Source organism: Ranitomeya variabilis, chromosome 3 (assembly GCF_051348905.1).
Source record: "Ranitomeya variabilis isolate aRanVar5 chromosome 3, aRanVar5.hap1, whole genome shotgun sequence".
In the NCBI taxonomy this organism is placed as follows: Eukaryota; Metazoa; Chordata; class Amphibia; order Anura; family Dendrobatidae; genus Ranitomeya; species Ranitomeya variabilis.
In genome coordinates this window covers 708,650,823-708,939,180 of record NC_135234.1, presented here as the reverse complement: position 1 = coordinate 708,939,180, position 288,358 = coordinate 708,650,823, and the positions used below count along the sequence as shown (strand labels likewise).

The 288,358-nt window shown below is 45.4% G+C and overlaps 1 long non-coding RNA gene across 1 annotated transcript; it reads right to left on the bottom strand.

Moving 5' to 3' along the window:
• Positions 1–90,082: 90,082 nt before the first annotated feature.
• Positions 90,083–202,452, bottom strand: LOC143818545 (uncharacterized). The gene is made up of 5 exons (XR_013224598.1): positions 202,037–202,452; positions 200,573–200,696; positions 166,263–166,326; positions 151,155–151,278; positions 90,083–90,520 (listed from the first exon to the last, which is right to left on the bottom strand). It is a non-coding gene; the product is annotated as an uncharacterized LOC143818545 (long non-coding RNA).
• Positions 202,453–288,358: the final 85,906 nt, after the last annotated feature.

Below are 288,358 nucleotides of genomic sequence, written 5' to 3'. Positions count from 1 at the left end.
CTGCAGGCTCATAATCCAGTTTTAGATTGGAAAGCTATGTCTGTGTCTAGTTGGGGTTGTCAGGGAATTCATGGCGATACTCCATTGGTGTCTATTGCTTCTTCCACTCCTTCTGTGGTCCCTGAGTTTTTGTCTGACTACCAGGATGTATTTGATGAGCCCAGGTCCAGTGTCCTGCCCCCTCATAGGGATTGTGACTGTGCTATAAATTTATTTCCTGGTAGTAAATTCCCTAAGGGACAACTTTTTAATTTGTCTATACCAGAGCATGCCGCGATGCGGAGTTATATAAAGGAGTCTTTGGAGAAGGGACATATTCGCCCATCCTCTTCCCCTCTTGGTGCAGGATTCTTTTTTGTGGCCAAGAAGGACGGTTCTTTGAGACCGTGTATAGATTATCGCCTTCTGAATAAAATCACAGTCAAATTTCAGTATCCTTTGCCACTATTGTCTGATTTGTTTGCTCGGATTAAGGGTGCTAGTTGGTTCACCAAGATAGATCTCCGTGGTGCGTATAATCTTGTGCGCATTAAGCAGGGAGATGAATGGAAAACAGCATTTAATACGCCCGAAGGCCATTTTGAGTACTTGGTGATGCCTTTTGGACTCTCTAATGCTCCTTCTGTGTTTCAGTCCTTCATGCATGACATTTTCCGAGAATATCTGGATAAATTTATGATTGTTTATCTGCATGACATTTTGTTTTTTTCTGATGATTGGGAGTCCCATGTGAAGCAGGTCAGGATGGTGTTTCAGGTCCTGCGTGCTAATGCTTTATTTGTGAAGGGCTCAAAATGCCTCTTCGGAGTACAGAAGGTCTCCTTTTTGGGTTTTATTTTTTCTCCTTCTACTGTGGAGATGGACCCAGTCAAGGTCCAGGCTATTCATGACTGGACTCAGCCCACGTCTGTTAAGAGTCTTCAGAAGTTCTTGGGTTTTGCTAATTTTTACCGTCGTTTCATCGCTAATTTTTCTGGTGTGGTTAAACCTTTGACGGATTTGACCAAGAAGGGCTCTGATGTGACTAATTGGTCTCCTGCGGCCGTGGAGGCCTTTCGGGAGCTTAAGCACCGGTTTTCTTCAGCTCCAGTGTTATGTCAGCCAGATGTCTCTCTCCCCTTCCAGGTCGAGGTTGATGCTTCCGAGATTGGAGCAGGGGCTGTTTTGTCGCAGAGAAGCTCTGAGGGCTCTGTGATGAAGCCGTGTGCTTTCTTTTCAAGAAAGTTTTCACCTGCCGAGCGAAATTATGATGTTGGTAATCGGGAGTTGTTGGCTATGAAGTGGGCATTTGAGGAGTGGCGACATTGGCTCGAAGGAGCTAAACATCGTGTGGTGGTCCTGACTGATCACAAAAATCTGATTTACCTCGAGTCTGCCAAGCGCCTGAGTCCTAGACAGGCTCGTTGGTCGTTGTTTTTCTCCCGTTTCAACTTCGTGGTCTCATACCTGCCTGGTTCGAAGAATGTGAAAGCTGATGCACTTTCTAGGAGTTTTGTGCCTGACTCTCCGGGAGTTTCTGAGCCGGCTGGTATTCTCAGAGAGGGAGTGATTTTGTCTGCCATTTCTCCAGATTTGCGACGAGTGTTGCAGAAATTTCAGGCGGATAGACCTGACCGTTGTCCACCAGAGAGACTGTTTGTCCCGGATAGATGGACCAGCAGAGTAATTTCCGAGGTTCATTCTTCGGTGTTGGCGGGTCATCCTGGGATTTTTGGTACCAGAGATTTGGTGGCTAGGTCCTTCTGGTGGCCTTCCTTGTCGCGGGATGTGCGTTCCTTTGTGCAGTCTTGTGGGATTTGTGCTCGGGCTAAGCCTTGCTGTTCTCGTGCCAGCGGTTTGCTTTTGCCTTTGCCTGTCCCGAAAAGGCCTTGGACGCACATTTCCATGGATTTTATTTCGGATCTGCCAGTATCTCAGAAAATGTCTGTCATCTGGGTGGTGTGTGATCATTTTTCCAAGATGGTCCATTTGGTGCCCTTGCCTAAGCTGCCTTCCTCCTCCGATTTGGTTCCTCTATTTTTTCAGAATGTGGTTTGCTTGCACGGCATTCCTGAAAATATTGTGTCTGATAGAGGATCCCAGTTTGTGTCCAGGTTTTAGCGAACTTTTTGTGCTAAGATGGGCATTGATTTGTCTTTTTCGTCGGCCTTCCATCCTCAGACTAATTGCCAAACCGAGCGAACTAATCAGACGTTGGAGACTTATTTGAGATGTTTTGTTTCTGCTGATCAGGATGATTGGGTGACTTTTTTGCCATTGGCCGAGTTTGCCCTTAATAATCGGGCTAGTTCTACTACCTTGGTTTCGCCTTTTTTCTGCAATTCTGGTTTCCATCCTCGTTTTTCCTCGGGTCAGGTTGAGTCTTCTGACTGTCCTGGGGTGGATTCTGTGGTGGATAGGTTGCAGCAGATTTGGAGCCATGTGGTGGACAATCTGAAATTGTCACAGGAGAGGGCTCAGCGCTTTGCCAACCGCCGTGGTGTGGGTCCCCGACTTCGTGTTGGGGATTTGGTGTGGCTGTCTTCTCGGTATGTTCCTATGAAGGTTTCATCTCCTAAGTTTAAGCCTCGCTTCATCGGTCCTTATAAGATCTTGGAAATCCTTAACCCGGTGTCTTTTCGTTTGGATCTCCCGGCATCGTTTGCCATCCATAATGTGTTCCATAGGTCTTTGTTGCGGAGGTATGTGGTACCTGTGGTTCCTTCTGTTGAGCCTCCTGCTCCGGTGCTGGTCGAGGGCGAATTAGAGTACGTGGTGGAGAAGATTTTGGATTCTCGTATCTCTAGACGGAGACTTCAGTATCTGGTTAGGTGGAAGGGCTATGGTCAGGAGGATAATTCCTGGGTTGTCGCCTCTGATGTTCATGCGGCCGATTTGGTTCGTGCCTTCCACGCAGCTCGTCCTGATCGCCCTGGGGGTCTTGATGAGGGTTCGGTGACCCCTCCTCAAGGGGGGGTACTGTTGTGAACTCTATTTTTGGGCTCCCTCTAGTGGTCACAAGCGGTACTGTGTAGTGTTGTCTTTCTGCAGGTTGGCTTCATCACCTGGTTCATTATCCTTGGTTGGTTTCCTATTTAGCTCACCTGGATACTCAGTTCCTTGCCTGCTATCAATGTATTCAGTGCTCTTCAGATTCCTGGTGACTACCTTGCTCCCAGTCTCTCCAAGACAAGCTAAGTTTTTGTTTGTTCAGTTTCTGATTATCAGCGTTCATCATGTTTTTTGTCCAGCTTGTTAAAATGTGATTTCTTACTTGCTGGTTGCTCTAGGGGACTGAGTTTCTCCCCTCACACCGTTAGTTGGTGTGGGGGTTCTTGAAATCTCAGTGTGGATATTTTGTAAGGGTTTTTTACTGACCGCATAGACCCCTTTTCTATTTTCTGCTATCTAGAATTAGTGGGCCTCTTTTGCTGAATCTGCTTTCACCCCTGTGTATGTGCCTTCCTCTTACCTCACCGTTATTATCTGTTGGGGGCTTCTATATCTTTTGGGGATTATTTCTCTGGAGGCAAGAGAGGTCTTTCTTTCTCTCTAGGGGTAGTTAGTTCCTCAGGCTGGCTCGAGACGTCTAGGATTTTAGACACGTTCACCGGCTGCCTCTAGTGTGGTTGGATAGGTTCAGTTTTGCGGTCAGTCCAGTTTTCCACCTCCCTAGAGCTTGTCCTATGTTTAGTCACCTTGCTGGAGTAATTTGTGATCCTCAACCACTAAGGATCATAACAGTGGTGTACTTAATTATTACTACTAAATGTCCAACTGGGGGTCTGTATGTGGGGGAGACAGGGCAGAAACTGAGGACAAGGATGAATTCTCACCACCATACAATAAGAGAAAAAAGAATGGATCTACCTGTGGCAATACATTTCTGTCTCCCTGATAATAGCATTATGGACATGAAATTACTTGTGTTAAAAGGTAACTTCAAATCTCAGAGAGACAGAAGAGTCTGGGAATATAAGCTGATGATGACCTTTGACACTCTCAGTGCAGGAATGAATATGTCGCATGGATTTATGTCTTTTTACATCAATTAAGGAATTTGCTCCTCAGATTGTGTGGGGGCATCATAACAGAGAACCAGACCCCAATCAGATGACAACAAAACATTCACACTCCTTATCTATGAACTGTTCCAATATTTATGGACATAAATGTGTTTATCACTCACATCATGGTAATTCCGCTTCATGTCACCTGTCTTGTCTATGGCATTTTTCTGTGCTGTGTTGTGCATAAATATGTGATTCTTCAGAATTTCTATTAGTCTATGCCTGATGAAGAGACCAGAGTAGTCTCGAAAGCTTGCAATTTGTTACCATCTTTTCAGTTAGCCATTAAAAGGTATCAACCACTGAGGACTCTCAATTCTACATATTTTTGTACCGATCACAGTTACCCAGCAGAGGGAGCACAGACATGATTCAATAGCAATAACACAGAAACACAACAATCTTGCAACTTTGAGATAATAGTTATACAATTCAATTAATGTTACGTACAAATATAGTATGTACCACAAAGATTCATATATGTTCTACTATTAAAATCCTGTTATATAAAAATATACTAGAAAAATATAAAAATGTTTGAATAATGCATCTATCATTGAAATGCATATTCTTTAAATGACAAGTCTGCACTGAGTTATCTTACTAGGTCACTTATCTCTGGCATCTTGCTCCATGTGTTTTTCAGCCCTCATCTTACATCCATTGCCTGTGACCCTGAAGATGACAGTTCCTGACTAATTTCCTGTGTTTGCTATTTGACACATTACTCAGATTCTTTGTCTTCAGTCTTCTGACCTTGACTTGTTCTTCTTCACTTCTCTGTACTTCACATTTGCTGCTATCACCAGCAGTTTCCCCAGGGAACAGTCTCACGGGCAGCAACCTGCGGACTTAATGCAGTAAAGCCAAACATTTTCATTGCTGAGGTCTCATATATGCTGGGAGGGAATATTGGACTCCGTATCTCAATATAGCCAGAGGTCACATAACATTTCCAATAAATCACAGTCCTCCCTCTATCCTCGCCCTATTCCCCCCACTGGCTGTCCAGTTTATCTCCTTTCATCCTCAGGTTTTAATCTGGTGCTATTTCTATTGTTTTTGCTGTGGTCCTTCTGGGTTTCCCACGGATGCGGGATCTCATCTTTTTTTCCTCATTCTGAATACCATTGTACTTTGCACTGAGGTTGGTGCCATTTTCATTGGGGTAGCAGCGGCTCATATGCATGTCTATGTATCCCAGGGGGATCGTTTCAGTGTTTCATCATCTGCTGGGATTGATTCCACGTTAAAAATCTTTTTTGCTTACCATAGTACTTGTGTTCAGTACCTTACCCAGCAGTAAACTACGGTATTTTCTTTGTGCCATGTGGGGTTATTTTGGGAATTGCTTTGTGATACATGTATATTATATAGGAATGGGCCTCATGAGGGAGTGTCTTTTGTATTGCTTTTAAGTGTTTTTAGTATTGTTACCAATAAAGCTTGTTCCTTTTTCACACATTTAACTGGTGATGCGCAGATTATTTAGTGGCTCCTTTTTTCTCTTTTGTTTCTTTTACGGTAGAACAACTGCAACATTTTTGCAGTTTGGGATGTTCCTTGTGGTAATCAAATATTCAAACTTAAGCCTTGAAATATATTCAAGCAATATTTATTTAGCACATGAGTAATTAAAGTGAGCTGAGATGGATCATATATTGCTTTGCTGAGAGGCATACAACTATAGAGTTGTATAAATTACTACATTTTATTACAAATTATCTAAAAAAAGTTTTTCTACTACTGTATGTTAAGACAATATTAGAAACATTTACATAATTCTGTGCTCATGAAAAAGTATTGAGTATAAAACTGAAAACATCAAAGGATCCAAAATAATACTGATTCACTCAGCACCACCCTAGTCACCGTAGTCACTGGCATCTTCTCCTCACGTCATGCCGACTCACTGAGTTTTGACTCTTGCAACACTCCTGCATCTGTGTGTGCTTTCAATTTAGGCCTATCCTGTGCCTGCAGGCTCTATTTTAGGCAGCTCGTCCCACCACTCTTTGCCCAAACATTGATTCCTAGCTTGCTAGCACCTAGTTTATGCATTTCACCATATTCTGTTTCAAGTTAACAACCCAGCTTGTTCACCTGACCTGTCTGGCCTCTTTGCTTCTAACCTGTGCTGCCTGCCTTGACCTAGAATTGTCTGACTACATCTTTGTCTTTGCCCTCCTGTACTGCATACCCGCACCTCTGGCTCTCTGGTCAGCTGCTGCAGACCCAGGGACTGGCCTGGAGTGTTACCTGGTGTTTACTGGCAGCCCAGCCTATCCTCACCATCAGAGGCCCTAGTGGACCCGGCATAGAGTCATATAGTCATGCCCCACCAGCATTACACACAGTCCATCTTTAGCTTTTAGCTGCACTTTTAGATCTCTTTTGTGACCCTTTGATGCAGCACCAGCAGCCAAAGACATTGTTAGGGTCCTTTTCCAACACAAGCCCCAAGATATTCCCCCTACTCTAAAAACTATATTTGTACAGTTTATTTAGAGATGTAGCTAGAGGTTCCGCTCAGGACAGGCAAAATATTTGAGTGGGGCCCTAACCAAGTAACCCTGTTTACAACTACAGTGGCACACCCTAATCGTGGGTATAGGAGAACCTCATCAGATGACCATGTGGTTTCTGAAATAAATCTCTATAGAAAGACTAATAAAAAAGGATCACAATATGGTGACAATATAGTGGTAGATACCAATTCCGCAAAACATATTAAGATTACAAACAAGATCCAGGCACCAGCACTATAGCTTTGCAATGTCTATTAGATAGACACCTCCTATTCTTCTTTAGGACCTCTTCTGGGTGGTGCATTCACGTAGTGTATTTATAAAAGTGAATACAAAAGTTAATAAAAGAATTGGAGCACTCACCTGATCCTTGTTGACGCGTTACTTTGTTTTGTGATTAGGGAAATATCAAATAACATTAAAGTGCGGTGTGCAGGTGGCAGGTGACAGGGAAGACCGTCAGGCTCTACCATCTGTACAAAAGGGGCCTTTTATAACTAATAACTGTGCCACAGCTGTCACCTGTCCTACTGTTTCTTCCGATCTCTCCCCCTCAGTAACCAGTAGTGATGATCGAGCACTAAAATGCTTGAGTGCTCAGTACTCGAACCTAGCAGGTTGGGCACTAGGACAGGCTCAACTCGAGTAGCGAGTACAATGGAAGTCAATGGGAAATTCGAACATTTTCCAGAAGACCCTAACAGGCGGGCTTGGGGGGGGGGGGGGGGGGAAAGAAAATTGCTAAAATTAATTTGAACAGATCTCAAATGGAATGGGAACAGCATTTTACGGACTGACAATAAAACATACAAAACTGAAAATATATTGAATTTTACATTGTCCCTGGGAGAGGCTATGGCACTGGCAGTGAGTTTAGACTGTTGTCTTAACCCCTTAATGACAGCCAATACGTCTTTTAACTGACCTAAGATATAGGAGACTAGCCTCCCCATACAGGTGACAATCCAGCAGCTGTCGGCTGTACACTATAGCTGACAACTTGCTGCATCAGCCACGATCAGTGTTTGCACCGTCCATATCTGTTTAACCCCTTAGATGCTGCTGTCAATAGTGACTAAATCAATATAAATGTTTAACAGAGTGTGGGGGCTTCCTATTTAACCAAATTGGTGCCCTCAGGTCTTGATTTTGTGGTCCTGATGTTTGCCATGGCAATTCATGATCAAATAGCGGCCTTAGAGTCTGATGGCTGTAGTAATCTGTTCAGAAGTTAGAGAAATTTAGGTGGTAAAAATGCACATTTTCATTCCTATCATGCCACTTTGCATTCATTCCTGTAAAGCACCTGACGGGTTAATAAACTACCTGACTGCAGTTTTCAATATGTCAGGGGGTGCTGTTTTTAAAATGGTACCAAGGTCAGAGAGGCCCGGCGCCTGCGCACTGCAGTACTTTGCTCTGCCCTCAACAGGGCAGACAAAGTACGCCTGCGCCAGAGCCACTGCAAGAAGACAAGAAGAGGACGTCATCCTATGAAGATGGGAGGCCTCGGACCAGACCGCGACATCCATCGGACCGGACCGCAGCTGGGACCGCCCCTGGGTGAGTATGATCTGACCTCTTTTTCTCATCTTTCAGGATACATCAGGGGCTTATCTACAGCATTACAGAATGCTGTAGATAAGCCCCTGATGCCAGTGGGCTTAGCTCACCTTCCATTTTGGGGGTGACAGGTTCCCTTTAAGGTAGAGGCCATCATTGATTGGGTGCAATCTACTATTCTTAAAGCCTTACAGAAATTCTTAGGTTTTGCAAATTATTATCATAAGGTCATTAAGAACTTCTCAGTCAGAGTCAATCCTCTTTCTGATATGACCAAGAAGGATACTGACTTTTCATCTTGGTCTACTCTTTGCCTTTTGTGGTTGTCCTCTTCTATAGGGATGGATGCTGACCTTTCACAGAAGAAAAAGTGTTACTTTTATCCTTATGCTTTTTTTCTCAAATTCTCACAAGCACAATCCAACTATGATATAGGCGATCGGGAACTCTTGGCTGGTAAGTTAGCGTTTGAGAAATGGGGGCATTGGTTGGAGGGGGCTAAGCATAGAGTAACAGTCATTACTGATCACAAAATTTACTTTGAATACTACACAGGCCCGGTAGGACCTCTTTTTTGCTTGGTATGATTTCTCTGTGACATATCTCTCTGGTACTAAGAATGTAGTTTGCACCTGTTCTGCCCCTTGCCTTTATCAGTGGAGGTCTGCTGCATCCTGCTAAATGTGCATTTGTCATCAGACAGGGTTTTGGGAAGGCTGTATCTTATGGTATGTGTTTTTTTGAGTTTTTTGCTATGTTAGCTGTTTTTTGATATTAGTGGTAGGACTCACAAGTAATGAGGACCCTTGGCGTTGGGTTGTGAGCTTATCTATTTTGGCCAAAATATTAACCAATACCTCATTTAATGTATTTAACATATACATTAATTTTTTGCACTTTTTATCATATCATTTTTTTGCAGGATGTGGCCAAGCCTCTTTTTGTTGGCTTGGTTTATTGGGGCAGCTGTCCCTGTGTGTTACATACTATAGTACTGGGCAGCCCACCTGTTAATACAAGGTCGTCATTAATAGGCTGCAAACCAGACACTGTTCATCATACTTACCTGTGGGACTGGTGTCCTATGCAAGCTACACCAAAGTGCATTTTTTCTGCTAGGCAGCCAACCCCTCCAATGTCTGGCTAGTGTGGGGGTGGCTGTTTTTATCAGTAGTGTGCACCTGTGCTGCCCCTTGCCTTTATCAGCGGAGGCCTGCTGCATCCTGCTAAATGTGTATTTGTCATCAGACAGAGTTTTTGAAAGGCTGTATCTTATGGTATGTGTTTTTTTTTTAGTTTTTTCTATGTTAGCTGTACTAAGAATGTTAAGGCTGATGCTTTATCACATAGCTTTCCCTTGGAGTTGATGGACAAAAATCCCGTCAAAATTTTTAGTGAAGGAGTGGTGGGTGCTCTGGGGACTGATCTCAGACAGTGCATTCCAAGTGTTATGATCCTTAGTGGCTGAGGATCGCTGAATGGACTAGCTAAGTTACTGAACATAGAACAAGCTCTAGGGAGGTGGTAACTGGACTGACCACAACCTGATCCTAACAAACACACTAAAGGTAGCCGGTGAACGTGCCTAAATTCCTGGACGTCTCGACGCAGCCTGAGAAACTTGCTACCCCTATAGAGAAAATAAGACCTCACTTGCCTCAGAGAAATGACCCCAAAGATATAGGAAGCCCCCAACAAATAATAACGGTGAGGTAAGGGGAAAATACAAAACGTAGAAATGAAAACAGATTCAGCAAATGAGGCCCACTAATACTAGATAGCAGAAGACAGGCAGGGAACTGTGCGGTCAGTAAAAAACCCTATACAAAATATCCACGCTGAGAATTCAAGAACCCCCACACCAACTAATGGTGTGAGGGGAGAAACTCAGCCCCCTAGAGCTACCAGCAAGCAAGGAAATCACATATTAGCAAGCTGGACAAGGACAAGTAAATAACCAAAAAAAACATATTGAACACTGATGAGCAAAAAATAACCAAACAGAAAACTTAGCTTCTCTTGGAGAGACTGATAGCGAAGGAATTCAGGAGAGATCAAAATAGCACTGAATACATCGACAGCAGGCAAACACTGAAAGTCCAGGTGAGCTAAATAGGAAACCAGCTAACAGATAACGAGACAGCTGATCCAGCCTCAGACCTGCAGAATGACACAAAGAGCCACCAGAGGGAGCCCAAAGACAGCACTCACACAGTACCACTTGTGAACACAAGAGGGAGCCCAAAAACAGAGTTCACAACAGGGAAGCTCAGGTTGGTGCACTGAGGGCTTGCCATCTGGCAAGCTTTTTGTGCTGCCCTCGCTTTGCAGGGATCTTCTTATAGAACTGCATGACTCTGTTTTGGCCAGACATTCTGGTTCTTCTGCTACCTGGAGAGTTATTTCCAGGTCCTTTTGCTGGCAGAGTGCTTGAAAGGATGTTGATGAGTATGTCCGTAAGTGCACAATTTGTACCAGGTCTAAAGCTTCTCGCCAGGTCCCGGCAGGGTTTCTTTTGCCTAACGAGGTTCCGTCTGAACCTTAGATTCATTTGTCCATGGATTTCGTCAACGATTTGCCTAGTCCTGGTGGTAATATTGTAGTATGGGTGGTGGTGGACCATTTCAGCAAGTTGGTTCATTTGGTTCTTCTACAAAAATTGTCTATGGCTAAGAGTTTAGCTAGATAGTTAATCTCTCACGTTGTTAAGTTGCATTGTCTTCCTAAAATTGGTGGATGAAATGTGGATGTGAAATCCAAGAGAGCACAAACGATTGCAGTGTAAGGAGTGGATATGCTGGACATAGGTGGCTACAGAATTGCAGATGCAGTCTGAAAGTATGAAGGAGCTGTCCTGTTGGAAGGTGTCATTGCTGCAGTGTCATGGCATTGCTGGTGCAACTCAGAGGTGCACTGAGAGCTGAGAGTCTTCTCTTTAAGTGGAGTTGTGTCAAGGAGAATAGGGGTCCACATTGCCGGCAGCCAATGGACTGCAGCATTGGCCAACGCAACTCATACTTTGTCTGCAGTGCTATATCTCATTCTGGAGAGTGACCTCAGGAATGCCAGGTGACTTTGGAAGGGGTCCAACTGACAAGACTTCAGGACTCAGGGAGTTTGGTGACCCTGAAAAGGGCAACACTTCCGCATGTGCTAGTCCCTGTTGTGGGGGTAATATGTATTGATGGCGATGCCAAGAACTATACCATGGCCAGTTGTGTAACTAAAGTCTGATGGGCACCAGTGCAAGATTTGTGCTCCATTCCGAATAATGAACCCCATATAATGTTCCATACAGAATAATGGACCTCATAATGCTCCATACAGAATAATGGACCCTATATAACGCTCCATACAGTATAATGGGCCCCATATAATGCTCCACATAGAATAATGGACTCCATATAATTCTCCATACAGAATAATGGACCCCAAATAATGCTCCATGCAGAATAATGGACCCCAGATCATGCTCAAAAACAGAATAACGGACCTCATATAATGCTCCACATAGAATAATGGACTCCATATAATGCTCCATACAGAATAATTGACCCCCAAATAATGCTCCATACAGAATAATGGACCCCAGATCATGCTCCAAACAGAATAATGGACCTCATATAATGCTCCATACAGAATAATGTACCCTATTTAATGCTCCATGCAGAATAAAGGACCCATGTAATGCTCCATACAGAACAATGGGCCCCATCCACACAGAATGGGCCCTATATAATGTTCCATACACAATAATGGACCCAATATAACGCTCCATATAGAATAATGGGCCCCATATAATACTCCTCATAGAATAACGGACCCCATCTAATGCTCCATACAGAATAATGGACCCCAAATAATGTTCCATACAGAATAATGGACCGCATATAATGCTCCATACAGAATAATTTACCCATATAATGTTCCATGCAGAATAATGGATCCATATAATGCTCCATATAGAATGAGCCCCATATATTGCTCCATAGAGAATGGGCACCATATAATGCTCCATACAGAATAATGGAACCCATAAAATGCTCCATACAGCATGGGCCCCATATAATGCTCCATACAGTATGGGCCCCATATATTCCTCCATATATAAAAAATCAATTACTCACCTCTCCTCGCTGGCTGCAGGTCCAGATTCCTCAGTGTCACCGTCTTCCGACTCTTTGCCCTCAGAGTAGAGGGCGCTCAGTAGTGACGTCATCGCATCCTCTTCCCTGAGATGTAGAGGAATCAGAAAACGCGGAAGACACTGGAGCTGCGGAGGAACAGAGAGGTAAGTATTGCAGATGCTGGAACCCTGAGCAAGCGGGGGACCCACTCGCAGGCACTGGCACCAGGTTCCCGATTTATGGGCCACATAGCACGCCGGTGTCCCCGACAGCGAGTGGACTTGCTCAGGTCCCAAGCACTTGGATGGTAGTGATGCCGGCCCTGATTTTAGCCACCCCTTCCATACACAGGAGTACTCACTTTGCCAAGTGCTCCTCTGTTTCCTATGAGAGAGCCACTGCCAAACTTGTCTGGCACCAGCCTAAATATTACAGAAACTCTGTTTGCACGGTATGACTGTTCAAACCAAGTACAGGCGCTTGGTGCATCACGACGGGGCCTATCATTTATGTATATAGTTTATGTTTATTACAGTGGTACCTAGGATAAAAAATACAGACCTCTCCATTCTTTGTAAGTGAGAAAACTTCCAAAATTACCAGTGTATCAAATACTTATTTTACTCACTGTATGTTTAGGGTCATTGTCCTGCTGGAAGGTGAACCTACACCTCAGTCTCAAGTCTCTTACAGCCTCTAACAGCCTCTAACAGGTTTTCCTCCAGGATTACCCTGTATTTAGCTCCATCCATCTTTCCATTGAGTCTGACCAGCTTCCCTGTCCCTGCTGAAGAAAAGCATCCACACAGCATTACGCTGGCACGTTTGACAGTGAGAGTGGTGTTTTCAGGGTGATGTGCACTATTAGTGTTCGGCCACATATAGCATTTTCTTCTACTTTGGTTTCAACTAGAATACAGAAGAAGGTGCTCTGGCCAGATGAGGCCAAAGTAGAACTTTTTGGGCTACATGCAATATTTATAACCCACAATAACATTTTGTCATGGGTTTACTGTGACATAGAGGAGCCAGAATACCACACAGTCTGATTTCTTGTGTTACTGCACTGATTAGAAGCACTTCACCTTCATATAAAATGGTGCAGGTGTCTGCTAGCAGTGAAGGGGGTTCATCTGTTCAATTGAGAGCTCCTAGGAGCTTTACTGCTTTGAGACTCTCAGCTGTTCAGTGTTGGCCACTCCTCTCTGTTATATATACGTGCCTCTGGCAAGCAGGCATTGCCAGAGTTAGTTTTATACTGACTGCTTTGGGAGCTGGATGTGTTGGCTGTTTGAGGAGGGGTTTTGGAGTCTTGTACAGGAAACTGTTGCATGGTGATTTGTCTGTGTGCATATCCTCATCCTCTCCTATTTTGTTTTTACTTCCTTTACTTCCAAGTGTTCTACTGTGTTGTTTGTGAGTGCATATTTGTATGATTGGTATTTTCATTTATCCCTGTATGTCTTCCCATGTTAGTCTGGTTTGTGTATTCATATACACAACAACTCTGCACTTCCCAGGGTGGGGGAGGGGACAGATAAGGGCTGATTCAGGAGCTGAGTAAGGCACATGGCACTGGCATCTTCATCATCAGAAGTAATCCGGTGGCAGGGATAGCTGGCACGCCCCTTAGCTTTAGGGATAGGGAAGGAGTCCCTTTAAAAACAAGCCTCATAATGCTATGTCAGCGGAAAAAAAAAATGTATGGCTCTTGGAAGAAGGGAGCCTAAAAAGCACAAAAAACAAAATTAATCAAAGTAGGAAAGGGTTTACTTGCATTTGACTCAAGTCAGCATTTGGTAGAAAAAATTGGTCCAAAATGGTTCTCATAATATAATCAAGTGGTGGTGGGACCCAAAATTGCATTGAAGTCACCATTACTATACAACATGATTTTGTTTAATTTTTGATAATTGTTGGATGTAGACACCTGAAAAATATAGGTTGAACATTGTTATAAATGTCCAAAAACCTCAGTCACCAAAATATCTAGTGTGCAAAAGTAAATACTAGTTTGGAGGGAAGGGGAGGAGGGAGGTGCAGATGCAGTACCTGTGTGATTTGTTCAGTGTGCGAGGAACATGATAGTGTAATAGGATATCCTCACACAGAGGTTTTTTTAAGTGAATTTTGAAGTGGATCTTCTACAAGATCAATGTAAAATACTATTTAAAATTCTCTTTAAATACGCTACCTATTAATTTCAGTGAAAATCCTTATTGCTGTTCATTCAGCAAGTTATTTGAGATTAAGTTTTGATACACTCAATGAAGAATAAAAAAGAAGTGATGTTACTTTTTTATGTGGATTCCTTGTGGAATCTGCTCTATATTTACACTGTGAAAAAGCTTCCAAAAAGCTTTTTGAGGAAAAAAAATGCTTAAATAAACTCTTTAAAATTACTTAAAATCCGCAACTGACCTGGATTCCTAACATGGATTTATCTTGAAAACCACATCACTTAATAAAAACTCCATGTAATCATGCCTTTATAAGTTCTGTTGATAAAAAACATTTTTGCAGCAAGTTTCAAGAATGGTATCATTCAATGAAGGTAAGTAGATATCTTGGAAAATAAGAAAACAAAATGATGAAAAAAATATGTTAGAAAAGGAAATGGCAGAACATTTCTACAATAATTTATCTGCAATTACATAAAAGAGAAAAACCATTGATGACCAGGAACATTCAGAAATATCTCTAAATAAAGACCAGTTAAAAGAAAGTTAATAGTGATGCAAAGTCTTGAAATGTCCAAGTGGTGCAATTCCACCACTCAATGCAGATTGCATCCAAATTCAAAATATTAGTAGATTTTCAATCTAAAATCCATAATGTAATGTACATTCACTTTCCACGATGTCATAAATTGAATGGATGACAAAACACTCAGCACTTGTCAGCATGGCAAACAGTTTGTGTTCCCTGCACAAACTCCTAATTCAGTGAAGAAAAGCTGTTGAAGCAAGAGCGGCAGTCAAAACAACTCTCCTATTCAAGAGTCCTTATAATCATTATTTGTGCCTTATATGCATGGCTGGTCTGCCTCCTGGAGACGAACAGTAGGTGGACAACCTCTTTAAGCCTGATTGCCACATCTTTGATTCACAATCCAAATACAGACCATGATGCATGGACTGGCAGAGGGTCTACTGACCCGAACTTCATACCCGTATATATGCCTATGAGGCTGCCAGGTTTGGATCAGCAGACCTGTAGCCGGTTCGTGCACCATGATCTGTATTTAGACCGGAAAACACGAATGTCTGAATCTGGCATTAAAGGGAATCTGTCAGAAGGATTTTACCACCAAACTAATTTTATGCCCATGTAGCTCTTTCAAAGACAAGTCCAGCCATAACTTTACATGGCTAGTCTGTTCCTCCATTACTGAGAAGTCAGAGTCTGAAATGATATACAAATGAGGCAGAAGAACTGTTTGTAGATCTGAAGTCTTAGTCACTCCAGCTCTATTCTCTTCAAAAAGTCACCTTCTCCTGCCGAGCGAGGCCTCATATAAATGGGAAAGTTGGCCAAAATGGCTGCCGGCTGAACAATTGCCCAAAGGCCCCCCATACAAAGCCATCTTATGTGTATGGGGCCTTTAGTCATTCCATGTTTCCAAATGGTGACTGCATGTCTATGGGGACAGCTTGCATTTCAGACTCTTGATCCAATTGTTTTTTAAGGTTAATCGTTCCTAGGTAAGAGATCTATCTTATAAGTCGCATAGATTTCATAGATGAAGCATACTTGCTAAAGAATGGTCATAACGGAAAGATAATTTTAAAGTATTTAAAAAAAAGTGTCAGCATTGTCCATAACAAAATTTTTTTTGACATAAGAGCACGTAGTTACCGTATTTTCGGATTATAAGACGCACCTGATTATAAGACGCACCCCCAAATTTGGTGAAGAAAAAGAGAAAAAAATATGTTTTTATGTTAAATGGGGGTCTGTCTTATAATGCCAGTGTTCGTCTTACAAATCACATATCCCTCATCCTGTTATCTATATAACCCCCATCCTTGTGCTGGCACATGCCCCCCTGTGCTGCTGTCAGGCACATGCCCCCCTGGTCACTATATGCCCCCCTGTACTGCTGGCAGACACATGCCCCCCTTGGGTCACTATATGCCTCACTTTGCTTCTGGCAGGCACATGCCCCCCTGGGTCACTATATGCCCCCCTGTGCTGGCAGGCACATGCCCCCTGGTCACAATATGCCCCCTTGTGCTGGCAGGGACATGCCCCCTGTGCTTCTGGCAGGCACATGCCGCCCCAGTCACAATATGCCCCCTGTGCTGCTGACAGGTACAGCCCCCCTGGTCACTATATGCCCCCCAGTGCTGCCAGCAGGTACAGGCCACCGGTCACTATTTGACCCCTGTGCTGCTGGCAGACACATGCCCCCCTGTGCTGCTGGCAGACACATGCACCCCTGTGCTGCTGGCAGACACATGCCTCCTGTGCTGCTGGCAGACACCTGCCCCCCTGTGCTGCTGGCAGACACCTGCCCCCCTGTGCTGATGGCAGACACATGCCCCCCTGTGCTGATGGCAGACACATGCCCCCAATGTGCTGCTGGCAGACACATGCCCCCTGTGCTGCTGGCAGGCACATGCCCCCCTGTGCTGCTGGCAGGCACATGCCCCCCTGTACTGCTGGCAGGCACATGCCCCCCTGTACTGCTGGCAGACACATGCCCCCTGTGCTGCTGGCAGACACATGTTCCCCTGTGCTGCTGGCAGACACATGCCCCCCTGTGCTGCTGGCAGACACCTGCCCCCCTGTGCTGCTGGCAGACACCTGCCCCCCTGTGCTGCTGGCAGACACATGCCCCCCTGTGCTGCTGGCAGACACATGCCCCCCTGTGCTGCTGGCAGACACATGCTCCCCTGTGCTGCTGGCAGACACATGCCCCCCTGTGCTGCTGGCAGACACATGCCCCCCTGTGCTGCTGGCAGGCACATTCCACCCCCCCTGCTGCTGGCAGACACATGCTTCCCCCCCTCTGCTGCTGGCAGGCACATGCCACCCCCTGTTGCTGGCAGACACATGCCCCCCTGTGCTGCTGGCAGGCACATGCCCCCCTGTACTGCTGGCAGGCACATGCCCCCCTGCTGCTGGCAGACACATGCCCCCCCTTGTTCTGCTGGCAGGCATATGCACCCCCTGTGCTGCTGGCAGACACATGCTCCCCCCTGTGCTGCTGGCAGACACATGATAAAATAACAAACACTTAACTCACCTTTCCCTGATGGCTCCGTGCTCACAGCTCCTCGGTTGCGCTTCCTGTTTCCCAGGCATCGGATCATGTGACCTGGGCACACAGTGATGCCATCACTGTGCTGTGCCGATCACATGATCGGATGTCAGCACAGACACAGGAAGCAACCGAGGAGCTGTGAGCACAGAGCCATCATCAGAAGGTGAGTTAAATGTTTATTATTTTATCATGTGTCTGCCAGCAGCATGGGGGGAGCATGTGTCTGCCAGCAGCACAGGAAGGGGGAAGCATGTGCCTGCCAGCAGCACTGGGGGGCATATAAGAGTGACTGGGGGCCATATCCATGATGGGAGTGGGGAGGAGAGTGCAGGCACATGTAATATTCGCTGCTCCCCTGTGAATCAACTCGGCACAGGTTCAGCACCGAGGTGATGGACAGCAGGTGCAGTGAATATTACATGAGGCTAATGAGCGGGAGCACGGAACCTCCTGCTGTCTCAGCAGCCCGCAGGCAGCCCACCCCAGCCCCCTGACACCACTCCAGAGCCGCCCCCCACCTCTACAGCACAGCACAGCACACAGATTCGGATTATAAGACGCACCCCCCACTTTCCCCCAAAATTTTGTGGAACAAAAGTGCGTCTTATAGTCCGAAAAATACGGTAAGTTGTGAAGATCAATGAGAGAGTATGTTGATGAATAATCTCCACATTTAAAGAAGACCTGTGAATTGCTCAAGAAAATTTACTTAAATAGCTTGTAAAAATTCCTGATCTCCCCTGATTGCGCTGTGTCGCTCCATTGCAGAGAAATTCACATTTGTTGTGTTTGGACCACAGTATGTGAAATCTCTGCTTGTACTTGATGTCCAGCCTTTTCCCCTGATAATCTATGGGTCACCATGATATGTTATTTTTAATTTTTTAAAGTGAAGGTAAAATCTGAGAAGTGAAAATGCAATGCTATATTTGTCATCCAAATACAGGCTTGACTCTGACATGAAAACTATTCACACTGCCTGATGGATTTCTGCATCAATCATTGTAAGCCACTAAGGCACACATTCCTTACTTTTTCTAGGAACAATCAAAATAACCTTCTATTTCTTGCGCATTTTACTACATTGATAATGGAAAGTTAATTAAAAGTGAAAGTTAATTTGCCACATCAAGCAAGCCATGGATCTGTCCTGTAAAACACAACAAACACTGTGAATAATAGGAGTAGACATTCCTTAGCCATCCATTCATATGGAGTTCCTGTCTTTTAATGTTCCCTACTTGAATGTTTTCAGCCGAGCAGGTTCTATTGTATGGTTCTGTCTCTTTTTGTCTTGTGGTAAAATCCTATGTGAGATCACTTGCTGCAAGAAAAGCTAAAGGAATATGGGGGCAGAAGTTTATAGCCTGGGATGGCGGTAATAACCATGGAGCTTCCCAGGCTATTAATAGCATCTTACAGCTGTATACCTAGCCTTTACTGGTTACTAAAATAGGGGACACAAAAAAAGTGGGCCCCCCTATAATTAATAACGAGCAAAGGCTAGGAAGACAGCTGCAGGCTGATGTTAATAGTCTAAGAAGGGGGTCATAGAAATTGTCCCCCTCCCAGACTAAAACATCAGCTCTCTGGCGCCCCAGAAATGGCACATCCATAAGATGCACCAATTCTGGTGCTTAGCCTCCACTCTTCCCACTTGCCCTGGTGAGGTGGCAACTGTGGTAATAGTATTGGGATTGATGTCAGCTTTGTATTGGCAACTGACATCAAGCCCAGAGGTTAGTAATGGAGAGGAGTCTATAAGACCCCCCAATTCTAACCCCATAGTGAAATTGTAAAAAAAAATACAGCCTGAATAAAGTCCTTTTTTTAAATAAACACTCCCCCCTCTTTTACCAATTTATTTAAGAAAATTAAAAATAAAAATGCAAAGTTATACTCACCTGTCCAACGAGAAGGTAATACACTGATGCCCATGTCCCCTGTAAAAGACAAAAAATATTAACCCCTTTCTGACATTGGACATACTATCCCGTCCAGGTGGGGTGGGCCCATATGACCACCGACGGGATAGTACGTCATATGCGATCGGCCGCGCTCAAGGGGGAAGCGCGGCCGATAGCGGCCGGGTGTCAGCTGACTATAGCAGCTGACATCCGGCACTATGTGCCAGGAGCAGTCACGGACCGCCCCCGGCACATTAACCCCCGGCACACTGCGATCAAACACCCCCTGCAGCAGGCCCAGATCCAAGATGGCCGTGGCATCCGGGTCCTGCAGGGAGGTGGCTTCACTGCGCCTGCTCAGAGCAGGCGCCGGGAAGCCTGGAGGAGCTGTGCACGTCAGATCGCGGAGCTGTGCACGTCAGATCGCCGATCTGACACAGTGCACAGCAAAGTGTCAGATCGGCGATCTTACACTATAACATGATGCCCCCCCCGGGGCAATCTTATAGTGTAAAAAAAAATATTCACATGTGTAAAAAAAATTTTAAAAAAATCCCCCCCAATTTTTTTTAAAAAAAATATATATATTGTTCCTATAAATACATTTCTTTATCTAAATAAAAAAAAACAATAAAAGTACACATATTTATTATACCCGACCTATAAAAGTGTCCCACTAGTTAACCCCTTCATTGAACACCGTAAAAAAAAAAAAGAGGCAAAAAACAACGCTTTACCATCATACCGCCAAACAATAAGTGGAATAACACGCGATCAAAAAGACGGATATAAATAACCATGGTACCGCTGAAAATGTCATCTTGTCCCGCAAAAAACAAACCACCATACAACGTCATCAAAGAAAAAATTAAAAAGTTATAGTCCTCAGAATAAAGCGATGCAAAAATAATTTTTTTTCTATAAAATAGTTTTTATTGTATAAAAGCGCCAAAACATAAAAAAAGATATAAATGAGGTATCGCTGTAATCATACTGACCCGCAGAATAAAACTGCTTTATCCATTTTACCAAACGCGGAATGGTATAAACGCCTCCCCCAAAAGAAATTCATGAATAGCTGGTTTTTGGTCATTCTGCCTCACAAAAATCAGAATAAAAAGCGATCAAAAAATGTCACACGCCCGACAAAGGTACCAATAAAAACGTCAACTCGTCCCGTAAAAAACAAGATCTCACATGACTCTGTGGACCAAAATATGGAAAAATTATAGCTCTCAAAATGTGGTAATGCAAAAAATATTTTTTTGCAATAAAAAGCGTCTTTCAGTGTGTGACGGCTGCCAATCATAAAAATCCGCTAAAAAACCCGATATAGAAGTAAATCAAACCCCCCTTCATCACCCCCTTAGTTAGCGAAAAATTAAAAAATGTAAAAAATTTATTTATTTCCATTTTCCCACTAGGGTTAGGGTTAAGGCTACTGTTAGGGTTAGGGCTAGGGTTAGGGTTAGGGCAAGGGTTAGGGCTAGGGTTAGGGTTAGGGTAAGGGCTAGGGTTAGGGTTAGGGTTGGGGCTAGGTTTAAGGCTACAGTTAGGGTTGGGGCTAAAGTTAGGGTTAGGGTTTGGATTACATTTACGGTTGGGAATAGGGTTGGGATTAGAGTTAGACGTGTGTCAGGGTTAGGGGTGTGGTTAGGGTTACTGTTGGGATTAGGGTTAGGGATGTGTTTGGATTAGGGTTTAAGTTATAAGTGGGGGGTTTCTACTGTTTAGGCACATCAGGGGCTCTCCAAACACGACATGGCGTCCGATCTCAATTCCAGCCAATTCTGCGTTGAAAAAGTAAAACAGTGCTCCTTCCCTTCCGAGCTCTCCCGTGCCCCCAAACAGGGGTTTATCCCAACATATGGAGTATCAGCGTACTCAGGACTAATCGGACAACAACTTTTGGGGTCCAATTTCTCCTGTTACCCTGGGGAAAATACAAAACTGGGGGCTAAAAAATAATTTTTGTGGAAAAAAAGGATTTTTTATTTTCACGGATCTGCGTTATAAACTGTAGTGAAACACTTGGGGGTTCAAAGTTCTCACAACACATCTAGATAAGTTCCTTGGGGGGTCTAGTTTCCAAAATGGGGTCACTTGTGGGGGGTTTCTACTGTTTAGGTACATTAGGGGCTCTGCAAACGCAATGTGACCTCTGCAGACCAATCCATCTAAGTCTGCATTCCAAATGACGCTCCTTCCCTTCCGAGCTTTGCCATGTGCTCAAACGGTGGTTCCCCCCCACATATGGGGTATCAGCATACTCAGGAAAAATTGGACAACAACTTTTGGGGTCCAATTTCAACTGTTACCCTTGGGAAAATAAAAAATTGGGGCAAAAAGATCATTTTTGTGAAAAAATATGATTTTTTATTTTTATGGCTCTGCATTATAAACTTCTGTGAATCATTTAATGGGTCAAAGTGCTCACCACACATCTAGATAAGTTCCTTAGGGGGTTGTCTTTCCAAAATGGTGTCACTTGTGGGGGGTTTCAATGTTTAGGCACATCAGTGGCTCTCCAAATGCAACATGGCATCTCATCTCAATTCCTGTCAATTTTGCATTGAAAAATCAAATGGCGCTCCTTCGCTTCCGAGCTCTGCCATGCGCCCAAACAGTGGTTTACCCCCACATATGGGGTATCGGCGTACTCAGGACAATTTGTACAACAACTTTTGGGGTCAACTTTCTCCTGTTACCCTTGGTAAAATAAAACAAATTGGAGCTGAACTAAATTTTTTGTGAAAAAAAGTTAAATGTACATTTTTATTTAAACATTCCAAAAATTCCTGTGAAACACCTGAAGGGTTAATAAACTTCTTGAATGTGGTTTTGAGCACCTTGAGGGGTGCAGTTTTTAGAATGGTGTCAGACTTGGTTATTTTCTGTCATATAGACCCCTCAAAATGACTTCAAATGAGATGTGGACCCTAAAAAAAATGGTGTTGTAAAAATGAGAAATTGCTGGTAAACTTTTAACCCTTATAACTCCCTAACAAAAAAAAATGTTGGTTCCAAAATTGTGCTGATGTAAAGTAGACATGTGGGAAATGTTACTTATTAAGTATTTTGTGTGACATATCTCTGTGATTTCATTGCATAAAAATTCAAAGTTGGAAAATTGCGAAATTTTCAAAATTTTTGCCAAATTTCTGTTTTTTTTTCACAAATAAATGCAGGTAATATCAAAGAATTTTTACCACTATCATGAAGTACAATATGTCATGAGAAAACAGTGTCAGAATCACCGGGATCCGTTGAAGTATTCCAGAGTTATAACCTCATAAAGGGACAGTGGTCAGAATTGTAAAAATTGGCCTGGTCATTAACGTGCAAACCACCCTTGGGGGTAAAGGGGTTAAACAACCATATCCCTCATCTGTCCAAAGAGAAGATAATCCATTTGCCCTATGATGAGTCTAGCTCTGCTACATCTAGATGTGTGTAAACCAAAAAAGGGAGGAAAAATACCGAGGATCAACTCAGTACAAAAATGGATGACTCATGTAACTAAATCTTAAAGGTATATATAAATAGTACAATTGTACATGAAATCCATATCAGACAAGGGTAAATATGAATATAAATTTATTGAAAAAGACAAAATATAAGTATATAAATATGTCATACAAAAGGACAAAAAGTGAGCAGACAAGAAAACAGCTAAGAAAAACAGCACATGGGATGTAAAAAGGCTGCGCAAAAGACGACACAGAAATAACACTAGTCGCTGCTGCACAACCCGCTGAAAAAAACAGTAAATGCCATAAATAACAACAGCCAGTGATAAATAATCACATATGAAATAGTTAATAACCACACTAGCTGAAAGTATAGGTGCTGGGGCCACAAGATACTGGGCTAAAATGCTCTGGCATCAGGTGAAATACATAGAATGGTCAGACTGAATGCTACTACCTTGAGACATCACAGCGGCAGAATGCGGGCGTGCAGACAGTGAACGTGGAGCCTCGACGCACGTTTCACCGCCTTGGCTTCATCAGGAGGCAAGATGCCATCTAGATGCCATGCTGAACTTTGGCTTGATACAAGCGTATAGCCTGGCATCCAGCAGAGGCACTGAGCTGCACATGATAGTGCAGAATCAGTGTCTCGTGGTGACATGAATAAGGTGAGCAGAGTTCATAGCCAATGAACTCTGTTCACCTCACTGACCTCACCAGTAGGGCCGAGATTTTTTAAAAATATAAAAAAATGAAATTTTTTTTTTCTTTTTACATTGTCTCAGGAAGGGACATCAACTTTACACTGACTGATCATTGATCTAATACTCTGCAATGCTTTTGCATTGTAGGACATTAGATCTGTGCATCGCAGGTAGGGAGGTGACAAGTCAGCTCCTGCTCTGAGCAGCAGCTTACAGGCCACCCTCTGTGGATGACCCCATAGCCATCTTTTGCCCTGGGGTCAGCATGTACACCGTCAACACAACGCAATTGCAATTGCATTTTGCCTATGGGAGAAGATAGGGAGCACCTTCCCTCTGCGATTCCCATCAATGTTGCTGTCACTATTGACAGAAGCATCACATAGGTTAAATGCCCACAATCAGTGCCAGCACCAATTGTGGGAATTGTTGCAGAGTGTCAGCTCTCATATATCTCTCATATAGCTCTCATGTAGAGCTGACACCCACACTTTATTGTAACAGCATATCGGGAAGGGTTAAAGGGGTTTTCCCATGAACAAAGTTAATTTTAATCAACAGATCTTGGAATATAAATAAATTCCACAATTGGATGTGATAAAAAATTGTTCTTGTGCTGAAATAATCTTATAAATGTGCTACATACTGCGTAATTGCTGTGTCTAACCATACAGCAACATGGTCTGATCATACCACATCTCCTGGGCATTTGTTCTCTCCTCCACTCTTCCTCCCTCTTCCTCTCTTTTGCAGTAGGACAAGAGTTTACAATCTAAGCTGCCTTTAAATAGATTGCCCAGTTGATATAGAGGAAATTACGTGTAGTTGGGAAGTGACAATCCTAATTAAAATGCAAGCAGCTGCAATTGAACCAAAGGACCCCTGCAGTGCCAAAGATTATGTCTATTGTGAGACGGAAATTTATAGATTGGACAGGTAATTAGACAGGAGAGACCTTTTACAGTTTGAAAGGAAAGGAAGCAAATATCTAACATGTTTTAGAGATAGCTACTCTTCTTCCAGGATGAGCTTCTTTTGATCAAAATATGTACAATAGACAGTTGGGCACCTGTGGAAAATTATGAATACTGGGGCTTGTATAGATCCGAATGCGATGGGACATACTGTTTCAGCTTCAGGGCTAATCAGGGAAGAATATGCAGGTTTTTTATAACTGTAACATCTGCCTATAATCCCCAAATCAATAGTGACCAGAAAACTGACTCCAGTCAGTACTATTACTATTTATGGAAAGGTAAAATCCTGTAAAACAAATGTGGTGATCTCAAATTTCTGTGATCATCAGAATATTGTTAATATTGGGAATTTCATAAACTCCTGAAGGGCTGAGAACATCCTACAACCCGGCCCACGCGATGTCATCAAGGGGGGTGTCTGGATGTAACTCAGATGCTGATAAAAGATCAAGCCCAATTATGATCTGTGTTCCTGTAGAGAGATTCACATCAGTGTATGCATGAATCCCGTTCACTGAATGTCTCCATTCAAAGTGCTCTATTTCACTAAGCTGATTCATCTGTGATCGGCTTAGTAAGTTATTTTGATAATCCTGTTTTATTTTATGTAACTACATGTTGTATTGTTTGGTCCCCTTTGTAAAATCTTTTGTATATTTCTTTACAAACACTGCTTATTGTTTTGGATGAAATATAAAATGTAATAGTTCTGTTCCTTTTGTTCTGTAAACCGCACCCGAAGCCATATGCTACCACAACAAAAAAGCGATTGGTGGTGGCAGCGAGTAGTTCTTGGGCTATCATGGAGCTAGCTGTGACCATACCGGAGGTATATACACATATCCCATGCCTGGGAATCGGAGTTCTATATGCCATACACTCATTGTTCGTTTCCGTCCTTTAATCATCGGTCAATGGCGTAGCTGTCCACACGAAAGAAGGCAGCAGAGGGCTTTTCTGTTGCACCCCCACCTATCAGACATTAATGACCTATCCTAAGCATATTCTGTCATTGTTAAAGTACCAGGCAACCTATTTCACACTACAAAGAGTAAAGATGTAAACATCTACAGTTTACCACATCATGTGTATTTGGTCTAAGGGGTAATGTTTTTCCTTGTGGAGAGAGACATGCCTGACATGCCAGTGTAAGGAGACTTATAGGCCATGCAATACAACTCTGGCAAATGATTTATGCAAATTGCCTTTTCAGAGAGGAAGAGGACTAGAACTCTAGTTACACCTACTGGAAGTAGCAATCCTAAAAGACATAACTGACCCACTAACGAGCCTTGCTACATGACTTAGGATAAAAGCCAATCCAACAATTGAGATTCTGGTTTGGCTTTTATCATAAGTGATATGGCAGGTCTTGTTAATGGGACAATATTGACTTTTAGGCTACGTTCCCAAGATGAGCGTTCGGTGAGTTTTTTATGTTGTTCTTTTTTTTCACCATTTCTGCAGCTATTAAGTAAAATAGGTTAATTGCATTTTTTTTTTAAATGTGCAGCGTAAAAGAAACCGCCAAGACCTCATCGTGGGAACATAGCCTTCGGATTGCTACTTCCAGTAGATGCCACTAGAGTTGTAGTTCTCTCTGAAGAGGCAATTTGCACATCTGTATTTGTCACAGACATTTACTGTTGTATGGAACCCTGACAGACAGACAATTTACCCTGGATGATGGATTTGTGCATCGATCATTGTAAGCTGCTCAGGCAGACATTTCTTTCTTTTTCCTAGGTAGAAAGAAAATACGCTTCTATTTGTTGAGCAGAATATGCATTTTATTACATTGATAAGGGAAATTTAATTAACTTTGCCACATCAAGCATGCGAGCCGCGCATCTGTCTCAGACAACACACGCGGCGCACAACTGTGGTAGAAATGCCTTAGCCGTGATTTCCTATAGAGCTCCGGTCTCTTCACATTTCCTGGTTGAACTTTATCTGCCGAGTGGGTTCCCTTGTACAGTTCTGTCTTTTTTGTCTTTTGTATTGTGGTATTATCCTCTGTGAGGTCGTTCATGCCAAGAAAACCCTGAGGAAGATTCTCCGCCTGAGTCTTCCTTCTGATTATTCCATCCAGTGATTTAACTGCGTGTGACATCAAATTAATAAGAAACACTTGGCTAAGGAGCAAATATATGTCGGACGGAGAAGCTAGACAGGATTTTTTTTTTTACATTTTACTTTAATGCTAAATGACAAATGCAATATTAATACTCAGATTTTCTGCTGCCTTGTTCACCTTTTAATTTTTAGATAAAAATATTACCTCTCATTAGATTGATTTATTCTTCATTTTCATATTATCCTCATACAGCCAGGATGTTTCAGATGGTTTTATGGTATCACAGTGCAAAATCAATGCCTTACTTTTAAATGTCAAGCATTATTTTAGCATTTATGTTGCCTCAGATATTATAATTTAGCATCGGTTTCAATTAAAGAGGTATTTTGATTTTAGAAAATAAATGATTTTATTTGAATAATGAAAAGTTATGTATTATATTATAATTTTTTTAAAGTTATTGAGATCTTTGCTGTCTGTGATTTATAAATAAAGCAAGCAGGAGGGCGGTATCCCTAGAAGATGGGAAGCGCCGGACCAAGAAGAGCGATACTCCTTGGACCGGACCGCCCCGCAGGTGAGTATAATGAAAGTAATTTTTCTTCTCTTACAGGTCGTGTTGGGGGCAGATATACAACATTGTAGCTGTATATCAGCCCCAAAAGGAGATGGCTGTATCTTATATCGGTCAAAACTGGTGACAGGTTCCTTTTAAGAACAAAGAATGGTAGAGCAGAGAGACCATGGCTCCCAGCTCTACCACGGACTATACACTGTGTTCCAAATTATTATGCACAAAGAGTTTAGGAGTGATAAGGTTAGAATTTTTTTGTTTGTCATTTACACTCATTGATGGTGATGTGTGTCCGGGCTCTTTATATCACTGAAAGCAATTGCAGATACCTGTGCAAATTAGTTTGGCAGGTGTGTCCAAATAAAGGCAAGACTACTTAAGAAGGCTGTTCCACATTATTAAGCAGCCTACATTTTTTGCCAGAATGGGAAAGAAAAAGGATGTGTCGGCTGCTGAGAAGCAACAAATTGTGGAGTATTTAGGTCAAGGCATGACTACAATCAACATTGCCAAGACACTTCATCATGATCATCGCACAATCAAGAAGTATGTAGCTGATTCCCAGCACACACGTGTGCGTGCTGATAAGGAAAAATTGAGGACTCTTTCCAACAGGCAATTGCGTAAGGTTAAAAGAGCAGCTGCAAAAATGCCTTGTCATAGCAGCAGACAAGTTTTTGAAGCTGCTGGTGCCTCCAACATCCCCAGAACAACAAGATGCAGGGTCCCTCAGAGGTGCGTAAGCCATCCTGTCGACCACCTCTATCCACTGCACACAAGCAGAAACGGCTCCAGGGGCCAAACGATACATGAAGACTGACTTCCAAACTGTTTTGTTCACCGATGAGTGCCGTGCAACGCTTGATGGTCCAGATGGATGGAGTAGAGGATGGCTGGTTGATGGACACCCCATGAAAACACGGCTAAGGCGCCAACAAGGAGGAGGTGGAGTATTGTTTTGGGCTGGAATCATGGGGAGAGAGATTGTAGACCCCTTTATGATCCCTGATGGGGTAAAGATGAACTCCATAATCTATGTGGAGTATCTAAAACAACACTTCCTGCCATGGTTCAAGAGGAAGAACCGTGCTTTCCGCAGCAAGATCGTTTTCATGCATGATAATGCACCGTCTCATGCTGCAAAAAACACATCTGCATCTCTGGCTGCTATGGGCATAAAAGAGGACAAACTTATGGCGTGGCCACCATCTTCCCCTGACCTCAACCCCATTGAGAACCTCTGGAGCATCATCAAAAGGAGTGTCTATGATGGCGGGAGGCAGTTCACATCTAAGCAACAGCTCTGGGAGGGTATTCTGTCCACATGCAAAACAATTGATGCAGAAACCATCCAAAAACTGACAAATTCAATGGACGAGAGAGTTCAGAAGCTTCATTCGAACAAGGGGTCCTATGTGCAAATGTAACATCACCTAGGATAAAGTTTCACTTGAAAACTGTTTGATTTCATTTTGTAATAAGCTGATAATGCTTATAACTTCACAATTGACCATTTTTTTGTTCAAAATTTAAAAAAAAGGTTGAAAACTCTGCTGTGCATAATAATTTGGAACATGCATTTTGAGTGTTTATTTTTTAAAAAAAAGATACTGGTTTCATAGTCAGTTTGTTCCAAAACATTGCAATTATACTAGAATAGGAGATGACTGCAAAATAACAATGACTGCAATTCAGATCGGTAATTTAGAGAAAATATGAGGAAATATTATTTGCATAATAATTTGGAACACAGTGTAAGTGTATCAGCATGCAAAGCTATAAGTGACGATCGCTCCATGTGAGTGGAACAGGGGTGGTAGGTACGCTACTTCGGTGGTCCCATTTAAGGAAAGGGGCCATGGGCAATTGCCCAGATTTTCCCACCAATTCAGTTGACAGGAGCAGACTTTTCTGGAGCAGGAGGGAAAGTCCACTATGACAGAGTGTATTAAAAGTTACGGAGTGCAAAAATCGGAAACAGTCCTGGAGATACAAGACTGGCGCTTGCACCAAAGGAGGATGGGGGCAGCAAGACTCTGTGTTTTTACAGTTTTCTTGTGAAATTACATGAACAGTTAGTCCTCGGGTTACAACGGTCTCGAGTTACATCGTTTCATGGTTACGACGCTTTATACGACGCCTCATTCCGACTTACGCGGTTTTGCATCGTAAGTCAAACTACGTGCAACTACGTGCAGCGGCGGAAGAATAGAGTCCAGTACTGTACACTGTACCCGGCTACACAAGGAAAACGAGTCTCCTGCACGCCATAACACCCTAATTATGTAGGGTACTCTGTTAGGATAGGTGTTTGGGTAGGCTAAGTGTTTGCAGTACTGTACTTTTATTATGGTACTGTATGAATGTATGGTCCGACTTACATCGAAATTCGGTTTACTATGCCGCGTAAGAACGGATCAACGTCGTAAGTCGAGGACTACCTGTACTCTTTAAACGTATGTGTTTTTCGGGAATTTGGAACTTACAGAAGGCAAGCAAAGCTACGACTGCTGTAAAAATATATTAAGAAATTAATCTGCACTGTACGTTGAGCCTAAAATTGACATGATGATAAAAGCAGATTCACTTAGCTGTTTCACTTAGCAACATCTTGGAACACAGTTTAATAACACAGACGAAGAAAGAAAAGTAACAAAACCATACACAAATCACTTATATGGAGGCTTTTATGCGTGTCTGAATGGTTACCAAGCTGTAGCTGTGAGTGGAACAGGAGACTTCCACCTACACATAATCCTTTGGCGGTGATGAATGGCTCTGGCTTACTAGATAGCAGCCGTTACTTGTAGCATATGGAATACAGTGTATTAGGCACTTACTGTTGTAACATTGATATGCCCCCTGTGTTTTGTGTGTAAGCGACTATTGATCATGCATCTCATCAGATAGCAGACCTCCTCCTACATGCAAGCTGTCTTTTTAATAATGATTTCTCAGGACTCCTTCTTACACACAGCTACATGGCTGCTATTTATGACCGCCTGGGAGTTTGTGCATGAATTAACGCTAACTGCATTAATAGGAAAAACAAAAGTGAAATATAAACTGTAAATTATGTGACAAATAGCGTAATCCTTTGTCAAAATGACAATATTGTTTATATAGTGGAAGTGAAGAGAAGATGTCTGATTTATTGAGATGAATGCCTTTCAGCAATGGGACCACTGAAGGTTGCATCATTTTGACAGTCTTTATATTTGGCACCGTATTTCCTTATTTGAGCCATTTAAAGAGTTTGGCGAGATTATTTGTAATGTATTCTGTTATAAGAAATATATAGTGTTATTAAGTTAAATTGAATGGCAAAATTATTTTATATTTTATGGTGATGTAGTTTAATGAGTATAGAGAATTCCCGACTCTTCCTTTGTTGACAAATGTTGGGGATGAAGGGTCCAACATGTTGGATATTGACTTGCTAAATCCTTTTGTTCCCATGGGAGATAGGCCTCCTTTTCTTCTCTTAGTAATTGAGAACACATGGAAACACAGCTGAGCCGAGCGTGCATGTGTACGGAGGTGTCAGGAGGCAAAGCAGACAGCTCAATACTAAAGTGTATGATTTTGAAAAAAAAAGTAGTATTGTAAGTAATGCTTAAGAACAACAAAATAAGCATTACTCGATCATTGCAGCTTTTGCCGTTCCAGTGCCAACTTTAGCATGACTGCTGTGGCATGTAGTGATAAGTGAATGTGCTCGGATAATGTCTACTCAGAGCATGCTCGGGTGTTCTCCGAGCATCTTGGGCGTGCGCGTATATTATGTTCGAGTCCCTGTGGCTGCATGATCCTCACAGCCTCAAAACATGTAGAGATTCCCTAACAAACAGGCAATCCCTGCATGTGTTCAGGCTGTCTAACAGCTGCAAATCATGCTGTCACTCAAACATAATATACGAGCATGCCCAAGACACTCGGAAAATACCAGAGCATGCACAGATAAGATGTTATCCGAGCATGTTCGCTCATCACTAGTGGCAGGCAATAGGCAGTACTGAAGTGGTATAGGCTAAATAGGGGTTGTCCAGGACTTGTATATTAATGGCTTATCTTTAACCCCTTTGTTACATTGTGATTTTCGGAGAGGAAGTGTTTCCTTTTTTGCTCCCCTGGATAAATCAAAATCTGATGATATGTCATCGATGTATCAGTCCTGTAACAACCTCTATAAGTCTAAAGTTGAATTCAGCTCACCAAAAACTTCATAAACAATGTTTTTCGGCCACCGAATAAGACATCACTAAGTATATGAACCTTTCAAGGCAAAAATTGTAGTCCAGCATATATCCTACATTTGTAATTATCTTCTCTAAAAATTCATAATGCCCGCTATGCATACCACACTGTGCAAAAGTTGCATTACATGAATCTGTCCAAAATATCTGGATAATAAAAGTTGTCGAGGATAAATTACCTGAAAAGACAAAGAGAAGGACAACTTAATAAGTGGCTTAAAATATATAGAGAATATGGTACAAATACTGAGGCTATTAATAAAGAGTAAATACTCCAGAAAAGTGAAGAAATAGCAGTGCTGAGTCATTGCCTAAGACTTCTACTTCTCTTGAATCCACTTTTAGGATATACAAAACAGGGATTTCAGGACTATAAATATCAGACGGAGAAAACTCCATATGAATATCCTACCAAAGATAAAGAAGTCAATAAATCTCCAAAAAGAATTAAATAAAAATATTACATTTTATTATTCAACAATTATGAACAATAGTAAAAACAGTCATGCTGTTTAGCAATGGCATATGAAAAAACTTTTTTCAATATATGTTAATCAAATGAGGTTCACAGATGGGGCACATAAAGTTTAGTAATCAAATAGTGGATAAATCGCATGGTCTTGCAGCATAGGAGTGTACATAAAAAAGTGGAATATGTTTCATCATAGAAAAATGTATGTAATTGTGTGCAGCCAACATACTATGAAGATATCAAAATGATGATAAATGTAGTAATATCAGTGTGGCTGTCATTGAAACACATGTAAAAATTACATGAAAAAAAGGGGAATCTCAGTGTCTCCTGGATGCTAGGCTGAATGGTCGCATCACGCCACCGTTCAGCAAGGCATCCAGATGAAGCAGAGATGGATTACGCTGTGTGACAAATGGATTATTGTCGAACAGGTGGAGAATATTGTGTTTTTTAAATTTTACATTAATAAATTGGTAAAAGAGGGTGGGCCTGGGAGGTTGGTCAATATCCTTGGCCCCTTCCCTGGCTATTAATATCAGCCCACAGCTGTCTGTTCAGCCTTTGCTGGTTAGAATTTATACAGGGACCCTACCTCATTTTTTTCTGCTGTCCCACTGTAAACTAGCCAGTAAAGGCTAAGCAAACAGTTGTAAGCTGTTAATAATAGCCTGGGAACATTTAGGGATAATGGCCACTTTTTCAGATTATTAATATCAGCCCCCAATGATCATCTTTCCCTCTGCTGGTTATGAAAAATACGTGGGAGCACAAACTGTTTTTTGTTTTATTATTATTTATTTAATACATGCCAGACACAAGCCGGCCGCTGACTATAGCAATCATCAGCGTCGCCTGCTCTCGCTGGTCGCAGAGAGAGCAGGCGACAAGGATAACTGTTGTAGTTAGCCATATACACACACAACGGTTGCTGACTACAACTATCAACAGAGTCACCTGCTCTTGCTGAGCACAGGGAGAGCAGGCAAAAATGATGATCGCTGTCTTCAGCACCCGGTGCCTTGGAACAGAGCAAACTGTACGACTTTTCCAAGGCACCAGTATGTGTCACATTGATGACATATGGATGTAATCTGTTGTCATCAGTGTGCATGTGTGCAGCACGCATTTCATCTGTGGTGCTGGTTAAAAACAAACATGTCTGTGGGTTTATCACACGGACACACTGTCCGTGTGAAAAACCTGATATGTGTGCGCCACCATTATATACAATGGGCATGCCTGTTTCCATATTTGCGGTCCTCAGAAAATGCACCGCATACGGACATGAAAAACGGATGTGAAGGGGGCCTAACAGTTGAACACAGGTGTCACACTCACGGTTCTGTATTGCTTAGAAGAAAGTCTTATAGCTTCTGCTTGGTCCCGATGTATTGAAGCTGAGTTTGTTTTATTGAGCTCTTCCTTCAAGTTAACGGACTTCCCTTCTTTCGGGTCTAGGCAAGTCTCATTCACACTTTCAATGCTGAGTGATTACTGGTACCAATGCATTATTTTCTCTGTCAGGTTACAGGTGCTCGGGGAGAACTATCTTGGCTGTGTGATGCGTCTCTTACCTTATGGTACTGGTGATTGATCCTGTGGTAACCAGGTGCTATCTTCTCCCTTAAAGCCAATAGTTATCTACCAGTTTCTCAGTCTTAGGACACACTTATTGTCCTGTCTCCCTAAGGCTACTTTCACACTAGCGTCGGTTTGCATACATCACAATGCGTCGTTTAGGAGAAAAAAGCGCATCCTGCAAAGTTGTCTGCAGGATGCGTTTTTTCCCCATAGATTTACATTAGTGATGCATTGCAACGCATGGCCACACGTCGCATCCGTCGTGCGATGGATGCGTCGTGTTTTGGCGGACCGTTGGCACAAAAAAAGTTACATGTAACTTTTTTTTGTGCATCGAGTCCACCATTTTCGACGGCGCATGCACGGCCGAAACTCCGCCCCCTCCTCCCCGCTCATCACACTGGGCAGCGGATGCGTCGTAAGACTGCATCCACTGCCCACGTTGTGATTAATTAGCACACTGTACGTTGGGCCAACGGTTTACGACAGCCTGTACCGACGGACTAGTGTGAAAGTAGCCTAACACAAGCACAAGTCTCTCTTCACTTCCTGAACAGAACAGACACTTCCTGCTTCTTGCTCAAACCAACACACAGCAAGCTGCAGGGGAAAAAAGGACTAGTCCAAGTGCACAGAAATCAGAGGGGCTCATGGTCTCTTAAAGTCACAGTGTATTTCTGTTCCTGACAGGAGCTGACCCCCACAGGTGAATGCCAGCTTTTCTTCTTTTTTTATGGAATAATTCTGGGTGACAACTCGGTTCCTGTTGTTTGGTGATTAGATCCATATTCAGCAAACACAGAACCATACAAAATCAAGGTGCAAGTTTTTCCTCCTCGTTTTCCCTCAGTAATAGATCATTCTGCCTTTGGTCTCGGCATAAAATGTCCTTTTTACACAGGACAAAGCACTACCAAGAATAATGATCTTTTAAGCAAATGCTTTTATTGATTTACTTGATTGTTGAGTGATCGGCAACCGGTTTAGACTGCACAATTTTTGTGAAATGAGCATTCCTAGTAGTGCACTTTACAAGCTTGTGATCAACATATATGTTGTAAGACAAACATAATGATCAAAAATAAATATAAGGAAGGACTATACTAGACTTCATCTGCTGTGTTTCCAAATTGAAATTCAGAGAAGATCAAATACGTATTTCATGATATCAAGGATACGTTTTTCAGCCACTTGTTGGTTTCCTAATGCATCAATAGTTATTTTTTATGTCCTCCTAATGCTTTTTATTCTTCTTTGCAGGATCTGGCCTATAAAGTCCAATGAGGCATTGCCGTCTCTATATGCTGCCTAACATGACTTATCACATAATCCCCTGGAGGTCCAACCTGTCTAGGATAGTTAGCGGTACATTTGCTGTATATAGATGAATGTAATCTTCATGACGTGCTGCCTGATGTCACACTAAGAAATGCGGAAAATTTAGTGCACATTTTAATGAATGCTTCAATATTTTCAAATGTTAATCTTTATAATTTACATTTTCATCCTATAACTAGTGATTTAATCAAAAGGTATTGTTTCCTGGATAGGTAACAATGCAGCAAACAGAAAGGGCTCCATCGATGTAGGATGGATGTCTTCAGAAGAGGACAAATTAATGTTACACTGTAATTGTATTTCATCTGGAGGGTTGCTCCACATAATATACTTTGTGTTGCCCTATTCCTTACAGAAAAAGTCGATTCAGCATTATTCAAATAATATGTCTGTACGCCGTCCATATCCTTTCATCTAAAAATGATTCTGCTTATTTCTGCAGAACTGTAATGACAGATGGCCAGAAAAAGAGAACATATTGTTCCACACAGTGTCTTGTATCTAAATTATTTTTATTTTTTACAGAATTAATTGCATGCTTTATTATAGACAAACATGCAAATAAAAAAACACATGTCTATCTGACCTCCTTTGCCTCTTATTTCTGTATCGGATCACTGTGAATTAGCAAAGAACTCTAGGACAAGTTTGATCAAAGTAAGCTTTATTTTTAATACCATTAGTTTATTAAAGGAAACGTGTCATCTCCCAGTGCTGCTAGAGGTGATCGACAAATCTCTTGCTATGGGAAAGGCCTGTCAATCACTTGGAGAAGCCCTAGGAAAAGCCGGCTGGGGACAGATGAAGTGAAGTCTTGTGCCTGGCTATACTCACTTGTTAGTTCTTCAAACTATATTTTCTCTGACACGCTCAAACGCTTAACAGTGGATTACATTTTTTAAAATATTCTTTATTGGGTATTTTAAAATGTGTAACTACAATACCACCATGATTAGTGCTGATCTACTTAGGAATTACAGTATATACACAATATAATGTTCGATTCAGGGCCAGCTCCAGGTTTTTGTGGGCTCCGAGCGAAAGATGGTCAATATAGCATAGCACAATTCACGATGCACAGACATGGCAGAGAAATATAGGTATAGTACAATGCCAAAGATTTCACTTACTTCTTACATTATATGATTGATATCTATTGTAAATTCTACAATAGTTCAGAAACCGGACAGTATAGTCCTCCATACAGTATTATGGGCACCACATAGTGTTCCACACAGAATAATGAGTCCATATATTGCTCCATACAGCATTATAGACACCACATAGTGCACCATACAGTATAATGAGACCCATATATTGCTTCATACAGAATATTGAACTCCATATAATGCTCCATACAGAATAATGAGCACCACATAGTGTACCATACAGTATAATGAGCCCCATATATTGCTCATACAGAATATTGAACTCCATATAATGCTCCATACAGAATAATGAGCACCACATAGTGTACCATACAGTATAATGAGACCCATATATTGCTTCATACAGAATATTGAACTCCATATAGTGCTCCATACAGAATAATGAGCAGCACATAGTGCTCCATACAGTATAATGAACCCTATATAATTCTCCATACAGAATAATGGACCCCAATATATAATGCTCCATACAGAATAATGAGCCCCATATAAGTCTCCATACATAATGAGACCTATATAAGGGTCCATACATAATGGGTCCCATATAATGCTCCATACATAATGGGCCCCATATAATTCTCCATATAGTATATGATGGGCTCCATCTATTGCAACATACAGTATATGATGGGCCCCATAAAATGCTCCATATATAATGGGCCCCATATAATGCTCCATATATAATGGGCCCCATATAATGCTCCATATATAATGGGCCCCATATAATGCTCCATACATAATGGGTCCCATATGATGCTCCAGCATAATGGGCCCCATGTAATGCTCCATACAGAATGTGCCCCATATGATGCTCCAGTATATAATGGGCCCCATATGATGCTCCATTATATAATAGGCCCCATATGATGCTCCATATATAATGAGCTCAATATGATGCTACAGTATATATTTGACCCAATATATTGTTTCAAACATTTAAAAAAATTAAATACTCACCTCTCCTTGCTGGCCTCTGCTGTTCCAGACTCCTCAGCGTCGCCGTCTTCTGGCTCTCTGCACTGACTGTTCAGACAGAAGGCACACAGACGTGACGTCATCGTGCCCTCTGACCTGAAATGTCACAGTCAGAAGATGCGGAAGACGCTGCAGTGGAGGTAAGTATTGCAAGTACTGGGGTCCTAAGCAAGCAAGGGGCCCACTCACTGTCGGGGACACCGGCATGCTATGGGAGCCCGGTGCCAGCTCGGGGCCCCTGCATATTATAATTAGGTTATTCCTAAGCATTACAGCTAGGTTTCTTATCCCTTATTAGGCATTTTTCAATCCTTATGTTAGCAATGGGATTTTTTTAAAAAACAGTATGTCATTAGTTAGATAATCCCTAACATGTTATGTTTATCCCCCGTATTAGGCATTTATCAATCCTTATGTTGACATTGGAATATAATGTCGGTTGCGCGACGAACTGCAGTCAGGTGGAGACCCCGATAAGGACGACTAGCATGCGGATGAGCTTTTCTGAGACCGTTTCTGACAGTTTGTGCAGAAATTCTTAGATTATGCAAACCAATTGTTGCAGCAGCTGTCCAGGTGGCTGGTCTCAGACAATCTTGAAGGTGAAGATACTAGATGTTGAAGTCCTGGGCTGGTGTGGTTACATGTGGTCTGCGGTTGTGAGGGCGGTTGGATATACTGCCAATTTTCGGAAACGCCTATTGAGATGACTTATGGTAGGGAAATGAACATTCAGTTCTCGGGCAACAGCTCTGGTGGACATTTCTGCAGTCAGCATGCCAATTACACGCTCCCTCAAAACTTGTGACATTTGTGGCATTGTGCTGTGTTGATAAAGCTGCACATTTTAAAGTGACCTTTTATTGTGGCCAGCTTAAGGCACTCCTGTGCAATATTCATGTGTCTAATCCCTTATCTTTCTATCTATCATAATTAAAGAAAATTTGGCAGCACTACCAAAAAAAACGGGTGCAATAAAACCTGTAAAGGTGATGTCCAAACCTCTCAAGCTTGAGAAAGGCAGAGAAATCTACTGAAACGTTGCTGCTAATGGATCTGTAAAACCACTGTTTTTCATTTTGATTTTTTGAGTGCTGGCTGTTTTTTTCTGATTATCTATCTATCTATCTATCTATCTATCTATCTATCTATCTATCTATCTATCTATCTATATCTCTGCACATATTTAGCACCTAAAAATCTGTAATTTCTATTCTGTATTCTATTCTGGTACGTGTCACACTGATGGCACACGGATGACGCACAGCACACAGATAACACCGGTACTGTGTTTTCCAGTACCGGAAACATCAGGACATGTCAAGGGGGCCTTACTAAGTGTCTGATAAAGATAATTGTCACACAATGAGGAACATGTTTTCTTTGTCACCGATATCGCCCAATATCAGCAAAAAAAAAAAATATAACAGTGACAGAAAAATGAAGCCCCATATATCAGAAAAAAAACCAGATGCAAGAATTACTTCAATATCCAATCAAGAACATTTTTTACAGCATGTACAAAAAACCCTAAAAAAGGTGCTTGGTCAGGAACAGGGGTAAATGGATTTGCCTAGAACTGGTTAGGTACTGATGTTTATGACGAAGGAAACACTCTCTTTTTTCCTTATAGGTGTTGCAGTCATTACTGACTGTGACAAGTAATAGATTAATTACTCAGGAACTGTCACGGGTGTGTCGGGTCCTCCTAGGAGATCTGGGGTTAGGCGATCATTGTGCATTGGAAATTGCAGGTCTTCCATTTAGCCTCTGTTTTGTTCCTCATATTAAATGGACTGTATTTCCTTTGGCACTGAAGAGGTTAATAACTTTGTATGCTGGTTGGAGATATGCAGCTCTACCTCACAGCTGCTCCAGACCTGCTCGTTTTCTCCCTCTATAAAACCTGGCCAGACCTTCTTATCCCCACCTGTAAAACTTTACTTCCTGGCTTGCTGGAGTTTGTGTGCTGACGTTGGAGTTCGTAGTTGCTGTTGGAGATTGTTGCGTGCTGTTTTTGGGTGCATGCTTTCTCCATTATCCTATTCCCATTTGGTTTGTATCTTCCTATCCTTCTCTTTATTCTTCTTTACCCCGGTGAGTGTTTATCTGTGTAAGTTCCTTTTTGTTAATCCTGTTTGTCTTACTTGTTTATAGACTTACATATCTGTCCCAGGCCTAGTAAGGTTGGAGACTCGGGCCTCTCTATCATGAAGAGTACCACCGGGACAGTGATAGTTGGGGTCCCAGTTCCAGGGAGAGTTTGAGGCCCCCTTCTTTACTGAAGACCGTCTTAGCATGACAGGAACAGACTATTTTACTATTCCAGCTACTGCCTCACGAGTGCTGCTTTCAATCCAATACATCCAAATGCTCTAAAAAGTTAATTTAACAATTGAAAATATTTATTTATTTTCAAAGAGACATTGGCATTACATTTATATATCCATAGGTAAACCGTAACAAACATATAAACTTTTATTGTTTGGATGCTGCATTCATAGCACTTGAAAATGTATGTATTTTGTCAACCTAGTTTAATATATTAAAAAAAATCTCCCTTTCAGTGTGAAATCAACCTCTTGTTGCTGAGTGATTCATCTAATGGATGAACCATTTCTAGGGCAGTTGAGGACTGGTATTATTTGGCTGGGGAGGGATGAATATCCATGGCCCTTCCCAGCCTATTAATATCAGCCCCCAGCTGTCTTCTTTGCCTTAGATGGTTATTAAAAATAGGGTGTGACCTCGCTTTATTTTTTTATGGTCCCCCCCTTTCTTAATAACTAGCAAAGGCAAAGCATATTAATCAGCTGGGAAGGACCTTGGATATTGACCCCTTCCCAGCATAATAAGACGAGCTCACAGCTGTCTACTTTCCCTTGGCTGGATATTAAAAATAGGGAGGACCGTTTATTTAACTTATTTATTTATTTTACACTGTCAGGCTGGGTCATATATCGTGCCTACCAATCACAGCCATATCATTACTGGGCATGGCTGTGATGAGGCCTGAAGTGCCCACAGCCTTAAACCTTGTTGATTGGCTGTGCTACAGCTTTTCAACAAGCTTTATTAGGCTGTCAAACCTGTACGGTAACACGGACGTACAGTAAGAAGTCCTTGTTCAGTGTCCAGCACTGGACACTAGGTGTCCGGTATGAACCCTGAACTTTACCCTCCACCCTTAGTAGTTACAGCCCTGTTCTTTTCTCTCTTCCACTGCCATCAATTTGCCATTATTCTGGAGCTCATATACAGTGGGGAAAAAAAGATTTTAGTCAGCCACCAATTGTTCTCCCACTTAAAAAGATGATAGAGGCCTGTAATTGACATCATAGGTAGACCACAACTATGAGAGTCAAAATGAGAAAACAAATCCAGAAAATCACCTTGTCTGATTTCGCAAGATTTATTTTGCAAATTATGGTGGAAAATAAGTATTTGGTCACATAAAAACATGCAAGATTTCTGGCTCTCACAGACCTGTAACTTCTTCTTTAACCCCTTCCTGACCTGTGACACAGCATCATGAAAGTCGATGCCAATCCGACCTGTGACGCATATGCTGTGTCACAGAATGATCGCGTTCTTGCAGGCTGGGTGAAAGGGTTAACTCCAATTTCACCCGACCTACAGGAACAGGGGGAGTGGCACTTCAACCCGGGGGGGGTGGCTTTGCCCCCCCGTGGCTACGATCACTCTGATTGGCTGTTGAAAGTGAAACAGCCAATCAGAGCAATTTGTAATATTTCACCAATGAAACTTGGTGAAAAATTACAATCCAGCCATGGCCGATGCTGCAATACCATCGGCCATGGCTGGAGACCCCGATCTGACCCTGCCATCGACTGACAGCGGTGATCTGCCGCTGCCATCAGTCTTCCCTACCCCTTTGTTATGTCTTCTGTGCCATCTTCTCCACTCCGCCCCCCATCCTGTCTGGCACCCCCCCGCTGTCCGATCCCACCACCCCATACCTCCGGAGTCCCTCCCGGTGTCCGTACGGGTTGTAGCATTGGCTGTTATGATCCGGTGACCTAGCAGCCGCATGAGAGACTTTCTCAGGAGTAATTGGTATCTGTACTGACCGCAAACCCTAAACTGACACCGCAACTAGAAGTAGCCGTGGGGTGTGCCTAACCCGTCCTAGACACCTCGACACAGCCGGAGGACTAAATACCCCTGTATAGGTGGAAATGGGAATTCTATCTTGCCTCAGAGCAGAGCCCCAAAGGATAGGCAGCCCCCCACAAATATTGACTGTGAGTATAAGAGGAAAGACACACGCAGGCAGAAAAACAGAGTTTAGCAAAAGAGGCACTTCTAGCTAAATAGAAAAGGATAGGACAGAATTCTAAGCGGTCAGTATTAAAATCTTAAAAATATCCACAGCAGAAAATACAAATGTACTACATCTATCTAAAGACATAGCAAGTATATCTGCAACTCCTGAGAATCCAGCATGACTGAAAAATCCAAACAAAGTCTAAGCTGGACAAAAACACAAATGAATTGCACTGAATTACAAGCACACTGCATGTGTGCACAGAGACAAAAAACCAGACACTTGTCTTAGATGAATTGGCAGCAGAGCATGAGGAACCAGAGAGAGAAGCAATCCCTCCAAGAACAATGGACAACTGGCACTGACTAATGAATCCAGCAGCCCTAAATACCCCAGTCAGGCCTGCAATCAGCAGGAACACCTGACCATGATTGCAAGCCAGGGACAGCTGCAATACCACCAACAACCACCGGAGGGAACCCAAGAACAGAATTCACAACAATTGGCGCTGCCATCTTCCAAAATGGCGGGTGCATGCGCAGTGCGCCTGCCGAATCTGCCAGCCGGCAGATTCGCTCATTCGTTTTGATCACTGTGATAGGTTTTATCACAATTATCAAAATTAAAAAAAAATAGTAAATAGCCCTTTATCACCCCCATAGGTAGAGAGCAGCATAAAATAAAGAGAATATTTTTATTTTTCCACTAGGGTTAGGGTTAGAACTAGGGTTAGGGCTAGGGTTAGGGTTAGAACTAGGGTTAGGGTTAGAACTACGGTTAGGGTTGCAATTAGGGTTAGGGTTAGAATTAGGGTTAGGGTTGGAATTAGTCTATGTGCACACAGTGCGGATTTGGCCGCGGATCTGCAGCGGATTGGCCGCTGTGGATTCGCAGCAGTTTTCCATTCGTTGTACAGTACCATGTAAACCTATGGAAAACCAAATCTGCTGTGCCCATGGTGCGGAAAATACAGTGCGGAAGCGCTGAGTTGTATTTTCCGCAGCATGTCAATTCTTTTACGGATTCAGCAGCGTTTTACACCTGCTCCTCAATAGGAATCCGCAAGTGTAAAACTGCAGGAAATCCGCAGGTAAAATGCAGTGTGTTGTACCTGCGGATTTTTCAAAAACGGTGTGGAAAAATCTGCACACAAATCCGCAACATGGGCACATAGCCTTAGGGTTAGGGTTGGAATTAGAGTTAGGGTTGGGATTAGAGTTGGGGTTGGAATTAGGGTTAAGATTAGAGTTAGGGGTGTGTTGAGTTTAGGGTTAGGCTTGTGGTTAGGGTTATGTTTAGGGTTGGGATTAGGGTTAGGGGTGTGTTGGGGTTAGGGTTATGCTTAGGGTTGGGATTAGGGTTAGGGGTGTGTTGGAGTTAGGGTTGTGATTAGGGTTATGGTTAGGGTTGGGGTTAGTGTTGGAGTTAGAATTGAGGGGTTTCCACTGTTTAGGCACATCAGGGGGTCCCAAACGTGACATGGTGCAACCACTGATTCCAGTTCAAAAAGTCAAATGGTGCTCCCTCCCTTCTGAGCCCCGACTTGTGCCCAAACAGTGGTTTACCCAAACATATGGGGCATAGGCGTACTCAGAAAAAATTGCAGAAGAACGTAGGGGGTCTAATTTCTCTTGTTACCCTTGGGAAAATAAAACATTGGGGGCTAAAAATTTATTTTTGTGGGGAAAAAAATGATTTTTTATTTTCACTGCTCTACGTTATAAAATTCTGTGAAGCACTTGGGGCTTCAAAGTGCTCACCACACATCTAGATAAGTTCCTAGGGGGGTCTAGTTTCCAAAATGGGGTCACTTGTGGGGGTTTCTACTGTTTAGGCACATCAGGGGCTCTGCAAACACAACGTGACACCCGCAGACCATTCTATCAAAGTCTGCATTTCAAAACGTCACTACTTCCCTTCCGAGCCCCGACGTGTGCCCAAACAGTGGTTTACCCCCACATATGGGGTATCAGCGTACTCAGGACAAACTGGACAACAACTTTTGTGTTCCAATTTCTCTTGTTACCCTTGAGAAAATAAAAAATTGCGGACTAAAAATCATTTTTGAGGAAAAAAGATTTTTTATTTTCACGGCTCTGCGTTATAAACTTCTGTGAAGTACTTGGGGTAAAAAGTGCTCACCACACATCTTGATTACTTCCTTGGGAGGTCTAGTTTCCAAAATGGGGTCACTTGTGGGGGAGCTCCAATGGTTAGGCACACAGGGGCTTTCCAAATGCGACATGGTGTCCGCTAACAATTGGAGCTAGTTTTTCATTCAAAAAGTCAAATGGCGCTCCTTCCCTTCCGAGCTTTGTCGCGAGTCCAAACAGTGGTTTACCCCCACATATGAACATTTGTGTAAAAAAGAGTACTTTTTCATTTTTACGGTTCAATTTGTGAAGCACCTTGGGACTCAAAGTGCTCACTATGCATCTAGATAAGTTCCTTGGTGGGTCTAGTTTCCAAAATGGGGTCACTTGTTGGGGAGCTCCAATGTTTAGGCACACAGGGGCTCTCCAAACGCGACATGGTGTCCACTAACGATGGCAGCTAATTTTTCATTCAAAAAGTCAAATGGCATTCCTTCCCTTCTGAGCCTTGCCGTGCACCCAAACAGTGGTTTACCTCCACATATGAGGTATCGGTGTACTCAGAAGAAATTGCCCAGCAAATTTTAGAATTCATTTTATCCTGTTGCCTATGTGAAAATGAAAAAATTGAGGCTAAAGAAATTTTTTGTAAAAAAAAAGTACTTTTTCATTTTTACGGATCAATTTGTGAAGTCCCTGGGGGTTCAAAGTGCTCACTATGCTTCTAGATAAGTTCCTTGGGGGGTCTAGTTTCCAAAATGGGGTCACTTGTGAGGGAGCTCTAATGTTTAGGCACACAGGGGCTCTCCAAACGCGACATGGTGTCCGCTAAAGATTGGAGCCAATTTTTCATCCAAAAAATCAAATGGCGCTCCTTCCCTTCCAAACCATGCCGTGCGCCCAAACAGTGATTCTCCCCCACATATAGAATATCAGCGTACTCAGGACAAATTGGACAACAACTTTCGTGGTCCACTTTCTCCTTTTACCTTTGGGAAAATAAAAAAATTTTGTTGCTGAAAGATCATTTTTGTGACTAAAAAGTTAAATGTTCATTTTTTCTTTCCATGTTGCTTCTGCTGCTGTGAAACACCTGAAGGGTTAATAAACTTCTTGAATGTGGTTTTGAGCACCTTGAGGGGTGCAGTTTTTAGAATGGTGTCACTTTTGGGCATTTTCAGCCATACAGACCCATCAAACTGACTTCAAATGTGAAGTGGTCCCTAAAAAAAATGGTTTTGTAAATTTTGTTGTAAAAATGAGAAATCGCTGGTCAAATTTTAACCCTTATAACTTCCTAGCAAAAAAAAAAAATTGTTTCTAAAATTGTGCTGATGTAAAGTAGACATGTGGGAAATTTAATTTATTAACTATATTGTGTCACATAACTCTCTGGTTTAACAGAATAAAAATTCAAAATTTGAAAATTGCGAAATTTTCAAAATTTTCACTAAATTTCTGATTTTTTCACAAATAAATGCAAAAATTATCGACCTAAATTTACTACTAACATGAAGCCCACTATGTCATGAAAAAACGTTCTCAGAATCACTAGGATCCGTTGAAGCGTTCATGAGTTATTACCTCATAAAGGGACAGTGGTCAGAATTGCAAAAAACGGCCAGGTCATTAAGGTCAAAATAGGCTGGGTCATGAAGGGGTTAAGAGGCTCCTCTGTCCTACACTCATTACCTGTAGTAATGGCACCTGTTTGAACTTGTTATCAGTATAAAAGACACCTGTCCACAACCTGAAACAGTCACAGTCCAAACTCCATTATGGTGAAGAGCAAAGAGCTGTCGAAGGACACCAGAAACAAAATTGTAGACCTGCACCAGGCTGGGAAGACTGAATCTGCATTAGGCAAGCAGCTTGGTGTGATGAAATCCACTGTGGGAGCAATAATAATAAAATGGAAGACATGCAAGACCACTGATAATCTCCCTCGATCTGGGGCTCCATGCAAGATATCACCCCGCGGGTCAAAACAATCACAAGAACGGTGAGCAAAAATCCCAGAACCACACGGGGGAACCTAGTGAATGACCTGCATAGAGCTGGAACTACCATAACACAGGCTACCATCAGTGACACACTACGCCGCCAGAGACTCAGATCCTGCAGTGCCAGACGTGTCCCCTGCTTAAGCCAGTACATGTCCGGACCCGTCTGAAGTTTGAAAGCAATTGGATTATCCGGAAGAGTATTTGGAGAATGTCATATGGTCTGATGCAACCAAAGTAGGACTGTTTGGTAGAAACAAAACTCGTCGTGTTTGGAGGAGACAGAATGCTGAGTTGCATCCAAAGAACATACCTACTGTGAAGCCTTGTTGCAACATCATGCTTTGGGGCTGTTTCTCTGCAAAGGGACCAGGATGACTGATTCATGTACATGAAAGAATAAATGGGGCCATCTATCGTGAGATTTTGAGTGCAAACCTCCTTCCATCAGCAAGGGAATTGAAGATGAAACGTGGATGAGTCTTTAGACAGTAAAAAAAGGCGAAGAAGACATGCACAAACGCAGGGATCAACAAGAAAAATTATCAAATTTTATTTATCCAATGTCATTAAACCACACACCACACACAAAATTTTAAAAACATTTAAAACCACAAATCACAAAATATACCCAAGAAAAGAGTAGGGGGGAAAAAAGGAATAGGGAGCATAGGTCCGGTCCATCATCATATTACAACATAGGCAATATAGTATCTTACTGGTTAATTTCCATTCACACTCTAAAGAAAAAAAGAATAACAATCCTATTATAACAGATTGGTACCCAATATAAATAGAAAGTGCAGAGTGCAATCTCTATAGCAGCCTATGTAGACAAATTAAATATCCTAAATGCACAGAGAATAATCAATGCTCAAAAAAGTAGAGACATTTTAGCCATAGTATTTGCAATTGGTGAGTGAGCCAAATAGTTCTCAAGAAAAAGATTATCACAATAAATACCTATTAGACAAGCTCACAACGTGCATTTTTGCTAAAGAGAAATAAGAAGACAGGTCAGGAACCAGCTCCCATATCACCCACCCAACGCGTATCGTCACATTAGTGACTTCATCAGGGGCAGAGTAGTGTGGTTAGCTGACAAAACAATGAAGTATATATACACTTACAAATTCGGGGATTCAGTACAGCTGTAGCATGAGTCACGCCGAAGCACGGAGCACTAACACTAACACTAACACTAACACTGACAATAGTCAGTGCGCATGACTAGAGGTTACCATAGGAACAAGAACGGCATCAACCCCACTGCACAGGCACAATGGCCTGGGCACCGCAAGGAATGAGGCAGATAACAGATCGCTGAGCAATTGTACAATGCGCATGAGCACCAGTTACCAGGGCAATGAGTCGGCGTTCACTCCACTGCGCAGGTGCGGCAGAACGGCAAAGGCTAGAATAGCTGCTGATCGCTGCTGCAAGCGCGTATTAACTAAACGGTTATATAGAAACACAGCGATGTCCGCTGTTAATGGAAATTAACCAGTAAGATACTATATATTGCCTATGCTGTAATATGGTGATGGACTGGACCTATGCTCCCTATTCCTTTTTTCCCCCCTACTCTTTTCTTGGGTATATTTTGTGATTTGTGGTTTTAAATGTTTTTAAAATTTTGTGTGTGGTGTGTGGTTTAATGACATTGGATAAATAAAATTTGATAATTTTTCTTGTTGATCCCTGCGTTTGTGCATGTCTTCTTCGCCTTTTTGTACTGTCTAAAATTTGACATGCTGCAGGTTGAACACATTGAATTTTGTTGTTGATGGTGCCCTCTATCTACAGTGTTTTGCTTTGTGGATGGGTCTTTAAAACCCCTTAATGACCGCCAATACGTCTTTTAACTGACCTGAGGTATAAGAGAATAGCATCTCCTTACAGGTATCAATCCCGCAGCTGCCGGCTGTCAACTATAGCTGACAACTTGCTGCATCAGCCACCATCAGTGTTTGCACCATCCAAATCTGTTTAACCCCTTATATGCTGCTGTCAATAATGACTACATCATATAAATGGTTAACAGAGTGTGGGGGCTTCCTCTTTATCCCAATTGGTGCCCTCAGATCATGATTTTGTGGTCCTGATGCTTGCCGTGGCAATTGATAACCAAATAGCGGCCTTAGAGTCTGACGGCTGTTGTAACCTGTTCAGTAGTTTAGCGGCATTTAGTTGGTAAAAATACACATTTTCATTTCTGTCATGCCACTTTGTATTAATTCCTGAAAATTACCTGAAGGGTTCATAAATTACCTGACTGCAGTTTTCAATATGTCAGGGTGTGCTGTTTTTAAAATGGTATCACTTTTGGGGGTTTCCCAATATATAGGAGCCCTAAAGTCACTTCAAACATTGATAGGTCCCTAAAAAAATAAATTTTGTAAATTTCCTTGAAAAAATGAAAAATTACTGCTACATTTTGAAACCTCCTAAAATACTAACAAAATAAAATAACATTTTACAAATGGTGCTGATGTAAAGCTGACATGAGGGAAATGTTATTTATTAATGTTTTGCTGTGGTATGACTATCTGGATTAAAGGGATAATCATTCACAGTTTAAAAATTGCAAATTTTTTAACATTTTTCTCAAAGTTCTGATATTTTTTATAAATAAATGCAAAACATATTGACCTAAATTTACCATTATCATAAAGTATAATGTGTCACGAAAAAACAATGTCAAAATCACTAGGATATGTTGAAACGTTCCAGAGTTATTACCACAAAAAGTGACACTGGTCAGATTTTAAAAATTTGGCTCCGTCACTAAGGGGTTAAGCATGATCATGATCTCAAGCACACTGGCAGGGCAATGAAGGAGTGGCTTCGTAAGAAGCATATGAGGGTCCTGGAGTGGCCTAGCCAGTCTCCAGATCTCAACCCCATAAAAAACCTTTAGAGGGAGTTGAAAGTCCATGTTGCCCAGCGACAGGCCCAAAACATCACTTCTCTAGAGAAGATCTGTGTTGTGAATTCTGCTCTTGGGTTCCCTCCGGTGGTTGTTGGTGGTAATACAGTTGTCCCTGGGTTGCAATCCTGGGCAGGTGTCCCTGCTGATTGCAGTGCTGACTGGGGGATTTAAGGTTGCAGGATTCATTAGTCCTTGCCAGTTGTCCATTGTTCTTGGAAGGTTTGGATCTCAGTCTGGTTTCCTCCTGCCCTGCTGCCAATTCAGCAAAGATAAGGCTACTTTCACACTAGCGTTAACTGCAATACGTCGCAAATGCGTCGTTTTTGCGAAACGCCGCATCCAGCAAAAGTTTTTGCTGGATACGTTGTTTCGTCATAGAGTAACATTAGCGACGCATTTGCGACGCATTTGCGACGCATTTCCAAACGGTGAATCCGTTTTGCGACGCTTGGGCGTATGGTAGCGGACCGTCGGGAGAAAAAAACGCTACATGTAACGTTTTTTGCTCCCGACGGTCCGCTTTTTCCGACCGCGCATGCGCAGTCGGAACTCCGCCCCCACCTCCCCGCACTTCCCCGCACTTCCCCGCACATCACAATGGGGCAGCGGATGCGTGGGAAATATGCATCCGCTGCCCCCGTTGTGCGGCGGAGACCACACTAGCGTCGGGAACGTCGGCCCGACGCACAGCGACGGGTTGTTCCCGACGCTAGTGTGAAAGTAGCCTTAGTGTCTGGTTTTTGTTTCTGCAGCACACATGCTGTGTGCTTTACAGATCAGTGCTATTCATTGTTTTTTCTTGTCCAGCTTAGACTGTGCCAGGATTTTTCCAGTCAAGTTGGATTCTCAGGAGATGCAGATATACGTTCCATGTCTTTAGTTAGATGGTGGAATTTTTGTATTATCTGCTGTGGATATTTTCAGGGTTTTATTACTGACCACTTAGCATTCTGTCCTATCTTTCCTATTTAGCTAGAGTGGCCTCTTTTGCTAAACCCTGTTTTCTGCCTGTGTGTGTCTTTCCTCTAATACTCACAGTCAATATTTGTGGGGGGCTGTCTATCCTTTGGGGTTCTGCTCTGAGGCAAGATAGGATTCCCATTTCCATTTATAGGGGTATTTAGTACCCCGGCTGTATCGAGGTGTATAGGATTGTTAGGTACATCCCACGGCTACTTCTAGTTGCGGTGTCAGTTTAGGGATTGCGGTCAGTATAGGTTCCACCTACTCCTGAGAAACTCTCATGCGGCTCCTAGGTCACCGGATCATAGCAGTACAACTGGCCAACAATGAGTTAAATGCATCTCAGAAGAAGGGAAGAAAGGTGTTGAGCCATTTTTTTTTCTGTAGCCTGCTTTGTCTTTTCTTCCCTCTTTTTCTCTGGGTGGCTGAGGAGTCTGGTGCTAGCATGGATATTCAGGGATTAGCTTCTCGTGTAGACCAGCTTGCTGCTAGGGTACAGGGTATTTCTGATTATATTGTTCAGTCTCCGGTTTTAGAGCCTAAGATTCCTATTCCTGATTTGTTTTTTGGTGACAGGTCCAAATTTCTTAGTTTTAAAAATAACTGTAAACTGTTTTTTGCTCTGAGCCCTCGATCCTCTGGTGATTCCATTCAGCAGGTTAAAATAGTCATCTCCCTGCTGTGTGGTGATCCTCAGGATTGGGCATTTTCCCTGGAATCTGGGAATCCGGCCTTGCTTAATGTAGACGCCTTCTTTCAGGCTTTAGGATTATTATATGATGAACCAAACTCTGTGGATCAAGCAGAGAAGACCTTGTTGGCCCTGTCTCAGGGTCAAGAAGCGTCAGAAATTTAGAAAATGGTCTGTGTTGACTAAATGGAATGATGATGCTTTGGCGGCAATTTTCAGAAAGGGTCTTTCTGAATCCGTTAAAGATGTTATGGTGGGGTTTCCCACGCAATCTGGTCTGAGTGATTCTATGTCTCTGGCCATTCAGGTTGATCGGCGTATGCTGTCATGATTCTCAATGGCGAGAGAACATAGCCCAGCATATATGAGAACTAGCTCTTGGAAGATGGAAACTATACTGACCATGAACTAAACCTGCCGCACAACTAGAAGTGGCCGGGTAGCATGCCTACGTTTTTTAACCCTAGATGCCCAGCGCCAGCCGGAGAACTACCTAATCCTAGCAGAGGAAAAGACAGTCCTGGCTCACCTCTAGAGAAATTTTCCCAAAAGGCAGACAGAGGCCCCCACATATATTGGCGGTGATTTTAGATGAAATGACAAACGTAGTATGAAAATAGGTTTAGCAAAATCGAGGTCCGCTTTCTAGATAGCAGGAAGACAGAAAGGACACTTTCATGGTCAGCAGAAAACCCTATCAAAACACCATCCAGAAATTCCTTTAAGACTCTAGCATTAACTCATAACACCAGAGTGGCAATTTCCGATCACAAGAGCTTTCCAGACACAGTAACGAAACAGCAGCTGTGAACAGGAATAAAATGCAAAAACACACTAGGACAAAAGTCCAACTTAGCTGGGAGTTGTCTAGTAGCAGGAACAAGCACAGAAGGCTTCTGATTACATTGTTGACCGGCAAGAAACTGACAGAGGAGCAAGGTTATATAGCGACTCCCAATTCCTGATAGGAGCAGGTGAACAGAGGGGATGATGCACACAAGTTCAATTCCACAAGTGGCCACCGGGGGAGCCCAGAATCCAATTTCACAACAGTACCCCCCCCTCAAGGAGGGGGCACCGAACCCTCACCAGAACCACCAGGGCGATCAGGATGAGCCCTATGAAAGGCACGGACAAGATCGGAGGCATGAACATCAGAGGCAGTGACCCAAGAATTATCCTCCTGACCGTATCCCTTCCATTTGACCAGACACTGGAGTCTCCGTCTGGAAACACGAGAGTCTAAGATCTTTTCCACAACGTACTCCAACTCACCCTCAACCAACACCGGAGCAGGAGGCTCAACGGAAGGCACAACCGGTACCTCATACCTGCGCAACAATGACCGATGAAAAACATTATGAATCGAAAAGGATGCAGGGAGGTCCAAACGGAAGGACACAGGGTTAAGAATCTCCAATATCTTGTACGGGCCGATGAACCGAGGCTTAAACTTAGGAGAAGAAACCCTCATAGGGACAAAACGAGAAGACAACCACACCAAGTCCCCAACACAAAGCCGAGGACCAACACGACGACGGCGGTTGGCAAAAAGCTGAGTCTTCTCCTGGGACAACTTCAAATTGTCCACCACCTGCCCCCAAATCTGATGCAACCTCTCCACCACAGCATCCACTCCAGGACAATCCGAAGATTCCACTTGACCGGAGGAAAATCGAGGATGAAACCCCAAATTACAGAAAAACGGGGACACCAAGGTGGCAGAGCTGGCCCGATTATTGAGGGCGAACTCCGCCAAAGGCAAAAAAGCAACCCAATCATCCTGATCCGCAGACACAAAACACCTCAAATATGTCTCCAAGGTCTGATTAGTCCGCTCGGTCTGGCCATTAGTCTGAGGATGGAAAGCAGACGAAAAAGACAAATCTATGCCCATCCTAGCACAGAATGCCCGCCAAAATCTAGACACGAATTGGGTCCCTCTGTCAGAAACGATATTCTCAGGAATACCATGCAAACGAACAACATTTTGAAAAAACAGAGGAACCAACTCGGAAGAAGAAGGCAACTTAGGCAAGGGAACCAGATGGACCATCTTAGAGAAACGGTCACACACCACCCAGATGACAGACATCTTCTGAGAAACAGGCAGATCCGAAATAAAATCCATCGAGATGTGCGTCCAAGGCCTCTTCGGGATAGGCAAGGGCAACAACAATCCACTAGCCCGAGAACAACAAGGCTTGGCCCGAGCACAAACGTCACAAGACTGCACAAAGCCTCGCACATCTCGTGACAGGGAAGGCCACCAGAAGGACCTTGCCACCAAATCCCTGGTACCAAAGATTCCAGGATGACCTGCCAACGCAGAAGAATGAACCTCAGAGATGACTCTACTGGTCCAATCATCAGGAACAAACAGTCTACCAGGTGGGCAACGATCAGGTCTATCCGCCTGAAACTCCTGCAAGGCCCGCCGCAGGTCTGGAGAAACGGCAGACAATATCACTCCATCTTTAAGGATACCTGTGGGCTCAGAATTACCAGGGGAGTCAGGCTCAAAACTCCTAGAAAGGGCATCCGCCTTAACATTCTTAGAACCCGGTAGGTACGACACCACAAAATTAAACCGAGAGAAAAACAACGACCAGCGCGCCTGTCTAGGATTCAGGCGCCTGGCAGACTCAAGGTAAATTAAATTTTTGTGGTCAGTCAATACCACCACCTGATGTCTGGCCCCCTCAGGCCAGTGACGCCACTCCTCAAAAGCCCACTTCATGGCCAAAAGCTCCCGATTCCCAATATCATAATTCCGCTCGGCGGGCGAAAATTTACGGGAAAAAAAAGCACAAGGTCTCATCACGGAGCAGTCGGAACTTCTCTGCGACAACACCGCCCCAGCTCCGATTTCAGAAGCGTCGACCTCAACCTGAAAAGGAAGAGCAACATCAGGCTGACGCAACACTGGGGCGGAAGAAAAGCGGCGCTTGAGCTCCCGAAAGGCCTCCACAGCATCAGGGGACCAATCAGCAACATCAGCACCCTTCTTAGTCAAATCAGTCAATGGTTCTACAACATCAGAAAAACCAGCAATAAATCGACGATAAAAGTTAGCAAAGCCCAAAAATTTCCGAAGACTCTTAAGAGAAGAGGGTTGCGTCCAATCACCAATAGCCTGAACCTTGACAGGATCCATCTCGATGGAAGAGGGGGAAAAAATGTATCCCAAGAAAGAAATCTTTTGAACCCCAAAAACACACTTAGAACCCTTCACACACAAGGAATTAGACCGCAAAACCTGAAAAACCCTCCTGACCTGCTGGACATGAGAGTCCCAGTCATCCGAAAAAATCAGAATATCATCCAGATACACAATCATAAATTTATCCAAATAATCGCGGAAAATGTCATGCATAAAGGACTGGAAGACTGAAGGGGCATTTGAAAGACCAAAAGGCATCACCAAATACTCAAAATGGCCCTCGGGCGTATTAAATGCGGTTTTCCACTCATCCCCCTGCTTGATTCGCACCAAATTATACGCCCCACAGAGATCAATCTTAGAGAACCACTTGGCCCCCTTTATACGAGCAAACAAATCAGTAAGCAGTGGTAACGGATATTGATATTTAACCGTGATTTTATTCAAAAGTCGATAATCAATACACGGCCTCAAAGAGCCGTCTTTCTTAGACACAAAGAAAAAACCGGCTCCTAAGGGAGATGACGAAGGACGAATATGTCCCTTTTCCAAGGACTCCTTTATATATTCTCGCATAGCAGCGTGTTCAGGCACAGACAGATTAAATAAACGACCCTTAGGGTATTTACTACCCGGAATCAAGTCTATGGCACAATCGCACTCCCGGTGCGGAGGTAGTGAACCAACCTTGGGTTCTTCAAAAACGTCACGAAAGTCAGACAAGAATTCAGGAATCTCAGAGGGAATAGATGATGAAATGGAAACCAAAGGTACGTCCCCATGAGTTCCTTTACATCCCCAGCTTAACACAGACATAGCTCTCCAGTCGAGGACTGGGTTATGAGATTGCAGCCATGGCAATCCCAGCACCAAAACATCATGTAGATTATACAGCACCAGAAAGCGAATAACCTCCTGGTGATCCGGATTAACACGCATAGTCACTTGTGTCCAGTATTGTGGTTTATTACTAGCCAATGGGGTGGAGTCAATCCCTTTCAGAGGTATCGGAGCCTCCAGTGGCTCCAAATCATACCCACAGCGTTTGGCAAAGGACCAATCCATAAGACTCAAAGCAGCGCCAGAGTCGACATAGGCGTCCGCGGTAATAGATGACAAAGAACAAATCAGGGTCACAGATAGAATAAACTTAGACTGTAAAGTGCTAATTGAAACAGACTTGTCAGGCTTCTTAGTACGCTTAAAGCATGCTGATATAACATGAGTTGAATCACCACAATAGAAGCACAACCCATTTTTTCGTCTAAAATTCTGCCGCTCGCTTCTGGACAGAATTCTATCACATTGCATATTTTCTGGCGTTTTCTCAGTAGACACCGCCAAATGGTGCACAGGTTTGCGCTCCCGCAGACGCCTATCGATCTGAATAGCCATCGTCATGGACTCATTCAGACTCGCAGGCACAGGGAACCCCACCATAACATCCTTAATGGCATCAGAGAGACCTTCTCTGAAAATCGCTGCCAGGGCGCACTCATTCCACTGAGTAAGCACAGACCATTTGCGGAATTTTTGGCAGTATATTTCAGCTTCATCTTGCCCCTGAGACAAGGACATCAAGGCCTTTTTCGCCTGAAGCTCTAAATGAGGTTCCTCATAAAGCAACCCCAAGGCCAGAAAAAACGCATCCACATTGAGCAACGCAGGATCCCCTGGTGCCAATGCAAAAGCCCAGTCTTGAGGGTCGCCCCGGAGCAAGGAAATTACAATCCTGACCTGCTGTGCAGGGTCTCCGGCAGAGCGAGACTTCAGGGACAAAAACAATTTGCAATTATTTTTAAAATTTTGAAAGTGAGATCTATTCCCCGAGAAGAATTCAGGCAAAGGAATTCTAGGCTCAGACATAGGTGCATGAACAACAAAATCTTGCAAATTTTGTACCTTTGTGGCGAGATTATTCAAACCTGTAGCTACACTCTGAAGATCCATTTGAAACAGGTGAACACAGAGCCATCCAAGGATTAGAAGGAGAGAAAGAGAGGAAGGCTGCAGTATAGGCAGACTAGCAAGTGATTCAATTAAGAGCACACTCAGAACTAGAGGAAAAAAAAAAAAAATTGTAGCAGACTTCTTTTTTCTCTCCTTTCTCAGCCAGTAATTTAACCCTTTTTTGGTCCGGTCAAACTGTCATGATTCTCAATGGCGAGAGAACATAGCCCAGCATATATGAGAACTAGCTCTTGGAAGATGGAAACTATACTGACCATGAACTAAACCTGCCGCACAACTAGAAGTGGCCGGGTAGCATGCCTACGTTTTTTAACCCTAGATGCCCAGCGCCAGCCGGAGAACTACCTAATCCTAGCAGAGGAAAAGACAGTCCTGGCTCACCTCTAGAGAAATTTTCCCAAAAGGCAGACAGAGGCCCCCACATATATTGGCGGTGATTTTAGATGAAATGACAAACGTAGTATGAAAATAGGTTTAGCAAAATCGAGGTCCGCTTTCTAGATAGCAGGAAGACAGAAAGGACACTTTCATGGTCAGCAGAAAACCCTATCAAAACACCATCCAGAAATTCCTTTAAGACTCTAGCATTAACTCATAACACCAGAGTGGCAATTTCCGATCACAAGAGCTTTCCAGACACAGTAACGAAACAGCAGCTGTGAACAGGAACAAAATGCAAAAACACACTAGGACAAAAGTCCAACTTAGCTGGGAGTTGTCTAGTAGCAGGAACAAGCACAGAAGGCTTCTGATTACATTGTTGACCGGCAAGAAACTGACAGAGGAGCAAGGTTATATAGCGACTCCCAATTCCTGATAGGAGCAGGTGAACAGAGGGGATGATGCACACAAGTTCAATTCCACAAGTGGCCACCGGGGGAGCCCAGAATCCAATTTCACAACAGTATGCGAGAGCGCAGATCTGTGCGCGCTGTGGCGTTGTCCTCAGAGCAGATGCCTGAGCCAATGCAATGTGATAGGATTCTGTCTAGAACGGAACAACAAGGATTCAGACGTCAGAATAGGTTGTGTTTTTATTGTGGCGATGCTTCTCATGTCATTTTAGTCTGCCCTAGGTGTACAAGGAGGATCACTAGTTCATTTACCATCAGTACTGTACAACCTAAATTTCTGTTATTTGTGTCCTTGATCTGCTCATTGTCTTCATTTTCTGTCATGGCGTTAGTGGATTCAGGCGCCGCCTTGAACTTAATGGACCTTGAGTTTGCCAGGCGTTGTGGTTTTCCCTTGCAGCCTTTGCAGAGTCCTATTCCTTTAAGGGGGATTGATGCTACACCTTTGGCTAAAAATAAGCCTCAGTTTTGGACACAGGTGACCATGCACATGGCGCCAGCCCATCAGGAAGATTGTCGATTTCTGGTGTTGCATAATTTGCATGATGTTATCGTGCTGGGTTTTCCGTGGTTGCAGGTACATAATCCTGTGTTGGATTGGAAGTCTATGTCTGTGACTAGTTAGGGTTGTCAGGGGGTTCACAATGATGTTCCTTTGATGTCAATCTCCTCTTCTTCCTCTTCTGAAATTCCAGAGTTTTTGTCTGATTTTCAGGATGTATTCGATGAGCCCAAGTCCAGTTCCCTTCCACCGCATAGGGACTGTGATTGTGCTATTGACTTGATTCCAGGCTGTAAGTTTCCTAAGGGCCAACTTTTCAACCTGTCTGTGCCTGAACATACCGCTATGCGGAGTTATGTTAAGGAGTCTTTGGAGAAAGGGCATATTCGGCCATCTTCCTCACCGTTGGGAGCAGGATTTTTTTTTGTTGCTAAGAAGGATGGCTCCTTGAGACCCTGTATTGATTATCACATCTTGAATAAGATCACGGTCAAGTTTCAATACCCTTTACCTCTGCTTTCCGATTTGTTTGCTAGGATTAAGGGGGCTAGTGTTGTGAATTCTGTTCTTGGGTTCCCTCCGGTGGTTGTTGGTGGTATTGCAGCTGTCCCTTGCTTGCAATCATGGTCAGGTGTCCCTGCTGATTGCAGGCCTGACTGGGGTATTTAGGGCTGCTGGATTCATTAGTCAGTGCCAGTTGTCCATTGTTCTTGGAGGGATTGCTTCTCTCTCTGGTTCCTCATGCTCTGCTGCCAATTAAACTAAGATAAGTGTCTGTTTTTTTGTCTCTGTGCACACATGCAGTGTGCTTGTAATTCAGTGCAATTCATTTGTGTTTTTGTCCAGCTTAGACTTTGTTTGGATTTTTCAGCCATGCTGGATTCTCAGGAGTTGCAGGTATACTTGCTATGTCTTTAGTTAGATGTAGTATATTGGTATTTTCTGCTGTGGATATTTTTAGGATTTTAATACTGACTGCTTAGAATTCTGTCCTATCCTTTTCTAATTAGCTAGAAGTGCCTCTTTTGCTAAACTCTGTTTTTCTGCCTGTGTGTGTCTTTCCTCTTATACTCACAGTCAATATTTGTGGGGGGCTGCCTATCCTTTGGGGCTCTGCTCTGAGGTAAGATAGAATTCCCATTTCCACCTATAGGGGTATTTAGTCCTCCGGCTGTGTCGAGGTGTCTAGGACGGGTTAGGCACACCCCACGGCTACTTCTAGTTGCGGTGTCAGTTTAGGGTTTGCGGTCAGTACAGATACCACTTACTCCTGAGAAAGTCTCTCATGCAGCTCCTAGGTCACCGGATCATAACAGGCTAGTTGGTTTACTAAAATTGACCTTCGGGGGGCATATAATCTTGTTCGTATTAAGCAGGGTGATGAATGTAAAACCGCGTTTAATACGCCCGAAGGCCATTTTGAATACCTTGTTATGCCATTCGGGCTCTCTAATGCTCCATCTGTTTTTCAGTCCTTCATGCATGATATCTTCCGGACTTATCTTGATAAATTCTTGATTATATATTTGGATGACATTTTGATCTTTTCCGATGATTGGGAGTCTGATGTGAAGCAGGTCAGGATGGTATTTCAGATCCTTCGTGATAATGCTTTGTTTGTGAAGGGGTCTAAGTGTCTCTTTGGAGTGCAGAAGGTTTCTTTTTTGTGCTTCATTTTTTCTCCCTCATCTATCGAGATGGATCCGGTTAAGGTTCAGGCCATTCATGATTGGATTCAACCCACATCCGTGAAGAGCCTTCAGAAATTTTTGGGCTTTGCTAATTTTTATCACCGTTTCATTGCAAACTTCTCCAGCGTGGATAAACCCTTGACCGATTTGACGAAGAAAGGCGCTGATGTGTTGAATTGGGCCTCTGCAGCTGTCTCTGCCTTTCAGCAGCTTAAACGCCGATTTACTTCTGCCCCGGTGTTGCGTCAACTGGATGTTTCTCTTCCGTTTCAGGTTGAGGTTGACGCTTCTGAGATTGGCGCAGGGGCCGATTTGTCCCAGAGGGATCCTGTTGGTTCCTTGATGAAACCATGTGCCTTCTTTTCCCGTAAGTTTTCGCCTGCCGAACGCAATTATGATGTCGGCAACCGGGAATTGTTGGCTATGAAGTGGGCGTTTGAGGAGTGGCGACATTGGCTTGAGGGAGCCAAGCACCGTATTGAGGTCTTGACCGATCATAAGAATCTGATTTACCTCGAGTCTGCCAGACGGCTGAATCCTAGACAGGCTCGATGGTCCTTCTTTTTTTCCCGTTTTGATTTCGTGGTCTCGTATCTTCCGGGTTCTAAGAATATTAAGGCTGAAGCCCTCTCCCGGAGTTTTTTGCCTGATTCTCCTGAGGTCCTTGAACCGGTCGGCATTCTGAAAGAAGGGGTGGTCCTCTCTGCCATTTCCCCTGATTTATGATGGGTTCTTCAGGAATTTCAGGCTGACAAACCTGACCGCTGTCCGGTGGGGAAACTGTTTGTTCCTGACAGATAGTCTAGTGTTGTGAATTAGACTTTTTGGCTCCCTCTTGTGTTTACTAGTGATATTACTCTGGGAGTTTCTTCCCTCAGTTTGCACCCACCTGGGCCGTTAGTCCAGGGGTGTTGCTATATAAACTTCCTGGATCCTTAGTCCAGTGCCTGGCATCGTTGTAATCAGATCCTTTCTGTTTGCTCCTATCTGCTGGTCCCGGTTCGTGCTAAATTAAGCTAAGTCCTGCTTCTTTGTTTTTTGGGTTATTTGCTTGCTCTCATTTTTGTCCAGCTTGTACTAAATGTGATTCCTGACCTTGCTGGAAGCTCTAGGGGGCTGGTGTTCTCCCCCCGGGCCGTTAGACGGTTCGGGGGTTCTTGAATTTCCAGCGTGGATATTTTTGATAGGGTTTTTGCTGACCATATAAGTTATCTTACTATATTCTGCTATTAGCTAGTGGGCCTCTCTTTGCTAAATACCTAGCTCATTCTTACGTTTGTCTTTTCCTCTTACCTCACCGTTATTATTTGTTGGGGGCTTGTATCCAACTTTTGGGGTCTTTTCTCTTGAGGCAAGAAAGGTCTTTCTTTTCCCTTCTAGGGTTAGTTAGTTCTCCGGCTGGCGCGAGACGTCTAGAATCAACGTAGGCACGTTCCCCGGCTGCTGTTATTTGTGGTGCTAGGATTAGATATATGGTCAGCCCAGTTACCACTGCCCTATGAGCTGGTTTTTGTGTTTGCAGACTTAGTAAATATTTCTGAGACCCTCTGCCATTGGGGTCATAACAGTATGCCAGGCCAACATTGAATGTTTATGCATTGCAGAAGTGGGATAATAAGAAAGGAAATTCTGAGGTTTTTTTTTTTTTCCTCTCTTTCTCCCCTTTACCTTTGAGTGGCTTGTGCTTGCTGCAGACATGAATGTCCAGACCTTGATTACAAGTGTAGACCAGCTTGCTGCTCGTGTGCAGGGCATACAAGATTTTGTTACCAGTAGTCCTATGTCTGAACCTAAAATACCTATTCCTGAACTGTTTTCTGGAGACCGATTTAGGTTTAGGAATTTCTAGAATAATTGTAAATTGTTTCTTTCTCTGAGACCCCGTTCATCTGGAGATTCAGCTCAGCAAGTTAAAATTGTTATTTCTTTTTTACGGGGCGACCCTCAGGATTGGGCTTTCTCGCTAGCGCCAGGAGATCCGGCATTGGCAAATATTGATGCGTTTTTTCTGGCGCTCGGATTGCTTTACGAGGAACCCAATCTTGAAGTTCAGGCAGAAAAAGCCTTGCTGGCTATTTCTCAGGGCCAAGATGAAGCTGAAGTGTATTGCCAAAAATTTCGGAAATGGTCCGTGCTTACTCAGTGGAATGAGTGTGCTCTGGCCGCAAATTTCAGAAATGGCCTTTCTGAAGCCATTAAGAATGTGATGGTGGGTTTCCCCATTCCTACAAGTCTGAATGATTCCATGGCGCTGGCTATTCAAATTGACCGGCGTTTGCGGGAGCGCAAAACCGCTAATCCTCTGGTGGTGTTGTCTGAACAAACACCTGATTTAATGCAATGTGATAGAATTCAGACTAGAAATGAGCGGAAAAATCATAGACGTCAGAATGGGTTGTGTTTTTACTGTGGTGATTCTACACATGTTATATCAGCATGCTCTAAACGCCTAACAAGGGTTGTTAGTCCTGTCGCCATTGGTAATTTGCAACCTAAATTTATTTTGTCTGTGACTTTAATTTGCTCATTGTCTTCTTACCCTGTTATGGCGTTTGTGGATTCAGGTGCTGCCCTGAGTCTTATGGATCTGTCATTTGCCAAGCGCTGTGGTTTTGTTCTTGAACCGTTGGTAAATCCTATTCCTCTTAGAGGTATTGATGCTACGCAATTGGCGGAAAATAAACCGCAGTTTTGGACGCAGGTAACCATGTGCATGACTCCTGAACATCGGGAGGTGATTCGTTTTCTTGTTCTGCATAAAATGCATGATTTGGTCGTTTTGGGGCTGCCATGGTTACAGACCCACAATCCAGTCTTGGATTGGAAGGCAATGTCTGTGTCAAGTTGGGGCTGTCAGGGAATTCATGCTGATTCCTCGCCGGTGTCTATTGCTTCCTCTACTCCTTCGGAAGTTCCTGAGTATCTGTCTGATTATCAGGATGTGTTCAGCGAGTCCAGATCCGGTGCTCTGCCTCCTCATAGGGACTGTGACTGCGCCATAGATTTGATTCCAGGTAGTAAATTTCCTAAGGGAAGATTATTTAATCTGTCTGTACCTGAGCATGCCGCAATGCGTTCGTATATCAAGGAGTCTCTGGAGAAGGGGCATATCCGTCCATCCTCTTCCCCTCTTGGTGCGGGATTCTTTTTTGTGGCCAAGAAGGACGGATCTTTGAGACCTTGTATTGACTATCGGCTTCTGAATAAAATCACTGTTAAATTTCAGTATCCTTTGCCTCTGTTGTCGGACTTGTTTGCCCGGATTAAAGGTGCCAAGTGGTTCACCAAGATAGATCTTCGTGGTGCGTACAACCTTGTGCGCATTAAGCAAGGAGATGAATGGAAGACTGCATTTAATACGCCCGAAGGTCATTTTGAGTACTTGGTGATGCCTTTTGGGCTCTCTAATGCTCCCTCAGTGTTTCAGTCCTTTATGCATGATATTTTCCGGAAGTATCTGGATAAATTTATGATTGTTTATCTGGATGATATTCTGGTTTTCTCTGAAGATTGGGACTCACATGTGGAGCAGGTCAGGATGGTGTTTCAGGTTTTGCGTGAGAATGCTTTGTTTGTTAAGGGCTCAAAGTGTCTCTTTGGAGTACAGAAGGTTCCCTTTTTGGGGTTTATTTTTTCCCCTTCTGCTGTGGAGATGGACCCAGTCAAGGTCCGAGCTATTCATGAGTGGACTCAACCCACGTCAGTTAAGAGTCTTCAGAAGTTCTTGGGTTTTGCTAACTTCTACCGTCGTTTTATCGCTAATTTTTCTAGCGTTGTTAAACCTTTGACAGATATGACCAAGAAAGGTTCTGATGTTGCTAACTGGGCTCCTGCAGCCGTGGAGGCGTTCCAGGAGTTGAAACGCCGGTTTACTTCGGCGCCTGTTTTGTGCCAGCCTGATGTCTCACTTCCCTTTCAGGTCGAAGTGGATGCTTCTGAGATTGGGGCAGGGGCCGTTTTGTCACAGAGAGGCCCTGGTTGCTCGGTAATGAGACCATGTGCTTTCTTCTCTAGGAAGTTTTCGCCTGCTGAGTGGAATTATGATGTTGGCAATCGGGAGTTGCTGGCCATGAAGTGGGCATTTGAGGAGTGGCGTCATTGGCTCGAGGATGCTAAGCATCGTGTGGTGGTCTTGACTGATCACAAAAATTTGATGTATCTCGAGTCTGCTAAACGCCTGAATCCTAGACAGGCCCGCTGGTCATTGTTTTTCTCCCGTTTTGACTTTGTGGTCTCGTATTTACCAGGTTCAAAGAATGTGAAGGCTGATGCTCTTTCAAGGAGCTTTGTGCCTGACTCTCCTGGAGTCGCAGAACCAGTTGGTATTCTTAAAGAGGGAGTTATTTTGTCAGCCATTTCTCCTGATTTGCGACGCGTGTTGCAGAGATTTCAGGCTGGTAGACCTTACTCTTGTCCACCTGACAGACTGTTTGTTCCTGATAAGTGGACCAGCAGAGTCATTTCCGAGGTTCATTCCTCGGTGTTGGCAGGTCATCCGGGAATTTTTGGCACCAGAGATCTGGTGGCTAGGTCATTTTGGTGGCCTTCCTTGTCACGGGATGTGCGGTCATTTGTGCAGTCCTGTGGGACTTGTGCTCGAGCTAAGCCTTGCTGTTCTCGTGCCAGCGGGTTGCTCTTGCCCTTGCCTGTCCCGAAGAGGCCTTGGACACACATTTCCATGGATTTCATTTCTGATCTCCCGGTGTCTCAGGGAATGTCTGTCATCTGGGTGGTATGTGATCGCTTTTCGAAAATGGTCCATTTGGTGCCTTTGCCTAAGCTGCCTTCCTCTTCCGATCTGGTTCCTGTGTTCTTTCAGAATGTGGTTCGCTTACATGGCATTCCTGAGAATATTGTGTCTGACAGAGGATCCCAGTTTGTTTCCAGGTTCTGGCGATCCTTTTGTGCTAGGATGGGCATTGATTTGTCGTTCTCGTCTGCCTTTCATCCTCAGACTAATGGACAAACGGAGCGAACTAATCAGACTCTGGAGGCTTATTTGAGGTGTTTTGTTTCGGCAGATCAGGATGATTGGGTGACCTTCTTGCCGTTGGCTGAGTTTGCCCTTAATAATCGGGCTAGTTCCGCTACTTTGGTTTCGCCATTTTTCTGCAACTCTGGTTTCCATCCTCGTTTTTCCTCGGGACATGTGGAGCCTTCTGACTGTCCTGGGGTAGATTCTGTGGTGGATAGGTTGCAGCAGATCTGGAATCATGTGGTGGACAACTTAAAATTGTCACAGGAGAAGGCTCAGCGTTTTGCCAACCGCCGCCGCGGTGTGGGTCCCCGACTTCGTGTTGGGGATTTGGTGTGGCTGTCTTCTCGATTTGTTCCTATGAAGGTCTCCTCTCCTAAATTTAAGCCTCGCTTCATCGGTCCTTACAAGATATTGGAAATCCTTAATCCAGTGTCCTTTCGCTTGGATCTTCCGGTGTCGTTTGCCATTCACAACGTGTTCCATAGGTCCTTGTTGCGACGCTACGTTGTGCCTGTGGTTCCTTCTGCTGAGCCTCCTGCTCCGGTGTTGGTTGAGGGCGAGTTGGAGTACGTGGTGGAGAAGATCTTGGATTCTCATCTCTCCAGACGGAGACTTCAGTATCTGGTCAAGTGGAAGGGCTATGGTCAGGAGGATAATTCCTGGGTGGGTGCCTCTGACGTGCATGCGGCCGATTTAGTTCGTGCCTTTCACGCTGCTCATCCTGATCGCCCTGGTGGTCTTGGTGAGGGTTCGGTGACCCCTCCTTAAGGGGGGGGTACTGTTGTGAATTAGACTTTTTGGCTCCCTCTTGTGGTTACTAGTGATATTACTCTGGGAGTTTCTTCCCTCAGTTTGCACCCACCTGGGCCGTTAGTCCAGGGGTGTTGCTATATAAACTTCCTGGATCCTTAGTCCAGTGCCTGGCATCGTTGTAATCAGATCCTTTCTGTTTGCTCCTATCTGCTGGTCCCGGTTCGTGCTAAATTAAGCTAAGTCCTGCTTCTTTGTTTTTTGGGTTATTTGCTTGCTCTCATTTTTGTCCAGCTTGTACTAAATGTGATTCCTGACCTTGCTGGAAGCTCTAGGGGGCTGGTGTTCTCCCCCCGGGCCGTTAGACGGTTCGGGGGTTCTTGAATTTCCAGCGTGGATATTTTTGATAGGGTTTTTGCTGACCATATAAGTTATCTTACTATATTCTGCTATTAGCTAGTGGGCCTCTCTTTGCTAAATACCTAGCTCATTCTTACGTTTGTCTTTTCCTCTTACCTCACCATTATTATTTGTTGGGGGCTTGTATCCAACTTTTGGGGTCTTTTCTCTGGAGGCAAGAAAGGTCTTTCTTTTCCCTTCTAGGGTTAGTTAGTTCTCCGGCTGGCGCGAGACGTCTAGAATCAACGTAGGCATGTTCCCCGGCTGCTGTTATTTGTGGTGCTAGGATTAGATATATGGTCAGCCCAGTAACCACTGCCCTATGAGCTGGTTTTTGTGTTTGCAGACTTAGTAAATATTTCTGAGACCCTCTGCCATTGGGGTCATAACAGTCTAGTAGAGTGATTTCTGAGGTTCATTGTTCTGTGTTGGCTGGCCATCCTGGTATTTTTGGTACCAGAGATTTGGTTGGTAGGTCATTTTGGTGGCCTTCTTTGTCATGTGATGTGCGTTCTTTTGTGCAGTCCTGTGGGACGTGTGCACGGGCCAAGCCTTGTTGTTTCCGTGCTAGTGGGTTGCTTTTGCCATTGCCGGTCCCTGAGAGGCCCTGGACGCATATTTCTATGGATTTTTTTTCTGATGTTCCGGTTTCCCAGAGGATGTCGGTTATCTGGGTGGTTTGTGACCGGTTCTCTAAGATGGTTCATTTGGTGCCTTTGCCTAAATTGCCTTCCTCTTCAGATTTGGTTACGCTGTTTTTTCAGCATGTGGTTCGTTTGCATGGTATTTCAGAGAATATTGTGTCTGACAGAGGTTCCCAGTTTGTTTCTAGGTTTTGGCGGGCCTTTTGTGCTAGGCTGGGCATTGATTTGTCTTTTTCTTCCGCATTTCATCCTCAGACAAATGGCCAAACCGAGCGAACTAATCAGACCCTGGAGACTTATTTGAGATGCTTTGTGTCTGCTGATCAGGATGATTGGGTGGCTTTCTTGCCATTGGCCGAGTTTGCCCTTAATAATCGGGCTAGTTCGGCTACTTTGGTTTCGCCCTTCTTTTGTAATTTTGGTTTTCATCCTCGTTTTTCTTCAGGGCAGGTTGAGCCTTCTGACTGTCCCGGTGTGGATTCTGTGGTTGACAGGTTGCAGCAGATTTGGGCTCATGTGGTGGACAATTTGGTGTTGTCTCAGGAGGAGGCTCAACGTTTTGCTAACCGTCGTCGGTGTGTTGGTTCCCGGCTTCGGGTTGAGGATCTGGTTTGGTTGTCTTCCCGTCATGTTCCTATGAAGGTTTCTTCCCCTAAGTTTAAGCCTCGGTTTATTGGTCCTTATAGGATTTCTGAGATTATTAATCCGGTGTCTTTTCGATTGGCGCCTCCGGCCTCTTTTGCTATCCATAATGTCTTCCATAGATCTTTATTGCGGAAATATGTGGTGCCCGTTGTTCCCTCTGTTGATCCTCTGGCCCCGGTGTTGGTTGATGGGGAGTTGGAGTATGTGGTTGAGAAGATTTTGGATTCTCGTTTTTCGAGGCGGAGGCTTCAGTACCTTGTCAAATGGAAGGGTTATGGCCAGGAGGATAATTCTTGGGTTTTTGCCTCTGATGTCTATGCTGCTGATTTGGTTCGTGCCTTTCATCTGGCTCATCCTGATCGGCCTGGGGGCTCTGGTGAGGGTTCGGTGACCCCTCCTCAAGGGGGGGGTACTGTTGTGAATTCTGCTCTTGGGTTCCCTCCGGTGGTTGTTGGTGGTAATACAGTTGTCCCTGGGTTGCAATCCTGGGCAGGTGTCCCTGCTGATTGCAGTGCTGACTGGGGGATTTAAGGTTGCAGGATTTATTAGTCCTTGCCAGTTGTCCATTGTTCTTGGAAGGTTTGGATCTCAGTCTGGTTTCCTCCTGCCCTGCTGCCAATTCAGCAAAGATAAGTGTCTGGTTTTTGTTTCTGCAGCACACATGCTGTGTGCTTTACAGATCAGTGCTATTCATTGTTTTTTCTTGTCCAGCTTAGACTGTGCCAGGATTTTTCCAGTCAAGTTGGATTCTCAGGAGATGCAGATATACGTTCCATGTCTTTAGTTAGATGGTGGAATTTTTGTATTATCTGCTGTGGATATTTTCAGGGTTTTATTACTGACCGCTTAGCATTCTGTCCTATCCTTTCCTATTTAGCTAGAGTGGCCTCTTTTGCTAAACCCTGTTTTCTGCCTGTGTGTGTCTTTCCTCTAATACTCACAGTCAATATTTGTGGGGGGCTGTCTATCCTTTGGGGTTCTGCTCTGAGGCAAGATAGGATTCCCATTTCCATCTATAGGGGTATTTAGTCCTCCGGCTGTGTCGAGGTGTCTAGGATTGTTAGGTACGTCCCACGGCTACTTCTAGTTGCGGTGTCAGTTTAGGGATTGCGGTCAGTATAGGTTCCACCTACTCCTGAGAAAGTCTCATGCGGCTCCTAGGTCACCGGATCACAACAGATCTGCATGGAGGAATGGGCCAACATACCACCAACAGTGTGTGACAACCTTGTGAAGACTGACAGAAAACGTTTGACCTCTGTCATTGTCATCAAAGGATATATTTGAAGTGACATCTTTTAAGTGTAGCATCAGAAATATACCAGAAATCGGCCAGACGGTAAGACTAATCACTGTCTTCTAATTTTACTTGCCTTTCTTTTCTTCCCCTGCTCTTTAACCATGCTCATATTTGCCCCAACCGTTTTTGCTCCACTAATCCTCACTCTCCTTCGCTAACCCCAAACCCCTGCACCCTCAAACCACATAACTATCTCCCCCTCTCTCTTACGCCCACCTCGCTTCATCTGCAGACCTGCTCCTTAACCTCAGACCTCTCCTACTAAAATATAACATAAGACGATCACTCTCCTTCACCCACCTGCTTTCCCTCTCTCTGATCATTCTCACTGCTGGCGACATATCCCCCAATCCTGCCCCCCCGCCTCATACATCCCCTAATCCTCACCCCTATCCTTCTCACACTAAGAGAAACTACCGCAATCCCTCACTTAAAATCTGTGCCACTGACCCCCACCCCCATGCTTCCGCTCTCTGGGGCACTTTGGAATGCCTGCTCCATCGGCAACAAGCTCCACGTCATGCACAATCTGTTTACTTGCCGCAACCTTTCCTTTCTGGCCCTCACTGAGACCTGGCTGACACCCCCTGACATGGCCTTCCCTCCTTCACTGAGTTACGGTCGCCTCCAATTTACCCACACTCCTCACTCTGGCAAACGACATGGCGGAGGAGTGGATTTCCTTCTTTCGAAAAACTGCTCCTTCAACCCTATCCAACCCCCACCCTCCCTTATCCTCACTTCTTTCGAGGTTCACTCTGTCCGTATCTACTGTCCCTCTAATCTCCAAATGGCTGTCATATACCAACCACCAGGCTCAGCCACTGCCTTCATTGACCAATTCTCCACCTGGCTCCTTCACTTTCTCTGCTGACATTCGCACCATCATAATGGGTGACTTTAATTTCCCTACTGACACCCGCCAGTCAGCAGCCTCCTAGCTCCTGGACCTTACTTCATCCTTTGGACTTACTCAGTGGTCCTCCACAGCCACCCACACAGACGGACATACACTAGACCTCTTATTCACCCGCCTCTGTTCCTTATCTAATCTCACAACCTCTCCCTTTCTCCTATCTGACCACCATCTACTCACCTTGTCATCCTTGTCCTCCTCACCCGCCCTCCATGTCCAGCCACTACCACATCCTTGCAGAAACCTCGCACACCTAGACATTCTCAGACTCTCTTCTACCCCTGTCCTCCATATCTTCACTCCACGACATGGACAGCGCCACTGCTTTCTATAACTCCACCCTCACATCAGCCATAGACTCAGTTGCCCCTCTCATGTATGGCAAAGTGTGACAAATCAATAGGCAACCCTGGCATAACAATCTCACCAAAACACTTCAACAAGCATCCAGGGTTACGGAGTGGCGTTGGAAGTAAAGACGACTTCACTGCTTTCAAACAAGCTACCTTGCCTTCAAATCAGCCCTCACCTCTGCTAAACAGACCTATTTCACAAACCTTGTATCTTCATTATCCTATAACCCAAAACAACTGTTCAGCACATTTAACTCTCTCCGCCCATAACTGCCACTTCAACTCACCTCATCTCTTCCAAAGACATTGCCACCTACTTCAAAAACAAGATCGACCAAACAAGGCAAACCTTTACGGTTCCACCACCCCAACCACTCCATATATCAGACCTCTGCCCTTCCCTAATAACCTCCCTCTCCAACATCACTGAAGGAGAGCTTACTCATCTCCTTTCCAAATCACACCTCACCACCTGTGCATTTGACCCCATCCCTTCCCACCTGCTCCCCAACCTCACTAACATGCTCATTCCAGCCCTAACCCATCTCTTAAACCTAACCCTATCTTCTGGTACCTTCCCCTCTGCTTTCAAACATGCCACCATCACACCCATCCTCAAAAAAACTAACCTTGACTCAACTGCTATGCCCAGCTATCGCCCCATATCACTGCTCCCGTTTGCTTCAAAACTCCTTGAGCAGCATGTCCATGCTTAACTTTCCTCCCACCTCTCATCTAATTCTCTCCTTGACAACTTCCAATCTGGCTTCCGCCCCCACCACTCCACCGAAACTGCCCTGACCAAAATTACTAATGACTTACTCACAGGCAAAATTAACAGACAGTTCTCCATCCTCCTCCTTCTTGACCTGTCCTTTCGACACAGTCGACTGTTATGATCCGGTGACTTAGGAGCTGCATGAGACTTTCTCAGGAGTAGGTGGAACCTGTACTGACCGCAATCCCTAAACTGACACCGCAACTAGAAGTAGCCGTGGGGTGTACCTAACAATCCTAGACACCTCGACACAGCCGGAGGACTAAATACCCCTATAGATGGAAATGGGAATCCTATCGTGCCTCAGAGCAGAACCCCAAAGGATAGGCAGCCCCCCACGAATATTGACTGTGAGTATTAGAGGAAAGACATACGCAGGTAGGAAACAGGATTTAGCAAAAGAGGCCACTCTAGCTAAATAGGAAAGGATAGGACAGAATACTAAGCGGTCAGTATAAAACCCTAAAAATATCCACAGCAGAATAATACAAAAATTCAACCATCTAACTAAAGACATGGAGCGTATATCTGCATCTCCTGAGAATTCAACTTGACTGTAAAAATCCTGACACAGTCCAAGCTGAACAAGAAAAGACAAATGAATAGCACTAAATAGTAAACACACCGCATGTGTGCTGTAGAAACAAAAACCAGACACTTATCTTTGTAGATTTAGCAGCAGGGCAGGAAGACCAGAAAGAGATCCAAAACCTCCAAGAACAATGGACAACTGGCACTGACTAATGAATCCAGCAGCCCTAAATACCCCAGTCAGGCCTGCAATCAGCAGGAACACCTGACCAGGATTGCAAGCCAGGGACAACTGCAATACCACCAACAACCACCGGAGGGAACCCAAGAGCAGAATTCACAACAGTCGACCACTGCCTACTGCTACAGATTCTTTCTTCCCTTGGCATCAAAGACCTTGCCCTGTCCTGGATTGCCTCATACCTTTCTGACCGCACATTTAGCGCTTCCCACTCCCACACTACCTCCTCATCCCGCCCTCTCTCAGGCCCCTACTTTTTTCATCTATGCCCTTGGCCTAGGACAACTCATAAAGTCCCATGGCTTCCAGTACCACCTGTATGTGGACAACACTCAGATCTACCTCTCTGGCCCAGATGTCATCTCTCTGCTGTCCAGAATCCCGGAGTGTCCATCAGCCATATCCTCCTTCTTCACCTCTCGTTTCCTAAAACTCAATGTAGACAATATCAAACTCATCATCTTTCCCCATCTCGCGTATCCCCCCTACCTGATCTGTCTATTATGGTAAACGGCATCATGCTCTCTCCCGCACCTGAAAGCCGCTGCCTCAGGGTAACTCTCGTCTCTGACCTGTCCTTCAAACCGCACGTCCAAACTCTTGCCACCTCCTGTCGCCTCCAACTCAAAAATATTGCCAGAATCTGTCCCTTCCTCAGCCCACAATCTACTAAAACTCTTATGCATGCCCTCATCTTCTCCCGCCTCGATTACTGCAACACCCTCCTCTGTGGCCTCCCCGCTAACTCTCTTGCACCACTCCAGTCTGTCCTGAACTCTGCTGCCCAGCTAATTCACCTCTCAACTCGCTACCCCCCTGTTATTCCCCTCTGCAAATCCCTCCACTGGCTCCCAATTCCCCAATGAATCCAATTCAAACTACTAACTAACACTGATCTACAAAGCCAACCACAACCTGTCCCCTCCCTATATCTCTAAACTAATCTCCCAATATCTTCCCTCACGTAATCTTTGATCCTCCTAAGACCTCCTACTCTCCTCCACACTTATTTGTTCCTCACACACAACCACCTCCAAGATTTCTCCCGGATATCCCCCATCCTCTGGAATTCCATGCCTCAATACATCCGATTGAGGCGCAATGCATCCCTGGGAACGGAAGCCGCTGCGTGCACTGCTGAGAGCCGGTAGGTCTCCGGGGGCCATCAGAAGGTAAGTATATCCCTATTTTTTATTTTAATTCTTTTTTTTACCGGAATATGGTAGCCAGGGTCTGGAGGAGAGTGTCCTCTCCTCCAGGTCCTAGGTACCATCCACACATGAAGCGCTCACTTGACACATGGTGGGCATAGCCACATGCGTAAAGTGTGTGTTTCAATGCTATCTTATGGTGGCAGAATTGCCATGATTCCGCAGAAATAATGAACATGCTGCGGATTTTACCCCTATGCGATTCCACAGTGGAAAAATCCACAGCATAGGCATAGCAACTGCGGAATCCAATAGGATTGCATGGCAATGCATTTTTTAAGCATTTTTTAAGCATTTCCACTACAGCAAAAACGTGTCGGAAACGCATAAAAAACTCAACGTGGGCACCCCGCCTCATAGTTGTGGTCTACCTATGATGTCAATTACATGCCTCTCTCATCTTTTTATGTGGGAGAACTTGCACAGTTGGTGGCTGACTAAAAACTTTTTTCCCCAATGTATCCGTATTTCAGTTATGCTAATCTTCATTTTGAAGTTTTATACCGCCAATGCTTTCAAAATAGTCATTCAGTTCTTCGTTCCATCACGTATCATGCAGTCAGTATTATCTGTTTTGACAATGGTTGTGGGAATCCTCGCTGATTCCCTTACAAGCAGGATATCGTTCACAACATGAACACAGCTTGTTAAGAAATCTTCAATCAACTGTGTCTGTCTTTCACAGCTGTCACCTGAGATCCTGAAGATCAAACGCACTGTCACAGCTTGTGTATGGAATGTGATTTGTCCCACTTTCTATTTTTCACAGTTTGTATCCTCCATCATCATTGTCACTGAAATGTTTCTTTTTTTCCATGCACAATGATGCATTAATTTTATAACCATTTCCTGCCTAGCTATCACAGTATACATAACTGTGCATTATACGCTCCTCAACATTGAAATTGAAAGTCCAAGAAGGAAAAGTCATTGAATTATTGAAATCACAGGATTGCTAGACATGTTAATGATCTACAAATGATGACAAGCTGGAAACAATATTTTCCAAACATCTCGATTTATTCAGTATCGAGTATGAGAATAATGTGGAGATATTTCCGCACTTACACACCTTGGCTTCTTTCACTAAGGTTATTAATGGTTGTCTAAGGAATGTTTTACCACCCCGAATGCACTTTGGCACAAAATCATCAAGATCCGCTGCTGGCAGCTACCTTTGTAATTGCTGACCAATTATGTAAAAACCCTTTAAAATATAACTTTTAATATTCAGAGTAAAAATTACCCAAATTTATGGGTCAGGAGACAGTATCACCTTAATCTATACAATCTAAATTAAGAGGCAGCTAAAAACAAGGATAAGCGAACATGTAGGTGACATTAAACACAAGAGGGATACCCCTTTGGCACGGCATATGGTGGAGAATCACAAAGGTGACCTTGCATCCTTTTTCTTTCAAGTGATAGAGACCGTCCCCCAATCCGTTAGGCTAGGTGACTGGGACCGCAAAATACTGCAGCGTGAGACCCGGTGGATTTATCTTCTGGAGTCTATGTCCCCTTTAGGACTTAATGAGCAGCTTAGTTTTACTAGCTTTATCTAAATTGGTGTTCACTATGGTCTATATGACATTAACTGCTTTATGTATAGGTCTTTCAGATGACCACATATTTGTTTATCACTAAACAGTGTAAACAGCATTAATGGGTTCTTCGTAATGGAATTTCATTAACCTCACATGGCATTCTCATTCTATGTTGTGGCTGCACGGTCATTTACACTATTATTCTCTGCTTCTAAAAACTCCCCCGCAGCTTACGCCTCTGGTGCCCTTTTAGCCTTTTTCATTATACGATTACTTTGGCATTTAATTTGTGCACTCGGATGAGCGCTGTGCTTTTTTCAGCAAGTTAGTATGTTAATACTTGCTGGCACCGCCTCCATATGCTAGGTTTCATTACGTGGAGCGCTGTGCGTTCCACAAACCGGAAACTCTATGGCGCTATGCATTACGCGTCACTTCCGTTTTTTTTTTTTCGGCACTCCATGACGGCGGTGGGAGAAATAAGAAGCGGTATGTGGTGAGACACGTGCAGCCCTTCATTGTGAGCGGTCATTCCGAGACGCAGCGCATTATAGCTGCCTTGGATCTTGTACAGTGGTCATTCCGAGACGCAGCCTATTATAGCTTCCTCGGACTGTGCAAAGCCCCACTTCCTCCCCTGATGAACCCTGGCGTATTGTCCTAGGGGGAAACGCGTCGGGATGGGCGGCATCATATGGATGAGTACATCCTATATATATATATTTTCTTGACCATATTCTTTTTTTGCCATTTATGTCTGTGATTTAATCTTTTGAGATGCTGGTGTATGGCAGGGGGTTGTCAGTATGCTGATATATCTGACATAGTATTGTATCTTTGTATATCTCATCTCTGCCTACACGCATATACATTTTGCTAAATATCATATTTTGTGTATATAACTCAGGTATTAAATAATACCATAGGTGTCAGGCATGTCCTGAGACTGTAGGCAGGATTATTGTTGCCATATATTGCAGATGCTTTGACTTATCTTGTATTGTAGACACCTTGCACCTCCATATATATATGATTAATAGAAGGGAAACAAAACCATACTCCCTTCTCTTGTGGAAACTTATCCACAAAAAAGATTTCTACAGCTTTTATTGCACCTTTTAAAGCACTATTGCACTTTATATAAGGTTTTGGTGTGGTGGAAGTTTCATTTTTGTTAAGATCCTGTAGGGTCATAAGGGAGAGCCGTCGACGAGTGGGGGCGCCATGTCGAACTTAGGGTGCCAACTCCGCTGTGAGGTAGGGTGAGTAAGGGATCAGATCACGCCCCCCCACCATTTTAGTCTCTATCCTTTCATTAGATTGTATAGATTAAGGTGTTACTGTCTCCTCACCCATAAATTTGGGTAATTTTTACTCTGAATATTAAAAGTTATATTTTAAAGGGTTTTTTCAGTCCTTTTTGGTTATACCTAATTTATACCCTGAATATATTTTTTCTGGTGATTACTTGATTTGATATGGCCAGTTTTTTGTCTGGACCAGTGAACACTATTCAATGGCTAAGTGACGCTCAAGAGGTCTTTTCTGAAGTTCCCTCTGCTAATTTGATAACGGACAAACCAACAATTAAATCTGTGTTTTCTGACCTATCGCTAGTGCAGCGCCCCAGAGTCCTGGTCGTTGCAGTACTGTGGCTCCGCCACTATGGGGAGCTATGGTGCGTCCGATGGCACTGAAGGAGTTCATCTGATCAGGTATCACAGACACCAATACATTTCACAGCCGGGCCTCCGGGGGGAGCTAAGGGTGCTATTCATTAGGCCACTCCCCACCATAGTGGGTAAACTGGGGGTCAGGCAGGAAGTTAGATCAGAAAGCTGACTGGGTTGGAACCAGGCAACACCTTGTGGCAGAGGGTGTTGTAGGGGAAGATACAGTAGGGTCTCTGTCAGGGGTGGGATCCTGACAGAGGCTTGGCAACGAGAACGAACGTAACGGGACCGTGCCTGCTCCGGGTAGCGGCGGTGCCCAAGAAAGGATTAGAAGAGAGATAGATTGTGCTGAGTGAGAAACGGGATCACGCAAAGGAGAAATACCAGTAGGAGTCGTGCTGTAAGACCGAAGCAACATCCTACTGAGGCGCACTACCGGTGGCCGGAACGCCGAGGGAGTAGAATAACATTCAGCTTCAAGCAATACTCCAAACAGCGGCAGGACAGTCAGTCTCAGGCGGGCTGTCTAACTCAAATCACCTATGAAGTCTTGGGAGGCAATTGTGGGAGAGGGGCGTCTCTAGGGTCCCGGAAGAACTCCAGGCCTACCCGTCAAACGGGTGCCGTTCCTACCCGAACCTCAGGGAGGGACGGAGGATTAGCAGAACATCATCTAGTCGAGTTGTGAGGGAACTTCAGAAACAGACACAACAGTTGTGGGGTACTTTCCGTAAGCGCAGCAGGGAAGGACTACAACACATAGCGCTAGGGGGAAGGCACAGATTTCCTCCTGTGAAGAGAACTCTGGAAGTGTCATTGGACCGGCCGGACTTGCGCAGCCTGGTGAGCCGTATTCTGGACTGAGGACTCAGAAGAGATCTTCAGTAAAGAGGTAAAGAGACTGCAACCTGGTGTCCTCGTTATTTACCACGACCTGCACCCCACAACTGCACCGTTACAACACCACTTATTGTACTGGACGTCCCCCACTGACGGACAGGGCCACGGACCGGGTCTAGCCACCGTGACAACCCCAGAACTGGACAGAGACTCTCAGAGGCCCGGCTCCGGGTGCCCCTCGGCCCTGCGGCGGTGTGGGGGCGCTCCACTAGCATATAAAAACAACATTAAGTCGTGGTGGGAAGTGCAGTCTATAGAACATTATATTAAGCAGAATATTGTACCCAGGGGTCTTAGAATCCCATTAGTCCCTGCGATGAGATGTCAGACACCCGCATTACTAACTAAGTGGGAAAAAGAGTCCATTGCCTCTTCGATACGATTTATGAAATTACTACTAGAGGAGGAAAAAGTTACATTGGAACATACTACTAAGAGACTTGAAGAATTAATAGGGGAAGCCCTTAAGTTTAAAACGGATCCCGATTTTTCTAATAAGGAATCTACTTTAAAAACAACAGTGGAACGTTATCAAAACATTCTAAAAGAGAGGAAACACAAACGGTTTATAAGGGACCTTGCAGATTTTAAAGATAAGCAAGCTTATGCATTTTTAGGGGGTAGCTCCGCCCCCATTGAGGAGATCTCGTCATCAGATATCGATTTATCGGACACTGAGACGAGACAACAATATTATCAAGATAGTGGGAGGGGAAGGGGGCAGTTTAACAAGAAAGGAACATATAGAAAATGGCCAAAGGGTGGCCAAAAGGGGAAACAAGGACAGCGCCATCAGATGGCCCCTGGAGCTGGTCCATCAAACAGCTCAGCATCCTCTTCCTCCTCTTCCTCCTCCTCTTTTTTAGAGCAGAGAGAAATGCTTCCTTATGCCTTACGCACACGGTTCCCTCAGGGTCAGAGAAGATAATAACTAACTGTGAGGATGGAGGAGCTGAACGTGTCATCAATCTTTCCTCTCATTCTCTTTCTCCTTCAGAAACAAAGGTACTGAGCCATGGTTTATCATTTGTCCCTACGACAAAGTTTGATCCATTTTTATGGATCAAAGATATTAATCTGTTTATTAGAAAATTAAAGTGGAAGAAATTCTTTTCTCAAAAAGACAGAATACAATGCCAACAATTAGGCATATCATCTGATTCATTGGATGATGTCAGATTGCTGGCTGGTTTGGCTGATGAAGGGGGACGGCAGATTGGGGAGGGCCCATATTCGGAGCTCAAACCAAAGAGTAAAAAAGCACCTCCAATTGGCAATTATGGGAATATTGATATGTTTCTAACTCTGGTTACGGATGAAATTAAGAGAATTAAACCAAAATTTGGTGTATCGGAACCCAATTTAGAGAAGCGTGAATGGGAGGCCCTTAGCTCCCTAGAAAAGGATCACGAGATAGTGGTCAAACCGTCTGATAAGGGGGGCAATGTGGTGATCCTAGATAGATCACAATATTTGATTATGTGTAGAAATATTCTATCTGACTTAATAACTTATGAGATTTTAAAAAAGGACCCCACATTGCCCTACCAAGCAGAACTGAGAGTATTGCTGACAGAAGCCTTGGAGGACGGTCTCCTGTCCAAGGGTGAATTTGATTTCATGTACCCAAAATATCCTACATTGGCGACCTTTTATGCCCTACCCAAGACCCACAAGGGATTTGACCCACTGAAGGGGCGTCCGATTGTGGCGGGTATAGATGCTTTATGTCAAAATTCGAGCGTTTATCTTGACCAGGTTTTACGTCCCTTTGTGTATTCTCTACCATCATTTATCAGAGATACCTCTGACTTACTGACTAAGTTGGATGGTGTTTATCTCGACCCGGGCACTATCCTGGCATAAATAGATGTGGAAACCTTATACAGCAGTATACCACATGGCAGTGGTTTGGAGGCTGCCGAGTACTATCTTAGGGCAAGGGGAAACCATTGCCTCCGCCATAATAACTTTCTGCTGAGACTTCTTCATTATGTGTTAACACACAATTTTTTTCTCTTTGATGGGAAATTCTACCACCAGCTCAGGGGCACAGCAATGGGGAGCCCATGTGCCCCAACTTACGCTAATCTGCTCCTGGGCTGGTGGGAGGAAACGGTAGTGTTCAGGGATGATGATGAGAAATGGTGCCCCCATATTGTTTTTTGGGGGCGCTTTATCGATGATATTCTGATCATCTGGTCTGGGGATGACGGATCATTTAAGGAATTTGTGGAACATCTGAATATAAATGATGTGGGACTTAGGTTCACTCATGAAGTAGGGGGTGACAGCATCTCTTTTTTGGATGTACGGCTGTGGAGAGGAGAATCTGGGGTCATCAACAGTACCATCTACCGTAAAAAAAGGCAACTAATAGTCTCCTTCGATGGGAGAGTTACCATCCCACAAGCTTGAAGAGAGGGATCCCTAAGGGGCAGTTTTTTAGACTTCGCCGAAACTGTTCTTCATTACAGGATTTCGATCACCAAGCTCACATCTTAAAAAGACGGTTTAGGGACAGAGGATACCCTGAACATGTTATAGAGAAAGGATATGAGATTGCACGGAATTCAAACCGTATACAACTACTTACTCCTAAACCCAAGAAAGAAGGAGGGGATGTAACTAGATTGATTGGGACATATGATGACCAAAACTTCAAACTAATGGGTATTCTTAAACGATACTGGAGTATTTTGAGGGCAGATCCCGATATAGTGGATCACATACCAAAGACCCCGTCAGTGACTTATAGGAGGGGTAAGTCAATACGTGATCATGTGGTCCATAGTCACCTTTGCCCCCTTAAAAAGGGAGGAACATGGCTGGAACAGAGAGGTGTAGGCACCTTTAAATGTAGAGGATGTAATGTGTGTAAATTGGTGAAGCAGTCAACTACCTTTACTAGTGCGGCCACTGGACGGGTTTTTAAAAATAGGGATTTTGCCAGTTGTGGAACTGTAGGGGTAGTCTACTTGTGTACATGTAGCTGCCCCTTAAATTATGTCGGAAAAACTAAGAGGCAGCTAAAAACAAGGATAAGCGAACATGTAGGTGACATTAAACACAAGAGGGATACCCCTTTGGCACGGCATATGGTGGAGAATCACAAAGGTGACCTTGCATCCTTTTTCTTTCAAGTGATAGAGACCGTCCCCCAATCCGTTAGGCTAGGTGACTGGGACCGCAAAATACTGCAGCGTGAGACCCGGTGGATTTATCTTCTGGAGTCTATGTCCCCTTTAGGACTTAATGAGCAGCTTAGTTTTACTAGCTTTATCTAAATTGGTGTTCACTATGGTCTATATGACATTAACTGCTTTATGTATTGGTCTTTCAGATGACCACATATTTGTTTATCACTAAACAGTGTAAACAGCATTAATGGGTTCTTCGTAATAGAATTTCATTAACCTCACATGGCATTCTCATTCTATGTTGTGGCTGCACGGTCATTTACACTATTATTCTCTGCTTCTAAAAACTCCCCCGCAGCTTACGCCTCTGGTGCCCTTTTAGCCTTTTTCATTATACGATTACTTTGGCATTTAATTTGTGCACTCGGATGAGCGCTGTGCTTTTTTCAGCAAGTTAGTATGTTAATACTTGCTGGCACCGCCTCCATATGCTAGGTTTCATTACGTGGAGCGCTGTGCGTTCCACAAACCGGAAACTCTATGGCGCTATGCATTACGCGTCACTTCCGGGTTTTTTTTTCGGCACTCCATGACGGCGGCGGGAGAAATAAGAAGCGGTATGTGGTGAGACACGTGCAGCCCTTCATTGTGAGCGGTCATTCCGAGACGCAGCGCATTATAGCTGCCTTGGATCTTGTACAGTGGTCATTCCGAGACACAGCCTATTATAGCTTCCTCGGACTGTGCAAAGCCCCACTTCCTCCCCTGATGAACCCTGGCGTATTGTCCTAGGGGGAAACGCGTCGGGATGGGCGGCATCATATGGATGAGTACATCCTATATATATATTTTTTCTTGACCATATTCTTTTTTTGCCATTTATGTCTGTGATTTAATCTTTTGAGATGCTGGTGTATGGCAGGGGGTTGTCAGTATGCTGATATATCTGACATAGTATTGTTTCTTTGTATATCTCATCTCTGCCTACACGCATATACATTTTGCTAAATATCATATTTTGTGTATATAACTCAGGTATTAAATAATACCATAGGTGTCAGGCATGTCCTGAGACTGTAGGCAGGATTATTGTTGCCATATATTGCAGATGCTTTGACTTATCTTGTATTGTAGACACCTTGCACCTCCATATATATAAGATTAATAGAAGGGAAACAAAACCATACTCCCTTCTCTTGTGGAAACTTATCCACAAAAAAGATTTCTACAGCTTTTATTGCACCTTTTAAAGCACTATTGCACTTTATATAAGGTTTTGGTGTGGTGGAAGTTTCATTTTTGTTAAGATCCTGTAGGGTCATAAGGGAGAGCCGTCGACGAGTGGGGGCGCCATGTCGAACTTAGGGTGCCAACCTCCGCTGTGAGGTAGGGTGAGTAAGGGATCAGATCACGCCCCCCCACCATTTTAGTCTCTATCCTTTCATTAGATTGTATAGATTAAGGTGTTACTGTCTCCTGACCCATAAATTTGGGTAATTTTTACTCTGAATATTAAAAGTTATATTTTAAAGGGTTTTTTCAGTCCTTTTTGGTTATACCTAATTTATACCCTGAATATATATTTTTTCTGGTGATTACTTGACCAATGATGTACCAGATATGCTCGATGTGAAACAAGTCTGGAAACGCTGCATATGGCTGCCATAGTAGCAAGTTTGGGCCATGCAGGTTGCTCAAAATAGCATAAGCAACATGTGATCTAGTGTTGTCTTGTTGAAAAACACTTTTGGGATATTTTGGAGAAATGGCCAAACCACTTGTTCTATGATGGGATTAATGTAACACTAAGATGTTAGTGTATATCTAGAATAAAGACTACCGTATATTTTACCATAATCCCAGGAGTGGGATCACTGTAACATTCCCTCGTGAAGGCCTATTCATTGTGTTGCCCCTGTGGCCTCTAGGATCATTCTCTGGCTATCATTGAATTCCAGACAAAGGCGGGACACATCGTTGAAGAGGATAGACCTCCATTCTGCCTCCATCCAGCTTCAGGTCTTCAGCTAGAGACCACATGGTAAAAGCCACAAAGGGGCCTTCACTAGGAAACATCACATTGGTCCTACTGCAGGGATTATGGTGTTGGGTGGTATAATGTATGGTAGCCGGACCTCTCTAGTCTTCATTCTAGATACACTAACAGCTTGGTGTTATGTTAATTTGGTGATGAACCCACTACAGCAGGGTGGAGCCAACATTCCCTTAAACACCTTTTTTGCATGTTATTAAAGGTTGGTTCAACAGTCATCCTCACAGGACAGCTTGGAGGCCCTGATGATTACGATGCAGAGAATGCTCCTTCAGGGTTCTTTCTTTATAGATGGCATAGTCATTACTGCTTGTGACATCTAATAGGTTAAATTATGCAGTATGACAATTTTATTAATTAATTAATCCGGCTACTCCCCATCAAGATTGCTCCTGTCAAGAATCAATCACCTGTACATCCAAATGATCTGGAAAGTTAATTTGACAAATTACCATATTTATATATTTTCAAAGTTCAAAGTGATATTATTCATATCTCCATAGACAAAGCCATTGCAACCATACAAACTTCCTTTGTTTGCATCATTGGCTGCATTTGCAGCACCCCAGAGTCCTGGTTGTTGCAGTACTGTGGCTCCGCCACTATGGGGAGCTATGGTACGTCTGATTGCACTAAAGGAGTTTCTCTGACCAGGTAACACCTCACTACACTTCACACTCCGGCCACCAGGGGGGGTGGTCCTATCTAGTAGGCCACTCCTCACACTATGGTAAAACTGGGGGTTGGACAGGAAGACAGAGAGAAGTAGCTGGGAAGAGCTAGTGAGAGGACCTGTCAGGGATGGGATCCTGGCAGACTCCTCAGAGCAGAACTAACCAGTGCACAAAGGGAATACAGTAAAGAGGAATTGGGACCAGAAGGAGTCGTGCTGTTAGACCGAGGCAACATCCTTCTGAGGCGCAAACAATCGGTGGCCGGAACGCCGAGCAAGTAAGAGACTTTAAGTACACTGCAAACCACGGCCGGACAGCTAATAACAGGTTGGCTGTCTCACTTAACACCTAAGCAGACAACGGAGGCAGCTGTGGGAGAGGGGCGACTCTAGGGTCCCGGAAGAACTCCAGGCCTACCCCGTCATACGGGTGTGTCCTACCATATCACCTGGAGGACGGAGAGAACGAACAGTAGAGACAGACAGAAACAGTTGTGAGGACTATCCCGGGAGCTCAGCAGGGAAGAACTACAACACCCAGCGCTAGAAGGTAGACACTGATTCCCACCTGTAAAGAGAACTTCTGATGTGCCTTTGGACCGGCCGGTCTCTGACAACCCAGTTAACAGCGCTCTGGACTGAGGTCTCCAAATCCTTCAGTAAAGAGGTAAAGAGACTGCAACCTGGTGTCCTCGTTATTTACCGCGACCTGCACCTCACAACTGCACCGCTACAACACCACTTATTGCACCGGACGTCCCCCACTGACAGACAGGGCCACGGACCGGGTCTAGCCACCGTGACAACCCCAGGACTGAGACCCAGAGGCCCGGCTCCGGGTACCCCTAGGCCCTGCGGCGGTGTGGGGGCGCTCCACATTCATAGCCCTTGAATATGTATACTTTATGTTAACTCAGTTTAATATATTTAAAAAACTAGTTATTAAGCCAATTAAATCTTTTCCAAAAAATCCCACTGTATTGTCATATGCAGTGCCACTTCTGTTTATTACTTCAGACTATTAGATGATCCCAGTTTATGTTCGGTTTGGGACACTTTTGTGATGTGCTGTACAAACACATTACAGAATATTAGATTCTCATTTAATGAAATATTAATTTATCTCAAACTGGTCTGGCATTACTGATTCAAGTATTGTAATAGTAATTCAGTGGAGATCAATTATAATTTATAAAAGTGGAAAAGTATGCCTGTGGCAATGTAAATGTGATAGTATAAATTTGCTTCATGCAGTATTGGGTAAAATTGTACCAGATTTCAGCTTTCAGCTGAATCACTCGACACTGAGACATCGTCGGAGAATTGTTTTATTTAGGACAAACAGCAACCATCATCTTTATCATCGCAACATGGAGGATTACAGGAGAAACAAGACAAAACAAACAAGAGAGGTCATGTAATACTATCTAGAATACACCACCATCTGCTTTCTGCTAAACTTAAGGCCCCGTCTCACATAGCGAGATCGCTAGCGAGATCGCTGCTGAGTCACAAGTTTTGTGACGCAACAGCGACCTCCATAGCGATCTCGCTATGTGTGACACGTACCAGCGATCAGGCCCCTGCTGCGAGATCGCTGGTCGTGTCAGAATGGCCTGGACCTTTTTTTGGTCGTTGAGGCCCCGCTGACATCGCTGAATCGGTGTGTGTGACACCGATCCAGCGATGTCTTCACTGGTAACCAGGGTAAACATCGGGTTACTAAGCGCAGGGCCGCGCTTAGTAACCCGATGTTTACCCTGGTTACCAAAAAAAACAAACACTACATACTCGCCTTTCGGTGTCCCTTGCCGTCTGCTTCCTGCTCTCACTGACTCCCGGCCGTACAGTGAGAAGTGAGAGCGCAGCAGTGACGTCACCGCTGCGCTCTCAGTGTACGGCGGCTCAGTCAGACCAGGAAGCAGACGGCAAGGGACACCGAAAGGCGAGTATGTAGTGTTTGTTTTTTTTGGTAACCAGGGTAAACATCGGGTTACTAAGCGCGGCCCTGCGCTTAGTAACCCGATGTTTACCCTGGTTACCCGGGTGCTGCAGGGGGACTTCGGCATCGTTGAAGACAGTTTCAACGATGCCGAAGTCGTTCCCCTGATCGTTGGTCGCTGGGGAGAGCGGTCTGTGTGACAGCTCCCCAGCGACCACACAGCGACTTACCAACGATCACGGCCAGGTCATATCGCTGGTCGTGATCGTTGGTAAATCGCTTAGTGAGACGGGGCCTTAAGTCACTCCTTCGCATAAGCCTGGAATTGTTGAATACTAAAGAAAAAACACAAATACTGCAGTGATTTCGCAATCCCATCTCAAGACTGTGTTCCGGCTTCAGTCTGTCAAACACAGTCAACCTTCACAGATTCTGCACAGGTAGCTGCCTCACCAGGCTGGGGAATGGGTGGTCTTTGAAAGGACAGAGCCAGAGGTGATGGTTTCTTCACAAGCGTCACCCGACTGGTCTGCTCCTGGTAGCTGGGAAAGGAAGTTTTCTCTGAAGATTCTGGGTTCAGCTCATCAAAGTCCTTACAGAAGGCCACCAAAAAGGTCTGCAGGACTGAGGTGATAGGAGCCCCTTTTTCCCATAGAGGGTTGAGCCATGCCAGGGCATCTCCTGCTAGGTAGGACATCAGGAATCCACCTTGGCCTGATCAGAGGAAAATTGCTGACTGAATACTTCATGCTGCTGCACTCAGTACTCCAGGAACCCACGGCACTGCTTCAGATCCCCATAGTACCTAGTTGGATCCTATAGGACTGGTTCCATTCCGGGAGCACAAGTTTCAGGTTGTCTAGATGTCAGGGCGTCCAATTGGGCGTCTAGTGTCATCGATGAAACAAATTTTTTTCCTGGCTCTCTCACTGGTATTACAGCTGCCGACACAGCTCCGAGAACACAGAGGACTAGGGATCAGCATGGCTCATCGTAAAGCAAACTGTTACACCCAATGGTGGTGCAAGTGGATTTGTGGACACACTGTGCCACAGGGGTGGGTGTGCCTAGGAAGGGGCACAGCTAAGCGGCTACCAGGTGCACACTGAAGCTCCTGATGGTGGAGACATTCGGGGCTGCATCTAGATGCCCAATACCACTCCTGGGCAGATCTCAGTACTGCAGCTGCTGACCCCAGGGGTCAGGTTCGCTGACACTGATTACGGCTATGTTCAAACACACTGGTATAGGATACTGGATCAGGGAATGGCTGCACACTGACCTGGGGACAATGTTCAGACACTGGCCACACCGGGACCAGAGGATTTTGGGAACAGAACTGGCAGCACCGGGACCAGGACACATCGGATTGGCCACTCCAGGACCAGGGGACAACGTTCAGACACTGGCCGTACTGTGACGAAGGGATTTCGGGAACAGGACTGGCCGCACTGAGACCAGGGAACAACATTCAGGCACTGACCGCACCAGAACCAGGGATTCGGGTTCAGGACACTAGCTGCACCAGGATCAGGGGACCTCAACTGCATTGGTAGAGCACCAACTACATAATGATGCAAATCGTTGCTTGGCGACTCCCCAAGGGAGAGGGAGTCTTATATAGAGGATGACTCCCAGCAATTGGCTTGGAGCAATTTTGCAGGCATACACAATTATGCTAAATGCCTCACAGCAACAAGCTGAGGGCATTTACTATATTTGCGTGCTGCCCCTCTAAGAGCAGGGGAGTGCAAGTGCACTCGGCGCCCAAGCGGGAACTGCGGCACGCACACCAGGAAGAAGCAGGAGGATGCTGGGGTACCGCGGGATCGGGGAGTTGAGTGAGCCTCCGTCCCTGCATGGAAGGAGAAGGGGACACCATGCAGGGGCTGACCATTGCGCTACACATTAGAAGAGTGTGTCAATTAGTATTGTTTGTAAATCACAAGATTAAGCTAAACAGGCAGCGGTGTGTCTTGATTGACGACCCTCCCTCTATAATGAACTATACGCAGTACAACAGAAACAATGGTGATGCTTGCAAAAAGTTCTGCTCACAGCCTATTTGTCCTGTCACCTGGATTAAAGGACTTTTATACATCAGAATGTAGTGAGTGCTGCACTTCATGTACTACATGTCAGCAGTATTGTTTGTAGATAGTATGTGTCTGTATAATATCTGGCTTAGAGCAACGTGTGAATTTTGGCACCATATACTGTATAAGTGCATAGTTGACAATAACATTTCCATGAAACAATCCAGGTATGAAATTCAACTTGACTTTATTTTTAATCTGCAATAAAATAAATTGAAGTACTTAGAGCAGATGGGTCAGGATAGCTACAGGTGACTCCTGTATTACTTGGGGTCCCAATTTGTTTTATTTTGGTTCCACTCCTAAGAATGAACTTCCTGAAAGTTTAAGCCACTTTTTGCTATACCTGCAAAACAAGAAACTGTTAGTTGAGCTCTCCTCCCATCTGTCAAATGTTGTTTTTTCTTAGAGTTGACCCCAACCTACCCTATAAATTCATAGGCCTAAGCCCCGGAGAGGTTAGTCTGATAGTATAGGAACACATCTACAGTTTCACCTCTCTAAAAAGAAGCAAAATGCTCACTGGGTTGCTTCCTTGGTTATTCCCTCCACAGGACTCTGCCTTTCTTACTGTTTTGCATTTTGCATCTATCATTATTTCTTTAAGCGTCTGCCTTTTCTCAGTTGGATGGACTTATGTTACCATTATTCATACTTTGCTGCTAGTTATCAGTTTGCAACTATTGAAATTAGCCCATTTGGCAGTTTCCTGGTACCCTACTTGGGCTAGTATGCAATTTGGCACTCTTTTCGGTCTTTTTAATTACTAATATTGTTCTCTCCATCTGCTTGGCTGCACTTTGGATGAATAGCCACTGGGCATTTCTTTACGGACTTTATTTATCTTTTATTCTGATTTAATATTTTGTTTCCTTTGTTAAACCATTATACCCTGGTAGACTTTTGCTCACATTGGTGTTATATTTACTACAGCAACAGTACAACCCAAGTGATTTCTATGGTATTAATGTTTAGGCTTAACTGGTGGAATAACCTTTTGTGTTGACCTTCTTTTATCTGTTTTTATCGTGTTTGTTATTTTAAAAATAAAGATTTACCTTTTACTATTTGATCTGAAAACTCCTGTTACTATATGGGTTTTCCACATCTGAGTAGGTTGCCTTGTCACTGGCAGATGAGCACACACAATTTGATTAAACTGTGAGCTAATTATGACAACGCCAAACTTGTGTAGGTTTTTTATTATTATTTTGTTGATATAAAAAATTCTGAAGTTTGTAAATATAACAAAAAAATGGTGTCAACAGCTAGTGATGAGTGAACGTGCTCTGATAAGGTGTTTACCGAGCATGCTCGTGTGCTAACCGAGTGTCTTTGGCGTGCTCGAATATTATGTTTGAGTCCCTGTGGCTGCATGTCTCTTGACTGCTAGGTAATCCCTGCATGTGTTGCAGCCATTGAACAGCTGCGAGACATGCAGCTGCAGGAACTCAAACATATTTTTTGAGCACACCGAAGACGCTTGGTTAGCACATGAGCATGCTCGGATAATGCCTTATCCGGGTATGTTTGCTCATCACTAGTGTTCACCATTTTCCTAGACCCATAAAGTTTTTATTTTTCCATTAATGAAGTTGGATGTGGGCTTGTTTCTTGCATGGCGAACTGGTTGGTATTAATAAAACAATTAGGGGCACATACAACTTGTAGATTGCTTTTTAGGAAGTAAAGTTAACAAAAAAACACAATTCTGGTGTTTATAGATTTGTTTTCTTTTTACAGCAATTCTATATTGTGATATACAGTATATCTATCAAAACGTTGTTTATTTTTAACTTTATTTTCCTGTCACCTTAGGAAACTTGAACCTGTGATAGTCTGATAACTTGTTTTATATATATATTGCAGTAAAAAACTACAGGACAAATAAGTCTCACATGTGGCACAGGCAAGCCATAATGGCAGCAACAGTGCTTTCAACATACCCCCAGGTGCCATGGTAACCCATTGGTACTGCGCAACTGCTCCATTTAAATGTCGTCAGAAATTGACAGCAGCATCTAAATGAACAAAAGCAGCAATCAGAACTTTCTTCTTCAAAATCTCGAAATTTACAGCCTTCACTTCTCTAATCCACCATGGACAATCAATATAAGCTTCTGGGCCAAATCCTGACTGATGACAACCCAGTCTTGTCTAATCAGTGCTTGGAGTTTATCACCATTTCTATGTTTTTGTTTGTCCACCTGCTTTTTGAGGATTGACCACAGGCAGGTGTGTAACTATTACAATCTCAAAGTTCGCGACCAGGCTCGTGCGGGTCAGGGGCATGCTACCGCCAGTGCAAACTTCAACTGGATGTGCATCCTGGGATGCACATTCAGGTGAAGTATCTTGCAGTGCAGTGACCCACTGGGTCCATGCACTGCAGTACATACTGCTGGCCAATGCGAGGCCAGTAGGGGCTGTGACAATGATCATAGTTTCTGGCCCCTTATGATGCTTCGTTTGAATATCACAGCATACACTAGGGCAGCGTTTCCTAACTCCAGTCCTCAAGACCAACCCAACAGGTCATGTTTTCAGGATTTCCTTAGTATTGCACAGGAGATGGAATTATTGCTTGAGCAGGTGATGAAATTATCACCTGTGCAATACTAAGGATATCCTGAAAACATGACCTGTTGATGGGTCTTGAGGACTGGAGTTGGGAAACACTACGCTAGAGGATATTCTAACATATTGTCATCAGACAAAAAATAGAAAAAAATTGCTGTAGCAATATAATACTGCAATAGCAATTAGGATAAAAATACTTTGCCTTTAGAGCACCCCTTTAAGTATATTACATTTATCAGTAGTGTGTGGATCAGTAAAATGCATGGATAGTATAATATGTAGATCAGTGTATGAATGAACACAATTATAATTTACTTATTTAAGGGACTAGACAATTAAAACATGCTTTACAAGTGCACAGGATAAATTAAATCACATATTTCCGATTATGCCTCATATTTTGTTTTATGGCAAAGCAGCTTTCTAGAGCGCGCCATCCTTTATAGTCTCTCCATGGGCATTATTGAAAAGGCTCTTTTGTATTGTCAGGGAGACTGTGAGCTGCTGTTCACACCATTTATTTTATAAGTGCTTTTGTAGCAGCATTCTCCCCGTTCTCTTTTCTTGAAGCCTTTTCTTCTCTGCCTGCAATATTATTATATAAAAAATATGAGGCAGGATCAGAAAAATGGATGCTAATTCATTCTGTGCACTAGAAAATCATGTGAATCACACATATGTCTTTTAGCAAATAATAATAAAAGTTATTACATTTTAAAAACATATCCCTAAGTGGATCAATGAATAATAGGGACATAATATATGTGGCAAGCATTAAAGGGGTGTTCTCAAGTTTGGAACTTTTTCTCTAGTATAGGATAACGTCTAGTGATGAGCGAATATACTCGTTACTTGAGATTTCTCGAGCACGCTCGGGTGTCCTCCGGGTATTTTTTAGTGCTCGGAAATTTAGTTTTTCTTGCCGCAGCTGAATGATTTACATCCGTTAGTCAGTATAAGTACATGTGGGGGTTGCCTGGTTGCTAGGGGATCGTGCAGCGTTTGGATCTGTTTAATATCTGATCAAAACAATGTACAGACAGTAAGGTGTGACGTTATTTCATGAATGGGTCAGTGTAATGTGTGGATCAGTGTAATCTGTGGATCAGTGTAATGTGTGGATCAGTGTAATCTGTGGATCAGCGTAATGTGTGGATGAGTACAATGTGCGGATCAGTGTAATGTGTGGATCAGTGTATTGTGGATCGGTGTAATGTGTGCATTAGTTTAGTGTGTGGATCAGTACAATGTGTGGATCACTATAATGTATGGATCAGTAGAATGTGGCTCAGTGTAATGTGTAGATCAGTACAATGCGTGGATCAGTATAGGGCGTGGATCCATACAATGTGTGGATCCGTACAATGCAGTACAATGTGTGGATCATTGTAATGTGTGGATCAGTTAAATGCATGGATCAGTATGATGCGTGGATCAGTACAATGCATATATCACTACAAAGCGGGTGTGTCATGCCCGCAGCCACGGGTCAGGTCTACGCTGGGCCGGGAGACCGGCACCTATCAAGCAGCTCCACTAGTACTGCTCACCCTGTCCGTGGCTCCAGACAATCAGCGGCTCCTTTCTCTGCTAGGAATCTGCATCCTCTTGGCAGGTCTCCTGGAAATGCTCTTAGGAGGAGCGCCCCACTTCCTGCGCATACTTAAAGCAGCAGGGCACCTGTTCTCCATTAGGGCTGTCTGTGCTGTGATGCTCTGTGCATAAAAGGCATCCTCCCCCTAAGGGAGGTGCCTGGGCAACGTGTCCATTCTGTGGGATCGTTGCCTCCTGCTCAGGCCACACTCTGCTGTGTTCTGCTATGCAATCAGAAGTCTGTTGTTTTGATTTATACTGATATCTCTGTCTCCATAGAATCCTCTGCTGGCAGTTTCCTTTCCTGGATCCCTCAGAACCATCCGGATACCACTACCGGCTGGATCAGCCTTTCCAGGATTATACAGAGCTTCCAGGGTTCCCTCCATCAGCAGATCCAGTATTTCACAAGTCTCTTTATCTGGTCTCAACAGTTCGTCCCTCTGGTCCGGGATTCATGGCATTTAGGCCTCCTGGTGTTGTGACGGGGGAATCCCTGTATAGGGGTATACCTTTCCCGGTGCTCCACTACACGGTTCAGTGTCATGATCCAGAGGGTCCTCCTCTCAGACACCTTTTCCCTTTTGTTAAGTCTTCTTTAATAAATATCCTTGGTTTATGAAGCTCATTCTTTTGTCTCTTGAGTATACAGCTGTCAATGCACCATCACTGGTCTAGTGAGTCCACTGTACCTCATCACGCCCTGTGGGCGTAACCGTGTGGATATGTATAATGTTTGAATCAGTACAATGCATTGATCAGTATAATGTGTGGCTCAGTATAATGTGGGAATTGTATAATTTATGGATTAGTACAATGTTTGGATATTTTAATCCATATAGTGAGCAAGAAAATGTGGGATACATTTCTTAAACAGATTTTTATTTTTGGAAATATTCATTTACTCTCTACTCCAAAGCATGAACATTGCTATTTCAGACCTGAATACATTTGCACACTGTGGCATCGGGACAGTAATAGAGGAGTGCAGTCAGACCCCGCCTGAAATGTGCAGCAGCATGATGAGGTCAACACGCTGCTGACATCGCAATACTGCTGTCGGCTCTGGGGCCACACATGAAAAAGAGACATTGGGCACTGGTAAGCGCTCTATGGAGGAGATGAAGATTAAATTAAATCTGTCATCATGTTTTTGCTATATAATCTGTAGGCAGCAGGAGATATGAGTTAAAACACAGATTTCAGCAATGCCTCTGCTATTGTTCTGTCTTCTTACACGTTCCCATGATGTGCATTCTGACATACAGCATAAACCTTCTTTGTTTTCCAAAGTAAGCAGACCATTCTGTGTAGTCCAACTTGTTTATTGGTCAACAGATGGATGGATGTATAGAATCAAAATGTATGAATGTGGATGGTTAACCTACAAGAATACATATAACAGGTATAAGTATTCAGCTTAGAATATCACACAATTATGACATTTACATGTCAAAGCACACAGTAAGATGGAGATTGTACATGTGAACACATGACCTAGTAACAATCACCGCCTAATTTAACAACAGTTCTGAATACACAATACCACAGAACAGAGATAGTTCCCTTACCAGATATACTTTATCCAGGACAATGACGCTTTAATAACATAATGCAGGAGAAAGTTTTACACAACTGTTCTGCTAGACTGCTTCTTACAAAATGACTGCTTCACCAGGACCTTCTTACACAAAATGCATTGGATTCTCTGACAATGCAACTGACTGCTTTACAGAAAAATAATATGTAGTACAATTAAACGTCAGCAGATGGTGCTAATTCTACATTTTACGTCTCTAACAGAGTATTACATCTTATTAAAGTGACAACAGTAGCTTATCATTGCTGGGTCACAGCAGCACGTGCATGCTAGTGCAACACGTCATCTGTGAAAGACAGCTCTGGTGTATTGCCAAATCAAAAAATTCTGTGTCAGAACTGCTGCACCCAAACTAAGTGATACATGGTTGGATTCAGTTTCTCTTTGCTTACTTCACGCTACTCTTAGTTGAAGTAGCAAAAACCTGCTGACATATTCCCTTTAAGTGTCATGTTAGAATGGAGTGGCCGGGGGAAGGGAGGGTTGTTACTAAAAGGGAACATAATGTGGGATATTTGGGACATTATGGGGCAATTTTGGACATAATGGGGCAATTAGGAGGGATTGTGAAAAGGGGCATAATATAGCAAGCAGTGGGGGAAGTTGGATCGCCCCCAGGCCCAGTGCAGTGGGGTACTCGGTACCGGGTCCCTTCTGTCTCGGTTCTGGGGATGTCACGGTGGCCCGACCTGGTCCGTGGCCCTGCTATGGGGCGCCCAATTAAAGGTGTAGTTAGTTGTTTGTATGGTGTTCATGACACCACCTGTGGTATTTGGTCAGGATGACCGACGCTGGGGTGATGGAATGGCAGCTAGATGGCATACCTTCCCTCAGGTGAAGTATGTCCCCAGGGCTTCCCAGTAAGGTAGATGATGATGGTGTAGGTCGCAGTAAATAACGAGGACACAGGGTTGCAGTCTCTTTACATTTTACTGAAGACTTCAGCATCCACAATCCAAAGAACTGCTAACAGGGCTGGCTGAATCCGACCGGTCCGAAGGCACATCCAGAGTTCCCTTTGCAGGTGGTAATCAGTAGCCTTCCTACTTGCGCCTGTGTGTTGTAGTACCTCCCTGCTGAGCACCACGAGATAGTCCTCACAACTGTCGTGTATGTTTCTGATATTCTCTCTCTCCGTCCCCCAGATGGTATGGATAGGACGACCCGTATGACGGGGTAGGCCTGGAGTTATTTTATAGGGACCCTATAGACGCCCCTCTCCCACAATTTGCCTCCTTTGTCTTCATTAGGTTAAAGATTGGGCAGCCAACTTGGAATTAACTGTCCTGCCGTAGTTTGAAGTAATGCGTAGAGCCTATTACTCCCTCGGTGTTCCGGCCACCGGCTACGCGCCTCAGAAGGATGTTGCCGATCTTAAGGCAGAACTCCTCCCGGTATTATCTCCTTGTGCTGTGATCTCATTTCTCACTTTTCCACAATATACTCCGCTTCTTGTCCTTTCTTAGGATGCTGCCGCAATGAGGTGCAGGCGCAGCTCCGTAACGTTCTATCTCTTGCTAAGTCTCTGCCAGGATCCCACCCCTGACAGGGACCTCTGTCTGCAGCTCAGATGTTCCTCCTTCTACCCCTGTCTGCCTGACAGGTCTTTCCTGGGTCTCACCCAGTAGCGTTCTCCGACTAACTTCCTATCCAACCCCAGTTTTACCCGAGTGTGAGGAGTGGCCTAGTAGATAGAACCCTTTGCTCCCCCTGGTGGTTGGAGTGTGAAGTGTAGTGTGTGACTGTGATACCTGGTCAGGTGAACTCCTTTAGTGCCATCAGACGTACCATCACTCCCCCTAGTGGAAGAGTGACAATACTGCCAGGACCAGGACTCTGGGGCGCTGCAGACTTGGAAAGGGTCAGTTTAGGGGAGATATGGAAATGGGCAGTATGTGCCAATTATGGAGATGTATGGGAGATATGTGGGGCAGATATGGGAGATATGTGGGGCAATATTATACAGAGGAACAATGTCGGGTGATATTTTGGAGAAGGGTGATATGGGGGATAATTTGGAGAAGGACATTGTGGGGGAGTATTTTGGAGAGGGACAGTATAGAAGGGTCTTTTGGAAGGGGCAGTGTGGGGGTTATTCTAGAGAGGGGCAGTTTGGGGTGATCTTTGCAAGAAAGGCAGCGTGGGAGGGATTTTGTGCAGGTTTGTGCAGGAGTACAGTGAGGGGCAATAATTTATTCAGGGGCAGAACAAAGGAGATATTTCTATTTATGGGGCAGTGAAATTATACTTTTATTTTTAAGGGAACCTTGTCGGGATGTGCTGCTGAACATGGGGAAAAGGGAAGTCTGGAGAGATGAGCTTTGGGCATGAAATCTCATTATGGCGTCTGTATAGCATGAAAGAGAAGGCAGCGACTCCAGCCAGAGAATATGTTGTCTATAAGGTACCTGGATGTGAAGATTGTAAAGATTTACTTGTGATCCTGTATGTGTCTCATCATCATCAGTGTTGTGGTCCATGTATGGTCCACAGTCTAGTGATGGCTGGTAACAACTTGCTGCATCTGCTTACCACTGTTAAGGACATACTGGGAATTGTAGATTCATGTAATGCACATGTATATGGGGTTGACCTGACATTACAATTGATTTCTGTGCTAAGATTGGTTCTCTATACATGCAATGATGGTGTTTCTGGCACTGTACTCATATAGTGAAAATTTTTCTGACACTGCATTCAAGTACTAAATGCATTTATGATTTGCATTCAGGCACTGTCGATGGCTCTGGCTCTGCACCCATGTACTGACGGTGGTTCTGATGCTGCATTCATGTACTGATGGTAGTTTGGGCACTTCATTCAAGTACTAACGATGTTTCTGGTTCTCCATTCATGTACTGATGGTGGTTCTAGAGCTGCATTCATGTACTGACAGTGGTTCTGGTGCTGCATTCACATACTGACAGTGGTTCTGTTGCTGCAATCGTAAATTATGGTGGTTCTGATGCTGCATCAATGCACTGATGGTGGTTCTGGTGCTGCACTCATGTGCTCACAGTGGTAATGAAATTGTACACATGTAGCAATCCATAACGTGTTTAAACTCAGTTTAAGATAGTGTGTGTTCATGCTGATTTTTGAGGGGCCAAAACTGATCAGAAACTCTCCAAATCCTTCTTAAATACTCAAAATGTGGTTCTGTTGATGTATTAATCTACTGATCGTTGTTCTGGTGATGTATTCATGTAACTACCTCTGTAAAAAAAATTGTGGCTCTCGGGATTAGTTCAGTAGGGCAATATGGACTTTCTACCAAAAAATGTTGTGCACCCCTGCCATAAAGCATCTCAGTGCTATCAAGCAGAACATAACTGTTCATGCATTATGACCAGGATTACTACACATAATACAGATTGAGCATCGGGAACTTAGAGCAAAAAAAAGTATCCGTATTATTGAAATTCAATTTACAGATAAAAATAGACTCCAAATCTCAAATGCAATCCTTAAACCAAATCTAACAACCCACTTTAATCCAAGCCCTGAAGGTTGGTTTACTGGTTGGTGACACTTCTAGACCCACGCTACAAGGAGAACTTTCAATCTCTTCGGCATGAGGCAGAGAGTGTACTAAAATGTTGCAGTACCACAGGGCCCTTGTAGCGGAACTACTAAGAAAATTCCCATGTGGGCCGACTTCTTAACTCGGTCTCCTGCAATCTGTCCTGTACCTGCCAATAGATCACCAGGGTGAACGTGCTCTGTATGGTGCATGTTGGCCAAGGGGGCTGTGTTATGACCCCAATGGCGAGGGTCTCAGAGGAACGTGGAAGTCTGCAGAATACAAAAATCCAGCTCATAGGGCAGTGGTAACTGGGTTGACCATATATCTACTCCTAACGCCAACACTAGAAGTAGCCGGGGATCATTCCTACGTTGATTCTAGATGACACGCGCCAGCCGGAGAATCTAGCTACCCCTAGTAGAGGAAAACAAAGACCTTTCTTGCCTCCAGAGAAGGGGACCCCAAAGCTGGATAGAAGCCCCCCACAAATAATGACAGTGAGGTAAGAGGAAATGACAAACACAGAAATGAACCAGGTTTAGCACAGAGAGGCCCGCTTACTGATAGCAGAATAAAGAAAGGTAACTTATATGGTCAACAAAAACCCTATCAAAATCCACACTGGAAATTCAAGAACCCCCGAACCGTCTAACGGTCCGGGGGGAGAACACCAGCCCCCTAGAGCTTCCAGCAAAGGTCAGGATATAGATTTGGAACAAGCTGGACAAAAATACAAAACCAAAACAAATAGCAAAAAGCAAAAGGCAGACTTAGCTGATATAACTGGAACCAGGATCAGTAGACAAGAGCACAGCAGACTAGCTCTGATAACTACGTTGCCAGGCATTGAACTGAAGGTCCAGGGAGCTTATATAGCAACACCCCTAACTAACGACCCAGGTGCGGATAAAAGGAATGACAGAAAAACCAGAGTCAAAAAACTAGTAACCACTAGAGGGAGCAAAAAGCAAATTCACAACAGTACCCCCCCCTTAGTGAGGGGTCACCGAACCCTCACCACGACCACCAGGGCGATCAGGATGAGCGGCATGAAAGGCACGAACTAAATCGGCCGCATGAACATCAGAGGCGACCACCCAGGAATTATCCTCCTGACCATAGCCCTTCCACTTGACCAGGTACTGAAGCCTCCGCCTGGAGAGGCGAGAATCCAAGATCTTCTCCACCACGTACTCCAACTCGCCCTCAACCAACACCGGAGCAGGAGGCTCAGCAGAAGGAACTACAGGCACAATGTACCGCCGCAACAAGGACCTATGAAATACATTGTGAATAGCAAACGACACAGGAAGATCCAGACGAAAAGATACAGGATTAAGGATTTCCAATATCTTGTAAGGCCCAATAAAACGAGGTTTAAATTTGGGAGAGGAGACCTTCATAGGAACAAAGCGGGAAGAAAGCCACACCAAATCCCCAACGCGTAGTCGGGGACCCACACCGCGGCGGCGGTTGGCAAAGCGCTGAGCCTTCTCCTGTGACAACTTCAAGTTGTCCACCACATGATTCCAGATCTGCTGCAACCTATCCACCACAGAATCCACCCCAGGACAGTCAGAAGGCTCCACATGACCCGAAGAAAAGCGAGGATGGAAACCAGAGTTGCAGAAAAAAGGCGAAACCAAGGTGGCGGAACTAGCCCGATTATTAAGGGCAAACTCAGCCAACGGCAAGAATGTCACCCAATCGTCCTGATCAGCAGAGACAAAACACCTCAAATAAGCCTCCAAAGTCTGATTGGTTCGCTCCGTCTGTCCATTAGTCTGAGGATGGAAAGCAGACGAAAACGACAAATCAATGCCCATCCTACTACAAAAGGATCGCCAGAACCTGGAAACGAACTGGGATCCTCTGTCTGACACAATATTCTCAGGGATGCCGTGCAAACGAACCACGTTCTGGAAAAACACAGGAACCAGATCGGAAGAGGAAGGCAGCTTAGGCAAAGGAACCAAATGGACCATCTTGGAGAAGCGATCACATATCACCCAGATAACGGACATGCCCTGAGATAGCGGAAGATCAGAAATGAAATCCATGGAGATATGTGTCCAAGGTCTCTTCGGGACAGGCAAGGGCAAGAGCAAACCGCTGGCACGAGAACAGCAAGGCTTAGCTCGAGCACAAGTCCCACAGGACTGCACAAATGACCGCACATCCCTTGACAAGGAAGGCCACCAAAAGGACCTGGCCACCAGATCTCTGGTGCCAAAAATTCCCGGGTGACCTGCCAACACCGAGGAATGAACCTCGGAAATGACTCTGCTGGTCCACTTATCCGGGACAAACAGTCTGTCAGGTGGACAAGACTCAGGCCTATCAGCCTGAAATCTCTGCAACACACGTCGCAGATCCGGAGAAATAGCTGACAAGATAACTCCATCTTTAAGAATACCAACAGGATCAGCGACTCCAGGAGCATCAGGCACAAAGCTCCTAGAAAGAGCATCGGCCTTCACATTCTTTGAACCTGGTAAATACGAGACAACAAAATCAAAGCGGGAGAAAAACAATGACCAGCGGGCCTGTCTCGGATTAAGGCGTTTAGCAGACTCGAGATACATCAGATTTTTGTGATCAGTCAAGACCACCACACGATGCTTAGCACCCTCGAGCCAATGACGCCACTCCTCAAATGCCCATTTCATGGCCAACAACTCCCGATTGCCCACATCATAATTTCGCTCGGCAGGCGAAAATTTCCTAGAGAAAAAGGCACAAGGCTTCATAACAGAGCAACCAGGGCCTCTCTGCGACAAAACGGCCCCTGCCCCAATCTCCGAAGCATCCACCTCAACCTGAAAGGGAAGTGAGACGTCAGGCTGGCACAAAACAGGCGCCGAAGTAAACCGGCGTTTCAACTCCTGGAAAGCCTCCACGGCAGCAGGAGCCCAGTTAGCTACATCGGAGCCCTTCTTGGTCATATCCGTCAAAGGTTTCACAATGCTAGAAAAATTAGCGATAAAACGACGGTAGAAGTTAGCGAAGCCCAAGAACTTCTGAAGACTCTTAACTGACGAGGGCTGAGTCCAATCAAGAATAGCTCGGACCTTGACTGGGTCCATCTCCACAGCAGAAGGGGAAAAAATGAACCCCAAAAAGGGAACCTTCTGTACACCAAAGAGACACTTTGAGCCCTTGACAAACAAAGAATTTTCACGCAAAATTTTAAAGACCAACCTGACCTGCTCCACATGCGAATCCCAATTATCAGAAAAAACCAAAATATCATCCAGATAAACAATCAAAAATTTATCCAGATACTTCCGGAAAATGTCATGCATAAAGGACTGAAAAACTGAAGGCGCATTGGAGAGCCCAAAAGGCATCACCAAGTACTCAAAATGACCTTCGGGCGTATTGAATGCGGTTTTCCATTCATCACCTTGCTTAATGCGCACAAGGTTGTACGCACCACGAAGGTCTATCTTGGTGAACCACTTGGCACCCTTAATCCGGGCAAACAAGTCAGACAACAGCGGTAAAGGATACTGAAATTTGACAGTGATCTTATTTAAAAGCCGATAATCAATACAAGGTCTCAAAGATCCGTCCTTTTTTGCCACAAAAAAGAATCCCGCACCAAGAGGGGAAGAAGACGGACGAATATGTCCTTTTTCCAGAGACTCCTTGATATATGAACGCATAGCGGTATGTTCAGGTACCGACAGATTAAACAGTCTTCCCTTAGGAAATTTACTGCCTGGGATCAAATCTATAGCACAGTCACAGTCCCTATGAGGAGGCAGTGCACTGGACTCAGACTCACTGAAGACATCCTGATAATCAGACAAATACTCCGGAACTTCCGAAGGCGTAGAAGAAGCAATAGACACAGGCAGGGAATCCTCATGAATACCACGACAGCCCCAACTTGAGACTGACATAGCCTTCCAGTCCAGGACTGGATTATGGGTCTGTAACCATGGCAGCCCTAAAACGACCAAATCATGCATTTTATGTAAAACCAGGAAACGTATCACCTCGCGGTGTTCAGGAGTCATGCACATGGTAACCTGAGTCCAATACTGCGGTTTATTTGCTGCCAATGGTGTAGCATCAATACCCCTAAGAGGAATAGGATTTTCTAATGGTTCAAGAGTAAATCCACAGCGCTTAGCAAATGAGAGATCCATGAGACTCAGGGCAGCACCTGAATCTACAAACGCCATGACAGGATAAGATGACAGTGAGCAAATCAAAGTTACAGACAGAATAAATTTAGGTTGCAAATTACCAACGGTGACAGGACTAACAACCTTAGCTATACGTTTAGAGCATGCTGAGATAACATGTGTAGAATCACCACAGTAGTAGCACAAGCCATTCCGGCGTCTATGAATTTTCCGCTCATTTCTAGTCAGGATTCTATCACATTGCATTAAATCAGGTGTCTGTTCAGACAACACCATGAGGGAATTTGCGGTTTTTCTATCACATTGCACCGAATTAGGTGTCTGTTCAGACAACACCATGAGGGAATTTGCGGTTTTGCGCTCCCGCAACCGCCGGTCAATTTGAATAGCCAGTGCCATAGTATCATTCAGACCTGTGGGAATGGGAAAACCCACCATAACATTCTTAATGGCTTCAGAAAGGCCATTTCTAAAATTAGCGGCCAGTGCACACTCGTTCCAATGTGTCAGCACGGACCATTTCCGAAATTTTTGGCAATACACATCAGCCTCGTCCTGCCCCTGAGACATAGACAGCAAGGCCTTTTCTGCCTGAATCTCAAGATTGGGTTCCTCATAAAGTAAACCGAGCGCCAGAAAAAACGCATCAAGATCAGCCAATGCCGGATCTCCTGGCGCCAGCGAAAAAGCCCAATCCTGAGGGTCGCCCCGTAAGAACGAAATAACAATTTTTACTTGCTGAGCAGAATCTCCTGATGAACAGGGTCTCAGGGACAAAAACAATTTACAATTATTCACGAAATTCCTAAACTTAAACCTGTCTCCGGAAAACAGTTCAGGAATCGGTATTTTAGGTTCTGACCTAGGATTTCTGATAACATAGTCTTGTATGCCCTGCACACGAGTAGCCAGCTGGTCCACACTTGTAATCAAGGTCTGGACATTCATGTCTGCAGCAAGCATAGCCACTCTGAGGTAAAGGGGAAGGAGAAAAAAAAAACTCAGAATCTTCTTTCTTATAATCCCTCTTCTGCAATGCATTAAACATTTAATACTGGCCTGGCAAACTGTTATGACCCCAATGGCGAGGGTCTCAGAGGAACGTGGAAGTCTGCAGAATACAAAAATCCAGCTCATAGGGCAGTGGTAACTGGGTTGACCATATATCTACTCCTAACGCCAACACTAGAAGTAGCCGGGGATCATTCCTACGTTGATTCTAGATGACACGCGCCAGCCGGAGAATCTAGCTACCCCTAGTAGAGGAAAACAAAGACCTTTCTTGCCTCCAGAGAAGGGGACCCCAAAGCTGGATAGAAGCCCCCCACAAATAATGACGGTGAGGTAAGAGGAAATGACAAACACAGAAATGAACCAGGTTTAGCACAGAGAGGCCCGCTTACTGATAGCAGAATAAAGAAAGGTAACTTATATGGTCAACAAAAACCCTATCAAAATCCACACTGGAAATTCAAGAACCCCCGAACCGTCTAACGGTCCGGGGGGAGAACACCAGCCCCCTAGAGCTTCCAGCAAAGGTCAGGATATAGATTTGGAACAAGCTGGACAAAAATACAAAACCAAAACAAATAGCAAAAAGCAAAAGGCAGACTTAGCTGATATAACTGGAACCAGGATCAGTAGACAAGAGCACAGCAGACTAGCTCTGATAACTACGTTGCCAGGCATTGAACTGAAGGTCCAGGGAGCTTATATAGCAACACCCCTAACTAACGACCCAGGTGCGGATAAAAGGAATGACAGAAAAACCAGAGTCAAAAAACTAGTAACCACTAGAGGGAGCAAAAAGCAAATTCACAACAGGCTGTGATGGCACGCTTTTATTTTTAAAAAAAAGGGATTTTACATTGGGGAATTGGGCATGACATTACATTGGGCCTACTTCTTAACTCTGTCTCCTGCAGTCTGTCCTGTACCTGCCAGTAATCACCAGAGTGAACATGCTCTGTACTGTTATAGGCCAGTGAATTTTGGGCAAGGGGGCTGTGATGGCACTCTTATTTTTTTAAAAATGGACCCCACATTGGGGAATTGGGCATGACATTACTTTGGGCCTACTTCTTCATTCTGTTTCCTGCAATGTGTCCTTTAACTGCCACTAGATCACAAGGGTTAACGTGCTCTGTACGGTGCATTTTGGGCAAGGGGGCTGTGATGGCACTCTTTTATTTTTTTAAAAATGGACCCCACATTGGGGAATTGGGCATGACATTCCATTGGGCCGACTTCTTAACTCGGTCTCCTGCAATCTGTCCTGTACCTGCCAGTAGATCACCAGGGTGAATGTGCTCTGTACTGTTATAGTCCAGTGAATTTTGGTCAAGGGGGCTGTGATGGCACTATTTATTTAAGTCCAAAAAGGACAACACATTGAGGAATTGGGCATGACATTAATATGGGCCTACTTCTTAACTCGGTCGCCTGCAATCTGTCCTGTACCTACCAGTAGATCACCAGAGTGAACGTGCTCTGTACTGTTATAGGCCAGTGAATTTTGGGCAAGGGGGCTGTGATGGCACTCTTTTATTTTTTTTTAAATGGACCCCATATTGGGGAATTGGGTATGACATTACATTGGGCCTACTTCTTCATTCTGTCTCCTGCAATGTGTCCTTTAACTGCCACTAGATCACCAGGGTTAACGTGCTCTGTACGGTGCATTTTGGGCAAGGGGGCTGTGATGGCACTCTTTTATTTTTTAAAAAATGGACCCCACATTGGGGAATTGGGCATGACATTCCATTGGGCCGACTTCTTAACTCGGTCTCATGCAATCTGTCCTGTACCTGCCAGCAGATCACCAAGGTGAACGTGCTCTGTACTGTTATAGTCCAGTGAATTTTGGCAAGGGGGCTGTGATGGCACTATTTATTTAAGTCCAAAAAGGACCCCACATTGGGGAATTGGGCATGACATTACATTGGGCCTACTTCTTAACTCGGTCGCCTGCAATCTGTCCTCTACCTGCCAGTAGATCATCAGGGTGAACGTGCTCTGTACTGTTATAGGACAGTGAATTTTGGGCAAAGGGGCTGTGATGGCACTCTTTTATTTTTTTAAAAATGGACCCTACATTGGGGAATTGGGCATGACATTACATTGGGCCTACTTCTTAACTAGGCCGCCAGCAATCTGTCCTGTACCTGCCCGTAGATCACCAGGGTAAGCGTGCTCTGTACTGTTATAGGACAGTGAATTTTGGGCAAAGGGGCTGTGATGGCACTGTTTTATTTTTTTAAAAATGGACCCCACATTGGAGAACTGGGCATGACATTCCATTGGGCCGACTTCTTAACTCAGTCTCCTGCAATCTAAAATGTACCTGCCACTAGATCACCAGGGTGAACGTGCTCAGTACTGTTATAGGCTGTTGAAGTTTGGGCTAGAGGCATGCGATGGAACTAGTGTATTTTTAAAAAAGGTACCCTCATTGGGGAATTGTTTGACAGATCATGCACTGCATTACAAGTCTCAGAGACCCACACCACTACATTGGCCCCAATTCTTAACTCTGTCTTCTGCAATGTCTCTTCCTTATCTCCGACGACATGACCTGGGTGAACATGCTTTGTACTGTTATAGGCCCGTGAAGTTTGGGCAAGGGGGGCTGTGATGGCAATAGTATATTTTTAAAAAAGGTACCCCCCATTGGTGAAACCACATCCTTGATGGCAAACACTTCACATTTGTGTACCTTAAAGAGCTCACTTGAAAAGGTCCTTTTTGTGTTGCCTGGTTGGTCAAATTGGACACAATATACTTCATATAAATTTGATAAAGCAATGCTGTTAGTTTGGCTCAGTAGTTCATTAAAAATATAACTTTGTCCACTATATTAGTTACTCTCCTTGACAGCCATAACTTTGGCTGCCTCAAATGTTCAAATGGCGAATATACAAATGGCGATTTGTAAACAAGATTGAAATACTGTACACCAAATGCATTCAGACAATCACATAGCTGCATGTCTTGTAAAACATTTAGAGATTTGACAGACAAGGCTCATAGTGACACAATCTTGATAAATGTTTGTTTACTCACTTCACAAACAGTTCGAAGCCTCTATATGTTTGCTGTTTGTCATTGTAAAACATTAAGGTTTACTGAAACTCTGCCTGTGGTGGTTTGATCTAAATCCTTGTGGCTTTTATTTTCTAGGGGTTTATGGCCCCTCGTCTGATGAGTCCATGGTATCTCAGTTTCATCCAACCTTGAAAAGTGTCCACTTCAAAGGTCTGGGTGAAACTAGAGTTACTACATAGTGTAAATCACTATATAAGACCAGAGAGACTAAGACAGATGCCAAAACTGGGGTACCTGTACATGAACAGTGTGCTGATACCTACATAATTGGAGACGCCCATGCAGTGTAAGTAATCTCCCAGGGGTTCTCTGTCTTGGTGTTGCTTCTCGGATATTCCAGATGGATGATATTTAAAAGCCTCTTGGTGATGATCTAAGTAGACTGTATGAAGTTAATCTTCATATATACGTAATCAGTATATTTATGTAATCCTTATATGTACTTATTAACCTTTGTATGTTACTGTTAACATACACAAAAATATACGCATTCACACTATTCAATCTTAATATTCCTTGAATTTTGTAGTTTGCAATGAAATTGCTTTGTATTGCAAGGATTAGCCTTTTTTAAAGCCGTATCTGAACCTTAGTGTTAAAAAGATGGCAAACACAATTGCCAAATTCTCCTGTAAATAATTCTGCAAAGAGGGAACCATCATACCATTAAAAAATATGAGTGGATTTTCATGGGCCCATCCAGTATGTGGGTTCCAAGGCGTAATGGGGTGCATTTGACTGACTATGCAGCAGGGCTCGCCTTCCTGCCAATGTGTAAAACAAAGTAGTACGGGAGTACAAAATGCATATTGTGAAGTGGATTTTCATGGGCACATCCACTATGTGGGTTCCAAGGCCTAATGGGGTGCATAAGACTATGCAGCAGGGCTGGCCTTGCCGCCAATGTGTAAAACCAAGGAGTACGGGAGTACAAAATGCATATTTTGAAGTGGATTTTCATGGGCCCATCCAGTATGTGGGTTCCAAGGCCTAATGGGGTGCGTATGACTGACTATGCAGCAGGGCTCACCTTCCTGCCACTGTGTAAAACCAAGGAGTACGGGAGTACAAAATGCATATTGTGAAGTGGATTTTCATGGGCACATCCACTATGTGGGTTCAAAGGCTTATTGGGGTGCATATGAATTGGTAGCAGGGCAGGCCTTGAATTCAATGCAACACTTTTTCTGGAGTCCCCCCTGGACATCTTATGACAGGGGTATTGTGGTGCGTCGTAATTCTTGGCAGCCCATCCACTCACAGCATAGGCTACAACAGCTTAGGAGACCCACTGTTTCATAATGGCCCTTTAAGAAGATTAATGCCGCCTGATGCACCAGTAAAAATAGACTCTGTGACTTTAAGAGTCCCTCCTTCGTAAATGAAACAAGATGGGTCTGCTTATGTGTCGCCCACCACATGGCCAGCTAGGGGTGTTAAATGTTACAATGACATTTCCCAGTGAATGCATTTGTAGTGGTTGAAAGCAATGTTAAAGTTGAAAAATGCTTCAAAAATGCTGCGTCTGAACTAAGCCTAAGTGGGAGAGGAAATTTTCGGTCTGGGGTTAAATATTTGGCCTTACAGGCAAGTCATTAACCTGCAAAGGATGTACCTTGACATATTTCCAAGCAAAACCCGTTTTGGCTTCCTTTTCATGTGTTTTTTGTGGCACTGGGAAAAATGGCATGAATCTCGGAAAAAAAATGATTAAGGCTGTGAACTAGGAGTCAGGAATGCTTCTAGGGGCGATCCCCATGAGGTTCTTGTGTCATTTGAGCAGTACAGGTCCTTCTCAAAAAATTAGCATATAGTGTTAAATTTCATTATTTACCATAATGTAATGATTACAATTAAACTTTCATATATTATAGATTCATTATCCACCAACTGAAATTTGTCAGGTCTTTTATTGTTTTAATACTGATGATTTTGGCCTACAACTCCTGATAACCCAAAAACCTGTCTCAATAAATTAGCATATCAAGAAAAGGTTCTCTAAACGACCTATTACCCTAATCTTCTGAATCAACTAATTAACTCTAAACACATGCAAAAGATACCTGAGGCTTTTAAAAACTCCCTGCCTGGTTCATTACTCAAAACCCCCATCATGGGTAAGACTAGCGACCTGACAGATGTCAAGAAGGCCATCATTGACACCCTCAAGCAAGAGGGTAAGACCCAGAAAGAAATTTCTCAACAAATAGGCTGTTCCCAGAGTGCTGTATCAAGGCACCTCAATGGTAAGTCTGTTGGAAGGAAACAATGTGGCAGAAAACGCTGTACAACGAGAAGAGGTGACCGGACCCTGAGGAAGATTGTGGAGAAGGACCGATTCCAGACCTTGGGGAACCTGAGGAAGCAGTGGACTGAGTCTGGTGTGGAAACATCCAGAGCCACCGTGCACAGGCGTGTGCAGGAAATGGGCTACAGGTGCCGCATTCCCCAGGTAAAGCCACTTTTGAACCATAAACAGCGGCAGAAGCGCCTGACCTGGGCTACAGAGAAGCAGCACTGGACTGTTGCTAAGTGGTCCCAAGTACTTTTTTCTGATGAAAGCAAATTTTGCATGTCATTCGGAAATCAAGGTGCCAGAGTCTGGAGGAAGACTGGGGAGAAGGAAATGCCAAAATGCCTGAAGTCCAGTGTCAAGTACCCAGTCAGTGATGGTGTGGGGTGCCATGTCAGCTGCTGGTGTTGGTCCACTGTGTTTCATCAAGGGCAGGGTCAATGCAGCTAGCTATCAGGAGATTTTGGAGCACTTCATGCCTCCTGGCACCTGCTCACAGTGCCAAAACCACTGGTAAATGGTTTACTGACCATGGTATTACTGTGCTCAATTGGCCTGCCAACTCTCCTGACCTGAACCCCATAGAGAATCTGTGGGATATTGTGAAGAGAAAGTTGAGAGACGCAAGACCCAACACTCTGGATGAGCTTAAGGCCGCTATTGAAGCATCCTGGGCCTCCATAACATCTCAGCAGTGTCACAGGCTGATTGCCTCCATGCCACGCCGCATTGAAGCAGTCATTTCTGCCAAAGGATTCCCGACCAAGTATTGAGTGCATAACTGAACATTATTATTTGATGTTTTTTTTGTTTGTTATTAAAAAACACGTTTATTTGATTGGACGGGTGAAATATGCTAATTTATTGAGACAGGTTTTTTGGGTTATCAGGAGTTGTATGCCAAAATCATCAGTATTAAAACAATAAAAGACCTGACAAATTTCAGTTGGTGGATAATGAATCTATAATATATGAAAGTTTAATTGTAATCATTACATTATGGTAAATAATGAAATTTAACACTATATGCTAATTTTTTGAGAAGGACCTGTATTTCCATCATTTTCAGACGTTTTTAGACTTTAAAAGGGCCCCAGGGGGAAATTGCGGAAAAAATACTCGGGTCTCCCATAGACTTACATTGGGCTCGTTGTTCTGGCCAAGTACCCGAGTATTCCAATTTGCTCGAGCTGAGCAACGAGCACCCGAGCATTTAAGAGCTCGCCCATCACTAATGATAATGTGTGCAAACTGTAAAGGACTGAGGAATATGTTAGCGCTGTATAAAAATAAAGATTATTTATTTATTATGTGGTAGTCACACAGTCTACATTTCTTATTTATAAATAGCAAAAATAATTGGAGAACATAATATGCTAATTTGGGAAGATGACAGTTAACTTATTAAATCAAGCACAGTAAAAATAATACCCAAAGCACATTTATGGACGTATGCAGGACTAAGTGCATAATTCAATGAGAAAATAACTAAACAGACAAAGGCAGTCTTAAAGTCCAGATAAATAAGTGAAAAATCTTTATTTAAATAATGAACAGGTAAAAGCACAGCAGAAATAGGTTGTGCCAACAAAACAGCACACAGACGGGGGCCAGTGCAGACACATGAGGATTGGTGTTACATATTTCATAAAATAACCTACGAATAATGCCACAATCAGAATAGGATAAGAATAAGGCTACTTTCACACACAGCATATTTGCTGCGTATTTTTACGCGCGCGTATTTTGCTGCTGCTTTACCTGCGTTTTTTTACGCAGGCAAAAAACGCAGCTGCTTTCACACACTGCGTTTTTTGCTGCGTTTTTTGCAGCTGCGTTTTTTTCAGCATTGTGTACTGAAAATAAAGTTTGTTTGAAAAAAAAAAAAAGGGGAAAAAAAAAAGAGTCATTGAGGTCATTTCCTGTCTTTATGACTCGGAATACAATACACACTGGAGTTAACATCATGTCGATTCTGCCAGCTGCAATGGCCTTGAGCCAAAGACGCCTCAGCAAGCGGAACAGACATCAGCTGGGGTTTACTAACCCCACTGTCACTAACCCCAGGTTACTAGGGCAGGCGTCAGTCAGACGCCCCCCCTCGTAACCCTGTACGGTAAGGGTATGTTCACACGATCCTGATTTCAATCCTTTTTTTTCAGGACAAAAACCGCAGCTCTTGGCAGAAAACGCAGGTGCGTTTTTGGTGCGTTTTTGATGCGGTTTTTAGTGCGTTTTTTTATGCAGTTTTCTCTGCAGATTGTCTGTGTTTGACACAAATAAAGCTTTAACTGCAGTGGGGGAAAAAAAAAAAGAAATGATGTCATTTCCTTGTCCAACCCTTTTCTTCTTCCATCCTCCATTTTGGGACTAAACACCAAAATGAGTGGACGTGTTTTGAATGACAGCGCTCCGCAGAGTGCTGAGCGTAGGCCAGATCACAGCTCGCGGATCCAGCTCTATCCAGCTATTTAAGTCTACGTTCACATTTGCGGTCTGCGCCGCAGCGTCGGGCGCCGCATGCGTCATGCGCCCCTATATTTAACATGGGGGCGCATGGACATGCGTCGCACTTGCGTTTTGCGCCGCATGCGTCACTGCAGCGCACGCATCCGGCCGCAGAGGACGCAGCAAGTTGCATTTTTGCTGCGTCCAAAATCAATCAAAAAAAGGACGCATGCGGCGCACAACGCAAATGTGAACATAGCCTAAGTGCCACGTATTTAAGTGCCACGTATTTCTTTGCCACGTATCACGTATTTCAGTGCCACGTATTTCAGTGCCACATATTTCAGTGCCACGTATTTCAGTGCCACGTGCCACGTATTTCAGTGCCACGTGCCACGTATTTAAGTGCCACGTATCACGTATTTCAGTGCCACGTGCCACGTATTTCAGTGCCACGTATCACGTATTTCAGTGCCACGTATCAAAGTGCCATGTGCCACGTATCAAAGTGCCACGTGCCACATATTTCAGTGCCACGTGCCACGTATCAAAGTGCCACGTGCCACGTATCAAAGTGCCACGTGCCACATATTTCAGTGCCACGTATCTAAGTGACACGTGCCACGTATCAAAGTGCCACGTGCCACGTATTTCAGTGCCACGTGCCACGTATCTAAGTGACACGTGCCACGTATCAAAGTGCCACGTGCCACGTATTTAAGTGACACGTGCCACGTATTTCAGTGCCACGTATCACGTATTTCAGTGCCACGTATTTAAGTGACACGTATCACGTATAAGTGCCACGTGTCACGTATTTAATTGCCACATATTTAAGTGCCACGTATCAAGATTTTCCATGGAGAACAGACACATCCAGAGATATGTCTGCTCTCCACGGCTGCAGCAACACACTGACAGGAGCCATAGTTCCTGTCGGTGTGTCACTGCGCATGCGCGAGCGAGTTTACCGGCGGTCATTGACCCCGGCACTCTCGCTTAACGGCAGTGCTGCGTGGGAAAGTTCAACGCAGCTGTACTGCTGTTAACCGAGACGCCGGAGTCATTGAACTCCGGGACAGTACGCGATACACTGCTAGGAGCTTCGCTCCTGGCAGTGTATCGCCGGAGAGCAGCCGATCGGCGTGGGACACTCGTTTTATGGATTCTGCGGACAGGGAGTATGGATTTGGTTTATTATTTTTGGATTTTTTCCTGGAGGATCGAGGGCTTCGCCTACAAGTGTGCTGTTGGTGAGTATATACTCTATGTTATGTGTTTTATGTACTGTGTGTCATGTATGTGTATTGTGTGTAGGTGTTTTGTGTAACTTTACAATTGTGCTAAGTCGCCGGACACAGGGACAACTCTCCCATCCTAATGCCGGATGGGAGTAGTAGTCCCATACGGCGACTTAGCACAATGGTGGCACTAGCGTCGCATGGGGACACGCACACGCACACACACACACACACACACACACACATACACACATACCAAATCGATCAGCAGCCCCACGTTTAAGGACTCCATGCTGCTTCACTGGGGGGCGGGGGCTTCCCTCTTCCTGTCCGACGTCACGTCCGGTCCTGGGTGTCAACCCCTCCGTACAAAGACGCCGACACCCAGGACAAAGGCGCTGTGTGTGGAAGGTAATATGGGGCCCTAGGGGGATACGCAGACACGCCGCTGCGTAAAGAATTGACATGTCAATTCTTTTTACGCCGGCGTGTTTGCAGACAAAAGCGCCGCGTTTTTTTGCGGTGTGTCTGAACGGCAAAGTGACGGCAGACGAAAATGACATTGCGCATTTTTGAAAAGCGCCCGCAAAATAGCGCTCAAAAATGCGCTATGTCTGAAAGTAGCCTAAGTATCATAGCTACCAGTTTATGCACATAGTTAAATACACAAACCTAGTAGTACGATAAATCAAGATAGGCCAATAAACCATAGCTACCAGATTGAACACATAGTGAAATACACAGACCTAATATCAATATTACAATCAAGGGTGTTATGATCCTGGTGGTAGGATCTCAAACTGACCTGACACATATACCCTGAATATATAGGACAAGTTCTGGGGATGTGGAAGCTATACTGATCGCAATCCTGATCCTATCCAAACACACTAAAGGCAGCTGTGGAGCGTTACCTGAAAACCTAGACGCCTCGTCACAGCCTGAGAAACTGACTACCCCTAGAGAGAAAGCAAAGACCTCACTTGCCTCAGAGAAATATCCCCAAAGTTTTAGATAGCCCCCCACAAATAATAACGGTGAGTTAAAAGGAAAACACAAACGTAGAGATGAAACAGGTTTAGCAAATGAGGCCCGCTAATACTAGATAGGCAGATAAAGATAGGTGTCTGTGCGGTCAGTACAAAAACTATCAAAAGTAAACCACGCAGAGAATACAAGAACCCCCACACCGACTCACGATGTGAGGGGCGCACTCTGCACCCAAGAACTAACCAGCAAGCAAAAAATCACATGAAAGCAAGCTGGGCTGAACTCATCACATAATGAGAAACGTTTTCAAGGAAATAATGAGAAACTGAACAAGCAAACTTAGCTTCTCATAGCAGGAGACTGGTCACAAGGAATATTCAGGAGAGCACAGGATCAGGACTGAATACACCGACAGCAGGCGACAAGTAAAGGTCCAGGTGAGTTAAATAGGCCCAGCCTAGCAGGAGATGAAACAGCTGAGCCCAGCCATATCGCTAAAGGCCACCAGAGGGAGCCCAAGAACAAACTCACACAGTACCACTCATGACCACAGGAGGGAGCCCGAGAACGGAATTCACAACACAAGGGTAAGTGTTGGAGGTAAACATACCAGGTAGTCAGAGATACCAAGCCTCACGCGGTCATCAGCCCACCCTGACGTGCGTTTCGGAAAGATTCCTTCGGAAGGAAGCGAATAGCTTTGGATAAGTCCTTAGAGAGGTGTATCTAGGCATTCTGGCACCCGGGGCAAGAATTCAGTTTGGCGCCTCCCTTCCAAGCACATATGCGATTTGCACACTTAGTCATGTACCGACGAGCCGCTCTCCCTAATGCTATCAATGTTCAGTGAAAAACTGAGAGAAGCAGGAAGAGAAGCTGGTTGCCACAGGACCATAAGTATAAAAATTGCATGTGCGTGAAGTGTCAATGTGATGACTACTGTAACCTGCAGAGCTGAATCCTGACAGTGAGCTGAATCCTGATATTGCAGGCTTCTGAATTCTCACAATGAATGCACTGCACACTTTTAGGATTCTACCTTGCTGGTGGAAAGAGTGAACGGTCATTTCAGCACAAGCATGTGATTTGTATACTTCTGGCCACATTCTGACAAGACGTTCCCAGCCTTACTCATTTCATTTTCCATGAGTGAGGCCACTGCGTGTCTAGTCAGCACATGACTGCATGTATGTAAATCGCCGGTGCAAGAGAATCCTAAGGGTATGTTTCCACTGTCCAGATTCCTTCAGTATTTGCTGCGTACATCCGCAGCATCCAATCTGCAGCATCCAGATGTTACAGCATAGTGGAGGGGATTTAATGAAATCCCGTCTCTACTATGCGTGGAGGGCCACATTGGGCGGCCCTGCGTAACTGGACCTGCGGGGCGTCTTTCCAGACCGCAGCATGTCTATTTATCTTGAGGAGACGCTCCGTCTCCGCAAGATAAATAACACAGTCTATGAATACGATGCGGTGATTCCGCATGTGTTCAAAGAACACATCCGGAATCAACGCGCGTACAACCGGGGCGGCGCTTTGGGCGGAGCATCTGCTGCGTCCAAAGCACAGGGATTCCTGACAGTGAAAACATAGCCTTATAGAGTGCAATGAGCACTGTGAGAATTCAGAAGTCTGCAGTCACATAAAATGACTGCAGACTCAGCACTAACCTGGACAACCCCTTTAATGCCCCTAACATAAATAAAAACATGGGAATTATTCAGTATCACAAATAATATTTACATCCAGGTACCTTTATAGATGATGTTGTCTCTGGAGTCGTTCTTCTTTTCTTCATCTTGTTCAGACCCCATGATGAGTTTTCTCATCCACAGCCGTCCATCTTCCATCTTCTCCGGTCTTCTGCTGTAAATCTCCATATGATGCCCTTAAAGATAGCAGTATTATTATAATGCTCCTGAATAAAAATATCTGCCCTACGCTGAGCCCCTGAATAAATAATTGCCCCTCACTATATTGTCTGCACAAAATATGACCCCCCACACTGTCCCTCTTATGGTACATGCTCTTCACACTGAGCTCTCCTTTCCATACTGGGCCACCTCTTCACACTTCTCACACTGTGTCCTCCCTATAGGGCCCATTCTCTATATTGTTTCTTCTTATCACATTCCGCTCTCCTTGGTATACTGTTCCCCACTGGTTGTACCCTTGCACTGTTCCCCCATGCTACAGTCCACTACTCAGTTTCTATTCTGTGCCCACTCACTTTTCTCCCCCCATACTGTCTCCTCACACAATTCCCCTCTCTCCTCATATGGTCTCTTCTCACATCCCCCATGTTTACCATACTGTCTCCTCATATATTTACCCCCTCACTCTCTTTACTTTCTGCGCACACATACCCCAGACTCCACATACTGTCTGCACACATCCCAACACCCTCACTCCCCATACTGTGTCCACATACATTGTTCCCATCACTATTCATACTGTGTCAGCATACATTCCCCCGTTCACCCCTATATTGTCTGCACCCATTCCCCCACTCACCAAACTGTGTCTGCACTAATCCCCCATACTGTTTCCTCATACATGCCCCCATACTGTTTCCTCATACATGCCCCCATACTGTTTCCTCATACATGCAGTAAATTCCCCCATCTCCAGTCCAAATCTCCCCACACACATTAAATCCACCCATCCCCAGTCCAAATCTCCTCCCACACATTAAATCCCCCATCACCACTGCAAATCTCCCCACACGCATTAAATCCCCACTCCAAATCTCCCAAGACACATTAAATCCCAATCCCCACTCCAAATCCCCCCATCCCCACTCCAAATCTCCTATCACACATTAAATCCCCCATCCTCACTCCAAATCCCCCCATCTCCACCCCAAATCCCCCCATACCACTTCAAGTCTCCCCACAAACATTAAATCCCCCCATTCCCACTCCAAATCCCCTCATCCCTACTCCAAATCCCCCCATTCCCACTCCAAATCTCCCCATCTCCATGACTGGTCCCCAAATCTCCCCATCCCCAGGAATGGTTTGTGCCCCACTCCCCTCACCCATGCTTCTACGTCCCAGAGAAGCTGGTATTTGTAATATGTCCTACAATGCTGCTATATGGTTTATGTCCGTTATGTGGTATGTGTATTATAATATTGCTCTACTGTGTAATGTGTTGCAAATCTGTATATATATATATATATATATATATATATATATATATATATATATACAGTATAGATATATACTGTATATATATTTTCTTTGTATTGTATAAAAGTAGTGAAAGTATAGGATTTAGACTCAGTCCACTAGGGGGAGCACAATAAAACACAATAGAATAAGATAGGGACAGCAAGCTTACCAATAGGATTTAGTTGGGAGGGGCCAACTGGGAGTAAGTGAGATCTTCCTGAGTTGAGTCAGTAGGGGCTGGGAGCCCAGCCAGGGCAGTTGTGTCCCGCAATGTTTAAGCAAGGAGCCCAGCCGTCCAGGGCTAATGGGCTGAAGGTCACTTGGTAGTGGCAGAATACAGGGCAGCATCAGGATGGTAGCGGCTAACTTCGGGGTAACGGTCCCAAATGTCTGGCGCGAAACGGACAGGGGATTCCTGAAGCAGGTTGGACTGACCAGTCATGAAGCTGTGGTTCCGAAGGCGATGGTACGACCCTGCAATATTCCTGGAGGAGTGAGGGACAGCGCAGGGAAAGGAAAAGTTATACTCAGTGGAGAACCTTGTGCTGCCTGTGTGACGAAACAGGATGTGCTGTGTAAAGAACTGAGTAAAGTTATTTTTTTGAAACTGGTTATGAACTCTGACTGCCATTACATGATATTCAAAGGAAGAAAGCCCCAGCAGACCGGAGTGGACTCTGATATGCAAGTAAGTGAATCACCAAGTGCACAACAGAAGGGACAATGTGTTTATGTGACGGAGGGCCAGGGTGTGCTATTACTACTACCCTCAGCTACAACTACCTCCCTGGCTCCCGTTACACCCACTCCAAATCTCTGGATCGCCCCCCAAGGGCCATGGGGTACTCGGTACAGTGTCCGGTCGGCTCAAAGGGGGATGTCACGGTGGCTGACCCGGTCCGTGGCCCTGGGAGTCCATATAAAAGGGAAAGGTCTTTAAAGGGATAAAGTTTATGTCCGTGACGCCACCTGTGGTATTCGGTCAGGGTGACCGATGCTGCTTTAAGGGGTCCGCTGGGGTGATGTTATGGCAGCTAGATGGTATACCTTCCCACAGGTGAAGTATGTCTCCAGTGCTTCCCAGTGTGTAGATGGTGGTATGGTGAGAGGCGCAGAGAAGAACAAGGACACAAGGTTGCAGTTTCTTTACCTTTACTGAAGACTTCAGCATCCACAGTCCAGAGCACCAGATCACAGGGCAGGCAGAGTCCGGCCAGTGTGGAGGCAAGTCCAGAGTTCCCTTGTCCAGTTGGAAATCAGTAGCCTTCCCTTGCTCTGCGGTGGTGTAGTCTCTTACTGCCTATGGCTTCACATAAGGGTCTGACAGATGTGCTCTCTCTGTCCCCCATTTAAGATAGGACAAAACCCATGTGACTGGTGACTTTAGCCTGTTTATAGGGTCTCTTAGATAACACGGCTCTGTAGGTGTCACCGTGCCTCCTGATTGTAGGTGCGGACAGGTAACCTGCAATTAGCTGTCCTGCCGGTCTCTGAAATAAGGCGTAGAGGTCCTTACTCCCTCGGTGGTCCAGCTACCGGGATTTTGCGCCTCAGAAGGAGGCAGCCTGAGTGGGGCTGGTCCCCTTCTGGTATCCTCTCCTTTGCTTCGACTTCCTTCATGCTCGCTGCAATACAATTCTGCCTTTCAATGTCTCTTTCTGGGAGCTGCAGCTCTGAGGCCATGCACAGCTCCGTTAACCTTCTGTCCCCCTCAGTCTCCGGTCTGGAACTAACTGAGCTGAACTCAGCCAGCAACTAACTCCTGTCTGGAACTCACTAACTTTCCTTACAGACTACCAGTTATATATATGTGGGGAGTGACCTAATAAATAGGAGCAGGAGCTCCCCGTGGTGGCCTGGAGTACGAAATGCGTTGTGTTATGGACCTGGTGGTTAGGAGCACCCGGAATGACCTGATGAGTAAACTGGTAATCGGAACAAGCTCTGGGAAAGTGGGAACTCTGGTGACCACAAACCCTACTCCTATCACACAAACTAGAAATAGCCGTGGAGCGTACCTAACCCTCCCTAGACGCCTCTTCACAGCCTAAGAGCTAACTACCCCTAAAGATAGAAATAGAAGCCTAACCTTGCCTCAGAGAAATTCCCCAAAGGTAAAGGCAGCCCCCCACATATATTGACTGTGAGTTAAGAGGAAAGTCACAAACACAGGAATGAAACAGGTTTTAGCAAAGGAGGCCAGACTTCACTAAAACAGTCAGAGGATAGAAAAGGGAACTATGCGGTCAGCACAAAAGACTACAAAAAACCACGCAGAGTAAGCAAAAAGACTCCCCACACGACTCACGGTGTGGAGGTGCCACTCTGCACCCCAGAGCTTCCAGCTAGCAAGGGAATATCATGATAGCAAGCTGGACTAGAAATTAGCAGTACTAAGAAATATATTCAGGAAGCAGTAACAACAAATGAACTAGCAAAGACTTAGCTTCTGCTGGAGTAGACAGGTCCTCAGAGAAGTCCAAGAGAGATCTGAACCAATACTGAAACATTGACAGCTGGCATCAAGCAACGATCTGAGTGGAGTTAAATAGGGAAGCCAGCAAGCAATAAATGAGAGCAGCTGACAAAGCCAACCTCAGTGACCAGCAGTTCCGCTCAAAGCCACCAGAGGGAGTCCAAGAGCAGAACTAACCAAAGTACCATTCATGACCACAGGAGGGAGTCCGAGAACGGAATTCACAACAGTACCCCCCCTTGAGGAGGGGTCACCAAACCCTCACCAGGGCCCCCAGGCCGATCAGGACGAGCCAAACGAAAGGCACGAACTAAATCGGCAGCGTGGACATCGGAGGCAACAACCCAGGAATTATCCTCCTGACCATAGCCCTTCCACTTAACCAGGTACTGAAGCTTCCGTCTCGAAATACGAGAATCCAAAATTTTTTCCACCACATACTCCAACTCCCCCTCAACCAACACCGGAGCAGGAGGATCAATGGAGGGAACCATAGGCGCCACGTACCTCCGCAACAACGACCTATGGAACACATTATGGATGGCAAAAGAAGCTGGAAGGACCAAACGAAATGACACAGGGTTGAGAATTTCAGAAATCTTATAAGGACCAATGAAACGAGGCTTAAACTTAGGAGAAGAAACCTTCATAGGAACATAACGAGAAGACAACCAAACCAAATCCCCAACACGAAGTCGAGGACCAACACAACGACGGCGGTTAGTGAAACGTTGAGCCTTCTCCTGGGACAACGTCAGATTGTCCACTACGTGAGTCCAAATTTGCTGCAACCTGTCCACCACAGAATCCACACCAGGACAGTCAGAAGGCTCAACCTGCCCCGAAGAAAAACGAGGATGAAAACCAGAATTGCAGAAAAAAGGCGAAACCAAAGTAGCCGAACTAGCCCGATTATTAAGGGCGAATTCAGCCAATGGCAAGAAGGTCACCCAATCATCCTGATCAGCAGAAACAAAGCATCTCAGATAGGTTTCCAAAGTCTGGTTGGTTCGTTCGGTTTGGCCATTTGTTTGAGGATGGAAAGCCGAAGAAAAAGACAAATCAATGCCCATCTTAGCACAAAAGGACCGCTAAATCCTAGAGACAAACTGGGAACCTCTGTCCGACACAATGTTCTCCGGAATGCCATGCAAACGAACCACATGTTGAAAAAACAATGGCACCAAATCAGAGGAGGAAGGTAATTTAGGCAAGGGTACCAAATGGACCATCTTAGAAAAGCGATCACAAACCACCCAGATGACAGACATCCTTTGAGAGACAGGAAGATCTGAAATAAAATCCATGGAAACATGCGTCCAAGGCCTTTTCGGGACTGGCAAGGGCAAAAGCAACCCACTGGCACGAGACCAGCAGGGCTTAGCCCGAGCACAAGTCCCACAGGACTGCACAAAAGAACGCACATCCCGTGACAAGGAAGGCCACCAAAAGGACCTAGCCACCAAATCTCTGGTCCCAAAAATCCCAGGATGACCAGCCAACACTGAGCAATGAACCTCAGAAATAACTCTGCTAGTCCATCTATCAGGGACAAACAGTTTCTCCGCTGGACAACGGTCAGGTCTATCAGCCTGAAACTCCTGCAGCACCCGCCGCAAATCAGGGGAGAAGGCAGACAGAATTACCCCCTCTTTGAGAATACCAGCCGGCTCAGGAACTCCAGGGGAATCAGGCACCAAACTCCTAGAAAGGGCATCCGCCTTCACATTCTTAGAACCTGGCAGGTATGAGACCGCAAAATCTAAACGGGAGAAAAACAGCGACCATCGAGCCTGTCTAGGATTCAACCGCTTGGCAGACTCGAGATAAGTCAGATTTTTGTGATCCGTCAAGACCACCACGCGGTGCTTGGCTCCCTCAAGCCAATGTCGCCACTCCTCGATTGCCCACTTCATAGCCAGCAGCTCCCGATTGCCAACATCATAATTACGCTCAGCAGGCGAAAACTTTCTAGAAAAGAAGGCACATGGCTTCATCACAGAGCCATCAGAACTTCTTTGAGACAAAACAGCCCCTGCTCCAATCTCAGAAGCATCAACCTCGACCTGAAAAGGGAGCGAAACATCTGGCTGACGCAACACAGGGGCCGAAGAAAAACGGCGTTTCAGCTCCTGAAAAGCCTCAACGGCTGCAGAGGACCAATTCACCACATCAGCACCTTTCTTTGTCAAATCAGTCAAAGGTTTAACCACACTAGAAAAATTAGCGATGAAGCGACGGTAAAAATTAGCAAAGCCCAGGAATTTCTGGAGGCTCTTCACAGATGTAGGTTGAGTCCAATCATAAATGGCCTGAACTTTAACAGGGTCCATCTCGATAGTAGAAGGGGAAAAAATGAAGCCCAAAAAGGAAACCTTCTGAACTCCGAAGAGACATTTAGACCCCTTCACAAACAAGGAATTAGCACGAAGGACCTGGAATACCATTCTGACCTGTTTCACATGAGACTCCCAATCATCCGAAAAGACCAAAATATCATCCAAATATACAATCATGAATCTATCCAGATACTTTCGGAAGATGTCATGCATAAAGGACTGAAACACAGATGGAGCATTTGAAAGCCCGAATGGCATTACCAGGTACTCAAAATGGCCCTCGGGCGTATTAAATGCTGTTTTCCATTCATCACCCTGTTTAATACGCACAATGTTATACGCCCCTCGAAGATCTATCTTGGTGAACCAACTAGCCCCCTTAATCCGAGCAAACAAATCAGACAGCAGAGGCAAAGGGTACTGAAATTTGACCGTGATTTTATTGAGAAGGCGGTAATCTATACAGGGTCTCAGAGAACCATCCTTCTTGGCCACAAAAAAGAACCCTGCTCCCAACGGTGATGAAGACGGGCGAATATGCCCTTTCTCCAAGGACTCCTTTATATAACTCCGCATAGCGGCGTGCTCTGGCACAGATAAATTGAAAAGTTGGCCCTTAGGAAACTTACTACCAGGAATCAAATTTATAGCACAATCACAATCCCTATGAGGGGGTAGGACACTGGATTTGGGCTCATCAAATACATCCTGGTAATCCGACAGAAACTCAGGGACTTCAGAAGGAGTGGAAGCAGAAATTGACACCAATGGAACATTGCCATGTACCCCTTGACAACCCCAACTAGACACAGACATTGATTTCCAATCCAATACTGGATTATGAACCTGTAGCCATGGCAAACCCAACACGACCACATCATGCAAATTATGCAACACCAAAAAGCGAATATCTTCCTGATGTGCAGGAGCCATGCACATGGTCAACTGAGTCCAGTACTGAGGTTTATTCTTGGCCAACGGCGTAGCATCAATCCCCCTTAATGGAATAGGATACTGCAAAGGCTCCAACAAAAAACCACAGCGCCTGGCAAACTCCAAGTCCATCAAATTCAGGGCAGCGCCTGAATCCACAAATGCCATAACCGAGTAGGATGACAAAGAGCAAATCAGAGTAACAGACAAAAGAAATTTAGGCTGTACAGTACCAATGGTGACAGACCTAGCGAACCGCTTAGTGCGCTTAGGACAATCAGTGATAGCATGAGTGGGGTCACCACAGTAAAAACACAGCCTATTCTGACGTCTGTGTTCTTGCCGTTCAGTTCTGGTCAAAGTTCTATCACATTGCATAAGCTCAGGCCTCTGCTCAGAGGACACCGCCAAATGGTGCACAATTTTGCGCTCACGCAAACGCCGATCAATTTGGATGGCCAAGGACATTGATTCATTCAGACCAGCAGGCATGGGGAATCCCACCATAACATCCTTAAGGGCTTCAGAAAGACCCTTTCTAAAAATTGCTGCCAGGGCACACTCATTCCATTGAGTAAGCACAGACCATTTTCTAAACTTCTGACAATATATCTCCGCTTCATCCTGACCCTGACACAAAGCTAGCAAGATTTTCTCTGCCTGATCCACTGAATTCGGTTCGTCATAAAGCAATCCAAGCGCCAGAAAAAACGCATCTACATTAAGCAATGCAGGATCTCCTGGCGCAAGGGAGAATGCCCAGTCTTGAGGGTCGCCACGCAACAAAGAAATAATAATTTTTACTTGCTGAATGGGGTCACCAGAGGAGCGGGGTCTCAAAGCAAGAAACAGTTTACAATTATTTTTGAAATTCAGAAACTGAGATCTATCCCCAGAAAACAAATCAGGAATTGGAATTCTAGGCTCTAACATCGGATTCTGAACTACATAATCTTGAATGCTTTGTACTCTTGCAGTGAGATGATCCACACAAGAGGACAGACCTTGAATATCCATATCTACACCTGAGTCCTGAACCACCCAGAGATTAAGGGGAAAAGAGAGACAAAACACACTGCAAAGAAAAAAAAATGGGTTCAGAACTTCTCTTATCCCTCTTTTGAGATGCATTAACACTTTGTGGTCCAGCTGTACTGTTATGGACCTGGTGGTTAGGAGCACCCGGAATGACTTGATGAGTAAACTGGTAATCGGAACAAGCTCTGGGAAAGTGGGAACTCTGCTGACCGCAAACCCTACTCCTATCACACAAACTAGAAATAGCCGTGGAGCGTACCTAACCCTCCCTAGACGCCTCTTCACAGCCTAAGAGCTAACTACCCCTAAAGATAGAAATAGAAGCCTAACCTTGCCTCAGAGAAATTCCCCAAAGGTAAAGTCAGCCCCCCACATATATTGACTGTGAGTTAAGAGGAAAGTCACAAACACAGGAATGAAACAGGTTTTAGCAAAGGAGGCCAGACTTCACTAAAACAGTCAGAGGATAGGAAAGGGAACTATGCGGTCAGCACAAAAGACTACAAAAAACCACGCAGAGTAAGCAAAAAGACTCCCCACACGACTCACGGTGTGGAGGTGCCACTCTGCACCCCAGAGCTTCCAGCTAGCAGGGGAATATCATGATAGCAAGCTGGACTAGAAATTAGCAGTACTAAGAAATATATTCAGGAAGCAGTAACAACAAATGAACTAGCAAAGACTTAGCTTCTGCTGGAGTAGACAGGTCCTCAGAGAAGTCCAAGAGAGATCTGAACCAATACTTAAACATTGACAGCTGGCATCAAGTAACGATCTGAGTGGAGTTAAATAGGGAAGCCAGCAAGCAATAAACGAGAGCAGCTGACAAAGCCAACCTCAGTGACCAGCAGTTCCGCTCAAAGCCACCAGAGGGAGTCCAAGAGCAGAACTAACCAAAGTACCATTCATGACCACAGGAGGGAGTCCGAGAACGGAATTTACAACAGCGTTGCATGTTTGTGATACCTGGATGCAGTTATCCTTTCTTGCCTCCAAACGTAGCATCACTCTCCCCGAGAGGAAAGCAATGCCACTGTGACGACCAGGACCCTGGGGCGCCACATCTCCCCACATACATTAAATCGACCCCATCTCCACTCCAAATCTACTGTTATGGAGGAGCTTAATTGAATTGAACTCCACACTGGCTTGTCCTATTCCAGCTGCTAGTCCAGTATACTTTTGCCTACAGACAGGTGTATGCAGGACCAAGGGTGGACACAGACAGAAATGGGCCAATGTGCAAGAACAGTAAATAGAAACTTTTTTAGTCTGAGGGTATGTGCCCACGATCCGGAGTTGCTGCAGCATCCAATCCGCAGCATCCAGATGTTACAGCATAGTGGATGGGATTTCAAGAAATCCCATGTCCAATATACGTCCAGAGATGCTCTATAAGCTAAGGAGAACCAGAAGGAAGCTTGATTTAGTTTATAAAATTAATTATATTTATTCATTACAAAAAACATTGTTAAAAACATACATAAAATACAAGCACATGATACCTATATAACAGTGCAAAATATCACAAAAGTGCATGAAAAGACACCAGAGCAGTAAGGAGAGTCCTGCATTAGTCATTAATTATATGTATCCATACCTGCAAATTCTATAGGGTGTCAACAAGCCTTTTGTCCCATGAATTACCCCCAGCTAGTGGGGTTTAGTTCCCATCTAAGTTGCCCATTGTATGGCATCGTATGTTAAACATATATCACAGAGACTACCCTTAGCATAAGATTTGTAGTTGTAACCCCATAACGTACGGGCGCTAAATAGAGGGGTCCTGTGAAATGAACATGGGATAAAGACCTGTCTCACCTGACGCAAGGACACTCCACCACGCACCCCAACAACAGAACAGTAAATAGAAACTTTCTTAGTCTGAGGGTATGTGCCCACGATCCGGAGTTGCTGCAGCGTCCAATCCGCAGCATCCAGATGTTACAGCATAGTGGATGGGATTTCAAGAAATCCCATGTCCAATATACGTCCAGAGATGCTCGCGGCTCAACAGCGGAGACAGACACGCGGCATCTCTTTCCAGACGCAACATGTCAATTTCACTTGCGAACTAGCATCTCCGCAAGATAAATGTCACCCATACAATGTATTGGACGTGAATCCGCATGGACGATGTGAATCCGAATGGTTCAGTGAACACAGAAGATTCACCTGCGTTCAATAGACAGCAGCACTTTGGACACAGCGAACATGCACTGCTTCCAAAGCGCTGCTACTTCCAGATTGTGGGCTCCCGGCCTAAAAGCTCATCATAATGTACAATTCCACCTGGTTTGGAGGTCGTAGTGGGACCTTTAACTCTTGGGTCCCTCTGTGGCTGCACAGGTTGTACCAGTGATATGCCCGCCCCTGTGCAGAACTACAGTAGCTTGTTTCTTTTTGTAGTTCTGCTGTGCACAGTCATCATTTGGAGGCTTCAGTTGCATGTCAATAGCAGTCAATTGCAGTTCATCTCCTCTTAGTACTTCATGCAATCGATATTCAGTATAAAGCTTAGATTAAGGAGCGGAGTTCATGGGCCTCTGACAGTATTCAAAATCTATTGTACTTGTTAGATCAATATGTCATAATGATACAGACAGTGAAGGAGAAATCACCTAGTCACAACCCATTATAGTATACTGCAGGTTGTGCCACCACAAAGGAACGAAAATGTTTGCATCCAACATAGCACACAATATACTGTATATGAAATTGATAAAGCCTTCATTACATCAGAGGACAAGGTGTTTGCCCTCATCAGTCTCATATCAAATAAATTACAGGGTTTACAGACATAAAAATTCTATCAAGGCATAATACATTTCAATCTAATGACCTTCTACATATAATGTATCACTATATGGCTACTTTGTGTCCAGAATATTAATGGTGTTGTCTTATTTCAGAGAATTGAAGGCTGTAATCTACAGTAGTTATAACAAAACAAATGAAATATTACTAATGGCCTGCAGAGCTGCTGACATGATATCAACGCTGCAGACAAACAACAGAGGCTAGGCAATGATTGGCATTTGTCACTCTTGCACCCATAAAACAGATTGACCATCTTATTACCTATATTTAAGAGATTATTACATTTAATTGCAGCTATGCAAATCCAAACACTGAGAGCTATGCATTTGCCAGCTGAATATAGCCCAATTTTTCTAATTTTAAAGGATTTTGGGTGGTTATCTTATCGTAATCTAATATGATGAGAAACTACTTCAATTCTCATACTCTGTACACTTGACATAAACTCTTGAAAAGCATTCTGTCAGGACTATAGGTGCTAGAACTTCCTAAGAGTATATGGCATCCGTAATTTCCCAGTCGCTGTCGGTCCTCAACTAAAAGTCTGCCTCTATACACTGTGTGCACAACTATGAGGCAAGTGAATATTTTGACCATCATTTTTATGCAGATTTTTCAACTCCAAACTGTATAACATTGAATTCATTTTGGATGAAGCAAATCAGGTGATGTGTATTTGTGTAATGAGGAGGTTGTGGCATAAGGATACAACACCTTTTATCAAAGTGAGCAGAATTATTAGGCAGCTTGTTTCCCTCAGGCAAAATGGGCCAAAAAAGAGATTAACTGACTCTAAATAGTCAAAAATTGTTACAAATCTGCCAAATTTCTGAGAAGAGTCAAAAGTGGAGCAACCAGGAACCCGTTATCCTCCAGTGCTGTCATATGCCAGAACCGCAACCTCCCTGGAGTCCCAGAAGTTCAAGGCGTTCAGTGCTCAGAGACATGGTCGAAGATAGGAAGGCTGAAACTGACCACAACTGTGCAAGACACAGAAGTACAAGGTGTTCAGTGCTCAGAGATATGGCCGAGGTAAGGAGGACTGAAACCGACCACCACTGAGCAAGACACAGGAGTACAATGCGTTCAGTGCTCAGAGACATGGTCAAGGTAAGGTGGTGGAAACTGACCATACTGAACAAGACACAGAAGTGGAAACATCAAGGCTGGGCCATGAAATATCTGAAGACAGATTTTTCAAAGGTTTTATGGACTAATGAGATAAAAGTGACTCTTGACGGACCAGATGAATGGGCCCGTGACTCGATCAGTAATGGATACAGACCTCCAATTCCAAGTAGATGCCAGCAAGTTGGAGGTGGGGTACTGCTATGGGCTGGTATTATTAAAGATTAATTAAGTTGGACATTTTAAGGTTGAAGATGGACTCAAAATCAATTTTGAGTAGAAGAAATAAAAACCAGCTCACCCGTGATGCATGAGCTGAGCTTCGGGAGCACGGACCCACTGTGTCCAGGCGTGTAGAATCCAAAAGAAGAAAATGTCCAGCTTCACCGAATCCATGAAAAAAAGGTTTCTTTATTCACAAACTTGTAACATAGAGGATACAAACTTCAGCACAAACCATATGGGTGTGAATCTCAATGCGTTTCTGGAGACTAAAGGTACCTTCACACGAAACGACGCTGCAGCGATAGCGACAACGATGCCGATCGCTGCAGCGTCGCTGTTTGATCGCTGGAGAGCTGTCACACAGACCGCTCTCCAGCGACCAACGATGCCGAGGTCCCCGGGTAACCAGGGTAAACATCGGGTTGCTAAGCGCAGGGCCACGCTTAGTAACCCGATGTTTACCCTGGTTACCAGCGTAAAATGTAAAAAAACCAAACAGTACATACTTACATTCGTGTCCCCCGCCATCCGCTTCCTGCACTGTGTGAGCGCCGGCAGTAGCAGGGCACAGCGGTGACGTCACCGCTGTGCTTTCACTTTCACTTTGCGGCGCTCAGTCAGTGTGGGAAGCGGACGCCGGGGGACGCATGTAAGTATGTACTGTTTGTTTTTTTTACATTTTACGCTGGTAACCAGGGTAAACATCGGGTTACTAAGCGCGGCCCTGCGCTTAGTAACCTGTTGTGAAATTGGATTCTGGGCTCCCCCGGTGGCCACTTGTGGAATTGAACTTGTGTGCATCATCCCCTCTGTTCACCTGCTCCTATCAGGATGTGGGAGTCGCTATATAACCTTGCTCCTCTGTCAGTTTCTTGCCGGTCAACAATGTAATCAGAAGCCTTCTGTGCTTGTTCCTGCTACTAGACAACTCCCAGCTAAGTTGGACTTTTGTCCTTGTGTGTTTTTGCATTTTGTTCCTGTTCACAGCTGCTGTTTCGTTACTGTGTCTGGAAAGCTCTTGTGATCGGAAATTGCCACTCTGGTGTTATGAGTTAATGCTAGAGTCTTAAAGGAATTTCTGGATGGTGTTTTGATAGGGTTTTCTGCTGACCATGAAAGTGTCCTTTCTGTCTTCCTGCTATCTAGAAAGCGGACCTCGATTTTGCTAAACCTATTTTCATACTACGTTTGTCATTTCATCTAAAATCACCGCCAATATATGTGGGGGCCTCTGTCTGCCTTTTGGGAAAATTTCTCTAGAGGTGAGCCAGGACTGTCTTTTCCTCTGCTAGGATTAGGTAGTTCTCCGGCTGGCGCTGGGCATCTAGGGTTAAAAAACGTAGGCATGCTACCCGGCCACTTCTAGTTGTGCGGCAGGTTTAGTTCATGGTCAGTATAGTTTCCATCTTCCAAGAGCTAGTTCTCATATATGCTGGGCTATGTTCTCTCGCCATTGAGAATCATGACAGTAACCCGATGTTTACCCTGGTTACCAGTGTAAAACATCGCTGGTATCGTTGCTTTTGCTGTCAAACACAACGATACACGGTGATCGGACGACCAAATAAAGTTCTGAACTTTATTCAGCGACCAGCGACATCACAGCAGGATCCTGATCGCTGCTGCATGTCAAACTAAACGATATCGCTAGCCAGGACGCTGCAACGTCACTGATCGCTAGCGATATCGTTACAAAGTCGTTTCGTGTGAAGGTACCTTAAGCTCCCTTAATCATGATATGACATGACTTTGTCATGATTAAGGGAGCTTAGTCTCCAGAAGCGCGTTGAAATTCACACCCATATGGTTTGTGCTGAAGTTTGTATCCTCTATGTTACAAGTTTTTGAATAAAGAAACCTTTTTTTTAACTGATTCGGTGAAGCTGGACATTTTCTTCTTTTGGACTCAAAATCAACTCCCAAACCTACTGCCAGTCTTTAACCCCTTCATGACCCAGCCTATTTTGGCCTTAATGACCTTGCCATTTTTTGCAATTCTGACCAGTGTCCCTTTATGAGGTAATAACTCAGGAACGCTTCAACGGATCCTTGCGGTTCTGAGATTGTTTTTTCGTGACATATTGGGCTTCATGTTAGTGGTAAATTTAGGTCGATAATTTCTGAGTTTATTTGTGAAAAAAATGGAAATTTGGCAAAAATTTTGAAAATTTTGCAATTTTCACATTTTGAATTTTTATTCTGTTAAACCAGAGAGTTATGTGACACAAAATAGTTAATAAATAACATTTCCCACATGTCTACTTTACATCAGCACAATTTTGGAAATAAATTTTTTTTTTGCTAGGAAGTTATAAGGGTTAAAATTTGACCAGTGATTTCTCATTTTTACAACAAAATTTACAAAACCATTTTTTTTAGGGACCACCTCACATTTGAAGTCAGTTTGAGGGTTCTATATGGCTGAAAATACCCAAAAGTGACACCATTCTAAAAACTGCACCCCTCAAGGTGCTCAAAACCACATTCAAGAAGTTTATTAACCCTTCAGGTGTTTCACAACAGCAGAAGCAACATGGAAGGAAAAAGTGAACATTTAACTTTTTAGTCACAAAAATGATTTTTAGCAACAATTTTTTTATTTTCCCAAGGGTAAAAGGAGAAACTGGACCACAAAAGTTGTTGTCCAATTTGTCCTGAGTACGTTGATACCTCATATGTGGGGGTAAACCACTGTTTGTGGGCACGGCAGGGCTCGGAAGCGAAGGAGCGCCATTTGACTTTTTCAATGAAAAATTGGCTCCAATCTTTAGCGGACACCATGTCGCGTTTGGAGAGCCTCCGTGTGCCTAAACATTGGAGCTCCCCCACAAGTGACCCCATTTTGGAAACTAGACGCCCCAAGGAACTTATCTAGATGCATAGTGAGCACTTTAAACTCTCAGATGCTTCACAAATTGATCCGTAAAAAATGAAAAATTTTTTTAGCCTCAATTTTTTCATTTTCACATGGGCAACAGCATAAAATGGATCCTAAAATTTGTTGGGCAATTTCTCTTGAGTACGCCGATACCTCATATGTGGGGGTAAACCACTGTTTGGGTGCACGGCAAGGCTTGGAAGGGAAGGCGCGCCATTTGACTTTTTCAATGGAAAATTAGCTCCAATCGTTAGTGGACACCATGTTGCGTTCGGAGAGCCCCTGTGTGCCTAAACATTAGAGCTCCCCTACACGTGACCCCATTTTGGAAACTAGACCCCCCAAGGAACTAATCTAGATGTATAGTGAGCACTTAAAACCCCCAGGTGCTTCACAGAAGTTTATAACGCAGAGCCATGAAAATAAAAAAATATTTTTCTTTCCTCAAAAATGATTTTTAGCCCGGAGTTTTTTATTTTCCCAAGGATAATAGGAGAAATTGGACCCCAAATGTTGTTGTCCAGTTTGTCCTGAGTACGATGATACCCCATATGTGGGGGTAAACCACTGTTTGGGCGCACGGCAGGGCTCGGAAGGGAAGGCATGCCATTTGGCTTTTTGAATGGAAAATTAGCTCCAATCATTAGCGGACACCATGTCGCGTTTGGAGAGCCCCTGTGTGCCTAAACATTGGAGCTCCCACACAAGTGACCCCATTTTGGAAACTAGACCTCCCAAGGAACTAATCTAGATGTGTGGTGAGCACTTTGAACCCTCAAGTGCTTCACAGAAGTTTATAACGCAGAGCCATGAAAATATAAAATTATTTTTCTTTCCTCAAAAGTGATTTTTTAACCCACAATTTTTTATTTTCCCAAGGGTAACAGGAGAAATTGGACCCCAAAAGTTGTTGTGCAGTTTCTCCTGAGTACGCTGATACCCCATATGTGGGGGTAAACCACTGTTTTGGCACACACCGGGGAGCGGAAGGGAAGTAGTGACGTTTTGAAATGCAGACTTTAATGGAATGCTCTGCGGGCGTCACGTTGCGTTTGCAGAGCCCCTGATGTGCCTAAACAGTAGGAACTCCCCACAATTGACCCCACTTTGGAAACTAGACCCCCAAGGGAACTTATCTAGATGTGTGGTGAGCACTTTGAACCCCCAAGTGTTTCACAGAATTTTATAACGCAGAGACGTGAAAATAAAAAATGTGTTTTCTTTCCTCAAAAATATTTTTTTAGCCCAGAATTTTTTAATTTTCCCAAGGGTAACAGGAAAAATTTGACCCCAAAAGTTGTTGTCCAGTTTCTCCTGAGTACGCTGATACCCCATATGTGGGGGTAAACCACTGTTTGGGCACATGGCGGGGCTCGGAAGGGAAGTAGTGACGGTTTGGAATGCAGACTTTGATGGAATGGTCTGCGGGAATCATGTTATGTTTGCAGAGCCCCTGATGTACCTAAACAGTAGAAACCCCCCACAAGTGACCCCATTTTGGAAACTAGACCCCCCAAGGAACTTATCTAGATGTGTGGTGAGCACGTTCAACCCCCAAGTGCTTCACAGAAGTTTACAACGCAGAGCCGTGAAAATAAAAAATCATTTTTCTTTCCTCAAAAAAGATGTTTTAGCAAGCAATTGTTTATTTTCACAAGGGTAACAGGAGAAATTGGACCCCAATATTTGTTGCCCAGTTTGTTGTGAGTACGCTGGTACCCCATATGTGGGGGTAAACCACTGTTTGGGCGCACGTCAGGGCTCGGAAGGGAAGTAGTGACATTTGAAATGCAGACTTTGATGGAATGGTCTGCGGGCATCACGTTGCATTTGCAGAGCCCCTGATGTGCCTAAACAGTAGAAACACCCCACAAGTGACCCCATTTTGGAAACTAGACCCCAAAAGGATCTTATCTAGATGTGTGGTGAGCACTTTCAACCCCCAAGTGTTTCACATAAGTTTATAACGTAGAGCCGTGAAAATAAAAAATAATTGTTCTTTCCTCAAAATTATGTTTTAGCAAGCAATTGTTTATTTTCACAAGGGTAACAGGAGAAATTGGACCCCAATATTTGTTGCCCAGTTTGTTGTGAGTACGCTGGTACCCCATATGTGGGGGTAAACCACTGTTTGGGCGCACGTCAGGGCTCGGAAGGGAAGTAGTGACATTTGAAATGCAGACTTTGATGGAATGGTCTGCGGGCGTCACGTTGCATTTGCAGAGCCCCTGATGTGCCTAAACAGTAGAAACACCCCACAAGTGACCCCATTTTGGAAACTAGACCCCAAAAGGATCTTATCTAGATGTGTGGTGAGTAGTGTTGAGCATTCCGATACCGCAAGTATCGGGTATCGGCCGATACTTGCGGTATCGGAATTCCGATACCGGGATTCCGATACTTGCCGCGTATCGGATACCGGAATCGGAAGTTCTAAGATTCAAAAAGCAGAAATTCAGCCAATGAGATTGATTCCAAGTGTGGGCACATCCTGTTTAGCATGGAGGGCATGAAACTACTGGCAAGGCTGTGATTGGCTGGTGTAATGATGTCATGATGCAGTTTAAAAGTCGCTGGCGCCATTTTGCGATCACTCTGCTGTGAATTCAGTTAGTGACAGGACGCTGTTTGCTGACTGAGGGACAGTTTAGAGATAGCGATTTGCTTCTTTGTGCTTTCCAAAGGCTAATTTAGCAACCGCTGTGTTCACCTACTATTCACCTTGCTTTTGCCTTGTAGCGCTGTTTTCACAGCGATCTGCAGGGTCTGTGTGTGTGTGTGTGTGAGTGCAGCCCAGTCTCCAGTCTGAGTGCAGCCACATAGGCCATCCATAGTTGGTTGTATTCAGTTCAGGGAGGGTGGTTCATTGCCTCATACTGTTCCTTTTTTTTTTTTTTTTCCCAAGTAGTGTAGTCTGCTGCTAATTTATTCAAAAAAATCCTATTAGTGTCTTTCCACCCGTCTCCAGCTAATTTGTGGAAAAACACTACATAGGATAAAGTAGAGGAGGGTTTTTGGGCCTTGCAGCGCCGTTTACGGCTGTCTGCACGGTCTCCGTGTGACTGCAGCTCGCCCTGTAATCTGTGAGCAGCTGTAGCCTGGTTGTCTCCAGCTCAGGGTTTTTCACTGCGTCATACCGCCAAATCAATTTTCTTTTTTTTCAAAGTAGTGTAGTCTGCTGCTAATTAATTTAAAAAAATCCTATTAGTGTCTTTCCACCCGTCTCCAGCTAATTTGTGGAAAAACACTACATAGGATAAAGTAGAGGAGGGTTTTTGGGCCTTGCAGCGCCGTTTACGGCTGTCTGCACGGTCTCCGTGTGACTGCAGCTCGCCCTGTAATCTGTGAGCAGCTGTAGCCTGGTTGTCTCCAGCTCAGGGTTTTTCACTGCGTCATACCGCCAAATCAATTTTCTTTTTTTTCAAAGTAGTGTAGTCTGCTGCTAATTAATTTAAAAAAATCCTATTAGTGTCTTTCCACCCGTCTCCAGCTAATTTGTGGAAAAACACTACATAGGATAAAGTAGAGGAGGGTTTTTGGGCCTTGCAGCGCCGTTTACGGCTGTCTGCACGGTCTCCGTGTGACTGCAGCTCGCCCTGTAATCTGTGAGCAGCTATAGCCTGGTTGTCTCCAGCTCAGGGTTTTTCACTGCGTCATACCGCCAAATCAATTTTCTTTTTTTTCCAAATAGTGTAGTCTGCTGCTAATTTATTCAAAAAAATCCTATTAGTGTCTTTCCACCCGTCTCCAGCTAATTTGTGGAAAAACACTACATAGGATAAAGTAGAGGAGGGTTTTTGGGCCTTGTAGCGCCGTTTACGTCTGTCTGCACGGTCTCCGTGTGACTGCAGCTCTATCTGTTGTCAGTTCAGCCCCCAAAAAATAAATAAATAATAAAGTTCACCAAACACACCAGTTACACCACTTTACATTTCTGTAGGCCACATTAGCTCATATTAAAGTCTAGTCCACACTTTAGATAATTAGTGCTTCTTATACCTGTTAGGAGGAGTTGCTCAGGAATAAGCACACAAATCCGTTAGTACTTTTCTGCTTATCTTTATCAGTCAACCAAGATGAAGAAGGCAGTGAGTAAGGCACGGGGGCGTGGGAGCCGTCGCGGAGCAGGGAGGGGACGTGGGGATTCTGTGCCTGCTGCGGGCACCGGTGACTCATCAGCACCCACTTTCACCAGGCAACAGTCGTTCATGCGAAGCTTTGTGTCCGAGCGCCGTACACCGCTGCTGCGTGAAGAACAAATTGAAGCTGTTGTCGGATGGATGGCAGCTAATGCATCAACTTCCATTAGTGCCACATCCTCTCAGACACAGAGCACTGGAGAGCAGCCATCTGTCTCTTCACCACCTGCCAAATTGCCCAGGCAGACAGAGAGCCCAGGACAGGAGCCGTCTCTACTTCTGTTCTCTGAATCTCTTGGCTTGGAAACAGGGGGCCAGCCAAGCAGCATTGGAGAAATGGAAGAAGAGGCAGGGTGCAGTGATGCCCAACAGCTTTTTCTGTCTTCCTCTGAAGAGGCGGGTGGGCCAGTGGCTCCGGTCACCACATCGCAGGCCGCATCAGCTGATGATGACACTCAGGTGCCACTTACTGGTGCGTGCTCTGCTGCTGAGACTACCCAGGAGGAGCAGTTGGGGGCAGAGGGTAGTGTAGATGATGAGGTCCTCGACCCATCTTGGCGTGAGGGACAGGAAGGTGGTGGGAGCAGCTCTGAGGAAGAGATTCCCCGTACGGCCCAAAGAGGGAGAGGGAGGGGGAAGACTGCGGATCCTGCAGCCTCCGCTTTGGCACCCGTTAGGAGCATGTCTCTTCCAAAAGCCAAAAAGGGCGCTCCCAAGACTTGCAGTGCCTGGTCCTTTTTTGACACAGTTGCAGATGACATTTGCTATGTCAGATGCAACGTGTGTCATCAAAAAGTCAAAAGAGGGAAAAATGTCAGCAACCTCAATACCTCCAACATGTGGAAACATGTGCGCAACAGGCACCCGGCGGAGTTAGAAAAACACACTGAAGAGGTAGGCCAACCAACAGCGGCAGCTACCACCTCTTCAGCTCGTGTTGCCTCTTCCTCTACCTCACACGCAGCTGGTTCGGCGTCCTCCCAGGATCGCCGTGGAAGAACCTCTGCCCCTGTTGTCCAGAGACCCGCTGTAATTCCACCCGCAGCGCCACTTTCCCAGTCATCCACACACTCCCAGCCCAGTCTACAGCCATCGGTAGTACAGGCATGGGAGAAAAGGCGGCCTTTCTCGTCAAACCACCCACGAGCACAGGCTCTGACTGCAGGCATTGCCAAACTTCTGTCACTGGAAATGCTGTCATTCAGGCTGGTGGAGACTGACAGCTTCCGTGACTTGATGTCATTGGCAGTCCCACAGTACAATGTGCCCAGCCGCTTTTACTTCAGCAGGCAAGCCGTCCCTGCCCTGCAGAAGCATGTGGAGGGACACATAAAACACGCGCTACTGAACGCCGTCAGTAGCAAGGTCCACCTCACCACCGATGCGTGGACCAGTCAACATGGACAGGGGCGATACCTTTCCCTCACTGCCCATTGGGTTAATGTCGTTGAGCCGGGTACAGACCGTGCGAGTGGCGCAGGACGTGTCCTGCCCACTCCAAGGATTGCAGGAATCCATTCTGTACGCATTGACTCCTCCTCTTACACCAGTTCCTCAGAATCATCGCTGCAGGAGCCGTCACAGTCCACCTCCACATGGACCCGTGATGAACGTGTACCTGTTACGACCGACATGAGCACAGCCGTGGCCAAACGTCAACAGGCCGTCTTGAAATTAATTTTCTTGGGGAATCGTAGCCACACAGCGCAGGAGCTCTGGAATGCCATCAAGCAGGAGAGCGATGTGTGGTTTGTGCCAGCGAATCTCCAGCCAGGCATGGTAGTGTGTGATAATGGCCGAAATCTGGTGGCAGCTCTGGGCCTCGGCAACCTCACTCACATCCCATGTCTGGCACATGTGCTCAATTTGGTCGTGCAGAGCTTTTTGAGGGACTATCCGGATCTTGATGCACTGCTGCACAAGGTCCGTCTAGAGTGTGCTCACTTGCGGCGTTCCAGCACGGCAAAAGCGCGCATTGCGGCTCTGCAGCGCCGACACCGCCTGCCGGAACATCGCATCATATGTGACCTACCTACCAGGTGGAATTCCACGTTACATATGTTGGAGCGGTTGTGTGAGCAGCAGCAAGCTGTAATGGAGTACCAGCTGCTTCAGGCGCAAAAAAGTCGCAGTCAGCGCCGTACAGACTTCACAACCACAGAGTGGGCCACTATGAATGACGTCTGCCAGGTTTTGCGTCCCTTTGATTATTCCACGCGGATGGCGAGTGCAGATGATGCACTAGTCAGCATGACTGTCCCCCTTATCTGCCTGCTTGAAAAATCACTGCAAGCGCTAAGGGATGATGTTGTGGAAGAGGTGGAGGATGAGGATTCACCATTTCCATCATCTTCTGGACAGTCAGCGCCACGTGGTTCCTCACAAACGCGTAGGCAGGGGACCGTTTGTGAGGAGGATGAGGAGGAGTCAATGGAGGAGGAAGACATCCGTCCAGAGGAGGGAGTTACACAATTGTCCAGTACTCAGTGTGTACAGCGAGGGTGGGGTGATGACGAGCGGGCAGAGATCACGCCTCCAGCAGGGGACAGCGTTTCTTGGGCAGTTGGCAGTCTGCAGCACATGGTGGATTACATGCTGCAGTGCCTGAGAAACGACCGCCGCATCGCCCACATTCTCAACATGTCTGATTATTGGGTGTTCACCCTCCTCGATCCTCGCTACCGGGACAACGTAGAAAGCCTCATCACACCGTTGAACCGGGAGCGAAAAATGCGGGAGTACCAAGACACACTGGTCAATTCCATCATCTTCTCCATTCCAACTGAGAGAAGTGCTGCTAGTGCATTCCAAAGCAGCTCAGTGCGTCCAGGCCGTGGTGGAGGCTCTGCACAAAGAGGGAGCAGAAGCAGTGCCTCTGCCCAAGGCAAGACCAGTATGGCCGAACTGTGGCACAGTTTTCTGTGCCCGCCACAAAAGTCTACACCATCACAGACGGCTCCAGTCAGCAGGAGGCAACGGTTCCGTCAGATGGTGACAGACTACATGTCTTGCCCTCTTGCTGTACTCCCAGACGGCTCTTCCCCTTTCAAGTTTTGGGTCTCAAAGCTGGATACATGGCCAGAGCTAAGCCAGTATGCATTGGAGGTGCTGTCTTGCCCTGCGGCCAGTGTATTATCGGAACGTGTCTTTAGTGCTGCAGGTGGTGTACTAACTGACCGTCGCATGCGACTATCCTCCGATAACGTTGACCGGCTTACTTTCCTGAAAATGAACAAGGCCTGGATCTCGCCGGAATTTGCCACTCCTCCTCCTGATTGAATAATTAGGTCACTGTATACGTTATCCAGGTCTCCTGTTGTGTTCATCTTTCTACCACCTGAACTTAAATTCCTGGGCTCCAACACCGCCAGTTGAGGCTCAGACGTGCCGTCTGCACAGTCAAAACATACGACCCAGTGTTATTGGGTTTCAGTAACGTCAGCTGATCCCCAGCTGTGTAGCCGGCAATGTGTCATGCGACCGCCACGCTGACACAACAACTGAAATGTAAGGGAATCTGTCCCCCCCCCCCCAAGGCGTTTGTTACTGAAAGAGCCACCTTGTGCAGCAGTAATGCTGCCCAAGGAAAAGGTAGCTATTTTTGTTTAGCTCCTTGCACACGCAGAACTTAACACTTATAAAATGTGTCCACTGATACCGTAAAACCGTCCCGGAGGTGGGACTTTCCTTCGTAATGTGACGCAGCCCAGCCGTCATTCCTACCCCCCCGGCGCCGCGCACCGGCTCCTCAGCGTTGTTTTATTCCGTCCAGGAGCCTGCGCTGTTATGTTATCCCGTGGCCAGGCACACTTAGCGCTGCCCGTCTTCTGGCATCATTTGGTGTCTGGATGGCTGCGCCTGTGCGGCCGCGCTGGCAGAGAGCCCGCCTCGCAGTGTCTTCTGATTTAATCCCACTGGGGGCCTGGGATCCATGGACATGCGCAGTGCATATCTGAACCTCCACCTCTCACTCATTTCCCTATGGCTTCTTCAGACTGTTCGGTGTCAGCTGGTCCCTAACAGCATGCCACGGCCGTGACACCGCACAGTCTGAAGAAGCCATAGGGAGATGAGTGAGAGGTGGAGGTTCAGATATGCACTGCGCATGTCCATGGATCCCAGGCCCCCAGTGGGATTAAATCAGAAGACACTGCGAGGCGGGCTCTCTGCCAGCGCGGCCGCACAGGCGCAGCCATCCAGACACCAAATGATGCCAGAAGACGGGCAGCGCTAAGTGTGCCTGGCCACGGGATAACATAACAGCGCAGGCTCCTGGACGGAATAAAACAACGCTGAGGAGCCGGTGCGCGGCGCCGGGGGGGTAGGAATGACGGCTGGGCTGCGTCACATTACGAAGGAAAGTCCCACCTCCGGGACGGTTTTACGGTTGCAGGGGACACATTTTATAAGTGTTTAGTTCTGTGTTTGCAAGGAGCATGATGAAAAGAGCCACCTTTTCCTTTTGCATCTTTTGTGCTGCACAAGCTGGCTCTTTCAGCTACAAACGCCTTGGGGGGGGGTTAAAGGTTCCCTTTCGACTTTCTCAGGCTTCGGCCTACATTGTGTTCCTCTGCTTTTCCACCTGTCCCTGGGCTCCAACACCGCTAGTTGTTGCCTGGTAGTGCTGTACGCACAGTCCCAACAGTCGCTCCTCTGTTATTGGGGTTCAGTAACGTCAGCTGTTCCCCTGCTGTGTGTGTGGCAATCCCTCCTACCTCCTCCAACCTCCTCCTCCTCCACCTGTCCCTGGGCTCCAACACCGCCAGTTGCCGTCCAGAAGTGCTGTACGCACAGTCAACAGTCCCTCCTCTGTTATTGGGGTTCAGTAACGTCAGCTGTTCCCCTGCTGTGTGTGTGGCAATCCCTCCTACCTCCTCCAACCTCCTCCAACCTCCTCCTCCTCCACCTGTCCCTGGGCTCCAACACCGCCAGTTGCCGTCCAGAAGTGCTGTATGCACAGTCAACAGTCGCTCCTCTGTTATTGGGGTTCAGTAACGTCAGCTGTTCCCCTGCTGTGTGTGTGGCAATCCCTCCTACCTCCTCCAACCTCCTCCTCCTCCACCTGTCCCTGGGCTCCAACACCGCCAGTTGCCGTCCAGAAGTGCTGTACGCACAGTCAACAGTCCCTCCTCTGTTATTGGGGTTCAGTAACGTCAGCTGTTCCCCTGCTGTGTGTGTGGCAATCCCTCCTACCTCCTCCTACCTCCTCCTCCTCCACCTGTCCCTGGGCTCCAACACCGCCAGTTGCCGTCCAGAAGTGCTGTACGCACAGTCAACAGTCCCTCCTCTGTTATTGGGGTTCAGTAACGTCAGCTGTTCCCCTGCTGTGTGTGTGGCAATCCCTCCTACCTCCTCCTACCTCCTCCTCCTCCACCTGTCCCTGGGCTCCAACACCGCCAGTTGCCGTCCAGAAGTGCTGTACGCACAGTCAACAGTCCCTCCTCTGTTATTGGGGTTCAGTAACGTCAGCTGTTCCCCTGCTGTGTGTGTGGCAATCCCTCCTACCTCCTCCAACCTCCTCCTCCTCCACCTGTCCCTGGGCTCCAACACCGCCAGTTGCCGTCCAGAAGTGCTGTACGCACAGTCAACAGTCGCTCCTCTGTTATTGGGGTTCAGTAACGTCAGCTGTTCCCCTGCTGTGTGTGTGGCAATCCCTCCTACCTCCTCCAACCTCCTCCTCCTCCACCTGTCCCTGGGCTCCAACACCGCCAGTTGCCGTCCAGAAGTGCTGTACGCACAGTCAACAGTCCCTCCTCTGTTATTGGGGTTCAGTAACGTCAGCTGTTCCCCTGCTGTGTGTGTGGCAATCCCTCCTACCTCCTCCTACCTCCTCCTCCTCCACCTGTCCCTGGGCTCCAACACCGCCAGTTGCCGTCCAGAAGTGCTGTACGCACAGTCAACAGTCCCTCCTCTGTTATTGGGGTTCAGTAACGTCAGCTGTTCCCCTGCTGTGTGTGTGGCAATCCCTCCTACCTCCTCCAACCTCCTCCTCCTCCACCTGTCCCTGGGCTCCAACACCGCCAGTTGCCGTCCAGAAGTGCTGTACGCACAGTCAACAGTCGCTCCTCTGTTATTGGGGTTCAGTAACGTCAGCTGTTCCCCTGCTGTGTGTGTGGCAATCCCTCCTACCTCCTCCAACCTCCTCCTCCTCCACCTGTCCCTGGGCTCCAACACCGCCAGTTGCCGTCCAGAAGTGCTGTACGCACAGTCAACAGTCCCTCCTCTGTTATTGGGGTTCAGTAACGTCAGCTGTTCCCCTGCTGTGTGTGTGGCAATCCCTCCTACCTCCTCCAACCTCCTCCAACCTCCTCCTCCTCCACCTGTCCCTGGGCTCCAACACCGCCAGTTGCCGTCCAGAAGTGCTGTATGCACAGTCAACAGTCCCTCCTCTGTTATTGGGGTTCAGTAACGTCAGCTGTTCCCCTGCTGTGTGTGTGGCAATCCCTCCTACCTCCTCCAACCTCCTCCAACCTCCTCCTCCTCCACCTGTCCCTGGGCTCCAACACCGCTAGTTGCCGTCCAGAAGTGCTGTACGCACAGAGCCAAACACCTCGCCAATGTGTTAGTGGGGTTCAGCACCGCCAGCTGTTCCCCTGCTGTGTATACGGCAACGTGTACTGCGACCGCCACGCAGACACAACAAGTTAAATGTAAGGGAACCTGACCCCCCCCCCCCCCAGGCGTTTGTTACTGAAGGAGCCACCTTGTGCAGCAGTAATAATGCAAAGGGAAAAAGTGCCTCTTTTCGTGATGCTCCTTGCACATGCTGAACCTAACACTTATGAAATGTGTCCCCACACAGCGTTAAACCGTCCGGTAGGTGGAACTTTCCTTTGTCGTGTGACGCAGCACAGCCATCATTTTTACCCCCTTGGCGCCGTGCGCCCCCTCCTCAGCGTTGTTTGAATCTGTCCCGGAGCCTGCGCTGTTAGGTTAGCCCTTGGCCATGCACACATGTTGCGCTGCCCGTCTTCTGACCTCATTTGGTGTCAGGCTGGCTGCGCCTGTGCGGGTGCGCTGGCCGAGATCCCGCCTCGCAGTGTCGTCTAATGTAATCCCACCGCGGGCCTGTGATCCGTGCCCGTGCGCAGTGCATATCCTCTCCTCTCACTCCCCTCCCTACGGCTTCTTCAGACTGTGCGATGTCAGCTGGTCCCTAATAGCATGCCACGGCCGTGACACCGCACAGTCTGAAAAAGCCGTAGGGAGGGGAGTGAGAGGAGAGGATATGCACTGCGCACGGGCACGGATCACAGGCCCGCGGTGGGATTACATTAGACGACACTGCGAGGCGGGATCTCGGCCAGCGCACCCGCACAGGCGCAGCCAGCCTGACACCAAATGAGGTCAGAAGACGGGCAGCGCAACATGTGTGCATGGCCAAGGGCTAACCTAACAGCGCAGGCTCCGGGACAGATTCAAACAACGCTGAGGAGGGGGCGCACGGCGCCAAGGGGGTAAAAATGATGGCTGTGCTGCGTCACACAACAAAGGAAAGTTCCACCTACCGGACGGTTTAACGCTGTGAGGAGACACATTTCATAAATGTTTGGTTCCGCATGTACAAGGACCATAATTAAAAGAGCTAAGTTTACCTTTTCCAGCATTAGTGCTGTACACAATGGCTCTTTCAGCTACAAACGCCTGGGGGGGGGGGGGTTAAAGGTTTCCTTTCAACTTGCTCGAGTGCAGGCTTCGGCCTACACTCCGCTCCCCCTGCTCCTCCTGCTGACCCTGGGCTCTAACACCGCCAGTTTTTGCCCAGATGTGCTAGCTGCACAGAGAAAAACACCAGCCAATGTGTCAGTGGGGTTCAGCACCGCCAGCTGTTCCCCTGCTGTGTAGCCGGCAACGTGTCCTGCGACCGCCACGCAGACACAAGAACTGAAATTGAAGGGAACCTGTCCCCCCTCCCCCAGGTGTTTCTATGTTTTACAGCTACCTTGAACAGCAGTAATGCTGCATGTGTTCAAGGTGGCTCAGAAACTTATTCTCCTTGCCCATGTTGAAGTGAACACGTCTAAAATGTGTCCTCTGTGACCATTAAAACGTCCCTCAGGTGTGATTTGACTTTGTATTGACACACGCAACAAGCTCCTTGGTAACGCTGCCCGTCTTCTGGCATCATTGTTTGGCTGGCTGCGCCTCTGCGGCCGCCCTGACCCACACAACGCCCCTCGTTGTCTTATTTATTGGGACTGCGAGGGTGTGATTGATGGGCAGGATCAGTGCATCAGTTCGCCTGTCCCTCCTCTCCTTCCGCCTTCTTCGGACTGTGCGGCTTCATGGCCGTGGCATGCGATAAGGGATCAGATGACGCCGCACAGTCTGAAGCGGGTGTAAGGACCCGAGTGTGAGAGGCCAACATATGTGCTGCGCCAGGCCCTGAATCCCAGCCCCGCAGTGTTTTAACAATGTTAAGACACTGCGGGGCTGGGATTCATGGTCATCGCGAACCGCACCGGCCGACATTACATGATGCCAGAAGATGGGCAGCGCTAACGGCGCTAGGCCAGGGGATAACACGACAGCGCAGACTCCTGTACAGCAAATAACAACGCTCGGGAGGCTGCACCCAGCACCAAGGTGGGATTCTTGACACCTGTGCTGCGTCTCATTACAAAGGGAACTCTCGCCTCCATTACACAGTTTGACTGTATAAAGGGCTAAATGTTATACGTGTTCCATTCAGCGTGTGCAAGGAGAAAAATTACAAGAGCAACCTTTGACTTGCGCAGCACTGCTGCTGCATAAGCTGTGGCTCTTCTACTTTCTAACCCCTGAGGGGGGGTTAAAGGTGACCTTTGAAATAGGTTCAAGTAGGCTTCGGCCTACACTCTGCTCCACCTGCAGAGCCCGGGCTCCAACAACGCTAGTTGCTGTCCGGAAGTGCTGGCTGCACAGAGCCAAACACCTCGCCAATGTGTCAGTGGGGTCCAGCACCGCCAGCTGTTCCCCTGCTGTGTAGCCGGCAACGTGTCCTGCAAAAGCCACGCAGACACAACAGACCCAAAGCTGCCGCCAGTGCAGGCTTCGGCCTACACTCCCCTCCCCCTGCTCCTCCTCCTCCTGCTCCTCCTCCTGCTGTCCCTGGGCTCTAACACACCGCCAGTTGGGGCCCAGATGTGCTAGCTGCACAGAGAAAAACACCAGCCAATGTGTCAGTGGGGTCCAGCACCGCCAGCTGTTCCCCTGCTGTGCAGCCGGCAACGTGTCCTGCAAAAGCCACGCAGACACAAGAACTGAAATTGAAGGGAACCTGTCCCCCCTCCCCCAGGCGTTTTTACGTTATCCAGCCACCTTGTACAGCGGTAATGCTGCATGTGTGCAAGGTGGCTCAGAAACGTATTCTCCTCGCACATGTGGAACTGAAAACACGTCTGCAATGTGTCCTCTGTGTGACCATTTAACCGTCCCGGTGGTGTGACTTTCCTTTGTAATGACACGCTGCAACCCCCTTGGTAGCGCTGCCCGTCTTCTGGCATCATTGTTTGGCTGCCTGCGCCTCTGCGGCCGCCCTGACCCACACAACGCCCCTCGTTGTCTTATTTATTGGGACTGCGAGGGTGTGATTGATGGGCAGGATCAGTGCATCAGTTCGCCTGTCCCTCCTCTCCTTCCGCCTTCTTCGGACTGTGCGGCTTCATGGCCGTGGCATGCGATAAGGGATCAGATGACGCCGCACAGTCTGAAGCGGGTGTAAGGACCCGAGTGTGAGAGGCCAACATATGTGCTGCGCCAGGCCCTGAATCCCAGCCCCGCAGTGTTTTAACAATGTTAAGACACTGCGGGGCTGGGATTCATGGTCATCGCGAACCGCACCGGCCGACATTACATGATGCCAGAAGATGGGCAGCGCTAACGGCGCTAGGCCAGGGGATAACACGACAGCGCAGACTCCTGTACAGCAAATAACAACGCTCGGGAGGCTGCACCCAGCACCAAGGTGGGATTCTTGACACCTGTGCTGCGTCTCATTACAAAGGGAACTCTCGCCTCCATTACACAGTTTGACTGTATAAAGGGCTAAATGTTATACGTGTTCCATTCAGCGTGTGCAAGGAGAAAAATTACAAGAGCAACCTTTGACTTGCGCAGCACTGCTGCTGCATAAGCTGTGGCTCTTCTACTTTGTAACCCCTGAGGGGGGGTTAAAGGTGACTTTTGAAATCGGTTCAATTAGGCTTCGGCCTACACTCTGCTCCACCTGCAGAGCCCGGGCTCCAACAACGCTAGTTGCTGTCCGGAAGTGCTGGCTGCACAGAGCCAAACACCTCGCCAATGTGTCAGTGGGGTCCAGCACCGCCAGCTGTTCCCCTGCTGTGTAGCCGGCAACGTGTCCTGCAAAAGCCACGCAGACACAACACACCCAAAGCTGCCGCCTGTGCAGGCTTCGGCCTACACTCCCCTCCCCCTGCTCCTCCTCCTCCTGCTCCTCCTCCTGCTGTCCCTGGGCTCTAACACACCGCCAGTTTTTGCCCAGATGTGCTAGCTGCACAGAGAAAAACACCAGCCAATGTGTCAGTGGGGTCCAGCACCGCCAGCTGTTCCCCTGCTGTGCAGCCGGCAACGTGTCCTGCAAAAGCCACGCAGACACAAGAACTGAAATTGAAGGGAACCTGTCCCCCCTCCCCCAGGCGTTTTTACGTTATCCAGCCACCTTGTACAGCGGTAATGCTGCATGTGTGCAAGGTGGCTCAGAAACGTATTCTCCTCGCACATGTGGAACTGAAAACACGTCTGAAATGTGTCCTCTGTGTGACTGACCATTTAACCGTCCCGGTGGTGTGACTTTCCTTTGTAATGACACGCTGCAACCCCCTTGGTAGCGCTGCCCGTCTTCTGGCATCATTGTTTGGCTGGCTGCGCCTCTGCGGCCGCCCTGACCCACACAACGCCCCTCGGTGTCTTATTTATTGGAACTGCGAGGGTGTGATTCATGGGCAGGATCAGTGCATCAGTTCGCCTGTCCCTCCTCTCCTTCCGCCTTCTTCGGACTGTGCGGCTTCATGGCCGTGGCATGCGATAAGGGATCAGATGACGCCGCACAGTCTGAAGCGGGTGTAAGGACCCGAGTGTGAGAGGCCAACATATGTGCTGCGCCAGGCCCTGAATCCCAGCCCCGCAGTGTTTTAACAATGTTAAGACACTGTGGGGCTGGGATTCATGGTCATCGCGAACCGCACCGGCCGACATTACATGATGCCAGAAGATGGGCAGCGCTAACGGCGCTAGGCCAGGGGATAACACGACAGCGCAGACTCCTGTACAGCAAATAACAACGCTCGGGAGGCTGCACCCAGCACCAAGGTGGGATTCTTGACACCTGTGCTGCGTCTCATTACAAAGGGAACTCGCGCCTCCAACACAGTTTGACTGTATAAAGGGCTAAATGTTATACGTGTTTCATTCAGCGTGTGCAAGGAGAAAAATTAAAAGAGCAACCTTTGACTTGTGCAGCACTACTGCTGCATAAGCTGTGGCTCTTCTACTTTCTAACCCCTGAGGGGGGGTTAAAGGTGACCTTTGAAATCGGTTCAAGTAGGCTTCGGCCTACACTCTGCTCCACCTGCAGAGCCCGGGCTCCAACAACGCTAGTTGCTGTCCGGAAGTGCTGGCTGCACAGAGCCAAACACCTCGCCAATGTGTCAGTGGGGTCCAGCACCGCCAGCTGTTCCCCTGCTGTGTAGCCGGCAACGTGTCCTGCAAAAGCCACGCAGACACAACAGACCCAAAGCTGCCGCCAGTGCAGGCTTCGGCCTACACTCCCCTCCCCCTGCTCCTCCTCCTCCTGCTCCTCCTCCTGCTGTCCCTGGGCTCTAACACACCGCCAGTTGGGGCCCAGATGTGCTAGCTGCACAGAGAAAAACACCAGCCAATGTGTCAGTGGGGTCCAGCACCGCCAGCTGTTCCCCTGCTGTGCAGCCGGCAACGTGTCCTGCAAAAGCCACGCAGACACAAGAACTGAAATTGAAGGGAACCTGTCCCCCCTCCCCCAGGCGTTTTTACGTTATCCAGCCACCTTGTACAGCGGTAATGCTGCATGTGTGCAAGGTGGCTCAGAAACGTATTCTCCTCGCACATGTGGAACTGAAAACACGTCTGAAATGTGTCCTCTGTGTGACTGACCATTTAACCGTCCCGGTGGTGTGACTTTCCTTTGTAATGACACGCTGCAACCCCCTTGGTAGCGCTGCCCGTCTTCTGGCATCATTGTTTGGCTGGCTGCGCCTCTGCGGCCGCCCTGACCCACACAACGCCCCTCGGTGTCTTATTTATTGGGACTGCGAGGGTGTGATTCATGGGCAGGATCAGTGCATCAGTTCGCCTGTCCCTCCTCTCCTTCCGCCTTCTTCGGACTGTGCGGCTTCATGGCCGTGGCATGCGATAAGGGATCAGATGACGCCGCACAGTCTGAAGCGGGTGTAAGGACCCGAGTGTGAGAGGCCAACATATGTGCTGCGCCAGGCCCTGAATCCCAGCCCCGCAGTGTTTTAACAATGTTAAGACACTGTGGGGCTGGGATTCATGGTCATCGCGAACCGCACCGGCCGACATTACATGATGCCAGAAGATGGGCAGCGCTAACGGCGCTAGGCCAGGGGATAACACGACAGCGCAGACTCCTGTACAGCAAATAACAACGCTCGGGAGGCTGCACCCAGCACCAAGGTGGGATTCTTGACACCTGTGCTGCGTCTCATTACAAAGGGAACTCGCGCCTCCAACACAGTTTGACTGTATAAAGGGCTAAATGTTATACGTGTTTCATTCAGCGTGTGCAAGGAGAAAAATTAAAAGAGCAACCTTTGACTTGTGCAGCACTACTGCTGCATAAGCTGTGGCTCTTCTACTTTCTAACCCCTGAGGGGGGGTTAAAGGTGACCTTTGAAATCGGTTCAAGTAGGCTTCGGCCTACACTCTGCTCCACCTGCAGAGCCCGGGCTCCAACAACGCTAATTGCTGTCCGGAAGTGCTGGCTGCACAGAGCCAAACACCTCACCAATGTGTCAGTGGGGTCCAGCACCGCCAGCTGTTCCCCTGCTGTGTAGCCGGCAACGTGTCCTGCAAAAGCCACGCAGACACAACAGACCCAAAGCTGCCGCCAGTGCAGGCTTCGGCCTACACTCCCCTCCCCCTGCTCCTCCTCCTCCTGCTCCTCCTCCTGCTGACCCTGGGCTCTAACAAACCGCCAGTTGGGGCCCAGATGTGCTAGCTGCACAGAGAAAAACACCTCGCCAATGTGTCAGTGGGGTCCAGCACCGCCAGCTGTTCCCCTGCTGTGCAGCCGGCATCGTGTCCTGCAAAAGCCACGCAGACACTTGCTCTTGTACCTTCTGCTCCCCATCCTGGTTCCAGTACCGTCAGCTGGTTCCGGGCAGAGCCTTTGGCTTAGGTGCCTCCCTCTGGGTATCCGAGTTCCACCAACGTCAGGTGGTCCTTGGTAGTGCTTTCAGGCACGGGTACCTCCTGCTTAGTAACCGGGTTCCAGTAACGTCAGCTGGTCCTCGGTAGTTCCATTGGCTCTTGGACCTTCGGCTACCCATCCGGGTTCCAGCACCGTCAGCTGGTTCTCGGCAGTGTCTTTTGCTCTTGTACCTTCTGCTCCCCATCCTGGTTCCAGTACCGTCAGCTGGTTCCGGGCAGAGCCTTTGGCTTAGGTGCCTCCCTCTGGGTATCCGAGTTCCACCAACGTCAGGTGGTCCTTGGTAGTGCTTTCAGGCACGGGTACCTCCTGCTTAGTAACCGGGTTCCAGTAACGTCAGCTGGTCCTCGGTAGTTCCATTGGCTCTTGGACCTTCGGGTAGCCATCCGAGTTCCAGTTCCATCAGCTGGTTCTCGGCATTTTCTCAGCCTTCTTGTACCTTCTGCTACATTTCCAAGTTCAAGAGACTAAACACGATGACCCGGAAGAACACCCCTAAGATGACGACGACACCAGAGACGACAACCACCGTGATGACGACGACCCTGGAGACGATGACCCTGAAGACCACCCCGATGACGACGACCCCGGAGACCACCCCGATGACGACGACCCCGGAGACGACGACCCTGGAGACGACGACGACCTGGAAGACCGAGAAGCAGAAGAACAAGAGGCTGCAGAACAAAGAGCAGAAGGACATTAAGCATAACACAAAATATCAGAGCAAAAAAATATTATGTAAATTATAAGCAGAAGAAGACTAAGCAGTGTATGGGGGTGAGTCCGTTCCTCCTCGTGGTGCCCCTGGATAAAGCCTGATGCTGCAGGCCAAACTGAACGCGGACAAATGTAACTGGTTTGTGACAGGCAGAACGGAAGGTGTAATCTTCAAACTTTTATAGATAACAACTACGGGAATGCCTGTCACAAATAAGAATATGATGAAGAAGTTGAATATGATGAAGATAATAGTAAAATAAAAAGAATATGAACAATGTAACCCAAAAAATAATAGGTAGAAGATGAAGAAGAAGATGAATAAGGTGAAGAAGTTGATGTCAAAGAAGCTGATGATGAGGATAATTAAGAAGAAAGCGTGGGAGAAGTAAAAAAGAAGGTGAAGGGCGTGGAAGTAGTGAAACATCAATATCTGACATAAAAAAAAAAAAAAATAACATAGTCAAATTCTTTCTAACGCCGAACTTCATAAAAAAAAATTAAAAATCCTGCTATTCTATTACATTGGGCTAAACCTCTGTCCCTTTAATATCTCCGCCACGTCCCCCAATACATCCTACATTATTCTTAGTTGTTTTCCTTCATGTAGAATGAACCTACAAGTTTATAAAGGGTTTATTTTAATTCCGATATTTTCGTCCCATTGACTTGCATTGGGATCGGGTATCGGTATCGGATTGGATCCGATATTTTGACGGTATCGGCCGATACTTTCCGATACCGATACTTTCCGATATCGGAAAGTATCGCTCAACACTAGTGGTGAGCACTTTCAACCCCCAAGTGTTTCACATAAGTTTATAACGTAGAGCCGTGAAAATAAAAAATAATTGTTCTTTCCTCAAAATTATGTTTTAGCAAGTATTTTTTTATTTTTGCAAGGGTAACAGGAGAAATTGGACCCCAATAGTTGTTGCCCAGTTTGTCCTGAGTACGCTGGTATCCCATATGTGGGGGTAAACCACTGTTTGGGCGCACGTCGGGGCTTGGAAGGGAGGGCGCACCATTTGACTTTTTGAACGCAAGATTGGCTGGAATCATTGGTGGCGCCATGTTGCGTTTGGAGACCCCTGATGTGCCTAAACAGTGGAAACCCCTCAATTCTAACTTCAACACTAACCCCAACACACCCCTAACCCTAATCCCAACTGTAGCCATAACCCTAATCACAACCCTAACCCCAACACACCCCTAACCACAACCCTAACCCCAACACACCCGTAACCCTAAATCCAACCCTAATCCTAACCCTAATCCCAACCCTACCCACAACTGTAACCCCAACACAACCCTAACCCTATCCTTAACCCTAACCACAAGCCTAATCTTAACCCTATTTCCAACCCTAGCCCTAATTCCAACCCTAAGGGTACCGTCTCACATAACGATTTACCAACGATCACGACCAGCGATACGACCTGGCCGTGATCGTTGGAAAGTCATTGTGTGGTCGCTGGGGAGCTGTCACACAGACCGCTCTCCAGCGACCAACGATGCCAAGGTCCCGGGTAACCAGGGTAAAGATCGGGTTACTAAGCGCAGGGCCGCGCTTAGTAACCCGATGTTTACCGTGGTTACCAGCGTAAAAGTAAAAAAAAAAACGTACATACTCACATTTTGGTGTCCTTCAGGTCCCTTGCCGTCTGCTTCCCACTCTGACTGAGTGCCGCCGTACAGTGAGAGCAGAGCGCAGCGGTGACGTCACTGCTGTGCTGTGCTCTCACTTTCCGGCCGGCAGACAGTCAGAGCGGGAAGCAGACGGCAAGGGATCTGAAGGACACCGAAATGTGAGTATGTACGTTTTTTTTTTTTTTTTACTTTTACGCTGGTAACCACGGTAAACATCGAGTTACTAAGCGCGGCCCTGCGCTTAGTAACCCGATGTTTACCCTGGTTACAAGTGAACGCATCGCTGGATAGCTGTCACACACAACGATCCAGCGATGACAGCGGGAGATCCAGCGACGAAAGAAAGTTCCAAACGATCTGCTACGACGTACGATTCTCAGCAGGGTCCCTGATCGCTGCTGCGTGTCAGACACAGCGATATCGTATGGATATCCCTGGAACGTCACAGATCGTACCGTCGTAGCGATCAAAGTGCCACTGTGAGACGGTACCCTAACTCTAATTCCAACCCTAACCCTAAGGCTATGTGCCCACTTTGCGGATTCGTGTGAGATTTTTCCGCACCATTTTTGAAAAATCCGCAGGTAAAAGGCACTGCGTTTTACCTACGGATTTACAGCGGATTTCCAGTGTTTTTTTGTGCGGATTTCACCTGCGGATTCCTATTGAGGAACAGGTGTAAAACGCTACGGAATCCACACAAAATTGACATGCTGCGGAAAATACACAGCGTTTCCGCACGGTATTTTCCGCACCATGGGCACAGCAGATTTGGTTTTCCATAGGTGTACATGGTACTGTAAACCTGATGGAAAACTGCTACGAATTCTCAGCGGCCAATCCGCTGCGGATCCGCGGCCAATCCGCTGCGGATCCGCGGCCGATCCGCTGCGGATCTGCGGCCGATCCGCTGCGGATCCGCGGCAATCCGCTGCGGATTCGCAGCCAAATCCGCACTGTGTGCACATGCCCTAGCCCTACCCCTAACCCTAACCCTACCCCTAATTCTAACCCTAATTCTAACCCTAGTTCTAACCCTAACCCTAGCAGAAAAAGAAAAAAATATATTTTATTTATTTTTATTATTGTCCCTATGGGGGTGATAAAGGGGGGTCATTTACTTTTTTTTCATTTTGATCACTGCGATAGGCTATATCGCAGTGATCAAAATACTTCTGAAATGAATCTGCCAGCCGGCAGACTCTGCGGGCGCAGTGCGCAGGCGCCCGCCATATTGGAAGATGGCGGCGCCCATGGAGAAGCCGGACGGACATCGGGAGGCCCGGTAAGTATGAAGGGGGGGTGATCGGATCACGGGGGGGGGGACCGGAGCACAGGGGGGGGGACCGGAGCACAGGGAGGGGGCACCGGAGCACGGGGGGAGCGTACAGGAGGACAGAGGAGCGGACAGAACTTATTAGGGGGGCGGACCGCGCACCGGAGCACTGGGGGGGCGATCGGTGGGGTGGGGTGGGGGCAGATTAGGTTTTCCAGCCATGGCCGATGATATTGCAGCATCGGCCATGGCTGGATTGTAATATTTCACCGTTTTTTTGGGTGAAATATTACAAATCGCTCTGATTGGCTGTTGAAAGTGAAACTGCCAATCAGAGCGATCGTAGCCACGGGGGGGGTGAAGCCACCCCCCCTGGGCTGAAGCACCACTCCCCCTGTCTCTGCAGATCGGGTGAAATCGGAGTTAACCCCTTCACCCGATCTGCAGAGACGCGATCATTCTGTGACACAGCATATGCGTCACAGGTCGGGAAGGCACCGACTTTCATGACGCATACGCTGTGTCACAGGTCGGGAAGGGGTTAAAAGACACTTTTTTTCAAGCAGTGGTACAGGAAAAAGTCTGCATCTATCAAGAAAACCAAGCAGAAATATGTTCCATCACATGCATCGAAGTGTTCACTGCTTGGCTCACTTCACCTAAATCCTATTGAGAACATGTCGACCCTTCTTAAAGAGGAGATTTACAACGAAGGAAAACAGCCACATCTTTGTGCAGTGTCTGTGAGACTGTAGTTGGTGCTGCCTAAAAAGTTGACCGTCAACAGATAAAGACACTGACACATTCCATGGCTGGAGCTTTTGACTGTTACATTTCAGGTCCGGCGGGTTTGGCCGAACAGTTACAAAAAGTTCACTTGAATGGGGTGCCCGAACATCCAGTGTTTGCCACGCTTTCATGTGCATGACAGCACGGAATAACCCCGCTTCTGATCTGCAGTGAAATCATCCCTGCCGGTCAGAGAGCCGTGGTTCCCACGCTGTCAAAAGAGCACTGAGCTGTAATCGGAGGTATAAAGTTTATCTCTAGTCACTGGTGTCAGCTGATGGGACTACTGATCCCATCATCCAACACCTGCTGTTGCTAATAACAGTGAGAGCAGGAGCGGTGGATGGGAGTATTCATCAGCCGCTCTGGCGCTGTAAATAAATAATTTAAAAGAAAAACGGCGTGGTTTCCCCTGTATTTTTGATAACCAGCCAGGCAAAACTCACAACTGGGGACTGCATCCCTCAGCTGTCAGCTTCAATAGGGCTGGTTGTCAAGAATAGAGGGGTCTCCAAGCTGTTTTTTTTAATTATTTAAATAAATAATTGAAAAAAACAGCGTGGGGTCGCTCCCCTTTTTGACAACCAGCCTTGCTAAAGCAGACAGCTGGGGGCTGGTATTCTCAGGCCGGTAAGGGTCCATGGATATTGACCCCCCCAGCCTAACTATAGCAGCCCGCAGCTGCCCAGAAAAGGCACATCTATTAGATGTTCTAATTCTGGTGCTTTGCCCGGCTCTTCCCACTTGCCCTGTAATGGTGGCAAGTGGGGTTCATATTTGTGGGGTTGATGTCACCTTTGTATTGTTAGGTGACATCAAGCCCACTGCTTAGTAATGGAGAGGCGTCTATAAGACACCTAGCCATTACTAATCCTATAGTTGTATGGTAAATAAAGACACAGCCAGAATAAAGTCCTTTATTAGAAATAAAACAAAACACACTTTTACTTTTTTATTTAAAAATAACAAACACAGTTATACTCACCAAACGCCTATTCCACCGAAGCCCTCGTTTTCCTGTAATAAAAATAAAATAAAAAAAACAACAATATACCATACCTGTCTGCGTTCTGACCCACGCCGTAATCCATGTCTTGGAGTTAAATAGCTTTCAACTTGTACGGTGCCAAGATGCGACCGTCCAGGTCCACTGGTCACTGACTGAGCAGCTGAGGGCGCAACCTCAGTGACCCGTGGTGACATCATTGAGGTTACTTCCAGTCACTGAGGCTCCGTTCCCAGCCTGGCTGAACTGACCACGGTGAGAACCCCGCTAGCAGCGTGAGAGGTTTTTTTTTTATTATTTATTTACAGCGCAGGAGCAGCTGATGAATACTCCCATCCGCCGCTCCTGCGCTCACTGTTATTAGCGGCAGCAGGTGTTGAATGATGGGATCAGTGGTCCCATCAGCAGACACCAGTGACCAGAGGTGAACTTTATACCTCGGATCACAGTTGAGTGCTCACGCTGTCTTTTGACAGCATGGGAACCGCGGCTCTCTGACCGGCTCTCTGACGCGGCTCTTTCACCGCCGATCAGAAGTGGTGTTTGCCATGCTGCCAAGCACATGACAGCGCGACAATCACCCGGTATTCAGGAAGCCAAACAGTAAAACGAACTTCCTGGTGAAGTCCGTGTTCGTTGTTTGTGCCTGAACAGTAGGTATTCAGTACGGACATCAAACTTTACTACACGGGCTCGCCCATCTCTAGTGGCTATATTGGTCACTGATCTTTTTTTTAAATATCAGAAATGAATTTTTGTAGATTTTGACTTGTTTGGTTATTCTTCTCACTATACCAGATGAATAAAAACATTTGACGTTTTTCGTTTAGTTGCATAATAATTCTGCACGCATAGATGTTCTCCTAAGACAGACAAAACCTCACTTTTACTTTCTTAAAGGTAATCTGTCACCTACTTTTTTGCATATAAAATGTGGCCACCGCCATTAGGGGCTTATCTACAGCATTCTGTAATGCTTTAGATAAGCCACCGATGTAACTTGAAAGATTAAAAAAACAAGTTATATTATCCTCACCTGGGGGGGCAGTCCGGGTCCGGTGCCTCCCATCTTCATGAGATGACGTCCTCTTCCTTGCTTCCTGTCGCGGCTCCTGCGCAGGTGTACTTTATCTGCCCTGTTGAGGGCAGTGCAAAGTACTGCAGTGCGCAGGCGCTGGACTTTTTGGACCTTTCCTGGAGCCTGCGCACTGCAGTACTTTGCTCTGCCCTCAACAGGGCAGATAAAGTACGCCTGCGCAGGAGCCGCGACAGGAAGCAAGGAAGAGGACGTCATCGCATAAAGATGGGAGGCGCCGACCCAGACCGCGACGCCCATTGGACCCGGACCGCACTCGACCGCCCCTGGGTGAGTATAAGCTAACTTGTTTTTCTTATCTTTCAGGTTACATCGGGGGCTTATCTACAGCATTACAGAATGCTGTAGATAAACCCCCAATGGCGGTGGCCGCAGCTTATATATGAAAAGTAGGTGACAGATTCCCTTTAAATTCACGTTTCAGGTTTATTAACTTTTTGAATTGACAGCTCTGTAGTTGTTCAGTAATAAAATTAATAATCAAAAATACAAATTGCCAAATAAATTTGCACACAGTGTAGAGAAATAAAAATCAACATACTTGTCTTGGCGTCTCTGCTTCTAGAGACAGATTCCACTTAACAACAGGCAGAGGGCAGTAAGTTGGACAGAGAGGAGACAATAAATGTCCAGCACATTGAAGTGATCTTAGGTCTGAGAATGTCCTTTTGGATAAATAAAAAGTACTTTATATTTTTTCTTAGTCATTGGATTGGCATGGCAATCAAATAAGCATGTTGTCTATCTCCTCCCACCTCTACCTTGATTGTCAGTTTTTTACAAGAGCTGAGCACAGGGGAGAAAGATTAAAAAATGTAGGTGGGAAAATGCACTGAACTGTTTGGCCATGACACGGGTGCTCACAGACTGAATTTAATTACAGTATTAGAAGCAAAAATATTGTAACAGTCGAATATACTTTATGCATCTGCACAAATCTTTGTAGTGGTTTACAACAATGTATCACTCAGGGGTCCACGTTCCAAACTGGTTAAGTCAAAGATAGGGTTGAGCGACTTTCATTTTTTTAAGATCGAGTAGGGTTTTGGGAAACCCGATTTTGTCCAGAGTCGAGTCGAGTGCAGTCGGCCGATTATCGCTAAAAGTCGGGGATCGACCGAAACACGAAACCCAATGCAAGTCAATGGGGAAGCATAGTCGGCAGTGAGTGGAGGCCAGGAAAACACCTACAGTGCCCATTTTAATGCCAAAAACATCCATTCTTGTTTCTGAAGCTTGCCAATCTTAATTAACTGTATAATAATAGTTGGGCATAGGGAATTGGGGGAAAGTTGTGGGGGGAGTAGGGCTGGCTCAAGTTTTTCGTGGGCCCAGGAAATGCGGACTACGTCACGGCGGTGTTGCAGGGAAAGGTAAGTATTTAAAAGTTGCAAGTGCTGTGATCCTGAGCAAGCAGGGGGGGGCCCACTCGTTCGCATTGCCACTGGCACAGGGCCCCTCAAAGTACGGCGGTGTGTTTGCATGGCGGGGGCGCCTCCCACCAGCAGCGACACTTTTGCGTACTCTGAGGGGCCCTGTGCCAGTGACGTCGCCAACGAGTATGCCCCCCCACCTGATGAAGGAACCTGCACTTTCATCTGCACCTTCCTCTTTGTCCCTGTGTAAGGTGGTATAACATGCGGGAAGGGGAACCTTACTTTCAGCAGGGACAGATTCTGGCTGTGTAGAGTACAAGGGGAATGTAGTGGTCTAGGTCAATGTACCAGCAGACTCATTTAGCAGTGGCTGGGCAATGGGCAGGATGAGGAGGAAACAGATATAGGGCCAAAGAATAAAGTAGGCTACATGCAGTTCAAAATTGGTAACAGGACTAAACAGGCGGCATTGCTTTGTTCAGTGGAGTAGCAAACCCAAGAGCAGCAGACACTGTTTCAAGGGCCTAACCACACTAGTAGGCCAAATGCAGTTTAATATCTGATAGTATAGGGCGAAAGCCAGAATGTGGAAGCTCAGCTTTGTTCAGTTGAGGACAACACCAGGGAGGGGCAGACACCTTTAGTAGGCCGGAAAAGCCTATTGCATTTTTTAAAATGGTAATTTGGAGCAGAAGGTTGAAGCTCAGCTTTATTTAGTTGAGGGCAACACCAGGGAGGGGCAGAAGCCGTTAGTAGGCCCTAACCACCATTTTTTTTTTTAAAACCACTTAATGAGAGCCGGAAGGTTGAAGCTCAGCTTTATTTAGTTGAGGACAACACCAGGCAGGGGCACACAGACAGACACCTTTAGTAGGCCGGAAAAGCCTATTGCATTTTTCAAAATGGTAATTTGGAGCAGAAGGTTGAAGCTCAGCTTTATTTAGTTGAGGGCAACACCAGGCAGGGGCACACAGACAGACACCTTTAGTAGGCCGGAAAAGCCTATTGCATTTTTTAAAATGGTAATTTGGAGCAGAAGGTTGAAGCTCAGCTTTATTTAGTTGAGGACAACACCAGGCAGGGGCACACAGACAGACACCTTTAGTAGGCCGGAAAAGCCTATTGCATTTTTCAAAATGGTAATTTGGAGCAGAAGGTTGAAGCTCAGCTTTATTTAGTTGAGGGCAACACCAGGGAGGGGCAGAAGCCGTTAGTAGGCCATAACCACCATTTTTTTTTTTAAAACCACTTAATGAGAGCCGGAAGGTTGAAGCTCAGCTTTATTTAGTTGAGGACAACACCAGGCAGGGGCACACAGACAGACACCTTTAGTAGGCCGGAAAAGCCTATTGCATTTTTCAAAATGGTAATTTGGAGCAGAAGGTTGAAGCTCAGCTTTATTTAGTTGAGGGCAACACCAGGCAGGGGCACACAGACAGACACCTTTAGTAGGCCGGAAAAGCCTATTGCATTTTTCAAAATGGTAATTTGGAGCAGAAGGTTGAAGCTCAGCTTTATTTAGTTGAGGGCAACACCAGGCAGGGGCACACAGACAGACACCTTTAGTAGGCCGGAAAAGCCTATTGCATTTTTCAAAATGGTAATTTGGAGCAGAAGGTTGAAGCTCAGCTTTATTTAGTTGAGGGCAACACCAGGGAGGGGCAGAAGCCGTTAGTAGGCCCTAACCACCATTTTTTTTTTTTAAAACCACTTAATGAGAGCCGGAAGGTTGAAGCTCAGCTTTATTTAGTTGAGGACAACACCAGGGAGGGGCAGAAGCCGTTAGTAGGCCCTAACCACCATTTTTTTTTTTAAAACCACTTAATGAGAGCCGGAAGGTTGAAGCTCAGCTTTATTTAGTTGAGGACAACACCAGGCAGGGGCACACAGACAGACACCTTTAGTAGGCCGGAAAAGCCTATTGCATTTTTCAAAATGGTAATTTGGAGCAGAAGGTTGAAGCTCAGCTTTATTTAGTTGAGGGCAACACCAGGCAGGGGCACACAGACAGACACCTTTAGTAGGCCGGAAAAGCCTATTGCATTTTTCAAAATGGTAATTTGGAGCAGAAGGTTGAAGCTCAGCTTTATTTAGTTGAGGGCAACACCAGGGAGGGGCAGAAGCCGTTAGTAGGCCCTAACCACCATTTTTTTTTTTTTAAAACCACTTAATGAGAGCCGGAAGGTTGAAGCTCAGCTTTATTTAGTTGAGGACAACACCAGGGAGGGGCAGAAGCCGTTAGTAGGCCCTAACCACCATTTTTGTTTTTAAAACCACTTAATGAGAGCCGGAAGGTTGAAGCTCAGCTTTATTTAGTTGAGGACAACACCAGGCAGGGGCACACAGACAGACACCTTTAGTAGGCCGGAAAAGCCTATTGCATTTTTCAAAATGGTAATTTGGAGCAGAAGGTTGAAGCTCAGCTTTATTTAGTTGAGGGCAACACCAGGGAGGGGCAGAAGCCGTTAGTAGGCCCTAACCACCATTTTTTTTTTTAAAACCACTTAATGAGAGCCGGAAGGTTGAAGCTCAGCTTTATTTAGTTGAGGACAACACCAGGCAGGGGCACACAGACAGACACCTTTAGTAGGCCGGAAAAGCCTATTGCATTTTTCAAAATGGTAATTTGGAGCAGAAGGTTGAAGCTCAGCTTTATTTAGTTGAGGGCAACACCAGGGAGGGGCAGAAGCCGTTAGTAGGCCCTAACCAAAGTTGAAGGCCAAATGCAGTTTAATTTCTGATACTATAGGCCGAAAGCCAGAAGGTGGAAGCTCCGATTTAGACAGTGGAGGACAATTTGAATTAGGGACTGCAGACAGACTTAGTAGGCTGTCCCCTGTGGACCATGCATCCACCACATTAACCCATTGCGCCGTAATGGACACGTAATCTTCCGTGGCCATGCCTACAGGTCCATGCGTCTGTTGTCAGGTGCACCTTTGTACTCACAGATTGCCAGAGTGCATGGACAATGCGGTCTTCTACATGCTGGTGGAGGGTTGGGATGGCTTTTCTCGCAAAAGAAGTGTCGACTGGTTAGCTTGTAGCGTGGTACAGCGTAGTCCATCATGGCCTTATTAATAGTAAATAAAATATATAACTAGGCTCTATGAACTTTTAAATAGGTTCCAGGGGTACACGGGCAGCATTGGTGTGGTCAGTGGAGGAGTATTGCAAGTAGGGGCTGCAGACAGGCTATCAAAGGCCTAAAATAACAAACAGTAGGCAGTCATGGCAGTTTTACATCGGTTACATGGATACACAGGCAGGCACTCCAGGCAGCATTGTGGTCAGTGGAGGAGTATTGCAAGTAGGGGCCGCAGACAGGCTATCAAAGGCCTAAAATAACAAACAATAGGCTCATTGCAGTTTTACAGCGGTTACATGGATAGACGGGCAGGCAGCTTGGTGGTGAGTGGAGGAGTATTAAAAGTAGGGACCGCAGACAGGCTATCAAAGGCCTAAAATAACAAACAATAGGCTCATGGCAGTTTTACAGCGGTTACATGGATACACGGGCAGGCAGCTTGGTGGTCAGTGGAGGAGTATTTAAAGTAGGGACCGCAGACAGGCTTCAAAGGCCTAACATAAGAAAATGGGCTGGCTGTAGGCACTTTATAATTGGTTCCAGGGGTACACGGGCAGCAGTGGTCTGGTCAGTGGAGGACTAGTGGAAGGAGGGACCGCAGACAGGCTTCAAAGGCCTAAAATAACAAACAATAGGCTCATGGCAGTTTTACAGCGGTTACATGGATACACGGGCAGGCAGCTTGGTGGTGAGTGGAGGAGTATTTAAAGTAGGGACCGCAGACAGGCTATCAAAGGCCTAAAATAACAAACAATAGGCTCATGGCAGTTTTACAGCGGTTACATGGATACACGGGCAGGCAGCTTGGTGGTCAGTGGAGGAGTATTTAAAGTAGGGACCGCAGACAGGCTTCAAAGGCCTAACATAAGAAAATGGGCTGGCTGTAGGCACTTTATAATTGGTTCCAGGGGTACACGGGCAGCAGTGGTCTGGTCAGTGGAGGACTAGTGGAAGGAGGGACCGCAGACAGGCTTCAAAGGCCTAAAATAACAAACAATAGGCTCATGGCAGTTTTACAGCGGTTACATGGATACACAGGCAGGCACTCCAGGCAGCATTGTGGTCAGTGGAGGAGTATTGCAAGTAGGGGCCGCAGACAGGCTATCAAAGGCCTAAAATAACAAACAATAGGCTCATTGCAGTTTTACAGCGGTTACATGGATAGACGGGCAGGCAGCTTGGTGGTGAGTGGAGGAGTATTTAAAGTAGGGACCGCAGACAGGCTATCAAAGGCCTAACATAACAAACAATAGGCTCATGGCAGTTTTACAGCGGTTACATGGATACACGGGCAGGCAGCTTGGTGGTCAGTGGAGGAGTATTTAAAGTAGGGACCGCAGACAGGCTTCAAAGGCCTAACATAAGAAAATGGGCTGGCTGTAGGCACTTTATAATTGGTTCCAGGGGTACACGGGCAGCAGTGGTCTGGTCAGTGGAGGACTAGTGGAAGGAGGGACCGCAGACAGGCTTCAAAGGCCTAAAATAACAAACAATAGGCTCATGGCAGTTTTACAGCGGTTACATGGATACACAGGCAGGCACTCCAGGCAGCATTGTGGTCAGTGGAGGAGTATTGCAAGTAGGGGCCGCAGACAGGCTATCAAAGGCCTAAAATAACAAACAATAGGCTCATTGCAGTTTTACAGCGGTTACATGGATAGACGGGCAGGCAGCTTGGTGGTGAGTGGAGGAGTATTTAAAGTAGGGACCGCAGACAGGCTATCAAAGGCCTAACATAACAAACAATAGGCTCATGGCAGTTTTACAGCGGTTACATGGATACACGGGCAGGCAGCTTGGTGGTCAGTGGAGGAGTATTTAAAGTAGGGACCGCAGACAGGCTTCAAAGGCCTAACATAAGAAAATGGGCTGGCTGTAGGCACTTTATAATTGGTTCCAGGGGTACACGGGCAGCAGTGGTCTGGTCAGTGGAGGACTAGTGGAAGGAGGGACCGCAGACAGGCTTCAAATGCCTAAAATAACAAACAATAGGCTCATGGCAGTTTTACAGCGGTTACATGGATACACGGGCAGGCAGCTTGGTGGTGGTGAGTGGAGGAGTATTTAAAGTAGGGACCGCAGACAGGCTATCAAAGGCCTAAAATAACAAACAATAGGCTCATGGCAGCTTTACAGCGGTTACATGGATACACAGGCAGCTTGGTGGTGAGTGGAGGAGTAGTGCAAGGAGTGTCTGTCCCAGTACTCCCAAAATATAAATAGATGTTAATGTCTCGCAAAACAACCACAACAAAAAAAAAGGTGGCATACTTAGGTACAGGGGTGGGCTCATCTACTGAGTTTCTGACATAGTAATTTGGCAGTAACTATTTAATGGTGCCAATATAGGACACAGACACAGACTACTTTAAGTTGCATCATAGATGTCTACAAATTTGTATTGTCAGTGCCAGACATTGAATGATGTCAGCGAATAGACTAAAGATTGGTGGAGCTGTGCGACATAATTTTGGACGTGGTAGAGCACATTTTGAGCTGGGGTAGGGGGGAACTCTCTTGAGGCCGGCGGGACCGCGCCAGGGCCCCTCATGTTACAACGGTGTGTCTGACGTTGGGTGCGCACCACCACCGCCAGAGACACTACATTGTACTATGAGGGACCCAGTAGCAATGCCGTCAACCAAAAGCGAGCACACCCACCTCTTCAGACAAACAGCAGTCTCACGGGTGCTTGCGCCAAGTCGCGATACCACGGCCCCGTGTGGGGAGTTTTGCCATTTAGGGAGGTGTAAACATGTCGTATGCTGTACAATCAGCTGCAGCAAATTAGACATTAGAAAAGTAATTCACAGGCAAGAGCTTTTCATAGGAAAGCTAGGTGTCGGCCGGGCAAGGTGGGGCAAAAGATTTCGAAATCCAGTTGTGGTTCATTTTAATGAATGTTAGATCGTCAACATTTTGGGTAGCCAGACGAGTCCTTTTTTCGGTTAATATTGAACCTGCAGCACTGAATACTCTTTCTGATAGGACACTTGCTGCCGGGCAAGCAAGCTCCTGCAATGCATATTCTGCCAATTCTGGCCAGGTGTCTAATTTGGAGGCCCAGTAATCAAATGGGAATGACGGTTGAGGGAGAACATCGATAAGGGATGAAAAATAGTTAGTAACCATACTGGACAAATGTTGTCTCCTGTCACTTTCAATTGATGCAGCAGTACCTGTCCTGTCTGCGGTCATAGCAAAATCACTCCACAACCTGGTCAGAAAACCCCTCTGTCCAACGCCACTTCTGATGTGTGCACCCCTAACACTCCTAGTCTGCTGCCCCCTGGAGCTCGTGTGAGAACGATCACGTGCGCTGTGTGCTGGGAATGCCTGAAGCAAACGGTCAACAAGAGTTGATTGTTTGGTTGCTAATATTAGTTCCAAGTTCTCATGTGGCATAATATTTTGCAATTTGCCTTTATAGCGTGGATCAAGGAGGCAGGCCAACCAGTAATCGTCATCGTTCATCATTTTCGTAATGCGTGTGTCCCTTTTTAGGATACGTAAGGCATAATCCGCCATGTGGGCCAAAGTTCCAGTTGTCAAATCTCCGGTTGTGATTGGTTGAGGGGCAGTTGCAGGCAAATCTACGTCACTTGTGTCCCTCAAAAAACCAGAACCCGGCCGTGACATGCAACCAATTTCCTGTGCCCCCGGGAAAGGTTCGGCATTAAAAATATACTCATCCCCATCATCCTCCTCGTCCTCCACCTCCTCTTCGCCCGCTACCTCGTCCTGTACACTGCCCTGACCAGACAATGGCTGACTGTCATCAAGGCTTTCCTCTTCCTCTGGTGCAGACGCCTGCTCCTTTATGTGCGTCAAACTTTGCATCAGCAGACGCATTAGGGGGATAAGGGAAAGGGAGATGGCAGCCATGAAATTCCTTCCGTTATCACTCACTACCTTGCCTGCCTCAAGATCTACTGTGCCCAGCCACGACTGTGTTTCTTGTTGCAAGAACTCGGACAGAACTTCCGCGGTGTGTCTGTTGTCGCCCAAGCACTTCATAGCCAATACAGCCTGCTGACGCTTGGCAGTAGCTGGCCCATAATGGGACAACTGGTGTGCAACAGTGTCATCTGCCGATGGAGTGGTTGGCAGACTGCGTTCTGTGGAAGAGCTGTAGCTTCTGCAGGAGGACGAGGAGGAGGAGGAGGAGGGGGTGCGAACGCCTACAGCCAACTGTTTCCTAGACCGTGGGCTAGGCACAACTGTCCCTAAATTGATGTCGCCTGTGGACCCTGCATCCACCACATTCACCCAGTGTGCCGTGATGGACACATAACGTCCCTGGCCATGCCTACTGGTCCATGCATCTGTAGTCAGGTGCACCTTTGTACTCACAGATTGCCTGAGTGCATGGACGATGCGCTGTTTAACATGCTGGTGCAGGGCTGGGATGGCTTTTCTGGAAAAAAAGTGTCGACTGGGTAGCTCGTATCGTGGTTCAGCGTACTCCATCAGGGCTTTGAAAGCTTCGCTTTCAACTAACCGGTAGGGCATAATCTCTAACGAGATTAGTCTAGCTATGTGGGCGTTAAAACCCTGTGTACGCGGATGCGAGGATAAGTACTTCCTTTTTCTAACCAGAGTCTCATGTAGGGTGAGCTGGACTGGAGAGCTGGAGATCGTGGAACTTTCGGGTGTGCCGGTGTACATGGCAGACTGAGAGACGGTTGGAGACGGTATTGTTTCCGCCGGTGCCCTAGATGCAATATTTCCTCCTACAAAACTGGTGATTCCCTGACCCTGACTGCTTTTGGCTGGCAAAGAAACCTGCACAGATACTGCCGGTGGTGCGGAAAATGGTGGCCTTACAGTGACGGAAGGGATGTTGCGTTGCTGACTAGCTTCATTGGCCGAGGGTGCTACAACCTTGAGGGACGTTTGGTAGTTAGTCCAGGCTTGAAAATGCATGGTGGTTAAGTGTCTATGCATGCAACTAGTATTTAGACTTTTCAGATTCTGACCTCTGCTTAAGCTAGTTGAACATTTTTGACAGATGACTTTGCGCTGATCAGTTGGATGTTGTTTAAAAAAATGCCAGACTGCACTCTTCCTAGACTCGGATCCCTTTTCAGGGATTGCAAACTGAGCTTTAACCGGATGGCAACGCTGTGCTCCAACAGGTTTTGGCTTTGACACGCGTTTTGGGCCAGATACGGGCCCGGCAGATGGAACCTGTTGCGATGTTGGTGCCTGCTGCGGCCCCTCCTCCACCTCCGCTTCTGAACTACTGCCGCCTGCACCCTGTTCCCCCAATGGCTGCCAATCGGGGTCAATAACTGGGTCATCTATTACCTCCTCTTCGAGCTCGTGTGCAACTTCGTCTGTGTCACTGTGTCGGTCGGTGGTATAGCGTTCGTGGCGGGGCAACATAGTCTCATCAGGGTCTGATTGTGGATCTGTACCCTGAGAGGGCAATGTGGTGGTCTGAGTCAAAGGAGCAGCATAGTACTCTGGCTGTGGCTGTGCATCAGTGCACTCCATGTCAGAATATACTTGTAATGGGCATGGCCTGTTAAATGTTTCACTTTCTAAGCCAGGGACGGTATGTGTAAAGAGCTCCATGGAGTGACCCGTTGTGTCGCCTGCTGCATCCTTCTCTCTTGTTGTAGTTTTTGCTGAGGAGGACAAGGAAGCGACTTGTCCCTGACCGTGAACATCCACAAGCGACGCGCTGCTTTTACATTTACCAGTTTCGGAAGAGGAGGCAAAAGAGCTAGAGGCTGAGTCTGCAATGTAAGCCAAAACTTGCTGTTGCTGCTCCGCCTTTAAAAGCGGTTTTCCTACTCCCAGAAAAGAGAGCGTTCGAGGCCTTGTGTAGCCTGACGACGAAACTGGCTCCACAGCTCCAGACTTAGGTGGAATATTTTTATCCCCACGACCACCTGATGCTCCACTACCACTACCATCATTACCAGCTGACAATGAACGCCCACGACGACCTCTTGCACCAGACTTCCTCATTGTTTTAAAATCTTAACCAAAGTAACTTTATTTGTTGCTGTCAAACAACTTACACGGTGAGCTATAACTTCAGTATGATTTCAATATCCCTTAACAGGTTGGTGAGACCACAAGGAAAATCAGGCACAATGTTACACACTCTGTTTTCTGTGGCACAAAATCACAGAGATGACACACACGCAGGACTGTCACTCAAGCACTAATGTCAATATTAATCTCCCACCTAATTTATGTATTTTTTTTTTTCAGGGAGACTTTAGAAACCAAATAATAAGAAAAAAAAATAAATAAATAAATAGGCTTTCTATAGCCCACTGAATGAGAGATAGCACACACAGCAGTGGCACACAAGCCCTGACTGAGGCCAATATTTTTCTCCCACTGATTGATGTAGTGTTTTTGTGTTGAGGTAGATTTTAGAACACAAATCAAGGAAAAAAAAAAAAAAAGCTTTCTATGGCCCACTGAATGAGAGAGGTGGCACACCCAGGAGTCAAGACTGGCACACAAGCTGAAAGGGCAATATTACTCTCCCACTGTTTTTTGTATGTTTTTTTTTTTTTTTCAGGGAGACTTTAGAAACCAAATAATATTAAAAAAACCAAAAAAAAAATAGCCTTTCTATGGCCCACTGAATGAGAGAGAGAGGTGGCACACCCAGGAGTCAAGACTGGCACACAAGCTGAAAGGGCAATATTACTCTCCCACTGTTTTTTTATGTATTTTTTGATTTTTAAGGGAGACTTTAGAAACCCAATAATATTTAAAAAAATAAATAAATAGGCTTTCTATGGCCCACTGAATGAGAGGGAGAGAGGTGGCACACCCAGGAGTCAAGACTGGCACACAAGCTGAAAGGGCAATATTACTCTCCCACTGTTTTTTTAGGTTTTTTTTTTTTTTTCAGGGAGACTTTAGAAACCAAATAATATTAAAAAAAAAAAAAAAAATAGGCTTGCTATAGCCCACTGAATGAGAGATAGCACACACAGCAGTGGCACACAAGCCCTGACTGAGGCCAATATTTTTCTCCCACTGATTGATGTAGTGTTTTTGTGTTGAGGTAGAATTTAGAACACAAATCACGGAAAAAATAAATAGGCTTTCTATGGCCCACTGAATGAAAGGGAGAGAGGTGGCACACCCAGGAGTCAAGACTGGCACACAAGCTGAAAGGGCAATATTACTCTCCCACTGTTTTTTGTATGTTTTTTTTTTTTTTTCAGGGAGACTTTAGAAACCAAATAATATTAAAAAAACCAAAAAAAAAATAGCCTTTCTATGGCCCACTGAATGAGAGAGAGAGGTGGCACACCCAGGAGTCAAGACTGGCACACAAGCTGAAAGGGCAATATTACTCTCCCACTGTTTTTTTATGTATTTTTTGTTTTTTAAGGGAGACTTTAGAAACCCAATAATATTTAAAAAAATAAATAAATAGGCTTTCTATGGCCCACTGAATGAAAGGGAGAGAGGTGGCACACCCAGGAGTCAAGACTGGCACACAAGCTGAAAAGGCAATATTACTCTCCCACTGTTTTTTGTATGTTTTTTTTTTTTTTTCAGGGAGACTTTAGAAACCAAATAATATTAAAAAAACCAAAAAAAAAATAGCCTTTCTATGGCCCACTGAATGAGAGAGAGAGGTGGCACACCCAGGAGTCAAGACTGGCACACAAGCTGAAAGGGCAATATTACTCTCCCACTGTTTTTTTATGTATTTTTTGTTTTTTAAGGGAGACTTTAGAAACCCAATAATATTTAAAAAAAAAAATAAATAGGCTTTCTATGGCCCACTGAATGAAAGGGAGAGAGGTGGCACACCCAGGAGTCAAGACTGGCACACAAGCTGAAAGGGCAATATTACTCTCCCACTGTTTTTTGTATGTTTTTTTTTTTTTTCAGGGAGACTTTAGAAACCAAATAATATTAAAAAAACCAAAAAAAAAATAGCCTTTCTATGGCCCACTGAATGAGAGAGAGAGGTGGCACACCCAGGAGTCAAGACTGGCACACAAGCTGAAAGGGCAATATTACTCTCCCACTGTTTTTTTATGTATTTTTTGTTTTTTAAGGGAGACTTTAGAAACCCAATAATATTTAAAAAAAAAAATAAATAGGCTTTCTATGGCCCACTGAATGAAAGGGAGAGAGGTGGCACACCCAGGAGTCAAGACTGGCACACAAGCTGAAAGGGCAATATTACTCTCCCACTGTTTTTTGTATGTTTTTTTTTTTTTTTTCAGGGAGACTTTAGAAACCAAATAATATTAAAAAAAACAAAAAAAAAATAGCCTTTCTATGGCCCACTGAATGAGAGAGAGAGCTGGCACACCCAGGAGTCAAGACTGGCACACAAGCTGAAAGGGCAATATTACTCTCCCACTGTTTTTTTATGTATTTTTTGTTTTTTAAGGGAGACTTTAGAAACCCAATAATATTTAAAAAAATAAATAAATAGGCTTTCTATGGCCCACTGAATGAAAGGGAGAGAGGTGGCACACCCAGGAGTCAAGACTGGCACACAAGCTGAAAGGGCAATATTACTCTCCCACTGTTTTTTGTATGTTTTTTTTTTTTTTTCAGGGAGACTTTAGAAACCAAATAATATTAAAAAAAACAAAAAAAAAATAGCCTTTCTATGGCCCACTGAATGAGAGAGAGAGGTGGCACACCCAGGAGTCAAGACTGGCACACAAGCTGAAAGGGCAATATTACTCTCCCACTGTTTTTTTATGTATTTTTTGTTTTTTAAGGGAGACTTTAGAAACCCAATAATATTTAAAAAAATAAATAAATAGGCTTTCTATGGCCCACTGAATGAAAGGGAGAGAGGTGGCACACCCAGGAGTCAAGACTGGCACACAAGCTGAAAGGGCAATATTACTCTCCCACTGTTTTTTGTATGTTTTTTTTTTTTTTTCAGGGAGACTTTAGAAACCAAATAATATTAAAAAAACAAAAAAAAAAATAGCCTTTCTATGGCCCACTGAATGAGAGAGAGAGGTGGCACACCCAGGAGTCAAGACTGGCACACAAGCTGAAAGGGCAATATTACTCTCCCACTGTTTTTTTATGTATTTTTTGTTTTTTAAGGGAGACTTTAGAAACCCAATAATATTTAAAAAAAAAAATAAATAGGCTTTCTATGGCCCACTGAATGAAAGGGAGAGAGGTGGCACACCCAGGAGTCAAGACTGGCACACAAGCTGAAAGGGCAATATTACTCTCCCACTGTTTTTTGTATGTTTTTTTTTTTTTTTCAGGGAGACTTTAGAAACCAAATAATATTAAAAAAACAAAAAAAAAATAGCCTTTCTATGGCCCACTGAATGAGAGAGAGAGGTGGCACACCCAGGAGTCAAGACTGGCACACAAGCTGAAAGGGCAATATTACTCTCCCACTGTTTTTTTATGTATTTTTTGTTTTTTAAGGGAGACTTTAGAAACCCAATAATATTTAAAAAAAAAAATAAATAGGCTTTCTATGGCCCACTGAATGAGAGGGAGAGAGGTGGCACACCCAGGAGTCAAGACTGGCACACAAGCTGAAAGGGCAATATTACTCTCCCACTGTTTTTTTATGTATTTTTTGTTTTTTAAGGGAGACTTTAGAAACCCAATAATATTTTAAAAAAAAAATAAATAGGCTTTCTATGGCCCACTGAATGAGAGGGAGAGAGGTGGCACACCCAGGAGTCAAGACTGGCACACAAGCTGAAAGGGCAATATTACTCTCCCACTGTTTTTTTATGTATTTTTTGTTTTTTAAGGGAGACTTTAGAAACCCAATAATATTTAAAAAAAAAAAATAAATAGGCTTTCTATGGCCCACTGAATGAGAGGGAGAGAGGTGGCACACCCAGGAGTCAAGACTGGCACACAAGCTGAAAGGGCAATATTACTCTCCCACTGTTTTTTTATGTTTGTTTTTTTTTTCAGGGAGACTTTAGAAACCAAATAATATTAAAAAAAAAAAAAAAAAAATAGGCTTGCTATAGCCCACTGAATGAGAGATAGCACACACAGCAGTGGCACACAAGCCCTGACTGAGGCCAATATTTTTCTCCCACTGATTGATGTAGTGTTTTTGTGTTGAGGTAGATTTTAGAACACAAATCACGGAAAAAATAAATAGGCTTTCTATGGCCCACTCAGTGAGAGATGGCACACACAGGGATGGCACTGTAGCAGAAATGCCAATCTTAATCTCCCACAAAAAAAAACAAAAAAAAAAAAAAAACTGTCCTACAATTACTATCTCCCTGCAGTAATGTAAGCCAGGTATGGCAGGCAGCAATAGGAGTGGACTGATGCACAAATTAAATAAAAAGTGTGGACAAACAAAAAAGATAGCTGTGCAGAAAGGAAGGAACAAGAGGATATGTGCTTTGAAAAAAGCAGTTGGTTTCCACAGTGGCGTACACACAGCAATACAGCTATCACGGAGCCTTCTAGGGCAGCCCAATGAGCTACAGCGCTGAGGAAAAAAAAAAAAAAATAGCTTCCACAGTCCCTGCACACCGAAGGTGGTGTTGGACAGTGGAAATCGCTGCAGCACAAGCGGTTTGGTGGTTAGTGGACCCTGCCTAACGCTCTCCCTGCTTCTGACGAAGCGGCAGCAACCTGTCCCTAAGCTCAGATCAGCAGCAGTAAGATGGCGGTCGGCGGGAACGCCCCTTTATAGCCCCTGTGACGCCGCAGACAGCAAGCCAATCACTGCAATGCCCTTCTCTAAGATGGTGGGGACCAGGATCTATGTCATCACGCTGCCCACACTCTGCGTTCACCTTCATTGGCTGAGAAATGGCGCTTTTCGCGTCATTGAAACGCGACTTTGGCGCGAAAGTCGCGTACCGCATGGCCGACAAGCACAGGGGTCGGATCGGGTTTCATGAGACGCCGACTTAGCCAAAAGTCGGCGACTTTTGAAAATGATCGACCCGTTTCGCTCAACCCTAGTCAAAGATCATTGAACAGTGGAAACATTTTCATTTGTAGATTGGTTAAACAATATAAACCTAAAACTGGAAAAGTTCTATATCACTATAATTACGAGAAATGAGTGATTTTGTAGTTCTAGCCCCTATATTATATAATTATTCAGCAGATCGCCTTGGACCTATTTACATTAAAATAGCGACTGTTGTTTCAACAAGTCTTGCATAAAGCATTAGTACAAGTGAAACATCGGAATATATCTTACCAGATAATTTGCTTTCTTTCTCCGCTTCTTTCTCTACTTATTAACCATTTCTGCACTCTTTCCCCTGAAAATTAAGGGTAGAGCCTTTTAGAGGGGAAAACTTATGAAACATACATAATATAAGTCATATAATGGACACAAGTGGTGTTATTTCTCATATGCATACATGACAAATTATATGTAAATGTTCAGTGAAATAACAGATACTCTTTTATAGAATTTTAGATATACAGAAATTTCACCCATTAACATTAATTCGTTTACCATTCACAACCATCTGGATTATTATAGGTGTCAACCATCAACTAAACGCTTCACTTGTATACATAATTTACATATATAAGAACTATCAAGGCATTGCAGAGTGGGTGTATTTGAAAACGCCTACTCATATTCTCTGGAGGCAGATTCTCAGGGAGATCTATGTCAGCTCCATAGATTGTAATAGCTCATTTACGTAAAAAAGTGGATGTCTCTGGAGTAAGATATCAGATCGCAGATCCGGTATCATTTTATTCATCTTTCTATGACCTGTGTGCTTAGATAGACGGCTTAGGAGAGTTGATCCCACTGACAGATTCCCTTTAATAACATACAGAAAGCATACGGTACATACTATATGATGGATGTTTTTTCTTCATTTTTTTCCTTGAACCAATTAATTTTTAGCTTTTGTGCTTTATCAAATATAATACATGCATAATACAGTTAATACAAGAAAATATAGCGGTGTATTCCTTTAGAAATAAAGAATATTTTAAATTAATATAATGTACAAGGGGGTGCAAATGTGATCTATAGCCTTCAGGCAATGGACGTTTTCAGTTTTGCAAACCATAGGCATCTGTCTCTTTGTAAGAATTCAGAGTAGCTGGAAATTGGTTTTTGAAAACTGAATCTCTAGATATTTATGCTAAAGGGAAGCATATTGTAAAAAAGAGAGAAAAAAAGGAAACACTGCCTGTTTTTAGTCTCTGACAGTAACAAGAAAGCAGTTTATACAATCATTCTTCTTCCATACAGTGTCATGTTACCGGCAGCATATTTCATGTTGTTGATGTTGGTTGCTGGTCTGCTGATAAAGATTTTTAAGGTATATTGAGACAAGCCAACAGTCTGCAAATAAGCGTTTGTAGAAATGCTCATTCCCCATTATTGGCCCTTGTGAACATGCTGGTGATCACCTGTTGAGTGGGCAAAAGGCTCAGTAGTCAGTGTGTAAGTAATGGTGCTATATGAGTGAGTAAAATATATAAATATGTATCAGAAGTTGAAAGTCAGACATTTTCATTTGATTTCTGTAACACCTGTGCCGATTCGTGCCTCCTTTGCTTGCGCCTTGGCCACTGGGCAGTGTTGCGCCTTTCTTGCTTGCGACGCATGACAGCTCCAGTCCTATGTTTTCCATGGGACTTTTGGTGCTGCTTTATAAGGGAACTATGTGGTTAATTTAAGTCTCGGTTTTATCACTCCTTCCAGAGGGCCCTGGGGCAGTGTGTTTTCTGACTGTCCTCTTGTTTTACGATTCTCTTCATGAAGTGACCTCTTGGCTTTGACCCTGGTTGGCGACTCATCCTGCCTCTGGTTTGCTCCTCCGGTAAGCAGCCCTTCCATGGAAGCAATCCAGGGGACCCCATTGTAAGACCAGATCCCTGCACAGGGATTAAATTTAGAAATTGATGCAGCAACACATCTCAAAAAAGATTGGACAGGGCCACGTCTACCATTGTGTATCATGATCATCTCTTCTTTCTATATCAGTCTGTAAATGTCTGGAAATTGAGGAGACCAATTGCTGGAGTTTTGGGAGAGGAGTGTTGTCCCCTTCTTGACTAGGTCTTCTTTGCCAGATTTTTCATTTCTATTGGGGAAATGTCTCGACTTCAGGCAGCCAGATCATCACTCGAACTCTACTTCTGGGAAGCCATGCTTTTGTGATGGATACTGTATGTGGTTTAGCTTTCTCTTTGTGAAATATTCAAAACCTTCATGAAATTGCAATTGTTCACAGAGTGGTTACCCTCTGACCATCTTTGCGTCTGAGAGACTCTGCCTTTCTAACATGATCGTGCAGCGCCCCAGAGTCCTGGTCGTTGCAGTACTGTCGCTCCGCCACTAAGGGGAGTGATGGTACGTCTGATGGCACTAAAGGAGTTCACCTGACCAGGTATCACAGTCACACATTACACTTCCCACTCTGACCACCAGGGTGAGCAAAGGGTTCTATGTATTAGGCCACTCCTCACACTCTGGTAAAACTGGGGGCTGGATAGGAAGTTAGGGAGAAGCTGACTGGGTTTTGCCCAGGCAACACCTAGAGAGAGAAGAGGTTGCTTGGGAAGATTCAGGGGGGTCCCTGTCAGGGGTGGGATCCTGACAGAGGCCTAGCGAAAAGGACAGATCGTTACAGAGCCGCGCCTGCACTTCATTGCGGCGGTATCTCAAGAAAGGATAAGAAGCGAGGTTTATTGTGGAGAAGTGAGAAATGAGATCACAGCACAAAGGCGAAAGAACCAGTAGGAGTCGTGCCCCGAGATCGGCAACATTCTACTGAGGCGCGTAGCCGGTGGCCGGAACGCCGAGGAAGTATTGGGCTCCATGCATTACTTCAAACCAACGGCAGGGCAGCTAATTATAGGTTGGCTATATCACCTAAATCACCTAATGAAGACAACGGAGGCAATTGTGGGAGAGGGGCGTCTCTAGGGTCCCTATAAAATAACTGCAGGCCTACCCCGTCATACGGGTGCGTCCTATCCATATGATCTGGGGGATGGAGAGAAAGAACAGAAACATACACGACAGTTGTGAGGACTATCCCGTGGTGCTCAGCAGGGAAGTACTACAACACCCAGGCGCTAGTAGGTAGGCACTGATTTCCACCTGCAAAGGGAACTTTGGATGTGCCTTCGGACCGGCCGGTCTCAGCCAGCCCAGTTAACAGTGCTCTGGATTGCGGATGCTGAAGCCTTCAGTAAAGAGGTAAAGAGACTGCAACCCTGTGTCCTCGTTATTTACTGTGACCTACACCACCACCTACACCTTTTATTGGGCGCCCCTTAGCAGGACCACGGACCGGGTCAGGCCACCGTGACATCCTCAGAACCGAGAGACCCGGTACCGAGTACCCCGCCGTCCTGTGTCTGGGGGCCGCTCCAACTTGGCGTCACGAACAGGATCTACTTAAGCCTGAGGAATCAGGTCATGTGTGCCTTGGAACTGTGATTGAATTGTGCTTGAACCGTGATCTATTGCAAAGACTGTGTATTGCTATTTGCCGCCAAAAATTCCCGCCAAAATTCCCGCCATTACAGCGCTACGAGGAGCGCAGAAGAAGAAGAAGGGCGTGCCATGGGAGGAGACTATCAAAGCGGCGCCAAAAGTGGCGACCGCCCCCTCCGACTACTGCTGCAAGATGACGACCTGCCTCGAAGCAGAGGAGAACCGCCCCTTGATTTGCAACGGCGGGAACCAAGACAAGAAGGAGCCCCACCCTGGGAAGATGGCAGAACCATGTGTGTGTGCAGCTGCCGACTGCGGAACAGCGAGGGTGACCAGCGATTTCCTGAACGACGACGAAGTGATCCTGGACTATCCCCAACGACCGGAGGCGGATCCGAACCCACCGCAGCTGGAGGATCCAGACCTCTTGGAGCCACAGGCGGAGGAGCCGAGTCAACCTATCCCGGACACGGAGCCAGCCGATGTGAAGCAATGGAAGTCGGAGTCGTGCCGGAGGGACGCCTTGGAAGAACCGCGATCCGAGCCGCTGCTGACTCCAGTGTCCTCGTCAGTGGAACAGATCGGCATCGATGGAACCACATCAGACGCAGGTATGGGAAGCGCCCCTGCCCCACCGATCGATCCTGCTCCTGCGACCGCTCCCCGTCCCAACAGTGACCAGTTCCTCTCCGCTGAGCTGGTAGTGGTAACCCCCGACACTATGGAGAAGCTGGTGCCTCCGTTACCGACAACTATGGGGGAACCGCTAGATGTGAGCTCAGAGGGGGTGATCTTCCAATGGGATACCCCGAGGATTGGGCCAGACGGGGCCAGGCAGGAGGGACTCAGCATTGCTGTGCTCACCTGGGAACAATATAAACAATGCTTAATTCTACACTGGAAAAACCGAAAAGAGACAGAACAAAGTGACCCACCGAAAGTACAAAACCCAAAGACTGCACGCGGTAAGAAAGACTTGGTAAAATGGGGGACTGTACTAGCCTTTCACCCGAAACGGGGTTAGGGCTCTATACAAGAACCGGGACTGCCGACTGAAATCTTCTTTACCAGCTACAATGTGAAGACCCCATTCCGCAACAGATGTGACAATCCACTACTATGTAAGGGGGACCAGGTGACCTACACTCGCCATCGGAGTGCGCAAAAGTGGTGCGCTCGGAACGTCCAGCGATGCGAGCCTGCAGTGGCGCCACCTGCTGCTCTGACTACGACTAACTCTGACCTGACGAATCCTACCACTATCACCACTGTGTGCGTAATTGCTGCTACTGAACTTGCAACCAAAGCTGACATTCGAATCCAGACACCGGGTGACCTGGTCGCACCTGAGAGACGAACCACTGATACTGACACCGCATCAGCCGAGAACAGGGAACCGGAGCTTCCCCGGTCAGGAAGTGTTCGCTGCCGGCTGGTGTCTTGCAACCTACTATGAGGATAAACCTTGGAACAACGAAACTGTAAATAGTTAACTGTGTGTGTTTTCCTTGCTGCCTTAAACCCGACCAGGGTTAGTTCTTAAAGGGATCCCTTTGTTTACCCGGGATCCCTAATGCTTTATGTTTGTTTTGCATCACTGTTTTAAAAGACTTCCGAATCATGGACGGTGAATGGTTCACAAACTGTGTTGTATATAGTTGCACCTTCTTAATGGTGCCCTCTACTGGTTTCACAAAGGAAGGAGCTTTTTGAAGAGACTGTTCCTGGATACAGCGCAGAAGGTCTTGTTAATTACAGACTTGCAGCTTGAGAGTTGCACTACCTCTTGAAATGCCCCTCTTAAATGGAATGTTCACTGTTGCAATTAGTCAAGATATAATGTTGCTTTAAGAAAGTTAGATAGTAATGATGTTTTACATAGTAGTATGTAGCTAGAAAAATAATGATAAGGAATAGAACTGTTGATAATGAATAAAATTAAAGTTAAAGTGATTATCGGAACTAATGATAGAGAGCCAAGGAAAGATGCAGTAGGCCCGTGGGGGTAGACCAGAGAGTCCTGCATAGGAGAAAGAGAGCTCAGGAAAATGTTGATTTGCACTTAGTAGATAGAATGCCCGGCTGGGTAATAATGGTTATTTATAGTCAGTTATTTAAATAAATGTTATTTTAAATCTTAAGCACTATGTAAATATGTTTTGTTTGTAACGTTCAAGTGTTCTCACCTCCCATAAAGGGAAGCATTGTTAAATTTACTTGTTTATTGCATTTCAAAATTTTGTATGTCTTTTGCTAACATGTATTGTTGTTCTTCTTTCCCAGTCCAGGAGTACTGGATTTAACCGGGGGGGAGTGCAGCGCCCCAGAGTCCAATCATGTTAGTTACTTGAAAATTGAGCCTCCTGCTACTTTCTTAATAGTACCACTACTTTTTCAGCCTTTTGTTAATTTTGTCCCACTTTTATTTTAGGTGTGTTGCTTCCCTGTCCCTGCTGAAGAAAAGCAGGCCCAAACCATGATGCTGCCACCACCATGTTTGACAGTGGGGATGATGTGTTCAGGTGATGAGCTGTGTTGTCTTTATGCCAAGCATATAGTTTGGCATTGTTGCCAAAAAGTTCAATTTTTGTTTCATCTGACCAGAGCACCTTCTTCCACATATTTAGTGTGTCTCCCAAGTGGCTTGTTGCAAACTTTAAACAACACTTTTTATGGATATCTTTGAGAAATGGCTTTCTTCTTGCCACTCTTCCATAAAGGCCAGTTTTGTGCAGTGTACGACTGATTGTTGTGCTATGGACAGACTGTCCCACCTCACCTGTAGATCTCTGTATCTTCTGGAGTGAGTTTGCTGCACTGAAAGTAAAGGGGCCGAATAATATTGCACGCCCCACTTTTCAGTTTTTGAATTTCCACAAAAATTTAAAATAGCCAATACATTTTGTTCAACTTTACAATTGTGTTCCACTTGTTGATTCTTCACCAAAAATTTACATTTGGTATCTTTATGTTAGATGCATGATATGTGGGAAAAGGTTGAAAAGTTCCAGGGGGCCGAATGCTTTCGCAAAGCACTGTAGACAGGCAAGTGGGCAAGGCTGGTAGACTGTCTGATGGGCACAGCTGACAGACTGGCAGATATAACGAAATGCGAGCACTGGGACCTGAGAACTAGCAAGCGTGTTTTAAAAACAGACTAGCAATGTTGTACAGGCACCTCTCATCAGGTAGAGGTGACTTAAGTAATAAATGTTTCCCATTGGCTAGGGACATTTTAGGAGGGTGTGCGCTGTCCCATTAAGAAGGCAGGACAGCCTTACGCAACCTAAGCACAGCAACCGGGGATTTGTGAACCATGCGCAGACCCTGGGCAGCAGCAGAAGGAGAGGGGAGTGCAGGGCTGCGACAATGAACGAGTCGGCATCCCTGCCGGAGGAGAGAGGCAGCGTGCAGGAATGCTGACGCTAGACTCTCCACTCTATAAACCTCAGCCTTACTCATTTCTCATATCTTAAACTACTAAAAGAGATTTGTTAATTGTAAGCCCTTTTTCCTGCTGCCTTTCCATGTGAGAGAAGAGGAGTGGGGTGAATGCCCCCTCACTAGGGGCCTAGAGATTTTGGTATTTTCTATGGCAATAAATTGTATCTTTTACACACACCCCGCACAATACACAAGTAAAAGCACCACTTACACACACATTCCCACTGGTTAGAAGTATGAAAAAAAAAAATGGCCCATTCACCAAGAAGATATTATTCAGCAGAGGAAGCACACACTTTCAGGCAGTGAAGAAGATCCCACATTCCTCTTTTTTTCTTCCTCCTCCTCTCCTAATCTAGTGAGTTGTGACCCCTAGCAAGGCGCCCTAGGACCGAGGTGACCCCTTCAGCATTTGATCCCATATGGACTGCACAACCCAAAAATGATCAGCCTGTTATTCTGGATTTCATGGGCAGCTCCGGAATCCAATTTTACACTACAGGCCTCCCTGAAATTGACTTTTTCAAATTATTTTTCATCGAGGAAATAATAAAACTTATGGTGGCTCAGACAAATTTGTATGCCCATCTATTTTTCACCCAAAATCCCACATCATCATACTACAGATATGACGACAATTTGGGGCATTGTGCTGCATAAGGGCATTGTAAAAAAAACTGAGTTTCGGCAACAGTGGAGTACTGATATACTATACAGCACACCTGTATTCGTATGGCCATGACAAGAACACAATTTGAAGAAATCCCAACATTTTTGCATTATAGTGATAATGCACAGTGTCTTCCTAGAAATGATCACAACTTTGATTGTCTATATAAAATTCGTCCAGTAGTTGACCACTTCAGCAGAAAATTTGCTGAGGCGTACAACTCCCAAAGGGACATCTGTATTTGGTTAACAAAGAAAGGGACACCTGGTTGACACCCCCTGAATGCCCCTTAGTCCTTGGGGTGAGTGGAAAAATTGTATGGGAATTGATGCACCCACTGGTGGATAAAGGTTATCACCTCTATATAGATAAAGAGTGGTATACTAGAGTAAAAGTTAAGACCCTCTCTGCCAGAGGTACAGTTGCAGATGGCACCGTGCAAAAAAATTAGAGAGGTCGCCCTAAGCCACTAATTGGGCAACTACTGAGAAAGGCTGACAGACAGCAGAGCCTAATACAGCGAAAACATGCTGGTGGTCAAGTATAAGGACAAGAGGGATGTCCTTATTTACACCATGACAACAGCTCCCTTGTCACAGTCCGAGGTACCATAACAGACGTCCCAAAGCCAGATTGTATCCTGGATTATAATAAATTTATGGGGGGTGTAGTTCTCTCAGATCAAACCATACAAAAGTATAGTTGGCCGTGTACATTGTACAGATGACACTGTACAATGCTTTTGTGCTGTTTCAATCTACAGGCAATACAGGAACCTTCCTTCAGTTTCAGGAGGCAGTCATCAAGACCCTAATGCAGGGGTCGGGAACCTATGGCTCGCGAGCCAGATATGGCTCTTTAGATGGCCGTATCTGGCTCGCAGACAGGGCTCCTACCTGTCTATGGGAAGGATGCATGCACCGCGCTCCATCAGGCCGCGGTGCACGCTGATATTGGTAGTTCTTTGATGGCCTGATAAGCATTGGCGGCAGTGGTGAGCGGCAGGGAGCATGGACTACATTTCCCATAACTCCCTGCATAGCCGCGCCGTCTGCAAGCACGCACCTGCGTCCCCTAGTGAAGCGGCATCTGCCTCCTCCCTTGTGTCTCCCTTGGACGTTCCAGAAACCCCTGGCTGTGCTGCTGCTTTGAAGGTGAACATTATAATAGTAATTATAATAGCCTAATAGTGTCACAGGCCAATCACCGCTAACTGATGCCTGTATACAGCACTTAAGGCAGTGATACCCCTGTGCTTTCCAGGATTGCGGTGGAGGTGATAGGATGTGACATCTTGCACAATCCTATCACAGCCAGCGCTGCAGCCTCCACTATTCCAGGCAGCGGTATACAGGCAGCGGATAGCAGTGATGGGACTGTGACATCAGTGGTGGTCCTCTACTGTTAGAAGCCCACCGCTTCCACCAGGTGTTTTCTAAGACACCCCACGTTTTTGGGTGACAGTAATATAAGACTGTCTTATTCTCAGAGAAACTAGATTTTTGGCACACTTAGGCTCCTATTCACACTGAGGAATGAAGCACTGAAAATTGTACTTCATTCTTCAGTGTTGGCGCGATGAACATGGGCTGTGTATACTGCCCAATTTGAGTGCAGAAATGCTTCTGCGAGTCCTGTGGGCTCCCATTGAGCTCCTCTTGAGCATAACAGGAGGTCAGCGCAGACCTGCAACATTTATTGTCAGGGTCTTTATGTCAATAGGAGCTCAGTGGCAGGAGGAATGCTGCAGCATTTCTGGACTGAAATTGGGCAGTATACACAGCCCTTGTGCTTCGAATCTAGCCTCACGCAGGCAGCACTGAGGAGTGCAATTTTCTGTGCTGTATTACTCTGTGTGAATGTGGGTTATTCTATATATGGGAAAATTTGAGAAACAATAAGCTTGTGTGACAAACTCTCAATAAAGTGATCAAGATAAGCTGTGTTAAATTAAAATGAATGTCACTTTGATACAAAAACAGAGTTATTAGTTCAGCAATGAGCTACATTCACTGCTGAAGTACTTGCTCCTTTTAGCTAATAAAGCCCCTTTATACTTACCTATTGTTCTGACCTCAGATTTATGTCCCAGAAGAGGAGTTTTGACTGTTCCTGTCACAGTGTCTCTTCTTTGCTCAGTGACTGTTTTTTCCTCGGAAAGACTGGAAGTTGTGAAGCTATCTGCGCCATATTGGTGAAGAACACTAAGTTGAGAAGAAGCGACCTTCAATCAAATTGCAGACTCCCCCCAAGGATAAAATTTGAGGTAAGAAAATATCTAAACACAAATGGGGCTTTATTAGATAAAATTATGATGTTTTGAATGTAATAGGTACGTGGGCAGGGGTGGGTGATGTTGCTTGTAGTCACTGGGTGTAATAGGTATGGGTAAGGGCACACCACCTGTAGTCACTGGATGGGGGGGGGGGGGCTACTGGGGTGTAGTAGGTATCCCTACAGCTGACATCTTACCCATATGGTGGGCCATGCTGGGGTATTGAAAGTGACAGCTGAACACGGCCGGCGTCAGCACCCGACTAACCCGTGACGAAAAGAAGACAGCTCTTCTAGAGGTCTACTAAAGTTCTATAGCACAAGGACTAAAAGAAACCTGGAGTTGGCCCTGCTTGCAGACAAATCCACAAATTAAAGAAATAATGACTCAGAGCCTTCTATTCACCCCCACAGTACTGCCCTTTATTGAAGAAGATGGCTAAAAGAAAGAAGGATGAGGAGTATCGTACTTTTCAGCAGGAGTGGACAGACGAATTTGCCTTTGTGGAGAGAGCAGGTTCACCAGTTTGTCTTATATGCAATGATAAAATTGCATCCATGAAGCGGTCAAATATAAAGCGCCACTTTGACACACGCCATGCTTCATTTGCATCGAAATATCCTGCAGGGGACAGCAGGAAGAAAGCCTGTCAAGAGCTGCTGTGCAAAGTGCAAGCTAGTCAGCAGCAACTTCGAGTTTGGACCCAACAAGGTGACTTAAATTCGGCTAGCTTTGTTGGTGCTTTGGCAATTGTCAGAAACGGAAAACCATTCACAGATGGGGAGTATGCCAAAACATTTATGCTTGATGTTGCCAATGAACTTTTTGATGATTTTCCGGATAAAGCCAAGATTATCAAACGGATAAAAGACATGCCTCTGTCAGCAAGAACAGTTCATGACCGTGCCATCATGATGGCAACTCAGATTGAGGCATCCCAAGTGAAGGACATAAATACAGCTCTGTTCTTTTCTCTTGCTTTGGATGAATCAACTGACGTAAGCCATATATCTCAGTTCAGCATCATTGCAAGGTATGCTGTCGGTGACACGTTACATGAGGAAAGTCTTGCTGTTTTGCCTCTGAAAGGGACAACAAGAGGGGATGATTTGTTCAAGTCATTCACTGAGTTCACTAAAGAAAAAAATCTACCAATGCATAAACTTATTTCAGTGTGTACTGATGGTGCTCCATGCATGGTAGGAAAAAACAAAGGATTTGTAGCGCTTCTTCGTGAACATGAAAAAAGACCTATCCTTAGTTTTCACTGCATCCTACATCAGGAGGCACTTTGTGCTCAGATGTTTGGTGAGCAGCTTGGTGAGGTGATGTCACTTGTCATTCAGGTGGTCAACTTTATTGTTGCCCGTGCTTTAAATGATCGCCAGTTTAAAACACTCCTGGATGAAGTTGGGAATAATTATCCTGGTCTGCTTCTGCACAGCAACGTGCGCTGGCTGTCAAGAGGGAAGGTGCTCAGCCGTTTCGCAGCTTGTCTGAGTGAAATACGAACTTTTCTTGAAATGAAAAACGTTGACCATCCTGAGTTGTCCAACACTGAGTGGCTCCTGAAGTTCTTCTATCTTGTAGATATGACTGAACATCTGAACCAGCTCAATGTGAAAATGCAAGGCGTTGGTAATACAGTTTTATCGCTTCAACAAGCTGTGTTTGCATTTGAAAATAAGCTGGAACTGTTTATCGCAGACATTGAAACAGGTCGTTTAATACACTTTGAAAAACTGGGAGAGTTTAAAGATGCATGCACAGCAAATGACCCTGCACAACATCTTGATATTCAGCAGCTAGCAGGCTTTACATCCAATCTCCTGCAATCATTCAAAGCGCGCTTTGGAGAATTTCGTGAGCACACTCGTCTTTTTAAGTTCATCACTCATCCACATGAGTGTGCACTGGACAGCACTGACCTGAGTTATATCCCTGGTGTCTCCATCAGAGATTTTGAGCTACAAGCTGCTGACCTGAAGGCTTCAGACATGTGGGTGAATAAGTTTAAATCACTTAATGAAGATTTGGAAAAACTTGCACGACAGCAAGCAGAGTTGGCAAGCAAACACAAGTGGAGAGAAATGAAACAACTCCAACATGCAGACCAGCTGATTGTCAAAACTTGGAATGCACTTCCTGTCACATACCAAACACTGCAGCGTGTGGGTATTGCTGTACTGACAATGTTTGGCTCTACCTATGCATGCGAGCAGTCTTTCTCACATCTAAAGCACATCAAGACTAACATACGTTCACGTTTAACGGATGGAAGTCTCAACGCCTGCATGAAGCTAAACCTCACCACCATGAACCAGATTACAAAGCCATCAGCAAATCCATGCAGCACCAGAAGTCACATTAATGGTAGGAAGTATTCTATTCATCGTTGGTTAGCAACAGCATTAAAACGTTATTATGTTATAAAAAAAAGAGTTCGGAGATTTGTTGTTCTTTAAAATTAAATACAAGTCAATGTGTGCACTTTATGTACAGTGAGACTATTTAATAAAGTTCAATTATTTATTACGCTGGGTGTGCCTGCTTGTATGTACCACTTTAAGTAGTAAATGCTTTAGTTCCCTATGGGTCTGAGCCTCTCTTTTTTGTTCATTTTCTGTAAGACCAACACTTTTAAAAGGGCCACTGACAGATACAATTGCTCCAGCGGTCACTTAGTACACAAAGGAGTGTTCCTCTCTGCTGCACTAAGCCACCGCTGGACCTAAACAATAATTCGCTGTAAAATAATAAAATAGATAATTGACATAACTGACAATGCGTTGTGTGACATGTCCAACATTCCAGCTTCTTTCTTCTGCGAATGCCTCAAAGCTGGCATTCTCTCAACATCAGGTGGGAAGAATGCCAGCTTCCAGTCATGCGCAGGAAAAAGAAGAAGCCAGACTGCTGGACTGATGTCATGCATCGCAAGCTCACAATGTAAGTTATTTATTTAATTTTTTTACTGCTAATTACCATTGTTTCAGTCCAGTTGTGGCTTTATACAGTAGGGAGGAGCATTCCTTGCTGTACTAAGTGAACATTGGAGCGATTGATCTGTCAATGGCCCTTTAAACATATTGTACGGCTCTCGCGGAATTATATTTCAAAATATGTGGCGTTTACGGCTCTCTTAGCCAAAAAGGTTCCTGACCCCTGCCCTAATGTCTGCCAGTCAGGAAGGTGAGAGCCATAGGTCAACATTTTCCTTGTGAGGTTCTCCAAACTGCGAGGAAGGGAAGAACACAAAAAAGGTGCAGAATATGCTCCAAGAGGGGAATATAAAAGGACACAATATACCATTGTGAAACCTGGCCTTTGCAATAAGGATTGCTTCAAAGCATACCACATTTACATGAATTGATAAAATTTGGTTTTACTCTGTTAACAAAACACACTTTTATAATCTGATGTACTATGCACAACTTACACATACCACCTCATTACTAATTTATGCACCAGTAAAACCAAAAGCAATATTATCAATACTATAACTATGCCTCTAGATAATTCCTTGATGGGTGTAGTTTCCAAAAGTGGGGTCACTTGTGGGGGGGTTCCACTGTTTAGGCACATCAGGTGCTCTACAAAAACAACATGGCGCCACAGATCATTCCATCAACGTCTGTGCTTCAAAACGTCACTCCTTCCTTTTGGAGCTTGGAAGTGGCACCAGATATGGGGTATCGGCATACTCAGGAGAAATTGTGCAACACATTTTGGAGCCATTTTCTCCTGTTAACCTTGTAAAAATTAAAAATTTCGGGGGTAAAACAACATTTTTGTTGGAAAAATTTATTTTTTTATTTTTCACAGCTCAACGATATAAAACTCTGCGCAGCACCTGGGGGTTCAAAGTGCTTACCACAAATTCCTTAATGTGTCTAGTTTCCAAAATGGGGTCACTTGTGGGAGGTTTCCACTGTTTAGGCATATCAGGGGCTCTCCAAACGTGACATGGTGTCCACTATCAATTCCAGAAAGTAAAAAGTTCAAAAAGTCAAATTTCTACTGTTTTGGCATGTCAGGAGCTCTTCAAATGTGACATATCATCTGCAATCTATTCCAGCCTAAATTGAGCTCCAGAATTCAGTTGGTGCTTCTTGACCTCCAAGCCCTGCTATGCGCCCAAATACTATTTTTCCACCACATATGGGGTATCCGCGTCCTCGGGAGAAATTGCAAAACAAATTTTAGGGTTAATTTTCTCCTGCCACCCCTGTGAAAATGCAAAATTTAGGAATAAAGTAATATTTTTGTGGAAAAAGTCAAATGTTGTCCTTCCACATTCCTTCCTGTGAAGCACCTGAATGAATAATAAACCTCTTAAATGTGGTTTTGAGCAGTTTGAGGGGTGACGTTTTTAGAAAGGTGGAAATTTTGGGTATTTTCTGTCCTATTGGCCACCCAAAGTCACTTAAAATATTATAAGGTCCCTAAAAAAATGTTTTCTAAGTTTTTCTGGAAAAATGAGAAATTGCTGATAAACTTTTGACCCTTGTAACAAAACAAAATTCTGTTTAAAAAATTATGCTGATGTAAAGTAGATATGTGGTAATTGTTATTTACTATTTTGTGTGACATAACTCTATGATAACGCTGGAATATTTCTGTATTCTATTTGTAATCCATAGAGTATTACAGGCTTTGTTTTACATTTTGGTAGTATATAACACTCCAAAAGAAGCGTTCAAAAAATTTTCTGGATTGAATTTGCCATCCATAGAGTATTACATGCTTTGTGTTTTCAGATACCTAGCAATTACAAAATGCCTGTGGTAATGGACAGTGAAGTGGAAGTACTGATAATGGTGCACGCAGACACTGAGGACGTGGGGCAGGTGCAACCGCGCCTGTTGAAACACATCCATCCATGACACATCGCTTCTTGTCCCACTTTGCATGGAGGCACAGGACATCACTTCTGAAGCCACACCAGTGCAAACAGGTGGTTGGTTGGATAGCAGATAATTCTTCCAGCATGATTGCCAGCAACACCCAGTCTTCCACACGGTCAACTCTCACCAGCCAACAGTCTGGATCACTCGATCCTCCTTCCTCCCACCATGTTGAGTCCCAGGAGACCAATGATTCCTCACTACGACACTCCAAGGAGCTCTTTACCACATAATTTCTTGATTGTGGCCTCTCACCCTGCATGTTCCAAGAGGGACATGCAGAGGATACCTTTTTAAAGAGAGTTCTGAGACAAAAAAAATGGTCATTTGCAACCGGTGCCATGCCAAGATCAGTAGGGGCCTGACCGCTAAGAGCCTAACCACCATCAGCATGATCAGGCACATATCATCTAAGCACCCAACTTGGTGGGCCAAATGCATGGGTCCACAATTGTGCCAGCGGGTGACACCACTGCCTCTGCACGTTTTCTAGGTGCTTCCCAGTCCCCTGTCCATGACACTGGCACAGGTGCCTCCTGCCCTGCACCTGTCCTTGCACATTCTAAGGCACAAACAGGAGGCACTAACAAAAATTTATCCCAGCAGTGTTCAGCTGTCTCTACCCCAGGCATTAGAATGAAAAAGAAAGTCCCTACAGGCCCAAACGCTATATGAGCACATTTCCAGACTGCTTGAGTGTAAATGTTGCCATTTAGGCTTGTAGACACAGAGGATTTCCGACGACTCATGGTGGCACTCATCTCTCAGTACTCAGTCCTCAGCCACCACTTTTTCTCCTGGTGTGGCATCCCTGCATTGTACCAGCACGTGTCCAGGAACATCACCCATGCCCTTACCAACTGAGTTACTGGGATTGTACACTTAACAACCGACATGTGGACAAGCGCTTATGGCCAGGAACATTACATTTCCCTGATGGCACAATGGGTGGACATTGTAACATAGTAACATAGTAACATAGTTATTAAGGTTGAAGGAAGTCTTTAAGTCCATCTAGTTCAACCCATAGCCTAACATGCCCTAACATGTTGATCCAGGGGAAGGCAAAAAAACCCCATGTGGTAAGAGTAAGCTCCACCATGGGGAAAAAAATTCCTTCCCGACCCCACATACGGCAATCAGACTAGTTCCCTGGATCAACGCCCTATCAAAGAATCTAATATATATACCCTGTAACATTATACTTTTCCAGGAAGGTATCCAGTCCCCTCTTAAATTTAAGTAATGACTCACTCATTACAACATCATACGGCAGAGAGTTCCATAGTCTCACTGCTCTTACAGTAAAGAATCCGCGTCTGTTATTATGCTTAAACCTTTTTTCCTCCAGACGTAGAGGATGCCCCCTTGTCCCTGTCACCGGTCTATGATTAAAAAGATCATCAGAAAGGTCTTTGTACTGTCCCCTCATATATTTATACATTAACATAAGATCACCCCTTAGCCTTCGTTTTTCCAAACTAAATAGCCCCAAGTGTAATAACCTATCTTGGTATTGCAGACCCCCCAGTCCTCTAATAACCTTGGTCGCTCTTCTCTGCACCCGCTCCAGTTCAGCTACGTCTTTCTTATACACCGGAGACCCGAACTGTGCACAGTATTCTAAGTGTGGTCGAACTAGTGACTTGTATAGAGGTAAAATTATGTTCTCCTCATGAGCATCTATTCCTCTTTTAATGCATCCCATTATTTTATTTGCCTTTGTAGCAGCTGCCTGACACTGGCCACTGAATATGAGTTTGTCATCCACCCATACACCCAGGTCTTTTTCATTGACGGTTTTGCCCAGAGTTTTAGAATTAAGCACATAGTTATACATCTTATTACTTCTACCCAAGTGCATGACCTTACATTTATCCCCATTAAAGCTCATTTGCCATTTATCAGCCCAAGCTTCTAGTTTACATAAATCATCCTGTAATATAAAATTGTCCTCCTCTGTACTGATTACCCTGCAGAGTTTAGTGTCATCTGCAAATATTGAAATTCTACTCTGAATGCCCCCTACAAGGTCATTAATAAATATGTTAAAAAGAAGAGGGCCTAATACTGACCCCTGTGGTACCCCACTGCTAACCGCGACCCAGTCCGAATGTGCTCCATTAATAACCACCCTTTGTTTCCTATCCCTGAGACAGCTCTCAATCCACTTACACATATTTTCCCCTATCCCCATTATTCTCATTTTATGTAACAACCTTTTGTGTGGCACCATATCAAAAGCTTTTGAAAAGTCCATATACACTACATCCACTGGGCTCCCTTGGTCCAGTCCGGAACTTACCTCTTCATAGAAGCTGATCAAATTAGTCTGACATGAATGGTCCCTAGTAAACCCGTGCTGATACTGGGTCATGAGGTTATTCCTCTTCAGATACTCAAGTATAGCATCCCTTAGAATGCCCTCCAGGATTTTACCCACAGTAGAGGTTAAACTTACAGGCCTATAATTTCCGAGTTCAGTTTTTGTCCCCTTTTTGAATATTGGCACCACATTTGCTATACGCCAGTCCTGTGGTACAGACCCTGTTATTATGGACTCTTTAAAGATTAAAAATAATGGTCTATCAATGACTGTACTTAGTTCCTGCAGTACTCGGGGATGTATCCCATCCGGGCCCGGAGATTTGTCAATTTTAGTGATTTTTAGACGCCGCCGTACTTTCTGCTGGGTTAAGCAGGTAACCTTTAATGGGGAATTTTTATCACTAGTCATATTGGCTGCCATGGGATTTTCTTTTGTAAATACTGATGAAAAAAAGTCATTTAGCATATTGGCTTTTTCCTCATCCTCATCCACCATTTCACCCAGACTATTTTTAAGGGGGCTAACACTATCATTTTTTAGTTTCTTACTATTTATGTAGTTAAAGAATATTTTGGGATTATTTTTGCTCTCTCTGGCAATGAGTCTCTCTGTCTCAATCTTTGCTGCCTTGATTTGCTTTTTACAGAATTTATTTAATTTTCTGTATTTATTTAATGCCTCCTCACAACCTACTTCCTTTAATTCTCTAAATGCTTTCTTTTTGTCCCTTATTGCGCCCCTTACAGCTCTATTTAGCCATATTGGTTTCCTCCTATTTCTAGTATGTTTATTCCTATACGGTATATACTGTGCACAGGTCCTATCCATGATGCTAATAAAAGTCTCCCATTTTCTTTGTGTATTTTTATGCCTCAGGATATCGTCCCAGTTAATTGCACCAAGATCCTCTCTCATCCGTTGGAAATTTGAGGAGGATGGGGCTGAGCTACACCCTGGCATGGCGCATGTGCTACCAACTCCAAGGATTGCTAGCCCCATTTCAAGCAGGGTTTCCTCCACATCCTACAGCAGTTCCTGCACCCATCTTGCTCTTCTTCATACTCCATCTTCGATTTGGTATCTCAAAGCATGTTGTTCACATTAGCTGGAAACTGGAAGCTCTGCAGCACTGCCAAAGTGAAGCGGCAACAGGTTCTGCTGAAGCTAATTTGTCTAGGAGATAAACCGCACTCCGAGAGCTAATAAAAGGAATAATAGACTAGACAGATCTGTAGCTCTCACCACTGACCCCAACCAGGCATGGTTGTGTGTGATAATGGCCGTAACTTGTTGGTGGCTGTGAAGCCTGGCAAGCTCACACACGTACAATGCTTTGCCCATGTGCTCAATTTGGTGGTTCAGCGATTTTTGAAAACATACCCAGATTTGCCAGCCAGAGCTTCTAGTCAAGGTACGCTGCGTCAAAGCCCATTTCCTCCAGTCAGCTACAGCTGCCACTGCTCTGGCAGTGCTGCAGCATCGCATGCAAGTTCCAGCTCACCGACTAGTGTGCAACATCACCACGTGAAGGAACTCTATACTGCCCATTCTGGCAAGGCTTTTTGAGCAGCAGAGGCCAGTGGTCGAATACCAGCTCCTACACGCCCATCGGTATTCTGGGCAGCCTCTGCCCATAACAGCTGAAGAGTGGGCATGGATGTCTGACATTTGTGCATTTCTCCAAGACTTTGAGGACTCCACAAAGATGGTGAACAGCGATGATGATGCCATAATCAGCACAATGATCCCGTTTCTGTGCCTACTTAAACAGTTGCTGATTACAATTAAAGCTGACTTTTTGCATGTGTACCAGGTGGAGATGGACAAAGACATGAGACAGGGAGATACTACCCAGCCCAACCTCATCTCTTCTACGCAGCACTGATTGGGTAACAATGACCAGGTGGAGGCTCAGTAGCAGGAGCTGTTTGCTAGTGCAACAAAGTCTAGTCCCCACACAAGCTTCGTCCCATCTCTCCTACATGGAAGGGCTGAGGAGGAGAATGAGTGAGGAAGAGACTGAGAGTAATAATGGTGGAGCTTGGCACATATGGCTGACTTTTTGTACCACTGCCTTTCCCATTACCCTTGAGTTACATTCATCTTGGCCAAAAAGTTAATCTACTCTGAGTGCCAAGTTTTCTTGTATATCATTGATGGGCCAATTTCATGACAACCTCCCAGCATCCAGGCCCTGATGATTGGGTATTTTTTGACAAGGAGGGAAAAGTTTTTAAAGATGTTCAAGCAATACCTGGATGGCAAAACCAGTGTACTCCCTAATTCCTCTGCGACATTGAAGCATTTGGTGTCAAATCTGGACACTTGACATGAGCTGTCCCTCTATGTCTTGGAGGTGTTATGGTTTCCTGCTGCTAGCGTCTTGTCTGAGCTTGCTTTTAGTGACACCAGGGTGGTCATAACAGACAAGAGCTTTCGGCTGTCAACAGAAAGTGCTGACAGGCTCACTCTGATAAAAATGAACAAGCCTGGATTAGCCCTAACTTTTCCACACCACCAAATGACAGCAGCACATAAAGTGTTTTTAAACTTCAATATTTGAATGAGACCGGCCAATTGTTGCTTTCAATAGTTTCTGAATCACCGGATGACCCTCCTTCTAACTTTTTTTCTGGCTTTGCTTTGTGTGCAAGCCTTTATGAGTGTAGAAGGACCACAGCTACACTTTGCTAATTTTTTTATGAGGCGCTGCACTTGGTGCCTTCAACAGTGTATGGATGACCCTCCTTATATTTTTTCTAGCTTTGCACTGTGTGCAAAGAATGTATGAGTGTAGAAGGACCACAATTACACTTTAATTTTTTTATGATGCACTCCACTTGGTGCCTTGAAGGGTGTATGGATGTCCCTGCTTGTAATTTTTGGCAGACTTTGCACAGTGTGCAGAGTGTTTGTAAGTGTGCGAGTACTACATCTACTTTGCTCACAATATTTGAATGAGGTACTACAGTTGGTGTCTTCAAAGTTGTATGGATAACCCTACTTGTAATTTGTGTCAGGCTTTGCACTTAGTGCATAGCCTTTAAGTCTAGGAGTACCACCACAATACAATTTGTACATAATGTGTATGAGGCCCTCCTTTAGCTTTAATATATGGTGTATCTGAGACCGTCTTCCATTTAATTTTTGGCAGTACTTGCATCCTTCATGAACTACACTGAAATATCCAATTTTTAACAAATAAAAAATTAGTAAAAATGTATTTTATTTTATTTTTTTACATTTCTTTACACTTTGCCTTATATTCAAGTCATTATACATGAAAGAAAGAGGAGTGCAGGGCTGCGACAATGAGCGAGTCGGCATCCCTGCCGGAGGAGAGAGGCAGCATGCAAGGATGCCGACGCTAGACTCTCCAATCTATAAATCTCAGCCTTACTGATTTCTCATATGTTAAACTACTAAAAGAGATTTGTTAATTGTAAGCCCTTTTTTCTGCTGCCTTTCCATGTGAGAGAAGAGGAGGGGGGGTGAATGCCCCCTCACTAGGGGCTTAGAGATTTTGGTATTTTCTACGGCAATAAATTGTATATTTTACACCCCGCCCCCGCACAATACACAAGTAAAAGCACCACTTACACACACATTCCAACTGGTTAGAAGAATGAAATAAAAATGGCCCATTCACCAAGAAGACATTATTTAGCAGATGAAGCACACACTTTCAGGCAGTGAAGAAGATCCCACATTTCTCTTTTTTTCTTCCTCCTCCTCTCCTAATCTAGTGAGGAGGGACTCCTAGCAAGGTGCCCTAGGACCGAAGTGACCCCTTCAGCACTTGATCCCATATGAACTGCACCCCCCAAAAATGATCAGCCTGTTATTCTGGATTTCATGGGCAGCTCTGGAATCCAATTTTACACTACAGGCCTCCCTGAAATTGACTTTTTCAAATTATTTTTCATCGAGAAAATAATAAAACTTATGGCGGCTCTGACAAATTTGTATGCCCATCAATTTTTCACCCAAAATCCCACGTCATACAACAGATATGATGACAATTTGGGGCATTGTGCTGCATAAAGGCATTGTGAAAAAACAGAGTTTCGACAACAGTGGAGTACTGATATGCTATACAGCACACCTGTATTCGTATGGCCATGACAAGGACATGATTTGAAAAAATCCCAACATTTTTGCATTATAGTGATAATGCGCAGTGTCTTCCTAGAAATGATCACAACTTTGATTGTCTATATAAAATTCGTCCAGTAGTTGACCACTTCAGCAGAAAATTTGCTGAGGCGTACAACCCCCAAAAGGACATCTGTATTTGGTTAACAAAGAAAGGGACACCTGGTTGACACCCCTGAATGCCCCTTAGTCCTTGGGGTAATTGGAAAAATTGTATGGGAATTGATGCACCCACTGGTGGATAAAGGTTATCCCCTCTATATAGATAAAGAGTTGTATACTAGAGTAAAAGTTAAGACCCTCTCTGCCAGAGGTACAGTTGCAGATGGCACCGTGCAAAAAAATTAGAGAGCTATATGGGCACATTTCCAGACTGCTTGAGTGTAAATGTTGCCATTTAGGCTTGTAGACACAGAGGATTTCCGCCGACTCATGGTGGCAGTTATCTCTCAGTACTCAGTCCTCAACCACCACTTTTTCTCCTGGTGTGGCATCCCTGCATTGTACCAGCACATGACCAGGAACATCACCCATGTCCTTACCAACTCAGTTACTGGGATTGTACACTTAACAACCGACATGTGGACAAGCGCTTATGGCCAGGAACCAGGCTCGGACTGGCCCACCAGAGAACCGGAGGATTCTCCGGTGGGCCCAGGCATTGACACCTGCTGGCATACTGGCCAGCAGCTGCCTAGGGCCACTGCTCCAGGGGCCCCCAGCCCGTGGCTATGGGGCCCCTGAGTCAAGGGGGCTCGCCCTGTGCCAGTAGCAGCAGCTGGAGACAGGATCCTGTCCCCGCTGCTGAAGCAAAATGAATATTCACGCTTCCCCACGCCCCTATGGGCGTGGAGTGGCGTGAATACTGTTTCTCTTTAATAGCGGGCAGCGATAGCTGCAGGTTGCAGCTAACACTGCCCGCATGTAAAGCCCCACCACCATACACACAGCACCACAGCACTTACACACACAGCACCGCAGCACATACACACATGCAGGCACACAGACTCACACAGAGCAGCTCACCTTCTGGCGTCCTGCTTCCTGTCTGAGACAGCCCAGCTGGATGACGTCATCATCCAGCGTGCTGTCTCAGACAGAAAGCTTCCAGTGAGGAAGAGGCTGCTGGGATGAGCTGCTGCTGTGGGGAGGTGAGCTGTGCTGTGTGCCTGCGTGTGTGTGTGTGCCTGCATGTGTGCATGTGTGTGCCTGCGTGTGTGTGCCAGCGTGTGTGTGCCTGCGTGTGTGTGCCTGCGTGTGTGCCTGCGTGTGTGTGTGAGAGTGTGTGTGTGCCTGCGTGTGTGTGTGATGAGCTGCTGGTGCGGTGAGGTGTGTGTGCCTGTGTGTGTGTGATGAGCTGCTGCGGTGAGGTGTGTGTGTGTGTGTGGTGGTGAAGGACAATGATATTGGTGGGGGAGACAATGATGGAGGTGAAGGGAGGCAATGATGCAATTGATGGGCAATGATGGTGGGGAGACAATGATGGAGGTGATGGGCAATGATGGTGAGGAAGGCAATGGTGGAGGTGATGGACAATGATGGAGGTGATAGGCAATGATGGAGGTGACAGGCAATGATGGAGGTGACAGGCAATGATGGTGGTGGGGAGGCAATGATGGAGGTGATAGGCAATGATGGTGGGGAGGCAATGATGGAGGTGATGGGCAATGATGATGGTGGGGGGAGGCAATGATGGAGGTGATGGGCAATGGTGGTGGTGGGAGGCAATGACGGAGGTGATGAAATGGGCAATGATGGTGGTGGGGGGAGGCAATGATGGAGGTGATAGGCAATGATGGAGGTGATGGGCAATGATGATGGGGGAGGCAATGATGTAGGTGATGGGCAATGATGGAGGTGATAGGCAATGATGGTGGGGGAGGCAATGATGGAGGTGATAGGCAATGATGGGGGAGGCAATGATGGAGGTGATGGGCAATGATGGTGGTGGGGAGGCAATGATGGAGGTGATGGGCAATGGTGGTGGTGGTGGGAGGCAATGATGGAGGTGATGAAATAAGCAATGATGGTGGTGGGGGGAGGCAATGATGGAGGTGATGGGCTATGATGGTAGTGGGGGGAGGCAATGATGGAGGTGATGATGGAGGTGATGAAATGGACAATGATGGTGGAGGAGGAGGCAATGATGCAGGTGGTGGAATGGGCAGTGATGGAGGTGGTGATGAGGACAATGATGGGGGCGGAGAGGGGCTGCATTATACTTTATGAGGGGGCTACATTATATTCTGTGAGGGGACTGCATTATTCTCAGGGGACATTATATTATGGGGGGGCTACATCATACTATATGAGGGGGCTACCGTATACTCTATGGGGGCTGCATTATATTCTGTGGTGGGGCTGCATTCTCTCAGGGGACTACATTATATTATGTGGTGAGCTGCATTATACTATATGAGGAGGGCTGCATTATACCCTATGAGGGTGCTACATTATATTCTAGGGTGGGGACTGCGTTATATTTTATGAGGGGGCTACATTATATTCTGTGAAGGGGCTACCTCAACCCTTGCTACATAATTAAGACGTGAACTACCTTATATTATACCCTGATATTAGCGCTTTTTACCGCACAATTGGTGGTCTTGTATCTATTTCTATGTAGCTACATAGTGGTCCCAAAGAATGATTTTCTCTGGTGGGCCCAAGGTGCTCCAGTCCGACGCTGCCAGGAACATTACATTTCCTTGATGGCACAGTGGGTGGACATTGTGGAGGCTGGGGCTGAGCCACACCCTGGCTTGGCGCATGTGCTACCAACTCCAAGGAATAACAGACTAGACAGATCTGTAGCTCTCACCACTGACTCCAACCAGGCATGGTTGTGTGTGATAATGGCCGTAACTTGTTGGTGGCTGTGAAGCCTGGCAAGCTCACACACGTACCATGCTTGGCCCATGTGCTCAATTTAGTGGTTTAGCGATTTTTGAAAACATACCCAGATTTGTCAGCCAGAGCTTCTGGTCAAGGTACGCTGCATCAGAGCCCATTTCCTCAAGTCAGCTACAGCTGCCACTGCTCTGGCAGTGCTGCAGCATTGCATGCAAGTTCCAGCTCATTGACTAGTGTGCTACATCACCTCGTGAAGGAACTCTATACTGCCCATTCTGGCAAGGCTTTTTGAGTAGCAGAGGCCAGTGGTCGAATACCAGCTCCTACACGCCCATCGGTATTCTCAGCAGCCTCTGCCCATAACAGCTGAAGAATGGGCATGGATGACTGACATTTGTGCATTTCTGCAAGACTTTGAGGACTCCACAAAGATGGTGAACAGCGATAATGATGCCATAATCAGCACAATGATCCCGTTTCTGTGTCTACTTAAACAGTTGCTGATTACAATTAAAGCTAACTTTTTGCATGCGTACCAGGTGATGGACAGAGACAAGAGACAGGGAGATACTACCCAGCCCAACCTCATCTCTTCTACGCAGCACTGATGAGCAGGTGGAGGCTCAGTAGCAGGAGCTGGTTGCTAGCACAACAAAGTCTAGTCCCCACACAAGCTTTGTCCCGTCTCTCCTTCATGGATAAGCTGAGGAGGAGAATGAGTGAGGAAGCGACTGAGAGTAGTCATAATGGTGGAGCTTGGCACATATGGCCGACTTTTTGTACCACTGCCTTTCCCGTTACCCTCGAGTTACATTCATCTTGGCCAAAAAGTTAATCTATTCTGAGTGCCAAGTTTTCTTGTATATCATTGATGGGCCAATTTCATGACAACCTCCCAGCATCCAGGCCCTGATGATTGGGTATTTTTTGACAAGGAGGGAAGTTTTTAAAGATGGTCAAGAAATTTCTGTCCGGCAAAACCAGTGTGCTCCCTAATTCTCCTGTGACATTGAAGCATTTGGTGTCAAATCTGGACACTTGACATAAGCTGTCCCTCTACGTCTTGGAGGTGTTATGCTTTCCTGCTGCTAGCGTCTTGTCTGAGCTTGCTTTTAGTGACACCAGGGTGGTCATAACAGACAAGAGCTTTCGGCTGTCAACAGAAAGTGCTGACGGGCTCACTCTGATAAAAATGAACAAGCCTGGAATAACACTAACTTTTCCACACCACCAGATGACAGCAGCACATAAAGTGTTTTTAAACTTCAATATTTGAATGAGACCTGCCAGTTGTTGCCTTCAAGAGTTTCTGAATGACTGGATGACCCTCCTTCTAACTTTTTTCTGGCTTTGCACTGTGTGCAAAGCCTTTATGAGTGTAGAAGGACCACAGCTACATTTTGTTAATTTTTTTATGAGGCACTCCACTTGGTGCCTTCAAGGGTGTATGGATGACCCTCCTTATATTTTTTTCTGGCTTTTCACTGTGTGCAAAGAATGTATGAGTGTAGAAGGACCACAATTACACGTTAATTTTTTTATGATGCACTCCACTTGGTGCCTTGAAGGGTGTATGGATGTCCCTGCTTGTAATTTTTGGCAGACTTTGCACAGTGTGCAGAGTGTTTGTAAGTGTGGGCGTACTACAACTACTTTGCTCACAATATTTGAATGAGGTATTACAGTTGGTGTCTTCAAAGTTGTATGGATAACCCTACTTGCAATTTTTGTCAGGCTTTGCATTTAGCGCATAGCCTTTGAGACTAGGAGTACCACAAGACAGTTTGTACATAATGTGTATGAGGCCCTCCTTTATCTTTAATAAATGGTGTATCTGAGACCGTCTTCCATTTAATTTTTGGCAGTACTTGCATCCTTCATAAATGGCAAATAAAAAATTAGTAAAAATGCATTTTATTTTGTTCTTTTAAAAAATTTTACACTTTGCCTTATATACAAGTCATTATACATGAAGGAATGTTTCTTACCCTTTTTTTTGTAAACTCCAATTGCTCATCAATTTTGAATGCTTTATTGTCAGTTAAAGTGGAGTAAAAGTGTGACACCATTGTTCTCAGCAGCTATCTGGGAGTCAGAGATGCTTCCAGGGATCTTCCCCATGCTGTTCTCCTTCTATTCAGCACTTTTTCCATCTATTTCAACATTTTCACTGCCCCCAGACCTCCTTGTAGGGTCTGCTGGAAAAATGCTTGTATTTCCCATTGACTCCCATTATATTCGTTACTCGAAAAAAGGATCTGAAAATTAGGAATTGCTCAGATCGAGTAACGATCATCTGAAGCATTTTAGTGTTTGCTCATCCCTAGTAATGATCCTAAACACACGTCAAAATCCACAATAGACTACCTTAAAAGGCACAAGCCGAAGGTTTTACAATGTTCCTCACAGTCCCCTGATCTGAACATCATTGAAAATCTGTGACTAAAACGCAAAATAGCAGTGCATGTAAAACGACCCAGGAATCTCACAGAACTGGAAGAATTTTCCAAGGAAGGATGAATGAAAATTCCTTAAACAAGAATTGAAAGACCCTTGGCTCGCTGCAAAAAGCTGTAATACTTGCAAAAGGGGGTGGTACTAGGTACTAACCATGCAGGGTGCCCAAACTTTTCCTTTTTGTATTTTTTAAAAAGTAAAAAATGACAATATTTTTTTTTTTGCCTAAAATATAAAGATAATGTGTCATCTTTAACTTTAGCCCTTTTAGAGATAATTTCATCTTCAACTTGCTTAACTGTTCACAATAAGAGTAATTTTGACCAAGGGTGACAAAACTTTTACATTCCACCGTAATGGTAGAGTTGTTTTTGTTGATCTGTTTTGTGAAACTGCAAATCTCTGAACCATATATCAGAAGAAAATCCTTTGTCATAAGCATTAATAGGGAAGCATTTTCAATGTCATATCACCGTCTCTCCACAGCATGCAACAAACACAGCTCAACTAATCTACACGTGTATACAGCCCACTCTGCAGTACATGATTTCAGAGCCTCATTCTGCAGAAACTTTCTCTTTTTAGCCCCTTCCTGCAGGATATCGTCTCAGACCCCAGTATACAGTCCATAGTGAAGAATATCTTTCCTCTCATTTATATAGTGAATAAAAAAGGAAACACCGAACTGTAGGGTCGAATGATAAGCACAAATACATTAGTAAATGCAAGAGATCGTTTATTATTAGTATAGGGAACAAAAAAGGAAAAGAAAGGATTGGCAATATGGTACTAATCACACACAGTGTGTTTCTACCCATACAATACACAAAACCAAATGAATAAATCAAAACAACTGAACACAATACTTGTATAGCCAAATCATGCACACGAATGGAAATAAATACACAAAGGGCACTGTGTGGCAAGTATCAAAATAACCGTGCACCAATGTATTTCAAGATATATCAAATCAGATGAGGTAATCAATATGGCATGAACATATAAGGCTTGCACACTCAGCTAGCACCTGAAGATAGCGTAAAACACATGTGTAAAGGTACCGTCACACTCAGCAACTTTCCAATGAGAACGACAGCGATCCGTGACGTTGCAGCGTCCTGGATAGCGATCTCGTTGTGTTTGACACGCAGCAGCGATCTGGATCCCCCTGTGATATCGCTGGTCGGAGCTAGAAGTCCAGAACTTTATTTCGTCGCCGATCACCCGCTGTCATCGCTGGATCGGCGTGTGTGACACCGATCCAGCGATGTGTTCACTTGTAACCAGGGTAAACATCGGGTTACTAAGCGCAGGGCCGCGCTTAGTAACCTGATATTTACCCTGGTTACCATTGTAAAAGTTTTAAAAAAAAAAACACTACATACTCACATTCTGATGTCTGTCACGTCCACGGCGTCCACAGGGTTAAAACTGCTTTCGGCAGGAGCGCTTGCTAATGCTGCGCTGCTGCCGAGAGCTTCCTGCACAGACTGTGTCAGAGCCGGCCGTAAAGCGCCGGCCGTAAAGCAGAGCACAGCGGTGACGTCACCGCTGTTACTACCGGCGCGCCGCTGACACATTCAGTGCAGGGAAGCTCTCAGCAGCAGCGCAGCATTAGCAAGCGCTCCTGCCGAAAGCAGTTTTAACCCTGTGGACGCCGGCGGGGGACGTGACAGACATCAGAATGTGAGTATGTAGTGTTTTTTTTTTTTACTTTTACAATGGTAACCAGGGTAAATATCGGGTTACTAAGCGCGGCCCTGCACTTAGTAACCCGATGTTTACCCTGGTTACCCGGGTGCTGCAGGGGGACTTCGGCATCATTGAAGACAGTTTCAACAATGCCGAAGTCGTTCCCCTGATCGTTGGTCGCTGGAGAGAGCTGTCTGTATGACAGCTCCCCAGCGACCACACAACGACTTACCAACGATCACGGCCAGGTCGTATCGCTGGTCGTGATCGTTGGTAAGTAGTGTTGAGCATTCCGATGCTGCAAGTATCGGGTATCGGCCGATACTTGCTGTATCGGAATTCCGATACCGGGATTCCGATACTCTTGTGGTATCGGGTATCGGGTATCGGAACAACATTAATGTTAAAATGTGTAAAATAGAGAATTAAAATAAAAAATATCGCTATACTCACCTGTCCGACGCAGCCGGGACCTCAGCGCAGGAACCGGCAGCGTTGTTTGTTTAAAATTCCCGCTTTTACATGGTTACGCGAAGTCCCGGCTTGTGATTGGTCAGGGCGGCCATGTTGCCGGGCCGCGGACCAATCACAGCAAGCCGTGACGAAAATACGTCACGGCTTGCTGTGATTGGTCCGCGTCCCGGCAACATGGCCGCCATTAACCAATCACAAGCCGTGACGTCACGGGAGGCTGGAAACGCGCTCATTTTAAAAAGGGCGCGTGTCCAGCCTCCCGTGACGTCACGGCTTGTGATTGGTTGCGTCGCGGTCAACCAATCACAAGCCGGGAGGCTGGACACGCGCCCATTTCAAAATGAGCGCGTCCAGCCTCCCGGCTTGTGATTGGTTGATCGCGGCGCAACCAATCACAAGCCGTGACGTCACGGGAGGCTGGACACGCGCCCATTTCAAAATGAGCGCGTCCAGCCTCCCGGCTTGTGATTGGTTGATCGCGGCGCAACCAATCACAAGCCGTGACGTCACGGGAGGCTGGACACGCGCCCATTTTAAAATGAGCGCGTGTCCAGCCTCCCGTGACGTCCCGGCTTGTGATTGGTCAGGGCGGCCATATTGCCGGGACGCGGACCAATCACAGCAAGCCGTGACGTAATTTCGTCACGGCTTGCTGTGATTGGTCCGCGTCCCGGCAACATGGCCGACCTGACCAATCACAAGCCGGGAATTCACGTAACCAAGTAATAGCGCGATTTTTAAACAAACAACGCTGCCGGTTCCCTCGCTGAAGTCCCGGCTGCGTCGGACAGGTGAGTATAGCGATATTTTTTATTTTAATTCTTTCTTTTACACATTTATATGGTTCCCAGGGCCTGAAGGAGAGTTTCCTCTCCTTCAGACCCTGGGAACCATCAGGGATACCGTCCGATACTTGAGTCCCATTGACTTGTATTGGTATCGGGTATCGGTATCGGATTGGATTCCGATACTGTGACGGTATCGGCCGATACTTTCCGATACCGATACTTTCAAGTATCGGACGGTATCGCTCAACACTATTGGTAAGTCGTTTAGTGTAATGGTACCTTTAGAGTAAAAGCACTAAGTGCACTGTGATGGTGTGATATGTTATGTGACTATCATTTTGTGTATATTTCTATTTTACTGATTATCATGTACTCTCTTGTAGTATGAGTTATTTGCCAATTGATGAATTGCTGTTATTTGCCATCTGATATCAGCCCCCACATTCCTATCCTGTTATCTCTCCACAGGGTCAGTGAATAAACCTGTTTGCTAATATGCTAATGACATATTGAACTAGCTTGTTGAAACAATGACCCCTTGTAGTGCCTTAATCCACCAGGCACCTTTGTCAGGTGTGGGAGGCCTGAAAACCACCCCAACCTGTCTGACGACTTCTGGACATAAGGAGAGAACAGGAGCTGGGGAGAAGTCAGTCTTGTTTTGGAACTATGAAGTGAACACAGCACGTCAGAGAGAGAAAGAAGGGAATATGGACTGTTATCCTCTGTGCTGGATTGTTGGACTTTTATTCTGTAACTGAACTGGATTTGTGTTCTGGAATATTTTATCCTTTGTGTGGTGGACCGTATATGCGTATGTGGACCTTTCGTACTTTTGCCTAAATAAAGGTCTTGGAATTTTTCACTCTTCACTGGCTCTGTTGATTGTGTGATACCGGAGAAGGAACCTGTGACAACTGGTGGCAAGCAGCGGGATCAACAGAGCGTAACCTAATGGAGAACCCCACACAGAGTGAGTACAGAAATTGGACTGTATCCAGTTTACAGGAGAGAGCCAGAGACTTGGGCCTGAAATACCAGGGACTGACTAAAGAGGCCTTAATTGATCTACTGGTGGGTGCTAGCTAGACCACCTACTCCCATATGTCTGAAGGACGAGCACTGGAGACAAGGACCCCCACCCCAAAAAGCCAGTGGGTGGTGTGGTACGAAGAAGAGATGGCGGTTCTGGGCCCAGGTGTCTCTCAGGAGTACAAGGAGGAGGTTGCCACCCGGGCACAGCGGAGACAAGAAGCAATGGAGCTTGAAAGAGGGAGTAACGCAATGTGGAATGTAAACCCAACGGTCCGGGAGCCTGTACGGATCACCTGGACAGACTTTAAGCCATTTGATGAGGCTTCCGGAGATGTGGAGTGGTTCTTCAAGGACTTTGAGCAGCAGTGTGCTGTGATGGAGGTGCCTCACTCTGGCTGGATGTGTTTGTTAGTGGGACTCCTGAACGGTAGCCTGGTGGAGGCTTACCGAACCATTGACTCACAGCGGAATTGGGATTATAACATTGTAAAGCAGACTATCCTGGATTACCATGCTATCACCCCAGACTCATATAGGGCCAAGTTCCGAGACCTCCCATGCACCAAGGGGGGATCGTTTAGGATGTATGCACATAAGATGTCCCAGGCATGTCAGAGATGGCTGGAAGCAGAAAACGCCTTTACTGTGGAAGATGTTATACAGGCGTTCCTTATAGAACAATTTCTTGCCAAGTGCCCCGCAGAGGTATGGGAATGGGTCCGGGAGCGCACGCCGTGCACCATGGATAGAGCTGCAGCCCTGGCCGATGAAGCCCTTACTATCCGACCACAATGGAGGAGGCTTCTGGACAATGAACCACGGCCTTCTCCCGCGCCCCGTCCCCCTCCGATTATATCTGCCCCTCCACCCAGCCACAGGCCGATGACAATCACAGCTCACAATCCTGGGCCCCAACAGTTCCGACAACGACCTGGGGGTATCACAGAGAGGAGATGTTACCGGTGTGGGCAACCTGGACATTTGCAGTCTGGCTGTCCCTCAAGGATTCGGAGGGAGCCCCACGCAGCCCCACCTCATCCAGTGCATCTTGTGCACTCCATTCCGCCTGAGGGAGAGCTACCACCACCCCCACCAGAGTGGACCACTGACCACGGCACCATAGATACCCCTGCTGGAGTGTACGGACTCCGGCCTTTGTCCATCAGAAATACACAGCAACGGCATTGCCACCTGCAGGATGTCTTAATTGATGAATACAAAGTGTCGGGATTTAGAGACATGGGGGCATTCCTGACTATCGCTGACCCCCATGTGGTTCGACCCGAGGCAATTCACCAGGGCCCGGGAATTCCCATTGTCCTGGCGGGGGGTGTCCGCAAATATATACAGAGAGCTTTGGTACATTTGGATTTTGGTTTTGGAGAAAAACTGTGTTGAATTGGAGTTATGGGAGGACTTCCTGCAGATATCCTCCTTAGAAATGACATTGGGGAGTTGCAAAGTCATTTTGTGGGAGCAGAAGGTCCGTGGGTCTCTCCTTCTGAAAGAACAATTGGAGGGAGATATCGCAGATACCGGAACGCCCATCATTCCCTACATTCTAGAGTTCAGAGACTGTCTCGCCCAGCTAGCTACCTTGGCTAATGAACTTCAGCGAACGGCCCAGTCCAGACAAAAAACCTGGTATGACCATAAAGCCAGGACCCGGGAATTTATGGACAAGTGCTCATGATTATGGCAACCCCTGCCACTGTACAAGGAACTATAAACAGTGGAGCAAAGTGGACTAAAGTGAGCAGGCCAGTGGTCTGTGTAGACCTAATGGCGTGCTCACTTATTATGAGGGGGGAGAGGTTGTGATGGTGTGATATGTTATGTGACTATCATTTTGTGTATATTTCTATTTTACTGATTATCATGTGTTCTCTTGTAGGTAGTATGAGTTATTTGCCAATTGATGAATTGCTGTTATTTGCCATCTGATATCAGCCCCCACATTCCTGTACTGTTATCTCTCCACAGGGTCAGTGAATAAACCTGTTTGCTAATATGCTAATGACATATTGAACTAGCTTGTTGAAACAATGACCCCCTGTAGTGCTTTAATCCACCAGGCACCTTTGTCAGGTGTGGGAGGCCTGAAAACCACCCCAACCTGTCTGATGACTTCAGGACATAAGGAGAGAACAGGAGCTGGGGGGAAGTCAGTCTTGTTTTGGAACTATGAAGTGAACACAGCATGTCAGAGAGAGAAAGAAGGGAATATGGACTGTTATCCTCTGTGCTGGATTGTTGGACTTTTATTCTGTAACTGAACTGGATTTGTGTTCTGGAATATTTTATCCTTTGTGTGGTGGACCGTATATGCGTATATGGACCTTTCATACTTTTGCCTAAATAAAGGTCTTGGAATTGTTCACTCTTCACTGGCTCTGTTGATTGTGTGATACCGGAGAAGGAACCTGTGACATGCACTATATGGCGGGTATATGGATGTCTGTGTACAAAAGTACTAGCAAATATAATGTATCAAATAAGATGGTAAGTATTACTAGTGCACAATGCATGAGACAGCTGTATATGTGTCAGTTGTGCAATAAAAAGCATGGGCTTCAAAGTAAAAACAGGTAACCACCATCCAAGGGAAATATGGTGTACTAATGGATGTAATACATACTAATATAAGTCCAAAAATGGCGCAAAAGGACCAAATTATTCCAGAACTTAATAGCCTGGGTACAAAAATAATGCAGCGCTGCAATATAACCAGGATATATGTGTAATAGCATGTCCATGATTGCGCCAATAGTAACCAAAGTACTGAGTAGAGATCAATGAATCATACTGCTAGTGCAGACGCTAGATAAGAAGCTCAATTTGGTTCTAGGAACAAAATAAATAGTGATCTAAAAGAATGGTTACCTGTGTGGTTGTGTAGGTATGAGCAGACACGCGCCCCGACGCGCCTTTTGGAACAAGTCCTTCGTCTCACCTATATACAGAGCCCCATCCTGCAGTGAATATCTCTTCACTGAGCCTTTTGTATATAACTCATCTTGCTAAGACCTTTGTATACAGTCCATTTTGCACTATATGTCTTCACTCAGCCCCCTGAGACAGAACCATCCTGCAGAACATTGCTCGTCTTAGTTACCAGGATGCAGGTACTGCTGATTTCACGTAGGAGTGAGAATGCGCTGCGCATGATTGACTTTGAGCTGGAACTACTAAATTACTGTTCCAATGGCAACTGAAGGGTAAATAGAACCAGGAGGGTTATCTATTGGGTGATTATAAGTGCAAAACAAGGCAGATTTAAAAATAGTTTATAGTGGCACAAATTAATATTATATTATTAATATTATATTTGTGTACATTATTATAAGACTTCATTGTAATTTGGGGAAAAACACTTAAAATCACTGATCTCTGCTGATCAGTTTACATGCAGCAACTGTCCAATCTTTAATGGTCCAGGATGGCGAGTCTAAACGTACTCAATTTTTCATATTTTCTATAGCAGTAATACAATTCAAATTTCACATATTTTATGTTTGCCTGCTATAGTGCTACAGAGTGCTACTTTATTTTGTTGGTTATAAATCCTAAAATATGTAACGCTATACTTATATCTAGCTGCAATGAATTATCTTATCTTCCAAACACAAAATAACATCAGGAAATGCAAAACATACTGCTCTGGGTAAAATTTAATATCGTCTTTCCTCATATGCCAACAGCCTTAAAAGGGCTCGAGGTAGTTTTGTTAGCTGGCACCTGATCCTATGCCATCTTTGTAAAATGTCAAAGTTACCAGCTCATTTTCTCTCGATTGGCTAGCAAAAGCCACATCTTTTGCACAAATTAAAATATTTTTAAATGTCAAATATATCAAAATAGCTGAACTATACTCTTCAAATACATCCACAGGGCAATTTTGCATCCATCCATCCATGCATGGCTAATCAAGAGGGAAGGAAGCAGAAGGAGTGTGTGCAGAGGTCATGCTACATGTGAACATATGCCCAGGAAGAAACGTTGTCATTACCGATTCTTGCCCATATCTCTTCTGTGGGTTTTTTCTCCATGCTCTCTCCTATCTGATGTTTCTTTAGAAGTCATTTCTCAGGAGATTAGGGCCCTGCATGGTGCATAGCTGACACGCTGTTGACCTGGAAGATTTTCAAAATAACCATTAGCAAAACACAGTCCTAAAGCACCTCATTCTGCTCAGCTTCCCACCATTCTTTTGATTGTTTGAATGCATAAATAACCAACAGGGCAAAACATTTAGCGGGCGTGTTCTTTCAAACTACAGTATTTCTTAAGACAAATTTGCAGAGTGATAACGTTTATATAGCGAAGCATTTACTACATTCTGTTCTGGAGACCAGGCTGTTCAAATCCTACTTTTATCTTCCAGACGTTTTTTTTTTTTTTTTTTTTTACAAGAGTACTACCTTAACCCCTTCACCACCCGAGCCTGTTTTCAGCTTCCTGACCAAGAAAAATTTTCCAATTCTGACCAGTGTCACTTTTATGTGGTAATAACTCTGGAACGCTTCAACGTATCCCACTGATTCTGAGATTTACTTTTTGCTACACATTGTACTTCATGTTAGTGATTAATTTAGGCGAATATTTTTTGCATTTAGTTGTGAAAATATCAGAATTTTTTGCAAAAGTTTAGCAATTTTCAAACTTTAAATTGTTATGCCCTTAAATCAGAGACAGTTAAATCTCACAAAATAATTAGCAAATAACATTTATCATATGCCTACTTTACATCAGCATCATTTTTTAAACATAACTTTTTGTTAAGAAGTTAGAAGGGTTAAAAGTTGATCATCAATTTCTCAACAAAATTTACAAAACCTCTGATACCCCATATGTGGTGGAAAACTACTGTTTACGTGCACAGCAGGACTCAGAAGGGAAATGACTGAATTCTGGCTGAAATAGATTGCGGATGTCACATTTGAAGAGCCTGACTTGCCAGAAAAGCAGAAACATACACAAGTGACACCATTTTGAAAACTACACCTCTCCAGGAAGTGTAGTGAGTATTTTTAACCTTCAGGTCGATTCACAGAATTGTAAAATATGTGGCTGAGTAAATGGAAAATAACCATATTTCCCACTAAAATGTTGCTTTCAATTTTCAAACGGGAGAATAGAAGCAATTTCTAATACCCCATATGTGGTCAAAAACTACTTTTGAGGCACAATGCAAAGCTCAGAAGAAAAGAAGTTTGAGGGTGGCATGCCACATTGGTAGAGCCCCTGAGGTGCAAGAATAGCAGAACTCCTCCATAAGTGACCCCAATTTACAACTATACTCTCCAATGAATTCACGTGCGGGTGCAGTGAGCATGTTGATGTAACAAGGGGCACCAGGGGGGTAGTTGTGGCCAAGTTACCTAAAGGTACAGTACATAGGCAGATTCCACTGAGCACACTTTTAGCGGTCTTTTGCACATAGCTAGTTAACACAACCTTCCTCACAACGTACCTTGTTCCTGCTCCAGCTGCAGTAGTCCAGGTAAATCAAAGGCAGAAGAGGCAACTGTGTCCAATGGGGAAGAACATAACTTTTAATAAACAGGAATGGAGTAGAATAACAGAAGAATACACCACTGGATTCCTGATCTCTCCCTGACACACCTCACAGCTGCACCCACAGCATCTGTAGTAGCCACAGATAGACAGTAATCCACATGCTGGGATTACCCTTTCAGAAGCGGGGGCCCTTCCAAAGTCCCAGGGCCCGTGCTATGATCTTCAGTCCTTTGATCCTTGGGACCCCTCTTGAGTCCCTGGAGTCCTCTGAGTCCTTGGAACCCCTCTTGAGTCCTCTGAGTCAGGGGCAACAGACCTCTCCAGCCCAGGGGGTCTGGCAGTGCCCCGTCTGACAATCACGTCTGCCTTCTTCAGTGTCTCAGGCAGTTCTGGAGGGAAACAGCAGCTTTCTGTGGCATTACTGCTGCTGCTGGTCCAACCCACCATAACCGATAAATTCCTTCAACAACAGAAAAACATGACAAAATATAGAAAAACTTAAACATATTTTATTACCCAAATTTATTACAATACACTTAAAATAAAGGGGATACAAATACAAAATAGCTGCACATAAAGAGTATTGCACTCCAATCAAACAGTATATATAAGTAAAATTGTCACCAAATCAAAAATTTGTAATTAGCATTCAAGGTATTCCTAGGGTAATACACTGCTCAAAAAAATAAAGGGAACACTAAAATTCCACATCCTAGATATCACTGAATGAAATATTCCAGTTGTAAATCTTTATTCATTACAAGGTGGAATGTGTTGAGAACAATAAAACCTAAAAATTATCAACGTAAATCACAACTAATATCCCACGGAGGTCTGGAGTTGGAATGATGCTCAAAATCAAAGTGGAAAATGAAGTTTCAGGTTGATCCAACTTCAGTGGAAATGCCTCAAGACAAGGAAATGCTCAGTAGTGTGTGTGGCCTCCACGTGCCTGTATGACCTCCTTACAATGCCTGGCCATGCTCGTGATGAGGCGGCAGATGGTCTTCTGAGGGACCTCCTCCCAAACCTGGACTAAAGCATCCGCCAACTCCTGGACAGTCTGTGGTGCAACGTGACGTTGGTGGATGGTGCGAGACATGATGTCCCATATGTGTTCAATCGGATTCAGGTCTGAGGAACGGACGGGCCAGTCCATAGCTTCAATGTCTTCATCTTGCAGGAACTGCTGACATACTCCAGCCACAAGAGGTCTGGCATTGTCCTGCATTAGGAGGAACCAAGGGCGAAACGCACCAGCATATGGTCTCACAAGGGGTCTGATGATCTCATCTCGGTACCTAATGGCAGTCAGGCTACCTCTGGCGAGCACATGGAGGGCTGTGCGGCCCTCCAAAGAAATGCCACCCCACACCATTACTGACCCACTGCCAAACCGGTCATGCTGAAGGATGTTGCAGGCAGCAGATCTCTCTCCATGGCATCTCCAGAGTCTGTCACGTCTGTCACATGTGCTCAGTGTGAACCTGCTTTCATCTGTGAAGAGCACAAGCCGCCAGTGGCGAATTTGCCAATCCTGGTGTTTTGTGGCAAATGCCAAGCGCCCTGCACGGTGTTGGGCTGTGAACACAACCCTCATCTGTGGACGTCGGGCACTCAGACCATCCTCATGGAGTTGGTTTCTAACCGTTTGTGCAGACACATGCACATTTGTGGCCTGCTGGAGGTCATTTTGCAGGGTTCTGGCAGTGCTCGTCCTGTTCCTCCTTGCACAAAGGCTGAGGTAGCGGTCCTGCTGCTGGGTTGTTGCCCTCCTATGGCCCCCTTCATGTCTCCTGGTCTAGTGGCCTGTCTCCTGGTAGGGCCTTCAGCCTCTGGACACGACGCTGACAGACACAGCAAACCACAGCTTGCATTGATGTGCCATCCTGGATGAGCTGCACTACCTGAGCCATTTGTATGGGTTGTAGAGACCGTCTCATGCTACCACGAGTATGAAAGCACAACCAACATTCAAAAGTGACCAAAACATCAGCCAGAAAGCATTGGTACTGAGATGTGGTCTGTGGTCCCCAACTGCAGAGCCACTCCTTTATTGAGGGTGTCTTGATAATTGCCAATAATTTCCATCTGTTGTCTATTCCATTTTTGCACAACAGCATGTGAAATTGATTGTCAAACAGTGTTGCTTCCTAAGTGGACAGTTTGATTCCACAGAAGTTTGATTTACTTGGAGTTATATTCTGTTGTTTAAGTGTTCCCTTTATTTTTTTTAGCAGTGTATACTAGCTGAATAACCATTACTCATAATGATCAAATTCATATAGAACCGGAACTAATTAAAGCCAACCTGTTAATGATTATATTGTTCATATAATAGCATAAAAACTGCTCCATTTAAGTGATTACTGCATAGTGCCAAAGTGCATAAAACAAATTAAATATCTCAATTGAAAGAATATTGCCAAGTGCAAATATAGGTTATTAACCAGTCATAAATATATACCCTATTGAAGTGTCTAGTGCTTAATACAAGTTTAATAGCATCAAAAGAAATTAAAAAACACACGGTGTTAGGGCTAATGGTAATAAATATATAGCACTAAGACTGGATAGCAATTAAAACTTGAAGATACCGGTAGTGCAACATAGGGGTTAAATAACCCAACCTAAGAGCAATTCAGGATTACTGCAAAGTGCAGATGACTAATAAAAGTCAGTTTAATCAAGGTTACTAAAGTGCCAAGTGGCTATATAATAACAGGTTAATAAAGAGGCAATTGATAATGCACAGTGCTAAGAAATTCAAACACAAAGGAAGGCTAGGAGATATAAGCAATACATGATCTGTGGATGCAGCACAGAGCCCCAATGCGTGTTTCGCGAAAGCTTCTTCCTGGGTTTTTTTTTTGCCCATCCCATTTATCTGTTTCTGTCCCTGTCTCTACTAGATACTTTACAGACATGACAGGCACAGCACAATAAAGGGAACATTGTAACAACATACACTACATTACATGGCATAGCAAGCACATACATTACACAATAGACAACATATGGTGGTGATGCATAACTTACTATACAGGAGGTGCACAGGGTGCCACACGGCAGAGAGAGAGAGGATGCAACTGAAGAGATTGGCCCCTCGTTACACTGACACCACACGTGCCTCACAAAATTTTGTACCATTGGGCGGTGAGGAAAGAATAACTACATTTTTACGACTAAAATGTTGTTATAGCCCCAAGTTTTTAATTTTTATAATGAGAAAAAATGGACCTCAGATTGTTGTGCTATTTTTCCTTGACTATACATGTAATCGGGAATTACTTTTCAGTGGAAGTGGAAAGCTAAGAAGGGAAAGAACACCATATTGTAGAGCAGATTTGGCTGTTATGGTTTATGGGTGCTATGATTCAGGGAAAAAAGCCCTGAGGTGCTAGAACCGCAGAACACCCCCCATAAATTACCTAAGTTTTGCACCATTCTTATAGTTCTCTGCTTTTTAACTGTGTGTGTTTGTAACATAATTTTTATTAATTTGTGTTATTCTTTTTTTACTCTTAGTAATTTGTCCTTATCCATCTTGCTTGCGATAACTGATTCTGTGATACTTGCCTCCTATGATGGGAATCTTTGACCATTTTGGGGTACAAGCTGGAATAAAAAGGAAGAGGTTGCTGACATCATTATTTATTTAATTATTGTATTTCTTGAAGAATATGGACGTTGAAATGATGTTTATTCTTGTAATTCTCTTCCTTTTTTTGTGACCATATATATGTCAATGTGGGTGACGGGATTGTTGTGGAAATTGAGCATAGGTGTGTAATATTTTTTGTGCCTTTATACTTGGGGTACCCCAGCTCCTTACGCGGAAATATTTTTAGTATGGCTATTGGGGTATCAAAATTATCATATTGGCATGAGATATGCTTTTTTAATATAAAAAAAACCTCTCCTGTTTGCTATACTATTAGTTTGTTGCATCTGACATCTTTATGGCCATATACTTGAAGTCCCCTCCTTTTTATCACACACGCATTCATCCCAATCTAGCAAATATACCTACCTATCTTTGGTCTTCTAAAAAATGGTGACACGCATGCGCACTGTGCCTGGGATTTTTGTGTTATATACTCTTCAATAAAATTTATATTTTTATATCAAACCTCTTTTTGAGTGGTGTGCATGGATACTTGTTAGCCAACCTTTTGGCAGTGAAGATAATATTTACATTCTTATTTCTTACCACATAAATTTTGTTTTAGCACCAAATTTTACATTTTCACTGTCACAAATCATTAAGGGATCCATGGCAGCTCTGGGTCTGCTGAAATGTAACTGTAGTTTTTTCCTTTTGGTCCAGCAAGGGTTAATGTCTGTCTTTTACTGGCAGTTCTTTTAGGCTTGTCAGCTGATGTTGTTTGGTAACTACTCTCACCTTCCTTTAAATAGTCCAATGACCATCAGTTAATCATAGGTTAGAGTTCTTCTATTCAGACCAGCTAGGTGGTGTTGCTGCTGTTGGAGTTCAGATTCCTGGAGCCGTTGTCTCTGCTGTTGTGGAGCTTTGCAGCTGAGCTTGAGCTGAGTATTCCTTTTTTTGTCTGGCCCGTGTTTGTCTCTTCCCCTGTGTGTTACCATCTGCAGTGGTGAAACTAGTGTGCTTGCCGACCAGTACACTAGTCAGGGTACATTGAGGTTACAATCAGGGACTAGGCATGCTATGGCGGCAGGGAGGGAGGACCCACATAGGGCGTTACGGAAGCTTACAAACAGTCACAAGTTGGTGTCAGGAGGTGTCTCATTCCTCGCTTCCTACCTTTAGGGCCTTCCTCTCCCTTTTCCGTCCCATCAAATTTATATGCTGTGTCGTCCACCGGACTTACCCTTGTCCAAGCGTGACATTCTAACTGACTGCACCATTTACCGGAGACCCTATGGCTCAAATGGAGGCTTTTGCATGCCTGATCCAGAACCTCACAGTTGAGGTTATTGAGTTGCGGTTACAGGTGTTGCAGCAGCTTCAGCTTGTGTCTGGGTTCTTCATCTCGGCTCATGCCCAGGCTCAACTGGAACCTAAAATCTCTCCCCGACAGGTTGCCTGGAGGGAGAGATAAATTTATGGTTTTTAAGGAAGCCTGTAAATTATATTTCAGGCTCTGCCCTCGTTCCTCAGGAAGCGAGGAGCGACGAGCGGGAATTGTAGACTTCCTTCTTAAGGGTGATCCCCAGTCCTGGGCCTTTTCTCTGCCGACTGATCTTTGCTGTTGGTGGACGAGTTTTTTGCAGCTTTGGAGCTGTTTTATGGTGATCCTGATGGTGTCTCCCTGGCTGAGTCTAAACTCCATAAGATCAAGCAGGGGGGCCAGCTGAGGAGTACTACTCGGAGTTCCGGAGATGAGCCACCGACACTCATTGGAATGACACTGCCCTTAGGAGTCATTTATGTCAGGGTCTATCAGCTAGGCTTCAGGATTCTCTGGAGCAATATACTACTCCAAGGTTGTTGGAGCCTGAAATCGCCCTTGCTGTCAAGGTGGATAGACATCTCAGGGAGAGATATACACTGACTCTGCCCCCTGTTGTTCTTCCCGGGGAGGAGGTCACACAGGTGCTGACAGACAAACCCATGCAGTTGGGGGAGTCTCCTCTCATACTAGGTTGCCTGCGGTTCACTGTAGGATGGGGTCATGTTTTTACTGTGGTCTTACGGATCATTATATTAAAGTCTGTCCATCTTGCATGAACATTGTCACTCCATCACAAAATACACATTACGCTGGTTGTTTAGAGGGAGATGAGCAGGGTATGTACACTTCCTCCACTTTTATGTCTGTTTACCATTTCGGCTGAAATAGCTGTTGGTGGAAAAACTGAGAATATTCCGGTTCATGTGGATTGTGGAGCTGGAGTCAGTTTGGTGAATTCTCGCTTTGTTCAGACCCATGGTCTAATCATTAGGACGCTAGAGAAATCCATTCCTATTCATGCTATTGATTCTGCTCCTCTCATTCAGAGGAGTTTGATCCAAGTCGTACATAATTTGAACTTGCGCACAGGGTCTCTTCAAGAAGAGTTCCTGTTGTGCTATGTCTAGGAGAGTATGTCTACTCCCATTGTCTTAAGGCCCCGTCTCACTAAGCGATTTACCAACGATCACGACCAGCGATACGACCTGGCCGTGATCGTTGGTAAGTCGCTGTGTGGTCGCTGGGGAGCTGTCACACAGACCGCTCTCTCCAGCGACCAACGATCAGGGGAACGACTTCGGCATCGTTGAAACTGTCTTCAACGATGCCGAAGTCCCCCTGCAGCACCCGGGTAACCAGGGTAAACATCGGGTTACTAAGCGCAGGGCCGCGCTTAGTAACCCGATGTTTACCCTGGTTACCAAAAAAAACAAACACTACATACTCGCCTTTCGGTGTCCAGGTCCCTTGCCGTCTGCTTCCTGCTCTGACTGTGAGCCGCCGTACAGTGAGAGCAGAGCGCAGCGGTGACGTCACTGCTGTGCTCTCACTTCTCACTGTACGGCGGCTCAGTGAGAGCAGGAAGCAGACGGCAAGGGACCTGGACACCGAAAGGCGAGTATGTACTGTTTGTTTTTTTTGGTAACCAGGGTAAACATCGGGTTACTAAGCGCGGCCCTGCGCTTAGTAACCCGATGTTTACCCTGGTTACCAGTGAAGACATCGCTGGATCGGTGTCACACACACCGATTCAGCGATGTCAGCGGGGCCTCAACGACCAAAAAAAGGTCCAGGCCATTCCGACACGACCAGCGATCTCGCAGCAGGGGCCTGATCGCTGGTACGTGTCACACATAGCGAGATCGCTATGGAGGTCGCTGTTGCGTCACAAAACTTGTGACTCAGCAGCGATCTCGCTAGCGATCTCGCTATGTGAGACGGGGCCTTTAGGCCTTCCCTGGCTGAAAAAAACACAATCTGATCATTGATTGGCAGTCCAGAGAAGTAGTCAGTCGAAGCAAGTTTTGTAAAAACTGTTGTGTGGGAGGTACGATCTCTGCAGTCTTTGTTATACCTACCCCTTATTTTCAAGTGGAGGTAGCTAAGGTGCTACCGGGGAACAGGGGCAAGACTCTACCCACACCTCAGGTAAAATCTCCTCCAAGGAAGATTGGTCAGGGGAGCGTCCTTGCCATACATCAGTTCCGATCAAGTCTTGTCTTAAGAGTCCTGGGGTCCTTCATAGAAAGGGGAATACTGTCATGAATCATTAAGGGATCCGTGGCAGCTCTGGGTCTGCTGAATTATAAATGTTGTTTTTTCCTTTTGGTGCACCAAGAGTTAATGTCTGTCTCTTGCTGGCAGTTCTTTTAGGTTGGTCAGCTGATGTTGGTTCGTAACCACTCCCACCTTCCTTTAAATAGTCACATGACCCACCATCTGCAGTGGTGAGGCTAGCATCCTTGCTGGCCAGTGCACTAGCCAGGGTACATTGAGGTGACAATCAGGGACTGCGAACATGATGGCGGCAGGGAAGAAGGCATAGGGCATTAAGGGAACCTAGGGACAGGCACAGGTTGGTGTCAGGAGGTGTACCATTCCCTTTCTCCATACTTTTAGAGCATTCCTCTCCCTTTTCCATCCTGTCACATTTATATGCTGGGCATACCCGTGTCCGAGCGTGACATTCCCAAGGGAAAAAGCTTAAAAATAGCACCAAAAATTGGCACACAATTTCTGCTGAATGTGGAAATACCTCATATGTGGTTGTAGAGTACTGCTTAGCCACATAGCGAGACTCGGGAGGGACAAAGCGCTATTTGAGTCTTGGAGAACAAATTATTGTAGAATAGTTTGCAGGTTCCATATACTGAGCCCTTAACTGCTAGAAGAGCAAAATATCCCCATCAACTGACCCCATTTTTAAAATGATGCCCTCTATGAATTTATCAATAGGTATAGTGATGATTTTGGCTCTATAAGTGTTTTCCAGAAACAAGCAGCAGTGGATGTTGCCAAGAGAAAATTGCAAATCTGCTGTTGTAGTGCCTGTACATTAAGCTTGGTTAATGCTTTTAGAGACTTGCACCTGTAAGCGAAACAGACTCTTATCGCTACAGAAATGCCAAACATGTGGACGCATTTGAATTTGGGAGCCCCAAATTCTCTGGATTTCTTTTGGGCGGCGAGAAGTTGTTGTACTTTTCCAGAGGCTTTTATACTACCAGTAATGTGGAAGCCCCCTATATTTTCATTGACAGATGATGGACCTGAGTGGGGAATTGTTTTTTTCGTGGACAGAATTGAAGCTTTTATTGGGAACATTTTATATAACATTTTCAATCACATTTATCCTGCGCTCTATCCTGTGTACTTACATTGGTGTTTCTATCTAAATCTCTAAATGACGTGATTTAGATGAAATCTTTCATGGTGCAGTTACTCTACACTCCATCTGGCCTCTTTTCAGCTGTGACCTTCTTTTGATAGGTGCACAAAAATATGTCCGACTGTGCTTTTATGTATACTTAAAAAGACAGACATCGCTGGATCATAGGGCAGATGGCGTCCACAGTGCCTCCATCTGCCTCATTATAGGGATTCTTCTGTTGGGGGTTCCCTCTGAATCACCTATTTCAGAGATTTACATGGAAACCCTAGTGTGGAGACACTGGGGGGGGGTCAGTGGGTGCTCTAGTCCACGGGCCTGAGACCAGATGGACAAGTACTCTTCCCACTGAACATTCGCTATCCTTTTACCGTGAGCATGATACTACTCAGTCAACAGAGATTGAGGGTAAAACAGTGTGGTAATACTTTATTGAACCACAAAAACAGACAAAAACATATAGCACAGTCGCAGCAAATTACCGAACCACCACAGGTACAGCATAGTTAGAGCCTAATAATAAGACCTGTAATTTAAATAAAGTGACAGCGCATCATGTCTATCCAGGAAAAATAATTATCAGTGAGACACATGCGGCTGTGTCAATGCAAGTACAGTAAGTAAGATATATCCTATATACAATCATAATATTCAAACATATAAGCGTTGACTACAGCAGCATGAGAGTCACACAAAATAGTTGCTCTTACCCATAACTGTCCTGTTATGTCGCACACACGGCCCCAACGCGCGTTTCGCGTGGGCTTCCTCAGGGGGCTGTATATCAGCCCTGAAAGGTGGTGGCCGTATATCGATGAAACCTGGTGACAGGTTCGCTTTAAAGAGTAACCATCATTTTAATTTGTATTTCATAAATCAATAGTACACATGAAAAAAAGCAACTATGTAATATATCTTATCAGAGCAGTTTGCTTCTTTCTCCTACTGGAATGATCTTTCACTCTCAATTCACAGGTATAATCTGTATCCAATTACTGAGATAGAAAATGACAGTTGGTGCTCTTAAAATTCTACGGAGAGGGAGGTGTTATGATCTGGTGACCTTGGAGCCGCATGAAAACTTTCTCTGGAGTCGGTGGAACCTGTACTGACCGCAAATCCTGAACTAACACCACAACTAGAAGTAGCCGTGGGGTGTGCCTAACAAACCCTAGACACCTCGACACAGCCGGAGGACTAAATACCCCTATAGATGGAAATAGGAATGCTATCTTGCCTCAGAGCAGACCTCCAAAGGATAGGCAGCCCCCCACAAATAATGACTGTGAGTAGGAGAAGAATAGACACACGCAGGTAGAAAACAGGATTTAGCAAAAGAGGCCACTCTAGCTAAATAGGAAAGGATAGGACAGATTACTAGGCGGTCAGTATTAAAACCCTTCCCAAAATATCCACAACAGATAATACAAAAAGTTCCACAATCTAACTAAAGACATGGAATGTATATCTGCCACTCCAGAGAATCCAACAAGACTGAGAAAATACTGACACAATCTAAGCTGGACAAGAAAACACAAAGAATAGCACTGAATTGTGAAGCACACAGCATGTGTGCCACAGGAAAAAAAAAAACAGACACTTATCTTTGCTGATTTGGCAGAAAGGCAGGAGGAACCAGGCAGAGGTCCTACACCTCCCAACAACAATTGACAACTGGCAAGGACTAATGAATCCTGCACACCTAAATACCCCAGTCAGAACTGCAATCAGCAGACACACCTGACCAGGACTGCAACCCAGGGACAACTGCATTACCACCTTCTACCACCGGAGGGAACCCAAAAGCAGAATTCACAACAGGGAGGAGCCAGAGGCAAACAGACATTTTGCTGCAAGTTCTCCTCAAAAGACAGTTACAGCTCTCTATAGAATTTTATGAGCACCAACTGTCATCTCCTTTCTCAGTAATGGGAAAATTTGTCTTCACTTGAAGATAAATTTTACCCCTGAATTGAGAATGAATGATCTTTCCAGGAAAAGAAAGAAAGAGATATTACAAAGATATATATAATTATTATTATTTTTTATTGTTATAGCGCCATTTATTCCATGGCGCTTTACATGTGAGGAGGGGTATAAATAATAAAAACAAGTACAATAATCTTAAGTTATCCCCCAAGTACCCTCACTTGTATTCCCTTCCTTTGAGGTCCATGCTGTCAGACTCTATGTCCCCTTCTCCATGCGAGTAGCGGTGGTGTATCGTCCTCCCGGCTCCTCTCATCAGTTCCTGGATCACTTTGCCACCTGGCTTCCACACTTCCTCTCCTGTGACACCCCCACCCTTATCATGGGTGATTTCAACATCTCCATTGCTTCTCCCCTCTCCCCATCTGCTTCTCACCTTTTATCTCTAACCTCCTCTTTCGGCCTCTCGCAGCATACTAACTCTCCAACGCATGAAGATGGAAACTCCCTTGACTTGGTATTCTCCCGCCTTTGCTCAGTGGACGATTTCACAAACTCCCCTCTCCCACTCTCTGACCACAACCTTCTTTCATTCTCTATCAAGAACTGCCATCCCGCTCAGGTCACCCCCACTTTTCACACTTATAGAAACATACATACCATTAACACCCAGAAACTTATGAAGAACTTGCAGTCCTCATTGGCCCCAATCTCCTCCATCTCATGTCCTGATTCTGCTCTGAAGCATTACAATGAAACCCTGCAAAGTGCCCTGGATGAAGCTGCACCTCCTATACATAGAACAACTCAACACAGACGGCGACAACCGTGGCACATGCTGCAAGCACGTTTCCTGCAGCGGTGCTCCAGGTGCACCAAACGTCTGTGGAGAAAATCTAATCTACCCAAAGATTTCATCCATTATAAGTTAATTCTTAAAACATACAACTCTGCCCTTCACCTCTCCAAACAAACCTATTTCAACACCCTCATCACCTCACTGACAAATAACCCTAAACGTCTCTTTGACACTTTCCAGTCCCTACTCAACCCAAGAGAGCAGGCCCCAACCACGGATCTCTGTGCTGACGATCTAGCCAATTACTTCAAAGAAAAAATTGACCACATTCGACAGGAAATCATCTCCCAATATCTTCATACCATGCACTGTCCTCCCTCCCCCACTGCATCTAGTTCACTCTCTGCCTTTGAACCAGTTACAGAAGAAGAAGTAATCAGGCTCCTTGCATCTTCTTGCCTGACCACTTGCACCAGTGACCCCATTCCGTCACACCTCCTCCAGTCCCTTTCCCCGGCTGTCACCTCTCACCTAACAAAAATATTCAACCTTTCTCTCACTTCCGGTATTTTTCCCTCCTCATTTAAGCATGCCATCATACATCCATTACTTAAAAAACCCTCCCTCGACCAAAACTGTGCCGCTAATTATAGACCTGTCTCTAACCTTCCCTTCATCTCCAAACTCCTGGAACGCCTGGTCCACTCCCGTCTTACCCGCTATCTCTCAGATAACTCTCTTTTCGACCCTCTTCAATCTGGCTTCAGCTCTTTACACTCTACTGAAACTGCCCTCACTAAAGTCTCTAATGAGCTACTAACAGCTAAATCTAATGGTCATTACTCCATGCTAATTCTCTTGGATCTCTCTGCAGCATTCGATACTGTGGATCATCAGCTCCTCCTCACTATGCTCCGCTCCATCGGCCTCAAGAACACCGTTCTCTCCTGGTTCTCCTCCAATCTCTCTGACCGATCCTTCACTGTATGTTTTGCTGGTTCCTCTGTTGTGAATTCTGCTCTTGGGCTCCCTTCGGTGGTTGTAAGTGGTAGCGCTGCTGTCTCTGAATCGCAGCATTTATCAGGTGTGTTCACTTTTTGCAAATCTGACTGGGCTATTTAGTCTTGCTTCACCCTTTAGTCAGAGCCAGTTGTCCATTGTTCCTGGAGGATTCACATCTCTGCCTGGTCTCTCCTGCTTTGCAGTTCTTTTCAACAAAGATAAGTTCTGGCCTTGATTTTTTGCTGTCCACATGCTGTGGCCTTATTGTTCAGTTCTTTTCCATGTTTTGTCTTGTCCAGCTTGGTCTGTATAAGGATTTGTTTAGCCAAGCTGGTATCTCTGGAGATGCAGATATACCCTCCATATCTTTAGTTAGCTGTGGAGATTTTGTATTTTCTGTGGTGGATATTTTCTAGTGTTTTAATACTGACCGCATAGTACTCTGTCCTATCCTTTCTATTTAGCTAGAAGTGGCCTCCTTTCCTAAATTCTGATTTCAGTCTGTGCATGTTTTTTCCCTCTCCTCTCACAGTCAATATTTGTGGGGGGCTGTCTGTCCTTTGGGAATTTTCTCGGCGGCAAGATAGTTTTCCCTTTTCTATCTCTAGGGGTAATTAGTCCTCCAGCTGTGTCGAGATGTCTAGGAAGCGCTAGGTACATTCCACGGCTACTTCTAGTTGCGGTGTTAAGTTCAGGGTCTGCGGTCAGTACAGGTACCACCTTCTCCAGAGTACGTCTCATGTTGCTCTTAGGCCACCAGATCATAACATTCCTCCTCCTCTCACGTTCCCCTTACTGTTGGGGTTCCTCAAGGATCAGTCCTATGCCCCCTCCTCTTCTCTTTGTATACTGCCCCTATTGGACAAACAATCAGTAGATTTGGTTTCCAGTACCATCTCTATGCTGACGACACCCAATTATACACCTCTTCTCCTGTTATCATGCCGACCTTTTTAGAAAACACCAGTGATTGTCTTACCGCTGTCTCTAACATAATGTCCTCCCTCTATCTGAAACCGAACCTGTCAAAAACTGAACTCCTCGTGTTCTCTCCCTCTACTAACCTCCCTTTGCCTGACATTGCCTTCTCCGTGTGCGGTTCCACCATTACTCCAAAGCAACATGCCCACTGCCTTGGGGTCATCCTTTATTCCGAACTTTCATTCACCCCCCACATCCGATCACTGGCTCGCTCTTCTTATCTGCATCTCAAAAACATTTCTAGAATTCGCCCTTTTCTTACTTTCCACTGTGCAAAAACTCACTGTTTCACTCATTCATTCTCGTCTAGACTATTGTAACTCTCTACTAATCGGCCTCCCTCTTACCAAACTCTCCCTGCTCCAATCTGTCCTGAATGCTGCAGCCAGGATCATATTCCTCACCAACCGTTACACCGATGCCTCTACCTTGTGCCAGTCATTACACTGGCTACCCATCCACTCCAGAATCCAGTACAAAACTACTACCCTCATCCACAAAGCACTCCATGGCTCAGCACCACCCTACATCTCCTCTCTGGTCTCAGACTACCACCCTACCCGTGCCCTCCGCTCCGCTAATGACCTCAGGTTAGCATCCTCAATAATCAGAACCTCCCAATCCCGTCTCCAAGACTTTACACGTGCGATTCTTTGGAATGCACTACCCAGGTTAATACGATTAATCCCCAATCCCCACAGTTTTAAGCATGCCCTAAAAACTCATTTGTTCAGATTGGCCTACCGCCTCAACGCAATAACCTAACTATCCCTGTGTGGCCTATTAAAAAAAAAAAAAAACATAATCAGGTTCCTCGCATCATGTTCTCATACACTTTATGCAGTTAATACCACTCTGTGTCTGCACTGCTACACACTTAGGCAGTTAACTGGTTTATACAGCTTTACATGAACACCCGAGCCTTACACTATGGCTGGTCCAAATAATTAAAGCAATTGTTACCATCCACCTCTCGTGTCTCCCCTTTTCCTCATAGTTTGTAAGCTTGCGAGCAGGGCCCTCATTCCTCCTGGTATCTATTTTGAACTGTGATTTCTGTTATGCTGTAATGTCTATTGTCTGTACAAGTCCCCTCTATAATTTGTAAAGCGCTGCGGAATATGTTGGCGCTATATAAATAAAAATTATTATTATTATTATTATTATTATTATTATTAAACAATGCAAGTCATAACTGGTACAGGAGGAGAGAGGACCCTGGCCGCGAAGGCTCACAATCTACAAGGGATGGGTGAGAATACAGTAGGCGAGGATAGAGCTGGTCATGCAGCGGTTTGGTCGATCGGTGGTTACTGCAGGTTGCAGGCTTGTCGGAAGAGGTGGGTCTTCAGGCTCTTTTTGAAGGTTTTGATGGTAGGCGAGAGTCTGATGTGTTGTGGTAGAGGGTTCCAGAGTAGGGGTGATATGCGAGAGAAATCTTGTATACGATTGTGGGAAGAGGAGATAAGAGGGGAGTAGAGAAGGAGATCTTGTGAGGATCGGAGGTTGCGTGTAGGTAGGTACCGGGAGACGAAGTCACAGACGTATGGAGGAAACAGGTTGTGGATGGCTTTGTACGTCATGGTTAGTGTTGTGAATTTGCTTTTTGCTCCCTCTAGTGGTTACTAGTTTTTTGACTCTGGTTTTTCTGTCTTTCCTTTTATCCGCACCTGGGTCGTTAGTTAGGGGTGTTGCTATATAAGCTCCCTGGACCTTCAGTTCAATGCCTGGCAACGTAGTTATCAGAGCTAGTCTGCTGTGCTCTTGTCTACTGATCCTGGTTCCAGTTATATCAGCTAAGTCTGCCTTTTGCTTTTTGCTATTTGTTTTGTTTTTGTATTTTTGTCCAGCTTGTTCCAAATCTATATCCTGACCTTTGCTGGAAGCTCTAGGGGGCTGGTGTTCTCCCCCCGGACCGTTAGACGGTTCGGGGGTTCTTGAATTTCCAGTGTGGATTTTGATAGGGTTTTTGTTGACCATATAGGTTACCTTTCTTTATTCTGCTATCAGTAAGCGGGCCTCTCTGTGCTAAACCTGGTTCATTTCTGTGTTTGTCATTTCCTCTTACCTAACCGTCATTATTTGTGGGGGGCTTCTATCCAGCTTTGGGGTCCCCTTCTCTGGAGGCAAGAAAGGTCTTTGTTTTCCTCTACTAGGGGTAGCTAGATTCTCCGGCTGGCGCGTGTCATCTAGAATCAACGTAGGAATGATCCCCGGCTACTTCTAGTGTTGGCGTTAGGAGTAGATATATGGTCAACCCAGTTACCACTGCCCTATGAGCTGGATTTTTGTATTCTGCAGACTTCCACGTTCCTCTGAGACCCTCGCCATTGGGGTCATAACAGTTTGCCAGGCCAGTATTAAATGTTTAATGCATTGCAGAAGAGGGATTATAAGAAAGAAGATTCTGAGTTTTTTTTTTTTTTTTTTTCTCTTCTTCCCCTTTACCTCAGAGTGGCTATGCTTGCTGCAGACATGAATGTCCAGACCTTGATTACAAGTGTGGACCAGCTGGCTACTCGTGTGCAGGGCATACAAGACTATGTTATCAGAAATCCTAGGTCAGAACCTAAAATACCGATTCCTGAACTGTTTTCCGGAGACAGGTTTAAGTTTAGGAATTTCGTGAATAATTGTAAATTGTTTTTGTCCCTGAGACCCTGTTCATCTGGAGATTCTGCTCAGCAAGTAAAGATTGTTATTTCGTTCTTACGGGGCGACCCTCAGGATTGGGCTTTTTCGCTGGCGCCAGGAGATCCGGCATTGGCTGATCTTGATGCGTTTTTTCTGGCGCTCGGTTTACTTTATGAGGAACCCAATCTTGAGATTCAGGCAGAAAAGGCCTTGCTGGCTATGTCTCAGGGGCAGGACGAGGCTGAAGTGTATTGCCAAAAATTTCGGAAATGGTCCGTGCTGACACATTGGAACGAGTGTGCACTGGCCGCTAATTTTAGAAATGGCCTTTCTGAAGCCATTAAGAATGTTATGGTGGGTTTTCCCATTCCCACAGGTCTGAATGATACTATGGCACTGGCTATTCAAATTGACCGGCGGTTGCGGGAGCGCAAAACCGCAAATTCCCTCATGGTGTTGTCTGAACAGACACCTAATTCGGTGCAATGTGATAGAAAAACCGCAAATTCCCTCATGGTGTTGTCTGAACAGACACCTGATTTAATGTAATGTGATAGAATCCTGACTAGAAATGAGCGGAAAATTCATAGACGCCGGAATGGCTTGTGCTACTACTGTGGTGATTCTACACATGTTATCTCAGCATGCTCTAAACGTATAGCTAAGGTTGTTAGTCCTGTCACCGTTGGTAATTTGCAACCTAAATTTATTCTGTCTGTAACTTTGATTTGCTCACTGTCATCTTATCCTGTCATGGCGTTTGTAGATTCAGGTGCTGCCCTGAGTCTCATGGATCTCTCATTTGCTAAGCGCTGTGGTTTTACTCTTGAACCATTAGAAAATCCTATTCCTCTTAGGGGTATTGATGCTACACCATTGGCAGCAAATAAACCGCAGTATTGGACACAGGTTACCATGTGCATGACTCCTGAACACCGCGAGGTGATACGTTTCCTGGTTTTACATAAAATGCATGATTTGGTTGTTTTAGGGCTGCCATGGTTACAGACCCATAATCCAGTCCTGGACTGGAAGGCTATGTCAGTCTCAAGTTGGGGCTGTCGTGGTATTCATGGGGATTCCCTGCCTGTGTCTATTGCTTCTTCTACGCCTTCGGAAGTTCCGGAGTATTTGTCTGATTATCAGGATGTCTTCAGTGAGTCTGAGTCCAGTGCACTGCCTCCTCATAGGGACTGTGACTGTGCTATAGATTTGATCCCAGGCAGTAAATTTCCTAAGGGAAGACTGTTTAATCTGTCGGTACCTGAACATACCGCTATGCGTTCATATATCAAGGAGTCTCTGGAGAAAGGACATATTCGTCCGTCTTCTTCCCCTCTTGGTGCGGGATTCTTTTTTGTGGCAAAAAAGGACGGATCTTTGAGACCTTGTATTGATTATCGGCTTTTAAATAAGATCACTGTCAAATTTCAGTATCCTTTACCGCTGTTGTCTGACTTGTTTGCCCGGATTAAGGGTGCCAAGTGGTTCACCAAGATAGACCTTCGTGGTGCGTACAACCTTGTGCGCATTAAGCAAGGTGATGAATGGAAAACCGCATTCAATACGCCCGAAGGTCATTTTGAGTACTTGGTGATGCCTTTTGGGCTCTCCAATGCGCCTTCAGTTTTTCAGTCCTTTATGCATGACATTTTCCGGAAGTATCTGGATAAATTTTTGATTGTTTATCTGGATGATATTTTGGTTTTTTCTGATAATTGGGATTCGCATGTGGAGCAGGTCAGGTTGGTCTTTAAAATTTTGCGTGAAAATTCTTTGTTTGTCAAGGGCTCAAAGTGTCTCTTTGGTGTACAGAAGGTTCCCTTTTTGGGGTTCATTTTTTCCCCTTCTGCTGTGGAGATGGACCCAGTCAAGGTCCGAGCTATTCTTGATTGGACTCAGCCCTCGTCAGTTAAGAGTCTTCAGAAGTTCTTGGGCTTCGCTAACTTCTACCGTCGTTTTATCGCTAATTTTTCTAGCATTGTGAAACCTTTGACGGATATGACCAAGAAGGGCTCCGATGTAGCTAACTGGGCTCCTGCTGCCGTGGAGGCTTTCCAGGAGTTGAAACGCCGGTTTACTTCGGCGCCGGTTTTGTGCCAGCCTGACGTCTCACTTCCCTTTCAGGTTGAGGTGGATGCTTCGGAGATTGGGGCAGGGGCCGTTTTGTCGCAGAGAGGCCCTGGTTGCTCTGTTATGAAACCTTGTGCCTTTTTCTCTAGGAAGTTTTCGCCTGCCGAGCGAAATTATGATGTGGGCAATCGGGAGTTGTTGGCCATGAAATGGGCATTTGAGGAGTGGCGTCATTGGCTCGAGGGTGCTAAGCATCGTGTGGTGGTCTTGACTGATCACAAAAATCTGATGTATCTCGAGTCTGCTAAACGCCTTAATCCGAGACAGGCCCGCTGGTCATTGTTTTTCTCCCGCTTTGATTTTGTTGTCTCGTATTTACCAGGTTCAAAGAATGTGAAGGCCGATGCTCTTTCTAGGAGCTTTGTGCCTGATGCTCCTGGAGTCGCTGATCCTGTTGGTATTCTTAAAGATGGAGTTATCTTGTCAGCTATTTCTCCGGATCTGCGACGTGTGTTGCAGAGATTTCAGGCTGATAGGCCTGAGTCTTGTCCACCTGACAGACTGTTTGTCCCGGATAAGTGGACCAGCAGAGTCATTTCCGAGGTTCATTCCTCGGTGTTGGCAGGTCACCCGGGAATTTTTGGCACCAGAGATCTGGTGGCCAGGTCCTTTTGGTGGCCTTCCTTGTCAAGGGATGTGCGGTCATTTGTGCAGTCCTGTGGGACTTGTGCTCGAGCTAAGCCTTGCTGTTCTCGTGCCAGCGGTTTGCTCTTGCCCTTGCCTGTCCCAAAGAGACCTTGGACACATATCTCCATGGATTTCATTTCTGATCTTCCGCTATCTCAGGGCATGTCCGTTATCTGGGTGATATGTGATCGCTTCTCCAAGATGGTCCATTTGGTTCCTTTGCCTAAGCTGCCTTCCTCTTCCGATCTGGTTCCTGTGTTTTTCCAGAACGTGGTTCGTTTGCACGGCATCCCTGAGAATATTGTGTCAGACAGAGGATCCCAGTTCGTTTCCAGGTTCTGGCGATCCTTTTGTAGTAGGATGGGCATTGATTTGTCGTTTTCGTCTGCCTTCCATCCTCAGACTAATGGACAGACGGAGCGAACCAATCAGACTTTGGAGGCTTATTTGAGGTGTTTTGTCTCTGCTGATCAGGACGATTGGGTGACATTCTTGCCGTTGGCTGAGTTTGCCCTTAATAATCGGGCTAGTTCCGCCACCTTGGTTTCGCCTTTTTTCTGCAACTCTGGTTTCCATCCTCGCTTTTCTTCGGGTCATGTGGAGCCTTCTGACTGTCCTGGGGTGGATTCTGTGGTGGATAGGTTGCAGCAGATCTGGAATCATGTGGTGGACAACTTGAAGTTGTCACAGGAGAAGGCTCAGCGCTTTGCCAACCGCCGCCGCGGTGTGGGTCCCCGACTACGCGTTGGGGATTTGGTATGGCTTTCTTCCCGCTTTGTTCCTATGAAGGTCTCCTCTCCCAAATTTAAACCTCGTTTTATTGGGCCTTACAAGATATTGGAAATCCTTAATCCTGTATCTTTTCGTCTGGATCTTCCTGTGTCGTTTGCTATTCACAATGTATTTCATAGGTCCTTGTTGCGGCGGTACATTGTGCCTGTAGTTCCTTCTGCTGAGCCTCCTGCTCCGGTGTTGGTTGAGGGCGAGTTGGAGTACGTGGTGGAGAAGATCTTGGATTCTCGCCTCTCCAGGCGGAGGCTTCAGTACCTGGTCAAGTGGAAGGGCTATGGTCAGGAGGATAATTCCTGGGTGGTCGCCTCTGATGTTCATGCGGCCGATTTAGTTCGTGCCTTTCATGCCGCTCATCCTGATCGCCCTGGTGGTCGTGGTGAGGGTTCGGTGACCCCTCACTAAGGGGGGGGGTACTGTTGTGAATTTGCTTTTTGCTCCCTCTAGTGGTTACTAGTTTTTTGACTCTGGTTTTTCTGTCTTTCCTTTTATCCGCACCTGGGTCGTTAGTTAGGGGTGTTGCTATATAAGCTCCCTGGACCTTCAGTTCAATGCCTGGCAACGTAGTTATCAGAGCTAGTCTGCTGTGCTCTTGTCTACTGATCCTGGTTCCAGTTATATCAGCTAAGTCTGCCTTTTGCTTTTTGCTATTTGTTTTGTTTTTGTATTTTTGTCCAGCTTGTTCCAAATCTATATCCTGACCTTTGCTGGAAGCTCTAGGGGGCTGGTGTTCTCCCCCCGGACCGTTAGACGGTTCGGGGGTTCTTGAATTTCCAGTGTGGATTTTGATAGGGTTTTTGTTGACCATATAAGTTACCTTTCTTTATTCTGCTATCAGTAAGCGGGCCTCTCTGTGCTAAACCTGGTTCATTTCTGTGTTTGTCATTTCCTCTTACCTAACCGTCATTATTTGTGGGGGGCTTCTATCCAGCTTTGGGGTCCCCTTCTCTGGAGGCAAGAAAGGTCTTTGTTTTCCTCTACTAGGGGTAGCTAGATTCTCCGGCTGGCGCGTGTCATCTAGAATCAACGTAGGAATGATCCCCGGCTACTTCTAGTGTTGGCGTTAGGAGTAGATATATGGTCAACCCAGTTACCACTGCCCTATGAGCTGGATTTTTGTATTCTGCAGACTTCCACGTTCCTCTGAGACCCTCGCCATTGGGGTCATAACAGGTTAGGGTTTTGAACTGGAGTCTCTGGGCAATGGGGAGCCAGTGAAGGGATTGACAGAGGGGAGAGGCCGGGGAATAGCGGAGGGACAGGTGGATTAGTCGGGCAGCAGAGTTTAGAATAGATTGGAGGGGTGCGAGAGTGTTAGAGGGGAGGCCACAGAGCAGGAGGTTGCAGTAGTCAAGGCGAGAGATGATGAGGGCATGTGTCACGGGTTCCTTCTCCGGTATCACACAATCAACAGAGCAAGAGAATAGTGAACAATTCCAGAACTTTTATTTAGGCAAAAACACGAAAGGTCCATATAATCCACCACACTGAGGATCCAACAATCCAGCACACAGAGGATAAAAAATGGTCCATATGCTTCCCCTTCTCTCTGACATGCTGTCTTCCCTTTCTAGTTCTAAACAAGACTGGTCTGTGTCTCACCTCCCCATTCACAGGTTAGGGGGGTGGATCGCAGGGGCTCATTGTTTCAACAAGCTAAGTCAACATGTCATTAGCATATTAGCAAACAACATTATTCACTGACCCTGTAGAGAGATAACAATACAGAACTGTGGGGAGAATATCAGATGGCAAATAACAACTTAACACTATGAAAATAAGTAAAATAGAAATATACACAAAATGATACCCACATAGCATATCACACCATCACAACCTCTCCCCCTCATAATAAGTGAGCACGCCATTAGGTCTACACAGACTTCTGGCCTGCTCACTTTAGTCCACTTTGTTCCACTGTTAATAGTTCCTTGTACAGTGGCAGGGGCAGCAATAATCATGAGCACTTGTCCATAACTTCCCGGGTCCTGGTTTTATGGTCATACCAGGCTTTTGACTGGACTGGGCCGTTCGCTGATGTTCATTAGTCAAGGTAGCTAGCTGGGCGAGACAGTCTCTGAACTCTAGAACGTAGGGAATTATGGGCGTTACGGTATCTGCGATATCTCCCTCCGATTGTTCTTTCATAAGGAGAGGCCCACGGACCTTCTGCTCCCACAAAATGACTTTGCAACTCCCCAATGTCATTTCCAAGGAGGATATCTGCAGGAAGTCCTCCCATAACTCCAATCCAACACAGTTTTTCTCCAAAACCAAAATCCAAACGTACCAAAGCTCGCTGTATATATTTGCGGACACCCCCCGCCAGGACAATGGGAATTCCCGGGCCCTGGTGAATTGCCTCGGGTCGAACCACACGGGGGTCAGGAATGCCCCCATGTCTCTAAATCCCGACACTTTGTATCCATCAATTAAGACATCCTGCAGGTGGCAATGCCGTTGCTGTGTATTTCTGATGGAGAAAGGCAGGAGTCCGTACACTCCAGGAGGGGTATCTATGGTGCTGTGGTCAGTGGTCCACTCTGGTGGGGGAGGTGGTAGCTCTTCCTCAGGCGGGATGGAGTGCACAAAATGCACTGGACGAGGTGGGGCTGCGTGGGGCTCCCTCCGAATCCTTGAGGGACAGCCAGACTGCAAATGTCCAGGTTGCCCACACCCATAACATCTCCTCTCTGTGATACCCCCAGGTCATGGACGGAACTGTTGGGGCCCAGGATTGTGAGCTGTGATTGTCATCAGCCTGCGGCTGGGTGGAGGGGCAGATATAATCGGAGGGGGATGGGACGCGGTCGAAGGCCGTGGTTCATTGTCCAGAAGCTTCCTCCATTGTGGTCGGATAGTAAGGGCTTCATCGGCCAGGGCTGCAGCTCTATCCACGGTGCACGGCGTGCGCCCCTGGACCCGCTCCCGGACCGATTCCCGTACCTCTGCGGGGCACTTGGCAAGAAATTGTTCTATAAGGAACACCTGTATAACATCTTCCACAGTAAAGGCATTTTCTGCTTCCAGCCATCTCCGACATGCCTGGGACATCTTATGTGCATACATCCTAAACGATCCACCCGTGGTGCATGGGAGGTCTCGGAACTTGGCCCTACATGAGTCGGGGGTGATAGCATGGTAATCCAGGATAGTCTGCTTTACAATGTTATAATCCTGGTTCTGCTGGGAGTCAATGGTTTGGTAAGTCTCCGCCAGGCTACCGTTCAGGAGTCCCACTAACAAACGCATCCAGCCAGAGTGGGGCACCTCCATCACAGCACACTGCTGCTCAAAGTCCTTGAAGAACCCCTCCACATCTCCGGAAGCCTCATCAAATGGCTTAAAGTCTGTCCGGGTGATCCGTACAGGCTCCCGGATCGTTGGGTTTACATTCCACATTGCGTTACTCCCTCTTTCAAGCTCCATTGCTTCTTGTCTCCATTGTGCCCGGCGGGCAGCCTCCTCCTTGTACTCCTGAGAGACTCATGGGCCCAGAACCACCATCTCTTCTTCGTACCACACAACCCACTGGCTTTTTGGGGTGGGGGTCCTCGTCTCCAGTGCTCGTCCTTCAGACATATGGGAGTAGGTGGTCTGGCTAGCAGCCACCAGTAGATCAATTAAGGCCTCTTTAGTCAGTCCCTGGTAGTTCAGGCCCAGGTCTCTGGCTCTCTCCTGTAAACTGGATACAGTTCAATTTCTGTACTCACTCTGTGGGTGGTTCTCCATTAGGTTACGCTCTGTTGATCCCACTGCTTGCCACCAGTTGTCACGGGTTCCTTCTCCGGTATCACACAATCAACAGAGCAAGAGAATAGTGAACAATTCCAGAACTTTTATTTAGGCAAAAACACGAAAGGTCCATATAATCCACCACACTGAGGATCCAACAATCCAGCACACAGAGGATAAAAAATGGTCCATATGCTTCCCCTTCTCTCTGACGTGCTGTCTTCCCTTCCTAGTTCCAGACAAGACTGGTCTGTGTCTCACCTCCCCATTCACAGGTTAGGGGGGTGGGTCGCAGGGGCTCATTGTTTCAACAAGCTAGGTCAACATGTCATTAGCATATTAGCAAAAAAATTACTCACTGACCCTGTGGAGAGATAACAATACAGAACTGTGGGGAGAATATCAGATGGCAAATAACAACTCAACACCATGAAAATAAGTAAAATAGAAATATACACAAAATGATACCCACAAAGCATATCACACCATCACAGCATGGACTAGGGTTTTTGCAGATTCTTGGTTGAGGAATGTACGGATTTGTGAAATATTTTTGAGTTGAAGTCGGCAGGAAGTGGAAAGGGCTTGGATATGTGGTTTGAAGGAGAGATCAGCATCAAGGATTACCCCGAGGCAGCGAGCTTGTGGGACTGGGGAGAGTAGGCAGCCATTTACTGTAATGGATAGGTTCGTTGGGGGGGTCGCATGAGATGGGGGAAAGATGATGAATTCTGTTTTGTCCATGTTAAGTTTCAGAAATCTAGCGGAGAAGAAGGATGAAATAGTGGACAGACATTGAGGGATTCTGGTTAGTAGGGAGGTGATATCTGGTCCAGAGATGTAGATCTGTGTGTCATCAGCATAGAGGTGATACTGAAAGCCATGAGATTCTATGAGCTGTCCCAGGCCATAGGTGTAAATGGAGAAGAGCAGGGGCCCTAGGACTGAACCTTGTGGGACTCCGACAGATAGGGGGGAGGTGAGGAGGTGGTGTGTGAGTGGGAGACGCTGAATGTCCGGTCTGTTAGGTATGATGAGATCAAGGATAGGGCCAAGTCAGTGATGCCAAGGGATGAGAGGGTCTGTAATAATAGGGAATGGTCCACTGTGTCAAAGGCAGCCGACAGGTCGATGAGGAGGAGGACAGAGTAGTGTCGCTTGCTCTTGGCGGTTAAGAGGTCATTGTGACCTTAGTTAGGGCAGTTTCAGTGGAATGGTGTGACCGGAAGCCAGATTGTAAGCGGTCACAGAGGGAGCAAGAAGAGAGATGGGAGGACAGTTCAAGGTAGATGTGTTGTTCCAGTAGTTTGGAGGCATGGGGGAGAAGTGATATAGGGCTATAGCTAGATACAGAAGATGGGTCAAGAGAGGGCTTTTTGAGGATAGGTGTGATGGAGGCATGTTTAAAGCTTGAGGGGAATACATCAGTTGTTAGTGATAGATTGAAGAGATGGGTTAGGGTTGGGATGAAGACTGTGGTAAGGTTTGGGATGAAGTGGGATGGGAGCGGGTCAAGTGCACAGGTGGTGAGATGCGATCTTGAGAGTAGAGTGGAGAGTTGATCTTCTGTAATGGTGGAGAAGTTGGTTTTGGAGGTGGAGGGCTGGGAAGTCGGGAGGAAGGGCTCTGGGGGTTGTTGACCAAAACTGTCTCTGATGTTATCAATCTTCTGCTTGAAAAATGAGGCAAAGTCTTCAGCTGAGATAAGTGGGGAGGAAGGAGGTGCTGGGGGACGGAGGAGAGAATTGAAGGTGTTGAATAACTGTTTAGGGTTGTGAGACAGGGAGGATATGAGAGATGAGAAGTAGGTTTGTTTAGCTGTGGCGAGTGTGGTCTTGAAAGTAGTGAGGGACTGTTTGAATGCGATGAAGTGCTCGTTGGAGTGGGATCTTTTCCATCTGCGCTTAGCAGCCCTGGAAGTTCGCCTCAGTTCTTTGGCAGGCTGGTGTGCCAGGGCTGTCTGTTGATTTTGCGAGCTTTGGTATGTGTAAGTGGGGCAGCAGATTCCAAAGCTACAGCTATTGTGATGTTATATAGAGCGGCAGCGTCATCCGCATTGTGTAAGAAACTTATATCTGTGAGAGGGAGGAAGGATTCAGAGAATGAATATAGGTCAAGATGTTTAAAATTTCTGCGAGGGTGTGAAAGTTTGTGGGGTGGGGATTGTAGACATGGAGTGGAGAGGGAAGAGAATGTGAGTAGGTTGTGGTCAGAAAGAGGAAGAGGTGAGTTAGAGAGGTTATATAGGGAGCAGAGGCAGGTGAAGATGAGGTCCAGTGTGTGACCATCTTTGTGGGTGGCTGTAGAAGACCATTGAGTGAGGCCGAAGGAGGAAGTGAGAGATAGAAGTTTAGTGGCAGCTGAGAGGGAAGTGTCAATGGTTATGTTGAAGTCGCCCATGATGATAGTGGGGATGTCCGTGGAAAGGAAATGAAGTAGCCAGGTGGTGAAGTGGTCAAAGAAGGTGGCAGCTGGCCCTGGGGGGCAGTAAATGACAGCCATTTGGAGGTTGGAGGGGAAGTAGATGCGCACAGAGTGCACCTCAAAGGAAGGGAGGGTAACAGAGGGTGGCAGTGGGATTGGGGTGAAGGAGCAGTTATCTGACAGGAGAAAACCAACTCATCCGCCATGTTTGCTGCTGGGGCAGGGTGTGTGAGAAAGGTGTAAGCCACCATAAGAGAGTGCATCAGGGGAGGCTGTGTCAGAAGGGTTGGAGCCAGGTTTCGGTGATGGCGAGGAAGGAAAGTTTGGTAGTAACAAAAAGATCATGGATGTAGGAAAGCTTGTTGCAGACAGAGCGAGCGTTCCACAGAGCTCCTGTTAGTGGGACTGGGGAATGGGTATAAGGTTAGAGAGGTTACGGAAGTTTTTGAGAGAGCGTGGATGGGAGATAGAAATGACTGTGGGAATGTGGTGAGGAGGACCAGGATTTGGAGAGATATCACCAGCAGTGAGAAGGAGCAGAGAAAGTGTTAGCAGGTGGGAGCAGGAGAGGGCATGAGGGGGCTGTCTGTGTTTGGAGGCATAGGATTGTAGGTTAAGGAAGAGTTCTGAGGAGGTGAGATGGATGGGGAGGTGTTATGACCCCAATGGCGAGGGTCTCAGAGGAACGTGGAAGTCTGCAGAATACAAAAATCCAGCTCATAGGGCAGTGGCAACTGGGTTGACCATATATCTACTCCTAACGCCAACACTAGCAGTAGCCGGGGATCATTCCTACGTTGATTCTAGATGACACGCGCCAGCCGGAGAATCTAGCTACCCCTAGTAGAGGAAAAACAAAGACCTTTCTTGCCTCCAGAGAAGGGGACCCCCAAAGCTGGATAGAAGCCCCCCACAAATAATAACGGTGAGGTAAGAGGAAATGACAAACACAGAAATGAACCAGGTTTAGCACAGAGAGGCCCGCTTACTGATAGCAGAATAAAGAAAGGTAACTTATATGGTCAACAAAAACCCTATCAAAATCCACACTGGAAATTCAAGAACCCCCGAACCGTCTAACGGTCCGGGGGGAGAACACCAGCCCCCTAGAGCTTCCAGCAAAGGTCAGGATATAGATTTGGAACAAGCTGGACAAAAATACAAAACCAAAACAAATAGCAAAAAGCAAAAGGCAGACTTAGCTGATATAACTGGAACCAGGATCAGTAGACAAGAGCACAGCAGACTAGCTCTGATAACTACGTTGCCAGGCATAGAACTGAAGGTCCAGGGAGCTTATATAGCAACACCCCTAACTAACGACCCAGGTGCGGATAAAAGGAATGACAGAAAAACCAGAGTCAAAAAACTAGTAACCACTAGAGGGAGCAAAAAGCAAATTCACAACAGTACCCCCCCCTTAGTGAGGGGTCACCGAACCCTCACCACGACCACCAGGGCGATCAGGATGAGCGGCATGAAAGGCACGAACTAAATCGCCCGCATGAACATCAGAGGCGACCACCCAGGAATTATCCTCCTGACCATAGCCCTTCCACTTGACCAGGTACTGAAGCCTCCGCCTGGAGAGGCGAGAATCCAAGATCTTCTCCACCACGTACTCCAACTCGCCCTCAACCAACACCGGAGCAGGAGGCTCAGCAGAAGGAACTACAGGCACAATGTACCGCCGCAACAAGGACCTATGAAATACATTGTGAATAGCAAACGACACAGGAAGATCCAGACGAAAAGATACAGGATTAAGGATTTCCAATATCTTGTAAGGCCCAATAAAACGAGGTTTAAATTTGGGAGAGGAGACCTTCATAGGAACAAAGCGGGAAGAAAGCCATACCAAATCCCCAACGCGTAGTCGGGGACCCACACCGCGGCGGCGGTTGGCAAAGCGCTGAGCCCTCTCCTGTGACAACTTCAAGATGTCCACCACATGATTCCAGATCCTCTGCAACCTATCCACCACAGAATCCACCCCAGGACAGTCAGAAGGCTCCACATGACCCGAAGAAAAGCGAGGATGGAAACCAGAGTTGCAGAAAAAAGGCGAAACCAAGGTGGCGGAACTAGCCCGATTATTAAGGGCAAACTCAGCCAACGGCAAGAATGTCACCCAATCGTCCTGATCAGCAGAGACAAAACACCTCAAATAAGCCTCCAAAGTCTGATTGGTTCGCTCCGTCTGTCCATTAGTCTGAGGATGGAAGGCAGACGAAAACGACAAATCAATGCCCATCCTACTACAAAAGGATCGCCAGAACCTGGAAACGAACTGGGATCCTCTGTCTGACACAATATTCTCAGGGATGCCGTGCAAACGAACCACGTTCTGGAAAAACACAGGAACCAGATCGGAAGAGGAAGGCAGCTTAGGCAAAGGAACCAAATGGACCATCTTGGAGAAGCGATCACATATCACCCAGATAACGGACATGCCCTGAGATAGCGGAAGATCAGAAATGAAATCCATGGAGATATGTGTCCAAGGTCTCTTCGGGACAGGCAAGGGCAAGAGCAAACCGCTGGCACGAGAACAGCAAGGCTTGGCTCGAGCACAAGTCCCACAGGACTGCACAAATGACCGCACATCCCTTGACAAGGAAGGCCACCAAAAGGACCTGGCCACCAGATCTCTGGTGCCAAAAATTCCCGGGTGACCTGCCAACACCGAGGAATGAACCTCGGAAATGACTCTGCTAGTCCACTTATCCGGGACAAACAGTCTGTCAGGTGGACAAGACTCAGGCCTATCAGCCTGAAATCTCTGCAACACACGTCGCAGATCCGGAGAAATAGCTGACAAGATAACTCCATCTTTAAGAATACCAACAGGATCAGCGACTTCAGGAGCATCAGGCACAAAGCTCCTAGAAAGAGCATCGGCCTTCACATTCTTTGAACCTGGTAAATACGAGACAACAAAATCAAAGCGGGAGAAAAACAATGACCAGCGGGCCTGTCTCGGATTAAGGCGTTTAGCAGACTCGAGATACATCAGATTTTTGTGATCAGTCAAGACCACCACACGATGCTTAGCACCCTCGAGCCAATGACGCCACTCCTCAAATGCCCATTTCATGGCCAACAACTCCCGATTGCCCACATCATAATTTCGCTCGGCAGGCGAAAACTTCCTAGAGAAAAAGGCACAAGGTTTCATAACAGAGCAACCAGGGCCTCTCTGCGACAAAACGGCCCCTGCTCCAATCTCTGAAGCATCCACCTCAACCTGAAAGGGAAGTGAGACATCGGGCTGGCACAAAACAGGCGCCGAAGTAAACCGGCGTTTCAACTCCTGGAAAGCCTCCACGGCAGCAGGAGCCCAGTTAGCTACATCGGAGCCCTTCTTGGTCATATCCGTCAAAGGTTTCACAATGCTAGAAAAATTAGCGATAAAACGACGGTAGAAGTTAGCGAAACCCAAGAACTTCTGAAGACTCTTAACTGACGAGGGCTGAGTCCAATCAAGAATAGCTCGGACCTTGACTGGGTCCATCTCCACAGCAGAAGGGGAAAAAATGAACCCCAAAAAGGGAACCTTCTGTACACCAAAAAGACATTTTGAGCCCTTGACAAATAACGAATTTTCACGCAAAATTTTAAAGACCAACCTGACCTGCTCCACATGCGAATCCCAATTCTCAGAAAAAACCAAAATATCATCCAGATAAACAATCAAAAATTTATCCAGATACTTCCGGAAAATGTCATGCATAAAGGACTGAAAAACTGAAGGCGCATTGGAGAGCCCAAAAGGCATCACCAAGTACTCAAAATGACCTTCGGGCGTATTGAATGCGGTTTTCCATTCATCACCTTGCTTAATGCGCACAAGGTTGTACGCACCACGAAGGTCTATCTTGGTGAACCACTTGGCACCTTTAATCCGGGCAAACAAGTCAGACAACAGCGGCAAAGGATACTGAAATTTGATAGTGATCTTATTTAAAAGCCGATAATCAATACAAGGCCTCAAAGATCCGTCCTTTTTTGCCACAAAAAAGAATCCCGCACCAAGAGGGGAAGAAGACGGACGAATATGTCCTTTCTCCAGAGACTCCTTGATATATGAACGCATAGCGGTATGTTCAGGTACCGACAGATTAAACAGTCTTCCCTTAGGAAATTTACTGCCTGGGATCAAATCTATAGCACAGTCACAGTCCCTATGAGGAGGCAGTGCACTGGACTCAGACTCACTGAAGACATCCTGATAATCAGACAAATACTCAGGAACTTCCGAAGGCGTAGAAGAAGCAATAGACACAGGCAGGGACTCCCCATGAATACCACGACAGCCCCAACTTGAGACTGACATAGCCTTCCAGTCCAGGACTGGATTATGGGTCTGTAACCATGGCAGCCCTAAAACAACCAAATCATGCATTTTATGTAAAACCAGGAAACGTATCACCTCGCGGTGTTCAGGAGTCATGCACATGGTAACCTGTGTCCAATACTGCGGTTTATTTGCTGCCAATGGCGTAGCATCAATACCCCTAAGAGGAATAGGATTTACTAATGGTTCAAGAGTAAAACCACAGCGCTTAGCAAATGACAGATCCATAAGACTCAGGGCAGCACCTGAATCTACAAACGCCATGACAGGATAAGACGACAGTGAGCAAATCAAAGTTACAGACAGAATAAATTTAGGTTGCAAATTACCAACGGTGACAGGACTAACAACCTTAGCTATACGTTTAGAGCATGCTGAGATAACATGTGTAGAATCACCACAGTAGTAGCACAAGCCATTCCGGCGTCTATGAATTTTCCGCTCATTTCTAGTCAGGATTCTATCACATTGCATTAAATCAGGTGTCTGTTCAGACAACACCATGAGGGAATTTGCGGTTTTTCTATCACATTGCACCGAATTAGGTGTCTGTTCAGACAACACCATGAGGGAATTTGCGGTTTTGCGTTCCCGCAACCGCCGGTCAATTTGAATAGCCAGTGCCATAGTATCATTCAGACCTGTGGGAATGGGAAAACCCACCATAACATTCTTAATGGCTTCAGAAAGGCCATTTCTAAAATTAGCGGCCAGTGCACACTCGTTCCAATGTGTCAGCACGGACCATTTCCGAAATTTTTGGCAATACACTTCAGCCTCGTCCTGCCCCTGAGACATAGCCAGCAAGGCCTTTTCTGCCTGAATCTCAAGATTGGGTTCCTCATAAAGTAAACCGAGCGCCAGAAAAAACGCATCAATATCAGCCAATGCCGGATCTCCTGGCGCCAGCGAAAAAGCCCAATCCTGAGGGTCGCCCCGTAAGAACGAAATAATAATTTTTACTTGCTGAGCAGAGTCTCCAGATGAACAGGGTCTCAGGGACAAAAACAATTTACAATTATTCATGAAATTCCTAAACTTAAACCTGTCTCCGGAAAACAGTTCAGGAATCGGTATTTTAGGTTCTGACCTAGGATTTCTGATAACATAGTCTTGTATGCCCTGCACACGAGTAGCCAGCTGGTCCACACTTGTAATCAAGGTCTGGACATTCATGTCTGCAGCAAGCATAGCCACTCTGAGGTAAAGGGGAAGAAGAAAAAAAAAAAAAAAAAACTCAGAATCTTCTTTCTTATAATCCCTCTTCTGCAATGCATTAAAATTAATACGGGCCTGGCAAACTGTTATGACCCCAATGGCGAGGGTCTCAGAGGAACGTGGAAGTCTGCAGAATACAAAAATCCAGCTCATAGGGCAGTGGCAACTGGGTTGACCATATATCTACTCCTAACGCCAACACTAGCAGTAGCCGGGGATCATTCCTACGTTGATTCTAGATGACACGCGCCAGCCGGAGAATCTAGCTACCCCTAGTAGAGGAAAAACAAAGACCTTTCTTGCCTCCAGAGAAGGGGACCCCCAAAGCTGGATAGAAGCCCCCCACAAATAATAACGGTGAGGTAAGAGGAAATGACAAACACAGAAATGAACCAGGTTTAGCACAGAGAGGCCCGCTTACTGATAGCAGAATAAAGAAAGGTAACTTATATGGTCAACAAAAACCCTATCAAAATCCACACTGGAAATTCAAGAACCCCCGAACCGTCTAACGGTCCGGGGGGAGAACACCAGCCCCCTAGAGCTTCCAGCAAAGGTCAGGATATAGATTTGGAACAAGCTGGACAAAAATACAAAACCAAAACAAATAGCAAAAAGCAAAAGGCAGACTTAGCTGATATAACTGGAACCAGGATCAGTAGACAAGAGCACAGCAGACTAGCTCTGATAACTACGTTGCCAGGCATAGAACTGAAGGTCCAGGGAGCTTATATAGCAACACCCCTAACTAACGACCCAGGTGCGGATAAAAGGAATGACAGAAAAACCAGAGTCAAAAAACTAGTAACCACTAGAGGGAGCAAAAAGCAAATTCACAATAGGGAGGATTGAAGCAGAGATGAACAGTTCCTTACTTGGTGTGGGGATTAGGGGAGGTAGCATAAAGTGAAGGATTATAGGGGTGAGAGTGAAAATAAACAGAAACATTGTTTACAGTGACTGGCCAGTTCCCTTCAGTTCCCTTCAGGATCAATTCAGATTTTAATTCTACTGTAATCGTCACACTTCTAGGACACACTTATAGGAATCACACTGCAGACTGAAGTCATTGCAGACTTGAGCTATGCAATATATGTAAAACTAAGTGCGTTCAGGTGTGAAGCAGAGAGGAGTGGTCTCTGTTCACCTTGGTCAGAGAATTAAGAGTGGACCAGATGCATACAATCAAGCATTGAGTAAACAAGGTAATAACTAACACTAGGGTAGAGCTGGAGTTAGCTGAAAGGCATACCATGAGAATGCTAGGAGCTGAGGAAAGTCTGTGTGCAAAGCTGGGTGATGTACTATGTGCACTTCATGGACAGACAGCAGGAGAGCAGGAGAGCTGGGTGGATGAACATACCTGTCGGAAGAATAGAGATGCTTGTTAGAGTGCGATGGTGGCAGGTAGCAGGGCACAGTCTGTATACATCTTTCAGGTTTAATTCTACTGTAATCGTCACACTTCTAGGACACACTTATAGGAATCATACTGCAGACTGAAGTCATTGCAGACTTGAGCTATGCAATATATGTAAAACTAAGATATAGATATATTGCAAAGTTTCTTATTTTCACGTGTGCTATTGATTTATGAAATTTTTTTATAAAAACTATGTTTACTCTGTGAAGGCGATTAAGCAGCTAAATTTAAAGAATGGCATTTGCAAACTTTCATGCAACTTGATATGTTACTGAATCACTTGTTTTATGAGCACCTTACTTTTGATAATAACTTCTGGGCTAACTATTTGAAAACAACTCTAGAAATGTCACTGGAAATGTAGAATTACAATTTCCCATTGAAATGAATAGTAAACTATGTATGCAAATTGCCTCTTCAGAGAAAAAGAGGACTTGAACTCTATAGCGCCCCCTGTTGGAAGTAGCGATCCTACAAGTCACAATCAACCCTTTAATGAGTCTTGCAGAATGACTTAGGATAAGAGCCAAATCAGTATCTCAATTCGCAGACACAGTGTTTCGGGCTGTTGGCCCTCATCAGTGCGAAGCATGAGAACTGATTAGGCTAGGTGAGAGGCTCTGGACTGAGATCTAAGGGGTAATGCTTCTTCTTTTGGAGAGTGACATACCAGCTTGTGATTGTGACTTGTAGGATCGCTACTTCCAATAGGTGGCGCTATAGAGTTCAAGTCCTCTTTTTCTCTGAAGAGGCAATTTGCATATTAAATTTCCCAGAGGAGCACTGCACGGTGAATAAGCCTCCTTACTTTGACAAGCCAGAGCTAGTATGTCACTCTTCACAAGGAGAAACCTTGCCCCTTAGTAAACTATGATTATTTGAGCAATACTCAATTCTAGGTCATACAGGATAAAATCTACCAATTGTCTGAATGCTAAACCCTGTATAACTCCACCCCCACCACTGATTGGTAGCTTTCTGCCTATGCACAGTGTACACAGAAAACAATCAGTGGTGTGGGCGGGGTTTACACAGGTCAGGATTCCGAGAACTGCTAGGTCTGCAGCAGATAAAACAGTGATTTCAACAAAACTGCAGCAAGTAGCACAGTATGTAACACATTGTTGAAATCAGGATCTCTACCCCAAATTATGCTGCTTTCAGCTGGGGAAGCAAAACCAGGTGACAGATTCCCTTTAAGTAAAAAAAAATGCTCCTGAAGGTGTCTATAGTTTTAAAATTTGTAAAATTTGTGTGGCAACAGAAGTTTAGTGATGTTATGCTGACTGTTATTCCTTCCAGATGACTCTACTTTAACGTGCATCTGGGACAGATCCAGAATATTTGTGAGTGTTTATATGCTCATACTTGTGAGTGTTTATGTGCTCTGTGTATATTATGCATCAGTTTATATTGAACGCAGTGTACAGAATGCTTACATCCACAGATTCACGCTGTATATACTTCACTATGGAGAACGCTTCTCGTTATCCGTCTGCTGTTTACGGTCTTCTTCTGTGGATTTAGCATTCACCGCTGGTTTTTCCTGGTTAACATCGTGCTGCCTCTAAGTCTTTGCTCCTTATGAATGTTACATGATGATATTGATTTGTGCGTTCCCACAGCAGCGATGTTTTGGGGGATTCAATAGACCTCTTATAATGGTTAGATTTTAAATGACAAGACCATCGGTGAATATGTGAGCACAGCATTAATAAACTGGCGGCATTTATAATTTTATTTATAATTGCTCGTATGCTAGTGACATAGGGTGTGCTGTCCTCTTTCAAATTTAGCTTTTGGTCCAGTAATGTGCTTAGCCTCTCTCTGAACACTAATAAAGCTGAAATCAGTGGGATCATTAGTGAATACCCTAAGGGTATGTTTCCACTGTCTGGAAACGTAGCGCTTTGGACGCAGCGGATACCCCGCTCTGCCCAAAGCGCCACCCCTCTTTGTACGCGCGGTGATTCCGCCTGTGTTCATTGAACACAGGTGGAATCACCACATCCTATACATAGACTGTGGCATTTATCTTGCGGAGACGAAGCGCCTCCGCAAGATAAATAGACATGCTGCCGTCTAGAAAGACACGCCGCATGTGCATAAACACAGGGCCGCCGGGTGCGGCCATGCGCACATAGTGAAGATGGGATTTCATAAAAAAAATCTGGATACTGCGGATTGGACGCTGCAGACACATGCAGCATCCAATCCGCAGCAATTCCTGATGTATTACCCCACATGGAAACATACCCTGATAGTACAGCTTGCCGATGTGTGCGGTTACCCTTTAAATAGTCCATTGGGTTTGGTTACAATCTTATATCACAAACCCTTTCACTTTTGACCAATAATTCATGTTCTGCAATTTTAGTTAGCAAAAATGCTGTGAATTTTCTGCTGCATTTTGACTTGCAGAAAATCTGCTGAGTTTTTTAGTGCCAGCATTGTGCATACAACATTGCATGGCCTTTAAGTCTCCTTACACTGGCATGTCAGGCATTTTACTCTCCACAAGGAGAGATGTTCTCTCTTAAACCCCCAGCATAGTGCCTGAAAATTTAAGAAATACATGCTACAAGAAATATGAGCAGGTTTAAGATCTCTGCATATGAATGTAAGCTGCGGCTGTAGGTTTAATTTTCACCTTTTGCAATGTGTGAAGATGGCTTCTCAAACATCCAATTTTCACTTTTCAAGTTATATTTCTGTTTTTCACAGATGGAACTCATACCTTAGTATACAGGTCCTTCTCAAAAAATTAGCATATAGTGTTAAATTTCATTATTTACCATAATGTAATGATTACAATTAAACTTTCATATATTATAGATTCATTATCCACCAACTGAAATTTGTCAGGTCTTTTATTGTTTTAATACTGATGATTTTGGCATACAACTCCTGATGATAACCCAAAAAACCTGTCTCAATAAATTAGCATATTTCACCCGTCCAATCAAATAAAAGTGTTTTTTAATAACAAACAAAAAAAACATCAAATAATAATGTTCAGTTATGCACTCAATACTTGGTCGGGAATCCTTTGGCAGAAATGACTGCTTCAATGCGGCGTGGCATGGAGGCAATCAGCCTGTGACACTGCTGAGATGTTATGGAGGCCCAGGATGCTTCAATAGCGGCCTTAAGCTCATCCAGAGTGTTGGGTCTTGCGTCTCTCAACTTTCTCTTCACAATATCCCACAGATTCTCTATGGGGTTCAGGTCAGGAGAGTTGGCAGGCCAATTGAGCACAGTAATACCATGGTCAGTAAACCATTTACCAGTGGTTTTGGCACTGTGAGCAGGTGCCAGGTCGTGCTGAAAAATGAAATCTTCATCTCCATAAAGCATTTCAGCCGATGGAAGCATGAAGTGCTCCAAAATCTCCTGATAGCTAGCTGCATTGACCCTGCCCTTGATGAAACACAGTGGACCAACACCAGCAGCTGACATGGCACCCCACACCATCACTGACTGTGGGTACTTGACACTGGACTTCAGGCATTTTGGCATTTCCTTCTCCCCAGTCTTCCTCCAGACTCTGGCACCTTGATTTCCGAATGACATGCAAAATTTGCTTTCATCAGAAAAAAGTACTTGGGACCACTTAGCAACAGTCCAGTGCTGCTTCTCTGTAGCCCAGGTCAGGCGCTTCTGCCGCTGTTTATGGTTCAAAAGTGGCTTTACCTGGGGAATGCGGCACCTGTAGCCCATTTCCTGCACACGCCTTTCCACACCAGACTCAGTCCACTGCTTCCTCAGGTTCCCCAAGGTCTGGAATCGGTCCTTCTCCACAATCTTCCTCAGGGTCCGGTCACCTCTTCTCGTTGTACAGCGTTTTCTGCCACATTGTTTCCTTCCAACAGACTTACCATTGAGGTGCCTTGATACAGCACTCTGGGAACAGCCTATTTGTTGAGAAATTTCTTTCTGGGTCTTACCCTCTTGCTTGAGGGTGTCAATGATGGCCTTCTTGACATCTGTCAGGTCGCTAGTCTTACCCATGATGGGGGTTTTGAGTAATGAACCAGGCAGGGAGTTTTTAAAAGCCTCAGGTATCTTTTGCATGTGTTTAGAGTTAATTAGTTGATTCAGAAGATTAGGGTAATAGGTCATTTAGAGAACCTTTTCTTGATATGCTAATTTATTGAGACAGGTTTTTTGGGTTATCAGGAGTTGTAGGCCAAAATCATCAGTATTAAAACAATAAAAGACCTGACAAATTTCAGTTGGTGGATAATGAATCTATAATATATGAAAGTTTAATTGTAATCATTACATTATGGTAAATAATGAAATTTAACACTATATGCTAATTTTTTGAGAAGGACCTGTAGTCTATGGGGTTGTTCATGTGTTCAATTTTTTTCTTCAGATTGAGTGATCATCGAAAAAATTTAGGAGACTGTCTGATATTAGTTCTAGTGTCGTCTATGGGTCTGTGAAAAAATCAGACAGCAATAGGATGCGATCTGAATACGGTCCTTGTACAGAAACACGACGATTGTACACGACGACCAATCCACTTTCCAGGAAACTGTTCATGTAGGAATGTTCGGACCTGACACGCATACATGTGGTGGTGCACCATCTTGGGGGTCAGGTCCGAGCATTCCTACATGAACGGTTTCCTGGAAAGTGGAATGGTCATCGTGGGCAAGTCGAATGGCCACCAAGGTCTCCCGATCTGACCCCCTTAGACTTGTATCTTTGGGGTCATCTGAAGGCAATTGTCTATGCTGTGAAGATATGAGATGTGCAGCATCTGAAACAACGGATACTGGAAGCCTGTGCTAGCATTTCTTCTGCAGTGTTGCTATCAGTGTGTCAAGAGTGGGAGAAGAGGGTTGCATTAACAATCCAACACAATGGGCAGCTCTTAGAACACATTTTATAAGTGGTCATAAACTTGTAAATGACTCATGAAAGAATAAAGTTATGTTACAACAAAGCACACCTTTGTTTTTCTTGTGAAATGCTCAATAAGTTTGTTGTGTCACATGTTTCCCATTGAAAATAATAAAGTTGGATCCAAAATGGCTGACTTCAAAATGGCCGCCATGGTCACCATCCATCTTGAAAAGTTTTCCCCCTCCCATTTACTAATGTGCCACAAACAGGAAGTTGATATCACCAACCATTCCCATTTTATTTAGGTGTATCTATATAAAAGGCCCACCCTGTATAATGCACACCCCATAGAGTTTAATGCACAGCCCATAAAGTATAATTCAGCCTCATAGACTTCAAAAAAAGCCCCTTAGAGTACATATAGTATAATGCAGCCCCTTAAAGAACATATAGTATAATCCAGCCCCTTAGAGAACATATAGTATAATGCAGCTCCATAGTGTTTAATGCACACCCCATATAGTATAATGCACACCCTATAGTCCTCAAGTATTATGGCCACCACGTGCTCACTGATTTAAAAAAAAATACAATACTTACCTGCTGAAGCGGTCTCTGCAGCACGTAGAGTCAGCAGCTCCACTGCCCAGGACAGCGTGCCACAATGAAGTGACGTCATCACGCCTGATGCATCAGACACAGAGGGGGAATGATGGGAGAGGGAGCATCACCTGACACTCTCTCCTACATCGCTGTATTCAACTGTATCGGCATCTATGATGCTGATACAGTTGAATGCGCGATGCGGGGGGCGGACCCTTTGCTAGCACCAGGCCTCCTCTTTGCTCATGGGGACCATAGCGGCCATGTGGTGTGCTGCTATTAGCGGCATGTCACTGGCTGGGGGTCCCTTTGGGAGTGGAGGCTTTAGGCAAATGCTTAGTGTGCCTACCCCTGGCTGAGACAATGCAAGGAGGAACAGGACACCTGTACCTGTGCGACATTTTGGTGGTAGCCTCTCCGTTCATCTAGCAGTATCTCAGCAACATTAGGGATCAATCAGCATGTGTTCCAGTGTTGTACCCCCATCGGTAATCCACCTAAAAAAACCGCTATTTCAAAACGACATTGCTGTGCACGTCTGTCGTCTTATGTCACTCCTTTTAACGACTTCAAAGTTCGGACACGTTCATTCCAAACAAAGCCACCTACAATATATACTAGAGTATAAAGCAAAGACGCCAACGTCGGAGCTGCAGCGAAAATGGCTCAAAAGACGCCGGCGAAGTCATTTTAGGTAAACAACCGCTAGTGTCTTCCTGAAGCATTTTCGACCTTGGAAAACTGTGTGCACATAGCCTAGAAAGAATGGGAATAACAGAAAAATGACACAACATAGAGTTTCGGAAATATTGCTTAAGAATTGTTTTTCAGAATACAAGTATTTACTAAAATAGACATGTCAGGATTGGTGACAAATGCTCGTTAATGTGGGACACTCGGCCAGCCTTATTATACCCAATATCCCTGTAACTAGCTGACACTGGATGGTAAACAGCATTGGCACTGTGGAATCTGTCTCTGCTGTTTAGTATGCCTTTAATTCAGCTGAAATATAATATCTCATATTTAACATTCTGTATTTCTGTGTCTCAGAGCTAAAACTCAGGGACTGGGTTTTATATTAAATCTTTAATTAAATTTAAATTGTGTTGCGTGCAGTTCATGCCTAATACTACAATATTGGATACTAAATTAATGTCAGTACTCGCCGTGAATATTAACAGCAGCCATTCAATATTCAACGAAAGTACAGAACTTCATATATGTTTTATTAACTGATGCATTATTAAAGAGACGAGTGTAATGAGGAGTTTTATGGTTCCTTTCTTTCACTGTTTAAGGTGTTGTCAAACCTGACTTTTCAATCTCATAAATGAAATCATGTGGAATAACAACTAAGTCTATGCAAATGACAAGCTTTGGATTATCTTCATCTCTTTTTCTAAAAATATTTGGACAGAATTTTAAAAACTAGGTGGTACTATGCTTGGCCTCCTGATAGTTCTCCAAGGCCATAATATTTGGCGCTGCTTGGTGAAATCATGTTCTTTGCAGTTTCACTGTGAGTTTTAATGTTGAATCTTCGTGTCAAAAGTTTCATTTTTCATCCCAAAATAGTGCCACTTCTTTCTATAGGTTCTACCTGGTATAGCAACTCAACTTATTTTGAGTCTGTAAACAAATGTTTCTTTTTCTAAACACACATGATAGTGGGCATAACTTGCTAGAGGCCTATAACTGCTGGGACCCCCTACATCTCAGAAATGAGGCTCTGGATCCCGAAATTTTTGATTAAGCAGAGCCCCATCTTGAGTGGAGTGAAAATGCACATGCTTAAAGGGATTTTCCACTATTCTCACAACCCCTTCGGAATCTCTCTGTTTTTCATCCTAGTAAAATAATGACACTTATACTCACCTCCGGGGTCTTTCCAGTGGTCTCGGCACTGGCTCTCCCAGAGATCTCGTGTCATTTTTATGTCATGCGATCCATGTTGTCAATCAGCACTCGCATTACTGACTCCTCCCTTGGACAAATCAAGATATCCAAAGGAAATGACAGAGTAGCCACATCTCTTTTCCGAATTCTGCCCAAAGTAAATTAGAGACATGCTGTAATGGTAGTTTAGCACGATGCACAGAATCTGTGGAGGCACACCAACTCCTTGTTGGTAGGCCCACAGTTTCTTATAGCCAACCAGCTATCGACATAGTGATGTAATATTCATCCATATCACTGTGAGACGTGCCAAAACACTTGTATATGCACTAGTCATTTCCCAGAACTGCAACCTCCCTGCAATGGCTAGAAGTACAAGGTGTTCGGTGCTCAGAGACATGGCAGGATAAGGTAGACTGAAACCGGCCACCACTGAGCAAGACACAGAAGTGGAAACTTCAAAACTTGACCAAGAAATATCTGAAGACAGATTTATCAAAGGTTTTATGGACTGACGAGATGATATTGACTCTTGACGGACCATTTGTACCGACCCATGGATGGATCAGTAATGGGTATAGACTTCCATTTCGACTCAGATGCCAGAAAGGTGGAGGCAGGGCCCGACCAGGGACTGGTATTACAGGTGCATCTCACAAAATTAGAATATCATCAAAAAGTTAATTTATTTCAGTTCTTTAATGCAAAAAGTGAAACTCATATATTAAATAGAGTCATTACACACAGAGTAATCTATTTCACGTGTTTATTTCTGTTAATGTTGATGATTATGGCTTACAGCCAATGAAAACCCAAAAGTCATTATCTCAGTAAATTAGAATACTTTATAACACCAGCTTGAAAAAATGATTTTAAAATCCAAACTTTTGGTTTACTGGAATATATATTCAGTAAATGCACTCAATACTTGGTCTGGGCTCCTTTTGCATCAATTACTGCATCAATGCGGCGTGGCATGGAGGCGATCAGCCTGTGGCACTGCTGAGGTGTTATGGAAGCCCAGGTTGCTTTGATAGCAGCCTTCAGCTCATCTGCATTGTGGGGTCTGGTGTCTCTCATCTTTCTCTTGACAATACCCCATAGATTCTCTATGGGGCTAAGGTCAGGCGAGTTTGCTGGCCATTCAAGCACAGTGATACTGTTGTTTTTGAACCAGGTATTGGTACTTTTGACAGTGTGGACAGGTGCCAAGTCCTGCTGGAGAATGAAATTTCCATCTCCAAAAACTTGTCGGCTGAGGGAAGCATGAGCACTTTAAAATTTCCTGGTAGATGGCGGCGCTGACTTTTGTCTTGATAAAATACAGTGGACCTACACCAGCAGGTGACATGGCTCCCTAAACCATCACTGATTTAAGGGGTTATACAGATAAGCCAGTTGTCAGCTATAGTGTACAGTGGACAGCTGCTGGATTGTCACCCGTCGGGGGGGGGGGGGGTGCTATTCTCTTAAATCTCAGGTCAGTATAAAGGCATATTGGCGGTCATTAAGGGGTTGAAATGGCCGATTAACCCCTCTCAACGCATGGTGTGCATATATTAAAGGGCCACTGTCACCCCCTCTAGCCGTTATAAACTAAAAGAGCCACCTTGTGCAGCAGTAATGCTGCATTCTAACAAGGTGGCTCTTTTAGTTTTAGGTGCAAGTATACCCCAAATAAAGCGTTTTTACACTTAGCCACCATTGCTGTCTCTAGCCAGGTAGGCGGCTCCTCACTCCCCAGCTTGGCCAGCTCCTCTGCCGTCACTCACATCTTCCTGCGCTTTCGGCGCCGCCCCCTCAGCGCTGTTATCGTTTCAAATCCGGCGCCTGCGCTGTGTACTGGTGTCCTGCGCAGACGCAGTAAGCTCTGGCCATCTGATGTAATGGCTGATACCAGAGAACAAAAGACATCCACAGAACACCAGGATGGATCTGCTGCACAGCAAATAGCTGTAGGACCTGCGATGATGTCACTGCCATGTGATTAGGGCAATGGGCTGGGGAGTGAGGACCCGCCTACCTGGCTAGAGACAGGAATTGTGGCTAAGTATAAAAACGTTTTATTTGGGGTATGCTTGAACCTAAAACTAAAAGAGCCACCTTGTTAGAATGCCGCATTACTGCTGCACAAGGTGGCTCTTTTAGTTTATAACGGCTGGAGGGGGTGACAGTGGCCCTTTAAGTACAGAATTTTAATGCTAAAAATTAAATTATGTTCTTTCAGATCAGTATTTGGACTGGATGGATTTTTCTAAATGTAATGTCTATATTTAGGCACATTTTGTGTTACATTCCCCCTTAATTTAAAAGTAGTGCACCCCCTAGTGACTATAAAGGCTGTATCCGGTAATTATGCCTGTGAGAAAATCATTAAAGCCCAGTAGCAGCAGGAAGTTTTACACTTTCATTTTTTTTTTGTAAGTCTCAGCATAATAGGTTCCCAGAGAAATGTAATAAATCCCATATCTAGTATTAATATTTCATCATGTAAGTGTCTGGATCAGAGATTTATAGAACAGAGATCTCATTCTAACAATTAGTATAACATTTAAAAGGTGTTGAAAATGAATTTGTCTAGATGAGTATTACATGTATCCTTTACAACCTTTTTTACACTGTGAGGTCTTTACTATAAAACTGTTAATCCTCTATCTTTGGGATAATTAATTGATCCATATCCCATACTGGCTAGAACTGACTTCTAGTTAGAAAAATGGATATGTCCTTTCTTCCATTTACTTTGTGCTGTTGGCATATCCCAAGATGAGAGAAACAAGATGACCAGCTGTAAGGGAAAAAAAAAAGATTTTTCAGTTACTCTGTTGTGAGATACCTCATATATATATATATATATATATATATATATATATATATATATATATATATATATATATATACACTCACTGGCCACTTTATTAGGTACACCTGTCCAACTTCTTGTTAACACTTAATTTCTAATCAGCCAATCACATGGCGGCAACTCAGTGCATTTAGGCATGTAGACATGGTCAAGACAATCTCCTGCAGTTCAAACCGAGCATCAGTATGGGGAAGAAAGGTGATTTGAGTGCCTTTGAACGTGGCATGGTTGTTGGTGCCAGAAGGGCTGGTCTGAGTATTTCAGAAACTGCTGATCTACTGGGATTTTCACGCACAACCATCTCTAGGGTTTACAGAGAATGGCCCGAAAAAGAAAAAAAATCCAGTGAGCGGCAGTTCTGTGGGCGGAAATGCCTTGTTGATGCCAGAGGTCAGAGGAGAATGGGCAGACTGGTTCGAGCTGATAGAAAGGCAACAGTGACTCAAATCGCCACCCGTTACAACCAAGGTAGGCCTAAGAGCATCTCTGAACGCACAGTGCGTCGAACTTTGAGGCAGATGGGCTACAGCAGCAGAAGACCACACCGGGTACCACTCCTTTCAGCTAAGAACAGGAAACTGAGGCTACAATTTGCACAAGCTCATCGAAATTGGACAGTAGAAGATTGGAAAAACGTTGCTTGGTCTGATGAGTCTCGATTTCTGCTGCGACATTCGGATGGTAGGGTCAGAATTTGGCGTAAACAACATGAAAGCATGGATCCATCCTGCCTTGTATGGAGCATCTTTGGGATGTGCAGCCGACAAATCTGCGGCAACTGTGTGATGCCATCATGTCAATATGGACCAAAATCTCTGAGGAATGCTTCCAGCACCTTGTTGAATCTATGCCACGAAGAATTGAGGCAGTTCTGAAGGCAAAAGGGGTCCAACCCGTTACTAGCATGGTGTACCTAATAAAGTGGCCGGTGAGTGTATATATATATATATATATATATATATATATATATATATATGTATGTATATATATATATATATATATATATATATATGTGTGTGTGTGACAACCACAAAAGGCAAAAAACCCTTAAAAAATAGCTTTTATTTGTATGTATTAAAAATATTACTAGAGCCCTAATTGTATTATATCAGGGCGGTAGAGCAACATATAAAATCAGGTGGGTATGGCAAATGCTGAGGTCACAAATACAAAAAATTATCTAAGGGGACTCTATTTTGGGTGTTGGTGGTGGATTTGTTACGGAGGTCCATTGAGGGTCAGGTAGGAAAAGCCTACTTTGAGCAGGGGCACCATGTCAAATCCTAAGGGTGCCAACCTCAGCTGTCAGGAAGGATCACTAAGGGTTAGACACTCTCTGTCCCTTTAGATTATTTCTTGTATTTAAATATTTAGAATTGAGAGTCCTCAGTGGTTGATACCTTTTAATGGCTAACTGAAAAGATGGTAACAAATTTCAAGCTTTCGAGACTGCTCCGGTCTGTTCATCAGGCATAGACTAATAGAAATTCTGAAGAATCACATATTTAAGCCCAACACAGCACATAAAACTGCCATAGATAAGACAGGTGACGTGAAGCAGAATTACCATTATGTGAGTGATAAACAGTTATGTCCATAAATATTGGAACAGTTCATAGATAAGGAGTGTGAATGTTTTATTGTCCTCTGATTGGGGTCGGGTTCTCTGTTATGATGTCCCCACATGGTCTGAGGAGCAAATTCCTCAGTTGATGTAAAGACATAAATCCATGCGACACATTCATTCCTGCACTGAGAGTGAAAAAGGTCATCATCAGCTTATATTCCCAAACTCTTCTGACTCCCTGAGATTTGAAGTTACCTTTTAATACAAGTAATTTCATGTCCATAATGCTATGATCGGGGAGACAAAAATGTATTGCCACAGGTAGATCCATTCTTTTTTCTCTTATTGTATGGCGATGAGAGTTCATCCTTGTTCTCAGTTTCTGCCCTGTCTCCCCCACATACAGACCCCCAGTTGGACATTTAGCACTAATAATTAAGTACACCACATTAGAAGTGACGCAGCTGAAAGTACCTTGTATCTTGTAGTCCTGATGTGAACTGGGGATCTTTATCTTGTCGTGGTTATTATAAATGGACAGGTTTTACATTTTTTCTGGTTGCAAGGAAAGGTTCCTGCAGCTGTTGGAGAGGACAGGGAGCTTGTGACAATGAGGCTTCTTATATTTGGGGGCTGCCTAAAACACAGCAGTGGGGGGTCTGGAAAAAAAAAAAGTTTTAAGCTGGCATCTTTTTGTAGTAAAGGTTGTAATTTCCATGCAACTCCCCTTAGCACCTCCAGATTTGGATTGTAGGTGACTAATAGAGGCACTCGATTATTTTCTTCTTTAGCTTTGTAATGTAGCAGGTGATTCCTTGATATTCTAGTTGCTCTTGTAATTTGGTTTTGAATTGTTCTTGGATGGTAGCCCTGATTCAAAAAGGTCTGTCTGAGATGACCAAGGTGTTCATCTCTATCCATGAGGTTGGAACATATACGATTGTATCTGATAGCTTGGCTGTAGACAATAGAGTTTTTCAGTTAGCCCTTAAAAGATATCAGCCACTGAGGACTCTCAATTCTAAATATTTTTCTATCCACTGGCTAACACAGTACCAAGATATATATCTTTCCTGTATCTTCTTGTATTTAAGACTTTAGCATTTGCCATACCCACCCTGATTTATTACAATTATGGCTCTAGTGGTATTTTTAAGAAATACAAATAAAAGCTATTTTTAAGGGGCTTTTTTTGTTTTTTGCGGTTGTTTTGTTTGATAGACTCTTGTCTAGGCTTCGTTAGTTTACATATGTATGTCTGTCATGACGGGTGAGGGAGAAGCAAGGTGCACAACAACACAACAATGGGGAGAAGAAGCTAAAGCCCAAACACTAGGGAAGGGGGAAATAGAGACCTCTAGGCAGATCTAACAACACCCTGTCTGCCATAAATGTCCCTAAATAGGTTCCGCACCTAGGGACCACGCGAAAACCTAATCCCTGCCTGACCCTAGGGATAGACCCTGTATAGGGAGGGGATGGGGTAGCTATAGTCAGCCCCCACTACAACTAAAGACAAAGGGGGTCGAGGAACGAGCTTAAGAAGACCACTGAGATATCATGCCCGCAATCCTCCAAGAGTACTCCAAGAAGTCACTAGCCGACTGCTAGTCCTTCCAACCAAACAGAGGGAAATTGAGCTAAAGTCAGCACCCTGTTGAAGAGACTGAATGTATTTAAACCTTCAGCAAAGGTGTGTCAATTAGCAACAGAATGTGGTGGGAGTTAACTGTATGGTCCAAAAGGGAGGAGGATATCACTCCATAACAGAGATGCAAAAAATAAGAAGGTGCTTGTAGAGCTAATCACAATGACCTTCTGTTAGGAGTTGAGTTTCCTCTGCTGCACAGGGGGAATCTCGATCCGTGTCTGCTGCGGTCTCCCATTCTCCATCAGCCGCAGTGGAGCCTGCTCAGCGGAGACGTCGGTCCCAGCGTCTCACTGAGCCTGATTCTGTGCAAAGGGTTACTGCTGCCTCTCCAGGCTCTGCTATTGTACCCTGCACTGATCTGCGGCAAGCAGGCTTTTCTGGGACTAAGTCCTGCTTTGCACACACTGAGCATGCCCAGGGTAAGATCTCTCAGTGGAGATCAAGGGTCACATGCTCAGGTACTGCAGCCAAATCTATTGGTCCTTCTAGGAAGGTCCTGTAGGTATGCAGGCTCTGTGGCAGTCTCTCATTGGTCCTTTTTAGGAAGGTCCTGTACGTGCTGCAGCTATTTAAGGCTCGCATGGCCGCACTGCCATGCACTAGTATCTTCCAAAGTTACGTGCTTTGCACCACTGTGGTCATGTGCTTGAATGTGTTCAGGGACCCGGCTGAAATAAGCCCCTAGAATGCTGGCACCTCCGGCGAGGAGATTGTGTATGAGTGTATTCAGGGACCTGGCTGAAATAAGCCCCTAGAATGCTGGCACCTCCGGCGAGGAGTGTTGTGTGCATGCATGACCACTGACTGCTCTCATCTGGGTAGTTAGCCTGTGCCTCTGTGAGAGTCTAACAGGGCACAGAGCTTTGCTTTCTCGGCCGCTCTGTGAAGCTAACAGAGCTGGTTCATACCGCCATATTGTGCCGCCATTCACTTAGCAGCAGGATCTTTCCTGCACGGTGGATCCCGGGTTTCGAACGCACCAATCCCATCAATAAATATATTTGGTGCGTTCCGCAAACCCTAACAGTATACTAGCGCCAGGATCTGGCTAAGTAATGGCGGATGAACAGCGGTTGCAGGGGTACATCCAGCTGCTGGAGGGTCGGTTGACGTCTCTTGAGCGTGCAACCTCGGAGGTGGATGTTACCGCAATAGCTGTTCAGGCTGCTAGCGTGGCTGCAGCAGCTTTACCCACTGCCACCTCTGTTCCGACCATATCTCACCTCCCATTGCCTGAGAGATACTCTGGGAACAGTAAGTCCTGTAGGGGTTTCGTGAGCCAGTGTGGTATACACCTCGAGCTCCTGGCTGCACGTTTTCCCACAGAGCGGGCAAAGGTGGGATTCATAATCTCTCTCTTGTCGGACAGGGTGTTGGAGTGGGCTACACCGCTGTGGGAGCGCAACGACCATGTGGTGCGGAGTGTTCCTCAGTTTCTGGACACTCTGAAACAGGTCTTTGTAGGACCTCAAGTCACCCATGATACAGCACTCCAGCTGCTGGCTTTGACTCAGGGTTCAGACATGGTCAGTTATTTTGCGGTTACCTTCCGGACGTTAGCGTCTGAGTTGGAATGGCCGGATAAAACCCTCATTCCCGTATTTTGGAGGGGGCTGGCTGACCATGTGAAGGACGCTTTGGCTACTAGGGAGATTCCCGCCACACTGGAGGAGCTCATAGCTGTATCAACTCGCATAGACCTTCATTTTCACGAGCGAAGGTTGGAGCGAGCCCAGTGTAGGCAGAGGTTTCGGCTGGCTCCCACCTTCGCCAGACCTCTGGAATCTCCATTCCAGGCGTCCGAGTCACATGAGGCCATAGAGGTGACACGAGCGGGACCCAAGTCCCAGTCCGCTCGTGCACATAAGGTCTGTCATGTTTGCCGGCAGTCAGGACATCTTGCCTCCAAGTGTCCTCAGCGGCCGGGGAAACGTCAGCGTCTAGTGGCAGTAGGAGGAGGTACACTAGACACGGCGACGTTTGCCTCAAAGTTGTCCTTCAAGGGGACAATTACCTTTGGCCCATCCACTCTTATGATAGAGCTATGCGTGGACTCTGGGGCGGAGGGTAATTTTATGTCATCCGCTTTCACCCAGCGTCACGCAATACCCCTGGTTATGCTCACCAAACCAGTAACCGTTCGAGTGGTAAATAGGTCGACACTACCCTCTCAGATTACCCACCAAACCATTCCTATCACGCTTTCTGAGTCTCCATCACATCAGGAGATTATCTCCCTATACCATGGCTACGCTACCATTCTCCTCATATAGAGTGGTCCTCAGGGATAATTTTGGGATGGAGTAAATCCTGCGAGGGTAGATGTCAGAGGGAGTGTTTCAGGTTGCTACAACTCAGGTACCCGCAGATCATTCCTCTCTCCCCAAACACTATTGGCCCTATGCAGACGTGTTCTCCAAAAGGGCTGCGAAGACCCTTCCGCCTCACCGCCCCTATGACTGTCCTATTGACCTCTTGCCTGGTGCTGAGCCTCCCCGGGGTCGAGTTTATCCGTTATCTCTCCCGGAGTCGGAGGCAATGTCTCAGTATATCCAAGAGAATCTGGCAAGAGGATTCATTAGGAAGTCAGTGTCACCTGCAGGGGCAGGGTTCTTCTTCGTACAGAAGAAGACAGGAGACTTACGTCCATGCATAGATTACAGGGGTCTTAACGCTATCACCATTAAGAACAAGTACCCATTACCCCTGATTTCTGAGCTTTTTGATAGGCTACGGGGAGCAACGGTGTTTACAAAATTAGATCTGCGGGGTGCCTATAACCTGATTCGCATCCGTGAGGGGGACAAATGGAAGACGGCTTTTAACACCAGGGATGGGCATTATGAATACATGGTGATGCCCTTCAGGCTCTGTAATGCGCCAGCCGTTTTCCAAGACTTTGTGAACAACATTTTCCTGGATATGCTCACCACCTCGGTCGTAGTCTATCTGGATGATATTCTCATCCACTCTCCAGATATTGACTCCCATCGGAGAGATGTTCGCAAAGTCTTCGACCTCTAACGGGCAAACTCCCTCTACGCCAAGTTGGAGAAGTGTGTGTTTGAGCAGGAGTCCTTGCCTTTCCTTGGTTATATCATCTCTGCCCAGGGTTTGGCTATGGATCCTGCCAAGCTACAGGCTGTGATGGACTGGCAGGAACCCTACTCTCTTAAAGTGGTGCAGCGCTTTATGGGGTTCATTAATTACTATCGCCAGTTCATTCCACACTTCTCAACTTTGGTAGCTCCCTTGGTTGCCCTCACCAAGAAGGGAGCTAATCCCAAGTTGTGGTCAGAGGAGGTCTCCAAGGCCTTTCTCTCGATTAAGTTACACTTCGCTAGCGCTCCCATCCTACATCGCCCCGATGTAGATAAGCCATTTATCATGGAGGTGGATGCCTCATCCGTTGGTGCTGGAGCAGTCCTTTTCCAAAAGGATGCTCAAGGTCGGAAGCATCCTTGCTTCTTTTTCTCCAAGACCTTCACACCAGCGGAGAGGAATTATTCCATCGGGGACAGGGAGTTGCTAGCCATGAAGTTGGCTTTTTCAGAGTGGAGACACCTCTTGGAGGGAGCTCGCTTTCCCTTCCAAGTGTTCACTGACCACAAGAATTTGGTGTATATACAAACGGCCCAGCGGCTGAATTCTCGTCAGGCTAGATGGTCCCTGTTCTTCTCCCGGTTCCATTTTACTCTCCATTTTCTCTCCTGGGAGAAGAACACTCGTGCCGACGCTCTCTCCCACTCCGTAGTGTCATCTGAGGAGGAGGAGGAGGAGCCTCGGCTTATTGTCCCTTCTGAGAGCCTGAGAACTGTGGCTCCAGTTTCGCTTGAGTCCGTGCCCCCGGGCAAGACTTTCGTACCAGCGAATTTGCGACCGGAGGTTCTCTCTTGGGCTCACTCGTCCAGAGTCGGTGGACATTTTGGGACCAGGAGGACATCTGAGCTTTTGGCGAGGACGTACTGGTGGCCGCACATGGGTCGTGACGTCGGGGACTATATTCGGGCGTGTGTCTCCTGCGCCCAGAATCGGTCTCCTCGGCAACGGCCTGCTGGGTTACTTTACCCCATGCCGGTGGCAGACAGGCCCTGGGAAATGGTCGGGATGGACTTCGTGGTGGGCTTACCCAAGTCTCGTAGCTGCAACGTTATCTGGGTAGTCACCGATCATTTTTCCAAGATGGTGCATTTGGTGCCGCTTCCACGGTTACCTTCTGCACGGGCCTTGGCGGCTTTGTTCATTAAACATATTTTCCGCCTACATGGAATGCCTGATAAAATTGTCAGCGACCGGGGTCCCCAGTTTGCGTCTCGGTTTTGGAGAGAGCTCTGCCGTTTACTCAGCATAGAGCTGAATTTCTCCTCTGCATATCATCCCGAGACGAATGGGTTGGCAGAGAGAATCAACCAGACCCTGGTGACATACTTGCGACATTTTGTGTCTGCTAGGCAGGATGACTGGGCATCTTTGCTACCTTGGGCATCTTTGCTACCTTGGGCGGAATTTGCCTTGAACAATGCCGTAGCCGATTCCACTGGTCAGACTCCTTTTCTCCTCAATTACGGCCAGTATCCGCGTGTCCCTGTGCCCATGCCCGTGTCATCCACCAATTCTAGGGTGGCAGACTGGGCGGTGGAGGCACGTGACATCTGGGATCGCACACAGGATGCCATCCGGGCCTCCAAGGAGAGAATGAGGGTTTCGGCCGATACACACCGGCGCCCCACTCCGACCTTTGCTCCTGGCGACTTAGTGTGGCTCTCCGCCCGTAACATCAGGCTGTGAGTTGAGTCCATTAAGTTTGCGCCTCGCTACATTGGCCCGTTCAAGGTTCTGGAACAGGTCAACCCTGTGGTCTACCGTTTGGCTATTCCTCCACGCCTTGGTATCACCGATACCTTTCACGTTTCCCTCTTAAAGCCCGTTCATTTGTCCCGGTTTTCTGAGTCATCTGCCGGGACATCGGGTTCATCCACGGATGAGTTTGAGGTGAATGCTATCGTGGGGTGCAAGGTGGTACGTGGCAAGAAATTTTATCTGGTGGATTGGAAGGGTCACGGTCCAGAGGATAGAACCTGGGAGCCTGTGGAGCACATTCGGGCTCCGCTGCTCATTGCAGCTTTTGAGCATAGCGAGGCTCAAGGGGGGGGGGTCCTAGGAGGGGGGTAATATTAGGAGTCGAATTTCCTCTGCTGCACAGGGGGAATCTCGATCTGTGTCTGCTGCAGTCTCCCATTCTCCATCGGCCGCAGTGGAGCCTGCTCAGCGGAGACGTCGGTCCCAGTGTCTCACTGAGCCTGATTCTGTGCAAAGGGTTACTGCTGCCTCTCCAGGCTCTGCTATTATACCCTGCACTGTTCTGCGGCAAGCAGGCTTTTCTGGGACTAAGTCCTGCTTTGCACACACTGAGCATGCCCAGGGTGCGATCTCTCAGTGGAGATCAAGGGTCACATGCTCAGGTACTGCAGCCAAATCTATTGGTCCTTCTAGGAAGGTCCTGTAGGTATGCAGGCTCTGTGGCAGTCTCTCATTGGTCCTTTTTAGGAAGGTCCTGTACGTGCTGCAGCTATTTAAGGCTCGCATGGCCGCACGGACATGCGCTAGTATCTTCCAAAGTTACGTGCTTTGTGCCACTGTGGTCATGTGCTTGAATGTGTTCAGGGACCCGGCTGAAATAAGCCCCTAGAATGCTGGCACCTCCGGCAAGGAGATTGTGTATGAGTGTATTCAGGGACCTGGCTGAAATAAGCCCCTAGAATGCTGGCACCTCCGGCGAGGAGTGTTGTGTGCATGCATGACCACTGACTGCTCTCATCTGGGTAGTTAGCCTGTGCCTCTGTGAGAGTCTAACAGGGCACAGAGCTTTGCTTTCTCGGCCGCTCTGTGAAGCTAACAGAGCTGGTTCATACCGCCATATTGTGCCGCCATTCACTTAGCAGCAGGATCTTTCCTGCACGGTGGATCCCGGGTTGCGAACGTACCAATCCCATCAATAAATATATTCAGTGCGTTCCGCAAACCCTAACACCTTCTACAGCCGGATCCAAAATGACTGTCTGTCACACCTGACACATCCGTGACAGTGGTCTCCAGGGTTTATAACCACATATTGCTGACATGTCTTGAAAATGTATTACATTTGTATGCTAATAAGATTTTTGCGTAACAAAATACTTTCTACCCTACAAGCCAAGGTCTGACCCTTTAGCGAACCTCATAATATGACCAGGAAACAATTCCAAGCCAGAAACGCCTCTATTTCAGGGTGTTTGGCCCTCATCAGGGTAAAGCTAGCTAGAGTTTGCTATGAGCAATGACTTTGAATCAGATGTCTGTAAATGAGTTTCTGGCTTGGCATTTATCCCTGTTCATGTTGCAAGACTTAGTAAAGGGTCAGACATTGACTTCTCGGGTTGCCCCTTCTTCAAGGTGTTACTTGCCCCTTGGCCATATCGAACAAGTGGCCAGACAACATTTTACACCTCAATAATTAAAGGTGCTGTCCAGTATTAGAAAGAAAAATCTGATCAGTCTGATTCCCTCCAATTTGTGCACCATCTTGGGTGTCAGGTCCGAGCATTCCTACATGAACAGTTTCCTGGAAAGTAGAGTGGTCATCGTGGGCCATTTGAATGGCCATCAAGGTCTCCCGATCTGACCCCCTTAGACTTTTATCTTTGGGGTCATCTGAAGGCAATTGTCTATGCTGTGAAGATACGAGATGTTCAGCATCTGAAACAACGGATACTGGAAGCCTGTGCTAGCATTTCTTCTGCGTTGTTGCTATCAGTGTGTCAAGAGTGGGAGAAGAGGGTTGCATTGACAATCCAACACAATGGGCAGCACTTTGAACACATTTTATAAGTGGTCATGAACTTGTAAATAACTCATGAAAGAATAAAGTTATGTTACAACCAAGCTCACCATTGCTTTTCTTGTAAAATTCTCAATAAGTTTGATGTGTCACATGACCATCTTCCCATTGAAAAACATAAAGTTGGATCCAAAATGGCCGCTTCAAAATCTTGAAAAGTTTTCCCCCTCCCATATACTAATGTGCAACAAACAGGAAGTTGATATCACCAACCATTCCCATTTTATTTAGGTGTATCCATACAAATGGTCCACCCTGTATTTTATGCGGGCTGCATTATACTATATGAGGGGGGCTACATTATATTCTATGAGGGGGCTGCATTATACTCTATGAGTGGGCTACATTACATTCTATGGGGTGGGCTGCATTACACTCTATGAGAAGGCTACATTATATTCTATGGGGGCTTTATTATACTATATGAAGGGGCTACATTATATTTTATGGGGGGCTGCATTATTGTTGTGAACTGTGTTTCTGGGCTCCCTCTGGTGGTCACTAACGGTATTGTGTTAGGCATGTCTTGTTGCAGGCCTGAGCTCCAGCTGTGTCGTTAAGCAGCGGGTGTTCCCTATTTAAGTTTCCTCTGGACTCAGTCTCTTGCCTGGCATCGTTGTATCCAGACCTATATGGTCTCCTCCGGATTCCTTTCAGTCTGTCTCATGCAAGAAAAGCTAAGTCCGTTTTGAACAATTTGGATCATTTGCATTTTTCTGTGTTTTTGTCCAGCTTGCTTAATATTTTGATTTTCTGCTCTCTGGAAGCTCTAGGGGGCTGATATTCTCCCTCCGCACCGTCAGTCGGTGTGGGGGTTCTTGAATGTTCAGCGTGAATGTTTTTGTAGGGTTTTCTGCTGACCGCATAGTCCACTATCTATTTTCTGCCTATCTAGACTAGTGGGCCTCACTTTGCTGAATCTAGTTCATCTCTACGTTTGTGTTTTCCTCTTGCCTCACCGTTATTATTTGTTGGGGGCTTTCTATATCTTTGGGGTTCAATTTCTCTGGAGGCAAGTGAGGTCTTGTTTTCCCTCTAGGGGTAGTCAGTTATCCGGCTGGCTCGAGACGTCTAGAACCAACGTAGGCACGTTCACCAGCTGCTTTTAGTTGTGTGTGTTAGGATCAGGTATGCGGTTAGCCCAGTTTCCACCTCCCTAGAGCAGTATTTATGTTTTTTGCTATCTTGCCGGAATATCAGAGATCCTCTACCACTGGGAACATAACAGTATGCCAGGCCGAAAGAAAATGTTTATTGCATCGCAGAAGCGGGATTAAAAAGAAGTTCTGAGGGTTTTTTTTGTTTTTTTTTGTTGTTGTTGCAGTTTGCCTAGCTTCTTCCATCCCCTTTTTCTCGGAGTGGCTTGAGCTCTGCTGCAGATATGAATGTCCAGACCCTGACTTCTAGTGTGGATCAGCTTGCTGCTAGGGTGCAAAGCATTCAGGATTTTGTTATCTATAGCCCTATGTCTGAACCAAAAATACCTATTCCTGAGCCATTTTTTGGAGATAGATCTAAGTTCCTGAATTTTAGGAATAATTGCAAATTGTTTCTGTCTCTGAAACCTCGTTCCTCTAGTGATTCCGCTCAGCAAGTTAAGATTGTTATTTCCTTCTTGCGCGGCGACCCTCAAGATTGGGCCTTCTCTCTGGCGCCAGGAGATCCTGCATTGGTGAATGTTGATGCGTTTTTCCTGGCACTTGGTTTGCTTTATGAGGAGCCTAATCTTGAAAATCAGGCTGAAAAGATGTTGCTGGCTATCTCTCAGGGTCAGGACGAAGCTGAGGTATATTGTCAAAAATTTCGGAAATGGTCCGTGCTTACTCAATGGAATGAGTGTGCCCTGGCCGCAAATTTCAGAAATGGTCTTTCTGAAGCCATTAAAGATGTGATGGTGGGGTTTCCTATCCCTACAGGTCTGAATGATTCCATGGCTCTGGCCATTCAAATTGATCGACGTTTGCGGGAGCGCAAATCTGTTAATCCTTTGGCGGTGCTGTCTGAACGGTCACTTGATTCTATGCAATGTGACAGAATTCTGACCAGAGCCGAGCGACAAAATCATAGACGTCAAAATGGGTTGTGTTTCTACTGTGGTGATTCAACACATATTATCTCAGCATGCTCTAAACGCTTAAAAAAAATTGTTAATCCTGTCGCCATTGGTACTTTTCAGCCTAAGTTTATTTTGTCTGTGACTTTAATTTGTTCATTATCTTCTTACTCAGTTATGGCTTTTGTGGATTCTGGTGCTGCTTTAAGTCTGATGGATTTATCGTTTGCCAAGCGCTGCGGTTTTGTCCTGGAGCCTTTGGAAAATCCTATTCCTCTTAGAGGAATTGATTCTACGCCATTGGCAGAGTATAAACCTCAGTATTGGACGCAAGTGACCATGTGCATGACTCCTGTACATCAGGAGGTGATTCGTTTTCTGGTACTGCATAAAATGCATGATGTTGTCGTTTTGGGTCTGCCATGGTTACAGGCCCATAATCCAGTTTTAGATTGGAAAGCTATGACTGTGTCTAGTTGGGGGTGTCAGGGGATTCATGGCGATTCTCCATTGGTGTCTATTGCTTCTTCTACTCCTTCTGAGATCCCTGAGTTTTTGTCAGACTTTCAGGATGTATTTAATGAGGCCAGGTCCAGTGCCCTTCCTCCTCATAGGGACTGTGACTGTGCTATAGATTTGATTCCTGGTAGTAAGTTTCCTAAGGGACGACTCTTTAATTTATCTGTGCCAGAGCATGCCGCGATGCGGAGTTATATAAAGGAGTCTTTGGAGAAGGGACATATTCGCCCATCCTCTTCTCCTCTTGGTGCAGGATTCTTTTTTGTGGGCAAGAAAGACGGGTCTTTGAGACCTTGCATAGATTATCGTCTTCTGAATAAGATCACGGTTAAATTTCAGTATCCTTTGCCATTGTTGTCTGATTTGTTTGCTCGGATTAAGGGATCCAGTTGGTTCACCAAGATAGATCTTCGTGGTGCGTATAACCTTGTGCGCATAAAGCAGGGAGATGAATGGAAAACGGCATTTAATACGCCCGAGGGTCATTTTGTGTACCTGGTGATGCCTTTTGGATTATCTAATGCCCCTTCTGTGTTTCAGTCCTTCATGCATGACATCTTCCGGAAATATCTGGATAAATTTATGATTATTTATCTGGATGATATTTTGGTTTTTTCTGATGATTGGGAGTCCCATGTGAACCAGGTCAGGATGGTGTTTCAGGTTCTGCGGGAGAATGCTCTATTTGTGAAGGGCTCAAAATGTATCTTTGGGGTACAGAAGGTTTCTTTTTTGAGTTTTATTTTTTCCCCTTCTACTGTGGAGATGGACCCAGTCAAGGTCCGTGCCATTCATGACTGGACTCAGCCCACGTCTGTTAAGAGCCTGCAGAAGTTCTTGGGCTTTGCTAATTTTTACCGTCGGTTTATCGCTAATTTTTCCAGCGTGGTTAAACCTTTGACGGATATGACCAAGAAGGGTTCTGATGTTGCTAATTGGTCTCCTGCGGCCGTGGAGGCCTTTCGGGAGCTGAAACGTCGGTTTACTTCAGCGCCAGTCTTGTGCCAGCCGGATGTCTCTATTCCCTTCCAGGTTGAAGTTGATGCTTCTGAGATTGGTGCAGGGGCTGTTTTGTCGCAAAAAAGTTCTGATGGCTCCGTGATGAAGCCATGCGCCTTCTTTTCAAGAAAATTTTCGCCTGCGGAGCGGAACTACGATGTTGGTAATCGGGAGTTGTTGGCTATGAAGTGGGCATTTGAGGAGTGGCGACATTGGCTCGAAGGAGCTAGACATCGTGTGGTGGTTTTGACTGATCATAAAAATCTGATCTACCTCGAGTCTGCCAAGCGACTGAATCCTAGACAGGCTCGTTGGTCGTTGTTTTTCTCCCGTTTCGACTTTGTGGTCTCATACCTGCCTGGTTCGAAGAACGTGAAGGCTGATGCACTTTCTAGGAGTTTTGTGCCTGACTCTCCGGGAGTCTCGGAACCGGCTGGTATTCTCAGAGAGGGAGTGATTTTGTCTGCCATTTCCCCAGATTTGCGACAAGTGCTGCAGAAATTTCAGGCTGATAGGCCTGATCGTTGCCCACCAGAGAGACTGTTTGTCCCTGATAGATAGACCAGCAGAGTTATTTCTGAGGTTCATTCTTCGGTGTTGGCGGGACATCCTGGAATTTTCGGTACCAGAGATTTGGTGGCTAGGTCCTTTTGGTGGCCTTCCTTGTCGCGGGATGTGCGTTCTTTTGTGCAGTCCTGTGGGGTTTGTGCTCGGGCTAAGCCTTGCTGTTCTCGTGCCAGCGGGTTGCTTTTGCCCTTGCCTATCCCGAAGAGGCCTTGGACGCACATTTCCATGGATTTCATTTCGGATCTTCCGGTATCTCGGAAGATGTCTGTCATCTGGGTGGTGTGCGATCGTTTTTCTAAAATGGTCCATTTGGTGCCCTTGCCTAAGTTGCCTTCCTCCTCTGATTTGGTCCCTTTGTTCTTTCAGAATGTGGTTCGTTTGCACGGCATCCCTGAGAATATTGTGTCTGACAGAGGATCCCAGTTTGTGTCCAGATTCTGGCGATCCTTTTGTGCTAAGATGGGTATTGATTTGTCTTTTTCGTCGGCTTTTCATCCTCAGACTAATGGCCAGACCGAGCGAACTATTCAGACGTTGGAGACTTATTTGAGATGTTTTGTTTCTGCTGATCAGGACGACTGGGTTACTTTTTTGCCACTGGCCGAGTTTGCCCTTAATAATCGGGCTAGTTCTGCCACTTTGGTTTCACCCTTTTTCTGCAACTCTGGTTTTCATCCTCGTTTCTCCTCGGGCCAGGTTGAACCTTCTGACTGTCCTGGGGTTGATTCTGTGGTGGATAGGTTGCAGCGGATTTGGAACCATGTGGTGGACAATTTGAAATTGTCACAAGACAAGGCCCAGCGTTTTGTGTTGTGAATTTGGATTTTGGGCTCCCCCGGTGGCTACTGGTGGAATTGAACTGGTGTCTTCATCTTCTCTGTTCACCTGTTCCCATCAAGATGTGGGAGTCGCTATATAACCTTGCTGCTCTGTTAGTTGCTTGCCGGTCAACAATGTTATCAGAAGCCTCTCTGTGCTTGTTCCTGCTCCTAGACAACCACTAGATAAGTTGGACTCTTGTCCATGTTTGTTTTTGCATTTTGTTCCAGTTCACAGCTGTAGTTTCGTTACTGTGTCTGGAAAGCTCTTGTGAACGGGAATTGCCACTCTGGTGTTATGAGTTAATGCCAGAGTTTTAAAGTAATTTCTGGATGGTGTTTTTGATAGGGTTTTCAGCTGACCATGAAAGTGTCCTTTCTGTCTTCTGCTATGTAGTAAGTGGACCTCAAATTTGCTAAACCTATTTTCATACTACGTTTGTTATTTCATCTCAACTCACCGCCAATACATGTGGGGGGCCTCTGTCTCCTTTCGGGGTATTTCTCTAGAGGTGAGCTAGGACTAATATTTTCCTCTGCTAGCTTTATTTAGTCCTCCGGCTGGGCTGGGCATCTAGAATCAACGTAGGCATGCTACCCGGCCACTGCTAGTTGTGCGTTAGGTTTAGTTCATGGTCAGCTCAGTTCCCATCTTCCAAGAGCTAGTTCCTATATATGCTTATGCTATGTTCTCTTGCCATTGAGATCATGACAGTTTGACCGGCCCGCAAAGTGTTAATTGTTTGGGCTGAAGCAGGAGAAAAAGAAGTGTTGAAGGGAAATTTTTTTTTTTTTCCCCTCAGAGTTTTGCTGCCTAGCCCTTAATTGCTGTCTAGCTGCTTCTTACCTCCTCTTAACCCTTGAATGGCTCTGTGTCCACCTGTTTGTAATGGATCTTCAGAGTGTAACTGCAGGTTTGAATAATCTCGCCACGAAGGTACAAAATTTGCAAGATTTTGTTTGTCATGCACCTGTATCTGAGCCGAGAATTCCTTTGCCGGAATTTTTCTCGGGGAATAGATCCGGGTTTCAGAATTTTCGAAATAATTGCAAATTATTTTTGTCTCTGAAATCTCGCTCTGCCGGAGACCCTGCACAGCAGGTCAGGATTGTGATTTCCTTGCTCCGGGGCGACCCTCAAGACTGGGCTTTTTCATTGACACCAGGGGATCCTGCGTTGCTCAATGTGGATGCGTTTTTTCTGGCCTTGGGGTTGCTTTATGACGAACCTCATTTGGAGCTTCAGGCAGAAAAAACTTTGATGTCCCTATCTCAGGGGCAAGATGAAGCGGAAATTTACTGCCAAAGATTCCGTAAATGGTCTGTGCTTACTCAGTGGAATGAGTGCGCCCTGGCGGCGACTTTCAGAGAGGGTCTCTCTGATGCCATTAAGGATGTTATGGTGGGGTTCCCTGTGCCTGCGGGTCTATATGAGTCCATGACAATGGCTATTCAGATCGATAGGCGTTTGCGGGAGCGCAAACCAGTGCACCATCTGGCGGTGTCCACTGAGAAGTCGCCAGAGAGTATGCAGTGTGATAGAATTCTGTCCCGAAGCGAGCGGCAGAATTTTAGACGGAAAAATGGGTTGTGTTTCTATTGTGGTGATTCTACTCATGTTATATCAGCATGCTCTAAGCGCACTAAAAAGCTTGGTAAATCTGTTTCCATTTGCACCTTACCGTCTAAATTTATTCTATCTGTGACCCTGATTTGCTCTTTGTCATCTATTACCACGGACGCCTATGTCGACTCTGGCGCCGCTTTGAGTCTTATGGATTGGTCCTTTGCCAAACGCTGTGGGTATGATTTAGAGCCTTTGGAGACTCCTATTCCTCTGAAGGGGATTGACTCCACCCCATTGGCTAATAATAAACCACAATACTGGACACAAGTAACTATGCGTATTAATCCGGATCACCAGGAGATTATTCGCTTTCTGGTGCTGTATAATCTACATGATGATTTGGTGCTAGGATTGCCTTGGCTGCAATCTCACAACCCAGTCCTCGACTGGAGAGCTATGTCTGTGTTGAGCTGGGGATGTAAGGGGGCTCATGGGGATGTACCTGTGGTTTCCATTTCATCATCCATTCCCTCTGAAATTCCTGAGTTCCTGTCTGACTATCGTGACGTCTTTGAAGAATCCAAGCTTGGTTCGTTACCTCCGCACCGAGAGTGCGATTGTGCCATAGATTTAATCCCGGGTAGTAAATACCCAAAGGGTCGTTTATTTAATCTGTCTGTGCCTGAACATGCTGCTATGCGAGAATATATAAAGGAGTCCTTGGAAAAGGGACATATTCGTCCATCGTCATCTCCCTTAGGAGCCGGTTTTTTCTTTGTGTCAAAAAAAGACGGCTCTTTGAGACCATGTATTGATTATCGGCTTTTGAATAAAATCACTGTTAAATATCAATACCCATTGCCGTTGCTGACTGATTTGTTTGCTCGCATAAAGGGGGCCAAGTGGTTCTCTAAGATTGACCTTCGTGGGGCGTATAATTTGGTGCGAATCAGGCAGGGGGATGAGTGGAAAACCGCATTTAATACGCCCGAGGGCCACTTTGAGTATTTAGTGATGCCTTTTGGTCTTTCTAATGCTCCGTCAGTTTTCCAGTCCTTTATGCATGATATTTTTCGCGATTATTTGGATAAATTTATGATTGTGTATCTGGATGATATTCTGATTTTTTCGGATGACTGGGACTCTCATGTCCAGCAAGTCAGGAGGGTTTTTCAGGTTTTGCGGTCTAATTCTTTGTGTGTGAAGGGTTCTAAGTGTGTTTTTGGGGTACAGAGGATTTCCTTTTTGGGATATATTTTTTCCCCCTCTTCCATTGAAATGGATCCTGTCAAGGTTCAAGCTATTTGTGATTGGACGCAGCCCTCTTCTCTTAAGAGTCTTCAGAAATTTTTGGGCTTTGCTAACTTTTATCGTCGATTTATTGCTGGTTTTTCGGATATTGCTAAGCCATTGACCGATTTGACTAAGAAGGGTGCTGATGTTGCTGATTGGTCCCCTGATGCTGTGGAGGCCTTTCGGGAGCTTAAGCGCCGTTTTTCCTCTGCCCCTGTGTTGCGTCAGCCTGATGTTGCTCTACCTTTTCAGGTTGAGGTCGACGCTTCTGAGATCGGAGCTGGGGCAGTGTTGTCGCAGAAAAGTTCTGACTGCTCCGTGATGAGGCCTTGTGCCTTCTTTTCCCGTAAATTTTCGCCCGCTGAGCGGAATTATGATGTTGGGAATCGGGAGCTTTTGGCCATGAAGTGGGCTTTTGAGGAGTGGCGCCATTGGCTTGAGGGGGCCAGACATCAGGTGGTGGTATTGACTGACCACAAAAATTTGATTTATCTTGAGACCGCCAGGCGCCTGAATCCTAGACAGGCGCGCTGGTCATTATTTTTCTCTCGGTTTAATTTTGTGGTGTCATACCTACCGGGTTCTAAGAATGTTAAGGCGGATGCCCTTTCTAGGAGTTTTGAGCCTGACTCGCCTGGTAACTCTGAGCCCACAGGTATCCTTAAGGATGGAGTGGTATTGTCAGCCGTTTCTCCAGACCTGCGGCGGGCCTTGCAGGAGTTTCAGGCGGAGAGACCTGATCGTTGCCCACCTGATAAACTGTTTGTTCCTGATGATTGGACCAGTAGAGTCATCTCTGAGGTTCATTCTTCTGCGTTGGCAGGTCATTCTGGCATTTTTGGTACCAGGGATTTGGTGGCAAGGTCCTTCTGGTGGCCTTCCCTGTCACGAGATGTGCGAGGCTTTGTGCAGTCTTGTGACGTTTGTGCTCGGGCCAAGCCTTGTTGTTCTCGGGCTAGTGGATTATTGTTGCCCTTGCCTATTCCTAAGAGGCCTTGGACGCACATCTCGATGGATTTTATTTCAGATCTGCCTGTTTCTCAGAAGATGTCTGTCATCTGGGTGGTGTGTGACCGTTTTTCTAAGATGGTCCATTTGGTTCCTCTGCCCAAGTTACCTTCTTCTTCCGAGTTGGTTCCTCTGTTTTTTCAAAATGTTGTTCGTTTGCATGGTATTCCTGAGAATATCGTTTCTGACAGAGGGACCCAATTCGTGTCTAGATTTTGGCGGGCATTCTGTGCTAGGATGGGCATAGATTTATCTTTTTCGTCCGCTTTCCATCCTCAGACGAATGGCCAGACCGAGCGGATTAATCAGACCCTGGAGACATATCTGAGGTGTTTTGTGTCTGCTGACCAGGATGATTGGGTTGCTTTTTTGCCATTGGCGGAGTTCGCTCTCAATAATCGGGCCAGCTCTGCCACTTTGGTGTCCCCGTTTTTCTGTAATTCGGGGTTTCATCCTCGATTTTCCTCTGGTCAGGTGGAATCTTCGGATTGTCCTGGAGTGGATGCTGTGGTGGAGAGATTGCATCAGATCTGGGGGCAGGTGGTGGACAATTTGAGGTTGTCCCAGGAGAAGACTCAGCTTTTTGCCAACCGCCACCGTCGTGTTGGTCCTCGGCTTTCTGTTGGGGATTTGGTGTGGTTGTCTTCTCGTTTTGTCCCTATGAGGGTCTCTTCTCCTAAGTTTAAGCCTCGGTTTATCGGCCCGTATAAGATATTGGAGATTCTTAACCCTGTTTCCTTCCGTTTGGACCTCCCTGCATCCTTTTCTATTCATAACGTTTTTCATCGGTCATTATTGCGCAGGTATGAGGTACCGGTTGTGCCTTCCGTTGAGCCTCCTGCTCCGGTGTTGGTTGAGGGTGAGTTGGAGTACGTTGTGGAGAAAATCTTGGACTCTCGTGTTTCCAGACGGAGACTCCAGTATCTGGTCAAGTGGAAGGGATACGGCCAGGAGGATAATTCTTGGGTGAATGCATCTGATGTTCATGCCTCCGATCTGGTTCGTGCCTTTCATAGGGCCCATCCTGATCGCCCTGGTGGTTCTGGTGAGGGTTCGGTGCCCCCTCCTTGAGGGGGGGGTACTGTTGTGAATTTGGATTTTGGGCTCCCCCGGTGGCTACTGGTGGAATTGAACTGGTGTCTTCATCTTCTCTGTTCACCTGTTCCCATCAAGATGTGGGAGTCGCTATATAACCTTGCTGCTCTGTTAGTTGCTTGCCGGTCAACAATGTTATCAGAAGCCTCTCTGTGCTTGTTCCTGCTCCTAGACAACCACTAGATAAGTTGGACTCTTGTCCATGTTTGTTTTTGCATTTTGTTCCAGTTCACAGCTGTAGTTTCGTTACTGTGTCTGGAAAGCTCTTGTGAACGGGAATTGCCACTCTGGTGTTATGAGTTAATGCCAGAGTTTTAAAGTAATTTCTGGATGGTGTTTTTGATAGGGTTTTCAGCTGACCATGAAAGTGTCCTTTCTGTCTTCTGCTATGTAGTAAGTGGACCTCAAATTTGCTAAACCTATTTTCATACTACGTTTGTTATTTCATCTCAACTCACCGCCAATACATGTGGGGGGCCTCTGTCTCCTTTCGGGGTATTTCTCTAGAGGTGAGCTAGGACTAATATTTTCCTCTGCTAGCTTTATTTAGTCCTCCGGCTGGGCTGGGCATCTAGAATCAACGTAGGCATGCTACCCGGCCACTGCTAGTTGTGCGTTAGGTTTAGTTCATGGTCAGCTCAGTTCCCATCTTCCAAGAGCTAGTTCCTATATATGCTTATGCTATGTTCTCTTGCCATTGAGATCATGACAGTTTTGCCAACCGCCGCCGCGGTGTGGGTCCCCGACTTCTTGTTGGGGATTTGGTTTGGTTGTCTTCTCGGCATGTTCCTTTGAAAGTCTCCTCTCCTAAGTTCAAGCCTCGCTTTATCGGTCCTTATAAGATTTTGGAAATCCTTAACCCGGTGTCTTTTCGCCTGGACCTTCCAGCGTCATTTGCTATTCATAATGTGTTCCATAGGTCCTTGTTGCGGCGGTACGTGGAGCCTATGGTTCCTGCTGTTGAGCCTCCTGCCCCGGTTTTGGTTGAGGGCGAGTTGGAGTACGTGGTGGAGAAGATTCTTGATTCTCGTATCTCTAGACGGAAACTCCAGTATTTAGTTAAGTGGAAAGGCTATGGTCAGGAGGATAATTCCTGGGTTGTCGCCTCTGATGTTCATGCGGCTGATTTGGTTCATGCCTTTCACGCTGCTCATCCTGATCGCCCTGGGGGTCTTGGTGAGGGTTCGGTGATCCCTCCTCAAGGGGGGGGGTACAGTAGTGAACTGTGTTTCTGGGCTCCCTCTGGTGGTCACTAACGGTATTGTGTTAGGCATGCCTTGTTGCAGGCCTGAGCTCCAGCTGTGTCGTTAAGCAGCGGGTGTTCCCTATTTAAGTTTCCTCTGGACTCAGTCTCTTGCCTGGCATCGTTGTATCCAGACCTATATGGTCTCCTCCGGATTCCTTTCAGTCTGTCTCATGCAAGAAAAGCTAAGTCCGTTTTGAACAATTTGAATCATTTGCATTTTTCTGTGTTTTTGTCCAGCTTGCTTAATATTTTGATTTTCTGCTCGTTGGAAGCTCTAGGGGGCTGATATTCTCCCTCCGCACCGTCAGTCGGTGTAGGGGTTCTTGAATGTTCAGCGTGGATGTTTTTGTAGGGTTTTCTGCTGACCGCATAGTCCACTATCTATTTTCTGCCTATCTAGACTAGTGGGCCTCACTTTGCTGAATCTAGTTCATCTCTACGTTTGTGTTTTCCTCTTGCCTCACCGTTATTATTTGTTGGGGGCTTTCTATATCTTTGGGGTTCAATTTCTCTGGAGGCAAGTGAAGTCTTGTTTTCCCTCTAAGGGTAGTCAGTTCTCCGGCTGGCTCGAGACGTCTAGAACCAACGTAGGCACGTTCACCGGCTGCTTTTAGTTGTGTGTGTTAGGATCAGGTATGCGGTTAGCCCAGTTTCCACCTCCCTAGAGCAGTATTTATGTTTTTTGCTATCTTGCCGGAATATCAGAGATCCTCTACCACTGGGATCATAACACATTATACCCTATGAGGGAGCTGCATTATACTCTATGAGGGGGCTGAATTATACTTTATGAGGAGGCTACATTATATTCTATGGGGGAATGGCCAAGATTCCCGCCAAAATTGCCGCCATTATAGCACCACGAGGAGCGCCGGAGAAGAAGGGCGTGCCGATATGGGAGGAGACTACCAAAGCGGCACCAAAAGTGGCGAACGCCCCCTCCGACTACTGCTGCAAGAAGACGACGTGCCTAGAAACGAAGAAGGAGCTCCACCCCCAGAAAATGGAGGAACAGCATGCAGGTGTGGCCGCAGACCCAGGGACAGAGATGGTGACCAGCGGGTACCTGAACGACGACGAAGTGACCCAGGACCATCTCAAGCGACCAGAGGCAAACCTGATCTTGCCGCTGTTGGAGGAGCCGAGCCATCAACTCCTGGACGCAGAGCCGACAACAGTGACGAAATGGAAGTCGGAGCTGTACAGGAAGATCGTGCTGGAGGAATCGCGGTCCGGGTGGCAGCAGATTCCAGCGTCCTCATCAGCGGAACGGATCGACATCAGTGGAATCACATCAGACGCAGGTACAGAAATCGACCCTGCCCTACCGACCGATCCTGCTCCAATGACCGCTCCCCGCCCAGACTGTGATCGACCACCGGTCGCCGCGCCGGCCCCAGCGATTCCCTGCGCCACTGATGGGACACCAACTCGACACCTAGCAGCCAAGGGTGTACCGGTAGATGTGAGCCCGGAGGGAGTGATCTTCCGCTGGGACGACTCAAGGAATGGAGTGGGCGGGTTCTATATCACAGTTCTCACTTGGGAAGATGGTACGCTCGAAACGTTAAGAGATGTGCACCGTTAACAGCGCCCCCAGTGTTAAAGTAATGATCACAGCCACTACAGCCGCTGAACCACCGACAACCCCTCAGACTAACACCACCACTACTGTGTGCATGACCACCGCTGTTGGACTCGTTACTGTGACCAATACTAAAGCTAACACTTGCACCCAGGCTACTCAAACTTTAATAGCAGCTAATGACTTGACGATACATGAACAACAAACCCATGACGTCTACTTGGGACCAGATGAAGATCCGGACACTCACCTCCCCAAGCCGGGAAGTGTGCGATATCGGCTGGTGCCTTGGAAAATACTGCTACCCCTAGAGTTCAAATAAACCTTGAAACCCTGAAGAAGGAATGTAAATAGTTCTCTTTAAAACTTTTCCTGTTTCTTTGCTGCTCAAACCTGTCAAGGGTTAACTCTTAAAGGGATCCCCTGTTAAAGGGATCCTATGTTAGTTTGCATCAGTTTTTGCACAAGTTGTTTTATACCAAAGAACTGCAGAATCATGGACTGTTGCATGATCACAAACTGTTCCTGTAAATAGTTTGCACCTTCTTAAAGGTGCTTCCTACTGGTTTTACAAGAAGAGCTTTTCAAAGAGACTGTTCCTGATGACATCGTGAGAGTTCTTGCTGTTTTACAGTTGATGATTGACTTGCATGTTGATTGTTTGCACTGCCTCATTGAGAGACTTGAGTTACCCTTAAAGGGAATGTTCGTTTGTTGCACTTTCCTTAAGGATGATAATGTTGCCTTAAGTAGTTAGATAGTAATAATGTTTACATAATGATAGTATGTAGCTAGGAATAGAAAATGTTAAATGATGTACTTTGAATAAAATGGAAGTTAAAGTAAATGCTAGGTTTTATAGGAATAAACTGAGGAAGAATGCAGTGGGCCCGTGGGGGTGGGTAGATAGTCCTGCATGTGTAGAAGGAGTAAGAATAGCATATTGGTTTGCACTTTGAAGTTTTATAGTATACCCTTGGAGGGTAATCGTACTTAGTAGATAGTATACCTGTATGGGTAATTATAGTTCATAGTTAGTTAATAATTGTTATTTACTTAATTTAAAGTCGTACGCACACTGTAAATATGTTTTGTTTGCAACATTCAAGTATTCTCACCTCCCATAAAGGGAAATACTGTTATGTTAACTTGTTTTATAGCATTCAAAATTTTGTATGTCTTTTGCTAAATGTATTGTTGTTTTCTTATCCCAGTCCAGGAGTACTGGATTTAACGGGGGGGGAGTGCAGCGCCCCAGAGTCCTGGTCATTGCAGTAATGTTGTTCTTCCACCAGGGGGAGTGATATTACGCCTGAGGGCAATAAAGGAGATCTTCTTTCTAGGTATCACAAGCACACACAACACACTTGACACTCCAGCCACCAGGGGGAGCAAAGGTTCTATTAACTAGGCTACTCCTCACAGTTAGGTAAAACTGGTAGTTGGAGGGAAAGTTAGGGAGTTCCTGGCTGGGGACCGAGAGAGAAAGGTCTCCAGACCGAGCTGGCTGGAGGGAGTTCCAGTCAGATCCAGACTGCGGTCTGAGGAGGACAAGGGTCCACGGAGCTGCGCCTGCCCCACGTGTGGCAGCATCCTAAGAAAGGACACGAAGAGAATTGTATTGTAGCGGGTGAGAAACTAAGTCTTAGCACAAGGAGATAAAACCAGAAGGAGTTCTGCCCTGTAAAAGGCTGCCTCCTTCTGAGGCGCAGAAGCCGGTGGCCGGAACACCAAGGGAGCAACAGTCTCTAAGCCTTGCTCCATAGACTGGCAGGACAGTCAATTCCACGTTGGCTGCCCGACCATATACCCAGGAGGCACGGTGGCAACTTGTGGGTGCCGGGGCGTCTCTAGGGTCCCTGTAAAAAGCCTCAGGCCACCAGTCATACGGGTTTGTCCTATCCATACCATCTGGGGCACAGAGAGGAAGACATAACATCTAGAACATCTACAACAGTTGTGAGGACCTTACCGAGAAGCTCAGCAGGGAGGTATTACAACACACAGGCGCTAGAGGAAGGCTACTGATTTCCACCTGGATAAGGGTACTCTGGATTTGCCCTCGGACTGGCCGGACTTTGCCTGCCCTGTGATCTTGTGCTCTGGACTGTGGACACTGAAGCCTTCAGTAAAGGTAAAGAGACTGCAACCTTGTGTCCTCGTTATTCACTGTGCCTTACATCATCCACCATCTACCATCTACACTCTGGGAAGCCCTGGGGATACACTTCACCTGTGGGAAGGTATACCATCTAGCTGCCATAACATCACCCCAGCGGACCCCTAAGCAGCGTCGGTCACTCTGACCGAAGACCACAGGTGGTGTCACGAACACTTCCCCTTTAAAGACCCTTCCCAAAACCATAAAAACTCTTTTCTTTATTGGACGTCCCTCAAGGGGCCACGGACCGGGTCGGGCCACCGTGACATCCGCTGAACTGAAGGACCCGGCGCCGAGTACCCCATTGCCCTTGCGTGGGGGCGCTCCAATAACACATCTATTCACATTGTCAGTGTTTTTTAGATTATTGTATTGTGACAAATAAAGCTTTTGTATTTTTTTATCAACAACTCCTAGTATTCTCCAATGTTTGTGTATTAAAATCTAAGGGTCTACATTGTATTCTATTGGGGGCTACATGATACTATAAGAGGGGAGATGCATTAAACCCTATGAGGGGCTACATTATACTTTATGGGGGCTGCATTATACCCTATTAGGGGCTGCATTTTACTCTATGGGGGGCTGCATTATATTCTATGGGGAGCTGCTTTATACTCTATTAGGGGGCTACATTATACCCTATGAATGGGCTACATTATACCTTATGAGGGGGCTGCATTATACTCTATGAGGGGCGCTACATTATACCCCCATGAGGTGGCTGCATTATACTCTATGAGGGGGCTGCATTATATTATATGAGGGGGCTACATTATATTCTATGAGTGAGGCTGCCTCTATATTCTATGAGGGAGGGCTACCCCATCCCCTGCTATATAATTAAGACATGTACTATCTTATCTTATACCCTGATATTAGCATGTTTTACTGCACAATTGGTGTTCTTGTATTTATTTCTATGTAGCTACATAGTGGGTCCCAAGAATGACATTCTCTGGTGGACCCAAGGGGCTCCAGTCTGACATTGGACAAATGCAGCAATGTAAGTAAGCCCCTAATATTGTATATATCAGCAGAATGCTATAGATCTGTTTATCACCAGTAAGATTTGTGTGAGGTATATGGAAGTCATCCGTCTTTACAATACATAATTGTCTATTAAACCATTCTGCTGGTAGTATGAGGTCATGAGGTGTTAACAGAGCCTCATGTAAGGGTGAACCTCAAGCCCTATAGAATCCCCGAAGCATGCCAGGAGATAATATCAAAGGAGGTGAAGAGAATGCTGGACATCGGGGTGATAGAGGAGTCAAAAAGTGGATGGTCAACTACCATCGTCCTTGTGCCGAAGCCCGAAGCCTGACGACGAATGGCAGTTTTGTAATGACTACCGCAGGTTCAATGAAGTGTCCAGTTTTGATGCACATCCGATAACCCATGTGGATGAACTCATTGAGCGACTTGGGCCCCCAAGGTACATCACAACCATCGACCTGACAAAGGGGTACTGGCAGATCCCCATGTCCTAGAGCGCCAAGGAGAAGACCGTCTTCTCAACACCGGATGGGTGTTTCCAGAACACCAGAATGCACTTTGGACTGCAGGGGGCCCCAGCTTCCTTCCACAGGGTGATGGATCGAATCTTGGCTCCACATAAGAAATATGCCGCAGCCTACCTTGATGACTTTGTTGTCTTCAGCCCTGACTGGAGTAGTCATATGCCAAAGGTACAGGCGATCCTTGATGCATTGAGAAGAGCTGGAATAACCATGAATCCAAAGAAGTGTGCCACAGGGAAATAAGAGGCCAGGTACTTAGGCTACATCGTCGGGAGAGGCGAAATCAAGCCACAGTTAAATAAAATAGAGGCAATTCAGAAGTGGCCGCAACCACTCTCCAAGAAGGAAGTGAAGGCGTTTCTTGAAATTGTGGGGAATTAACGGCGATTTGTGTATTGTAGGCACTCTGCTGACAGTAATGTGTATTGAAGCACCATGCTGGCAGTATTGTGTATTGTAGGCACTCTGCTGACAGTATTGTGTATTGTAGGCACTCTGCTGATAGTAATGTGCATTGTAGGCACTCTGCTGACAGTATTGTGAATTGTAGGCACTCTGCTCACAGTAATGTGTATTGTAGGCACTCTGCTGACAGTATTGTGTATTGTAGGCACTCTGCTGACAGTATTGTGTATTGTAGGCACTCTGCTGACAGTAATGTGTATTGTAGACACTCTGCTGATAGTAATGTGCATTGTAGGCACTCTGCTGACAGTAGTGTGTATTGTAGACACTCTGCTGACAGTACTGTGTATTTTAGGCACTCTGTTGACAGTAATGTGTATTGTAGGCACTCTGCTGATAGTAATGTACATTGTAGGCACTCTGCTGACAGTAGTGTGTATTGTAGGCACTCTGCTGACAGTAATGTGTATTGTAGGCACTCTGCTGACAGTAGTGTGTATTGTAGGCACTCTGCTGACAGTAATGTGTATTGTAGGCACTCTGCTGACAGTAGTGTGCATTGTAGGCACTCTGCTGACAGTATTGTGTATTGTAAGCAGTCTGCTGACAGTAATGTGTATTGTAGGCACTCTGCTGACAGTATTGTGTATTGTAGGCACTCTGCTGACAGTAATTTGTATTGTAGGCACTCTGCTGACAGTATTGTGTATTGAAGGCACTCTGCTGACAGTAATGTGTATTGTGTGCACTCTGCTGACAGTATTGTGTATTGTAGGCACTCTGCTGACAGTAGTGTGCATTGTATGCACTCTGCTGACAGTACTGTGTATTGTAAGCAGTCTGCTGACAGTAATGTGTATTGTAGGCACTCTGCTGACAGTAATTTGTATTGTAGGCACTCTGCTGACAGTAATGTGTATTGTGTGCACTCTGCTGATAGTATTGTGTATTGCAGGCACTCTGCTGACAGTATTGTGTATTGCGGGCACTCTGCTGATAGTAATGTGTATTGTAGGCACTCTGCTGACAGTATTGTGAATTGTAGGCACTCTGCTGACAGTAGTGTGTATTGTAGGCACTCTGCTGACAGTAGTGTGTATTGTAGGCACTCTGCTGACAGTATTGTGTATTATAGGCACTCTGCTGATAGTAATGTACATTGTAGGCACTCTGCTGACAGTAATGTGTATTGTAGGCACTCTGCTGACAGTACTGTGTATTGTAGGCACTCTGCTGACAGTAATGTGTATTATAGGCACTCTGCTGACAGTATTGTGTATTGTAGGCACTCTGCTGACAGTATTGTGTATTGTAGGCACTCTGCTGACAGTAATTTGTATTGTAGGCACTCTGCTGACAGTAATGTGTATTGTGTGCACTCTGCTGACAGTATTGTGAATTGTAGGCACTCTGCTGACAGTATTGTGTATTGTAGGTGCAGCGCCCCAGAGTCCTGGTCGTTGCAGTAATGTCGCTCTGCCACTAAGGGGAGTGATGGTACGTCTGATGGCACTAAAGGAGTTCACCTGACCAGGTATCACAGTCACACATTACACTTCACACTCCGGTCACCAGGGGGAGCAAAGGGTTCTATGTATTAGGCCACTCCTCACACTTTGGTAAAACTGGGGGTTGGATAGGAAGTTAGTCAGAAGCTGACTGGGTTTTGACCAGGTAACACCTAGTGAAAGAAGAGGTTGCTTGGGAAGATTCAGGGGGGTCCCTGTCAGGGGTGGGATCCTGACAGAGGCCTAGCAAAAGGACAGATTGTTACGGAGCCGTGCCTGCACCTCATTGCGGCAGCATCTTAAGAAAGGACACGAAGCGAAGGATATTGTGGAGAAGTGAGAAACGAGATCACAGCACAAAGGCGACAGAACCAGTAGGAGTCGTGCCCCAAGATTGGCAACATCCTACTGAGGCGCGTAGCCGGTGGCCGGAACGCCGAGAAAGTAACAGACTCTACGCATTACTTTAAACCAACGGCAGGAAAGTTAACTCTAGGTTGGCTGTCTCACCTTTTTCACCTAATGTCAACGGAGGCAATTGTGGGAGAGGGGCGTCTCTAGGGTCCCTATAAAATAACTCCAGGCCTACCCCGTCATACGGGTGCGTCCTATCCATATCATCTGGGGGACGGAGAGAGAAAGAACAGAAACATACACGACAGTTGTGAGGACTATCCCGTGGTGCTCAGCAGGGAAGTACTACAACACCCAGGCGCTAGTAGGTAGGCTACTGATTTCCACCTGCAAAGGGGACTCTGGATGTGCCTTCGGACCGGCCGGTCTCAGCCAGCCCTGTTAGCAGTGCTCTGGATTGCGGATGCCGAAGCCTTCAGTAAAGAGGTAAAGAGACTGCAACCCTGTGTCCTCGTCATTTACTGCGACCTACACCGTCACCTACATCTTTAATGGGGGCCCCTTAGCAGGGCCACGGACCGGGTCAGACCACCGTGACATCCCCAGAACAGAGAGAGAGACCCGGTACCGAGTACCCCGCTGCCCTGCGTCTGGGGGCCGCTCCATAGGCACTCTGCTGACAGTAATGTGTATTGTAGGCACTCTGCTGACAGTAATGTATATTGTGTGCACTCTGCTGACAGTAGTGTGTATTGTAGGCACTCTGCTGACAGTAATGTGTATTGTGTGCACTCTGCTGACAGTATTGTGTATTGTAGGCACTCTGCTGACAGTAATGTATATTGTGTGCACTCTGCTGACAGTAATGTGTATTGTAGGCACTCTGCTGACAGTAATGTGTATTGTGTGCACTCTGCTGACAGTATTGTGTATTGTAGGCACTCTGCTGACAGTAATGTATATTGTGTGCACTCTGCTGACAGTAATGTGTATTGTAGGCACTCTGCTGACAGTAATGTATATTGTGTGCACTCTGCTGACAGTAGTGTGTATTGTAGGCACTCTGCTGACAGTAATGTGTATTGTGTGCACTCTGCTGACAGTATTGTGTATTGTAGGCACTCTGCTGACAGTAATGTATATTGTGTGCACTCTGCTGACAGTAATGTGTATTGTAGGCACTCTGCTGACAGTAATGTGTATTGTGTGCACTCTGCTGACAGTATTGTGTATTGTAGGCACTCTGCTGACAGTAATGTATATTGTGTGCACTCTGCTGACAGTAATGTGTATTGTAGGCACTCTGCTGACAGTAATGTGTATTGTGTGCACTCTGCTGACAGTATTGTGTATTGTAGGCACTCTGCTGACAGTAATGTATATTGTGTGCACTCTGCTGACAGTATTGTGTATTGTAGGCACTCTGCTGACAGTAATGTGTATTGTGTGCACTCTGCTGACAGTATTGTGTATTGTAGGCACTCTGCTGACAGTAATGTATATTGTGTGCACTCCGCTGACAGTAATGTGTATTGTAGGCACTCTGCTGACAGTAATGTGTATTGTGTGCACTCTGCTGACAGTATTGTGCATTGCAGGCACTCTGCTGACAGTAATGTGTATTGTAGGCACTCTGCTGACAGTAGTGTGTATTGTAGGCACTCTGCTGACAGTAGTGTGTATTGTAGGCACTCTGCTGACAGTAATCTGTATTGTAGGCACTCTGCTGACAGTAGTGTGTATTGTAGGCACTCTGCTGACAGTAATGTGTATGGTGTGCACTCTGCTGACAGTAGTGTGTATTGTAGACACTCTGCTGACAGTATTGTGCATTGCAGGCACTCTGCTGACAGTAATGTGTATTGTAGGCACTCTGCTGACAGTAGTGTGTATTGTAGGCACTCTGCTGACAGTAGTGTGTATTGTAGGCACTCTGCTGACAGTAATGTGTATGGTGTGCACTCTGCTGACAGTAGTGTGTATTGTAGACACTCTGCTGACAGTAGTGTGTATTGTAGGCACTCTGCTGACAGTAATGTGTATGGTGTGCACTCTGCTGACAGTAGTGTGTATTGTAGACACTCTGCTGACAGTAATGTGTATTGTAGGCACTCTGCTGACAGTAGTGTGTATTGTAGGCACTCTGCTGACAGTAGTGTGTATTGTCGGCACTCTGCTGACAGTATTGTGTATTGTAGGCACTCTGCTGACAGTAGTGTGTATTGTATACACTCTGCTGACAGTAATGTGCATTGTAGGCACTCCGCTGACAGTAGTGTGTATTGTAGACACTCTGCTGACAGTAGTGTGTATTGTCGGCACTCTGCTGACAGTAGTGTGTATTGTAGGCACTCTGCTGACAGTATTGTGTATTGTAGACACTCTGCTGACAGTAGTGTGTATTGTCGGCACTCTGCTGACAGTATTGTGTATTGTCGGCACCCTGCTGACAGTATTGTGTATTGTAGGCACTCTGCTGACAGTAATGTGTATTGTCGGCATTCTGCTGACAGCAATGTGTATGGTGTAAACTCTGCTGACAGTAGTGTGTATTGTAGACACTCTGCTGACAGTAATGTGCATTGTAGGTACTCTGCTGACAGTAGTGTGTATTGTAGACACTCTGCTGACAGTAGTGTGTATTGTAGGCACTCTGCTGACAGTAGTGTGTATTGTAGACACTCTGCTGACAGTAGTGTGTATTGTAGGCACTCTGCTGACAGTAGTGTGTATTGTAGGCACTCTGCTGACAGTAATGTGTATGGTGTGCACTCTGCTGACAGTAGTGTGTATTGTAGACAGTCTGCTGACAGTAGTGTGTATTGTAGGCACTCTGCTGACAGTAATGTGTATTGTAGGCACTCTGCTGACAGTAATATGTATTGTATGCACTCTGCTGACAGTAGTGTGTATTGTAGGCACTCTGCTGACAGTAGTGTGTATTGTAGACACTCTGCTGACAGTAATGTGCATTGTAGGCACTCTGCTGACAGTAGTGTGTATTGTAGACACTCTGCTGACAGTAGTGTGTATTGTAGGCACTCTGCTGACAGTAGTGTGTATTGTAGGCACTCTGCTGACAGTAGTGTGTATTGTCGGCACTCTGCTGACAGTATTGTGTATTGTAGGCACTCTGCTGACAGTATTGTGTATTGTAGACACTCTGCTGACAGTAGTGTGTATTGTCGGCACCCTGCTGACAGTATTGTGTATTGTCGGCACCCTGCTGACAGTATTGTGTATTGTAGGCACTCTGCTGACAGTAATGTGTATTGTAGGCACTCTGCTGACAGTAATGTGTATTGTAGACACTCTGCTGACAGTAGTGTGTATTGTCGGCACTCTGCTGACAGTAATGTGTATTGTAGGCACTCTGCTGACAGTATTGTGCATTGTAGACACTCTGCTGACAGTATTGTGTATTGTAGGCACTCTGCTGACAGTATTGTGTATTGTAGGCACTCTGCTGACAGTAATGTGTATTGTCGGCACTGTGCTGACAGTATTGTGTATTGTAGGCACTCTGCTGACAGTATTGTGCATTGTAGGCACTCTGCTGACAGTAATGTGTATTTTAGGCACTCTGCTGACAGTAGTGTGTATTGTAGGCACTCTGCTGACAGTAATGTGTATGGTGTGCACTCTGCTGACAGTAGTGTGTATTGTAGACACTCTGCTGACAGTAGTGTGTATTGTAGGCACTCTGCTGACAGTAGTGTGTATTGTAGACACTCTGCTGACAGTAGTGTGTATTGTAGGCACTCTGCTGACAGTAATGTGTATTGTAGGCATTCTGCTGACAGTAATGTGTATTGTAGGCATTCTGCTGACAGTAATGTGTATTGTAGGCACTCTGCTGACAGTATTGTGTATTGTAGGCACTCTGCTGACAGTAATGTGTATTGTAGGCACTCTGCTGACAGTAATGTGTAATGTAGGCACTCTGCTGACAGTAATGTGTAATGTAGGCACTCTGCTGACAGTATTGTGTATTGTAGGCACTCTGCTGACAGTAATGTGTATTGTAGGCACTCTGCTGACAGTAATGTGTATTGTATTCACTCTGCTGACAGTAATGTGTATTGTAGGCACTCTGCTGACAGTAATGTGTATTGTATTCACTCTGCTGACAGTAATGTGTATTGTATTCACTCTGCTGACAGTAATGTGTATTGTAGGCACTCTGCTGACAGTAATGTGTATTGTATTCACTCTGCTGACAGTAATGTGTATTGTATTCACTCTGCTGGCAGTAATGTGTATTGTAGGCACTCTGCTGACAGTAATGTGTATTGTAGACACTCTGCTGACAGTATTGTGTATTGTAGGCACTCTGCTGACAGTAATGTGTATTGTAGGCACTCTGCTGACAGTAATGTGTATTGTATTCACTCTGCTGACAGTAATGTGTATTGTAGGCACTCTGCTGACAGTAATGTGTATTGTAGGCACTCTGCTGACAGTATTGTGCATAGTAGGCACTCTGCTGACAGTAATGTGTATTGTAGGCACTCTGCTGACAGTAGTGTGTATTGTAGGCACTCTGCTGACAGTAATGTGTATGGTGTGCACTCTGCTGACAGTAGTGTGTATTGTAGACACTCTGCTGACAGTAGTGTGTATTGTAGGCACTCTGCTGACAGTAATGTGTATTGTAGGCACTCTGCTGACAGTAATGTGTATTGTAGGCACTCTGCTGACAGTAGTGTGTATTGTAGACACTCTGCTGACTGTAATGTGCATTGTAGGCACTCTGCTGACAGTAGTGTGTATTGTAGACACTCTGCTGACAGTAGTGTGTATTGTAGGCACTCTGCTGACATGTGTATTGTAGGCATTCTGCTGACAGTAATGTGTATTGTAGGCACTCTGCTGACAGTAATGTGTATTGTAGGCACTCTGCTGACAGTAGTGTGTATTGTAGGCACTCTGCTGACAGTATTGTGTATTGTAGGCACTCTGCTGACATGTGTATTGTAGGCATTCTGCTGACAGTAATGTGTATTGTAGGCATTCTGCTGACAGTAGTGTGTATTGTAGGCACTCTGCTGACAGTACTGTGTATTGTAGGCACTCTGCTGACAGTATTGTGTATTTGGGAACTCTACTGTCAGTTCTCTGCATTGGAGAAATCTGCTGGCAGCACTGTTTATTGTGGTACTTACTGACATTGTGTATTGGGGCACTCTACTGATTGAATTTTAGAAACCCTTACAGCATTATTGTTTACAGGGTGGACTCTTCTGGCACTGTTTATGGGTGAACACTCTTCTGGCACTGTTTATGAGTCAGCATTAAGCAAGCACTTTTAATGGGGTGATTTAATGATTTAATGGTGTAATGGCTGCATATCTGGACAGCCATGCTGTCGTGCACAAAAAAATACAACACAACCCAGGCGATGTCTTACACCATCTCTCAGTCTGGCACTTACAGGTCCTTCTCAAAAAATTAGCATATAGTGTTAAATTTCATTATTTACCATAATGTAATGATTACAATTAAACTTTCATATATTATAGATTCATTATCCACCAACTGAAATTTGTCAGGTCTTTTATTGTTTTAATACTGATGATTTTGGCCTACAACTCCTGATAACCCAAAAAACCTGTCTCAATAAATTAGCATATTTCACCCGTCCAATCAAATAAAAGTGTTTTTTAATAACAAACAAAAAAACCATCAAATAATAATGTTCAGTTATGCACTCAATACTTGGTCGGGAATCCTTTGGCAGAAATGACTGCTTCAATGCGGCGTGGCATGGAGGCAATCAGCCTGTGACACTGCTGAGATGTTATGGAGGCCCAGGATGCTTCAATAGCGGCCTTAAGCTCATCCAGAGTGTTGGGTCTTGCGTCTCTCAATTTTCTCTTCACAATATCCCACAGATTCTCTATGGGGTTCAGGTCAGGAGAGTTGGCAGGCCAATTGAGCACAGTAATACCATGGTCAGTAAACCATTTACCAGTGGTTTTGGCACTGTGAGCAGGTGCCAGGAAGCATGAAGTGCTCCAAAATCTCCTGATAGCTAGCTGCATTGACCCTGCCCTTGATGAAACACAGTGGACCAACACCAGCAGCTGACATGGCACCCCACACCATCACTGACTGGGTACTTGACACTGGACTTCAGGCATTTTGGCATTTCCTTCTCCCCAGTCTTCCTCCAGACTCTGGCACCTTGATTTCCGAATGACATGCAAAATTTGCTTTCATCAGAAAAAAGTACTTGGGACCACTTAGCAACAGTCCAGTGCTGCTTCTCTGTAGCCCAGGTCAGGCGCTTCTGCCGCTGTTTATGGTTCAAAAGTGGCTTTACCTGGGGAATGCGGCACCTGTAGCCCATTTCCTGCACACGCCTGTGCACGGTGGCTCTGGATGTTTCCACACCAGACTCAGTCCACTGCTTCCTCAGGTTCCCCTAGGTCTGGAATCGGTCCTTCTCCACAATCTTCCTCAGGGTCCGGTCACCTCTTCTCGTTGTACAGCGTTTTCTGCCACATTGTTTCCTTCCAACAGACTTACCATTGAGGTGCCTTGATACAGCACTCTGGGAACAGCCTATTTGTTGAGAAATTTCTTTCTGGGTCTTACCCTCTTGCTTGAGGGTGTCAATGATGGCCTTCTTGACATCTGTCAGGTCGCTAGTCTTACCCATGATGGGGGTTTTGAGTAATGAACCAGGCAGGGAGTTTTTAAAAGCCTCAGGTATCTTTTGCATGTGTTTAGAGTTAATTAGTTGATTCAGAAGATTAGGGTAATAGGTCGTTTAGAGAACCTTTTCTTGATATGCTAATTTATTGAGACAGGTTTTTTGGGTTATCAGGAGTTGTAGGCCAAAATCATCAGTATTAAAACAATAAAAGACCTGACAAATTTCAGTTGGTGGATAATGAATCTATAATATATGAAAGTTTAATTGTAATCATTACATTATGGTAAATAATGAAATTTAACACTATATGCTAATTTTTTGAGAAGGACCTGTATATCCCTTTCCATACACTGGATTATCAAGCTATATTAAATGTTTCAACTCTTTACAACTAAATAGTTCAAACATACACAGGGTTGTAAATCTATATCTATGAACAATCATGATGGTTTTTATTTACCACGGACATCAGTTTGTAATAGATAATTACACCAGAACTACAGTACTGGTAAATGACTTGTTCCAGCTCGTTTCCTAGGGCTCAAATCATCTCTAATACTGTACATCTAAAAATCATTTAATGGTTCATCTGTGCAAATAACATTCAAGAAATAATGAGGCAGAAAACCTTGTGATGACAGTTTTATAAATGTTCTCCGATTAACAGATGTGACCTGAGCTCTAAATAAAAGGAGGGTTAGCCGCAAATTTGCAGCCATTACTAGGAGTCATTTGCTGAATGCGTTGACTCTACAGCAATCATAATTATAAACTATGTGCCTCATACAAATACTTCATCCATCTGCCCAATTCTAAGGACTGATTCACTCACTGATTTTGAATGTACTCAGTGATAATTTTACATAGTTACAAATAGTTACATAGGTTTAAAAAAAGACCCAGATCCATCAAGTTGAGCCTTTCTCTACTAATTATACATTTTATCGCTAAACTAACTATAGCCCACAATGTTAGGTGTATTGAGGAAATCATCCAGCCCCTTTTATAAAAGCTATTATAGTGTCTGCCATTACTAGCTCTTGTGGTTGGGCATTCCGCAGTCTGGGGATAAAGGGAAAAAAACTTTCAGCTCATCCTTAAAGTTAACATGTCAGCAGAATTGTGCTGAGTGACCTACAGACAGTGTCAGGTCGGCGCTGTTATACTGATTAAAATGATACCTTGGTTGATGAAATCCGTCTTGTGGTTGTTGTTTAATCTTTATTTGTAGTTTTGCTTGATAAAAAAGAAAAATTCACATTCTGCAAGAAGACGCCAGCGGCGGTGCCTGAGCTGTAGCATGATTGCATCTATAATAATTATTTTATTTAGTGCTATAAATTTTTTCAGAAAAAAAATTATTTCTCAAAATGGCACCAGCCGCGCCAGCACAGTAGCATCTATGGGCAATCACAGACCGCTCCTGGCACATTAACCCCCGAAACACTGCGACCCTGCGTTGCTCCGAGGGTCTCCTACCTCCTCCTCCCTGCATCCAAAATGGCCGCGGGGGGCTTTCCGGGTCCTGCAGGGAGGTGGCTTTCAAGCGTCTGCTCAGAGCAGGCGCCGGGAAGCCTCCCTGCAGTGCCTGTTAGATCGCTGATCTGACACAGCGCACTGCAAAGTGTCAGATCAGCGATCTGATAATATATAGTGATGTCCCCCCTGGGGCAATGTAAAAAAGTAAAAAAAAACCAAACATTTACATGTGTAAAAAAAAAAAAAAAAAATCCTAAATAAAGAAAAAAATATATTTATTGTTCCAATAAATACCTTTCTTTAAATAAAAAAAAAAACAATAAAAGTACACATATTTAGTATCCCCGCATCCGTAACGACCCGACCTATAAAACTGTCCCACTAGTTAACCCCTTCAGTGAACACCGTAAAAAAAAAAAGGAGGCAAAAAACTACGCTTTATTATCATACTGCCAAACAAAAAGTGGAATAACACGAGATCAAAAAGACGGATATAAATAACCATGGTACCGCTGAAAACGTCATCTTGTCCCGCAAAAAACGAGCTGCCATACAACGTCATCAACAAAAAAATGAAAAAGTTATAGTCCTCAGAATAAAGCAATGCAAAAATAATTATTTTTTATATAAAATAGTTTTTATCGTATAAAAGCGCCAAAACATAAAAATATTATATAAATGAGGTATCGCTGCAATCGTTCTGACACGAGGAATAAAACTGCTTTATCAATTTTACCAAACGCGGAATGGTATAAGCGCCCCCCCAAAAGAAATTCATAAATAGCTGGTTTTTCTTCATTCTACCTCACAAAAATTGGAATAAAAAGCGATCAAAAAATGTCATGTGCCCGAAAATGGTACCAATAAAAACGTCAACTCGTCACGCAAAAAACAAGAATTCACCTGACTCTATGGACCAAAATATGGAAAAATTATAGCTCTCAAAATGTATAGACGCAAAAACTATTTTTTGCAATAAAAAGCGTCTTTTAGTGTGTGACGGCTGCCAATCATAAAAATCCGCTAAAAAAACGCTATAAAAGTAAATCAAACCCCCCATCATCACCCCCTTAGTTGGGGAAAAATAATAAAATTTTAAAAAATGTATTTATTTCCATTTTCCCATTAGGGTTAGGGTTTGAGCTAAAGTTAGGGTTGGGGCTAAAGTTAGGGTTAAGGTTAGGGTTGGGGCTAAAGTTAGGGTTAGGGTTGGGGTTAAAGTTAGGGTTAGGGTATTACGGCTGCGACCATAAACGCGGCCGAGCCGATGCCCCCATGTCGCCAAACCATGACGACGTGGGCGAGCGTCCCAAATGGGAACGCGATGTGGACCCATTGGACCACATAGATTAACCTGGACTTACCCAGACTAGGGAAGGGCAGCGAGCAGGATCTGTGGCAGCTGAGCATGTGAACAAGATGGCAATATGCAGAACTAGATTACACCGCACAACTTCAGGTATGAAGAAACAAAGATTACTTAAATGAAAACACAGTACATAACAAAACATAATAATGTCAGGATCCCGATTCCACACATCAGAGTAGGGTACACATCTCAGGATAACAGACGAAGGCAGGAGGACATCACGGGTTTATGGTTATCTGGGACGGGCATGCTAGGACGGCCTCTCTCTCAGGCCTCAGGTGCAGCATAGGCTCAGCAGAAAATCAGACACCGACGTTGGACAGACGTCAGATGATGGCAGGGGTCATCACGGGTTGATGCAGTCCAGGGTCATCTGGCAGGGCTTACTAGGACGGCCTCTCTCAGGTCTCAGGCGTAGCACATATTTGAAAAAACTGACCGTCACATCCATACATAGACTAAGTGTGAACAGGTGCTGAACCTAGAGTAACCAAACTCATATATAGTCAAGTAATAAAGGCAGCACACTGCAGCGCTAAAACATGCAAACATGAAACATGAAAACTGAACTGCAACACTGCACTAGAAATATGAAAAATGAGAGCGTTTAGCGCATAAAAATGGCCAATTTTATGTGTACCTGATAGCCCCTTTACGGCATCTCTCGTATATCAGGTCCTACGCTTGCCTACCTCGCTGAGAATAAACGTCTCCATGTGAATGGGTACCTGTGAAAAACCTCTTCCTAGACTCATATTCTCTCTCTCTGTGGAGGGGTACCGGACCTGCTGCGATTAAAACACCTGGGCTAGGAGGCGGAGTGCTCAGTCAGAAGGCTAAATAATATATTTGAAAAAACTGACCGTCACATCCATACATAGACTAAGTGTGCACAGGTGCTGAACCTAGAGTAACCAAACTCATATATAGTCAAGTAATAAAGGCAGCACACTGCAGCGCTAAAACATGCAAACATGAAACATGAAAACTGAACTGCAACACTGCACTAGAAATATGGAAAATGAGAGCGTTTAGCGCATAAAAATGGCCAATTTTATGTGTACCTGATAGCCCCTTTACAGCATCTCTCGTATATCAGGTCCTACGCTTGCCTACCTCGCTGAGAATAAACGTCTCCATGTGAATGGGTACCTGTGAAAAAAAGGCGTAGCACAGGCTCAGCAGGAGAACATCAGACACTGACCCAGGACAGACGTCATCACAGAGCGGACCCCGGGGAACCGGTGGAACATTGGGTCACAGGCAGGACATCAGGACATCAGACACAGGCTGGATATCAGGACATCGGACACAGACTGGGCATCAGGACACAGACTGGACATCAGGACACAGACGACATCAGGACACAGAATGGACATCAGGACACAGGCTGGACATCAGGACACAGGCTGGACATCAGGACACAAGCTGGACATCAGGATAGACATCCGGGACACTGACGTGGCAGCCCAGGTCATCGGCTGGGACACTGGCGTGGCAGCCCAGGGCATTGGACACAGGAAGGACATCAGGACATAGGCAGGGCATCAGGATATCAGGAATACGAATAGACATCTGGGACACTGACGTGGCAGCCCAGGTCATCGGCTGGGACACTAGCGTGGCAGCCCAGGGCATCAGGACATCGCACACAGGAAGGACATCAGGACAAAGGCAGGGCATCAGGACATCAGGAATACTGGATAGACATCTGGGACACTGTCAAGGCAGCCCAGGTCATCGGCTGAGACTCAGATGGCACAGGATCAGGTAGCGGTGGACATCAGGTTCCTAGCTACGGCCATCAGGCTTCGGGCATCGGACCTAGGAAGGAACTCAAGCGTGATGGTGCAAGCACCGCCGGACGGGACCTGGGCCAGAAGGGGTTAGCACCGCATAACAAGCTGAGCACAGTGCAGTAAGGGCTCAGCATAAACACCAGAATCCATCTTTAAAAGGAGAGCCCAGGAAGTTCAGTCACTGGGTACGGGGTGTCAGACACAAAAGGACTTCAGGAACATAACAGAGGACACAGTTCAGACAGGATCAGGTACTGGATATGCAGCCTCCAGGATAGGCGGGTCTGGGTACTCTGCCCCCAGAACAGGCGGAAGACAGGTATCAGCTCTCCCAGAACATACTGCAAACAGAACAGGAGCTGGATATCTAACTCACAAGGCAAGACACAGAAACACAATGCAATGCTCTGGCAAAACCCAACAGGAAAGAGGGAGTTTAAATAGGAGCTGCCCCTCAGCAATAGGCTGAGGAAGCAACACAGGTACACACTCAAACCCTAATAAAAGCAGGGTAGGTGTGGCCGTACGCACCCTAAGCTCAAACAGAAACCATTACAGCACAGACAGCACAGGAACTGTGGCTTAGGGCACCTGGCAGTGACTACTAGCCTGAACACACGTGGAAAGTCGTGCACCAGCTGCAGAGGACCTTGCAAGCCTCAGATAGCTTCCACAGCGGCAGGCAGGGACCACACATGCGAGTGGTCATGCAGCAGAGCAAAGACATCACAGGACATGCACAGCTACGCAGCAGCACAGGGAACTGAGCCGCATCCATACAGGTAACAGACTACAGTATCCCTGCAAGTTAGGGGGAGAAGAGCAAGGGTTAAAGCAGAGACATGCAAAAGTAACGCCAAAGAAACAAGGTATAAACCCAGCGGCGTTACATAGGGTTGGGGCTAAAGTTAGGGTTAGGGTTGGGGCTAAAGTTAGGGTTAGGGTTGGGGCTAAAGTTAGAGTTTGGATTACATTTACGGTTGGGAATAGGGTTGGGATTAGGGTAAGGGGTGTGGTTAGGGTTAGGGTTGGGATTAGGGTTAGGGGTGTGTTTGGGTTAGGGTTTCAGTCAGAATTGGGGGTTTCCACTGTTTAGGCACATCAGGGGCTCTCCAAACGCGACATGGCGTCCGATCTCAATTCCAGCCAATTCTGCGTTGTAAAAGTAAAACAGTGCTCCTTCACTTCCGAGCTCTCCCGTGCGCCCAAACAGGGGTTTACTCCAACATATGGGTTATCAGCATACTCAGGACAAATTAGACAACTTTTGGGGTCCAATTTCTCCTGTTACCCTTGGGAAAATACAAAACTGGGGGCTAAAAAATAATTTGTGTGGGAAAAAAAATTTGTATGTAGTGAAACACTTAGGGTTCAAAGTTCTCACAACACATCTAGATAAGTTCCTTGGGGGGGTCTAGTTTCCAATATGGGGTCACTTGTGGGGGGTTTCTACTGTTTAGGTACATCAGGGGCTCTGCAAATGCAACGTGACGCCTGCAGACCAATCCATCTAAGTCTGCAATCCAAAAGACGCTCCTTCCCTTCTGAGCTCTGCCATGCGCCCAAACGGTGGTTCCCCCCACACATATGGGGTATCAGCGTACTCGGGACAAATTGGACAACAACTTTTGGGGTCCAGTTCTTCTGTTTCCCTTGGGAAAATACCAAACTGGGGGCTAAAAAATAATTTGCGTGGAAAAAAAATTATTGTTTATTTTCACGGCTCTGCGTTATAAACTGTAGTGAAACACTTGAGGGTTCAAAATTCTCACAACACATCTAGATAAGTTCCTTGGGGGGTCTAGTTTCCAATATGGGGTCACTTGTGGGGGGGTTCTACTGTTTAGGTACATCAGGGGCTCTGCAAACGCAATGTGATGCCTGCAGACCATTCCATCTAAGTCTGCATTCCAAACAGAGCTCCTTCCCTTCCAAGCTCTGCCATGCGCCCAAACGGTGGTTCCCCCCACATATGGGGTATCAGCGTACTCAGGACAAATTGCACAACAACGTTTGGGGTACAATTTCTTCTGGTACCATTGGGAAAATAAAAAATTGGGGGCGAAAAATTCATTTTTGTGAAAAAATATTATTATTTTTTTTTACGGCTCTACATTATAAACTTCTGTTAAGCACTTGCTGGGTCAAAGTGCTCACCACACATCTAGATAAGTTCCTTAGGGGGACTACATTCCAAAATGGTGTCACTTGTGGGGGCTTTCAATGTTTAGGCACATTAGTGAATCTCCAAACACAACATGGCGTCCCATCTCAATTCCAGCCAATTTTGCATTGAAAAGTCAAATGGCGCTCCTTCCCTTCCGACCTCTGCCATGCGCCCAAACAGTGGTTTACCCCCACATATGGGGTATCAGGATACTCAGGACAAATTGTACAACAACTTTTGAGGTCCATTTTCTCCTGTTACCCTTGGTAAAATAAAATAAATTGGAGCTGAAATACATTTTTTGTGAAAAAAAATTAAATGTTCATTTTTTTTAAACATTCCAAAAATTCCTGTGAAACACCTAAAGGGTTAATAAACTTCTTGAATGTGGTTTTGAGCACCTTGAGGGGTGCAGTTTTTAGAATGGTGTCACACTTGGTTTATTTTATCATATAGACCCCTCAAAATGACTTCAAATGTAATGTGGTCCCTAAAATACGATGTTGTAAAAATGAGAAATTGCTGGTCAACTTTTAACCCTTATAACTCCCTAACAAAACAAATGTGTTTCCAAAATTGTGCTGATGTAAAGTAGACATGTGGAAAATGTTACTTATTAAGTATTTTGTGCGACATAATTCTGTGATTTAAGGGCATAAAAATTCAAATTTGGAAAATTGTGAAATTTTCAAAATTTTCACCAAATTTCCGTTTTTTTCACAAATAAACACAGTTATTAGTTTTTCACAATTTTACCACTAACATGAAGTACAATATGTCTCGAGAAAACAATGTCAGAATCACCAGGATCCGTTGAAGCGTTCCAGAGTTATAACCTCATAAAGGGACAGTGGTCAGAATTGTAAAAATTGGCCTGGTCATTAACGTGCAAACCACCCTCGGGGTTTAAGGGGTTAAGAATAAAGGTATCCCATACCGATCTGGTTACCCCACCTAGTTGCCTCTGATAATAGAAAGTCTGCTGTTTTCCAGAAACTAAGAGACTTGTCTAACGTTCTTGGAAATTTCCAGGTTCCGATGGTCTCTGCACTGGACTGACCTTCTCTTCACCATCTTCCAATGATCGTGCAGCATGAGAAATGGTGACCAAGCAAGCATAAACACCCAAAATACCAGGATGCAACTTAGTATAAATGTCTTTTTTTGTTAGAAATTTTGTTTATGTAGACTAGCATAATATCTGATGAGCTTTTCTAAGTATCATGGTTTATTGCTACTTGTCATTTGTACACTATTCTGCTTAATTTAAGCCATTATATGATGGAGCTGTGTGATGAAGCACAAGTGTTGGCTCACTCCCCTTTTTGTCTTTTGTTCTTGTAATTAAGATATCCATTTATTCACTCTTTAAATAACTATATGGTTGGACAATAAACTCCACAATG